The 288,358-nt window shown below is 40.3% G+C and overlaps 1 pseudogene; it reads left to right on the top strand.

Moving 5' to 3' along the window:
* Window positions 1–57,833: 57,833 nt before the first annotated feature.
* Window positions 57,834–59,680, top strand: LOC131737153 (mucin-2-like; annotated as a pseudogene).
* Window positions 59,681–288,358: the final 228,678 nt, after the last annotated feature.

Here is a 288,358-nt window from a genome sequence, read left to right on the forward strand (position 1 = left end):
CTCCCATCGGCACCTTGGCGGCCGTTGTTTGCATGGTCTCTGCCTTCTCTGCGGAGCCCATGTCTGCCTCAGGAGGTGTTTCTTCCAACCCCTCTTCGGCAAAATGGTTCAGGACCCGTGTCGCTTATGGAGAGGGGTAGCCTGAGGCAGTTGTTCTTTTGGGTGCCCCTCCTATGCCCCCCAAAGAGCTACAGTGAGAGAAGTCATGGTGGCCGAGTCTGCTGAAAACTAGGAGAATTAGTTAATAGGGGAAGGAGGAGAGCAGTTTCTGGAAAAAATCAGGTCCAGCTGACAGCCAGCTCTGTGAGTGGGAGGTGAGGAGGAGAAAACACCTACGCTTTAAAATGATAGTTTAAGTATGCAGTACAAGAATGTAGCCCTCATCTTACTCCCAACCCCACTCATTGCCATTGTTATATATACACAAAGTAAAAAGGATCAGTTTAACCTTGAGTTCTGTACTAAAGCTGGGAATCAGGTGATCCCAAGCTTTGTTCCCTGTATATTTTCATTGCAATTGGTACTAAGCTGGTACAGAGCTGGGGACGATCCACGGATAGTACAACACTACCTAGTACTTAATTTAGTACTGAACTAATGTCTAAATTACATTTGTTGCAATTAAATAAATAAATCTGCATTTACAATCAGTATAACTAAACATAGCTGTTATGAAATGTTTGATTGCACTATATCAGATCTCAACTCCAATGGGAGCTGTTAATCTTTATTTTATATAGCGCCTTTCATAGTGGACCACCATCACAAAGCGCTTTACAAGATGCAGTAACCACAAGAAAATCCATAATACTTTAAATACAGAGAAAAGCATAATACATGTTATACAGTAAAAAAAAAAAAAAAGGCATAATACATTACACAGTGGAAAGTGCATAATACATGATACATGATAGCCCCAAAAATATATATATATATATTTAAACTTGAAAAAATAAGCACAGAAAATGAAATGAATAAAAACCAAAAAACAGAAGCCCTAAGTATATAGAAGATTTTCAGTTTCAGTTTTCATAATAGAAACTGATTATATATTACCAGTACATGAGGTAAGTAGTGTCGCTAGCTATTTAATTTTTCAGGACACAAATCCTCATCCAGGTTTTTCTCTGAGTTAATGTATTGTACCTAAACACTGAGTTATAGTCTTAATTCTTATATATTGCTGACATGTGCATGCAGTTCTGCAGTATCATCCCTAGGGATGAGACCATTTGCAATTTGCAATAAGAAAGGGATATAACTTTTGAGAAGCCCCCCCCCCCCCCCCCCCAACACACATACCATTACCATCACTGTTATTATCATTTTTAAATGCATCACCAGCTTTAGTATAAAGTTAGTATAAAGCTGTGTGCAAATAAAACTATCATGTTGATTTAATTGATGAAAATGTAGTTAATGTGCAGGGGCAGCACAATGATTATTGTGGTTGTTAAAATGTTTATCATGTTTTATAAGGTTCGTGACTTCTTTTCTTAGACTTTACGACATACCTAAGGAGTGCAATAAGGTTGCAGTAAAATAGGCTGTTAAATATAAAAACCAGATATTTTATTTACAGCTATTTACAGCGATCGTCACATTATGGATCATTTAACGCCTCAATTTGTTATTCAGCTTGGACTGTGCTGTGACAATATACTGCAATGCTAACTTTACATAAGGGCTGAAAGAACACCCTCTTTTGAAATAAAAATCCTGGTCTGTTTTTAATATTTGAATCCTTCTAATAGTTTATAACCCTTGAAATCTTGTCTCTTGTAGAATAGTTGCATTGGTAAATGGTAACTACAGACAGCCTGCAGTTAGGTAGATGAATTCCGTGTTGTCACAGAGAAGGTAGTTAAAAAAAAGTTAAAACCAGGGGATTGTTATCAGATTTATAAACAAGTAACGAATGCTCCCTTCAGTCTCTGTCCTGTGTAGTACTAACCATACCTACTGACAAATTGGATAATAAAGGATTGGTGTATCAACCAGCCGATAAACTGTTTAGATTGTAGTGCAGGACATATTTTACTCCAATGCAGGGTAAAGCCCAGATGAACTAAAAATACATGATGCCAGAAAATGGATCTCGGAGGAATCTCACTTGATTCTGAAGTAGCTAGTATCCTACTTGTTGCTGAAGAAATAAAAGCATAATGTGTTCTGTTTCTCTGTGTATGCAGCTTCAACATATATGGAAAAAATATATACAAATTATACAAGCTTCTTCTATGTATGTATAATATATTAAATATATACTGTATGTTGTGAATTTAACATACAAGTATTGTCACATACAAGGAAACATTCAACATATAAGGCAGACACGTTGAATTTTGTATGTTGACTCATATATGACTGCTTAATGTTAGTGGCTTACCTGGACATTGTATGAAGTTTGCTTGGTTGTCATATAATACATACTGGTACACTAGATCCAATAAGGATTTGTATACCAAGTGTACAAATACTTATCAGAGCCACAATAAGGATAGGAATGAATAACACATGTAACGCTCACTCCCTGTCTACAGACGAGGTCGTTCGGGTTCGGGTAGCGCAACCGCTGCCACCACCTTTGTTGTCCAGTGAGGTCTGGATATTAGCAATAAAAGAACAGAGGAACCGGGGAGCTCAAAGAATACCAATTTTACACAAGAAATAAAAAATAATGATATTTATTTGCTAGTCTAATTAAAATCATATTGAATTAAATATCTTTCAGTAATTACAAACAGTAGCAGCAGTATAAAGTAACGTTGTGCAATCAAAGCTTTAGTAGAATGGGGGGGGGGGGGGGGGGGGTTAAATGCGCACAATAAATGTGAGCACACCTAGAAGGGGTTTAACACATAATCAAATAATAAAGGAACTCCAAACTAAAGTGCTTAATAATAATCAAACTGCAAGACATCAAATCAAACTCACACACTCAAAAGAACATCATAAAACTCAATGTGCAATAACAAACCGACAACAAAAATAAACACTCTCAATAATAAATCCACACACTTGCAAAACCCTTGTAGGCTGCGCTAACAACCCAGTCAGCAATCAACACACCCCCCTCTAGATTTCAATAACATACTACAAGCAGACTGCAATAATACTTTATAACGTAATCCTTCAGTTCTAATGTCCCACCCCATTAAACCAACATAATTATAATTAATATTTAAAATATAATTTACATGCAGTACTATTCGAGGGGAAAATATCACAACCGCTAAAGGAAGAAGGTTTTGTCTTACTTAGTTTGGTCGGTGAACCTGCACGTCATCTGCAGTAAGTTGAAACAGCCAATTCAGGTCAAGTTCGCTTTCGATACTACATACGCCTTCAAAACCACAAACGTCCAGGTTTAACTTTCCAAAATCCGTGGCGTAGTATACCACAAAAAACAACTCTCGAACCCCTTTCTCTCTCTACTTATTTCTTTCTTTCTTTACTTCTCGAGCAGCCCCTCCTAACAAGCAACTAATTTACTTGATTAATTAAAATTACCAGGACAACACAAAACAGGTGACAGACATTACACACAGAACTTCAAACAGCACATAAAAAACACAATGAACAAATGTAAATTTGTGTATTTTTAATGAGCATACACTATACTTGCAATAGTTCAAAGAGACTATGTATTTAGTATTATTTTATATTAACATTTGTTTTAAAATACATCACAAACCATATGCGTAATTTACACGGGGGATATGTCCACCTCACTTTTTCGATGATGGAAAAATGTCCCCCTCACATTGCATCAGTACTAAAACTTTTATTTCACCATAATTTATTGGTATAATCAATAGTATAGAAGTCAATGGGAAGAAAAATTGGATCAGATCCGGGATCACTAGAGCCGGATCATGAGATGGTGTTTCACTATGAGGATCTGGATAAGGCTCCACTGATCCGTAATGTTGATCCAATCCTGGAGCTGCACACATCTTAACTGGGAAACTGACCAATGAGAGGTGAAGATACGTGGCACGGAGTTTAAAGACCCCGACTGACAAATTTATATACCGCCTGAGATCACAGTAATGTTGGGGAAAAATGGCAAACTGATGGACAAAGACAGAGGAGGATGCACTACGTTGCTGTATCTCAAACACAGGAAAATGGTTTAAGTTTGTAATTCACCGTAGCTTGTGTTATTTACACTGAGGTCTCTGTCTACTTACAGTGTAACTGTTCATTTTAAATTGAAACAGTAAACTTAAAACAGCAAAATTACATTTGTGCAAATAAATAAAGACATCAATAAAAACTGAATACATTACCAATAACTTTTTACACAATTATTATACCAAATTAATCACAATATATTACTGATTCTAAATTATTTTGCGTGTTTAAATACATCGCACAAACTCTTGCATCTCTATTTATAAATGTTCCAAAAACTCACTCTTGGTCACATGTTACTAAACACATGTTTAAACCAATAAATAAACAAGTCCCATAACAAACGTTATCATATTCATCACAGTAAAGTTGAGTTCTTACCTGTAAACAGGAACGTGTTTAAAATGTGCAACTCATTGTCTGGAGCTTGGTGTTATTTACATTATTGTCAATACACTGCAGTTTGAGGTTCAAGCTACATTTTAAGTATATGGAAGCTGAAAATACTTTTTAAAAACACCTTTTTCTTATACCAATATAGTACTAGCATTATTTTAATAGCAAAATTGTATCTATCTTAAGTATTTCAATAGTGGGGAAACCTCAGAGTTTCGAGAAATATATTTCAAGGGCATTTCTCAACCCTCTCATTAAATCTGCATGATGCCACACTTGCTCTAGCGCTCAACGCTGCCTCAGGGGCCGGTTGTAAAGGGATCTGATCCTGGATCCAGACTCATGACAACATTGTGCCAACAATTTATTGTTTTGAATGATTGCCACAGGAATGTCTTTGGATCTTTTAATTAGATATACAAAGGATGCAATGTTTTGTTATACTTGTTTGTGACATATTTTATTATTTCAGATTGAATAATCTTCATGCATGCCCCAGCTACAGGAACTGTCCCTCCACTTTTGAAACGAAAGTTACATCACTGTCACAAACAATTGCACACTGGTCACCTTTATCAAAAAGTAATGTATATTTTCAATCTATGTGCTGACATATAAGAGGTGCAATACAGTCAAAAGTCTGCTTTATAGTGAAAACAAAACAAGTAGAATGTTTGAAATTATGTTTTTTGTTGGTCCTATCCTATTATTAAATAAGCAACATAAGTTGTAGATGTATTAAAAGTATAAACTATTAAAAGCCTTGTTTAGGAAAATTAAAATAATAAATTTTAATTTTATGAATTAATTTATAAACAACACCAGACACATTAATTTGCAGCTTTCTTTTGAATGTATTATACATGAAATATTGACATTTGGAAGGTAAACAAACCCAATTATTACCTTTTTGTTTGGCCTGCATGTTTCTGTCTGTGCAAAAAAGGCTAAAGATAATTTGTAGTTAAGAGGTGCTAGCTTGCCCTTACAACATAAAGGATCCTGTTTGCATTGAAAGATATGATAATAATGAGATCATAATAAAAATGTATTAAAAGTTAGCATGTGGTAGCTACAAATAATGAATAGTTTGCTTTCTTAAGAATGCTGTGGTAAATAGACTGACAGGTAAATGCTTGGCTTAGAATGGTCTGGACAAAGATGTGGTGAAAAGTCACCGAGAAGTGTCTTCACACTTTTAAAATAGACTCGCAAACCAGTAGACAAGTGCTGCTAAAAAGAACCCAATCAGGAGAGGGAGATATCAGGCAAGATATTAGTTTTTGTTTGAACAAATAAGGATATATTAAATATAAAAGCCTGATTTGTTTTATATTTTACAATATGCAAAATGTATAACAGTATTGTGCGGTTCGTTTGTTTAAATATAAAAGCCTGACTGGTTGGTTTTATATTTTACAATATGCAAAGTCTGTAACACTATTGTTTGGTTCGTTTGATTTAAATATGAAAACCTGACTGATTTGCATTAACCGCTAATATTTGTGTTCTGTTTCATTATTTCCTCATATACATGACATGGATGAATCTCAAAAGTAAAACTAAAAGACATGCACGAATACACATACCACAGGGAATAATATACAATAATATTAGTCAACCTGAGTGCTACCCTATTGCAGCATCAAACGCGACAGTGTCCTTTTCATATATTCTTAGGGTGCTCTAATGTTTGATGCAACTGTTAACACCAGGAAATCCAGCTATGTCCTTTAAGTCTGAGGCATACTCCTCCATTTTGTCTGCCATTGTGAACACAATGAGTATCCGTAACACGTATGCTGATTTTTTTGAGTACACAAAAGTTTATTTCTCATGCACATTTAACTCTGCCCATATCTGGTTGTAAAAATACACATTAGGACTTCAAAACCATCAAAATCCCTGTCAGATAATGTTAAAGAACTGTCTGATCACTTTGAGTGCCGGAAATTTTATGGAACTTCTGGTTTTAGCAGTCCACTTCCAAAAATATCAGATTCTTGAGACGTAGGGGGGTGTCTGTCTGTCTGTCCATCTATATGACATTGTGGAAGGGTGGGGGTATTCACTGAGATGGGAGACAGAAGATTGTATTTGCAAACACCGCCCAGGTGCCCTTTTTTATTTATTTTGTTTTTTATTTATTTTAGCCCGCAGAGGGCGCTGTTGTCTGTGGTAGTGGTTAGGGCTCTGGACTCTTGACCGGAGGGTTGTGGGTTCAATCCCCAGTGGGGGACACTGCTGCTGTACCCTTGAGCAAGGTACTTTACCTAGATTGCTCCAGTAAAAACCCAACTGTATAAATGGGTAATTGTATGTAAAAAAATAATGTAATTGTATGTAAACATAATGTGATATCTTGTAACAATTGTAAGTCGCCCTGGATAAGGGCGTCTGCTAAGAAATAAATAATAATAATAATAATAATACCGGCAACAGTAATCAGGACCACAGGTTACCAACACAGGTAATTGCAGGCACACTCACAGGTGCTCAAAAATAATAATGAAAACCAAAGGCGAAATGAAAAATGGAAAATAAAACACAGTAATAAAACTACAAAACAAAAGTGCTGCTTATGCAGTGCCCCCACTACCGCTATGCCGGTCAGCTCAGGTCACCGTCCTATGCTTCGATGTGCACTATACACTAGGGTGGCCAAGGTTCCCCTATCACTACACACGTCCCTCGGTTAGTAACTAGATATTCTAATAAATGGTTTGTTTAAGGCTGGCTCTCTTCCTCAGCCATGCTTGTCTGATTTTATTCTTCTTGCTTCTACCACTGGCGTTCCTGCCTGGTGTTTGTGTACGCTCGCCTCCTCAGCTAGCGTCACTGGGCTTCCCCTGTCATGGCCACCCGAATGTACAACCAAGCACAGTTCTTATGGGCTGAGCAATCCCCCAAGGCTCACCTCTCAGCCACTCAGAGAGAGGGAAAGCCAACACACCCTCTTCCCCACCTCTCCGTGTCATTGCCATGACTGACAGGCGGATCCTACGAGACTGCGGCCCTCTTCCTGCAGTACCACGCATGTGCCAGATAGTCAGTCCAGATCTCCCCTTTTACATAGACCTAATAATAATATATGTTGTGCAGACAATATAGATAGACTATTTACAAGGTGTACACTACAATGCTGACAATGGTATATGATCCTTATTTACATATAAGATAGAGAACAGGGGGATATGTAGGCTATAGATACATATGAGGTTCCTGAGCAACATATGAGGTTCCTGAGTGGCTGAGCATCCTGATGTTCCTGTACATCCGCTGGTCCCTCCCCTCCCTGCTGCTGCACCAGAGCTTCTTCCTCAGGGACAACAACGTCTTCTTGCCTGCACTCCTCAGAAAGTCGGAGAAGCCAGTAACTGTGCTGGTCCTGGGTGTGCAGCGGTGGTAGAACTGCCAGGCGCAGAATCCGCTTATCCGCAGCACATTCGTTGTCATGTTGTTTATCCCATCCAGGAATTCATTTTATTAGTACCGAGTCAAAAGAAAGAAAATGTGCCTATTCAAGTCTAAAATTCTAACTGCGTTTAAAAAGTAAGCAGCAGGTTGTTTGAAGCAAGGTGGCTATGCTAGATCATACTTGTAGTTTGTTTTCTGAAAGCTGTTTTTTGTTGTAAGTTCTGTTTAGCAGCCTCTGTAGTAGCCTTTCGTTTAATGTGTGATTGTGACGGATGTGAGTGGTGTGTGAATAAATAACTTCCTGAAACAGTATTTCTCCCACAAAAACGACTGCATTTATTAAAATAAACCTCCCCTTTACCTGCAAGGGTAATGGGGGGAACACAGCTGGCTGACAAACAAAAATACAAAAACAAACAGAAAGTGTCCACAATGAAATCCTGAGCGTCCTGTGCATGAGAGTGCTCTGTAATCCACACGGGGTGTGCTGATGTTGGTGAAGGGAAGATAGTGAGTACTGCCCCTTATGCTGAGACATGATTCCCAGCCAGAGCGTGTGCGTGTTTGTTTTGTTATTGTTTGTGTTTGTCTTGTTGCAGAGGAGGATTGAGGAGTTTGGGAGCTGCCACCACTAAGCCAGCAATTACCCCAGATCACTACCCCATTACACAGCACAGCACTTACCCCAGATCACTACCTCATTACACATCACAGCACTTTCTCCAGATCACTACCCCATTACACATCACAGCACTTACCCCAGATCACTACCCCATTACACAGCACAGCACGGACACCAGAGGATCACTTTCTCCCGGGAGTTGAGCAGTTTTCGTGCACGGTGGATTGTGGATAAAGTAGTGTGCTTTTGGTTGGGACTGAATCGTATTGGCTTCCCCTATACCATTGCTGGTATAGGGGCCACTTGCTTTATTTTGTGTGCAACTTTAACTTTACGGACATTCTTTTGGGAGATAATACTGTGTGGACATTCACTTGTTCACAGAGCACTTGTCATCCTGCCACACAATGCAACACTGACTTTGTCCCACCTCCTACTGTACAGTACAGGTCATAGAAAAGCCAGTACAGACATTTAAACATCGTTGTCATGTGAACAGTAAACAAGAAAGTTAACCGCTTTGGAGTATTTTTTTTATTTGTTTAAGGACATTTTTTTTGCCTAAGTGCAATGCACACAGGATGGCAAAGGAAAAAAAGCCTAGCTACAGAATTAAGATACGCAGTTTGCATCGTTTGCGGTGTACAGTAGTTCAATTAAATTAGTTTTCTTTTTTTTTCTCTCTGTCCTAGTCTGGTATGCATTGGCCCTAAAGAAGCGAAATCGCGAATTAGGTAGACCCCTAACAATAACCCATTCACAGACACTTGCAGTCCTATAACTATTATATACTGCTTTATTGTTAATATACAATTCATCTATATTTGTTTCTGTGGCAGGGCGGAAGCCCTGCCGATATAAGGTGTGTCTGTGGGAGGAATATTGGGTTGGCAGGGAGGGGGTTACATCCTTCCATGCCAGAAAACACGTGGGAATGTGGCCTAGGGCCATAATTGAATGATTAATGACGCTCCAGCCACAAATGTATAAAAGGGGTAACCACGGGTGGTGTTAGTTAATGTTGGTGAAAGTAAAGGTGTGTTGCTGTGCTGTGCTGTGCTGTCTTGTATTGTGCGTGTGTTCTTGTGCAGACCTTTTCTTTTGGCCCTTGTGCCTTTTTATTTGTTAAAGTATTTTGTTTAGTGTTTGTATTTGTGAACTAAATGTGTGCAATAGCGCTTCACTGCAGCTTCTATGTTCTGAGACTCTCTTCCTGCCGGTAACAGCTTGGTCGTGATGCTACCCTGTCACACTTGGTTTCAGAAATGGGATAGCACCCCTGTAGACTCAGAGCAGGATTGCAGTTAAAAAAAAATACATTTGGGATGAGGTAGAATCAGCTGAGGAATGGCTCCGTCTGAAGTCTCTCCCAGCTCCGGACCGAGTGGGGTCACTTTGTGCTCAACTGCCCCCTCTCCGTGGAGGAGAAGGAGGAGCAGCTGCCGGCCCAAGTGCCGAAGAAAGGTTGGGGTAGTCGTTCCCAAAGACAAGCAGGGAAGCCTTCTGCAGCGCCTAAGAAGGGAGAGTCGTCTTCAGCGCCCAAGAAGGAGCCATCTCCAGCTGCACGTGCGGAGGGGCCAGCATTGTTTCTGTTGGACTGCCCCACGCTGCTGCCAGCATGGTCATTACTGGAGTGCCCTGTGCCTCTGCCAGCATTGCTGCTGCTAGCATTTCCATTGCTGGAGTGATAGCATTTTCAAACTTTCTTAACCACGTGAATACTTTCTCAATAATGCTTTCTGATCACCTGCTGTCGATTGAAAAATTGCTCATTGAGCTTGCATAATTTACATTAATTTACTTCTCAGCCTGGTAATTTAATTCAGGTCATACTGTCTTTGAAGTTAATAATGCAGCAAGTCAGTTGCTACTGTATGTTATTCAATGTAAATGCAGTGCACGTCTAAGTAATAGATTTGAACTAACTTATAATATATTTATTGAATTGTGATTAACAGTGCACTGCTGTCTACTTTCCAGCTGTAATGTGGTATAGACCTCACAAGATCACATCAAGGTCAGCCAGAATTCCAGTTTCCATCTCAACTATATCTGTCAAGCAGAATGAACTTTTTTTCAGTTGACATACAGTAAGTGGTCATAGCAGATAGTACATGGTTATGGCGGTATTAAAGAAAAAGAAAACGACCTTGCATTTTTTAAATGATGGCCTTTTTGTAACCTTTAGTGTGGTTCAGGGGGCAGGAGCTAGGGCTCCTCCCCCATTCTGCCCTGCCAAAATATCTGACAGTCTCCCTATTTAAAACCCAAGTCACACCCTTATTCTCTGTCTTGCTTTTTCAGTGGCTGGGTTTACATGCATGTGAAAATCGACTCTACAGTCATGACTGTGTGACGTTGTCACATGAATACATTGTGAAACAGCAAAAGGACGTCCTTTTGGCAGCACAACGTTAAGGGCAGGGTCAATCGCTTTCTCAAGATAAAAATAGCTGTAAAAACCCATGTAAACCGGAGCAGGAATCGTGCTTGTGGCTCACGAGATTTCAGCAGTCAAGATCCCGTTTTTCTGACGTAATCTCACGTTATTGTCCAGCAGAAAGGTGGTACAAAACACACACACTCACATGCAAAGACAAGGAAGAACGCAAAAGACGCTGCAAATGTAAGTTGAACCTACCCTATTATGAATGTTAGTTTAAATGCATATTGTCAAGCACAACTTACTAAACTTTTACCCTTGTATTATTATTATTATTATTATTATTATTATTATTATTATGATTATTATTATTAGTAGTAGTGGTAGTATTTCTTGTATTTAATTTCTATCAATGTTTTAAGATGTCCCAGGAACAACAACAGGGCTCCACCTCTTCTACCACCGGACAGAGCCAAGTGCGCTGGACAGATGAGGAAACCCATGCTCTCATCTAAATTATATCTGGGGAGGACTCGGGATCCCAGTTCCGTTTCTGGGAGGAGATGCTCCAGTTGATTGGGCAGTGGCCAGTGGCAGTGGCCGGTGACCATGTCCTGGACACATCATCCTCCCAGATGTCCTCTGATACAGCAGCCCGAGCACAATTTGAAGGTAATGAGTTATGTATTGATACAGATGTAAGATTATGATACAGAACTGGAATTAATTGTTATCATCATCAGGCGTATTGTGCAACAAGTAATGAGTGATTTCCATTACACGAGAATAGATGTTAAAACTTCATGCTGATTTGAACTCGGCTCTCGCCAAGATAAGCACCAACTAAGACGTAGCTTTACAGTAAACTAATGTGATCCATATGTGTCTCCATCCATTTGCGCTTCCTTCCATATGATGATGTACATATCCTTCTGTCTGGTGTTGATGGCTGAAGTGTAATGCTGGCTCCAGGAATCAGCTTATTGCCTCCCTAGCGCATCAGCACACACAATGGCTGCGATGCTGGCTCCAGGGATCAACCACAGTGCGGTCTCCCCAGCGCATCAGCATGACAACCGTCTGGATTGAGCTGAATAGGGTACATCTCTGGGGTCTTCAAGTGGGCACCTTCCATCCTCTGGGTTTCGTCAACTAGCCCACAACACCTCAAGAGGGCTTGACAGTGATTCTAGTGTCCCAGCATCACCCCCCTCCGCCCCCCACTCAACTCAGCCCAGCTCACTTACCTGTACATCAGCTTTCCTTTCTATTGTGCTTGAGATCCCCAGCCAGAATCTTTCCGTCTCAACCACAGCCAGTTGCTGCTCCTCCCTGCTGCTTCAGATAAGTTCTTCACTGTGCGACGCATCTCTTGGCCACTGAATCCGACGTCTCTGAGAAACCGGATTGTAGAGTGTGCCACAAATCCTCGACAACCCACCTCCACTGGGTAAACCCGGACTCTCCATCCTCGCTGTTCCGCTTCAGTGGCTAGTTGAGCATACCGCAGTTTCTTCCTCTCATAGTTAACAAACAACAAAAATGTACTGTATCGCCAACATATAAGTGTAAAATTAATTGTTAGCACTATGTTCGCATTTGGATATTATAATGTGTATTATAATGTGTGTGTTTTAAGCGGATTCTGCGCCTGGCAGTTCTACCGCCGCTGCACACCCAGGACCAGCACAGTTACTGGCTTCTCCGACTGTTTCTGAGGAGCGCAGGCAAGAAGACGTTTTGGTTCCTGAGGAAGAACTGGTGCAGCGGCAGGGAGGGGAGAAACCGGCGGATGTACAGGAACATCCGGATGCTCAGCCTGATAATCCTCCTGAAGAACTGCCAGTGCGTCACGCTGCTCAGGAACCTCATACGTATCTGTAGCCTACATATCCCCCTGTTCTCAATCTTATATGTAAAGAAGGATCGTATACCGTTCTCAGCATTGTAGTGTACACCTTGTAAATAGTCTATCTATATTGCCTGCCAACATATTTTATCATTAGGTCTATTATATGTTAAACCTGCATCGTGTGCATTTCTTACGTAGACATGTATAAATGTATTAATATTTCAGGTGGTGTTGCAGCCCCTCGGCGTACACAGAGGGGCTTGTTGGAGCGGGAATTCAGATGGTGCATGCTCCAAGAGCATCGCTCAATACGGCTGGAGTATAGGAGGATGCACACCCTGATTTCCCACACCGCTGCAAGGCAGGATGTGCAATTCAACCATCTCTTGCAAAGGATGGACAGAGCAGATCAGCAGCACCAAGAGCCAGCTGAATTTCACCTAGACCTAATGTGTACACTCAGACAGGAGTTGCAGATGCTAATGAGGCAGACACTCGCTCCTCTCTGAATGTACGCAGTCCTGCCTCTTTAGCAGATCACCAGTGACCTGAGCAGTGGGGGCATATCAGAGCACGACGCGGAAGGATCTCGAGGTCCAGACTGTCGACCGGTGCCATTTCATGCAGCAAGCTCCAACAATATCACTGATGTTGGGGATCTTCTGTTCCATTCTCTTTAGGAGAATCCTCCATCTGCCTTTCAGCTTCCCGAATGACTGCTCCATGATAACCCATATCTGACCCCATATCTGGGGGGGATATTGTAATTTGATACGGTTTCATGAGCCATGGAAGGAGAGGGTAAGCAGCATCTCAGATTATGAATAACAGCACCTCTCGGCCGCCTACCAACGCATGTGCCTTTTAAATAAAGATGAAAAAAAACCTGAAAAAACATACATATATGTATCTGTGTGTGTGTATATATATATATATATATATATATATATATATATATATATATATATATATATATATATATATATTATCACCTTAACTCGAAAGCTACTTGTTTTTACTTACTCTTCTGAGCCTTTCTGAAGTCAAAATACAGTTGTGCTGTACTGAAACATGTATGCAGCTACTGTATTTTGACTTTTAAAACGCTGTGAATGTAGAAGCCGTTAGGCAACTTTCACGCGATTTGATTGGTTCTTTATTTGCATATCTCCCTACAACCCATTTGTTTTTGAATTTATTGCTTTCACTCACCTTAACTTGAAAGCTACTTGTTTTTATATATATATATATATATATATATATATATATATATATATATATATATATATATATATATATATATATATATATATATATACAGTTGTAGTCAAAATGGAAATGTATAATTTCTCAGAATTTCTCGAAAACAAAGACTTTTAGGAAAAATCTTTTGTAACAAAAGTTATGCTTTTGTGGATAAGGAAAAAAATTACAAGATGTCTACAATTATTTATTTCACCAATTTCTTTTTGCAAAACTTTTTGCTAATTCAGAAGTATTCATACCCTTTCATGCTATGATAATATTGTCTACAAGGTACTAGAAATTTCAATATGATAATGCAGAACCTTATTCTAGAAAAGTCTAGAAAATGCTGGATTGTAGGTGAACATTCTTAGAGAGCATAAAATGTTAGGCATAGGATGATTGCTGTCATTACCAATAAGTCAATATGGGAAAAAGTAAAGAGCTATCTAAAGACCTTAGGTGGGAAATAAAGCTGGAGAAGGATCCCAATTTCAACTATTGTTTCTATTATCAGGAAGTACTGTCACAACGCACTCTCGGTCTGGAAGAAAGAAGGTTCTTTCACCAAGAACAAGTAAAAGAATTGTGACGAAGGTTAATAACAGTCTGAGATTGACTGCCAAAGATATTGAAAGTGAATTGGCTGCAAGTAGGACTGGGGTTTCCATTTCTCAATGGTCGCAGGCCAAGGAAAAAGCCACTCTTAGGAAAACGACACAATCAATCAATCAATCTTTACTTTATATAGCGCTTTTCATAGTGGACCACCATCACAAAGCGCTTTACAAGATGCAGTAACAACAAGAAAATCCATAATATTTTAAATACAGAGAAATGCATAATACATGCTATACAGTAAAAAAAAAAAAAAGCATAATACATTAAATACAGTGGAAAGCGCATAATACATGATAGTAGGATAATACATGAAATAGTAGCAGCAACACAGCAGCTAATAGCAGATATCAGGCTTAAAGAGCATGGAAAGCAAGAGAGAACAGGTGGGTCTTGAGAGTTGATTTAAAGCGAGCGACGGTGGGAGCATCACGCACCAAAGCTGGGAGAGAGTTCCAAAGAGTCAGAGTCATGAAGCTAAATGAGCGTTCTCCAAGTGTGGTGCACTTTTGCTTGGGGATAACAAGCAGGCCAGAGTCGGAGGACCTCAGCTTGCAAGCAGGGACATAGTGGGTCAGCAGGTTAAGGAGGTACTCGGGACCTGTGTGATGAAGGGCATTGTAGGTAAGACTGGGGCTGCAGCAGAGAAGGGTCCCCAGTCGTTTTGGACTCCATGCCACTGGACCCTGACCCCTATCTGTCAAGGACCGTGTGGTGGCTGCCCGTGCATCAGTCTCCCCACGTTAAACGAAGTCACGCACAGGTGTCCTCCAAAAAGGGAATCCGCCCTACACATCCCGGATCAAAGTCCTATGGCGATCAGCAAGTGGCGAAGGGGGCAGGATTGTGAGATCTGGAAGCTTCTAGTCACGAGCTGGCACATTAGGCGGTGAGTGTCAGATTCAGTCACTGGGCTCTTGGACTGAGGCAGATAGAGTCCTTCGGCAGCTGCACGCATGACTGAGCAGCCCTCTTTAGGATCCACTCTGCTAACCCCACAAGGGGAAGGGGCTGGAAAAGGTGCCCTAAAAATAGCCTGCCTCAAAACTTCTGACTGGATTACCGTGTCCAGAGGGATCACCTACATGCGGTCAGAAACAAAGAAAAATGAATTTTGGAGCCTGGAATGTGCGCACCCTAATGGATGCAACTAGTGATCGACCCGAGAGGAGAACTGCGATCATAGCCAGAGAACTGAGGAGATGCCAGATTGACCTAGCTGCCCTCTCTGAAACCCGTCTGGCGGATAAAGGGCAATTGAAGGAGGAGAAAGGTGGTTACACCTTCTTTTGGAAAGGGAAAGCAGCTGACGAGCCCAGGATCCATGGTGTTGGATTCGCAATTAAGAACCAGATCATCAGCCACCTCTCTGAACTTCCCGTTCGGATCAGTGAGCGCATCATGACCATCTGTCTAGTGCTTGCTAACAACCAGATGGCAACAGTTGTGAGTGCCTATGCTCCAACTCTGGACTCACTGGAGGAAGTAAAGGAGACCTTCTACGCCTGCTTAGATGCAACACTGTCAAGCATCCCCAAGGAGGATAAGATAATTCTCCTTGGGGACTTCAGTGCCAGGGTCGGCCGGGGCCACAACTTTTGGAGAGGCACCATAGGAAAGGAAGGCATTGGCAACATCAACTCCAATGGAGTTCTTCTTCTCACCAAATGTGCCGAGTATGACCTCACCATTACTAAAACTCTCTTTCGCCAGAAAAATAAACTCAAAGCATCGTGGAGGCACCCCCGCTCCAAACGGTGACATCTCATTGACTATGTCATTGTCCGAGCTAGGGACCGCTGTGACGTAAACGTCACAAGGCCAATGATCGGTGCAGACAACTGCTGGACAGATCACCGCCTTATCTGCTCCACAATGTTCATCAGACTAATGAGGAAGAGGAGGGTTCAGAAAAAGCAGACCCAGCCAAGACTGAACATTGAGAGCCTGGGCAACACTGTCACTCAGCAACACCTTCAGGCCTCGCTTGGTGAAAACCTCCCACAGGAATATCCAGAGGATATTGGAGAACACTGGGGTCTGCTCAAATCAGCCATTCTCGACACCTGCAAGAAAACCCTTGGGTACAAGTCCAGAAAACATCAGGACTAGTTTGATGAGAACGACACAGAAATAGAGCAGCTAATTACAAAGAAAAGGAATGCCTTTTGTGCCTGGCAGAATGACATCAATTGCAAGGCCAAAAGAGAGGCTCACTCCAGAGCTAAGGCTGTCCAAGTTACCATGGCCTAAACCCCCTGCGCTCTAAGGATGGAAAAAAATTGCTGAAGGACAACGAGGCAATCAACACCCGATGGAGAGAGCACTTTCAGGAGCTTCTCAACCGCAACAGCACCACTGAACTGGAGGCTATTAACCAAATCCCTCAGAGATCCATGAGAGGAGACATGGGGGAACCTCCCAGTGCGACTGAGGTACAATATGCCATCAGAAGCCTGAGAAACAACAAGGCCGCCGGACCAGATGGGATCCCAGGGGAAATCCTAAAGGAAGGCGGACCAGAGCTCCTGCACCACATGCATGCCCTGCTCCTGAAGATCTGGGACAAGGAAGAACTGCCCTCAGAGCTCAGGGATGCTCTGATAGTGACAATTTTCAAAAAGGGAGACAAGGCAGATTGTGGGAACTACAGGGGCATCTCCCTCCTGTCAACCACAGGCAAAGTACTTGCACGTGTCCTTGCCAACCGACTTCTACCCCTGTCTGAAAAAGTACTCCCAGAATCGCAGTGTGGTTTCCGCCCATCCAGAGGTACTGCAGACATGATCTTCACAGCACGCCAACTACAAGAGAAATGCCGGGAACAAAAGCAGCCATTGTACTTGGCCTTTATAGACCTAACAAAAGCCTTTGACACAGTTAACCGCCATGTTCTCTGGTGGATACTCTCGAAATACGGCTGCCCTGACAGGTTCATCGGAATATTGAGGCTGCTGCATGACGGCATGTCTGCCACAGTGCTCAGCAACAGCAGCTCTGAGTCAGAGCCCTTCACTGTGGAGACAGGGGTCAAACAGGGCTGCATCATCGCGCCCACCCTGTTTGCCGTTTTCATTGCTGCCATTTTTCACCTCATTGGCCAAGACCTGCCACAGGGAATTCAAATCCTGTACCGAACAGATGGCAGGCTGTTCAACCTCAACAGGTTCAAGGCTAAAAGCAAAGTCATCACCACCATCACCATCATGGAGCTTCAGTATGCCGACGACAATGCCATCGCAGCACACTCCGCAGAAGACCTCCAGTGTATCCTGAATGGTTTTGCCAAGGCATACAGGCTCCTGGGTCTAGCCTTGAATATAAAGAAGACGCAAGTTCTTCACCAACCACCAACCAACAAGCCCTCTACTCTGCCCACAATACAAGTTGACAATAACACCCTTGAAAATGTTGATCATTTTCCATACCTCGGCAGCCTTCTCTCCTCCAAAGCAGACATTGACTCAGAGATAAACCACCGCCTGAGTTGTGCCAGTGGAGCTTACGCAAGACTGAGAAAAAGATTTTTCGAAGACCATGACCTACAGGTACATACAAAACTCCTGGTCTACAAAGCTGTTGTCCTCGACACACTGCTATACAGAGCCGAAACATGGACCACCTACAGTAGGCACTTGAAAGCTCTGGAACAACACCACCAAATATCCTTACGGAAAATCCTCAGGATCAGCTGGGAGGACAGATGCACCAACACCAGCGTTCTGGAGGAGGCCAACATAAACAACATCACCACTACCATAATGCAACACCAACACCAGGAAGGCCCAACTACCAACCACAACCAACACTCACCCCTGACCACACTGCACCAAATTATGTGTCTCCCGGATCGGCCTTTTGAAGACCCACAAATAGAAGACCCTATGGAGGACAATCATTCTCGACTCGAGTGATCGCTGATGATGATGATGTAGGTAAGCAGGAGAGTTTTGAAAATACAGGTAGCCACTGCAGCTGGGCAAGATGGGGGATGATGTGATCACATTTTTACATCTGGTAAGGATCCTGGCAGCAACATTCTGAACTAGCTGCAGTCGGTACGTGCCAGAAGACCGCCATATAGAGAGTTTCAGTAGTCAAGTCAAGAGGCAACAAATGCATGACAAAGGATCTCCGCATCCGGGAGGGAAAGGTAGGGACGGACAATCGCTTAACCACTTAAAGTTAACAAAATTGAATTTTAATGATGGATATGAGTTCTGGTCAAAGGTTTTGTGGAGTGATGAAACAAAAATCAAGCTATTTGGTCACGCTGATAGTCTTTACGTTTGGAGGCGTACAAAGAAAAGAACACCATACCAACTGTCAAGTATAGAGGTAGTAATATCCTTCTATGGGTCTGTTTTTCCTCTAATGGCACCGGAAATTTAGTTCCAATACATGGTAAAATGGATTTAATAGCATACTAAAAGATATTGGCCAATCATCTGAAACCCTCCGCTACAAAACTTTTTTTTAAAAAAAGCAACTGGACGTTCCAACACAACAACGATCCAAAGCACACATCAAAATCTACTTCAGAATGGTTAAAGAAAAATAAAATCAAGGTTCTGGAATGGCCTAGTCAAAGTCCCAAGCTAAATCCGATTGAGAATCTTTGGTATGAGTTGAAGAAGGCTGTGCACAAGAGAAGTCATCAGAATCTGAATGAAATGGAACAATTTTGCATTGAAGAATGGTCAAAAATCACTAAAGCTCATTGACAAATATCCTAATCGTTTAAAAGAGGTTATTATTGCTAAAGGTGCCTCAACTAGCTATTAATTTCATTTTCCTTGTCAGGGTATGAATACTTTTGATAGCATTTTATTGAGTTTTGCAAAACAATTGCTGAAATAAACAATTGTAGACATCTATTTCTTGTAACTTATTTCCCTCATCCTTTTGCTACAAAATATTTTTCCTATAATTATTTGTTTTCGAGAAATTTCTAGAAATTATAAATTTACATTGGGGAATGTAAACTTTTGACTACAACTGTATATACACGCACACATACATACATACAGTGCCTTGCAAAAGTATTCAGACCCCTGACCAATTCTCTCATATTACTGAATTACAAATGGAACATTGAAATTTCTTTCTGTTTGATATTTTTTTTTAAAACACTGAAAATCAAAATCAATTATTGTAAGGTGACATTGGTTTCATGTTGGGAAATATTTTTACGAAAAATAAAAAAACGGAAATATCTTGCTTGCATAAGTATTCAACCCCCACACATTAATATTTGGTAGAGCCACCTTTCACTGCAATAACAGCTTTAAGTCTTTTGGGGTAAGTATGTACCAGCAATGCGCGCAGTGTCGGAGTGATTTTGGCCCATTCTTCCTGGCAGATTTTCTCCAGGTTGTTCAGGTTGGTTGGACGACGCTTGTGGACCGCAATTTTCAAATAGTGCCACAGATTCTCAATGGGATTGAGATCAGGACTTTGACTGGGCCACTGTAGGACATTCACCTTTTTGTTCTTGAGCCACTCCAATGTTGCTTTGGCCTTGTGCTTGGGATCATTGTCCTGCTGAAAGGTGAATTTCCTCCCAAGCTTCAGTTTTTTAGCGGACTGAAGCAGGTTCTCTTGCAGTATTTCCCTGGATTTTGCTCCATCCATTCTTCCTTCAGTTTTAACAAGATGCCCAGTCCCTGCTGATGAGAAGCATCCCCACAGCATGATGCTGCCACCACCATACTTCACTGTAGGGATGGTGTGTCTTGAGGCATGGGCAGTGTTAGGTTTGCGCCACACATTGCGCTTTGAGTTTTGGCCAAAAAGCTCCATCTGACCACAAAACCTTTTCCCACATCGCAGCTGGGTCACTCTCATGCTTTCTGGCAAACTCCAGACGTGCTTTCAGATGGTACTTTTTGAGTAACAGCTTCTTTCTTGCCACCCTCCCATACAGGCCAGTGTTATGCAGAGCTCTTGATATGGTTGACTGGTGCACCATTACTCCACTCCCAGCCACTGAACTCTGTAGCTCCTTCAAAGTGATTGTTGGCCTCTCTGTGGCTCTCACAAGTCTCCTTCTTGTTTGAGCGCTGAGTTTTGAGGGACAGCCTTTTCTTGGCAGTGCCTGGGTGGTGTGATGCAGCTTCCACTTCCTGATTATTGATCCAACTGTGCTCACTGAGCTATCCAAAGACTTGGATATTATTTTGTACCCTTTCCCTAATCTATGCATTTGTAATACTTTATCTCTAACTTCTGTAGAATTCTCTTTGGTCTTCATTTTCCTTCAGATTCACAGCCTGACCAATGATCCTTCAACAGTGGTTTTTTTATCCAGGAAATGTGACAGCAACTTTAATGGTTCACAGGTGGAGGCCAATGGTAAGGTAATTGTGTCCTCGTTAGGGCAATTTCTTTCATCAGTGTAAACTGGGAGCTTCCACAGCACAGGGGTTGAATACTTATGCAAGCAAGATATTGCAGTTTTTTATTTTTCTTAAAAATATTTCCCAACATAAAACCAATGTCACCTTACAATAATTGATTTTGAGTTTCAGTGTTTTAAAATAAAATATCAAACAGAATGAAATTTCAATGTACCATTTGTAATTCACTAATATGAGAGAATTGGTCAGGGGTCTGAATACTTTTGCAAGGCACTGTACATACATAGAATGCATATATTTTCAAAAACGTACATGTGGTAATCTGTCCAGAACTCCTTAGAACGAAAGAGTCATGGGATGACCCCGGAATTCCAAAACAGATGTCTAGGAAACTTCATATAAACAAATAAATAACATCTAGATGAACCAATAAATTATGTATGAATATAAAGTGGGCATCTTAAATGTTAATACTTAATGGTCATACATTTTTTTTTCCTTGTCGGGTATATGGATAGTTGTGGTATATGGATAGTTTAAAATAAACAATTGTATAACAACGTTGCTACTTTACCATCCATGCTCATCCACTGTAGAATTAATGACGACCAGCATTTACGGTTCAAGTAGTCCCATGCATGCCTGTGTGGAGCAGTGATTGGGATGTGTGTGCCATCTATTGGCCCCATTGTCTGAGGCAGACCATATTTGTCATACACACGGCAAGCTATCGTTTGAGCTTCACTCTCATCCGGCATGGCAATATAAGTGGCCTGCAGACAAGAGAACGGCAGAACATGTGTGGGTAGCGATGAACTGTACTTTTGTGGACCCTGAATACATTGTCCAACAACTCTGTACTCTGCTGCAGTAGTCAGCTTGCAAAGTGCCATACCCACTCTCTTCTGCAGCAGCACAGGTGTATGAACTTGTATTACTGGGGGCTCCATATCTACCTCACAAGTTCCACCACAAGATCAAACATAGCTCTAGTGACCTGAAAAGTTTAAATCCACTGTTCATCTGAGAAAAACAGATGAAGCACAACAACTCCATTCATCTTTCCTGTATATGTACAGGATACAGGGGTCTGTATATAGGGATGAACTGATTGAGGGTGCATGTGAAAAACACTCTAGATACGAGAGCAACAGTTGCGCGAGTCATTTGAGTATGCTTATTATTTATTTTCTTTTGTATTGCTTATAATTGGTAAGCAGCTTATTCATTCTAATATAAACTGCTTTCAGCAAAACAACTGGTCGTTAACCAAGGGGTCATGATTGACGGTACAAAAGGGGATGTAGCAAAGTGATCTGTTCCTTTGAATGGTTAATGCTGAACTGGAAGGAAAACCTGTATTGTTATCGTGAGTGTTTTGTTTGTTTGTCGTGTCTAGAGAATTGCTTGTTTGTTGTTATTAGACGACAAACACGATCTGGAGCTGTCACCAAAGGCCAGCACTTACCCAGACTTCACTGCACTGTACTACATTGTTCATGAATAACTGTATTTGCACCACGAGCACTACAGCACTCACTGTGGACTTGTGATTGTGTTTTGTGTGGGTGTTTAAGATCGGGACTATTATTTCAGGACCAGCCCGTGGATTACAATGGAGCAATACACAACGCTTTTATTTACTGAATCACTAGACACATATTACAGCTGCACATTTACTTGTATGGTCTATTAAACCATCTGATCACTCAAAGCCATCCTGAAACAAAGTATTAATTTCTTTAATGAAAGGTGTTAGCAGCGTGTCTATTCTTGGTTTGACAGGACCAAACCACAGTGAATGCAACATGACATTTTAATGGAAGTTCATTTATAGTGCACATCACTGGCCATATTGAATAATTAGAAGAAGAAAACAGAGGCACCCCATCTGTGTTAAAAGAAAGTGTCATAGTAAGGCCATTATTTAGAAACTGCTGTATTCCAATGTTATTGTACATGCTGCCTGAAGCAAAATCACAAGACACAGTCTTCTTAGGCCTAAAATACTTAGCTGCATCATTATTCTCAAAAATATCTCTCAACTGGGGGGCGAGTGGCATAGTCAGGAAATAGTTCTGATCTTTAAGATACTGATCCCTGTTAAAAAGTGTTCCACAATCAGGATAGGTATCATCAGGTATCAGAATGGTCTCCAAAGTATAAAGTGCAGCCCTTATAGTAAAAATGGAAAACATATTTCTGAGAGAGTTAAAAGAAAAGCTTGTCTATATAATATCTAGTTGTGGGAACACAACCAGGCACTACAGTATTTAACAAGGTGAGTACATCTGACAGACAAACATCACTAATATGATGGTGCAGTGCAAATGCCATAACCAGAGCCAAGGATATCTACATTTTCATCTTGTAGATATCATTTACATATGCCTATTGAATTTCTTCTCCCATCTCCATCACTTTTGTGAGCCATGTTATTAAAGTACAGTGTCAAGATGAATTGGTCATGGAGTCGCTTAGAATCTTCAACATAGGGGGGTGCAAAATAGTTTTATTTTTAATTCCCAAATTGGTTTGAGGTAAAGAGAAACCACACATAAGTACATAGTTATTTAACTAAAGAAGTAAACATTTTCAATTCATTAGATTGCAAAAACAAGTTATGGGGAAGTGACAGTATTGCTCCTTCATCACATAATAATACCCCCTACATAAAGTAGAATAGTCCCTTTTTGAATTAACCAACCAGTAGACGGCTAAATATTTTTTTTCGTACTATTAAAAACAATAATAACAATAATACAATATATATATATTAAAAAAAATGAAAACCTTTTTTTTGATTTGCAAACTGCCTGCAAGGTTCACAATATTTGATTGTATTTATGAGGATGGAGCTATGGGTGTAGGGGAGCCTGGATAGAAGATATGGAGGAAGGTGGCCTTAAAAGCCCTTAATGTGAGATGAGCCAATATACAGTACATGTACATCAAATTTGTGTGGTAAATTAAGCATGTGATTAAATAATTTAAAAAATTTGTTTCTGTATTTATTTTCTTTAGAAAAGGAAGTGCTCCTCGACCAGCAGGTCTACTGTGTACTCTACCAGTAATCTTGGAAAAATAGTCCGAAGTCTATTCAAAGAAATACATTTTTGGAGGTTACCTGGGGTTAGGGTTAAGGTTAAGGTAAAAAATAGGCAATGTTTAAATTCAGCTTTAGCCATCAGTCAACTGTACTAGCCAATCAGAAGATAAACTTAAATTAATTACATTGTAATATAGTAATAGGATTAAATGTATCGAATATGGATATAATTTACAGGTGCTTGTTAGATGGCCAGTTTTGAAGTAAGGGAGGTTGAAGAAAGGCTACAAAAAATAGTAGCTAAAATATTTTGGCAAGTGGGAGGTAATCATTTTTAGACTAAAAAAAAATCCATGTTTGGTATGTCATCAGACAGGGAAATATTGTAGTAAATTGCACAAATTATGTATGCAAATAAAAACAAATAATTGTAGATAAATAATTCCATTAATGTGTAAAGACACATTTACAAGTCATTACAAGCAGTACATCTGAAATGTAGACATAAGTGATGTTTTGATGGACAATGACACCTGTGCCTTCTGCCACTTCTACTGTCAATTCAACGCTTATCTTCCTTCTATTCCTTAAGGATATTATCTTCAAGTATTGCTCATCCTTGTTAGACAGCTTTTTGGGTCTTCCAGTCCTGGGTTTGTCAATTACAATTCTCTGTACTTGTTGATTATGGTTTGGATACCACACCTTGAAAATCGAGTGATGCAAGTTATTTCAGTCAATGTTTTTCCTTCTTTATGCAAGTCAAGTGATGGAGTAAATTGTTGATGCTCATAATGCATTGGAGTAGAAAAATGCAACCTGTCAAAGTCTAAGTCTATATATATATATATATACTGTATATACCGTATTACTTCGAATTAACGCCACCCTCGAATTAACGCCTCACTCAGATATCATCTTTTTAATAGACGCCGCCCTTGAATAAACACCGCTCTCAATAAAGAAACGGAAAGGTATTCTTTTCTACCCCTGCTCATAAAAAAATAAAGAAAGAAACCTGTTGACTCTGGCTATGTACATATGACACCCCCGAAGAGACTGCAGCCTCAATCCACCATGTAATACAAACTAATGTACACACACCTTAGTAAGCAAATTTTATGGTACAGTCCCGACAGACAACCCAAGATGAACTACTTACAGCACAGCAGTCCCTCACATCCTTGGTTAATTTTTTTTTTTTTTCAGCAGAGTTCAGTGCCAACACAGCAGGGGATAAAACAAGGGCTGTCTATTTACCTCGTCCTCAGCTTGGATTGTGAAAACTTAAACTCAGAGCAATGTGAGCTTTGCCGGTCACTCTAAGCGCTATCCGAAAGCTGGCCGAAGATATCTTCTTGTAGGGGGTTTAGTTGTTTTGTTTTTTATTCAATTGGAATTTTACTCAGTCCTGTACAATTATATATATATATATATATATATATATATATATATATATATATATATATATATATATATATAAAAAAAACTTGCTTACTATCTATGAGAAGATTTAGTTTCGGTTTCTCTTAGAGAAATTACAAACAAGCAGGTAAATTACAGTGAGAAAAAAAATAATAATAACCGAGTAGCATATATTTTAGTTTTCAGAAATCAAACCGATATTCAGAGGTAATATTTTTTGTTAAGAAAAACAACTGTATCACACTCAACTACCGTTCTTTCTCCTCTTCTTGTCCTGCCCCATAGCAACCAATACACACTCCTGATTCGCCGGTACAGTAGCTCCCTCTCTCCTGCTTCAGTACAGCCGGACTCAGAGTCACAGGAAGAAAAGGCAGATGGGCCTGCTTCATCCCGCCATGGAGACTTCAGCCGTCGGCCAGGATATTGTGCATAATATTCATTAAGTGTTTTTCTCTTGCGCACCATTTTCAAATCAAACTAGTAACTGTCACCGTATACCTAAAGCAAAAGCTTACGTACACCTTAACCTACCAATTATACGGACACCCTGCCCGGCCTTATTGCATACATATACAGCTCTGGAAAAAATTAAGAGACCACTGCAAAATTATCAGTTTCTCTGGTTTTACTATTTATATGTATGTGTTTGGGTAAAATGAACATTTTTGTTTTATTCTATAAACTACTGACAACATTTCTCCCAAATTCCAAATAAAAATATTGTCATTTAGAGCATTTATTTGCAGAAAATGACAACTGGTCAAAGTAACAAAAAAGATACATGTTGTCAGACCTCGAATAATGCAAAGAAAATAAGTTCATATTCATTTTTAAACAACACAATACTAATGTTTTAACTTTGGAAGAGTTCAGAAATCAATATTTGGTGGAATAACCCTGATTTTCAAGCACAGCTTTCATGCGTCTTGGCATGCTCTTCATCAGTCTTTCACATTGATGTTGGGTGACTTTATGCCACTCCTGGCGCAAAAATTCAAGCAGCTCGGCTTTGTTTGATGGCTTGTGACCATCCATCTTCCTCTTGATCACATTCCAGAGGTTTTCAATGGGGTTCAGGTCTGGAGATTGGGCTGGCCATGACAGGGTCTTGATCTGGTGGTCCTCCATCCACACCTTGATTGACCTGGCTGTGTGGCATGGAGCATTGTCCTGCTGGAAAAACCAGTCCTCAGAGTTGGGGAACATTGTCAGAGCAGAAGGAAGCAAGTTTTCTTCCAGGACAACCTTGTACTTGGCTTGATTCATGCGTCCTTCACAAAGACAAATCTGCCCGATTCCAGCCTTGCTGAAGCACCCCCAGATGAGTCCAATTTTCAGCTTTGCCCAACACCTGGTCGTCTAATGGTTAGACGGAGACCTGGAGAGGCCTACAAGCCACAGTGTCTCGCACCCACTGTGAAATGTGGTGGAGGATCGGTGATGATCTGGGGGTACTTCAGCAAGGCTGGAATCTGGCAGCTTTGGCATGAATCAAGCCAAGTACAAGGTTGTCCTGGAAGAAAACTTGCTTCCTTCTGCTCTGACAATGTTCCCCAACTCTGAGGGTTGGTTTTTCCAGCAGGACAATGCTCCATGCCACACAGCCAGGTCAATCAAAGTGTGGATGGAGGACCACCAGATCAAGACCCTGTCATGGCCAGCCAAAATCTCCAGACCTGAACCCCATTGAAAACCTCTGGAATGTGATCAAGAGGAAGATGGATGGTCACAAGCCATCAAACAAAGCCGAGCTGCTTGAATTTTTGCGCCAGGAGTGGCATAAAGTCACCCAACATCAATGTGAAAGACTGATGAAGAGCATGCCAAGACGCATGAAAGCTGTGCTTGAAAATCAGGGTTATTCCACCAAATATTGATTTCTGAACTCTTCCAAAGTTAAAACATTAGTATTGTGTTGTTTAAAAATGAATATGAACTTATTTTCTTTGCATTATTCGAGGTCTGACAACACTGCATCTTTTTTGTTACTTTGACCAGTTGTCATTTTCTGCAAATAAATGCTCTAAATGACAATATTTTTATTTGGAATTTGGGAGAAATGTTGTCAGTAGTTTATAGAATAAAACAAAAATGTTCATTTTACCCAAACACATACCTATAAATAGTAAAACCAGAGAAACTGATAATTTTGCAGTGGTCTCTTAATTTTTTCCAGAGCTGTATATACACACACACACACACACAATGACTGGACACAGACACATGTTAAGACAGCTCAGTGGGTCCTGATGAATATGTTTGCAGTGTATTTTACGTATTCATTTTTAATGAATCATAACTGACACAAAATAATTTACTTCATATTAATGTTTTAATTAGGAACCGGCTAGGATTACTGAGGTCCCAAAAGGTCCTATTCGACCAAACAGATTAGCGGTGAATGAAGTCTCAAATTTAGTTTACCTGGATATATCCTTTTTGTTAAACTAGAATGCATTTTTATAGCACAATTTGAATTAAATATGGGGCCTCTCATTTAATTTCACATCCCTATTATACATTTTGCTGGAAAAAATAACTGCTTACAACAATTACATATGTAGAAAGAATGCTGATGTGCATATTGGATTGGTTAGCTCAGTTGGATATGACTATGAACCACAAGGCTGGGAGTTCGGATCCCCCCCCCCACCACCACCACCTTTGTAATATTATTATTATTATTATTATTATTATTATTATTATTATTATTATTATTATTATTATTATTATTATTATTAATTGTTGACTATAATAATTAGTAAATGTTAATATCTATGTGCTATTGTATGACTTGGAGAAATGTAAGATTGTTCATAATTAAGAGCTAAATTGTTTTCAGGTAGATGTGATAGTAGGCTTTAAAATAATATAGTACTCTTTTAATAAATCCGTTTTGACTTTTACACAGGCTACACCAACCCATGTGCTGCAAAGGGCTAGGGGGCGTACAGCTAGCCAGCTGGTAAATGATTTACTGCATGACTAGTATTCTGAAGAATACCTTACTTGCCATGCAGTAAATGGCAGTGCAACGAAAGAAGCCCTTCCTGCTGAGGTGGTAGCAGGAATCATAGGTAAATAAATGTTATATCAGTTACATTCATTCCTGGACCAGGAGTTAATAGCATTGTTTTATATCATTGGGGTCACAAATGCAACAGTCTATTATTATTATTATTATTATTATTATTATTATTATTATTATTTAGCAGATAATATAGTATATTTTATGTTTTCGATAACATGACAACTATGTTCTTCTGTAGATTTTGATATTTATATTAATTTGCAAAAAATAAACTTAAGCAATGGCGACTTACTATATTGTCATAATGCTGGATCTGTTGATCAAAACTTAGGCACATCAGCCGACAAAACTGAATGTACTGGATAGACTGATTCAGTGGTGGATTGTTTTATTTCTAAACTGTTGTTTTTTTATGAAGTTTATTAATTTTTGTTGGGTCCCTCTAGCATTTGTTTTAAGCCTATTAAAATTAATCCTGCTAGCACACTATGTGCAAATTGTTAATCATTTCAGATTATGATTTTAATTACATTAGACATGGAGTACAAGTAGCTGTGATGTAATTCTTCACTACTTATTCTACTCAGCTTCTTGTCCAGGCCTTGGTTCAGTCCCTGACTACTGCAACTCTCTTCTAGCTGGCCTTTCTGCTTCTGCCATTCGCCCTCTTCAACTTATTCAAAATTCTGCTGCTCGCCTTATAATTTATAATTTCTCTGCCTCGCTTCACTCATGCTAATTCTCTGTTTCGTACTTTACACTGGCTTCCTGTCCCTGCCTGTATCCAATTTAAGACTCCTGTCCTTACCCACCGCTCTCTTCACCATTCTGATCCTTCCTACCTCCAAACTCTTGTCTCTCCCTACGTCCCCTCTCGCCCTCTGTGGTGACCACATTCCAACACCTCCTCAAAACTCATCTGTCTAGACTACACATAGATCCTGCAAGATCATTTTTTCTATCATATTCCTGAACTGTCCTATTTTGTCTGCTACGCTGTACTTTTTAATGAGCCCTACTATGTGTGGATGAATTTGTTATAATAATAATAATAATAAACTTTATTTTATATAGTACCCTTAAAAGCAATCGTCTCAGAGCGCTTCACAGAACAAAGATAAATTCAACAAAAAAAAAACACGTAGAATCAAAAACAGAAACAAGGAAAAGGAATCATAAAAACGCCTTTCTAAAAAAGTACGTTTTTAAGCTAGATTTAAAGACACTGAAGTTGCTGAATCCCTGTTTTTGAGCATAGCAACAGAATGCCCTGTCGCCCATAGAGCGCAGGTGAGCAGAAGGGACACACAACAGTCTTAAATCAGTGGATCGGAGGTTGCGAGTGGGTGTGTAAAAGGATTTTAAAATCCACTCGAAACCTAACAGGCAGCCAATGCAAGGCCTCCAACACAGGTGTAATGTGATCCCTAGAGCGTGACCTAGACAACGGCTGAGAAGCAGAGGCTCTAGGAAGCGCAGGCACTCTCCCAGTGTGGATGTGTCAGCCTTACGGGCACAAATGATGCAGCTGGCAAGCACGGTTGCAAATCAGCAATCGTTGCTGGAGTCAATATGACAGCTCCCCCTGCACCCACTCCAGATTTTGGGGTACTGGAGACTCCCTCAGCCCCAGTACTGGTCCCTCCTCTCCCTCAGTCTGAGTTCACTGAGGAGGAGCAGGACGATGTGGTGTCCCTGGCCGCCTCCATGGAGGAAGGAAAATTTGAAGGGGGAATGGAGGACCCTTCCTGTTTATAGGGCTCCCTGTCGGAGACCTACATGGCTCCTAGTGGTCCGCTGGCGGACGAGCTAGCAGCCCTTGTGGGCAGAACTGCTGCCCGGGTCCAGATCCCTTGGACTGAGGAGACCTAGTTCTGCTGATCGGTTTTTGAAACCTCGGTGTCGGCTACACAGCGCTGTAAGCCCCTCCCGGTCCTCCCGGACTTTGTGGAGGAGTTACTGTCCTCATGTGGTTAGAGCTCCGGACTCTTGACCGGAGGGTCGTGGGTTCAATCCCTGGTGGGGGACACTGCTGCTGTACCCTTGAGCAAGGTACTTTACCTAGATTGCTCCAGTAAAAACCCAGCTGTATAAATGGGTAATTGTATGTAAAAATAATGTAATTGTATGTAAAAATAATGTGATATCTTGTAACAATTGTAAGTCGCCCTGGAGAAGGGCGTCTGCTAAGAAATAAATAATAATAATAATAATGTGGTAGCCCAGCATCAGCGCCCACTTGCTCTAGGCAGGTGGAAGCATTTTATGCCCTCCAGGGCATGGAGAAGCTGGGGCTCCAGCATTTCCCGCCCTTTGATTTCTCGGTGGCTGACTAGTACAGACACTGACTATATCAACGCTGTCCCGTGACTTCTCCTGCCCCAATAAACTTGAAAAGGGCATACAGTGCGGGGGCACTGGCATCAAGACTAGCAAACACTGCTGGTCTGCTGACCGTGTACCAGTCGCAGTTGCTGCAGGACCTATCTGCCCAGCCTTCTCCTCACATTATTAATGAGCTGATGCTGGTGAATGACCAGCTGCTCCACATAGCTAGGCACAGTGGCCAAGCTATCGGATATAACCTGGGAGCCCTTGTGGTTGTGCGACACCAGCTTTGGCTCTCCCCCGGCTATACCTTCGGGCCAGCCATGGAAGAGATGCTGCAGCGGTCTCACCGTGTGAGGGAGTCATCAAAGCAGCTCCCAGAGCTGCTTCTGTGACCTACACCTACCCAGCACAAGGGGGCAACAGTGATGGAGAGCCAGAGCTGCTCCACCACAGACCATTGTGCGCACTGTCCGGTGACTGTTCCACCTGGGCCAAGCAGGCAGTAACCCCACAACTGACCCTCGGCGGTGGCGGGCAGTGCCAGGCAGAGACCCCAGCAGCTCCCTCAGCATCAGCCAAACACAGCCCAGCAGGCTCGGCAACAGCAGCAGCAACCCTGACAGGGCCCCGTTCAGTCAGCACCACCTTCATGAAGGCAATGCCCCACCGACGCATGGCTGCTTGCAAGCGTCCACTCCGGCTACTCACTCCAGTTTCTTGCTCCATGCTTGCTTCCCTGTCAGCCGACAGGGTAAGCTCATTGCAAGCCTGTCTGTCCCTGTTCCATCTCGGACAGTCAGTGCAGGTGGTGCTGTGCCAACGGTTGCTCAGTCTGCTGGCTGCAGCCTCCTCTGTCCTCCCTCTCGGTCTCCTCCATATGCACCTCTTGCAGGCATAGCTCAATGCCCAAGTGGTTCACCCAGCCCGATACAGACACCGCTGGCTGACGGTGTCTCGGTCATGCTGGCGTGCCCTGAGCTGGTGGAAGAACCCTCGCCACCTCAGCGAAGGAGTGACCATGGGTGTAGTTTACCAGAGGGAGGTGCTGAACACGGACGCCTCCAACCTCGGTTGGGGGTGGTGTGGAATGGCAACACTATTACTGGCACGATAAACCAGACAGTAAGTTTTATGTATATGGGCCATTCTATTTATTAAAATGAAGACAATTGCTAGTGCATAGCATTCAAACAATTCAAACAATGTTTTATTTATAATTTAACATAAGTTGTCATCGTGTCTTAGCCACACGCATGATAATTAGAACAGTTCATTCACAAAAAAAAAAAAACAGCAGAAAATGAGCATCAACATTTGATTTAAAAAAGATTCACTGGTAGTAAAATGAATGACAATTCGATTGATGATGAACTTTAATTGATGACTAGTATATTACACATACCCAGGTGAACATTGCTGTTTTCATTAGCTTTTTATTTGTTGCAGCAAGGAGTACTGCTATGGCATTTTGAGCTGCACAGTAAACCTTTGGTTATACATTTTAACTGCTTTTCATGACACTTTTTTTTTTTTTGTAACCACATTTTATAAACCCTTGGCCAGAGCCAAAAAACGGTAAGGTCGCTGCACCCCACAATGACTTTATTTGTCATGTTTTCTTATGAGATAAACTTCTGTGAGCAAGAGTTAAACTGGGCTCTCATGTACAACTACTTCAGGATACCATACTTCATTCCCACATGATAGAAGTTGCCATCTACAGCTTCCATAATAGCAGCTAATATATTTTTTGGATCTCCTCTTCCACTATCCAACTCAGGCACAGTTCTCTTTTTCATTTTAACTGCGTGATTGTTGAAGGCTTTTGTGTGCCTTTTCTCTGTTTTATGGAATCACTTTTCGTTTTACAGACAAAGCACCGAACAGCAACACCATAACCTTCTTCAGTGCCAGATGAATCCCCAGATAGCATGCACTACACGATTACATTCAATGCATGTATGGGCTCCAGAAAACACTTTTTCGCAGACTTCACACAATGCAACTGCTTCTACCACCACCAAATCTTGATAACCAATGTCTTCATAGATTACTTCAACCACCTTGTGTGGGTTAACATCCACCTGTAATGAAATACAATTAAATGCAAATTTAAATTTAAATGTACTGTATAAATTATACTATGAAGTAATAACAAAAAAATACTTAACAAAATCTAGATATCATTTAAAGTGTGTGCCTTCAGTAGGACCAAAATAAACAATAGCTTATCAAATTCTCATTCTAGTATTATATTTTTTATCTCTATCGCAAACAGGAAAGTCCATATTGTCCATGTTACACCATTTTAACATTGAATTCCACCAATGAGCCATCTGGGGGAATTTATCAGTTTTTCAGTTAGTCTACACATAATAATAATTAGTCTACAAATAACTGGGGGAGTCCAGTTTATATTTCTTATTTTCAGAAACGAAAGTAGCAGTCTAATTTTAAACAACACAGAGCTATAAAAATGGTTCTGCGCTATGAAGGGTTGCCTGATAATGAGGTAGCACTGTATATAGATTACACATTTGCCCAAACATTTTTTGTTTTGCTTTTTTGCAATGGGTTTGCTGTGTCTTCATACCTCCATGTCATTACTGATCGGTGTGGCATTCTGTCCATTCATCATTTCTTCAAGTTCCTCTTCTGCCCTGCCCACAGTTTAGAATAGATCTCGGGGGGCAATGTGGACGTGCTTAGTCCAATTTTTGGCTTGCAACCAAAGATGACCAGAGATGTGATAACCAGAGATGTGTTTGCAAGATGCCTATATGATAAGCCCGATTTTTCTTCAGCATACAAACCTATAGCACAGAAATAAAGTAAAATGCAGTCTTAAATCCAGATTGGTTATGTTAATGTTTACAACATCTATTATTTTATTTTCACTCAGTAGAAATTATCTTCACACTCACCTTAAAATGTTATTGAAGCTGCTTTAAAGCATTAAACTTAAGATGTCTGTAAAACTTAAACAGTAGTTGGTGCAATTATAATTTGAATAAGCACTCTTAACTGTGTAATGTGATACAAAAAATAGATTTAATGTAGTTAATAATGTAATAATGACAGTATTTGGGCTGATAACTACAAATTGTTGGAGCTGGTTGTAATGTTTACAATCTCATCAGTTGTATCTGATTTGTGAAAATGCAAGTCAAACTGTAACCAATTAACTGTTAGTAAGATAGAAATAAAGCACATGCCTATATTACTAGTTATCAGCAGCATTTAATTTACACACTGCTTAAGAACGCCCCACCCCCTTTCTTGGTACAGGGCCAAGCCATCAATCAATCATGCACAGCTGTTTTGTGGTCTTGAGTGAGTGAGCGTCTCTGAGGTGGGAGACAGCAGAAAGGATTTTTTCCACTACTGTTTGTTTTTTCAAAGTCATCTAATCTGGGTAAAACACGCACAAACACACTCACATATAAAAAAAAAAAATCATAATTCACCTGAGCCCTTTGCACTGTTGTGAAATGTTATTGTCTTGCATCCACGATGTCAGCATATTTTCAATATCTTAGCCCGTTCTACAGAGCCCTACATTTGGCTGTGGCGAAGTTTGCCGTGCACTATTTTCATTTGTGGCCTCATCTCATATAAGGAAGACACTACCTGATTACAGAATTCTCTGCCCTTATGAGATTGCAGAACTGAAGCTGCCATAACTTGATAAGCAACTTCTTCTGTTTGTTTAGTTTTCAGTGCATGAATGAAAACTAACTTGGTTAAGTAGTCCTGACAGGGTGGAACAAATCACTTTATTGATGGTGGCCATTTGTCCACTATCTTTCAAAACCTGGTGGCCAAGTGAACTTTTATGGTGGCCAACATTTTTAAATGGAGACAATATGAGGAGACATGTATATTTTGCTTGCATCGTGAGGGGGTTTTCTGCACACTGTGCAACTCATGGCATTTAATTGCTTGTTATATTCAAGCCATTCAAAAGTACAGCACCATTCCTCTGAATTTTCTTTTAACATCTGTTTTTGTTTTTTTTTTTGCAGATGGAAGGGTATATTGCTTTGGTATTAACAATGTTGGTGCAAGACTTAGAGCACGAAACAGTTGGGTTTCCTAGGTCACCATCAGGACCTGGACCCCTACGTGGTTCAGAAATAGCAGCAGGGTTTTGAGAATGGACTGATATGCCAGAGGCAGTTGTCTGTAAAACAGCAGCAGGGGGGTCTGTCAGATCTGCATTGTTACATTCTCATTCTCATGGAGTTTTCCAACTCTAAATGCACATAGATTTGATTGTTGCTTCAGTTTGTTTGATATTTTATTTAGGGTTAGTCAGAGATATTTTGAGAAAATGTTTTATTTTTTTTTTATTTCCTGTGCCGTGTAAGCTGATCAACCGAGCGAGTCAGATACACTCAATGGCCTGTAGTTGTGGCACTCTTGCAGCATGGAGAATGTTTTAAAAGCTGTGTAGTTATTTTAACCCCCCTGTCTGTGCCGTAAGGCAGCACAGACACTTCAACACTCCTTTCATCCCTTGTTGTTGTTGGGATGAGGGGAATCTACTTGCTTTATAAAGTTTTTTTAGCTTCTTAATTTTCTTTAAGTTGGCATTACCAGTCTCTTCCGAACTGCAGACAAAGCAGAATGAATTTGGAATGATAATTTCCGCTGCACTACCCTAACTTGACTGGCTGGTGTGTGTTACTATGGAAACAAGAAAAGGGGTCTGGTTCCAGGAAGGATTGGCTTTGCAAGATCAACAGGGCGGTGCAAATTCTGACAGTTAAGCGGAAAGCCGTTGTTACAGAATCAAAGTTCTGTTGTATATACTGTAAATGGTTAGTTGCCAACGTGACAACTTTATGGTAAAATCTCCCGGGCATATTAAAATTAAAGGTCGCATTTGGCCACCGGGCGACCTGATTTGAACCACCCTGGGTCCTGATAAACCATAATGAATTTGAAATCCTTATCAGGTGACTGCATATCAATTAAATCAGCCTGACCTCTAGAATTAAATTCTTTATATAACCTTTCTTTGAGTGTCTTTTGTTTGTTTGACAGGGGATACAAAGTAATAAATAAAGCATGATCACATTGCTAGAAATGTTAACGTATTTATCACTTAAATACTTCACAAGTCTGTTTCGCCAACCATGACCAATCGATTGATGGCCTTCGTAAATAATATCAAAAACTTCTATATCTTGAGCGAAGGATTTAAGCGAGTCATTACACTGTCCCTTGTCAGGTGCTATGAGTACTGTATAAATTATACTATGAAGTAATAACAAAAAAATATTTAACAAAATCTAGATATCATTTAAAGTGTGTGCCTTCAGTAGGACCAAAATAAACAATAGCTTATCAAACTCTCATTCTAGTATTATATTTTTTATCTCTATCGCAAACAGGAAAGTCCATATTGTACATGTTACGTGCTTAGTCCAATTTTTGGCTTGCAACCAAAGATGACCTCATAAGGTGTTTGCAAGATGCCTGTATGATAAGCCCGATTTTTCTTCAGCATACAAACCTATAGCACAAAAATAAAGTAAAATGCAGTCTTAAATCCAGATTGGTTATGTTAATGTTTACAACATCTATTATTTTATTTTCACTCAGTAGAAATTATCTTCACACTCACCTTAAGATGTTATTGAAGCTGCTTTAAAGCATTAAACTTAAGATGTCTGTAAAACTTAAACAGTAGTTGGTGCAATTATAATTTGAATAAGCACTCTTAACTGTGTAATGTGATACAAAAAATGGCCTGTAGTTGTGGCACTCTTGCAGCATGGAGAATGTTTTAAAAGCTGTGTAGTTATTTTAACCCCCCCTGTCTGTGCCGTAAGGCAGCACAGACACTTGAACACTCCTTTCATCCCTTGTTGTTGTTGGGATGAGGGGAATCTACTTGCTTTATAAAGTTTTTTAGCTTCTTAATTTTCTTTAAGTTGGCATTACCAGTCTCTTCCGAACTGCAGACAAAGCAGAATGAATTTGGAATGATAATTTCTGCTGCACTACCCTAACTTGACAGGCTGGTGTGTGTTACTATGGAAACAAGAAAAGGGGGCTGGTTCCAGGAAGGATTGGCTTTGCAAGATCAACAGGGCGGTGCAAATTCTGACAGTTAAGCGGAAAGCCGTTGTTACAGAATCAAAGTTCTGTTGTATATACTGTAAATGGTTAGTTGCCAACGTGACAACTTTATGGTAAAATCTCCCGGGCATATTAAAATTAAAGGTCGCATTTGGCCACCGGGCGACCTGATTTGAACCACCCTGGGTCCTGATAAACCATAATGAATTTGAAATCCTTATCAGGTGACTGCATATCAATTAAATCAGCCTGACCTCTAGAATTAAATTCTTTATATAACCTTTCTTTGAGTGTCTTTTGTTTGTTTGACAGGGGATACAAAGTAATAAATAAAGCATGATCACATTGCTAGAAATGTTAACGTATTTATCACTTAAATACTTCACAAGTCTGTTTCGCCAACCATGACCAATCGATTGATGGCCTTGGTAAATAATATCAAAAACTTCTATATCTTGAGCGAAGGATTTAAGCGAGTCATTACACTGTCCCTTGTCAGGTGCTATGAGTTTTTTTATTCAGCCAATTGTTAACACACTGAACCGCTTGCTCCGTCTATAGGGCTTGCTTGTCTTACTTGTTACAACTGCCACTTATTCAACCAATTCTGCGATGCACACCCATACCCGAAACTTTCTAATTACCCTGTATATGACGTGATTGAAAATTTGCGACGCAAGTTTCTGATATATATGTACTAGATAAAGACGTTAGCATTGATGAAAGTTTGAAGGGCGTCTGCTTTCAAATCTATAGCATGAAAAAGAATTGCTACAAGTGATATGACTTTTTGTTGCACTGTTGTTTGGTTAGTTAAGTTCTATTGAAATAATATATTTCCGTTTTTCATAGTAACAATAAAAAAGTGTGTTTGTTTTTAAAAAATAAGGCAAAAATGTTTTGAAATCTGTCCAAATTGCTTATTTGAGGGCTAAGAATAAACACTGCAACAAAACAAACAAAAACAATTTTGACATGGATATAACAAAATAAATGGGCATCTGGGTGGTTAAAGAACTCTATGGGGAACTGTGGCAGTGAGGGCAGCAGTGGTAAAAATAAAACACACAAAGCAAATTAAATAGTCAAATAAAAACAAATCACGAACACTAAGGTCAGGCTGAGCAATTACCTTCACTGATCCTTATCTTTATCTTTAGTTCACTTTCTGTTTCAGACTCCTTCTCTCGCTCTCGTTCTATCCAATACTCTCCACCCAGCGAGCAGAAAACTGCAGGCTTTTATGCAGGTGACCATCTCCCGATTAGCAACAATTAATCAATGAATTAACTCGGGAGATGGTCACCTTCTGCACAAGATTTTTATGATGGGGCTTTTAACCCCATCCATGCTGCCAAACAATAACAAAACACATGGCTATTCGCCGTCATTTATATACAATAAATCATAATAATAAAAATAATACAAAATATACATTTTATAGCAGGGCTTTGCCCTGCCCCCTTTTATAATGTGCAGGGCTCTCTCCTACTGCCCTGCCACATATCCCCCTCCTTGTGTGCAGCACACATGGCCCAATGGCCACCTCCCCCCTAATAATAATAATTATTCAAAATATACATTTTCTAGCAGGGTGTTAAAGCGCTGTGATGGTACCTTATTGTGAACAAAAAACCCTCTAAGAATAGCGGTGCATGATCATATATAACAACACAGTCAGCACTCACATATCCGACCCTGTGAACTCTGCTACCTCGGAAAGTTAGTTTAACCTGTTGCCTCGCCAAAGAAAGAACCCTCTCCTTTACCTGGAACCTGTGAACCTTTAAGATCATGGCTCTCTGATGTTCACCCTCCCCTGGCTTCGTTCCGGCTATGCGATGGGCCCTTTCCAGAGAGGGTGGGGATTCCAGGCCCAGCGGGCCAAGGATTCCAAGAAGAATTAGGACATAAACTCAGTTGGATTACCCTTCTCCAAACCCTCTGGAATCCCAGTGATAGAGGTTGTCACACCTCGAACAATTCTCCAGGTCATCCATTTTTGCTCGGAGTTTCTCATTTTCGGCCAACAAGTTAGTGCAGTTTGTTTCCAGGGAGCCGAGACGAGCATCAATATTTGTAACTGCTGCTTCAGCCTCACTCACTCTTTCGCAGCAAAATGACAATGCGGTCTGTAATGGAGCAATTGTTGATTTATTTCCAGTAGCAGAATTTCAATCTCCCCTTTACTAACTTGCCGAATGCTTTCTAATGTTAGGGCATTTGGATCACTCTGGTCAAGTCTCGCCATCAACGGTCTTGGTGAGTACAAGGCCGTCCAGAGCTGGTTTCTTTATAAAGAAAAAAAATAGATACAAATAAAGGTAAATCTAAAGCAGCAAAGTTGAACTGATTGATCCAGACTTATTAGAAATAGAGTTCTGTAATAATTGTGAAGGGATGCAAAAGATTATTGTAAAATAATAAGGAGCTCCCTTTTAGTCCTTCTATTCCACCAGATGCGCCCTAGTGTTTCTCTGTGCCACAATATTTTACAGAAACTGTATGATAGGTGAATGACACACAGAGGTAAATATTCCTTCCACCACAAAAAAGCTTTAGACCAGCTGGCTGCTGCTCAATTGCTATTTAGATGCTTCAACGTTAAGAAAACATAGTTGAAATGAAAAGTTATAATTACACAATGATAGGAAGTTGAGGGAAAGATAATGGTAGAAGTAAAACAAATACCAATAGTGTATTGATGGGTATCTAATAATGCCCTCCAGCGAAACCAGCATGGATCAAAAATCTCAGGACAGATAGTCCTGACCACACTGTCTCTGACCAAAGTGGGGCCTGTGGCTAGCCTACTGTGTTTGAGAGGACATTTAGGACAGACTGGGAAGAGGCTGGCAGCACCCCTCTGTGAAGGGCAAGCAGCAGACAGAGTCAGCGTCTTTGTACAGTTGGCAGTATGGTGAGAAATACTGCAGGGAGACAGTGATGCACGCAGGAATCTGGCAGCTCAGGGGAAAAAAAGCACCACTGGGTCAAAACAGGTGACACACTCACAGAGGGGCCTTTTTGTTTTTAATCAGCTGTGTATTTCCAAAAAGGACAGGAGCAGAATTGCATTACAGAATGGAAATTTGAAAACAAGCAGTTAAGGTCAACTCAGTATTTATTGACCCAGCATTACTGAGCTGAGATGACACACTCATGTGCAATGTGAAAATTTTTTAAACTGAAAGAGATTAAGGCACATGGGTGTGAAGAGAAACCCTCAGTAGTGTTTAAACAAAGAAAACCAGAGACTTTTACTTATTTTGTGTTTGCTATTGAGGGGTTATACAAGCTATGCTTCCACATTATGCATATTGGAAATGTATTGTAAATAAAAAAAAAAAATCATGGGTACCTGAACGGTGTTTCAATCACAATATCCATATCTCGTACCATCACTACCAGCGGATCCTGATGCTCTTTTACAGTCATATAAAAAACAAAACAAAGGTGTTGTGGAACATAGCACACAGATAATGGTTACAGACCAGACTTGAAAATTAGCTTTCCCCTAACACTGCTGTGGAAATGTCCCATTGTAACAGGGCAGTTTTTTTGGTTTATAATCCAACTATTATATCCTACTTTTATATATTATACTGTATTTTGTCCTCAAATCATATCAACAATTTAGCTGTTGATAACCAATTCTGGTATGGATAGTGAGTTTTTTGATGCAGAGTACAGATTATAATCGATCAACTGTATTACAAGGTAAATACATTTTCTTAATTTGTTTTTACCTGTACAACCAACATAAAAGTGAAACCAGGGTGGGCCATTTCGTTCTGCTCAGATGAGCTGATTACAAAGATCCCAATAATAAAAGAATGTTAAAGAATCTCTTTTAGTTTGGTTAGATTTTTTGTCTGAACATTTCAGGATACAAAACGACTGGCCCAGAATAGTGCGTTTCGCTGGTTTAGTAAAAAAAAAAAATTCATCTGTTCATGAGTTATATGGAAATGTTGGGTTCTCAGAATGCTCAGTACAGTTATTCAGGTTAGATATTTGGCCTCATGACAAAAGATTATTTTTCGTGAGGGTCCAATCTTCTTTTGTCAAAAAAAAACTTTGTTTGTGAGAGAGACATCTTGTTTTCAATGAAACTGCCTGTGACAGGATGACAGAGGTTGAGACAGTGTGAAAAGTTCAAAAATAAAGCTTTTAATACTCAAAAATACAAAATAAACCGGCACAAGGGCCTAACAAAAAGGTTTCAAAACACAGACAATAAACACAAAACAAAACTTACAAAAATAAGGCTTCCAGGCTGGGCGTTGCCTTCACTGGATTCAAAAATGAGCAGAAAAACAGCACACACAGAAAAACACTCTTGCTTCCTCTCCTTCTAGAACTCTCCCCCTGGGAGGCTGAGGCCTCCTTTTATGCCAGGTGGCTGGTGACTAATTGAATAATTAATTGGTTGATTGCTCCCACCTGACGCAATCAACCTGGGCAGGGAGGAGAATTTAACTCCATCCCTGCCAGTATTTCCAAGGGCAGAGCCCTGCTCTGCCAAACACCCCCCCCCCCCCCCCCGTTTGAACCCAAGCCCTCCCCCCAAGAGTCCCCTTATGTCCCTTCGGTGGGCTATTTCAGCGGGCGGTGGTGGGCGAGATTGATGTCGGATCCCCCAAGCTTTCTTCAATAGCGGGGGCCCCGGACCTTCCCAAGCACACGAACGCTGGCAGGGAACCTGGACCCTCCAGCAGGAGCAGCACTGGTGGCACCTCTGGTGGCGGAGGCAGGAACGGCGGCCCGTCTCCCTCTGGTGGCGGAGGCGGGAACGGCGGCCCGTCTCCCTCTGGTGGCGGAGGCGGGAACGGCGGCCCGTCTCCCTCTGTTGGCGGAGGCGGGAACGGCGGCCCGTCTCCCTCTGGTGGCGGAGGCGGGAACAACAGCTTGTCTCCCTCTGGTGGACGAGGCAGGAACGGCGACCCCTCACAAACAGCAGGCGGAGACGGCTGACCCTCAGGAACAGCAGGCGGAGACGGCGGACCCTCAGAAACAGCAGGCAGACCCTCTGGAACAGCAGGCGGAGACAGCAGCCACTCCTGCAACGGCAGTTCCAGCTCCTCCAGTGGCAACGGTTCCAGACACTCTGGCATTGGCGGTGATGGCTGAGGCCATTCTAGTGGCCTCTGAAGTCGGGCTGGCACCTTCTGCCGTCGCAGTCGGGTGCGCCTCCCCTGAGCTCCTCTCAGCAGCATGTGCAAGGGCCGCTGAGGGGCTTCAGCCTTCTCCCCTTCTGCCTATCGGGCCTGTGGCTCCTCCCCTTCTGGCTCTCGGGTCCGTGGCTCCACCCCCTCTGGCTCTCGGGACGGCAGCTCCACCCCCTCTGGCTCTCAGGACGGCAGCTCCACCCCCTCTGGCTCTCGGGACGGCAGCAGCAGGGGAACCAGCAGGCATGCTCCCTCTGCTGGTGGCGGCGATGGAAGCAAAACCAGCAGGTACTCTCCCTCTGCTGGTGGAGGTGGGAGCGACACACAGTCCTCCCACTGCGGTGGAGGCAGGAACTCTCCCTCTGCTGGCGGATACCTGGACTGTGGACGTTCGGCCTTCCCCCTCTTGGGCTCTGGATGCACCGACTCCCCCCTCTTGGGCTCTGGACGCACCGACTCCCCCCTCTTGGGCGCTGGACATTCGGGCTCCTCCCACTCAGGCGCAGGACATTCGGGCTCCTCCCACTCAGGCGCAGGACGTTCTGGCTCCTCCTACCCAGGCACAGGACGTTTGGGCTCCTCTCACTCAGGCGCAGGACGTTCGGGCTCCTCCCACTCCAGGTCTGTGTCCTGTAACACCTCCAGGCAGTGGTGCTCCTCATGCCCGTACTGCATGCATTGGGTGTACCACTCCTCTTCCTCCTTCTCCTCCCCTCTGTTTGGGTGGGGCAGATGGCCACTATGTGCCCATATGCCCCACACCCGGGGCACAACTCTGCCGCAAGCCTTTTTAAAAACAACTCCCAGTCATCATCTGCCTGCTCCTGGGCCAGGGCGTAGGAGCATCCTGCCCAGTTGTAGCCACAGCGCCCACACCAGTCCGCTGGTGGCACCTCTGGGCAGGATCTCCAGCGGTGGTCCTCCTTCCACACCAGGAACAACAGGGGAAGAGGCTGGCTGGGTCCTCCAGCTGGGGTTCCCAAAAAAATACTGCCCTGAGCCTCCAGGTGGCGTTATCCCATTTTTGACACCAAATGTGACAGGGTGACAGAGGTTGAGACTCAGAGACAGTGTGAAAAGTTTAAAAATAAAGCTTTTAATACTCAAAAATACAAAATAAACCGGCACGAGGGCCAAACAAAAAGGTTTCAAAACACAGACAATAAACACAAAACAAAACTTGCTTCCTCTCCTAGAACTCTCCCCCTGGGAGGCTGAGGCCTCCTTTTATGCCAGGTGGCTGAGTAATACTTGAATAATTAATTAATTGATTGCTCCCACCTGACGCAATCAACCTGGGCAGGGAGGAGAATTGAACTCCATCCCTGCCAGTATTTCCAAGGGCAGAGCCCTGCTCTGCCACACTGCCTGAAAATCATATATCTTTAGTTAATGTCTCCATATATTTGGGACTCCATAAGACTGACTGTAACATTATCTTTCATTTTTGTGAGTTGGAAATGTGTTTATTTTATCTATTTTAATCTTTTTTGTCACTCGTCTCACGAACAAAGAATTATTGTCACGAAAAACATTTTTTAGTGGAGAGTCCTGGACCCTCAATTGGAAAAGGTTTTGGAGAGCTCTGAAGCAGGAATCAATTAGTGATATTTTACGCATGCATGTATATGTTATGTATTTTTGAACTGCATACCTTGTGAAGGAATATCTGATTAACAGTACATAGACTGTATAGTTTGTGAGGAAATATCTGACTGGTATTATGTACCATTAAAGGTTTTTAATATGTGTTGGCTAAATGTTTTGTCTCTTTGAATTACCTGACCTGGTCTACCTTAGTTTAAAGAACATGTGTGCTGCTGTGGAAAGACAAGTGGTAAATTCTTCAACTAAAATATTTTTGGTTATAATCCCCTCTGGCGTAGTCGGACTATACAATAATTAATCAATAACTTGGTTGGCGTTACAGTTACATATTGTTAAATTATATGACAATGTGTTTGTCTGTGCATCTTTATATAGTATTTATGTAAGTTCTCTGCACACAGTTAAGATTCAAGTATCATTTGCATTTATTTACAGATTTATAGTTCATTACCATTTTACTCCTGAATTTACATTAATCTAGTATAAGGGTGAGCGAAGCAGGCGTCTGGCAGTTCTGCTCAGTCATCGGTGCTGCTCATGAACTTTGCACTTTTCGACTCGTTGTATAACTGAATATTAATCAGTGAAGCACAATCTTTCTGCATTAGTTAGAAGTATAAATACTCTGGTAAATATTAATACAAATCACAATACTCATACTTTGCCAGTTTTTGTTTAAAAACACTATTTCAGAAATATCATCATCTCGTGTTTTGAAACTGGTAAAAATATAGTCAAAATATTAATATTAATTAATGATTTATTTTGTGTTACCATACCGGTAGCCTACAGGCTAAAATAAAAAGAAAGTGCGCTCGGTGTTCATTTGATTATAATACTGTACTGTCTACTGTATAGGCGTACTGTACAGGTTTACATTTTTGTTCATAATGCAATATGTAGCCTACCTAAAACACATTAGTGTTATTTCAGCACAATGATTTATACATTTACAGTACACTGAGCAAACCTGACACCTCCTAACAAAAACAATGCTGTTTTGATTCTTGGACCCTTGCATGTATAGACGTTACCGTTCAGGCACCCTCTGACCTTGAGCAAGTCACTTAACCTCCTTGTGCTCCGTCTTCCGGGTGAGACGCAGTTGTAAGTGACTCTGCAGCTGATGCGTAGTTCACACACCCTCGTCTCTGTAAGTCGCCTTGGATAAAGGTGTCCTCTAAATAAACAAATAATAATAATAATAATAAATAATAATATTGGTATAATAAATTCACTTTGTACTCTGAAATTGCTCATTGTAAGATAAGAGAGGATTAATGTAATTCTACATTGTCTACAAAAAAAATAAAGTTAATTAAGTTCTTCACTAACATGTTCCTTTTTATTTATATGTACCACACACTTACAAATGAAGATAATAGTCGTTTTGATGGCCTTTCATGTAACATGTTAAAAATAGAAAATCATATTAAGTCAATTTTAAAAGGTAAATGCAAACCCCAGATCTGTATTTTATTATTTTTTTTTTTTTTTTACAAAAAACATTTATTTTGTGTAACACATCACAAATATCCAGGTAATAATGACAACATTTTGAAAAAGGTTGTTTTGTATCTGTCATGTATTTAATAAAATCACACACAATGTTGTAGTGTAGATAGTTTTTAAAACAGTTATATAGTCTATATATATATTTACAATCATGTACAAACTAACAATTCAAGTAAATTATACAATAATACTATACAATAGGATTTGTACTGATCATGAATAATAGTAGTTACATTTATTTAGTATCTCCTATCTCCTCCCTCTCGAAACCTCTCACTGAAAGAAAAAAAATACTTTAACTACCCATCTCAAACATCACCCTAATAAAAACTATGTACAAGATACTCCATTCTATTTTTACCAAGATTATACATGCCCTCTGAGGAATGGTAAATTATGTACATTCAAGTACATACACTGCTCGAAATAATTAAGGAAGCATACTTTTATGTCGGAACAGTGGCAACGCGCAGGGGCGGGGCACGTCTGGTCACGTGCCCCCCCCAGATTTCTGCCAGGCAGTGGCTTAGCCACTGCGTTAGGATCGTTCACACTGAAAACTGTGTAAGAAATAAAGAAATTGCAATACTGTTATATTTTTCACTTCCCATTATAGTCTACCTGTGTGTTCACACAGGACGCGGGGAGGACGTGGCACGGGCGGTGCTGAAATGAACAACGATAAGTACGAATGAAATTATTTTTAGTTATTTTTATTTATTATCAAAATGTGATATTGAAATCTGATGCACACGTTAAAAGTTCAAGTCCTTTGGTTTGTATTTCCTTTTTTGTTTTTAATCGGAAGTGTTCTAAACTGAATCTTTTTTTTTTTGCACAACAGTGTATTTGGTTATTGGATCTTCTGTTAAAAAAAATGTTCTTTATTTTTCGAAAATAAAATGTCAATGCACTAATAAGAAATCAGGTTGCCAATTGCACCACTGTGACTATTCACCTTAAAAAAGTTACTATTACCACCCTCTCCCGAAAAAAAATCCTGGCTACGCCACTGTTGTCAGGGTATGCCCCACCAGTTTTTCAAGCCACGAGTCGCCAATGTTTCGGAATATTACAAAATCTGTTAAGATATTATTATCAACACTATTAACATACTTTAATCTCTTTATTGTAAAGCACATTAACTTATTACTTATTCTGTTGACCTCACAGTAAGGTAGAGCACAAAAAAAGAGTATTAATGGTATCTATTGCTAGGAGTTTATAACTGGTTGTTTTAATTAACAAATGTGCTAGAGGGTATATGCGAGCACTATAATCCCATTTAGGACATTGAGCAGCAGCTTTCAACTTCTTAATAGATTTTGAAATATTCTGCCATAAAAGTTGGCTACCTTGATTATTTTTGAGCAGTACAATTGCCTTGTTTTTTCTGTTTGTTTTTGCTTTAATCAGTTTCAACACTATTTAGCATGACAGGAATATATGTCTTATTTGATAAGACTTCCTTTCAAGTGCATCCAGGAGTTTGCTGAGAGGCAGGTTGAGATACGGGAGAAAACGTCAGGGGAAAGGAGAGGAAGATCTGGGCATCATCAGCATAGAGATGATACGAGAAACCACGGGAGGAGATGAGGGGACCCAGGGAGAGGGTGTAGAGAGAAAACAGGAGGGGTCCCAGGACTGAGCCTTGGGGGACACCTGTCAAAAGAGAGCAAGAGGCAAAGGGTGAACCATGCCAGGACACCCGGTACGTGTGGTCAGCAAGGTTGGAGAACCAGGAAAGAGCAGTGCCGGAGAGTCTCAGGTCAGCGAGGGAGGACAGGAGAATAGAGTGGTCGACCGTGTCAAAGGCTGCAGAGAGGTCGAGGAGAATTAGGACAGAGGAGAGGGAGGCAGCACGGGCAGAGAGTAGAGAAGAGCAGTTTCACTGGAGTGTGCCGGGCGAAAACCAGATTGGAGGGGGGTTGAGCATAGAATGTGTTGACAGGAAAGCACAGAGCTGTAAAAGTTATATAAAAGCATATAAAAAGTTTGTGCACCACTGCTCTAAATCACTGCAGGAAAAGCAAAAAACAAAAGCATAACAAAAAAAATACACAACAAGTGCTCTGGCTTTTCTGTTCCATACCACATCGTGGATCGTTATTGCTGTATTACCTGTTTGACAATGTGGGCAATAATCCTTACACTATCAGTGCACTAGAGTGGCCATTTTGAAAAGAGCTTTGAAACAGACTTTAAAGTTGTAAGTATAAAAAGTTTTCAGGATGTTAACAATGAAAAGAAAAATTACAGGTATATTATTTAAACAGCTGTAGCAATACGTGGGGATGTGTAAAACTATATTTTACGTAACCCTGCTACTTACTCTTTAAGAAACTAGGTGAAGTAGAACTGTACATTAAAGAAGGCACTAGCCAAAACTGTGGTTTACTTGACTTAGTTAATTATGTTTTACTATAGAATTCTGATTGACTGCTTTGAAGTTCTAACCTTGTTTGTATAATATGTGGTCAGAACTACAAATGGAAATAACACCCATTTGTACCTGAAAAACACTGGACCGTCCTTCATTTAATGAATTAATTACACAGTGTAACAATTTTTTTTTTTTTTTTGGTTCCTGGGTAGTAAGTGTTATTTCCTAATTGTTTATGCCTCAAAAGTATAGAAAATGGCTATTATTCCCCACAAACTTTGCTTTTGTGACCAGGACAGTGATATTTTGAAATTTACCTATTTTCCAGAACATTCCAGATAGATTCAGTGCTGAGTAAACTTGGAGTAACTTCTAGAACTTTCTAGAACTTTCCAGTAATATAAATAGTAGTATAAATACAGGGGCCTTAAGACCACCAGTTCAGTTTAGTTCCAGCTGCCTAAGTGGATACATATCTGCATTTTTCTGAGATGGCATCAAGAGGCTGCAATGGTGGCATTCCTGATGGGTCTCCAAGGCGGTTTTACCAAGTTTCCCTGCTATCTTTGCCTTTGGGACAGCAGGGACACCAAGGCGCACTACCACAGGCGGGACTGGCCACAGCGGACCGAGTTCTCTGTGGGGAGGAACAACGTCAAGTGGGAGCCACTGGTGGACCCCCGGAAGGTGCTGATGCCACCACTGCACATCACATTGGGCCTTATGAAACAATTTGTCAGAGCTCTAGATAAGGAGTCGGCAGCCTTCAAGTACCTTCAAGACTTCTTCCCTAAGCTGTCTGAGGCAAAGGTCAAAGCCGGTGTCTTCGTCGGACCACAGATAAAGAAGATCCTGGAGTGCAATGAATTCCCCAAGAAGCTCACTAGTAAGGAGAAAGCGGCTTGGAACAGCTTTGTCGCAGTGGTTCGGGGCTTCCTGGGCAATCACAAGGCTGAAAACTATGTGGAGCTGGTTGAGACTCTGGTGAAGAACTACAGCACAATGTGCTGTAGGATGTCCCTCAAAGTCCATATCCTTGATGCTCATCTTGATAAATTCAAGGAGAACATGGGAGCGTACTCGGAGGAGCAAGGCGAGCGCTTCCACCAGGATATACTGGACTTTGAACGCCGCTACCAAGGACAGTATAACGAGAACATGATGGGAGACTACATTTGGGGGCTGATTCGTGAAAGTGATTTACAGTATAATCGTAAATCTCGAAAAACTACTCACTTCTAAATCTTTTGTAGTCATTTTTGTATTACTTTAGTATAAATACATGTTAATTTGGATTCATATGTTGTTTTTTTCTGACTTTATGTGAACGAAAAGACACAAATTCGCCCGTTTTCTCATTGGAAATAGGTAAATTTCAAAATATCACTTTCCTGGTCACAAAAGCAAAGTTTGTGGGGAATAATAGCCATTTTCTATACTTTTGAGGCATAAGCAATTAGGAAATAACACTTACTACCCAGGAACAAAAATTGTGTTACATAGTATTATCCTACAACAATAAAAAGCAGAACTTTTTCATTGTATGTAGCATGGATACAATGATGAAGCAGAAAAGAGTTCAACATTATATACATTCACTTACAGACTGCCTAAATGAAAGGTTTTTATTACAACCCCAGTAATTGTAAAATCTTTGAATTGATAATTACATTTAAATGTGCTGCATATTCAGAATACATTCACTGCAGCAACTATGCTCAAGGTTGATTCTGCCAATTATTTATAATGCAGCACCAGAACATGCAGTTATACTAGTAATTGTGCAATTATAGCTAGGTATGTATGCCAAAGCTCCAGGATGAGACCTGCATTGCAATTGAATTGGACGCAATGTGTTTGCTATGGTACAGTTCAATCACAGCACATCGTTATTAAAATGACACACATGCCATTATTTACTTTACTTTAAGTATTTACTGTATTCTTTATTTTGCTCTTATTTGTACTTGATCTTACTATCTACTGATTTTACTGTACTTTATAACTTCTCATTTGTACTTGATCTTACTATCTACTGATTTTATTGTACTTTATAACTTCTCATATCTGTAATGTGATATTGTGTAATGTGATATTTTGCAATGTGATACTTTGTATTGTGATATTTTTGTAACAACTGTAAGTCACCCTGGATAAGGGTGTCTGCTAAGAAATAAATTATAATAATAACTAGATGGTAACTTTACAAGGTAAGTTGTGGGACTTGCTTTAGCGCTTTAAAAGTATTTCTGTGGTAGTGAAAGAAGTTTAAAAATTGTACTTTTTAAAGCAAAGCAGTTACATACAGTCAAAGTTAAATTTAGTAAATAATTGGTCTGATTACTTTGATAGACTACTATATTAACCTTATTACTTTGGATTGTAGGGCAGTTAGATCACACATTTCATCAGACATGTACCGTTTGATTGGTAGAAGATATTTTTTAACTGGTTTCAGATTTGAATAGCAGAGAAGTAGATGAAGATTTTGTACACTCTAACTTTTTGTCTAACTTGCTGGGAAAGTGGTCAAAGTAGCTGATTTGTGTCAAAAGTCACATTGTTACTAATTGTCTCATGCTTAGAATGTGCTAGAATTTGAATTTTCTCAAAGTTCTATGACAGTTAATTCAACAGTGGGAAGTAGCCTACTGAAAGAAGTTGATGCGGTTACTAAAACAGCTGTACATCTTGATTGGCAGACACCATTCCTGTTTTGATTTCATATTTGAATAGCAGAGAAGTAGAGGAAGATGCCATACCCTCTAACGTTTTGTCTAGCTAGTTGGGAAAGTGGTCAAAGTAGCTGATTTGTGTCAAAAATTACATCGTTTACAGTAAATCTGTAAGGAAGTCTGGGAGTTTTTAAACAATGGGTAGCTTTAGAATGTTGAAAAAAGTACCATTAAAGTGAATGAAGATGGACAAAAAAGGACAAAAACCTTAATAGTTTAAAAAGTATAAAAAATATCAAAAAGTTGTATACAAGCACACTATTTCAGACCGGTCTACACGTTTTAAAGTTTGAACGGCGTTTGTAGCTTAAACGGTGTTAGAGGGGTAGCGTGCCAAAGAAGAAGAAGAAGTATGTCGAAGATTTAAAGTGGGGAGTGATGCAACATGTAATTAACAGACAGAGAGGTTTGTAATCCAGTTGGAAATGGTTTATTTTATAATCCAGGTCTGGTGACCAAATAATAATCCCTGGCAAAACACAACAGTGTGTAGCGCATGGGGTAAATAATAACAGGGTCGCAGTCCCAAACAATAAACACAAATATCTATCCCACAATATACTAACACAGTCAGCAGTCCTGGTTGCGTGGAGTAGTGCTTGTGGTGGGTGATACAGGTTTATAAGTGACAATAGTGCAGTGCTGTTCCGGGTTTTGTGCTGGTCCTTGACAACAGCTCCGGAACGTGTTAGCCGTCTAATAATAACAAACAAGAACAATTATAGACAAACAAACAAACACTCACAATACTTTCTATCACTGGTTCTCTCACAGGTCCTTTCAGGTTCAATCTCATAAACCATAGTGAAGGAACAGATTGCATCTCTCCGTCCCCTTTTATGCCATCACACATGACCCCTTGATAAACGAGTGCAGCCCCCCTCCAATCCGCGACTGCCACATCGTTTCCCTTCCAGGACGATGAGTTAATGCACCAGAGTTCTACCCCCTTTCTAGCTGGCCGACTTCCCTTGAACCCTGGGAAAGAACTGTTGGGCCAGCCCGTCCAAGGTATTCTGTTCTCGCTGCTTAGCGCCCTCACAGGTCGGGAGGGAGATTTACTACCAAGAATCATTGTATTTCTGTCACACAGTACCAATCACATTTCACATTTTATACCAAACCACTAAACAGTTAGTGATATAGGCCTAAAGTATTCTTTTTTTGTTGTTGTTGTTTTTTATCAGGAGCCTAAAAAATAAACACACACTAGAAAATTACCACTGTCTAAATCAAGAATATTACCTGAAGTAATGTACTGAAAATATTTGAAATACGTCCAGGTTTCTGCAAAACCCCACCAAGGAAAAGCATGTAATTTTAATTACAGTGCACTCCGTTCATAAGAATCACTGATATAAGAATCAACCGCATATAGCGATCAAAACCACTGGGACAAAATCATTACTATACTAACCAAAGTAAAATACTCTGCGTGTAAGGATCAAGCAATCCGCTTATAAGAATCATTTTTTGGCAAACTGACTACATTTAATACGATACCTGATCAAGTGTACGGCCAATAAAGCTGTTTTTGAATTTGAATTTGATCACATCTCGCGTGATTAGGCATGTACACAGCGTGGATAGTGCAATGATGCAGGAAACACTGCGTTGTTTGTAATCAGACAGTGAGTGCACCACTGCATTGTGCAGGTATGTTTTTTTGTGTTCTCTGTTAGTGAAAAAGTGTTGCAATAAATTGAATACACATTCATTGAATACATACTGAGTATAGCAGTGTTATTGTGTAATATGCATGTAGAGGGAGTGGGATTGTGGCGTGGTGAAGAAGAGGAGGAGGAGGAGGAGGAAGAGGAGGCGGATGAGGGGGATGGATTGCAGAGCTTTGCATCTCTGTTTAATGAAAAACTGTGAGAATTGCATCGCAACAGAAAATAAGTAAGCCACAGTTGCTTAAATGCAGTGGTAGTCCTGACAGTAATATACTGTACTGTAATGTCATTTTAATTCAAAGGCCGTTACACGTAACACGGCACAGCAGTTAAACTAGGCACCCTCACAAGATGATCGCTTCTCAAGTATACTGTAGTAAAATAGGATTCTGCAGCCTTAAGTACACATAATCGTGATCATATAAGAAGCTGCTTACCCACAAGGACTTGTTTTGATGTATTGCCCTCAGTGATTGAGCACCATTGACATCTGTATACTGTATTTAAACTGCTGAAGGCATGCTTTAGCTAATTGTAATGCGACAGAGTGGCCGAGGACAGAGTAAATTATCAGGCTGGAGTCTTGATTTACAGTTTCAAACCGGTGTTGGCTTTATTTTTCTTACACTGTGGTGGTGAAACAACCGCTAATAAAACAAACAAAATAAACCTAGCTCTCAGTTGGAGCTCTAACTAACAGTACTTCGTGTGGAACAAACACTAGATCTCTTACTTGAGTTTTGGTTTCTTTTAGTTACTCCTGCTTCCTTACGCCTCTGTACCTCCATCACAAAGCTATCGGCTAAGTCATTTCTATTGAGGTGTCATTAACTTTAACAAGCAGTTAACCAATTGACTATTATCCATAATTCATTAAGGAAAAGCAGCTGTGGATTTTTCGTGGGCGTGCATACATGCGGGAACTCGTGACATCTAGTGGTCAACCCATTACACTGCAGCCAGGGAACAAGCTCTTATCATTCTCATACTAACATACTGATTCTGCACCACAGTAATCATATTGTTCCGCTTTTAAGAATCAACCGCTTATGAGAATCAAATCATCCGGGACGGATGTGATTCTTATAAACAGAGTGCACTCTATATTATTTTTAAACCTTAAAATTAAATATTTCAGTATAGGTTACTGTAATTTTTACCCTTCATTAACTTAAAACCCTATATATATCACTAAACATTTAAAGTAACATTAACATTAAATTAACAATAATTGAAAAGCATCAGATTTTTTTTTCGAAAGATTCAACATTTAATTTAAGAAAGGCGGGGTATTCAAAAAAACCTTAGGTACATAGCAAACAAACACAGCTAGTGACGGTATCAGTAGTATAAATGCAAAAAACTTCCTGAAGTTTGCCAGTCCTTTTCATGTTCTTGCTTGATTCTTGCGAATAAATTGGTTGTGTTCCCTGTTTTCGCAGCCATTATATATCATTTTTTACTGTTTAGCCTTTTTTTTTTTTTTTTAAATAATCCCAAACTTGCAGGGCCGGATTAACAAATTCTGGGCCCCTGGGCACAAAGGCATCATGGGCCCCTCCCACCCCTCCTCCTATCAACTCAACCTCAGCTAGTTATATATGTAAAACTATGTCGGTTACAAAATTCAATTGATTGTTCAGTAGGCTACAGCAGCCAATGAAAAATGAACAGCACACCATCTATAAATGTAATTAAATCATACATACCAGCAGCGAGCATAATAGCATGTAATAATAAATAAACATGCCTCTTACCTTAGAAGATCGGCCTCTTTCTTGATTTCTTCCTTGAGAATTCTGTCACCACGTCATCAAAGTCCAGCTCTCTGACAAGTTCGGACTCAATAGCCATCAATGAAAGCGCACTAAGGCGTTTCTGACACATACTTGTTCTGAGTTCGTTTTTTATTCTTGCCATTTGCGAAAACGATCGTTCACCCTCACAATTAGTTACAGGTAGAGTCAAGAAAAGTCTCAGGGCAACAAACACGTTTGGAAAGGTTGATTGTAGGCCATTTCTCAACACAATCTGCAGCAGTTTTGATGGTGATTTATCCTGCTCACCTCTTACAAAGAATTTAAATTGAATGAGCTTGTCTGCAAAGCTCTGATCTAAATCAGTTGGGTAAGCAGAGGAAAGTGTATTGGCCCGCTTACAAATATCACTGGTGTCAGACTCCTTGCCATCAAACAGAACTCCAAAGCAATCATTCAGAGGCCTGTATGCATCCAGTCGTTGATTGAAACAGCTGAGTAACTGATCAATCATCACGTTGAAAGTCTCAACTTGAAATTTGTGGCTTACCTCAATTGTGACTTCATGCTCCCTGGTTTCATCTGCAAATGCTTTCCGTTTCCTTATCCGATGAAGGTTGTGCTGATAGGTCTGGCACACACCTCTAACACCAATGGCAGTCTTTTCAAAGTCTGAAAACTGATCCCGAAGTGATGCCACAAATGACAGCAAAGACTCCAGTAGTCGCACAGCAGTCTTTAAATCAATGTCGCTTTTCTGCAACAGCTCACTTGTCATCTTGAACCTGTGTAGGACGACATCCCAGAAATGGGCCATGAAGGCTGTTTCCAAGCGTTCCATTTTGCCACACAACAAAGCTGCCTCATGTCGTGTATCAAGAGTTTCATGCATGTCACCTGACAAACTCCCCAAAGCATCCCTTATTGAGCTGTAGTTCTTCCAAAGTGCTGATGTTGAGTCAGCGCGACAGCTCCATCGTGTGCTTGATAGGGATTTCAGAGTCATATTTATTTTGATGTCAGCATTGTGAAAAACTTTATTCCACCAGTGAGTTGACGCAGCGCAAAAACTGTACATGGACTGCAGTATCCCAAAAAAATTACTAGCCTCTTGGCAGCTGTTCTCAATGGTATTGACACCAACCAAATTCAAAGAATGTGCAGCGCACGGTATGTAATGAATTAGTGGGTTTTGTTTGTTTAAATGGGCCAGAAGACCATTGTATCGGCCGGACATGTTACTGGCGTTGTCATATGATATGGCGTTGTCATATGATTGACAGATCCAAGCCCAGGTCACTGATCATTGCAAGTACACTGTCAGCCAGGCTCACCCCAGTATGGCTTTCAATAGGCTCAAATCCAATAAATCGTTCAACAACTTTCCCCTCATTATTGACGAACCTGAAAATAAAAGTAAGCTGGTCCACATGAGATAGGTCCGGTGTTGAATCCACGATCATTGAAAAATATTTGGCATGCTGTAGCTCGGCTGCAATGACCTGCTTAGTTTTTTCCCCCATTAGCACAATTAATTCCTCGCATATTGTAGAAGACAAATAGGATGTACTGCCTCTACCCTTCTGACCATATTTTTGAATGTGATCAGCCAAAAAGGGATCAAACTGAGAAATCAGCTCTAAAATTCCCAAGTAGTTTCCACTGTGCGCTGACCCTAGAAGCTCATCATCGCCACGGAATGGGAGGCCTCTCTCACTTAAAAACTTGATCACGGCAACAACGCGCCTCAGCACCTCTATCCAATACTTGCTCTCTCCCTCCAGTTGCCGCACAAGGGATGCATCAACAGTACCAATTACATCGCTGTGATAAAGCAAGCATATTAGTTCTATGCTGTAAGCTCTTCTCGTGTTCAGTCTCGCAAGCGGGACTGGTGGTCTCACAATCAGCCTCATTGCTAACATTAGCAGACGAGCTAGCACTAGCAACAGGTGCCTCCTCTGACGAGCAACTAGCAACCTCCTTTTTAAAAAAGCTATCGATAGAAGGCACACTTTGTAAAAGAGCTGCTCCTCTCGCTTCTTTCTCCTTTTTTTGCTTTCGCTTAACGTACCTGCTAGGAGTGCGTCGATCCATTCTTTTTTCTGTTTTTGCTCTTCGCTGTCTAGCTACGTTTTTTTCTTAATTTTGTCAGCCTTTACATTAAACCCACCCTCCCTTACCATTGTACCAATCGTAAAGGGTATGTCTTCTGGTAGAAAATATTCACACGATTTAATTGGTCAATTTGTCGCGCTTAAACAGTGAGTGTGTAAACATTGGACAGTTGACTTGCTCATTTTAATTTATTTCAGTGGCATAAATGCACGTTACATGACATGTCATCGGGGGGCCCCCCTGGTGGCCGGAGGACCCTGGGCAACTGCCCCAGTTGCCCGTTCGGTAATCCGGCCATGCAAACTTGGGATTGCTGTCTTTTTAAGTTAGGTGCAAGTCCAGTTGATTTATCCTGTGTAAACTGTGTCAGTGGAAGTGCTGCCTCGGACACACGCTCACTTTCCACCTCAGGTTGGTCCATCATTAAAAAAAGAATCCCACTGCTTGTTAACCCCTCTTTTAACTCTGAATTTACGTGCTTTGTATTTCAAAACGGAATGCTGCCTAAAACCCTTTCGTTTGGTTGAATAGTAATAAAACCACAAAATGGCGAATGAAATAACGTTTAACTGTGTTTCTATTGAAATCACACAAGATCTTAAATTAACCCTTTGCGGTCCATTTATTCAGCACCTGTCAGGCGCGTCAGGTCCAATTTATTTTCACACAAGCTGTTTATTTTACACACGCTGTTTAAAAGTAATTTTATTCACAGTAAAACTGGTTTAAAAGGCATTGCATATCAACAAGACACTCAGTACTGCATCTCCAGCCCTGCCCCACTCCTTGTTCGCTGTATTTATCATATATCTCTTCATAGTCGTGCATACTGATAAATCATCTCCTGATCACTCGTTTTATCACCAAACTCCTCAATAATGCTATCCTAGTCATCATTTTATTACTATAACATCTATAAAAAGCTCTGCAAATGTCTGCAATATTCTTTGAGCGCTGGATGCGGAAGCAGCTATCTTGTTTGTTTATGTCGATATTATGTCTGTGGTGAAGGGACTATGCGTATTGCTCAGATCCGCCTCTGGTTTTTTTTTCAGCTTCTCTCGGCTTCTGTCATCCTCACTTGGCCATTGAAAGCTTTTCTCGGCTTTTTCCGGAGAAAAAACAACTAGAGACCTGTGCTTGACGTCTTTTTGATGATGTCGGACAGGGTCCGACATTGGACCGGAAAGGAATAATTGTAATGTCGGACCTGGTCCAACATAGGACTACAAAGGGTTAAACAGGGCGGTGTTATTGATGGCAATGTGACTAGCTAATTTCCCATTATCGCGATTATCAAATGGTTAAATTTTTATTGTATTCTACAGTATTTTAAAATACAGTCTACAGGTAACCAGGGACAGAGGCAGATTAGATAAGTTCCTGCTTCAAGTAATTTTAACTAACTACATTTGGTGACATTGAAAGGTGGTGTTTGAATTGGCTGAGTTAGTGTGTGAGTAGTACCAGGTGAGTGGCTAAATTGATTAGCACTTGATTTTGCTATTTGATTGGTTTCCACACAGTTTAGTTGGTTCTTTTGCCAAGCAGGTGTAACATTTAATCAAGCAGCTTACTTCGGCGCCAGCACGAAGCACCAGCCAACAGAAGAGCCTCAACAAAAGAGCCGGGAGTCTAGCTGTGGGAGTCCAGCAAGGGGAGGCCTGCGCAGAGACGCTGTTCAACTAGATCCAAACCTAACGGGCCTCTAGAAGAAGCTATCTACTAGTCAGGTCTGTACCCTCCACCCTACTGCTCCTACTGTGCCTTTTGTCTTGCTTGTCCTGCTATGACTGTCTCTCTCATCCCTGTTCTGTCCTCCCGTCCTCGTCCTCTGCCCTCCCTCCGCTGCTGTTCCTCCAACCCCTCTAACCTCATTTCTCTGCCTCTCCCCCCCTCCCACACACTCTCTGGTGCACTCTGGAACTGTCACTCTTCTGCTAACAAAGCTGATTTCATCTCTGCCTTTGCCTCCCACCTCTCGCTCAATTTCCTTGCTCTCACTGAAACCTGGCTGTCCCCTGATAACACTGTTACTCCTGCTGCCCTGTCCTCTCTCTACGTCCTGTCCCATACCCCGCGTCTCACTGGACGGGGAGGTGGGACGGGTCTTCTCCTCTCTCCCTCCTTACTCTTTTCTGTCCCCTCCGATCTCACCTCACTCTCTGTCAATACCTTTGAATTTCATGCAGTCCAACTAACCTCTCCCTGTCAACTCCTGCTCATTGTTCTGTACCGCCCCCCTGGGCCTCTCACTCACTTTCTGGATGAACTCGACTATCTACTCTCCTCCCTCCCCTCTCTGTCTACCCCGACTGTCCTGTTGGGTGACTTCAACATCCATCTCTCCAACCCCAGCCACTCTGCTGGATTCCTCCCTCTCCTTCACTCCTTCGACTTCTGTCTCTCTCCATCCCCTCCTACCCACAAAACTGGCCGTCAACTGGACCTCACCTTCTCCAGGGCCTGCTGCCCCTCCACCCTCTCCGTCACCCCCCTGGACCTCTCTGATCACTATTTCATCTCTTTTTCTCTGTCTCTCCCCCCTCTCCCTGCTCCTCCTACCCCCACTATCACCTCTCGCCGTAACCTCCACTCTCTCTCCCCCTCTGTCCTTGCCTCGACTGCTCTCTCTCACCTCCCTCCTATCGACTCCTTCTCACAACTCTCCGTAGACTCTGCTACCTCCACCCTCTTCTCCTCACTCACCTCCTCCCTCGACTCCCTCTGTCCCCTCACCTCCCGACCTGCTCGCCCCTCCCCTCCCCATCCCTGGCTCTCCTCTGCTCTCCGCTCGGCAAGAATCACACTGCGATCTGCTGAAAAGAAATGGAAGAGAACCAAACTCCCTGCTGCCCTAGACCTTTACCGCACTCTCCTCTCCTCATTCTCCTCTGCTAAATGTGCTTATTTCCAATCTGTAATCCAAGCCTCCACTAACAACCCACGTAAACTATTCTCTACCTTCTCCTCCCTCCTAAACCCTCCCCCCCTCCTCCTCCCTCCTCTATCTCCCCTGATGACTTTGCCTCCTTCTTCTCTTCTAAAATATCAGATATCCGCAAACTCTTTAACACCTCTCCCTCCCCCGCACCCCCTCCTGCTCCAACCCCTACACCCACTACATCCCCTACTAACTCGCCCTCCTTCTCCACCTTCTTGCCCCTCTCAGACTCTGACCTCTCCTCCCTGCTCCAGGGTCACAAACCCACCACGTGTGCCTTGGACCCCCTCCCCACTCACCTCTTTCAAGCTGCTGCTCCTGCTCTACTCCCCTTCATCTCCTCCCTCCTCAACACCTCTCTACTTTCTGGTATCTTTCCCTCTGCCTTCAAAAAAGCCTCTATCACTCCCCTCCTCAAAAAACCTACCCTTGACCCCACCTCCCTCCAGAGCTACCGTCCTGTCTCCCTCCTACCCTTCCTCTCCAAAACCCTCGAGCGGACTGTACACCGCCAGCTCTCTGCTTTCCTGTCCAACCACTCTCTGCTTGACCCTCTCCAATCTGGCTTCCGCTCTGCCCACTCCACTGAAACCGCCCTCCTGTCTGTCACCAACTCACTTAAGTGTGCCCGAGCTGCCTCTCTCTCCTCTGTCCTAATTTTCCTCGACCTCTCTGCCGCCTTTGACACTGTTGATCACTCTATTCTACTATCATCTCTTGCTGACCTGGGGATCTCTGGCACTGCTCTGGCCTGGTTCTCCTCCTACCTCTCCAACCGCACTTACCAGGTAACCTGGCGTGGAGCAACCTCCACACCTCACCCTCTCTTAACTGGAGTCCCCCAGTTAAGAGAGGGTGGGATCCAGTCTAGTATCTCCTTGGTCCAGCGATGGTCTGTTCTTCTTGCTACATGTCCAGCCCACTGCCATTTCAGTTTTTTCACTCTTATAATAACATTGCATACCTTTGTTTACACTCTTATCCATTCCTTCCTGGAATATATTTCCTTTGCTATAAGAAACTAGATCCTTTTGTATGGAAGGCATCTGTAGCTTTGGTATCCGGTTCTTCATTAGGCTCAGATTCAGCTACTATGAATTTATCTACTGATGATATAAATGAAAAGATTGGCTGGAAACCCAGTGATATGAACAATAGTGAGTTCTGGCCCACACCTGTGTTCTGGATGGAAGGGATTCCTCTTAAAGTTACCCTTTGTGAGCAACATGACATGCATCAAGGAGTAGCTATCAATCCAAAACTATTGTTGCTGGTGAAAGAATGACTAGAGGTAGGCCCCTGGTAAATTGTGGATGTGACAAATGTAAGGATGAGTTGTCAGTAATAGGGCCAAAACCCTGCCCTGCCTGATGTCACATGGTTAAACATTGTCGAGTGCTATTTCAATGTGATGGCCCTGAAGGAGTGTCATTTTCACATCTGAACATCGATCCGGATCACCTAAAAGACGGGTTGAATGTGTGGGGTGTGAAACTGATCATACTGTAAGATGGGCACATTTGGGTAAGCTGGAATGTAAAGAAGGTATCCCTGCTAGGCATGTCCAGATATCTTGCAGGTATCAAGTGTAACAGAGCAGCTTTTAACATTAGCCAATTTAGTAGGGTTCCAGATAAACACCCAAATTACTGTCCAATATTTACTATTACAGAAATACTTTAAATAGAAAAACTGTCTGACAGCGTAAAACGCCAAGGTTACGCTGATTCTAATCTGCAAAGTTTTTGTTTCCATATGAGCACAACAGCAGTACATAAGTAATGAAATAAGAACTTGATACTCTCATTGAATGACAAATAGACCCACGAGTAATTAAGATATCAGTTTCTTTATATTTGCTCATAAATGCTGACTAGTAACAATTCAATTATAGCAAATTGACATTTCAGACAATGACTGTCAGTCAGCAACTAATATACAAACGCTAACAATAATCACAAGCAAAAAATACATTACATAAATTTAAATTAATTCATATGGTTAGTAGCACCAAGGAGATCCACATAGTACAAGACAAAAACAAATGTTCTGTATCTCCAAACGTTGAAAAAAAACCTCAAATATATCCACAACGAATAGTCAAAAGAAAACAAACAAAAAGTAATGCCCCAAACATAATGAAAAAACCCAACAAAATATTATCCACAGTAAACATTCCAAGCAGAGCAAAAGAAAAACCCCAAACTGTCAGCGTTACTTCGGCCAGTACCTACGAATAAAAAATATAAACCAGTTGGATCTCACCCGATGATTGTAGAGTCGTGTTGATTGAATTTAAACTCCCGCTGCTGCATGATTCATTAAAAAAGAAAATCGTAATATCCAGACCAGTTGCTTCATTGTGGCATTTATGGTAGTCCAGCAGAACTTGATTTATAAAAAAACATTGTCTACTAAATGACTTCCAAAGAAATAAACACAATTGCACCTAAAGCAAACTAGCCAATAAACTTTGAATAACTTCCACAAAACAAACATTAAGGTGAAGCCACAACATGTAGCTAGAAGGTGGGATCACTTGAAACAGAGGACACGTACGGAAAGCGAGCATGACCAAAAAAAGAGCTCCATCACTGGTGAGCCAAATTACCCTTGTCCTCACTTCTCTTGTCTTAAAACCCCCATCGCCCAATAATTATATAGGCAATGAAAAGGGAGTTGCCACTAATTGATCAATTTTAAAATTATTAGAACAATGAACAGAACTCCTGGCCAGGCTTCCTCATGAACAATTAAGTACAGAGGGTGATACTCTTATTGTGACACTTCGTTATGTGGGCGTGGCCACACAAGTTAAGGCTATTGTCCCCCATATATGTGATGTGAAGAGATGGCTAGCTCGTCCTGTCGTGGCTTTCGCAGAACCACTCAGAGCTGAACCAGAAAGGGAAGTCGAATCCTGCTGGAACAGGGCCGACTTGCTTGATATAAATGGGAGAATCTGAATGAATTGTTGAAATACACTACTTACAAATGTATTATGATATACTCTTTTGATTAGTTTACAGTAATAGAGTAGGATTCTGTATTATTGTTGTTTAAATATTCTTTGTAATCAATGAAAAATATTACTAGAGGGATTGTATGGAGACTGTGTAGAGGGTTCATTAATAAAAAAAATAATGTTAGCATGCTGCAGGTCTCAAGCTCCCTTTATCAGGAGAAAGGATCTCTTTGAACTAGACATGGAGTCTCCGTAACATTCCGATACCATTCAGTATTAGGTATACAGTAGGATCTGTCAAAGAGAAGGTAATTCATTGTTGGTAGTCTTGCCTTTGCTTGCTTGAAATGAAACGGTACCAGGCGCGTGGGTAACTGGAGAAAATAACTCTTGGCAATTGAAGCCAGATCTACTGTCAGCAGTTTTACATCAAAGGTTTCTCTGAACAGGATTTTTGTAAAAACAAAGCGGGAGGTCAAGTTTAGTTTATGCATTGAATGGCTAATATAAGCTTGTTACATTTTGACTATGTTTTTGATAGCCTGGATTTAAGTGAAATAATTTGATCTATAATTAGACTTAGAAGTTTGCTATGAACCTTCTACCAGCCTTTATCCAATATGACTTTGTTAATTGTTAAATCACATCTATACATGAAATAAAGCCAACTTACTACAGAGGATGTTTTTAATGTTGAAAGCAAAGACTATTTTAAAACCCAGGTTGGAATAACTAAACAGAGTAGGTGTTATATATTAAAACACATCTCTCTATATGTATTTGGTATATATATAATTGTATTCACTTGTATGTTGTATTCAGGAACTCCCTGGTACCAAAAGAGAATAACATCAGTTCAAAAGTTCACCTTACATATTTTGGAAATGTAGGGGAGATGGATTGAGAGATGATGGCCTATTAGAAAGAGTTACTGGGTGTATTTAAAAATGTTATTCACTTGAAGGACATGAGCTCTCAAGGCATATTAATATTTAAGATTTAATTATGACTTCTGACGTAAAAAGCGAAGCAAAAACTCTTTAAAAACAGAGGTAAAATCCTAGTCAAATGTTACTCAACTTGCTAACTACAAGTTGATGTGATCCATGCTCTGAAGATTTCTAATCAAGCTGATTGCTGTTTGGGTCGTATTCAGAAGTCTTTGCCTTTGAAGACAGTTCCTGTCCTTACACTATATTCTACACTTCCATATATATTTTGGGAGGTAAGAACTATTTTGAATGTATGTCTCTTTTATATTGATGCAATGCTATAAAAGTATATGATTTATATTTTAGTCTAAGAGAGTGATACATTGGATGCCCTAGAATTTAGCGGTGGGCGTTTTTAGCTTTATGCATGCATAGCTTACGGGCAAAACATGTTATAACCATAAACATATTAAAGTATAAATGCTATTATACCTGTTAAGGCACTGGACCTCCCAGGTTACCTGTCAGTTGGGATTCGACGTAGTCTGTAACTGCTCAATCCATTTGAAAGCATTTAATAAACCGAAGGAGTACTGATACTACAAAAGTCATCTAGATATGTTGCAAGCCCAGTGCATGAACGATCCATTTACAGAAGTCCGAAACATCTTTTTGTCCTCCTAAACGTCTCCCCTGAGTTTGAGTGTGTTTAGGTATATATATATATATATATATATATATATATATATATATATATATATATATATATATATATATATATATATATATATTGACTTCTTCAAGCTTAATCCCATTGACTTCAATTGCCTGTGGAGTGGCATATTTATTGAACATGACTTGAGTCTTCTTCAGGTTCATTTTTAAACCTGCTTTGATGCTAGCCTCATGTAGTTCTTGTATTCTTGTTTGTAATTCTTCTGTGCACGTTGTAAATATGTTTGTGATTCAAGTAGGCTTCACTGATCTTCAGCCCCTTATTTTTCCAATCCAGTGTTTTTTTGCTGTTTCTGCAATTACTTGTGTCACTTCCTGATAGATTTTGTTTACCTCGATTGCTTCATCTTTTTGCAGATCTTGAATCAATTATTCAGTTCCAGTTGAAACACCAGGCTTCTGGAGCATTTCTACGTTGATTGTGTTGGATTTCGTCATTTACGAGTTTCAGTGCTGTGTTTAGTTGTGTTTATGTGTATTTTGCATCTTAGAAGTCTGTGGTCACTTCCTGTGTTAAAATTGTTTAGTACTGAGACATCTTGAACGGGGTGCTTCTTGTTGGTGAATATGTAGTCAATTTCATTCTTCACTCTGTTGGGTCCTCTCCATGTCCATTTCCTGATGGGTTTCTTCTGGAAGAAAGTGTTTGCCAGCAGCCTTACCATCATGAAGCCTGATCTCATCAGATTTTAGAAGCTAAGCATGTCTGGGAGGCTTCCAAGGAAAAACTGGGTTGGTGTTGGTAGACCAGTAGGGGGCACTCTTCCCTCTGGACCAGAAATCATAAACCAATGCCCCAGCATGGTGACAGGGGACATTGTGCTGCAGGAGGTGTCATCTTTCGGATAAGACATTAAACCGAGGTCCGGAATACAGTATTTGTGTGGTCATTAAAGATCCCACGGCACTATTCAAAAGAGTAAGGGTGTTAATCCCAGTGCCCTGGCTAAATAATCCAATTCAGGCTTTCTCAATCTGGCCTAAAATTTCCCTCTGTAAATTTAATTGGCTAAATATTCCTCACTTCTCCAACATATCTGCTGTGCAGTGAGCTGCTGGTGCAAAAATGGCTGCCGTGCATCACCTAAGTGGGTGCTGCTCTTCAGTGTGGATGAAGTGAGCCCCTTCCTTCATGCAAAGTGCTTTGAGATCCTTTGGGATGAAAAGCTCTATATAAAATGTAAGAAATTATTATTAATAATTGTTGTAAGTTCTTGTACTCTGCAAATTCGACTAGTCTGTCACCCCTCTCATTCTTGTCGCCATGTATGTTAATCAAGCTTTCATAACCATGGTTGAACCTGCCAGTCAGGGGACCCCACTGTACTTCGTTTTGTGAACCCGTTATCCTCCTGCCACTTTGAGTTGTACTTTAGGAGATATATATACTGTATATATATATATATATATATATATATATATATATATATATATATATATATATATATATATATATATATATATATATAATTATTTATTTCTTAGCAGACACCCTTATCCAGGGCGACTTACAGTCATAAACAAATACATTTCAAGAATATTATACATAGGATGCCGTTGTTCCCGCAGTCCACACTTTGGGAACCCCTGCCTTAGATAACTCTTTTTATTACACACAAGCTTTAACTGCTCCTTGGCTTAAGGATGTCTGATGACCATCTTGTATTGAAGCTGGCTGGAATATAATCACAGGTTACATTTTTTTTCCCAGAAATGACCTTGAAAAATAGGTGAAGTTCACTCATTATTGGAACATTCTTGGTACCAATTACATGAACTCCACTTGACCCCTGGAGACATCCTGCTAAAAATGTATATCCTAAAACAAATCCTTGTAACCTTAAAAATAAGTCAAGGTCACTCAGATGTTATCTTGTTTGAGGTCTTGATAAGATACATTGCTGGTGCCAATTACTTTAAGCTAGCATAAATCATTCAAGAGATATCCTGATAACAAGGATTTCAGATGGACTTGCTGATGGCCACTCTTCAGCCTATAGTGCTGTGGAATAAAATGAATTTCCTAGGGTGTATGACATCTGACCTGCTTTGTAAGTCAAGTAAAAACAATTACAATTCAGTTTCCATAATCTTAGTTGTACCCTGGCTGAAGTGAAACAGGTTGCTTTCTTATTGGGGATACAGTACATTTTATTGCTTTAATTGTGGAATGTTTACTGTTTCTTTAAATTCAATAGAAAATGTTAGTCTATACTTAATTACAATACCATTACATGTTGCTTTGAAGACTAATAATAGGGTGTAAAATATAATCTAACACCACCTTATAAAACAAATTATATGTATGAAAGACATGCATGAAGACGTAGTTGCATTATAAAAAATGATTAGCTTATGATCTGGCAGCCGACTGCTTTATTACGAAATACCAATACCTTACTGCATATAAAGTCAAACAGTCATTTGTGCTTGCAGATTTACAAATACCTTTCCCAAATTACTTCAAAAGCCTAAATGTATTAATGAAGTTTCACTGCCTTGCAAAGTGCAATAACGCAAAAATAAAATAACATAAAAACTGTCCTATACCAGGTAAGAACTTCATCATGAAAAAACCACAACAACTGAACACACACTGCTTATGAAAGTCTCCTCGTCTACTTAAAGACATTTCTGTAATTAGTTGATCTGATTTTTTCCCTTTCTATTTATTTAAAAAAACAAAACACACACACATAATAAGACTTATATGAAGTGCCGTTCAGGAAATAATTAATTGGTTAATTTACGAACAGTATGGTTAATTTATAAACAGTATGGTTAATTTATTTTTAAGATGGTTCATTTAGGAACAATATGGCTCATTTATAAACAGAATGGTTCATTTATTTTTAAGATGGTTCATTTATTTTTAAGATGGTAAATAGTATAAACAGTACAGTTCATTTATAAACAGTATGATTAATTTATTTTGTAAACAGTATGGTTGGGACATTAAATGGCACTGTGAAAGACACCCTTGGGGTCCTTACTGTCATGCCATATAGACGCATAAATAAAGGCAGTTTTATGCTTGGATGCTCGTCCTTTTTCAAGAAAATGACTACTTTAGTATCTCACATTTGTCATCTGAATATTAGCACACTCCAGTCAAGAAGACAGGCATAAATTTTCCATGAAAAGGATAAAATGGTGAGGCATTATTTTTAAACTAGGCCTACATAGTGTTTTACGGATTTGAAGGATAAAAAAACGAATTGCTCTACTTAATAGCAGTAATAATAATAATAATGATAATAATAATAATAATAATAATAATAATAATAATAATAATAATAATAATAATAATCTAAAGCACGTCTAATATTTTCATTATTTTTGCTCTAATACTCTAAAACAGTCCCCTACACATTAAGTCTGTCTGTTTGTACATACTAGAGCACTAGCCTCCTGCGACAGAGAGCGAATGAATCCTAGTCAACAATCTCCCTCCCAACCTGTGAGGGCGCTGTATAACAGGAACAGTGTGCCTCGTACTGGATGGTTCGGCAGTTCATTCCAGGGTCAGTTGGAAGTCGGCCATCCAGGAAGGGGGTGGAACCACAATACCAGAAGTCATCGCCTTAAAGTAAGCGAAGTGTCAGTCATGGATTGGAGGATACGTGATTGCACTTGCTACCAAAGGGGGCGTGATTGGGGGTATATCAGGGGATGTGGCTGAGCAATCTGTTCCTTTTGTTATGGTTACGGACGGACCTGTAAAAGGAGTACAGATATAAAATAACCGTGAGTGTTTCCTCTTTTTTTTGTTTTGTTGTTCTAACTGTCGTTGCTTGTCATTGTTTTAGACATCTTTTCGATCCATTTATCTAGTATGGTTACTAACTCTGCACTGAATGGTGTTTTGTCATCATCAATTGACAAGATAGTTGATTTATACAATTCCACCCTTTCCAATATAATTCAGGCAGTAGCACCACTTCGCACCCATACCATTCTCTCCAAACACATCTCTCCTTGGTATAGTAAAGATCTTAAAGATCTTAAAATTAAGGGACGTTGTTTGGAGCAGAAGTGGAAAACATCTGGGCTCTGCATTGACTTTGATATTTGGAAATCACATATCAAACAATACCAGACAGCATTGACTGATGCTAAAGCATCTTATTTTTCAGGTATTATTTCATCTGGTAAAAACTGTCCAGCTGTTCTGTTTAATACAATTAACAAACTTCTTAATCCTAAAGCAACAGGCTCAGTGCAGGATGATCAAACTGATAAGCGTGAAAAATTCCTTCAATTTTTCACTGACAAAATTGAAGCATTTAGGGTTCCGATGTCCTCTACTACAGCTGCTTGTGCTACTTTAGAGTCCTGCATAATTAGCAGTGTAGCTGTTAGTTTTATGGAATTTACATCAGTGACTGAGGCAGACCTTAAGGCTGTGGTGTTGAAAATGAATTCCACATCCTGTAGTTTAGAGCCCTGGCCTACTTGGCTTATTAGGGAGTGCCTTCCTGTTCTGGTTCCAACCTTAACTCGCATTGTAAATTCCTCATTGACATCTGGAAGAGTTCCTTCTGCTTTAAAACGGGCTGTAGTTAAACCACTACTGAAGAAACATAACCTTTCTCCTGAAGAATTACAGGCCTATCTCAAACATCCCATTTCTTGTAAAACTGGTAGAAAAAGTAGTGGCAATCCAACTTCAGGATTATTTCTATAGAAATGAGATATTGAAGAAGTTTCAGTCTGGTGTCCATTCAGGACATAGCACAGAGACTGCGTTAGTAAGGGTCTGTAATGATCTCCTTCGGTCTGCCGATTCTGATCAATTATCTGTTTTAGTTTTACTGGATCTTTCGGCTGCTTTTGATACTGTAGACCACAGAATCTTATTGGGGATAATGCATAATCTTACTAGAATTGAAGGCATTGCCTTGGAGTGGTTTTGCTCATATTTATCACACCGGCACCAATTTGTTTCTTTGGGTTATTTTCTGAAACCGGTGACGTGAAGTACGGAGCTCCACAAGGCTCTGTGCTTGTCCCTTTGCTGTTTAGTGTATATCCAAGGTTGTATTCAGCATCCATTGTTGCAAAATACAACCTTGGATTTCACTGCTACACTGATGACACACAAATATACTGTTCATTTCCCACTAAATCAGAAATGGCAGTTCTGTCTCGGTGTTTGAGTGAGATCCAAGCATAGATGACTGCTAATTATCTGAAAATTAATCCACAAAAGACAGAGGTGCTGTTGGTTGGCTCCAGGCACAGTTTGGCTAAATCGCCTTGTATTAATATTCCTTTTGATGGTCATTTTTTGAATCCATCCAAGAGTGTGAAAAATGTTGGAGTTATTATGGATTCTGAATTGTGTCTGGATGCCCACATTAGTTCAGTAGTTAAGACGTGTTACTTTCAGCAGCATAATATAGCTAAATTGAGACCAATCTTTTCTGACAAAGATGCTGAAATGTTTGTGCATGCTTTTGTGATGTCTAGATTGGACTACTGTAATGCTCTGTTTTCTGGCCTACCGGACTCTACATTACAGCAGCTCCAACTTGTTCAGAATGCGGCAGCTAGAGTGTTTACTAGCACTAAGACTCCTGTTCTTAAGTCACTGCACTGGCTTCCTGTTAAATTCAGGATTGATTATAAGATCCTGCTTCTTACTTATAAAGCCCTTCATGAATTTGGGCCTTTGTATCTGCAGGATCTGATTGTACCTTATACTCCCAGTCGCACTCTATGGTTAGTAAGTGCTGATCTTTTGGTTATCCCCCGCAGTCATCTAAAAAAAGGTGGAGAAAAGCTTTTAGTTTTTGATTGCCTCGTCTCTGGAACTCCATTCCAAGTGATATCAGAGGTGCAGCTACAATTGAATCTTTTAAGTCAGGTTTAAAGACGTATCTGTTTTCTCATGCTTACTGTTAGGTTGGGCTGTTAGCCATTTGTTTTTGCGTCTTGTTGTAAAGCGCCCTGGGATGCTTCACATGAAGAGCGTTATATAAGAGCAAATTGTATTGTATTGTTAGACGGCTACCACTAGCCGGGAGCTGTCGCTAAAGGCCAACACCGAACCCGGACTACACAGCACCACTGTTTCACAATTGTTTCAGCACAGCGCAGAAACAAACAAAAGGCAGCCAGTGTTCACTGCGACAGCGTGGGAGAAGTACGAGTGGACAATTACATCACAGTTAGAAGCAGTTTGAAAGCAGGTTGACAGCTGCAGAAGCTAAACTGAACTTCAAAAAAAAAATAATAATAAAACATGGTCTTCAAGCCAGGAATCTGTGACACAACTGCATGATGTGGGAAATCCGAGAAAACCCAACAGAGCTCAACCAAGTGTGTGTAAAGTGCCGCACGATCCAGGACTTGCTTCAACGAGTAAGTCTGTTAGAAATTGAGCTGGAGGAAATGAGACAGCAACAGGAGCTTGAGGAGCTGACACACCCACAATTCATGGAAGTCTGCACCCCTAGCAGACTGAAAGCCACCAGGGAGATGGAAGAGAGTCGAAACAGCTGGGTTCAGATAGGCAGAAGCAGGGAAAAAAAGAAACTTCATCAAACACAACCACCAGAAATCCAAACATCCAACAAATTTGAGCCACTTCAACATTTAGATGATCAAAACCAACATCAAGAGAATGAAAGGAACAACATCCAGGACCCTATAAACAGTGCTGGCCAGGCAGCAAAAAAGAAGGGAGGTCATGATTGTCGGGGACTCCATATTGAGAAACACAGCAAGTTCAGTTCGCAGTTTGGACCCCCTTACTACAACATTGTGCTGCCTTCCAGGAGCCTCTGTCAAGCACATCACTAAGAAAGTGGACAGGCTCCTAGAACAAACAGGAGACGACCCGGTAGTAGTCGTCCACATCGTTACAAACAACATTGGAAGAGACAGGCCAAGATCCCTGCAAAACAAATTCAGAGAGCTAGGAAGGAAATTAAAAGACAATACCAAAACTGTGGTATTTTCTGGGACACTGCCGGCACCTTGCAAAGGACCATATGGACAGCTGGAAATACAAAATCAAAATGCATGGCTGAAATCGTGGTGCACACAGGAAGACTTCACCTTTCTTGAACATTGGTGCACATTCTACAACAAGGACTATCTATAGAGGTGGGACGGACTGCACTTAAACAGAAAGGGAACCAATCTACTCGGAGAAAGGATCCTTGAGGAGGTCCAGAAGCATTTAAACTAGAAAGGAAGGGGGGAGAAAACAAAAGCACAGAAGGGAGACTACATCAAAACAAGAGCAACAACTCAGGTAAGACAGCTATTAAATGTATTTATCTTAATGCTAGAAGTCTCAGAAACAAAATGTTAGAACTTGAAGCTACTGCACTAACAAGTAACTACGATGTGATAGGTGTTACAGAAACGTGGTTGTCTGAGAGTGATGGAGACAAATATAATATTAGTGGGTACACACTATATAGGAAAGACAGAATGAAACAGAGACTAATAGAAGTAGATTGGAGTAAAACAGAGAAAACATCCACAGAAAAAGGATGGCTGTTTTTTAAAAATGTAGTACTAGAGGCGCAAAACAATTACATCCCATGATTTCCATTACACGAGAGTAGATGTTAAAACTTCATGCTGATTTGAACTCGGCTCTCGCCAAGATAAGCACCAACTAAGACGTAGCTTTACAGTAAACTAATGTGATCCATATGCGTCTCCATCCATTTACGTTTCCTTCCATGTGATGATGTAGATATCCTTCTGTCTGGTGTTAATGGCTGAAGTGTAATGCTGGCTCCAGGGATCAGCTTATTTTTGCCTCCCTGGCGCATCAGCACACACAACGGCTGCGATGCTGGCTCCGGGGATCAACCAAAGTGCGGCCTCCCCAGCGCATCAGCATGACAACCGTCTGGATTGAGCTAAGTAGGGTACATCTCTGGGGTTTTCAAGTGGGCACCTTCCATCCTCGGTGTTTCGTCGACTAGCCCACGACACCTCAAGAGGGCTCGACGGTGATTCTGGCGTCCCAGCATCACCCCCCTCCGTCCCCCACTCAACTCAGCCCAGCTTACTTACCTGTCCCCAGCCAGAATCTTTCCGTCTCAACCACAGCCAGTTGCTGCTCCTCTCTGCTGCTTCAGATAAGTTCTTCACTGTGCGACGCAACTCTTGGCCACTGAATCCGACGTCTCTGAGAAACCGGGTTGTAGAGTGTGCCACAAATCCTCGACAACCCACTTCCACTGGGTAAACCCGGACTCTCCATCCTCGCTGTTCCGCTTCAGTGGCTAGTTGAGCATACCGCAGTTTCTTCCTCTCATACGCCTCATCTACAGCATCCTCCCATGGCACTGTTAACTCTACCAGGTGAACAAGGCGTGCTGATCCAGACCACAAGACAATATCTGGTCGAAGGTTAGTGGTGGCAATCTCAGGTGGAAAAATAAGCCATTGACCAACATCTGCCAGCATATTCCAGTCTCTAGCAGCTTCCAGTTGTCCTGGGCGAGGATTGGTTTTAACACCTATTCTTGGTGGTTGCTCTCCTGGGCGGAGGAATGTTGTCTTTTGTGTGTAATGTTTTGATGGAACAGGTGGCAACTTATTGGTCATGTTACGCTTGTCTTCCAATGCTAAGGCCAAACATCGCAGCACCTGGTCATGGCGCCAAGTAAACCGTCCTTGGCTAAGAGCCACCTTACATCCTGTCAAAATGTGCCTTAATGTTGCAGGTGATGAACACAAAGGACATGAGGGATCCTCTCCTACCCAGAGGTTTAGGTTCTGTGGTGATGGGAGAACATCATATGTTGACCTGATGAGGAAACTGATCCTGCTCTGTTCCATTGACCATAGGTCTTGCCAGCCAATCTTGCGTTGTTCCACACTCTCCCATCTCATCCATTCTCCCTGTTTGGCCTGGGAAATGGCCTTTATACACCTCATCCTCTCCTCCTGCTTTTGCACCTCGTTGACTACCAGCTTCCTTCTTTGAGCTGGGGCCGCCTTGTGCCATGTAGGAGGAGTTGAACTGAAACCAAGACCCCCTCTTCCATGCTGAACTTGCCCCATGATATCACCAATTCGAAGGGCAGCCTTTGCATCTTCCACAGCTTTCTTTGCCGCCCACTTTCTTCCAGTTTTCAACACAGGTGCTGCCTCCCTTACGCATTTATCGCGTGACTCTACTAATGTCATTTCCAATCTGACCTTGGCGCACTTAAACTCCTCGGTTAGAGCAGAGACTGGTAGCTGCAGTATTCCTTTACCATAAAGTCCCACTCTGCTGAGGCAGCGTGGAACTCCCAACCATTTCCTGATGTATGAACTGATTAAAGCTTCCAGCTTCTCGACTGTTGTCAAAGAAACCTCGTACACAGTCAGTGGCCACAGCAACCTCGGCAGTAGACCAAACTGAAAGCACCAGAGTTTTAGTTTACCTGGTAGAGCGCAGCTGTCTATGCTCTTCAACCCTTCCACTGCTTGTTGTCTAACTTCTCCCACACAAACTGTGTCCTTTAGATCCCCGTCGTACCATCTCCCAAGACTCTTCACTGGCTTCTCAGACACTGTTGGTATTGCCTCACCATTAATGAAGAATGTTTTATCTACTACTTTGCCTTTAATTATAGAGATGCTCCTTGATTTAGTGGGCTTGAATTGCATTCGTGCCCATTCAATGTTATTGGTTAATTTGCCCAATAATCGATTAGTGCAGGCTACTGTTGTAGTCATGGTTGTCATGTCATCCATATATGCTCGAATTGGTGGTAGTCGCATTCCAGAAGCCAAGCGCTCTCCTCCTACTACCCATTTTGATGCCCTAATGATTACTTCCATTGCCATGGTAAAAGCCAGTGGAGAAATGGTGCATCCTGCCATTATTCCAACCTCTAGGCATTGCCATGTAGTGCTGAATTCTGAAGTTGAAAAACTGAATTGCAAATCTCCAAAATAGGCTTTCACTAAATTTGTTATTGTCATCGGTACACTGAAAAAATCAAATGCTGCCCAAAGTAGTTCATGTGGCACTGAACCATATGTATTAGCCAAATCCAGGAATGTCACATGGAGCTCCTTCCTCTCCTTTTTAGCGGATTGAATTTGTTGCCAGATCACATTGATGTGTTCTAAGCAACCTGGGAAACCTGGAATGCCCGCTTTTTGTATTGAAGTGTCAATGAAGCAGTTCTTTAATAGGTAAGCTGACAATCTCTGAGCAATAATGCTGAAGAAAATCTTGCCTTCTACGTTTAATAGGGAAATGGGACGAAACTGACTGATGCTTGTAGAATCTTTTTCTTTAGGTATAAAGACTCCACCTGCTCGGCGCCATGCTCTTGGTACAACCTGTTTTTCCCATGCCACTTTCATCAATTTCCACAGAATTCGTAGAACTCCTGAAGCACTCTTGTACACTCTGTACGGAACTCCATTAGGCCCTGGAGATGATGAAGCCCTTGCTTTTTTCACAGCTTGCTCTATTTCTTTCCACTTAGGTGCACAGTCCTCCATTTGGTATTCTGGTGGATTGATAGGTGGGATGTCTGACGGAATTGACATAGGCTCCTGCCTTTTTGAATCTGTATGTGTTTCCTCCAAATATCTCTCCAGCTCAACCTTAGATGCTTTTAGTGTGCCATTCTTCTCACTGGTGAATAACTTCTTTACAAATTTGAATGGGTCTTTATAAAAGTTAGCTCTCGCACGCTCCTTCTTTTTGTAGCGTTTCCGTAGGCGCTCAGCTCTGCGCAATGTTGCAAGCTTATCTTTTATGACCCTTTGTAAGAGATTGAGTCCCTCCTTCTGACTTTGTTCTGCTCTTCTCCATTGGTTCCTCAGCTGTCTCCTTTCTCTAACTAAGCGTTCAATCTCCTGCTGCCGTCTAGACTTTCCAGGAATAGTTTGTACTTTTTCCTTCCTTTTTTCAACTCCAAACCTCTCACTTCCATATGCGTAGATGATGTCCCCAAATTTATCCAGCTTCTTTTCAACTGTTCCACTTAATCTTTCCAATGCAACGCAGAGATCTGTGTTTACTGTGTCCCATGCAGTTTTCTCACAAGCTCTTGGCCATTTAACTCCAGGCTTGTGCCCGTTGAGGTTCTTTTCTCTCTTATGCTGGTTTGTCTGACTGGGTTCACAAGGATCATTAGGTTCATCACTAACTGTGTCCATGCAAGTCCTCCTCACATCTATGACAGGGGTGCTGATATCCTGCGAACTGTGGTTTGCTTCCTGTCGCTGGATTTCATTCGACTGACTTGACTGACTTCGTAAGAAGTACTGATCAATGCGAGGCCCTTGTCCCTTCTCCCTCAAGCATTTCATTCTCCCTTGATGAATCTTCAAACCCCTGACCGTTGTCGCCTTGCTCCAGCCGCAGACACAAACCTGGAGTTCCATGTCTTTGTTAACTGCAGATCTTGAACTAGTCTTTTGTGAAGTACTCTCCATACTCATATCCGTTTCCGTTCCTAAGTCGTTAACCGTGTTGTCCAACGTTGAGTCATCTTCCGCCCCCGCTCTCGCAGACTCTAGGGGTATTTTTCTCTTTAATTTCTTAGAAGCCTTGGGCGGGTGTCTCCAGCATCCTGTAAACACAGAGCTGGATACTGCCGACAAGGGTAGCTAACCCTTACCAGCCCCAATGGGGTCTCTTTCCTCCTGTCAGCTGTCTCTCCAAGCTGTCACAAGGTCTTTCCCTTGTTGCCAGCTGCACTATTCACAGCAGTCACTGGACGTATCCAGATCTTCATGATTTCCATTACACGAGAGTAGATGTTAAAACTTCATGCTGATTTGAACTCGGCTCTCGCCAAGATAAGCACCAACTAAGACGTAGCTTTACAGTAAACTAATGTGATCCATATGCGTCTCCATCCATTTACGTTTCCTTCCATGTGATGATGTAGATATCCTTCTGTCTGGTGTTAATGGCTGAAGTGTAATGCTGGCTCCAGGGATCAGCTTATTTTTGCCTCCCTGGCGCATCAGCACACACAACGGCTGCGATGCTGGCTCCGGGGATCAACCAAAGTGCGGCCTCCCCAGCGCATCAGCATGACAACCGTCTGGATTGAGCTAAGTAGGGTACATCTCTGGGGTTTTCAAGTGGGCACCTTCCATCCTCGGTGTTTCGTCGACTAGCCCACGACACCTCAAGAGGGCTCGACGGTGATTCTGGCGTCCCAGCATCACCCCCCTCCGTCCCCCACTCAACTCAGCCCAGCTTACTTACCTGTCCCCAGCCAGAATCTTTCCGTCTCAACCACAGCCAGTTGCTGCTCCTCTCTGCTGCTTCAGATAAGTTCTTCACTGTGCGACGCAACTCTTGGCCACTGAATCCGACGTCTCTGAGAAACCGGGTTGTAGAGTGTGCCACAAATCCTCGACAACCCACTTCCACTGGGTAAACCCGGACTCTCCATCCTCGCTGTTCCGCTTCAGTGGCTAGTTGAGCATACCGCAGTTTCTTCCTCTCATACGCCTCATCTACAGCATCCTCCCATGGCACTGTTAACTCTACCAGGTGAACAAGGCGTGCTGATCCAGACCACAAGACAATATCTGGTCGAAGGTTAGTGGTGGCAATCTCAGGTGGAAAAATAAGCCGTTGACCAACATCTGCCAGCATATTCCAGTCTCTAGCAGCTTCCAGTTGTCCTGGGCGAGGATTGGTTTTAACACCTTTTCTTGGTGGTTGCTCTCCTGGGCGGAGGAATGTTGTCTTTTGTGTGTAATGTTTTGATGGAACAGGTGGCAACTTATTGGTCATGTTACGCTTGTCTTCCAATGCTAAGGCCAAACATCGCAGCACCTGGTCATGGCGCCAAGTAAACCGTCCTTGGCTAAGAGCCACCTTACATCCTGTCAAAATGTGCCTTAATGTTGCAGGTGATGAACACAAAGGACATGAGGAATCCTCTCCTACCCAGAGGTTTAGGTTCTGTGGTGATGGGAGAACATCATATGTTGACCTGATGAGGAAACTGATCCTGCTCTGTTCCATTGACCATAGGTCTTGCCAGCCAATCTTGCGTTGTTCCACACTCTCCCATCTCATCCATTCTCCCTGTTTGGCCTGGGAAATGGCCTTTATACACCTCATCCTCTCCTCCTGCTTTTGCACCTCGTTGACTACCAGCTTCCTTCTTTGAGCTGGGGCCGCCTTGTGCCATGTAGGAGGAGTTGAACTGAAACCAAGACCCCCTCTTCCATGCTGAACTTGCCCCATGATATCACCAATTCGAAGGGCAGCCTTTGCATCTTCCACAGCTTTCTTTGCCGCCCACTTTCTTCCAGTTTTCAACACAGGTGCTGCCTCCCTTACGCATTTATCGCGTGACTCTACTAATGTCATTTCCAATCTGACCTTGGCGCACTTAAACTCCTCGGTTAGAGCAGAGACTGGTAGCTGCAGTATTCCTTTACCATAAAGTCCCACTCTGCTGAGGCAGCGTGGAACTCCCAACCATTTCCTGATGTATGAACTGATTAAAGCTTCCAGCTTCTCGACTGTTGTCAAAGAAACCTCGTACACAGTCAGTGGCCACAGCAACCTCGGCAGTAGACCAAACTGAAAGCACCAGAGTTTTAGTTTACCTGGTAGAGCGCAGCTGTCTATGCTCTTCAACCCTTCCACTGCTTGTTGTCTAACTTCTCCCACACAAACTGTGTCCTTTAGATCCCCGTCGTACCATCTCCCAAGACTCTTCACTGGCTTCTCAGACACTGTTGGTATTGCCTCACCATTAATGAAGAATGTTTTATCTACTACTTTGCCTTTAATTATAGAGATGCTCCTTGATTTAGTGGGCTTGAATTGCATTCGTGCCCATTCAATGTTATTGGTTAATTTGCCCAATAATCGATTAGTGCAGGCTACTGTTGTAGTCATGGTTGTCATGTCATCCATATATGCTCGAATTGGTGGTAGTCGCATTCCAGAAGCCAAGCGCTCTCCTCCTACTACCCATTTTGATGCCCTAATGATTACTTCCATTGCCATGGTAAAAGCCAGTGGAGAAATGGTGCATCCTGCCATTATTCCAACCTCTAGGCATTGCCATGTAGTGCTGAATTCTGAAGTTGAAAAACTGAATTGCAAATCTCCAAAATAGGCTTTCACTAAATTTGTTATTGTCATCGGTACACTGAAAAAATCAAATGCTGCCCAAAGTAGTTCATGTGGCACTGAACCATATGCATTAGCCAAATCCAGGAATGTCACATGGAGCTCCTTCCTCTCCTTTTTAGCGGATTGAATTTGTTGCCAGATCACATTGATGTGTTCTAAGCAACCTGGGAAACCTGGAATGCCCGCTTTTTGTATTGAAGTGTCAATGAAGCAGTTCTTTAATAGGTAAGCTGACAATCTCTGAGCAATAATGCTGAAGAAAATCTTGCCTTCTACGTTTAATAGGGAAATGGGACGAAACTGACTGATGCTTGTAGAATCTTTTTCTTTAGGTATAAAGACTCCACCTGCTCGGCGCCATGCTCTTGGTACAACCTGTTTTTCCCATGCCACTTTCATCAATTTCCACAGAATTCGTAGAACTCCTGAAGCACTCTTGTACACTCTGTACGGAACTCCATTAGGCCCTGGAGATGATGAAGCCCTTGCTTTTTTCACAGCTTGCTCTATTTCTTTCCACTTAGGTGCACAGTCCTCCATTTGGTATTCTGGTGGATTGATAGGTGGGATGTCTGACGGAATTGACATAGGCTCCTGCCTTTTTGAATCTGTATGTGTTTCCTCCAAATATCTCTCCAGCTCAACCTTAGATGCTTTTAGTGTGCCATTCTTCTCACTGGTGAATAACTTCTTTACAAATTTGAATGGGTCTTTATAAAAGTTAGCTCTCGCACGCTCCTTCTTTTTGTAGCGTTTCCGTAGGCGCTCAGCTCTGCGCAATGTTGCAAGCTTATCTTTTATGACCCTTTGTAAGAGATTGAGTCCCTCCTTCTGACTTTGTTCTGCTCTTCTCCATTGGTTCCTCAGCTGTCTCCTTTCTCTAACTAAGCGTTCAATCTCCTGCTGCCGTCTAGACTTTCCAGGAATAGTTTGTACTTTTTCCTTCCTTTTTTCAACTCCAAACCTCTCACTTCCATATGCGTAGATGATGTCCCCAAATTTATCCAGCTTCTTTTCAACTGTTCCACTTAATCTTTCCAATGCAACGCAGAGATCTGTGTTTACTGTGTCCCATGCAGTTTTCTCACAAGCTCTTGGCCATTTAACTCCAGGCTTGTGCCCGTTGAGGTTCTTTTCTCTCTTATGCTGGTTTGTCTGACCGGGTTCACAAGGATCATTAGGTTCATCACTAACTGTGTCCATGCAAGTCCTCCTCACATCTATGACAGGGGTGCTGATATCCTGCGAACTGTGGTTTGCTTCCTGTCGCTGGATTTCATTCGACTGACTTGACTGACTTCGTAAGAAGTACTGATCAATGCGAGGCCCTTGTCCCTTCTCCCTCAAGCATTTCATTCTCCCTTGATGAATCTTCAAACCCCTGACCGTTGTCGCCTTGCTCCAGCCGCAGACACAAACCTGGAGTTCCATGTCTTTGTTAACTGCAGATCTTGAACTAGTCTTTTGTGAAGTACTCTCCATACTCATATCCGTTTCCGTTCCTAAGTCGTTAACCGTGTTGTCCAACGTTGAGTCATCTTCCGCCCCCGCTCTCGCAGACTCTAGGGGTATTTTTCTCTTTAATTTCTTAGAAGCCTTGGGCGGGTGTCTCCAGCATCCTGTAAACACAGAGCTGGATACTGCCGACAAGGGTAGCTAACCCTTACCAGCCCCAATGGGGTCTCTTTCCTCCTGTCAGCTGTCTCTCCAAGCTGTCACAAGGTCTTTCCCTTGTTGCCAGCTGCACTATTCACAGCAGTCACTGGACGTATCCAGATCTTCATGATTTCCATTACACGAGAGTAGATGTTAAAACTTCATGCTGATTTGAACTCGGCTCTCGCCAAGATAAGCACCAACTAAGACGTAGCTTTACAGTAAACTAATGTGATCCATATGCGTCTCCATCCATTTACGTTTCCTTCCATGTGATGATGTAGATATCCTTCTGTCTGGTGTTAATGGCTGAAGTGTAATGCTGGCTCCAGGGATCAGCTCATTTTTGCCTCCCTGGCGCATCAGCACACACAACGGCTGCGATGCTGGCTCCGGGGATCAACCAAAGTGCGGCCTCCCCAGCGCATCAGCATGACAACCGTCTGGATTGAGCTAAGTAGGGTACATCTCTGGGGTTTTCAAGTGGGCACCTTCCATCCTCGGTGTTTCGTCGACTAGCCCACGACACCTCAAGAGGGCTCGACGGTGATTCTGGCGTCCCAGCATCACCCCCCTCCGTCCCCCACTCAACTCAGCCCAGCTTACTTACCTGTCCCCAGCCAGAATCTTTCCGTCTCAACCACAGCCAGTTGCTGCTCCTCTCTGCTGCTTCAGATAAGTTCTTCACTGTGCGACGCAACTCTTGGCCACTGAATCCGACGTCTCTGAGAAACCGGGTTGTAGAGTGTGCCACAAATCCTCGACAACCCACTTCCACTGGGTAAACCCGGACTCTCCATCCTCGCTGTTCCGCTTCAGTGGCTAGTTGAGCATACCGCAGTTTCTTCCTCTCATACGCCTCATCTACAGCATCCTCCCATGGCACTGTTAACTCTACCAGGTGAACAAGGCGTGCTGATCCAGACCACAAGACAATATCTGGTCGAAGGTTAGTGGTGGCAATCTCAGGTGGAAAAATAAGCCGTTGACCAACATCTGCCAGCATATTCCAGTCTCTAGCAGCTTCCAGTTGTCCTGGGCGAGGATTGGTTTTAACACCTTTTCTTGGTGGTTGCTCTCCTGGGCGGAGGAATGTTGTCTTTTGTGTGTAATGTTTTGATGGAACAGGTGGCAACTTATTGGTCATGTTACGCTTGTCTTCCAATGCTAAGGCCAAACATCGCAGCACCTGGTCATGGCGCCAAGTAAACCGTCCTTGGCTAAGAGCCACCTTACATCCTGTCAAAATGTGCCTTAATGTTGCAGGTGATGAACACAAAGGACATGAGGGATCCTCTCCTACCCAGAGGTTTAGGTTCTGTGGTGATGGGAGAACATCATATGTTGACCTGATGAGGAAACTGATCCTGCTCTGTTCCATTGACCATAGGTCTTGCCAGCCAATCTTGCGTTGTTCCACACTCTCCCATCTCATCCATTCTCCCTGTTTGGCCTGGGAAATGGCCTTTATACACCTCATCCTCTCCTCCTGCTTTTGCACCTCGTTGACTACCAGCTTCCTTCTTTGAGCTGGGGCCGCCTTGTGCCATGTAGGAGGAGTTGAACTGAAACCAAGACCCCCTCTTCCATGCTGAACTTGCCCCATGATATCACCAATTCGAAGGGCAGCCTTTGCATCTTCCACAGCTTTCTTTGCCGCCCACTTTCTTCCAGTTTTCAACACAGGTGCTGCCTCCCTTACGCATTTATCGCGTGACTCTACTAATGTCATTTCCAATCTGACCTTGGCGCACTTAAACTCCTCGGTTAGAGCAGAGACTGGTAGCTGCAGTATTCCTTTACCATAAAGTCCCACTCTGCTGAGGCAGCGTGGAACTCCCAACCATTTCCTGATGTATGAACTGATTAAAGCTTCCAGCTTCTCGACTGTTGTCAAAGAAACCTCGTACACAGTCAGTGGCCACAGCAACCTCGGCAGTAGACCAAACTGAAAGCACCAGAGTTTTAGTTTACCTGGTAGAGCGCAGCTGTCTATGCTCTTCAACCCTTCCACTGCTTGTTGTCTAACTTCTCCCACACAAACTGTGTCCTTTAGATCCCCGTCGTACCATCTCCCAAGACTCTTCACTGGCTTCTCAGACACTGTTGGTATTGCCTCACCATTAATGAAGAATGTTTTATCTACTACTTTGCCTTTAATTATAGAGATGCTCCTTGATTTAGTGGGCTTGAATTGCATTCGTGCCCATTCAATGTTATTGGTTAATTTGCCCAATAATCGATTAGTGCAGGCTACTGTTGTAGTCATGGTTGTCATGTCATCCATATATGCTCGAATTGGTGGTAGTCGCATTCCAGAAGCCAAGCGCTCTCCTCCTACTACCCATTTTGATGCCCTAATGATTACTTCCATTGCCATGGTAAAAGCCAGTGGAGAAATGGTGCATCCTGCCATTATTCCAACCTCTAGGCATTGCCATGTAGTGCTGAATTCTGAAGTTGAAAAACTGAATTGCAAATCTCCAAAATAGGCTTTCACTAAATTTGTTATTGTCATCGGTACACTGAAAAAATCAAATGCTGCCCAAAGTAGTTCATGTGGCACTGAACCATATGCATTAGCCAAATCCAGGAATGTCACATGGAGCTCCTTCCTCTCCTTTTTAGCGGATTGAATTTGTTGCCAGATCACATTGATGTGTTCTAAGCAACCTGGGAAACCTGGAATGCCCGCTTTTTGTATTGAAGTGTCAATGAAGCAGTTCTTTAATAGGTAAGCTGACAATCTCTGAGCAATAATGCTGAAGAAAATCTTGCCTTCTACGTTTAATAGGGAAATGGGACGAAACTGACTGATGCTTGTAGAATCTTTTTCTTTAGGTATAAAGACTCCACCTGCTCGGCGCCATGCTCTTGGTACAACCTGTTTTTCCCATGCCACTTTCATCAATTTCCACAGAATTCGTAGAACTCCTGAAGCACTCTTGTACACTCTGTACGGAACTCCATTAGGCCCTGGAGATGATGAAGCCCTTGCTTTTTTCACAGCTTGCTCTATTTCTTTCCACTTAGGTGCACAGTCCTCCATTTGGTATTCTGGTGGATTGATAGGTGGGATGTCTGACGGAATTGACATAGGCTCCTGCCTTTTTGAATCTGTATGTGTTTCCTCCAAATATCTCTCCAGCTCAACCTTAGATGCTTTTAGTGTGCCATTCTTCTCACTGGTGAATAACTTCTTTACAAATTTGAATGGGTCTTTATAAAAGTTAGCTCTCGCACGCTCCTTCTTTTTGTAGCGTTTCCGTAGGCGCTCAGCTCTGCGCAATGTTGCAAGCTTATCTTTTATGACCCTTTGTAAGAGATTGAGTCCCTCCTTCTGACTTTGTTCTGCTCTTCTCCATTGGTTCCTCAGCTGTCTCCTTTCTCTAACTAAGCGTTCAATCTCCTGCTGCCGTCTAGACTTTCCAGGAATAGTTTGTACTTTTTCCTTCCTTTTTTCAACTCCAAACCTCTCACTTCCATATGCGTAGATGATGTCCCCAAATTTATCCAGCTTCTTTTCAACTGTTCCACTTAATCTTTCCAATGCAACGCAGAGATCTGTGTTTACTGTGTCCCATGCAGTTTTCTCACAAGCTCTTGGCCATTTAACTCCAGGCTTGTGCCCGTTGAGGTTCTTTTCTCTCTTATGCTGGTTTGTCTGACCGGGTTCACAAGGATCATTAGGTTCATCACTAACTGTGTCCATGCAAGTCCTCCTCACATCTATGACAGGGGTGCTGATATCCTGCGAACTGTGGTTTGCTTCCTGTCGCTGGATTTCATTCGACTGACTTGACTGACTTCGTAAGAAGTACTGATCAATGCGAGGCCCTTGTCCCTTCTCCCTCAAGCATTTCATTCTCCCTTGATGAATCTTCAAACCCCTGACCGTTGTCGCCTTGCTCCAGCCGCAGACACAAACCTGGAGTTCCATGTCTTTGTTAACTGCAGATCTTGAACTAGTCTTTTGTGAAGTACTCTCCATACTCATATCCGTTTCCGTTCCTAAGTCGTTAACCGTGTTGTCCAACGTTGAGTCATCTTCCGCCCCCGCTCTCGCAGACTCTAGGGGTATTTTTCTCTTTAATTTCTTAGAAGCCTTGGGCGGGTGTCTCCAGCATCCTGTAAACACAGAGCTGGATACTGCCGACAAGGGTAGCTAACCCTTACCAGCCCCAATGGGGTCTCTTTCCTCCTGTCAGCTGTCTCTCCAAGCTGTCACAAGGTCTTTCCCTTGTTGCCAGCTGCACTATTCACAGCAGTCACTGGACGTATCCAGATCTTCATGATTTCCATTACACGAGAGTAGATGTTAAAACTTCATGCTGATTTGAACTCGGCTCTCGCCAAGATAAGCACCAACTAAGACGTAGCTTTACAGTAAACTAATGTGATCCATATGCGTCTCCATCCATTTACGTTTCCTTCCATGTGATGATGTAGATATCCTTCTGTCTGGTGTTAATGGCTGAAGTGTAATGCTGGCTCCAGGGATCAGCTTATTTTTGCCTCCCTGGCGCATCAGCACACACAACGGCTGCGATGCTGGCTCCGGGGATCAACCAAAGTGCGGCCTCCCCAGCGCATCAGCATGACAACCGTCTGGATTGAGCTAAGTAGGGTACATCTCTGGGGTTTTCAAGTGGGCACCTTCCATCCTCGGTGTTTCGTCGACTAGCCCACGACACCTCAAGAGGGCTCGACGGTGATTCTGGCGTCCCAGCATCACCCCCCTCCGTCCCCCACTCAACTCAGCCCAGCTTACTTACCTGTCCCCAGCCAGAATCTTTCCGTCTCAACCACAGCCAGTTGCTGCTCCTCTCTGCTGCTTCAGATAAGTTCTTCACTGTGCGACGCAACTCTTGGCCACTGAATCCGACGTCTCTGAGAAACCGGGTTGTAGAGTGTGCCACAAATCCTCGACAACCCACTTCCACTGGGTAAACCCGGACTCTCCATCCTCGCTGTTCCGCTTCAGTGGCTAGTTGAGCATACCGCAGTTTCTTCCTCTCATACGCCTCATCTACAGCATCCTCCCATGGCACTGTTAACTCTACCAGGTGAACAAGGCGTGCTGATCCAGACCACAAGACAATATCTGGTCGAAGGTTAGTGGTGGCAATCTCAGGTGGAAAAATAAGCCGTTGACCAACATCTGCCAGCATATTCCAGTCTCTAGCAGCTTCCAGTTGTCCTGGGCGAGGATTGGTTTTAACACCTTTTCTTGGTGGTTGCTCTCCTGGGCGGAGGAATGTTGTCTTTTGTGTGTAATGTTTTGATGGAACAGGTGGCAACTTATTGGTCATGTTACGCTTGTCTTCCAATGCTAAGGCCAAACATCGCAGCACCTGGTCATGGCGCCAAGTAAACCGTCCTTGGCTAAGAGCCACCTTACATCCTGTCAAAATGTGCCTTAATGTTGCAGGTGATGAACACAAAGGACATGAGGGATCCTCTCCTACCCAGAGGTTTAGGTTCTGTGGTGATGGGAGAACATCATATGTTGACCTGATGAGGAAACTGATCCTGCTCTGTTCCATTGACCATAGGTCTTGCCAGCCAATCTTGCATTGTTCCACACTCTCCCATCTCATCCATTCTCCCTGTTTGGCCTGGGAAATGGCCTTTATACACCTCATCCTCTCCTCCTGCTTTTGCACCTCGTTGACTACCAGCTTCCTTCTTTGAGCTGGGGCCGCCTTGTGCCATGTAGGAGGAGTTGAACTGAAACCAAGACCCCCTCTTCCATGCTGAACTTGCCCCATGATATCACCAATTCGAAGGGCAGCCTTTGCATCTTCCACAGCTTTCTTTGCCGCCCACTTTCTTCCAGTTTTCAACACAGGTGCTGCCTCCCTTACGCATTTATCGCGTGACTCTACTAATGTCATTTCCAATCTGACCTTGGCGCACTTAAACTCCTCGGTTAGAGCAGAGACTGGTAGCTGCAGTATTCCTTTACCATAAAGTCCCACTCTGCTGAGGCAGCGTGGAACTCCCAACCATTTCCTGATGTATGAACTGATTAAAGCTTCCAGCTTCTCGACTGTTGTCAAAGAAACCTCGTACACAGTCAGTGGCCACAGCAACCTCGGCAGTAGACCAAACTGAAAGCACCAGAGTTTTAGTTTACCTGGTAGAGCGCAGCTGTCTATGCTCTTCAACCCTTCCACTGCTTGTTGTCTAACTTCTCCCACACAAACTGTGTCCTTTAGATCCCCGTCGTACCATCTCCCAAGACTCTTCACTGGCTTCTCAGACACTGTTGGTATTGCCTCACCATTAATGAAGAATGTTTTATCTACTACTTTGCCTTTAATTATAGAGATGCTCCTTGATTTAGTGGGCTTGAATTGCATTCGTGCCCATTCAATGTTATTGGTTAATTTGCCCAATAATCGATTAGTGCAGGCTACTGTTGTAGTCATGGTTGTCATGTCATCCATATATGCTCGAATTGGTGGTAGTCGCATTCCAGAAGCCAAGCGCTCTCCTCCTACTACCCATTTTGATGCCCTAATGATTACTTCCATTGCCATGGTAAAAGCCAGTGGAGAAATGGTGCATCCTGCCATTATTCCAACCTCTAGGCATTGCCATGTAGTGCTGAATTCTGAAGTTGAAAAACTGAATTGCAAATCTCCAAAATAGGCTTTCACTAAATTTGTTATTGTCATCGGTACACTGAAAAAATCAAATGCTGCCCAAAGTAGTTCATGTGGCACTGAACCATATGCATTAGCCAAATCCAGGAATGTCACATGGAGCTCCTTCCTCTCCTTTTTAGCGGATTGAATTTGTTGCCAGATCACATTGATGTGTTCTAAGCAACCTGGGAAACCTGGAATGCCCGCTTTTTGTATTGAAGTGTCAATGAAGCAGTTCTTTAATAGGTAAGCTGACAATCTCTGAGCAATAATGCTGAAGAAAATCTTGCCTTCTACGTTTAATAGGGAAATGGGACGAAACTGACTGATGCTTGTAGAATCTTTTTCTTTAGGTATAAAGACTCCACCTGCTCGGCGCCATGCTCTTGGTACAACCTGTTTTTCCCATGCCACTTTCATCAATTTCCACAGAATTCGTAGAACTCCTGAAGCACTCTTGTACACTCTGTACGGAACTCCATTAGGCCCTGGAGATGATGAAGCCCTTGCTTTTTTCACAGCTTGCTCTATTTCTTTCCACTTAGGTGCACAGTCCTCCATTTGGTATTCTGGTGGATTGATAGGTGGGATGTCTGACGGAATTGACATAGGCTCCTGCCTTTTTGAATCTGTATGTGTTTCCTCCAAATATCTCTCCAGCTCAACCTTAGATGCTTTTAGTGTGCCATTCTTCTCACTGGTGAATAACTTCTTTACAAATTTGAATGGGTCTTTATAAAAGTTAGCTCTCGCACGCTCCTTCTTTTTGTAGCGTTTCCGTAGGCGCTCAGCTCTGCGCAATGTTGCAAGCTTATCTTTTATGACCCTTTGTAAGAGATTGAGTCCCTCCTTCTGACTTTGTTCTGCTCTTCTCCATTGGTTCCTCAGCTGTCTCCTTTCTCTAACTAAGCGTTCAATCTCCTGCTGCCGTCTAGACTTTCCAGGAATAGTTTGTACTTTTTCCTTCCTTTTTTCAACTCCAAACCTCTCACTTCCATATGCGTAGATGATGTCCCCAAATTTATCCAGCTTCTTTTCAACTGTTCCACTTAATCTTTCCAATGCAACGCAGAGATCTGTGTTTACTGTGTCCCATGCAGTTTTCTCACAAGCTCTTGGCCATTTAACTCCAGGCTTGTGCCCGTTGAGGTTCTTTTCTCTCTTATGCTGGTTTGTCTGACCGGGTTCACAAGGATCATTAGGTTCATCACTAACTGTGTCCATGCAAGTCCTCCTCACATCTATGACAGGGGTGCTGATATCCTGCGAACTGTGGTTTGCTTCCTGTCGCTGGATTTCATTCGACTGACTTGACTGACTTCGTAAGAAGTACTGATCAATGCGAGGCCCTTGTCCCTTCTCCCTCAAGCATTTCATTCTCCCTTGATGAATCTTCAAACCCCTGACCGTTGTCGCCTTGCTCCAGCCGCAGACACAAACCTGGAGTTCCATGTCTTTGTTAACTGCAGATCTTGAACTAGTCTTTTGTGAAGTACTCTCCATACTCATATCCGTTTCCGTTCCTAAGTCGTTAACTGTGTTGTCCAACGTTGAGTCATCTTCCGCCCCCGCTCTCGCAGACTCTAGGGGTATTTTTCTCTTTAATTTCTTAGAAGCCTTGGGCGGGTGTCTCCAGCATCCTGTAAACACAGAGCTGGATACTGCCGACAAGGGTAGCTAACCCTTACCAGCCCCAATGGGGTCTCTTTCCTCCTGTCAGCTGTCTCTCCAAGCTGTCACAAGGTCTTTCCCTTGTTGCCAGCTGCACTATTCACAGCAGTCACTGGACGTATCCAGATCTTCATGATTTCCATTACACGAGAGTAGATGTTAAAACTTCATGCTGATTTGAACTCGGCTCTCGCCAAGATAAGCACCAACTAAGACGTAGCTTTACAGTAAACTAATGTGATCCATATGCGTCTCCATCCATTTACGTTTCCTTCCATGTGATGATGTAGATATCCTTCTGTCTGGTGTTAATGGCTGAAGTGTAATGCTGGCTCCAGGGATCAGCTTATTTTTGCCTCCCTGGCGCATCAGCACACACAACGGCTGCGATGCTGGCTCCGGGGATCAACCAAAGTGCGGCCTCCCCAGCGCATCAGCATGACAACCGTCTGGATTGAGCTAAGTAGGGTACATCTCTGGGGTTTTCAAGTGGGCACCTTCCATCCTCGGTGTTTCGTCGACTAGCCCACGACACCTCAAGAGGGCTCGACGGTGATTCTGGCGTCCCAGCATCACCCCCCTCCGTCCCCCACTCAACTCAGCCCAGCTTACTTACCTGTCCCCAGCCAGAATCTTTCCGTCTCAACCACAGCCAGTTGCTGCTCCTCTCTGCTGCTTCAGATAAGTTCTTCACTGTGCGACGCAACTCTTGGCCACTGAATCCGACGTCTCTGAGAAACCGGGTTGTAGAGTGTGCCACAAATCCTCGACAACCCACTTCCACTGGGTAAACCCGGACTCTCCATCCTCGCTGTTCCGCTTCAGTGGCTAGTTGAGCATACCGCAGTTTCTTCCTCTCATACGCCTCATCTACAGCATCCTCCCATGGCACTGTTAACTCTACCAGGTGAACAAGGCGTGCTGATCCAGACCACAAGACAATATCTGGTCGAAGGTTAGTGGTGGCAATCTCAGGTGGAAAAATAAGCCGTTGACCAACATCTGCCAGCATATTCCAGTCTCTAGCAGCTTCCAGTTGTCCTGGGCGAGGATTGGTTTTAACACCTTTTCTTGGTGGTTGCTCTCCTGGGCGGAGGAATGTTGTCTTTTGTGTGTAATGTTTTGATGGAACAGGTGGCAACTTATTGGTCATGTTACGCTTGTCTTCCAATGCTAAGGCCAAACATCGCAGCACCTGGTCATGGCGCCAAGTAAACCGTCCTTGGCTAAGAGCCACCTTACATCCTGTCAAAATGTGCCTTAATGTTGCAGGTGATGAACACAAAGGACATGAGGGATCCTCTCCTACCCAGAGGTTTAGGTTCTGTGGTGATGGGAGAACATCATATGTTGACCTGATGAGGAAACTGATCCTGCTCTGTTCCATTGACCATAGGTCTTGCCAGCCAATCTTGCGTTGTTCCACACTCTCCCATCTCATCCATTCTCCCTGTTTGGCCTGGGAAATGGCCTTTATACACCTCATCCTCTCCTCCTGCTTTTGCACCTCGTTGACTACCAGCTTCCTTCTTTGAGCTGGGGCCGCCTTGTGCCATGTAGGAGGAGTTGAACTGAAACCAAGACCCCCTCTTCCATGCTGAACTTGCCCCATGATATCACCAATTCGAAGGGCAGCCTTTGCATCTTCCACAGCTTTCTTTGCCGCCCACTTTCTTCCAGTTTTCAACACAGGTGCTGCCTCCCTTACGCATTTATCGCGTGACTCTACTAATGTCATTTCCAATCTGACCTTGGCGCACTTAAACTCCTCGGTTAGAGCAGAGACTGGTAGCTGCAGTATTCCTTTACCATAAAGTCCCACTCTGCTGAGGCAGCGTGGAACTCCCAACCATTTCCTGATGTATGAACTAATCTAAATCTAAAACAAAATGGCCAAAATGGTTTAATAGATCAATTAAAAAAAAATATTCAGCGAAAACAGGCACTTTTCAGAGCGTTTAAAAGGGACCAAAAACAAAGTACACAGAAAGAGTACTTGGAACTGCAAACACAAGTCAAAAAGGAAGTTAGAAAGGCCAAGAGAGAGATAGAAATCAATATTGCTAAGGGGGCTAAAACCAATTCCAAAATGTTTTTCCAATATTATAACAGCAAGAGAACATTCAAAGAGGAGGTTAAATGTCGAAGAGACACAAATGGTAAAATCATAGATAAAGAAAAAAAAATAGCAAATATATTAAATGATTACTTTTCACAGGTTTTTACAAAGGAGGACACAGACAACATGCCCCACATGTCGACCTGTTCTTATCCAGTTTTAAATAACTTTAGCATAACAGAGGCAGAAGTGTTAAAGGGACTAGGAGCTCTTAAAATAAACAAATCCCCTGGGCCGGATGAGATCCTCCCAGTAGTACTCAAAGAAATGAAAGAAGTTATTTACAAACCGCTAACCAAGATCGTGCAACAGTCTCTTGACACAGGGGTTGTACCGACAGACTGGAAAATTGCAAACGTAATACCGATCCACAAAAAGGGAGACAAAACCGAACCAGGTAACTACAGACCAATAAGCCTGACTTCTATTATATGTAAACTTATGGAAACTATAATAAGATCTAAAATGGAAAATTACCTATATGGTAACAATATCCTGGGAGACAGTCGACATGGTTTTAGGAAAGGGAGATAGTGTCTAACTAACCTGCTTGACTTTTTTGAGGATGCAACATTGACAATGGATAATTACAAAGCATACGACATGGTTTATTTAGATTTCCAGAAAGCTTTTGACAAAGTCCCGCATAAAAGATTAATTCTCAAACTGAACACAGTAGGGATTCAAGGAAATGGATGCACATGGATTAGGGAGTGGTTAACATGTATAAAACAGAAAGTACTGATTAGAGGAGAAACCTCAAAATGGAGCGAGGTAACCAGTGGTGTACCACAGGGATCAGTATTAGGGCCTCAGCTATTCCTAATCTACATTAATGATTTAGATTCTGGTATAGTAAGCAAACTTGTTAAATTTGCAGACGACACAAAAATAGGAGGAGTGGCAAACACTGTTGCAGCAGCAAAGGTCATTCAAAATGATCCAGACAGCATTCAGAACTGGGCAGACACATGGCAAATGACATTTAATAGAGAAAAGTGTAAAGTATTGCATGCAGGCAATAAAAATGTGCATTATAAATATCATATGGGAGGTACTGAAATTGAAGAAGGGAACTATGGCTATCCCTCCTGGCTGGCCTCCCTGCGTCCGCCACCCGTCCGCTCCAGCTCATCCAGAACTCTGCTGCCCGCCTGGTGTTCTCTCTGCCTCGCTTCGCCCACGCTACTCCACTACTCCGCTCGCTCCACTGGCTCCCGATCACCGCTCGCATCCAGTTCAAGACTCTTGTACTAGCCTACAGATGCCTTGACCAGACTGCACCCAGCTACCTCCAGACCCTCATCTCTCCCTACACCTCCACTCGACCTCTCCGCTCCGCCTGCACTAGAAGACTGGCTCTACCTCCGCTACGCTCCCCTGCCTCCAGAGCCCGCTCCTTCTCCACCCTTGCTCCGCAGTGGTGGAATGACCTTCCTACAGATGTCAGGTCTGCCCAGTCCCTGACCACATTCCGGTGCCTCCTTAAGACTCACCTCTTCAAACAGCACCTGTAGAACTCCTCTGTTGTATCCTGGGACACTATCACCCTTCATTTAAATGTGCTTTATTTTGCTCTTATCTGCCCCTATTCTACTGCATTTAATCCTGTACTTCAGAATACTGTAATCTGCCAAGTGTTTAACCTGTAGTATTTTGTATTTAATCATATCCTGATGTAACTATCACTATTATCTGCTGTATTATTGAATTGTGGTTTGTCACACTTGTACTTTGCTTGAACAAAAGTTATTGTATTTCTTGCTCTTATTGTATTACTTGTATTGTAACGTTAAAACTTTACAATGCATTCGTAAGACCTCACCTAGAATCTTGTGTTCAGTTCTGGTCACCTCGTTACAAAAAGGATATTGCTGCTCTAGAAAGAGTGCAAAGAAGAGCAACCAGAATTATCCCGGGTTTAAAAGGCATGTCGTATGCAGACAGGCTAAAAGAATTGAATCTATTCAGTCTTGAACAAAGAAGACTATGCGGCGATCTGATTCAAACATTCAAAATCCTAAAAGGTATAGACAATGTCGACCCAGGGGACTTTTTCGACCTGAAAAAAGAAACAAGGACCAGGGGTCACAAATGGAGATTAGATAAAGGGGCATTCAGAACAGAAAATAGGAGGCACTTTTTTTACACAGAGAATTGTGAGGGTCTGGAACCAACTCCCCAGTAATGTTGTTGAAGCTGACACCCTGGGCTCCTTCAAGAAGCTGCTTGATGAGATTCTGGGATCAATAAGCTACTAACAACCAGACAAGCAAGATGGGTTGAATGGCCTCCTCTCGTTTGTAAACTTTCTTATGTTCTTATGTTCTTAGAGGCTTTCCATCCCCCTCCTTTTTCTTCGGAGGACTGGAGACTAAACTCCCTCTGCCCGGTTCAGGCATTGAGATGTTACATGGATAGAACGAGAGCGCTGAATCAGTCTGATCAGCTCTTTGTCTGTCATGGTGAAAGGACCCTGGTTCAAGTTCTCTTGAAGCAGCGACTGTCCCACTGGATTGTGGACACAGTTTCGACTGCATATACCAATGCCGGCCTACCCCGACCAGGGAGGGTGGCCGCACACTCTACCAGAGGAGTGGCTACGTCATAGGCCCTCTTTAGAGGAGCCTCATTGACCAATATTTGTACTGCGGCATAAAATGCTCAGTAAATTCCTGACCTGTGACAGGCATATCCCAAAAGTATTGGTTGTTGGTTGTCTTCTCTTTCAGGGAACCATTTTTTCTTCAGAAAGAGGCAAATGTCAGGGCTCAGATTACTGAGGGGCTGGAGGTGGGGTTGATCCCTTTAAGTTTCTCCAAATAGTTGTATTTCCAAATGTCCTTTTTTAACATGTTTTAAGCCAACAGACATCACTTAAAACAGAAAGGAACCTGTTAAAAATGTATTAATTGTACAATGACATTTCCTGCCTTGTCTCTGCAGTTTTTCAGTACCAATCAATAATAATGAGAAAGCGTCTCCTGACAATCTGAAAGCTTCTCTGCTCATTCTACATAGGCTAATGCTTATATTAAGGGAGATTAAATAGTATTCCGTTCATAAGCAAAGAAGTGACATTTCATTTGATCAGAAAAGGAATACAATTTAATCTTATTACAGCTTGATCCATGTCTCAGCCTATACCGTTGACTCAAAAAAGAATCAGCCAAGATCAGAAGACTTTCTCATTATCATTGAAAAATGGAATAGGCAGGAAACTTCATCATGCAATTAATACATTTTTAACAGGTTTCTTTTCGTTTTAAGTAATGCCCATCAGCTTACAGCATGAAGGAGTTTGGAAATACAACTATTTGGAGAAACTTAAAGGGTTTGTCTACATGGATTACTGTTTACCATACTTAATAACTACTCAGAAGGAAATTCCTGTTTCTGCAATCAGGGCAGCTTCTAAACAAAACTCTGTGAAGTAACCATTTAATAAATAGAAATATTGAGATATGCAATGTTTTCATACAGGAAGGGTCTGGTTTGCAAATTGGACAATGGAGAATAACATAGAGATAGAGATAGAGATAGAGCGAGATGGAAAGTGGAAATCAAAGAGAGAAGATGCAGTTTCTTGGGCAGTAATGACTAGGTTTGCAGCAGTAATCACCAATAAAATAGAATCTCGGAATTTTATATTATTGAATTGCTACTGTGTAATGTAATAACTATACTTGTTGTGTAGAAATAAAATTACAAAGACAAGAAGATAATTTATTCACAAAAAAGGCTTCTGAAAGTAAAAGATTCCACTCTGAATATCACCATGAGTCTCTGCATTCACTTTCAATATGATATTAGATCAAACATTGCCAAAGTGAAAATAAAAACCCTAGAGCTTCCCCGTAGCTTGGGTGTTGGAAGTTATTCACAATATTTCCAAACTGTCCCAGTTTAAGGACTTAAAAATCTGGTCACCTTACCTTTATATATGATTAAAAGGTAGCTTGAAATCATTTTGGAGGGCTAGTTCATGCGCCTTAATCATTTTTTTTCTGCGCCATAGATCGTCCAGTCAAAATGGCGAGCACACCTACTAATATTAGTAACATTCTTTTTCTGTTGAAGATGAAGTCAGGAGTATTTTTTATTTCAGTGAATGATCATCAAGGCCGACCCCAGCTTTTGATGTCTCTGTCACACGGGCCGTAAGTTTGACACCCCTGATCTATACAGAGGCCTTTCTTCACCCAAGCAAGCTAAGATACATTCTGGGAAACAATAAGATCTTCTGTTACCCTGATTACCTCTCCTTTTAATGAATAAGCCATTAAATATCCAAATTATACTCTTATGTTTAATGACACATGTGGTGCTGGACATAGCATTTAATGAGCAAAATTAATGTTGTGAATGCCTCTATTTATTTATTTTTATTCTGTCAGTTGGATTTGAAAAGTGGCATATACCTTTTGTTTCAAGCAGCAATTTTGTTGCAGTGACATCAGTTTGTCGTTGTTGTCTGATTCAAAAATGCAAAATAAGATGACAATTATTAAAATATAACTCATTTAAATGTGCTTCAATACTATGGCTGAGGCTGTGTCTATGGAAATCTATTTTAGGGAGATAGTCACTTTATAGGGGGTGGCATTAACTCTTTACCCTAATGTTTCATGTAAAGTTAATTGTGAAAATGGGTAATACATTTTTCTGTATCAATTTTTCATAAATTAGAATATGACACAAAAACCAATTAGCACCCACTAGATTTACAATTGCAAGATAAACCCAGTAGAAACACATAGTCACGTTTTGTGGTTTTTATTTTTAACTAAGCTCTCAGTTACTGAATTGCACCAATTATTGGCATAATTAGCCAAGATTAACAGGTGTTCCAGATCTTTAGACATTGATGACATAGGCACCTATAAAACCCAGGACCAGGGTTGGAGACCCCTGCTCTAGAGACAGTCTAGTAAATTAATTACTAATATACTATTAATATCAATAACCAGCACTTGAGGGCATTTTACCCATTGAAAAAATATGAATTCCGTACAATTTTGCTGCACAGCTTGAGTTTGCATGCAATTTCTTGTACTACGTTGGTTCCCGATGTCTCAATGGTCAATTGTGAATATACTGCATGCGGTAGCTAGAGAAATGATGGGACAGTGTGTAGCTTGCCTGAGAATTGCCTGGGAATTGCCTGAAACACGTGACCAATAAGTCTGGGTTTTCAATAAAACATTTTTTTAAAAAGCATACGGTTGAATCCACTCACTTGCAATGTGTGTTTGTGACTGGATTCTTGATTTTGGATTCTGGATTTCTCTGCGCCGTCTTAGTTCCCCTCAACCTAACTTAGAATTTACATATCTGTCAACTGAATGGATCAAACCGCTGGGGTATTTGGCATACGTTTTAGTAGGGGTATTGAAATTACAATAGGCCTCTATTAGTCAATTCCATGACTTCTAGAAACTTTATTTTCCAATGACATTCCAGTTAACCCAGGGACTTCCAATTCCAAAATGTTTCGGCTATACTTGGATACAGTTTATTGTGCAAGCAACTTGCCCTCCATTCCTGCAGCGCAAAAATCTCCTTCCTCTGAGCCTCACGAAAATCCAAAAAAGAGGACTGTGTGGATTCACATTAAAGGGCTAACCAACAATAAACATTCCAGCATTTAAATGAACACATACTGTATTTCACCAAACTGCAATTCTGCATTGTGACAGGGAGCCTTGTCGCTAGGAGAAATCAGCTGTGACGCGCAGCCGGGGATGTGTTGCTAAGTGACCAGTTGAGAACTGGGCTCGCCCTATGTTAAGCTGATCAGGAGGACCGGATTGGCTGGGGGGCATGCCCGGGAAAGTTGCACAGAGCTCAAAATGCGGGTGCGCCACAGCTCGGGGCGATTGCAATGATATTGACACACAGATGGGTGTTGAGTGTGTGTTTGTTGACATCAAGGAGTGGAGTGTCCGCTGTGCCGGAAGTACTGCTACGGAACCCTTCAACTGCAAGACAGTGCCTGTAAAGGTGCTTGACCAGCCAGGACCATCGGCCCGGAGTCACCAGGCCAGATGATCCCAACACAGTATAGACAGGGTTACCGTAGATTAGTAGTTTCCTGGAGTGGGACATTTTTAGCTTTGTTTTGTTTTCGATTCTTTATTAAATGTAACTCTAGGGCTACTATTGCTGGTACCCTGGTACAGGAACGTCCGGTCATGACACAACTCAGAAGCAAACTATGCTGGGGTGCTTCATTGAGAAACCAGTGAGTACTTCAAAACAAAAAGCCTCAACAAATTCACTCGCAGTGTGGATTGCAGCCAGCGGTCAACCAATTAATGTAATTGAAGACGAAGGGCTAGAAAAAGTTCTTCAAATTGCTCTTGGTTCAAATAATTACAGACTTCCCTCAATAAACACAATAACAGTGCAGATTACACAACTGTATGTTCAAGAGGTTGTGAGTTTGACTGGTGACTTCTGGACATCTGTGGCTAATGACAGTTACTTGGGTATGACCAGGCACTGGATTGATGAGGAGTGTAATTTTTCGTAGCGCCACTCTACAGTGAAAAATGTGACAGGACGTCACAATTCAGACTTGAGCACAACAGAATTTCAGGGCGTTGTTTTAGAGTGGAGACTGGTAGGCAGAATTGAAGCCATATGTACTGACAATGCACAAAATATTACTTTATGCATTAGTAAAACTGAATTTGACAATACACGATGTGTTGCGCACACTTTGCAACTCAGCATCAACAAAGCTTTGAAACTTGCTTCTATTGATAATCTTCTGTCACATTGCCGTAAAATTGTAGGTCATTTCAAACACAGCCCAGCCAACCAAGTGGAACTTTGTGCAAAAGAAACAGAGTTAGGACTTGACCTTAGGAAACTGGAACAGGACATTACCACATGGTGGAATAGTATGTTAAAGATGAGTCTACTTCAGGTAAAGAGGCAGTGCAGGGTACATTAGAATCAAGAGAAACAAAAGTAAGAAGTCTTACTGAAGTGGAATGGGAACAGCTAACAAAATTAAGAAATATTTTTTAACCATGTTTAGAGGTGACTGAATTGCTTGGTGGGAGTGAATATGTGATCTCAAGTGTTGTTATACCTGCAGTATCTTATTTGCGAGCACAGGTGGCATTTTCAGATAATGACCTTGGTTTCATTGCTCCATTCAAAGTCACTCTGATCAATGATCTGACTGAAAGAATGAGCAACTGGCCTCGAATTGAGAAATATGAAAATTCGACTGCGCTTTACCGTTGATTCAAGACACCACTGTATTCCCGAGGGAAAAAGAGAAGCTGTATGGGAGATAATACTGGATATTGGAGGGGATTTGGATACTAAGCCTCAGGCCGATATTGCACCAAGCTCCCAAAAAAGGCAAAAACTTTGCTTTCAAGCCGCTGCTATCATGCAGAACCAGCGAAGAAAGATCATCCTTTGCAGCTGAATCAGCAGTGTATAGATCATTGCCAGAACTGGATGATGATTTTGCCAATCCACTTGAATGGTGGAAATTACATTCTTTACAATTGCCACGATTTGCAAACATTGCCAGACGACTCATGTGTGTTCCAGCAACCTCTGCACCATGTGAGAGAGTATTCAGCATGGCAAGAATTGTGGTAAACAAACTGTGATCATCTCTAAATCCGGAAAATGTCAACATCCTGCTCTGTTTACAGAATTGGTTAAGACAGCAACAGAAGATCTCTAACTGAACAATCACAATAAAGGTAGTACATCTTATTGCTTCCCATTTTCATTATGACATTTATTATTATTATTATTATTATTATTTATTTCTTAGCAGACACCCTCATCCAGGGCGACTTACAATTGTTACAAGATATCACATTATACATTATTTCACATTATACAGATATCACATTATTTTTACATACAATTACCCATTTATACTGTTGGGTTTTTACTGGAGCAATCTAGGTAAAGTACCTTGCTCAAGGGTACAACAGCAGTGTCCCCCACTGGGGATTGAACCCACAACCCTCCGGTCAAGAGTCCAGAGCCCTAACCACTACTCCACACTGCTGCCCATTTACACTGTTAAGGTGTATGTATATTAATTTTGTGTTAATCAAAACAAGTTTGTTTAGGGCCCTGCGTTTTTTACTTTTTTGTTTAACCTGTAACTTAGTCCTCTAGCCACACAATGTCAATATAGCCTCCACAGTAAGCCACGAAATAAGCAACCATTGAACAGTCATCCCACGTTACTTTAACCATTTGAATTGGTCATCCTAATAATAAACAGAACAAAATGGCTACTGACATTTATTTAGCCCTTACATCCCTGTGAATACATATAACAGGATTTGTTTTCAATATTATTTCAGAGAACGCATAAGTGTAAATAAATTATGTATAGGCTTTTATTGACCAGCGCACTTATGCAAATCATTTGTTTAAAAAAATAAAATAAAATGTCCTTCATATCTATGTAATTTGTCAACAGAATGGAAGAATTGTGGCATCGATCCCTGAACAGTAGATTTAATATAACAATGTATTGGAATCTGTGCGTTTGATAGATTCTGTAACATATGTAAGCTGTGTTTTTTTTTTTAATTATTATTATTGGTTTTATTTTGTTCTTTGAATATAATGTAAAAAAAAAAAGTTTTTTCATAAGTGTTACTTATGTTTGCATGAAAGACAAAGAAATACATTTTCAGTTCTGCATTATATTTTGCTATTAAACTCTTTCATGGATTGATGTTGTTCTGTGAAAATGTGTTACATTTATTAGATAAAAATAATAATAAAAATGGTTTTAAAAGGGCCAAATTCCCGTTGGGCTTATTTTTATTTATTTTTTATATTCTATTGATTTTGTAAGTACTATGCAGGACAGCCACTAAGATTGTTACCTTTATTATAAATGTGCACAGATTAATCTACCAATTAATCAACTAATGACGATAAAATTAAACGATCAAAAATTTGAATTGAGTGACAGACCTAATAAATTATATATATATATATATATATATATATATATATATATATATATTGTAAAAGATTTTAACCACTCACGTTCGTTGCCCCTTTAAAAATACGACCCAACACACACACAACCAAACAAACAAAACAAAAAAAAAAACACTGACTACACATCCAAGTCCCTGACTAACTCGCAGGACGGCTAAGCCGTTTAACTGCCAAACAAACACACAAAAACCCACACAGGTTTGACACAACACTTACTCTCAGTACGACTGCTCGGAGACAGAGCACACCATCTGCCTCCTTCTACTCAGCAGCCCCGTACAGCCAGGCTGCACATCTTAATACCCTGTGCTCGGTTCTCATTTTTAATCACCCCTGGGTGCAGGGGATAACAGACAATAAAACTTTTACAAATTTGTGCATACGCATGTGTTTTTCCTGCAGGGAGGCTATTAACCCCCTCCCTGCTGTTACTATATATATATATATACACACACACAGAGTATATATATATATATATATATATATATATATATATATATATATATATATATATATATATGTGTGTGTGTGTTAAAAAAGACATCAAAATGTGTATGTAGTTTACTGTAATCCTATTGTCTGTCAATGTCTGAGTCATTGCGTTCCAAACTTCTATTTGTATGTAGTCTGTTCAGAAATAGGTGCAATAATTTTATTCACGATGGTTACTACTATTTAAAGAAATTCAAAATGCATATCTAAACATGTCTGATTTAACCTTGCCTTGGTTACAGTTTGAAATCACTGAAACGATACAATGATTTGTAAACTGTAGACACATGCTTTGTAAATTGTGCATGCATAGCGCACATCTTGATCCATTTTATTAAACAGACTTCGTTTTAGTAAGATGTTAGTCACTGGGCTTCAGAAAAAATCTTCTTGCTTCCTACAGCACTCAGTTGCTTTCAAATCAGTGCTAAATTTCTACATTTGAGATTCACTGGATACATTTATGGGTAACAGTGCTTGACAGGGGCTGTGAGTATTTCGCTGATACTAGACCGGAGACAACCACAACTGTATATAGTGGTTCATGTAGGCTGTCATTTACATATGAAGAATGCTTTGCCCCAGTATAATTCCAATTGTATAATACAGTAAGGACTAGTATCGCTTAGAAAAAATAGTAAAAAGTTTGGGGCAATGCGATTTACATACTTGTATTAATTATTGAAATGACATCACCCACAATTATATATAGTGGTGGATGTAGGCTGTCATTTACATATGAAGAATGATGTGTATTATACAATTGGCAGTATACAAGCATACAGTATGGACTAATATCTCTTTCGTTAAACGTTTGGGGCAATACAATTGACATACTTTTATTAACTATTGAAATGTTACACAGCAAATCAGCAGAGAAAATTAAGGAGTCTGTACCAGAATTTTCACATGAACATCAGCATTTATGATGCAAAAAAGCAACGACCATGTGCCCTCATAGTGAGTTACAGCAATGTGCCCACCTGCTGGTTAGGGATCAGGAGCTGGCAAATCACCAAACACAGCAGGTTGAATATCCCAGACAGAGCATCAAGTTCTCTAATTAAGCAGTGCCGTTGATGAAGGCTCTACCAACTGGTAGTTGACCACAACTGGAGTTATGCGTCCCGAAGGTCAAAGGTCAACTACCACATGAGAAAGCCTTCATTGAGAGGACACTATCGGTATTAGAAAAGATTTTTTTCAAAAACACTTTAAAATCTATATTTACCTTGAACTTGTAATGATTCGTCGGGTACCCTTTCACTGAGATTTCACTGAGGTTTTGGGAAAATGGTCCCAAATATTTTCATAAAGGATCACATACATAATTAGAGATAATTTATCTAGGCAGTGCCAGATATCTGAATAGAGCAATATTACTAAAATGTCCATGTCTCAGTTTGTTGCTGTTGTAAGAAGCTGTCTGAGCTACAGTCGAGCTGACTGGCTGTGATTGGCTGACTCAGCAGTTGCAGGGACAAGACTGGTTGCTTTCATCGGTGCAAAGTATTGATTGGCTGGTTTTGGTACAAAATAAAATACATTTGGCCCAATTGTATCTTTGTTTAAAAAAAAACGGTACTTGCGCATATTGATTTTAAATTTGATTCACAGTCGATGCAGTGACTTTCCAGCATGCATCTACTGTTATAAGCAGAGTTGGGGTAACTCATTATTTAAGTAACGCCTTACTGTAATAATAATACTTTTGCCAATAACAGTAGTGTGGAGTAGTGGTTAGGGCTCTTGACCGGAGGGTCGTGGGTTCAATCGAAGGTGGGGGACACTGCTGCTGTACCCTTGAGCAAGGTACTTTACCTAGATTGCTCCAGTAAAAACCCAACTGTGTAAACGGGTAAATAATGTGTAAAAAATAATGTCATTGTATGTATTATTTTTCCCCAATTTGGAATGTCCAATTATGTTTATTTTTTTCTCCTCACCGCAGCGAGTCCCCACACAGCACGGACATTCTGAGGGCGTGTGAGCATCCTCCGATCTCACAAGCCTAAAGCCAGATCATTTTTATGCTGAACAATCCAGAGGTGGGAGGGCTACCGATCCCGGAGAACAGAGATCAGCCCTGCTTTTAATCCACTCTGAATGTGCTTGTGTCTGGCCAGTAGGGTTTGCTGCTGCGCGATGAGAAGAAGCAATCCCTGCCAGTTTCAGTTTTTTCAAAGCCAAAGTACATTTCAGTTCAGTTCTAAGATGCCCGCTATAGCTGGAAGCTGATTGGATGATGATACAGAATTGTTTTCTAATAAGTATTTACTCAAATTAAACACAAAACTATTTACAAAAATAAACACAAACCCCACTTTTCATGTACATGGCTTCAGCCCTGCTACAGCATGTAATTACCAACTGTGATCGAGTGGTTTGCAGTGCGCAGGTGTACAGGTGATGCAGGTGCTCCAACAACGACAGACAAAAAGTTTACAGTGCAAAAGAGTTCTTTATTTTGCTGTTTCCCGGTTTGCAACCGGTTAAATAATAAGGCTGGGTCTACACAACGATGGTGTTCAGTCTTGAATTAATAATACAAAGAATAACATACAACACAGACACGGTCACTTCTCCTGGTAGTGAGTGCTCTTAGTGCAGGTGCGGTGCAAGGCAATTATAGTGACAGTTGTGAAGTGTAGTCCAGGTTTGATGCTGGCCTGTAGCGACAGCTCCCGGTTCGTGTTAGCCATCTAACAGTGACAAACACAGACAGTTAGTTTCCACAAACAAACAAAACACTTAACACTCACGATGTGCTTTTCACTGTCCGTTTCCTTTCTTGGTCTTTATCATAACCACATCAAAGGAACAGATTACATCATTACATCCCCAGTTATACCCTTAGTCATGCCCTCTGCGATAGCTAGTTCAGTCACGTCTACTCCAATCCATGACTGACTGTGGCAAAGTGGTAAGTTGTACGTGCAGGTGCAGGGGTAATGCAGTGCAGTAATGAAACACAGAGAGTTATAATCCAGTTTGAAACAGTTTTTAATTGTATCTGGGTCTGGTGACCAAATAATAATCTCCGGCAATACACAACAATGTGTAGTGCACGGAGTAAATAACAACAGGGTTACAGTCCCAAATAATAAACATGAATATCTGTCCCACAATACACTAATACGGTCACCAGTCCTGGGTGCGTGCAGTAGTGCTTGTGGTGGGTGATAACAATTATACAGTGACTGTGGTGTTGTTGTCCGGGTAGTGCTGGCCCAAGGCGACAGCTCCGGATATGTGTTAGCCGTCTAGTGATTTACAAAACAAAAGACAATTACTAACAGCAACAAACAAACAAAAACACTCACAAATCCTTTTTTATATTTTTGGGTTTCTTCCGGTCCTTCCAGTTTCGCTCTCGCTCAAAACCAAGTGAAGGAGTAGATTGCGATTCTCCATCCCCTTTATGCTATCACACATGACCCCTTGGTAAACGAGTGCAGCTGTCTCTACTATCTGCAGCTGCTACGTCGTTTCCCTTCCGGATCAACATGTTCCTGCAACAGAGTCTCGCCTGCTTCTAGACTGACCGACTTCCCGGCTCGGGGAAAGAACTGTCAGGCCAGCCTGTCCAAAGAACTCTCCTTTCGCTGCTTAGCACCCTCACAGGTCGGGAGGGAGATTTACAACCAAAACTCATTGTATTTCTGTCACACTGACACATCGTGTACCACTTTAGGGCGATGACTTCGGTCATTGTGACTCCGCCCCCTTCCTGGATGGCTGGCTTCCGACTGACCCTGGAATGAACTGCCAGACCAACCAGTACAAGGCACTCTGTTCCTGTTAAACAGAGCCCTCATAGATTGGGAGGGAGATTGTTGCCTAGGATTCATTTGCACTCTGTCACAGCAACTTAAGCATATTATGTGGCCACACAGTGCAAACATAATGAGGATTCCAGCAAGGAAGAATTATATGACATATATTTTTCATGAGGTAAAGAGTTTCAGGCTGCAGGTTTTGTAAGAGTAGGATTTTTTCATATCAGAAAAACTGTATATAGAAATCATGTGATCCCACTGTGTGCCATAAAACTGTAGGTGCATAAATTATTAAGACCACATGACAGCTCAGTGTAATTTTGAATGACAAGGATCTGCAATACTAAGAGTAGCATTGGGATTCAGTCTTAATTGTTTTATTATGTTAGTCAGTGAATGAAACAAGAAGGACCCATTTTCTTTTCTTTTTCTTTTTAATTTTTTATTGGAAAAGCCATATGAGCTATACATAGCTCCTTTACAAAGGCGTCTAAAGTACAGCGGCAAATTACAATCACATAAAACACATTTAAAACTTTACACAACATCACATACATACACAGGGCTTCTTCAAATAATGATACAACAGATTGTGTTAAAATGACGATGGAAAGACTCTGATCTAAGTCCTACTGGCAATGCGTTACAATCTGAAACTGCAGAAAAAACAAAAGATTTCCTTCCAGTAGCACTTTTTATCATCGGTATTTTAAAATATTTGGTACCACAAACATTTCATAGGCTGTAATCACAAGTAAACTCCTGGAACAGACTACTTAAATAAACAGGCAGTTTGTTATGTACCTCTTTAAAAGGAATCTGATTCCAGTGAAAGTTCCTTCTATTACCAGGTGACAACAAATCTACAAATCCTGTTGAACATTGTATCAATCTTCTTCAGCGACTCCTTACTAGCAGTCATGTAAATCACATCATTATAGTCCAGAATAGGAAACAAAAGCTGCTTAGCTAATTTAAACCTTGATGTGAAATTTAAGCAGTGATGTTGGCCATACAACAATCCAAGTTTTCTCCCAGTTTTACTACATATTTCTTTTATGTGTTTTTCAAATTTAAGAGTTGTATCGATATTGACACCTAGTATTTGAAAGTATCAACTCTCTCCAAAGGTGTATTATTACAAGTAACATTAATAAAATGGGAATTATTGTTTTGTATAACTTTCTCTGAACCAAATAACGTGATATTTTTTATTTTTATTTTTTTCATTTCAAATCAAACCATTTTTATCAAACCAATCTTGAAGTTCAAAAGTCATTCTACAGTGTCTTAGTTAAATCATGGACATTGTCAGAGCTGTAATAAACCACAGTGTCATCCGCATACATAGGTACATAACTTTTTCTGCAGACAGTAGGTATTTCATTAATAAAAATAGAAAATAAAAGCGGTCCAAGAATTGACCCCTGAGGGACACCTAAGGAAACAGGCATACATTCAGATTTCTTTCTGTCAAAGACAATGGCTTGGGAAAGTTCTGATAAATATGATTTAAACCACAACAGTGAAGTATTTGTAACTCCAAGATTTATTAACTTATTAAAAAGTATTTTATGATTAACTAAATCAAAGGCCTTAGAGAAGTCAATAAAAAGCGCACCAGTTATTTTCTTTATCTCTATAGCCCAGTATATATAATTTGCTAATTTCAGCAATGTTAGCCTTAGTGCGAAATTCAGGGGGTGGTAGCTGGGCAGCTTAATTAATTAACGTCTATCATCATTAACCTCCTATTTAAACCCCAATCTCACACTCCTTCTCGGTCTAGTGTTTTGCTTTCTTGCATAAGCTACGACCCGTTCTCTGCGCAAAATTTAAAACTCTTAATTTTCAGCATGAACCAAATATCTGCTACACCATTCTGCCTGCTTCTCAAGTGCACTCCCGCAAACTCGCTCGCCCAGAGCTTCAGAACAGACGGCACCGCACTTCTTTCCAGTCATGGTCACTGTCTTCTCCCAGCACAGCAACAACTAACACTATTTTAACCTCTCCAGTTTGTCTCGTATGTCCCTTCCTTTCCCATCTTTTCCAGCTGTTTCTTTTATGTTATGCACTGGCGCGACTCTGTTGTTTGTCTCACAGTGAGGGTCTCTGCAGGGAGCCAGGGGTCCATCCTTTGTGGGGGTAAGTGCAGATCCACTCCCCCAACCTCAGGTCAGTCATGCTACCTCGTCCTCGCACTAGGGGGGTTCTCACCGAGTGAGTCAGAGTGGACCCCCGGCCACACTATCCTTGCGCAGCTCATGCACCTATTCTACCTCACCACATGAGGCGCTGTCCTTCCTACACTCTAAGTGCCCAAGTCCCAGACTAACCCATCTCTCTCTGTTGCAGGTTCCCTGGGGGATGCCTTCCTGCTCCTGGCTTCGGAGGCCTGTGCCTCACCTCAAGCAAGGGCAGCACCAGACCAGTCAGGGAACCCTTTACTATCTCTCCTTTCAGTCCTAAGCTGTTGCACTATTCCTATCTCCCCGAGAGGCTCCTTTGCCGAGCAGGGTCCTTTTATATGTTTTCAGAGCGTCAGAAACGTGACCTTAGACCAAGCTCTGTCCTCGGCAATAGGAGAGCTCATTGGTCGGGATCTATTTTCTATGCTAATTTCAAGCCCGTGCTTCGGGCTTGTACTCCGGTCAATACTGTCTTACTAACAGCTCGTTTCTGCTTCCTCTGCTCTATCCTTACAGCCCAATTCTTTCAATGATCTTTGATAGAACAAGTAAGACAGATATTGGCCTGTAAATTGCCAGGGACAATAACATCCCCACTTTTTAAGATGGGAGATACTATAGCTTGTTTCAATTGATGAGGCATTTCACCAGACATCAGTGACATATTAATAAAATAGTAAGCAGCAAACTTAAAGAGTTTTGGTTCTATCCCATCTGCACCTGCTGTTTTAGTAACATCAGTTTGTGTTAAATATAACTCTTTGTCATGGTCAATAGAAGTTACAGCAGAAGTTTTTAATTTACCTGTATATTCACTCAAATTAGTAAAATAATGGTTGAAAGCATTTGCAATTTGCACCGGTTCACTAACCATTTGACCGTGTATATTTAAATGCGAGGTAGAAACCCCTTTCCCTCTGTTGAATAATTAATACTATGCCAAAAAAGTACATGGGTTATTTAGATTTGTATCAATGTAATTTAAAAAAAATATTCAGCTTTCGCTTTTCTTATTAAGGCTGTACTTTTATTTCTCAATTGTTTATATCATATTTTATCAGAATGGTCTCCAGTTAACCTAAACCTCTGCCAAGCATAATCTCTAGTGTGAAACAACTAATAAATCCGGTGTTACCCATGGTAAGTGATCTGATTTTACTTGCATTTTCTTAAAAAGGACATGTTAATTACATACCACTTTAAATTCTGAATAAAAAAAAAAGACCAGGCAGATTTTAAATCAGGAATTAGTTTAAACCTATCCCAGTTTATATTAATTATATCATTAACAAAGTCATGTAAAGCAAAGTTATGGAAGGCCCTGTATAAAATAAGTTTAACTGGACCTTTGATAATTTTTGTCTTCCAAACACAATAAACTGGACAATGGTCACTAAATTCATCTGATAATACTCCACAGTGGGTTACTGTCTGGGTTTTTGAAACCATAATCCAGTCAACAGTAGAACGATTTCCTGACGAATTATTCATCCTAGTAGGTTGATTAATAATTTGATATAAATGCCAGTCTCAAACATTTAGCATTCTCAGAGCTGTTATCATGCCAATTTAAGTTAACATCACCCATTAAAATCAATTCCTTTTCCGGGTCCATCTCATTTAAAAATGTACTCAAGTTTTCAAAAGTAGATGGATCAGATGAGAGATCTGTAAAGACAGCCAACTGTTATTATCCTTATTATCACCTAATTTAAGTTTTGCAAATACTGCTTCAAGAGGGTCCAGTTCTTCTTTTTTTTATAGCCAGAGGACTGCAACTTGTTAGATATAAAACAAAGCTACACCTCCACCCATAATTGTTTCCACTGACACAATTGCTCTTTATCTCTGAATCCAAATTGATAAGCGATTGATTATGCATTTGTTACATGTTATTATATGCATTTGTTACAGGTTATTATGAGCACTGTGAGGAAAAAGGGCAGGGGCCCTTTAAGAAAACAGCCACGTTAGGGAAAAACTACATATCCCAGAATACACAGGACCGTAGTCAGGAAGGGGCGGGGCTGGGGATATAAAAGGAAGCAGGCAGAACAAGCCTGGGGGGTAGCATCATTGGGGATAAAAGGGAGGACTTTGTGGTGGATCAGAGTTTCTGAAGGAAAGAGGATTTAAAGTAAAAATTAAGGGGAAGTTCTCTGAAAGATTTGAGATGCAAAATGGAACTCCTCAAGGAAGTGTTATTAGCCCTTTGCTATTTAATATAATGATAAATGATCTAGCTGAGGATATTTTAGTAGGATCGAAAGGGGAGTTTAATAATAGAAGAGATATCATGTTTGAAATAATGCAATAATATAAGGAATGTGCAATAATGGGGATCAAAGTGATTTTAGTTCGGATTCCTGGTCACTCTGGTATTCTGGGCAACGAGATGGTAGATCTGGCAGCAAAAAATGGGTTAAAAAGAGAGGAAATTGATGTGGTGATTCCTCTGGGATCGCAGGAAATGGGAGGCTATGTGAAAAAAATGATAGTAAAAGAATGGCAGGAGAGATGGGATGAAAGCATAAAAGGAAGGTTTTATCATAATATCCAGAAAGAGGTGAATAACAGTTGGGTGAACAAAGAGTTGGGAAGGAAAGAGGAAAGAGCATTGGATAGGTTAAGGATTGGGTATAGTTCTTTAAATGAACATCTTTTAAGACAGGGGAAAAATGAAGATGGAAAGTGTGAAAAATGTAAAGTAGCTGAAACAGTAGAACATTATTTATTAAAGTGTGAGAAATATGAGGAGCAGAGAAGGAAAATGGAGAGTAGGCTGAGGGAAATGGAGGTATATGAAGTCAATATAAAGAACTTGCTGGGAAAAGGGAAAGAGGAAGAGAGACTGAATAGAGAAAGGATACTGACGAAATATATAAAGGAAACAGGAAACGAAGGGAAGTTATAATAAAGATTACAGAAAAATAAAGTAAAACAAAGACAGAGAAAGGACTACAGATAGAGGGCGCTAATCATCTAAAATAATAGATGGAATGCGCCCTATAGATTAACCAGAAGAATGAAGAAGAAGAAGCCTGGGGGGTGTTGCAGTGGGGAGACAATCCTGGGTTTATCCTGTTTTCTGTTTTGCCTGAAGAAAATCTGTGTTTTAGTAAGTACAGATTGCAACACATGAATGTATAACAGAAGCTTTGATATTTAGAAGAAGTTAGTTTACTTAGCGAATGTTTTGTTTAAAAGATTTATTTTGTGTTTGGTTGTGGGTTTGTTTGTTTGTTTCCTGCACCAACGTGGTTTGTTTTGAGTTGGTTCTTTTAGTTTATTTTGGTTTACTGCACAAAGGAATACTCTTTCACGGCGTAGAGGGCCGTGTGATTATAAAGAACATCGGATACAAACTGTTTTGAAAACATTACAGGAAATGTGCACACGGCTCTGGGAGAGTCGATCATGTGATCCGGGTGATACACCATGCCAGGAAACACCCGGGCTGTGTTGCTCTTGCTTTCCAAAGGAGGGAACGCTGTTCGACTTACCTGTATGGTTCCTGTGTTCCAGAGGAGGGAACGCTGTGTTGCTCCTACTTTCCAAAGGAGGGTTGTTCTACTTACCGGTGTGGCACTAATTTCCTGGCCAAGGAGTTTTCCTTACACCTACCTGGGCTGCTTCTGCTTTCCAGTGAAGGGAGCTCATCTCTACTTACCTGTACTGCAAATTTATTACTTACCTGGGGTCCCGCTTCCAGGAGACAGTGCACCATTACCAACTTCTAAACCTATAGCATATGACGGAGCAAGACGTGAGGTAGTTAGCTGCCTGTACAGGGCTGTTGTCCATTGAGACCTAAACCATTTGTGTTTGATTTGTTTGTAAATAGAAATACACTCACCGCTTGTAACTCCTCTGTGGCGTCCTTCCTTGAGAGACAAACTACACTGACTAGTGGCGAGAGTCAGCTACTGTTTCACAGCACTTAATATGTTACCAGAAACTCCTTTTAGCCACCTGCCCAGTAAGTGTATTTAATAGTAGTATTTTAATATTTATTAACAAGTAGCCTCAAATTACATTTTGTTTGTTTTTTTGTTACTGTTCCCTCATGTTTTTTTATATTGTTTGAAATATTTGGTTCCCATTGCAATTATTTAAATATTTACTGAATTAATAATATGCTTTGGGAGTAAATTTAAGAGATGCTTGTCAGTTCTAGTTGCCTGCCTGTGAACAGGCTGGCTAGTGGTTATGTTAGGCCAGGAAATGCAGGACACAGAGTGGTGAGTTAATTGCGCTGTTGTGCTGGTTTATTTTAAGTAAACAGTTAAACCAAAGCTAAACACTTTCACAAAACAGCTCACCAAGAAAAATAAAGGTTTACACAAAAATAACTCACAAACACAAAACACTGACACTCAAGTACTGTGCTGGTGCTTCCAGCACAGATAGCAAGTGTTATTATTTTTACCTCACCTCTCTCTCTACTCCTGTTTTCCACTCTGAACACCCAACCCTGAGTGAGTGATTTGTGCATCTATATATACAAGGGATTCAATTACTAATTAATCATTCACTTGAATCCCAGCATGTGAACTAATTTGTGCACTCCCCGTGCCCCCATACAAATACCCACTTTAATATGCACATGAAGTGATTGTACAATCCCTGTGCCTAAATACAATATACATTTTACATCACCTGTGCTCCACTGCAGTTATACATATAACAGACAATATAAGGTCTTGTGTAAATCGCAATTTCATGGGTAGCGAGGAAATCGTGAAATTAGCCCAATACCACAATTTTTACAATATTCTTAAAAAAAAAAAATCATAATTATATTTCATACAAAAACAAAAATCACATTAACAAAACTGTACAGCTCTGCTGTGTGCCTGCGTGTACTATTCGCCATGCACATAGTGCTGATTATGACATGTGACTATATGCAATCTAGGCGGGAAATTGTCTGAAGCAGATCACGCAAATCAATATCCAGCAGGAGTTTTACACAGTGATGGAGGTAAGCTCTTCTGTACGTCCTGCAACTTTACTGTAGATCACTACCGAGAATCGGCTGTTGACAGGCATTTAGATTCAAGTACTCACCGAAAGAGAAAGGCGGAAATCCAGAGCAGTACTGCGACTGCTTTACTTGCAAAGAAACAAAAAATGGTGACTTCCAGATTCCAAAAGTTCACTGAAAACCATGAAAAGCACGAAACACATTAAATTTTGACCTGACAAAGGCATTTGTTTGCACAAATATCCCTCTTGAAAAATTGAACAACAACAATTCTTCAGACTGAGTGTAGCAAATGGTGGAGTGATGCTTTCATCAGCCCAGCTGAGAAAATGAATACTTACCCAAAGTCAGGGCCGGTCTTAGTCTGTGTGGGGCCCTAGGCAGGGGCCCTAGGCGGGGGCCCTAGACGGTGACCCCCCCCCCCCCCAAAAAAAAATCCCCACACATTTTGTCAATAAAATGGTAGGCTACTGCTCACCTTCAGTAATCAAGTAGGCAAGCCATACTGCATTTGTGCTGTCACTTAAGTGAAATAAAAACTCTTTGCAAACATTAACTTTTTATATAAATCTAAAATTATATTTGACTGATCTACTTATCAAATCCACGTGTAACATTTCACATTTGGATACTGCACATTCAGCTGCAGTTTTGAGTGCTCTTTAATTTTTGCTGTGTAAATTACACTAAAACAATATGCCCAACAAAACATCATGATATTTTTTTTCTGAGTATTCTAGTCAAGAAGCAGCTTTATTTTATACGACACTGCATTTGCGAATGTACTTCAATGGGAGGTGAAAGTAACAAAAATTAAATAATGAATGACAATTCATTAAATGTTAAATTTAAACAAGTGTCAAATATTGAATATTAGCATCAAATAATAAATACTAGCATTAAATATTAAATTCATGTATCAAATGTTAAATTTTGACATCAAATAATGAATTCAACGTTGAATATTAAATGCAAGTGGAAAGGAACTCGGTACATTTGCCACTGCTCTTCAACTTTTTGCAATGTGAAACCAAACGTTTGGTTTCACATTGCAAAAAGTTGAAGAGCAGTGGCAAATGAACCACTCCAAACAGCAAAGCAAATTGTAGAAATTATGGAAGTGACTTACTTCAGCAAACACCAAGGAACGTGTCTCGCCACTGTCAAACATACGTGAAGTAGATATTGTCAAAAATGTGCTATTGTTATTATTATTATTATTATTATTATTATTATTAAACAAGCCCCTATGTTGCATCTATATCTCACCACACTGTCACATGTACAACATTCACAAGAAGCTATTTTTATTATTATTATTATTAGCAATAATAGCTTAATTGCAGTTTGTTGAATGTACATTATGTAAATCTTTTTTATGTTCACCTGGTAAAGAATGATTGTCTCTGGTAAAAAGACACTCCAAAAGAACAATGTTTTCGAGACAAATATGTGACGCTCTTTCAGCAAGTTTTATTTCTTTGGCAATGATTTGATATTGTAAGCCCAAAATAAACCAAAGGAACACAGACAAGAGCATAGCATGTAAAGTATTCTCCATGTTGGTCATGAGGAAACGTTTTTCCAGAGAGAACTTCCAAGAAAGAGAGCATTTGGAAAGTGAAATGCATGAAGTCTGGATGAAGCTGCAAGTGAACCAAGTTTGAATTCACTTTAAAAGGAGCTTTTCTTTGGTGTGAAATGAACCAAAGGAAACCTGAAGCTGAACCACGATTCAAATCACTTGCAAGTGAACTAGGTATGAAAGTGCCCTTATGCATTGTGTACAGTAATATTTTGGACACAGCACGTAGTGTATTGAAAAATAAAATACAAATAATATTAATTGTACTTCATAAAAAAGGTACTAGGTACCGTGATATTGCGATATAAAGTAATCTTTGAAATAGCTCTCCCAGGTAAGAAAGAATGTGTTACAAGGGACTCTAATGAAGGCATTAGCCCAAACATTTGTCTTACAAAGTTTCTTATAAATTCTATCTACAGTGTTGCAAAATCAACTCATCACAAAAAGTACACTATTAGGTACTTCAGATACTTGATGTTTACGTTTACAGAAAATATTTAGATACTCGTGTGTGTGTGTGTGTGTGTGTATATATATATATATATAAATATATATACTGTATATATATATATATATATATATATATATATATATATATATATATATATATATATATATATATATTTTAGTGAATTAGGTATACAATTTATTTAAATATAAATTAGTCTGTAGGCGCCGCCCTGTTTAAGAACGTCCAAATGTTAATAACTGAGACATACCATAATAGTTCGATGGGATCATGTAGAACTCGGATTACCTTAGACAATAACCAACATTCACACAACGTGTCAGAAATATAAAACAATAGTTTAAGAATAAAAAGAGGTGCACAAGTAATCTAATATTACAGAAAGGAAAGGCTATTGGTTAGAGTTATGCATGAATAGTAACCTCTTAACCTCTTAAACAGCAACAGACTGAAACCTGTATTAAGCACCCTTACACAGGTCTATTGTTATAAGAAAAATATGGTTTTAAATGGTATGTCCTAAATTCAAAGGAATACGGTAACCATTTTAGCGGTCTTTTATCCGTAATCAATAAAACAAAAGCACTCTCTTTTAAAAGAGAAAACGTGGAGAAACAAAAAGCACCTCCCTAGATGACAGAATTAAAGTTATTAAACTTGTAAAGACAGTAAGTGCCAGAAAAACTGCTGAAAAATTTTTGCACTAGAAAGACACAGATACAGCATTTTGAAAACGGAAAGAACTAGGGCTTGAAGTTTTAGGTTTTTATTTTTGTTCACGTGACCATGTTTTGAGCCGATTCAATATCTTAATTAAACTGTTAATTACTAAACAAAGTCGCTTCTTTTTACCTTGATGTCCTGATTGACTTGCTGATTCTGTTTCACCTTCTTCTTTATTCAAACACAAGAGCAAGCAATGACATTGATCACTTACCCCAGATGCTACTTTAACTTGCATTATGTTCTCGCACTTGCCTTACTTGAAAGGCAGACACAGGCATTGAAATTTGCAAAGGATTTAAAACATTTTGTGTGACCTGAGACAGGCAAGTATTCATTACTTTCACAAAAAGGGCAGCAGTGTGGAGTAGTGGTTAGGGCTCTGGACTCTTGACTGGAGGGTCGTGGGTTTAATCCCAGATGGGGGACACTGCTGCTGTACTTTACCTAGATTGCTCCAGTAAAAACCCAACTGTATAAATGGGTAATTGTATGTGCATAAAAATGTAATTGTATGTAAAAATAATGTGATATCTTGTAAATTGTAAGTTGCCCTGGATAAGGGTGTCTGCTAAGAAATAATAAAAAATAATTTGTTTTGTAAATGCATTATCTAAATGAATGTTATTAAATTACATACTTCCTTTTGTTCATATTACATCTTTTGGCTTTTACAGTGTATGTAAGACATACATAATTACAGGAAGGCATGTCAAAGAAAAATAGAAAATTTATGGGCCCTCTTTTAAGAGACCACTATTAGACTGTCCCCTGAGTGGTCTCTTAATACAGGTTTGACTGTATATATATATATATATATATATATATATATATATATATACACAGTATATATGGAATTTAGCTACTGTGCAAAGGTTTCAGAAATATAATATGATATTTTTATCACCTCATCAGTAGATATTTGTTTCTACAACAGATCGGCACCTCACTAAAATGGATGTGCATTCAGCAATTTTCTTCATTCAAAATAGAAGATTCAGCTTCCAGTCCACAAGCTGAAAACTGATATTACTGAATTAGACAAATTATCCAATGAAACCTAAATTGGAAATTGTGTGCATAATATGACCCCAAGGCTGTAGAAAAATAATGTTACTGTGGGCTGACATTCATAAAGGTTACCTGATGACTGTGTTTGTTCTGTTTATGCCCAATGAAAATCTTGATTGCTTGTTTATTATCCTGTGGCAATAGCATCTAAGCATTTGGGAAAAAGGGGCTATGATGATGGTGCTTTGTCTTTCTGGTGCGAGACACAGTATTACAATCATGCTTCAACAATTTGATTTGGTGCTATGCTAAAACAAAATGAGATGTAATAACCATCAGTGGCACAATGACCCTCTAGTGCAATGAGAATAGAGCACCATTTCCCATCTGACACAGGAAGAAAATAAAATAATTGACACAAAAGTCAAATAATTAACTACTCAATATAATTCTTTAGACTTCCTTAACAGTTGCAAATAGTTATTTATGTTTAAGTGTTTGATAAGGAATGGCAATTTAGATATTACAACACTGGATGAAAAGGTAAATACTTGGGGGGCAGGGGTGCATGTATAATCTCTGAGTAAGAACTGTGTGACTGGAATATAGAATGTTTTTTAAAAACTGACTTGAATACAAGGAACAGTCAACTATTCAGCCTTCTGGCCAGGGCGGGACACATCACTTGGTATGCTGGTGGCCAAGGGAACTTTTATGGTGTCCAACATTTTCAAACGGGGACAATATGAGGAGACATGTATATTTTGCACACACAATGCTTTTGCATGAATTGTTTTCATGTAATGGGTGTTTTTTTTATTAATAATAGCAGATATAATTGTTATTATTAAACATATTTTTATTATTATTACTACTACTAGTAGTTGTACGTAATAGCATTCATTCACTGATATTCCAACGAAACAGTAGTACAACACAGACTTATTTTTTTTCTACCCTGGCTGCCTGCCTTTTCGCATGTTACCTCCTTGTTTCCGCTCCTTCAAAATGTCACAAATACCGGCTGGGGATTGGTCAACAGCTGTTTTCATGTTGCTTTCGGCTGTCCCTTCTACTCCTGTGAAACTTTTCTCCACCCATTTCGCAGAGTGGAAATGGCATGTTTTGGTTTTGTGAGAAAGAAAATGTGATATGGAAACTAGTGATATTATCGCATAAACACCTCTTTCGCAAGAGCGATCTGGGTTTGATTTGGTCCGGCCCTAAAACTCAATAAATCATGAGACAAATCCTTCTTTTAAAAATAATAAATGTGTTTATTCTTTTATTAATTGTCCCTCTTCCGAATGTTATTAGAACCATTATGTTATGAAGCTAGGGTGACCACCTTTTTAAAACGCAAAACGAGACACCTGCCACTTTTGTAAGGGGGGGGGTATAATGTATTTACATATTTCAAAATTAAATATAAACTGTGAATGCTTCTTAATATCATTTTAACCCCAGTTTCCAATTCTAAAATGTTTTCTGTACAATGTATATAAAAAAAAAAACACTTGTTGAATCATTTGCACTTTTCCTAATCCACGTGTATAACCTAATAACCTAACCCATTACTCCCTGAATTTGCACAGGTGCTTACTTTTTTCTGTGGTTGAGTAGGCCTAGTCATATAGGGTCCTTCCTTTACCAGCGTATCACTATCAGTGTCACTTCAACTTTCAAAGTCAGCCATTTCGCATAAACAAAGAAAACACTGAAATTAAAATATTCTACATATTGTATTTTGTCTGCTGTTGCCAAAGCAGATCAGTGTCAGGCTGTTGGGGAAGATGTGATGTTAGTGTAAAAAAGTCACATGATAGTGGTACTTTATAGTTTATGTCTTAGATTGACAATCCAGTGTGTCACTCATTCTGGTGCTGTGTAGGCATTGCAAAATGATGCAGCAGGGGCGGAGTTTTGCACTAAGCAAATGCTATGGTTTGACTGTGGCGCTAAATCTGTAGATTGCCCTGTCTATGAATCCAGGACAAATTCTGTGCCGAAGTCATTTAGCCCAGGACCGGGACTTAATCTTTATATTTAGGGACTGTCCTGTCCAGTTAGGGATGGATAGTCACCCTATTTGAAGCTGCGTGATTCTGGCTTGCCGTCTGTGAAAATGTTCAGTAACCAGCTTTGCATGTTTTACAAAATAAGTATACCCTTGGTCAAGTTTTAGTGAAGGGTATATTTGAAATCATGACTGCTTTACCTCCCTGTGACTATCCAGTTATATTTTTTTATTATAATTTTTACAAGCAGCGCCGTCTACTGACTGTTTCTAATTAAAACCTCTGTCCTCCCACCAAACACAACATTGGTGCGTATGTTATGTAACATTTCGCGTCACACCACCACTTGCGATGAAACGTCAAATTCAAAATGTAAAGAATTACCCAGAAGATTGACTGTTAGTTTAAGTAAATACAGAGCATTTTTGTCACCCTTGCCAGAATTGCACTTCCAGTTTGTGCCAACATATATTCCTATAAGTATTTTCTAAGCCGCGTCACAGATGCTCTAAAAGGCATCAAGAAATACCAAACACCAATTTGCGTGGAGACAGACTTTTCCTGGGCAATGATAAATGCTGTTTTAGTGGCATGCAATTCCCAAAACATACATAATTATCTCCAGTACACATGGCAATGTCTCCATGACCCAGATAGAAAATGAACAGATTGTACATTTATTCATATTTGCACTGCCCACATAATGCATAACATGTCAAAAAATTTAAAAGAGTTGAAAGTTGTGAAAAAATGGTCTCAGTTTGTACTTTTTGTTATGGCTCTGCTTGTAGAATGTGAATCTCTTGTAAAAGCCGACAACATTTTTACCAAATTGTGCTATGTTATTGGCTACCCAACAGCAAATAAAAAAAAGAATGTCTCATTTGATGCTTTAAACAAAGCAGTAAAGCCGAGAAATGTAAATATTTCAGAACAGGAAGAAGAGCAACATCCAATAAGCCCAGCAGACGGAATAACACCAGGAAAGACAATAAAGGAAAAATCTCCTTACTTACAGCATGTTGCTAAAATTTGGCAAACTGTTCAAGAAAGTATGACTAAAGGACAAACCAAAGCCAAAAAATGAGTATTACAGTACAGATGCGATCAGTCTTTTGCTGAACACATACCTTCATGTGATGCCTTTGTGGAGCGGATTAATGTTCACCTATGGAAAAGATGAAAAAACAAAGGGCCTAGCAACAACACAGAACAAAAGGTTCACTAACAATTGGTTGAAAACTGGTTTGAAAAAGTAAAGAAATATGTGCTCCCTAAAAAAAGACACTGCTGTCGTCCTGGAGAATTCATTAGAAAACAATATGTAGCTATTACAGGTGGAGTTTATGAGGCAGAAATGTACAGTCCTGGACTTGAGCTGGAATCTTGGAGCAAAAGGAGAAAACAAGAAAAGGATACCCATGAAAAATGGCAAAAAAAGACAAAAGTGAGAAAAAAAGTTCTTCCAATCTACACAGTTGCCAAGGCCAAACATAAAAAAGCGAGGAGCTTTACACCTGAACAGCCTGAAGAAAAAATCTGAACACTTTCAAAACACAGAAGAATATTTCTGTAAAGATGAGGGAACATCTTCTAAAATACAAACCTCAAACATCCATTGTGAAATGTCTGAAAGGAAGTAAATAAACAATCACTCAACACTCCGTACATCACTCAACATTCCTTATTGGGGAGGAAAATACAAATACAAAGGTGCTTCAATTATTCTGAAAAACACATGCTCCAATAACAACCTGCTTTACATATATTTTATTATTTTAAAAGAACACCCTCATATCAAATATATGTTTAGCAGAGAAAATAGTTATATATGCAAGGACATACTCAAGTTGTTTTCCTTTATGGAGAAAGGAAACTGGACACATGCCAAAATATTATGACTTGAAAAATTCAGAGAGCATGTCATTCAAAGAGGAAAAATACTTTGATGGGATCTTTTCAGAAGTGAGCAGGAAAATTCTGTTCAACACTTGCAAAACATTCAAGGATCAGCACAGGGGTTGGAATGCTCCAACCCTCAGTGTCCACATCCATCAAGAATTACATAATCCCCAGACATATGCTTGAGGTAAGATATTTATACTATAAATATTGAAAAAATATGAGTGCCTATATGAGTGCCTGTCTTGCTTTTCAATGTCAAGAAGTCATATGGTAAAGTTTTGAAACAATTATTTTAAAGATAGGGAAAAATGATTTTGCCTTCAAAAATGTTATATGCTAAACATCAGTGCATATTATCTCTATTTACCTTTCAATGATAATCATCAGCATTTATAATTTGTTTTTCAGTGCACCTCAGAACAGCTATGGTGTTCAAAATATGGTTGACAACTTTATGAGTGGATTCGTATCACCTTGCAAAGCAGATTTTCTTGTATGATATACACACGCGCACACACAAACCTCTGATAAGCTCTGGTTTGGAGCATTTTTTCATGAATGAATAGGGAGAGATAAATGCCTCATCGTATAGTGACATTTGCATTCGAAGACAACACCTTTGAAAATCTGCACTGATGCCACTGACATCACGGAACAATGCATGAGGGCCACATTCAATAGAACATATTCCACCATTGATCTGGCAGTTATTCTGATGGAGGAATGGTGAAATGTTAAACCTGATATCTACAAAAATGTAGTCCAAAGTGGTAATGACAGGTCTACGCTTTGATCAACAGCAGCATATTAGAAACCAAATACATGTTTGTGAATTAATGACCTTACAGTACTGACACACATTATGGAAACAAAGGTACAAAGATATAACTTTTGATTTGTTGTATCATTTTGTAATAATAATAACATTAATATTTATTGAAATTGTCCAACAAATACATGCAGATTTCATGCAATCCTTGTAAACAGCTTTGGTTGGTAGGAACAGTTTCGCTTAATTATGTGTTTCAGTTGATTTAACTTATGGTGATGTGCCTAAAATAATAATATGATTGAACAACAGTCAATTATATACAAATATTCATAGCACTCTTTGTATGGTTATAAATGGCAGGGCACTAACTTTGATCATTAAAGGGTACTAAATTCTACAAAACTATAGGGAATTATCTAGTGAGAAAAATAGTCAACATAGTCACTCTGGTAATGATGTGTCAGTAGTGTATATGTTTATATGTATGTATACACACCAGCAACTAAGCAGTCATTGCTGCCGTCGCCTCCCGAGGGTCCGCTGCCGCCATCGCCTCCTGAGGGACCGCCGCTGCCCTGTCGTGCATTGCCTGGGGATGCCAGTTCGCCATCGCCTGGGGATGCCAGTTCGCCATCGCCTGGGGATGCCAGTTCACCATCGCCCAAGGATGCCTGCCTCACACCGCTCAGGGATGCCAAGCCCACTCCGCTCAGGGATGTCATATCTGGATCGCCTGGGGCTGCCTGCTGCTCCGCATCGCCTGGGGCTGCCTGTTGCTCCGCATCGCCTGGGGCTGCCTGTTCCTGGGCCGGGACTGTTAGACGGGACTTTGGGACTAAAGGGGGGAGGTGGCCGTTGGGCCATGTGTGCTTTGCACAAGGGGGGGGGGGGGGGGGATATGTAACAAGGCGAGGAGCCCTGTACATGTGTGTTTGTTTTATTTCAAATGTGTTCTGGCAGAGGCGAGATTGGTGCTCGTCCTCTGCCAGGAATAATTAATAAACTTGTGCAGATTGTGGCAGAGGGGTAATAGAATAATTACTAGCCAGTTAAACCCCTCGGCCACAATATAAAAGCCTGCAGCTCTCTGCACTCAGGGTGGGTGTGTTAGGAGTGAGAGGAGCTAGAGAGAAACGAAACTTACATTAAATACAGGATCAGTGAAGGCTACTGCCCAGCCTGACCGGTATTGTTTATTTTGTGTTTGAGATTTGTTTCTTCTTTGCTTCTGACCTGACGTCACCACTCGTCCACCCTGTCACACCGTGATTTAAATGCATGTAAGGAGAACGCGTGCAAGTTTAAACAATTGGGTACACAGGGCAAAACACAGAATATATTGCAGGTATAATATTTAGTTTCTAAAAGTGCAGAGTTAAAACTATGTTTTATTTTCAAGGGGTCTGTTTATTAATGATTGTTTAGTTTGTGTTGAATTAAACAGGGAGATTGCATTTTCTTTGAATGGAAAACACTTAGTTTAATAAAGCACCAATATTATTAGTATTAACTGGTTTTATTCTAATGTTGCATACATTTTATATGGATAGCTGAGTGAATCCACTAGTGGTCAGTCTACAGGTAACCAGAGTCTGAGGCAGATAGGTACAGTAAGTGATCCTGCTTCAAGTAATTTACATTAGCTATATTTAAGTAACATTATTAAGGTGGTGTTTCAATAAGGTGATTGTAGTGTGTAATTAGTACCAGGTGAGTGTGGTTAAATTGAATAGAGGTTGATTTGCTATTTGATTAGTTTCCACTCAGCTTTTATCCACCTAGTTGTTATATTATTCAGTTAGGCTATTTGTGCGCCAGCACGAAGCACCAGCCAACCGAAGAGCCTCACAACAAAAGAGCCGGGAGTCCAGCGAGGAGAGGCCTGCGCCGAGAGCCTGTTCTTTCCCTCCTCCTCCTCCCCCTGCTCTGATCTCTCTATCTCCAATCCTCTGGAATCTACCACACTCTCCCTCCTCCTCAGCTAAGAACCTTGGAGTCACCCTGGACCCCTGCCTCTCGTATTCCCAGCACATCTCCACTCTGGCACGCACTTGCCGATTTCTTCCTCATCCAGAACTCCGCTGCTCGCCTGGTGTTCTCTCTGCCTCACTTCTCCCACGCAACTCCACTGCTCTGCTCACTCCACTGGCTCCCGATCACCACTCGCATCCAGTTCAAGACTCTTGTACTCGCCTACAGATGCCTTGACCAGACTGCACCCAGCTACCTCCAGACCCTTATCTCTCCCTACACCCCCACTTGACCTCTCCACTCTGCCTGCACTAGAAGACTGGCTGTACCTACTCTACGCTCCCCTGCCTCCAGAGCCCGCTCCTTCTCCACCCTCGCCCCGCAGTGGTGGAATGACCTTCCTACAGATGTCAGGACTGCCCAGTCCCTGACCACCTTCCGGCGCCTCCTCAACACTCACCTCTTCAGACACTTCTGGACACTTTATCACTCTTCCTTAATGTGCTTTACTTGCACTTATCTGCTCCATATTTTACTGCATTTAATCCTGTACTTTACAGAGTATGGTACTGTAATCTGCCACAAGTGTTATTCAATCTGTAGTATTTTGCATTTAATCGTATCCTGATGTAACTATCACTGACACTGTTATCTGCTCTGATATTGATTCATATTTTGTAATATACTTGTACTTACTAGAACTGAAGTCATTGTATTTTATCTTGCTCTTAATTGTATTAATACTTGTACTGTGATTCTTGAAATGTATTTGTTTACGACTGTAAGTCGCCCTGGATAAGGGCGTCTGCTAAGAAATTAATAATAATAATAATAATAATAATAATAATAATAATAATAATAATAATAATAATAATAGTGTCATAGTTTTGCTAGAGTACACTACCATACACGAGTAGAGGAAAAAAAAAAAGTTGAATTGTTAGAGAGCAAAAAATACAATTCAAATGGGGAAAAAGAGGTCACATGATCGATATCAGAGTTATCTACAAGGATTTCAACTCTCTGCTGAGGCGTCAGAATCCAGTGACTCAGGAAAGACAGAAGCAGTGTCACTCAGAGCTACACGAGTGATGTGAAATGGGATGTTTGCACACATATGATATGTTTTGTTTATGGTGGTTACAATTGATATTTTACAGAGCTTCTTGCAGGAGAGGTGATGATAACTAGATTAATGTGATAACTGAAACATGAATAAATCGTGAATGACAAGGGATTATTGTTACACGGTGTTATTGATGGTGCAGTGGTGAACTGCAGGTATTGCAACTGTTTGTGTGAATAGAGTACGGATACTTTATTGTGGGAGTTTAGTGTATAATGGATTGGACTAAAATATTTCTAAACATTGTACAGAAAAGTTTTTGTGTGTTGTGTAGTGTGCAGATTTCTGTACAAGGGCTGGCCACCTTTGGACTGAAAGCAGCACATGGGAAAACAAAAAGGTGTGTTCATATAGAGATTTATGGGTGGGGTTAAGCACAGAGTGCTGAGCGAGGTTTGATGAGATTTTTAGGACAGATGTTTTCAGGAGATCTATAAATCTGAAACAAACTATGGGATTTAGACGAGAATATTAAAAATATTTTCGTGAATTAATATTTGTGTGTGAATTAAGTGTGCTTGTAGTGACGTCACAGACTGAGTGTGTTTGTTCATTTTTGTTTGTTTTGTTAAGTTTTTTTTGTTTTCAAGAATCATGCATACATATTTTGGTTATAAATTACATGAAACATTGGTATTATTAATATGGTGAACAAAATGGTGTGGGAAGCAGTTATCAGTGCAATTGCATGTACTGTATTCTCAAGCCAGTATGTTTAGCTATCTTTGATTTTCACGTCTCCCTACAAAGCATGTAAATGAAATTTCACTCAGAGAGAGAGTATACATAATACTATCTATCTCAAGAGTACTCATTCTACAAAAATACATTTAAAATAAACATTCATCTTTGTTTGATTATATGAATTGGATTAAACCAACAACTTTATATTACAAATTGGTAATACATTGTAATGGTGCTGAAGGCAAATTCTTTTGTATTGCATTGAGGTTGTTTTGGTGGTTAAAGTCGACTACCATTAAAATAACTTTAAAGCAAACTTTTGTTGTTTTTTTGTATTTGTAAAAGGAATGCAATAGAACATTTGGGTCTTTTAAAGGATAAGGAACTGTTTTATTTCTAAACTTGTTTAATTTAATACACATTTCATTATTCTTTCATTTCATTTTTTTTATTTTTCATTTTTCATTTTTCTGTTTTCCATATACAGTATATTTAGTAATTAAAACAGCTGGGGAAGTTTAGTCCTTACAAAGAACTTGTTAAGCAGCTTCATGATTTGAAGGAGTAGATTATGAAGTTAGAGGGCAAGGAGCCATCGAGAGGGGGGTGTTTCTGCATAACATATGGAAGATACTATTACACTTGAGGGGTTCAATGGTAAAGTATTTTGGGCAACAAAAACGCTGTTGTAGTTTCAAATTGGCAATGATAAATTTAAAGAGATATGGATGGGTTCCACAGGAGATGGTAGGAACATATTTGGTTGCAGTCTGAAATTGTACATTTTGTCAGCAACCGAAAGGGGGGAGTAATGTGCATTTTATGATATATATTTTGAACAATTGTCTGGTGTGCTTACAAACTAAACTTTCATTAGTTTAGACAACTGGAAGAGTCTTAGGAGTTGTTCTGTTGTAAAATATGAACATATGGATTGCTATGGTGATGCAATAGGATTGAAGTTTAGCTCTCATAAACAGATAAGGAGTCTTGATATGTTGCAGGAAAGAGAAAAAGCAACTATGCAGAAGGGTATTTGTTGAGCTGCAGAGAGGGTTAATAAATTTCAATTAGAAGATATATTGAAGACATAACATATAATGAGTTTTAGTTGAATAAATCATATAGTAAGATTTAATTGTTTTAAATAAATTAATTAATCTTTGGTCTTAGAACAAGCATAGTATACATATACATATACATGCCTGGCTGACATGTATATGTATATGTATATGTATATGTACATGTATGTATATGTATAGTTATATGTTGGAGAAAAAATATGGATGGTGTGATTGGACCAGGGTAATGAGAATGAATGAAAGAGAATATTGTTACAGCAGAAATGCATCAATGGATTATGGAAAGGAAAAGTGGTGCTGTAGTAGCTGTTGGGAAACATATCTCCCTCTTGCTTATTTTTAGGGTCCATGAGAACATTCCTTTGGTAAAGTTTGTGAACAAAGGCATAATAAATGGTCTAGGTGGCTTGTGACTACTTGCTTCAATGTTTGTTCTGAGTACTGAGATCTGGGTACTGGGCTAGGGAACACAAGGTACAGTAGTACAGGGCTAGTGAGTATTACATCTTAGGAGAACTGGCTAACATGGTAAATACTTTGTAGCGAGGGTACAAAGGGAATTGTTCAGAATGCTGTGTATACAATACATGTTATACACTGACACTCGGTGGTGGTTGTTGGAACTGCAATGAAATAATTCAGGAAAAGCATTGCCAATTGTAGTTTGATGTTTCAATGGGTGATGTTCTAATGACAATAAGATATTCGTTTGTGTTGAGACAAAGGGAGGATTTGCACTTTCAATAGGGATCTTGCAAATTAATCATAATTATTATGATGAAACAGATCGTTGAAATAAAAGAAGCAAACATTTCTTCTCTCACACAGACTGCATCATGTAGGCAGACATCACCAGGTGAAGATGAAAAGTCAAGGTTGAAATTAAATCAGATGTTATCAAAAGAATTAATACTGCACTTGATTTTCTTCTAGTTGCTGAAATGAGGTGATTCTGATTTTGATGAAGATTCAAATGTTGGGACAGGTGAAGACAACAATGAAACATTCAGCTGATGATCATATACAGAATCTCTTTTACTCAAAGAACAGGACTGACCATTGAAATTGTTGTTCTGTTAAAGAACAAATGGACTATGAGATCACCTTTCATGGACATTAGTTTTTTAAATAATGGGATATTTAAATGATATACTGTATTATTGAATATGTCTGGAATGAATGAAGGGAAATGTATGTTAATGTTATTTGTATCAATGGGTTAGCAATAGAAATATTATGTAAAATGATTGCATTTATGGGGTATTGTAAAGCATATCACAAGATGTAATGGGGTTTGCATAATTAAGGAGAAAAGGGATAATTGTTTACTAATGTTGCAGATAGATAGTTAAGCATTCATACACTATTTTAGTACTTATTCAATGTAGAGTGATCATTTTTTAAGTTAGTTTAAATCAATCTGATGTGAACATAAGGTTGATATGGTCTGGAATATGGATCCTGGAAAAAAACATTTTTACATAAACAAATGTTAAAATACTGTTTTACTAAAATATGTAAGAAATCAAATCTGTAGACTTTAGATTTAACTTTAGAATGTCTATTTTTGTGTTACACCTGTTAAACATCTGTACATGGAAAATATGTTTTTTCCTTCTGTTCCAAAAAGAATAGTGATTCATGCTGCTGAGACCTATGATTTCAATAAGCGTCGCGTGAATCCCTTTCCGGAAATTACAGATAGATTGAAACAACTACTGAGAGAGGAAGAAGGGATAAAGGTACATTTAGCAGAAATACAGGTTAAAGTGGACGCTCATCAAGACAAAATCGATGAATTCATACATGAAGGAAATTTTGAATTTCTGTACAAGAATACATACTAGGATTATCTGTTTAAGGGAGCAGTAACCTTGAGTTTAACTATTTTTGTAATAATACTGATGATGTTTATATATCTTCGTTGAATGATTTACTAGTATTATGGTGAAATAATTTGAATTCACACAAAAAGACTTCTATCTTAAGGAGTTGTTGATTTTAGGAATTATTGATTTAATAACCCGATCGATGGCAGGTATTCGAAGACAGGTAAGATCTAGAATGCATCTAGACAACCTAAAACAGAAGCTTGTCGCTGGGATTAAATTCAATCTTAAATCAGTTCCTTATAGATCACTACTTTTGATAAGGTTTGTATTTCTTATATGTATCACTGTTATGTAATTGAATATGAACTATTTCCTATGTATGATGGTGAGATACTCTCATATATTATATTTAGAGCATCTAAGGGAGGACTGTAAGGAAATTTGATAGTCCATATTCAGCACAGAGCACAGAGTTTAGGTGGGGTATTTTGGAATGCAGGGTCTGTCTCAATAAATTCCAGATTCACTAGAGAGAGAGCAAATATGACCATTTATGGGCATTTGTGAAGAGGGTCCCCTGTTCTGCTCTGTTTGGTTGCATGGGGGGATGGAAGAATCTCAGAGATAACAGATGCAAAGGAATGTGTGTGAGGCTTGAAAACTTGCCACGTACACAGGTATAGTGAGGAGGGGTCATAAATGACATCATTAAAAGGGTGTGTTTTGGAATCTACAAAACTGAACTGAATGCATTTTCTGGTGCTCAGTTCTATCAATCTCATTGCAGCCCAGAGTGACGCGACTCTGTTCAATACAATTGTCTATTCTACACTGTACCAATAAACATATATAATTGACAACTAATATTGTTTATCAGTATACATTTTACTTACACCATACAAAGCTTACAATTTAAAAAATCTTTAACCACATGGTATGTGCAAACAGATCAGTGTATGTTAGGATCCCAAGCCGAAATACGACCTTTACATTTTTAGATAGCCGAAATCGTGACGTGTTCGGCTTGGGGTTGTCTTGCGAATGATCCAGTCGAGGTGCAGAAGATTCACTTTACCCAAAACGTTTTCATCACTTCATGTAAAAGTGAGACTGAATTATTCTCCAGGGAAATAAATATAATAAAAAAAATTTTTTTTTAAAAAACCCTGTTATTGCTGTAATAAATATTTTGCAGACCTTTTTTTCTAAGTGTGAAAATGTCAATTATAGTATCAAATGAATTTTTGACAGAAATTAATGTTTTAATGATCAGTTTTACTAAAAACATAATAGTACTCACTGGAACCGGATCCCTGATATTTGTATCTGGTTCGTCGGTTCCAAAGCAGGAACCGGGTACCCGATTTCAAAGGAACCGGTTCACATATCTCTATTGCTATCCACACCATGACACAAGCAAAGAAGATATGTCGACAATGTTCCATAATAGTAAACATTTTATGTATGTATGTATGTATGTTGATTATACTAGTGACTGGGCTTTAATTATTAATAATTGTTCTTATTAATTATTTCTCTGTAATTCTCGGAACTAGTGGAATTAAATGTAATTAATAACTTAATTAAACGGCATTGTGAATTGGCAATAATTCTTATTTTTTTTTATTTTCTGTGGCAAGGGGGCGATGACTAAATGTAGTGCTTGTGGTGCAAAATACAATTCTTCGTGACAACAAGGGAAGTACTGGTGTCCGGGTTTGATGCTGTCCTTCGGCCTCAGCTCCGGATCGTGTTAGTAGTCTTAAATAACAAACAAACAGTTTTTATTAGACAAACAAACAAACACAACACTTACGTTTTTATCACAGGGTTCTCCTTCTAGGTTGTTCTAACCATTTACAAAGGAACAGATCACTTTTACTACGTCCCCTATTTATACCCTCCCTCATGACCCCTTGGTTAACGAGCGCATCCGCTCCTCCAATCTGCGGATGCCACGCCGTTTCCCGTCTGGGTCATTGAGTTCGGGTACCGTAGCTCCACCCCTTTTCTAGATGGCCGACTTCCACCTAACCCTGGGAATAAACTGTCATGCTATTTAGTCCAGGGTACTCTATTCCCTTTACACAGTGCCCTCGCAGGTTGGGCACTCATTCGATCTCTGTCACATGAAGACATTTCTCAGTCAACATGAACTCCTTGGACTATTTCATGGATTCCTTCTTCAATTTCAGTATCTCCCATATGGTATTTATAATGCAAATTTTTATTGCTTGCATGCAGTACCTTACACTTTTCTCTATTAAATGTAATTTGCCATGTGTCTGCACACCCCTTTATTAACTGGACCTTGTAATTAAGTGAGGGCTAGCCCTAAATTATTTTGTATTCCTTAGCAACTACAGATGACAGTTTCATCCAGATAAAAAATTTACAATTTCTTACTTACAAAAGAAAAACAAAAAAGGAAGAAAGTACAAATCACTCATTCTTTAATACAATTTACATACAAATAGTTTAATACGACGAAAATATATTTAATATTCTGTTGCAGTGCATTTTGTTTCTAAAAACCACAATGTTACTAACTTGGCTTGTGTTTTTCATGCATTCGATTCACTATTATTGTGCCTGAAAAAAACACACAACTGTAAAACCGATGTACTTGTGTCATAAAAACACAAGCTAAGTTAGAAGAAACAATTGGGGCAACCTTGACCCCGACCACTTTTACAGTTGTGGCTATTTGCTTGGTGCTGGCCAAGGTTGCCCCAATTGTTTTTTCTAACTTAGCTTGTGTTTTGCCCCAATGGTTTCTGTATGTTTGTGTGCTCTTACGTGATGTGCTGTAATGATTCCACCTTATCTGATGAATTCCTAGCAGTTGAAATGTCATTACTCTCTTTTAAAAAATGAACTAATGCATTTTCTGGACTTTGTTTGAAACAGGACTGTCAATTCTTGTTTTGTAAATTATAATAATTAAAATGATAATTATTTTTGCAACTATGAAATCTAAAGCAATTGTTTCTATTTTTGTTCACAGCCATTAGCAATTCCAGATGGTGAGAATCCACTCTACCCAAAAGCAAAAATAACTAATGGAGAAAGCTTGACCGCACTGCTGGCATTTATGCTTCAAAATCATGTTACAAAAGTGGAGTTTCAAGATTTATTGTCTTTGCTTCAAATGCATCTTCCACACAATAGTTTACCTTTATTTATTCAACAAGTTTTTCTCTTCAGTTAAAGACTAAGAGATGCATTATTACAGCAGTAATGTAATTAGTGATGATGTTTGCTGTTCTATTTGTGGTGTTATAAATATTTCTAGTAATAAATTATTTACATACATTAGATTCCTCAGGCTTAGTAAGCATTTGAGTGGCACGGTACTATAAAAACTCCTTTCAATTTGCCTTGTGCATTTTTTTTATTCTTCTTTTCAAAAAAATATTTATAGCTTAGTGTGCACTGCAGTTAAACCTCTTTTCCTTTAAAATCAAAATTTTTAATAAAATTATAACTGATATTTTCTTTGTCGTCTTTGGAATACTAATTTCACTTTATATTCATGCAGTAATTTCTAAACACTTATTTTGTATAAGAGGAAAATGAATATTGTAAACGAAAAAAAGACTGGATGTACTTCAGAGTTCCGAAATTCACTATGAAATGTATAGACTTAATATAAATAAAAACTGTTTTACAATTTCTAGGTTTTTCCACTTACGGTTCTATAACTAAACAAACAACTATACTTTAAATTTCACAGCAATGCAAAACAACATGGTCAGTGTCATAACTTCCCAAGTCGCACATTGTTCCCTTATTTATTCATTGTTCTTTAATAACAAATTTAGTTTCCAGTTATGTCTTAACACTAGAACAAAGATTGCTTCTTTTCCCATGGGATCTCCTGCGCCCTCGAAGATTCATCTTCGCAAGCCCATTCTGCTTCAGAACCAGATTCGTCATTGTTTGTCTCTGCTGCATCAGAATCATTGTTTGGTAAAATGTGCAGTAATTCCAAACACTGCTTTGCTGTCCTGCATCTTCCGCAATCCATTTTCAATGTGTATTGGGGTAATAATGATTTTTAGAAAAACGAGTGACTTATAGTAACCAGAGTGCAGACAGACAGCCTGGCGCTGTGAGCTGTCAAGGCTGATTGATGGGCTTTCAGGCGGCTCATTGAAACAATAGAAATACCAGAAAACCGCTCACTTGAGGAATGCAGACTGATATAATCAAACTTCAAAGCATGGCTGCAAGTCCCGACTCATAAATACAAATCATAATATGTTTTATATGTATCAGTCAATTTGACCGCTCTTTTTGCAGCTATGCGATTCTATAAAAGTATTACTATAAAATACTGTAAATTACTATATACTAATTGTCTTTTTATTTTTATTATTTATTGGACTTTCCTAAATGAGGCAGGCTGCACTTATGATTAAGGCTACGATTTTGGCACCGTGATTTTTATAACATTTCAAGAATTCACGGAAAGGTCACAGAAAATAATGTAGACTATTGTTTTTGACTGCTAACAAAAGTTTAAATGTTACTTTAGAGTACAAAACTTAGTTAAAGGTCTTTATAGTACGATGCAGGCTTTCACACCGGCCGCGTAGCGAAACAGACAGTGTGTACGTCCAGCGTAAATGTACATATTTACAAAATCATAATGTCAAATAGTTGTTTTTATTACTAAACTGTTCAAAACTAAACTGTATATATTTTCTCTTCAATAATAAGAACGACATGTTTAAATTGGTTGTTTCTGAGTAGCCTACAGAGCACTGCCCCTTTAAAAATGGAAACAAACAATATTATAGAGAGTTGAAAGGTCAAATCACACAAGCAGGCACCGTGTCCAAGAAACAGGGCATCACAAAGATCAGAAAAAAGACTACAAAATAGATAAACCTCTCATTTTATCTACAGTTTGCAGGAAATAAAAAAAGTTCCATGGCAGTCTAAAGCATTTTGTTTAGCAATGTTTAGTTTTAGAGAAAGTGAGTTTATTTTCAACAGTCTAGTTGTACACTACATTGTATGAAAAAAAGCTTTAAGAAATAAAATGTACGTATTAATATTTTTTGAAGATGCAAGCCCACTTTTTTGTTTAAAAAAATAAATTAACAAGCACTGTAAATATGTGAAGATCACAACCGAGAGTTTACAGTAACATACGATCTTTGTTCATTTACATGCTTGCTCGCTCAGCTACAAAATTCAAATCTCATTCGCTGACCTAACATAGCTACACGTAAATGCTGTGTGCACACAACCAAGCAATTTACAGATACTCACAGATTTGTATTTTCAGTGCATGACATACTGCATTTTTAAAGGAAATAAAGTGCCTAACCAAATGTATTTTTACATCCATTTCCAAGATTTCAGACTTTTGTTCAAATTCACGATTTCCGTGACATCCGTGACAAAATCGTAGCCTTACTTATGATTGCTTTTTTTGGTGTCATGTCATTCAGCCTTGTCCAGAAGTGAAATAACTCCTTATATAAATAAGTGTAAGGTTGGCAGGGATGAGGTTAAATCTGCCCCTGCCAACAATCACAGGTGTGGCCATTCCCCAGTTAGGTAACTGAGTGCTAATTGGGGAGTGGCCATCTGTATATAAGAAATACAAAATCCTTTGTGTGGGGAGAGGGAGTTAGGTGAGTGTATATGTGTGTAACAGTGGTTTTGGAGTGTAAACTGTATAGATAAGGCGAATGCCCAGCCTGTATTGTTTTGTTTGTGTGAAGTTTTTATTTTAGCCCTCATGCCATGTTTATTTTGTTCCTGTGTTTTGTGTTTGGTAAATAAATGTGCACAACAGAGCTTCACTGCAACTTCTGCCTCTGAGTCTCTAATTCCTGCCGGTAATATCTTGGGCTACAGCGCTGTCCTGTCACACTCCTCTTGTAAAATGGAGCGTGCAAGCTTCCAAATGTAAACTTTTTTTCCACATTTTTCTTACATTCAAATCAGAAATCTTTGTTTAACCCTTTGACGCCTAGGTAGAATGACCACTTTGTGTTTAGTGCCTGTAGTTTGGCAACCTTACATCAGAAATTAAAACCCAATATATTTATAGAAAGGCCTTTATTAGCCATTTCCAATTATATAGTGTGTTTTATTGTGGAATATATTATATGTTTTGTTTTTTTTATGTAAACTGCACCGCCCCAAAAATAATTGAAAAGTGTATACTTAATAATATATTTAAAAACTGCCAATTTCGACCCCTTTCCAAGTTAGATATAAAAACAAATTATCAGTATATGACAGATACAATATTTTATGAGGATTTCAAATAAAAAAAAATCAGATTTCAAATATCTTCTACTATTGAGGAGCTACAAGATTTTGTCCAAGCCATGGTCTCTATGCCAAAATTCCCCAAAACGTCCCTATTTTCAGAACTGTCTATTTCATGTAAAATAAGGATGACCACTTTGTGTTTAGCAATTGTAGTTTGGCAACCTTACATCAGAAATTAAAACCCAATATATCTACAGAAAGGTATAAAGTAACCGTTTCCAGTGATATAATGTATTTAATTGTGAGGTGTATTCAGTGCTTAATTTGTAAATCGTGAGGTCCCGGAACACATAGTGAGCGCGAGAGGGGGGGTGTTCCGGGGGCTCTGAGGTACCGGAACACATGAGAAAAAAGTGACAAACACAATGTAGCCAGACGATGTAACTATAACCTGTGTTAAGGTGTCATCTTTAGCCTTGGCTACAATGCTTGCTGCCGCTAAATGGGCCTTGGTTCAGGCATGTTCAAAAACCTTTTTTCTGAGGGCTTTTTGTTGTTTTTTTTACATCGGAGGCAGAGGGTGTTACTGTATATTCCACCCACTCTTTTGCTAGTTTCATCCCTCCAGTCTTTTCCGGACCCAAGCTCCCTACCTTTTTCCATGTTGTACAGCCCAGCTTTGAATTCTGCATGACAAACCAGGGGTTATATGTTTGCTTTTTCTTGAACTGAGCCTCTGTCCAAACTGCACCTGCTCCGGGCACTTCGTTGGTGGATGCACTGTCCTCCCTAGTGATGTGTAGTTCACGAACGAATCATTCTTTTTGAATGACTCACTAAGGTGAACGATGGGAATCGGATCAGAGTCCCCATGAAATTATTCCTTACCTCTCGAGTCTGGCTGATTTTGTTCGTTGTAACAAGGAAACCGGGTTGTCTCTCAGCTCGTTGAGTGTTATGAAACTGAAGAAGATAAGAACTCTGTGTGAGCCAAAATGGCGTCAATTACATCTTCCACACCATAACTATATTATCTATGATCCAGATGGTGTGTACTTCAGAGTGCTGCTTCACGCCGTCAGAAACTCAGATTACAATTTTGTGCACCAGAATTATTATTTTTCTTACAGTTCTTCTTAGTTTACTATGTACGTAACCTTGTGTAAGTCTGCCAAACAAATAAATAATAAAATGAATCACTACTAGTTGTAGCCTATGTGTGTTTGTTATTTTTTAAACACATACAAAATTAATCATATCTATAGTTAACTATTTTGCACCCATTATGATTAATACTTCTAAGTGATCTTGAGTAAAGTCAGCCAAATTACTTAATAATAATAATAATAATAATAATAATAATAATAATAATAATTGAGATATACACCTCATTTCCAAAATACATAAATACAAACATCTACTGGTATTGTAACGTTATTGTACCCAAGGCTTAATTATATAACGTGATTACATATTTGACCTTGAGGAATGAATGCATTTTATACATGACAATTTACAACTACGGTTAAATATTTTATAATTTAATAATGACGGCGATTCACTTTAGTCCACAAGGTGACATGTAGTATCAGCTACGATACAACAACCTTTTAGGAGGATATTGCACATTCTAACGGATGACGTTCTTAAATGTCTATTATATTTTATAAGCACATTAAATATACATTTTCTAAATGTTATTTTACTGTGTTAAATACTAAAAAATACTAAATATATACACATTTATATACACATATACAAACTTTGTTTATATAAAATGTACATGTTGCGGTTATGGGTGTGCTTCAACGTGTGATTGATCACATGACTAATCCCAAAGGTTTACTGGATAGAAGAGGAATTGGGCAAACAGCGTTTTGCTATGTGCTGAATAAATACCACAGATTAGTTCCACATATACCACTCGTTCGAGCCTCTCTTTTTTTGTTGTAAAAAACAATGGGTGACTCCAAATGTATAGAAGAAAAACACGTAAGAAATGCAATTGACTATTAATTTTTTTTTTTTTTAAAGATTCAATTAAATTAGATTGATACTGATGGCTAAACAATGCTAATGGTTCAAACTGTTATGTTATCTCCAAGATTCTAAATATATATATTATTATTTTTTTGTCAAACTATATTTAATTTAATGTTTATGAATCAAAATCATTTTTGATTTGGCTTTCCTTTCCCACGACACGTTTCAAATTCAGTAGCGACGACTAGCCTAGGCTATGTGACGTGATTACATAGGGACCTCTCACTAGCTGACCACCACTGTTTCAAGATCAGTTACTTACCTCGCCGGCCCGCCCTATAACCTCTATGTACAAATAAGAGAGCAGGTCTGGAATCGGTGTGGCAGGATAGGATGCACTTTTACGGGGGGCGGGAGAAATGACGAGGCAGAGGCAACTTTAACTGAATGTTTATTGGAATGTTTACAGTGCAAACAGTGGAAAAAAAATAATAAATCATGCCGCGAGAGGTACCGGATCCGGGCAAATTAGGTGCCGGAACGAAAAAAGTCAAATCTGAGAGGTGCCTGTACTGGGTGTATTATATATATTTTTTCTTATAAGCCATGCCTCCCATTTTTTTTTGGAAAAATGTATAATAATATTTTTAAAAACTGTCAATTTCGACCTCTTTCCAAGTTAGATAGAAAAAACCTTAGAGCATTTAGGGGCTGCACAATTTTCCAAGGATTTCTTCTCAGGAATCAGATATGAAATATTTTGTACACTCGCAGAGCTACACACAGTTTTATAATGCATGGTATTTTACAAAAAACAGCCTCCGAAATGGCAAATGCAGATCAGCTCAAAGACATTATAACCTATTTCTGATAAAAGTATATTTATTTATGAATATAGCAGTCACAAAACTAAAGAAGTATTTTAAAGAGTATTTTATTTTATTAAAAAAACAAGCAACTTACAAATAGCACTGGTACAAATAGTTGTGCACATGTGACAGTCTGGCTCGCAGTGGTGACGTCACGGACCTGGAAGTAGAAACCAAAACAATGGATGGGCGGTTGAAGCTGAGTGCAGTGGCACTCAGTGTATTTATTAATAAACAAACAAAAGATTTAAACAAAACAACAAAACACAAAACAAAAGGGCACGAGGGCCAAACGAATCAACAAACAAACAAGTAAGTGTCGTGCTGGAGAATCCAGCACGTTTTAGCAATTGTTTTTTTAAATGTGACTCGCTCTCTCTGCTCCCCGTACTCTCCTCTGTACACCCAACCTCGAGTGCAGAGAGCTGCAGGTTTATATACTCTGGCCGAGGGATTAACTAGTTGTTAATTATCTTATTATCCCTCGGCCAGAGTCTGCACGCGTTTGGTAAGGATGCATGACTGTCAGCTAGTTAAATAATCAGTAGCTGATCAGCCATGCATCCTCACAGGGTTTTTAAATATAATAATAAAAGACGCGGCGCTTTTATCCGCGCCGCTAACAAAAATACAAATAATAATAAATAGGGGCGGGACACTCCGCCACAGCACATTAATACATAAAAATACAAAAAACACTCTGTCATGACAAAACTTTGATAGAAAGATTTTTATTTTCAAAACTAGAATAAATAAATTGGGCTAAAAATGTCAGGTTTTACTGCAAAAACGTTATATTTTATAATATGTACAAGATAATGATCAGTAAACTGTTTACAGAAACAGTGCCTATGTAGTGTGATGTCAGTAGGGTAGAACGGTGAAAGAGAAAGCATGCAATAATAATAATAATAATAATAATAATAATAATAATAATAATAGTAGTAGCTAAATAATGACCAGCCACCCTTTAACACACACACAGAAACTATGCAAACATAGAAAGAGTAAACCAGTAATAATAAATGACATAGCTAATAATAAAAATGACTCGACAGCTGTTTAGGCATCAGATGCAGGGGATTGTGCCGGCGTCCATCTCCTGATCAAATAAATAAATAAAAACGTATATAATTAAAAATAATAAGAACACTAAAGTAGTACGCACTCACACACACAGAGACAGACGGAGGAAAAAAAAAACATTCAACATGTTTTTTTTAAAAAAGTGGAATAAAGTAAAAAAAAACAAATAAAAAACAGGACAGCTGGTTAGTCCAAGTACTCACCTTTCAAATTAGTTGAAGAGCAGCACTTTTGCAGAACCAGAGACACAGACGTCATGGCATGATTAAATTAAACTCACTGCAAAATGACCGCGCCTGGTGACGCGTCTTTTGTAATTATAATGTTATACGTCACACCCATCCTAGCCTAAAATAAACTATATGGAGACATGGCCGGTAGTCATGGCTATGACCCACAAAAAAAAAAAAAAAAATGATGATTGGACAGCTGAGATATGACATTAAAGGTCATGGATACAAAATATCGATTTTAAAGTGCTCCGGCAGCTAAGGGATAAAAAAATTCAAAATATGCGCTGTTAGACACGTTTCCTGTGCATCACTTTGTTGACGTGTATCATCAAAATTTGCACATAGGGATAGTGTTTTATTTACTCATACCTAGCCTTATTCAGTGACAAGGCTCAGAAACACTGATTTGTTTCCCCTGCTGCCTTTTTTCCATGAGACATCTCAGAAGAGACAGCGTGTCATCAGTGCTTAAGCACTGAAATTAGAATGGCTCGGCGCCAAAGGGTTAAAGCCAGTATACATTAGTTGAATGCAGGCCTGAATTGGAACAGTGCCAGACACTATTCAAAAACTGCAAATTTAAAACGCATGGCCAGTATAAAAGGAGAATCATTTCATTTTTAAGGCTAAATGTTAACTGCTTTAAATGCTGTTGAACATCTGGGCAAGGTTGTGGTGAGGTAAATGGTGATACTGGTTTGTTTTTCATGTTTCCTGGGTTTGAAAAAGAAACATAAGGAAAACATCCTGGCAGTTACAACTAGGGCCAGATCGATCATACGGTGGCAGCCAAAACCAGCTATAAAAATGGTGCAGTACTCTGTGATAAAACTGACCTGTCCTGCATCTTCTGCACGCTAGAGGGTGTTATCTGACTAGAATCTGGTGTGTCACAGATTACTGCTGAAATCCAATGTTTCACCAGCAGGTGTCACATGCTGAAGCTCCGGCAGTGACTACGTTGGCAGCGACACTGGGCACTCCAGCAGGGGCGATGGTGCTGGGCACTCTGGCCGTGCAGCTGGCTTTTGCTATGCTCCCCTCATCAGCAGGTGTAACAGCTACTGAGGTTGGACCGACGGTTGGCTTTCCGAGTCCGGAGCCGGCAGAAGCTCCTCTCCATCTAGCACTGGAGATGGCAATTGCTCCTCCCTCATTTGCACTGGAGATGGCAGAGGCTCCTCCCCTTCTGGCTATGGAGACAGCAACAGCTCCTCTTTTGCTTCTTCCGGGCAGGTAGATCCTCCTGCCTGAACTCCCTGCAGGCAAGGCATCAGCCTTAGTCCTCAAAGCAGACGAGGAGGGCATCCAATCCCACAGGGTATAGAAGGCAGAGAGGCCCGTCTCGTGCTGTCAGGCTGGCTGCTGGGGTCAGACCTTTTAAGAGCAGCCATTCCTTGCCGACTCCCCCTCGTCCCTCACAAAGGCCTCCATAAATTGAGGGTCTTCATACGGGCACACGTCTCGCAGGTGCCTATCCTCTCTGCATGCTCCACAAACCAGGTGTTCCTTTTTTTTCTTCTTTTTTTAACTGCTGTCCTGCTCTGTCTCTAGGGGACACTACCCCACTGCTTACACCATACGTAGCAGGATAGCGTTAGGAATGAGAGACTCACAAACAAGGAGCTGCAGTTAAAGTGTTGTTGGCGCACGTTTATTAAACAACAAATGAAAGAAAAGGGCACAAGGGCCAAAATAAACAGTTTAAACAAAACTCTTCAGTAATTAAGACATCTTACTTTCAGCTGCATAATATAGCTAAATTGAGTCCAATATTGTCTGACAAAGATGCTGAAATGTTGGTGCATGCTTTTGTGGTGTCTAGCTTGTTCAGAATGCAGCAGCTAGAGTGTTTACTAGCACGCATCGCTCACAGCACATCACTCCTGTTCTCAAGTGCACTGGCTTCCTGTTAAATTCAGTATCTGCAGGATCTGATTGTATCTTATACTCCCAGATCTTTTGGTTATCCCTCGCAGTCTCTTAAAATCAGGAGGAGAAAAGCTTTTAGTTTTTGAGTGCCTCGTCTCTGGAACTCCATTCCAAGTGATATCAGCGGTGCAGCTACAGTTGAATCTTTTAAGTCAGGTTTAAAGACAAATCTGTTTTCACGTGCTTACTGTTACGCTGGGTTGTTAGCCATTTGTTTTTGGGTCTTGTTGTAAAGCGCCCTGGGATGCTTCGCATGAAGAGCGTTATATAAGAGCAAATTGTATTTTACTGTATTGTATAATACTGAACACAAAACACTGTTGTCAGGCTGGGCGTTAGCCTTCACTGACCAGTACACAGCTCACACAGTTTACCAACTCCAACACCATCACCAACCAATGGATTTCTGGCTCTTTTTATACATGTGGCCACCCCAATTAGCACTCAATTACCTAATTGTGGAATGGCCACAACTGTAATTGTTGGCAGGGACAGATTTAACCCCATCCCTGCCAACCTTACATTCCCACACACTATTTACAACAGCAGGTCTTCTGCCCTACCACACTGCATAACAGAACATTACTGTACCTGTAAACTGCAGTTGTATTTACATTTAATGTGCATGTAATATGCATGTAAATTCACTCACCCCGCTTTCTACATCAAACTTCTTGCACTGGCATAACATTCCCTTAACGTTTTTGAGATTTTTTGGACTTATTTCCATAAAATGAATGTCCATATTTTTTTCTTTAAGTACATTAACCAGCCCATGCTGTAGTTTTTTTCAATCTTTGTTTTCTTCTTTTTCATTTAGCTGTTCCTCATCTACTGTTATGTGTCTACTCTTGCTGGTGCACTTATTTTATTATTATTATTTTTTTTTTTCAGATGGACTGCTGTCTTCACTCAGAAAGTTGGTGTTGAACCAGTTATGAGGGGTTTCATCCCCAAATATATTAAAGGAAATAGGTGAAATGCCACTCATTTTTGGCTGTGGTTTTGTAACTAATAACAAATAAAATGGCAGTTTGTCATAGAATTTAGAATGTAGTGGTGCGTAGTGATTTATTCAGTGTGAAGCAGCTCATTAGTATGCAAGTCGTGCTATACGCTATATATACGCACGGTCATGTGATGCTGTTTAACCAATCAGAGGTTGTTATTTTTCCAACCCGTGTTTTTACACTACAGGTTACAAAATATTATAGTGTGTATGTTTACTAAATTAAAATAAATGACAAGAACATTATGTTAAATAATGCTTACTACAATTGGTGAATAAGACTATATACACACAGTTTACACACAATGCAATACATGAAACTATTGGTGTGTCAATGCTTGTTTTCTGTTTTATTTTATTGTAATTTTGGTTACCAGTTTCCACTTACGTTCAGTCCCATCAAAATCATATTAAAATAATTTAATTGTATAGAGAATATATTTTCTATTGATAATCTTAATTTCCTTATCCATGGGGAAGTTGTTTCCACAACCTGGGTGTATTCAAGGAAAAAATCCAGCACTGCTTTATAACCTGCATTAGTTCCCATTTTGTGGTGCAATTCAATAATTGTGGGCAAATCCCAAGCATACCCCTTATGTAGCAAAAAGTTGCAGTGACAGCGGTGGAGTGACATTGTGTGAGAAGAGCATCGTTTTAAAAGTGCAGAGCAGTAAGGAGAACTTAACCCTTTGCGGTCCTATGTCTGACCTGGTCCGACATCATCAAAAAGACGTAAAAAACAGGTCTCTAGTCGGTTTTTTTTCCGGAAAAAGCAGAGAAAACCATTCAATGGCCGAGTGAGACCGATAGGAGCCGAGAGAAGCCGAAAAAAAAGAAAAAAGGGGCGTATCTGAGGAATACAGATAGCCCCGGCACCACAGAGATAACACGGACATAAACAAACAAGATAGCTGCTTCTGCATCCAGCACTCAAAGAATATCACAGACATTTGCAGAGCTTTTTTTTAGATGTTATAGTAATAAAATAATGACTTGGATCACATTATAGAGGAGTTTGGTGATAAAACAAGTGATCAGGAGATGATTTATCAGTATGCACTACTATGAAGAGGTATGTGAAAAATACAGCGAACAAGGGGTGGGGTGGGGCTGGAGATGCAGTACTGAGTGTCCTGTTGATATGCAGTGCCTTTTAAACCTATTTTACTGTGGGGAAAAAAAAAACTTTTAAACAGCGTGTCTAAAATAAACTGCACGTGTGAAAATAAATTGGACCTGACACACCTGAGACGCGCTGAATAAATGGACCGCAAAGGGTTAAACCTGGAATTGCTTTAATCTGAAAATACATTAATTGGGAAATTAATGCAGCTTAAATTCTAACAGCTGCGTGTATTTTTCTGATCACAAACTGAAACTTAGAGCAGCTGATTCAAATTCAGTGCCGTTCTGAGACAAGGGGAAGAGGCGGAAGCTACCAGCACAACAGAACACAACAAAGTGAGGCAGTTCTTCCAGCGACAGCATGAGAGCGAAATTTTGTGAGAAGTGTATCGTTTTAAAAGTGCAGAGCAGTTAGCAGTTTCAAAGCAGATTGACAGCTGCAGAAACTAAACTTAAACTTACAAAAAAAAAATTATATTAATAACATGGCCTTCAAGCCTGTAGTCTGTGACACCTGCATGATGTGGGAAATCCGAGAAAACCCAGCAGAGCTAAACCAAGTGTGTGTAAAGTGCTGCACGATCCAGGACTTGCTTAAACTAGTAAGTATGCTAGAAATGGAGCTGCAGGAAATGAGACAGCAACAAGAGCTTGAGCATCTGGCACACCCACAATTCTTGTCTGCACCCCTAACAGACTGAAAGCCACCAGAGAGATAGAAGAGGGTCAAAACAGCTGGGTTCAGGTAGGCAGAAGCAGGGAAAAAAAGAAACGTTGTCAAACACAACCACTAGAAATCAAAACATCCAACACAGTTTAGCCACTTCAAAATTTAGATGATCAAAACCAACATCAAGAGAACGAAAGGAACAACATTCAGGACCCTATTAACAGAGGTGGCCAGACAGCAAAAAGAAGGGAGATCATGATTGTTGGGGACTCCATATTGAGAAACACAGCAAGTTCAGTTCGCAGGAGCCTTTGTCACATACATCACTGAGAACGTGGACAGACTCCTAGAATGAACAGGAGATGACCCGGTAGTAGTCGTCCACATCGGTACAAACAACATTGGAAGAGACAGGCCAAAATCCCTGCAAAACAAATTCAGAGCTAGGAAGGAAATTAAAAGACAAGACTAAAACTGTGGTATTTTCTGGGATACTGCCGGCACCTTGCAAAGGAGCTTACGGACAGCTGGAAATAATTAATCTAAACGCATGGCTGAAAACGTGGTGCACACAGGAAGGCTTCACCTTCCTTGAACATTGGACCACATTCTACAACAAGGACTAACTATATATGCGGGACGGACTGCACTTAAATGAAAAGGGAGACAATCAGAAAGGATCCTCGAGGAGGTTCAGAAGCATTTAAACTAGAAAGGAAGGGGGGAGAAAACAAAAGCACAGAAGGGAGACCACATCAAAACAAGGGCAACAACTCAGGTAAGACAACTATTAAATGTATTTATCTTAATGCTAGAAGTCTCAGAAACAACATGTTAGAACTTGCAGCTACTGCACTAACAAGTAACTACGATGTAATAGGTGTTACAGAAACTTGGTTATCCGAGAGTGATGGAGACAAATATAATATTAGTATTGGAAAGACAAAAGAGGCGGAGGGGTAGCGCTATACATCAAAAATAGTCTTGAAGCCCAGGTGTTAAATCTGGAAAAAAAAACAACTCAGAATCAATATGGGTCAGAATAATGGACAAAAATTCAAAGGGCATAATAATAGGGACATGCTATAGACCACCAAATTCAGGCATCAAGCTAAATAATCTGTTATACAATGACATTAAAAATGTATGCAGCAAAGGAGAAGCTATATTAATGGGGGATTTCAACTTCCCCTGTATAAAATGGGAAAACCTGGTGGGGAGCACAACAGACGAAATTTAAATGGTAGAAATGACAAATGACAGCTTCCTAATGCAATTTGTCAATGCACTGACTAGAGGGGAGGTTAGTCTTTTCAAATAACGAAGACAGAATAACTGAAATAGAGGTTAGAGAACCATTGGCAAACTCAGATCACAACATGGTCTTATTTAAAGTGCTAGTTAAAACCCCAAAAGTAACAACTAAAGCTAAGGTTTATAATTTTAAAAAGGCAAACTATGAAGGAATGAAACAGAGACTAACAGAAAAAGTAGATTGGAGTAAAATAGAGAAAACTTGGACGGCTATTTAAAAAAATGTGGTACTAGTGGCGCAAAACAATTACATCCCAAAAGTAGACAAATCTAAAACAAAATGGTTTAATAGATCAATTAAAAAAATATGAAATGAAAGAAGTTATTTACAAACTGCTAACCAAGATCATGCAACACTCTTGAAACGGGTTGTGCTGACAGACCAGAAAATTGCAAACATACTACTACAGACCAATAAGCCTGACTTCTATTATATGTAAATGTATGGAAACTATAATAAGATCCAAAATGGAAAATAACCTATATGGTAACAGTATCCTGGGAGACAGTCAGTATGGTTTTAAGAAAGGGAGATTGTGTCTAACTAACCTGCTTGATCTTTTTGAGGATGCAACATCAAGAATGGATAATTGCAAAGCATATAACATGGTTTATTTAGATTTCCAGAAAGCTGTTGACAAAGTCCTGCATAAAAAATTCATTCTCAAACTGAGCGCAGTAGGGATTCAAGGAAATGCATGCACCTGGATTAGAAAACATAAAGTACTGAATAGAGGAGAAACCTCAAAATGGAGCGAGGTAACCAGTGGAGTACCACAGGGATCAGTGTTAGGTCTTCTGTTCTTCCTAATCTACATAAATAACTTAGATTCTGGTACAGTAAGCAAACTTGTTAAATTTGCGGACGACACAAAAATAGGAGGAGTGGCAAACACCGTTGCAGCAGCAAAGGTCATTCAAAATGATCTAGACAGCATTCAGAAATGGGCAGACACATGGCAAATTACATTTAACAGAGAAAAGTGTAAGGTACTGAACGCAGGCAATAAAATGTGCATTATAAATACCATATAGGTGTTTCTGAAATTGAAGAAGGAATCTATGAAAAAGACCTAGGAGTTTATGTTGACTCAGAAATGTCTTCATCTAGACAATGTGGGGAAGCTATAAAAAAGGCCAACAAGATGCTCGGATATATTGTGAGTGTTGAATTTAAATCAAGGGAAGTAATGTTAAAACTTTACAATGCAGTAGAATATTGTGTTCAGTTCTGGTCACCTCGCTACAAAAAGGATATTGCTGCTCTAGAAAGAGTGCAAAGAAGAGCGAATTATTCTATTAAAAGGTATGGTATATGTAGACAGGCTAAAATAATTGAATCTATTCTGTCTTGAACAAAGAAGACTATGTGGCGATCTGATTCAAGCATTCAGAATTCTAAAAGGTATTGACAATGTTGACCCAGGGGACTTTTTCGACCTGAAAAAAGGAACAAGGACCAGAGGTCACAAATGTAGATTAGATAAAGGGGCATTCAGAACAGGAAATAGGAGGCACTTTTTTACACAGAGAATTGTGGGAGTCTGGAACCAACTCCCCAGTAATGTTGTTGAAGCTGACACCCTGGGATCCTTTAAAAAGCTGCTTGATGAGATTCTGGGATCAATAAGCTACTAACAAACAAACAAACAAGATGGGCCAAATGGCCTCCTCTCGTTTGTAAACTTTTTTATGTTATATTTGGACCTCCCTACCTAAAAATCTTTAATTCGAGCCCTGCTTATACATATGCACATAAGAATTTGTTTCAAAATGCCGATGTGAAAAAATGCAGGGCAAGTGGTCCATGGGAAAAATCCAAACACCAAGGTGGTCCCTACATTAAAAAAGGTTGGGAACCACTGAAGTAGAGGTATTAAATAAGCTACAGGAGCTAAAAAATAATAAATCACAGGGCCCAGATATCATTTATCCAAGGGTGTTTTAAGAAACAAGGGTAGAAATAAGACCACCACTGGCTGCTATCATGAATAGTTCTATAGAAACAAGTGACTGGAAGCTTGCAAATGTTGTGCAATTATTTAAAAAGGGGGATAAGACAGACCCAGATAATTATAGACCTATTTGTTTAACTACCGTAACTTGCAAAATGATGGCAGCAATATTAAGAGGTAAGCTTGAAGACTATTTATACAGCAGCAATATTATAGGGGAAGCCAGCAACTTGCTTGAATAACCTATTTTTTGAGGATGTTACAGCTAATGCAGATGAAGGCAACGCTTGATATAATGTATCTTGATTTTCAAAAAGCCTTTGACAAAGTACCACATGAAAGACTTAAAAGAAAATTAAAATCAGCAGGAATACAGGGGAAGACATGTAATTGGATACAGAACTGGTTAAAAACAGAAAGCAGAGAGTAATTGTGGAAGGTGTAAAATCAGATTGAGAGGAAGTACTTAGTGGGCTACCATAAGGGTCTGTACTTGGACCCTTACTGTTCTTTATTTATATAAATGACTTGGACCAAGATACACATTGCACGATTGTCAAATTTGCGGATGATACCATACTTGGGGTAGTAGTGGACTAGTTATGCAAAGAGTATACAATGCCCTAGTTAGACCCCACCTAGAATACTGTGTGTAGTATTACATCATTGCACTCGAGAAAGTACATAGATGAGCAACTAGGCTGATCGCAGGACTTTATGACATGAGCTAAAATAATTAAATCTCTTCAGCCTAGAAAAAAGAAAAGAGGGTACTTGATTCAAGTCTTTAAAATAATAAATGGTATAGATAGTTAACCGAAGACACTACTTCAAATTTAGCACAGAGAGAACAGGGCATAAGTGGAATCTGAGTAAAAGTAAATTTAAAACAGAAGGTAGGAAGCACTTTTTTACACAGTTATGAATGCACAGATCTAAAACACTGGGAATATTTAAAAAGACAAAATTCTGTGCTTTTAAATTAGTTCCCCCCCAGTAGGGGGAAATGATGTGCTAACAGTGGACTTTGATTATGTTCTTATGAATAACTGTTAAGGCTGCCTTCTTCAGCCGTGCTTGCTGTTTCAATCTCTCACTCCAGACCCTGATGTTCTTTCTCTGGTTTGTTTACTGTGGTTCTCCTACAAAGGCAAGAAGCTCCCGCCGCCACACCCAGTCCAGATACCTGACTCCCCATGGCGTAGTCCTTCAAACGATGTGCGATGGCCCTGGGGTGTTCCTCCGCTGAGAAGACCTCCTCCCCAATCTTTTGGCGGTAGTCCTCTGGGGTAGCCCCCATGCGGTTCAGGATAGTCACCTTCAGCGTGAACTAGACAGGATCCATTCTGCTTCCTAGTGTACTGCACTGCTGTGTTTGGGCAGGGCCAGTGAATCCCACTGCTAACACCACTTGTGAGAGGGTGTGGGGAATTCACTAACACAGGAGACAGAAATGGAGTTGAACACACCACTGGGGTGCACCGATTTATTGAGTCCAGCAGATGGGACTGTTGCACTACGAAGAAACGCTACCAACGATGGTAAAACATTCCTTCCTTGTTCAGTTCCAGCTCACTTGCAGGTGCGGAAATAATAATCAAAACAGAATGCACAAAGGAAAAAGGGAAAATAAAACACTGTTAATAAAACTACAAATGAAAGTTGCTGCGTCCTGCAGCTTCCCACCACCATCGCTATTAGATGCGGCTCTGGTTTCAACTATGTTTTGTTATTCCCTCACTATACTTTCGGGGTTGCCCAGTCTTCCCCAGCTATCTACACACGCCCCACTCGGGTATGTGAAAAAGAATATATTTATAGAGGCTGCCTTCCTCAGCCGTGCTTGCTGTTTGTCTCTAACTCCAGACCCTGATGTTCTTTCTCTGGTTTGTTTACTCTGGTTCTCCTACAAGGGCAAGAAGGAAGGAGTAACAAAGCGTTATTTTTATCACTGCCATGATTGACAGGCGGGTCTTACAGGACTCCCTCCCCTCCCCTACAGGATCATGCATGCGTCAGATAGCCAGCACAGATCTCCCTTGTTACACAATGTTTAAACTAAACAGACCCAAATACTTACATTGTATACTTACAGTTTATATTGCTGTCATGTTGTCCTTTTTAAATATTTTTCAATTTCATTCTGTAACTTTCAAATTCTCATTGCTGTCAATCATCTGCCTGGGTTTGTGCAAAAAGGATTTTAAATCCATATTTATTTATTTTTCTGTATTCCCATGGCTTTCTAGAAACCTAATATAGATAACTTTGGATGTACTTCTCTCAGCAGCATATGCAGCAGCTGCTGAGGGAGGCATGGCTGTTGCACTACCAACTTGAGAGACAGTAGAAGTTAGCTGGGCTTCTCCCTCTGGTACTGGAGACAGAGGGGCTTCTCTGGGACAGACCCATGTATATATATATATATATATATATATATATATATATATATATATATATATATATATATATATATATATATATATATACTGCACACACTTTACAGAAATAAATCATTTAAAAATGTACAAAGAAAATGTTAGTGTACACATGGCTGCAAGTAAAACAGCCTACTTGCTACTTTTGTTTCTGTTGGTATGAGTCAGACTTTCTTTGCAAAAGCAATTAAAGACTTCATTATTAAAAATCAGAATTTTAATTGCATTATCTTGTTTCGAACCACTGTTTAAACTCATGTACTTAATTTTAGCGATTTCATAGGCTGATTTTTATATCTCTTCTGTTTATTTTCATTCTGTCTTTGGTGTCAGTATAACAGCTGTCATTTCTTATATTTTCTGGGCAATTTGAACTGTACTTTCTCAAAACATTCTAATTGTCTTGTTCCTGCTCTACTTTTTATCGGTGAACATTGGAGCGTCGTCTGTGACACGTTGTTTGTATTTAACAAAACACACACTTGCATTTAGACATTGCATCTTTCTTTGCCCTTTCCACGTGTAGCCTACGTATCTGCTCTTGTGCCAGTCAGCTGGTGTTAAACCACTGAAATATACTTTTTGCAAATGCTTTGGGACACTGGCACAGCCTTTCTGAAACTCGGCCTGTACCGGCTTTATCCATACCATTTCCTAGCATTTTTGACACCAAAACTGTAACACAAAACTACTAAAAATTATAATAAATGACACAAAAAGATAACAACACTCCTAAAACTCAATTAAAATGTAATTTTAGTACTCCTTACTATTTAGTAAACTTAGCATTAACAAGGATACTTTAACAGATGCGTAATAGGACTGAGTGAAAATGTACTTTGCTTCTTTCTCTATGCTAACAGCTGTAAGAAGTATGACATGAATCCTCTTATCTCATTCCAACACCTTTGCTGGGAATGAGACCTCAATCCTTTTATTATTATCATTAATTACCTTGTTCATTGGGCTCAGCAATCCTTTACGAAGCTGAAGGTGCTCTCACCACAGCAACTGAAATTGACAAATACCATAAAAAAGAAAAAATGACCTCATCCTGTTTCAATTACTTATTATGTTTTCTTATGGTGAATGAAAATTATCTTTTAATCCTTAAGTGTTAAGAAGCAATAAACAAGCAATAAAATGCTTATAATTTACTGTTGCAGCCTTCTGTGTTTTATATATTATAATTCACAGAGCATTTATCACAGTATTTTCATGCTTTGCCTGAGTATCACAACAAACCATACTAAGGACAATGGCACTGTCCAGAGTCCCTTTTCAAAACCTGACCAGCAAAAACCTTTGAGATTCTGAAAATAACAAAATGTAAAGGCATACACCCCATAACAACACTGAATTAAACAAATAAAAAACTAAGAGCTAAACAGGCTAAAAATTGAAGTGCAAGATTATGCTAACACTGGACCTATTACACAAGATAAAATATAATAATTATATCTTTTTACTTTGGAAGCATGAAAAGTGTCATTGTGTTATTTTTTTGTGTTTTCTCGCTGAGATAATCAAATATAATATAACCACATATGTCCTGGGGGTACATCCAGCACTGAGGACCCTATAGAGCCACATAATTCAGTTTAAGATACTAAATTAAACATACCTCTTAACAAATATTATCTGAATCTGTGACTGACCCAGAAGAGTCCTGGGCCTCAACAAGCATTCAGCCTCTGAATCTCATTAAACATCTGTCGTTATTAACTGCATTATGCAGATCAATGGGACGCACATGTTAAACATTTCTCTTAGGGTTGTGGAGTTTTTTTGAACACCTTTCATCACATATTTATTATTCTGTATCTATATCCTGGAATGGAAAGTGACTGCAAGTGTTATTAAATAAAATGGTCTTACATATACATTTAGTTAGTGGTATTATAGTGGAACTATGATGTGTCCACATTTTGTTTTAGATGAATAAGGTTACTCTACATACATAACCAATTGGACTATTCTGAAACAAGAAAAACATTTATGGTAACAGAGGCATATATTTGATTTACAGTATGTTTTTAAAGACCATTGAAAGACTTTTTTTATTAAATACATGTACTGATTTAAACAGCGGCCCTGTTCTGTGTTCATCACCACAGCAGTTTAATCACCTTCAATATGAGGAGCCACATCTGCCAAGGATAAACCATCCATATTTTAATGCTCATAAGTGACAGTCAAGTTGGACAGTGGGAATCTGCAGCTGTAAACATTCAGGTATGTCAAGATATATAGGATAAGAAAGTGAGGTAAACCAGGCAGGTGGTTACAAAAACTAAAGAGATTATTATATGTTTCTCTTAATCTTAAGTATTTTTCTTTTTAAAACATTGCTACATTTTTATATTCTATTTACACATACAAATGCAAACAAGATACCGAAAAATACCTAGTAATAAAATAAATGTATTAGCTTACTTAGGAACACCATCTACGAGTTTGTTGAAAAGACCAAAAGAATGAACAAGGCTGCCTTGTCACTGCACTCACTTGTAGCGTCAGAGTGGGTCATGATATCATTCTGTGTATGAAAGTAACAGAATTGAAATATACAGAGGGGGATCTTAGGCTATTCTCTGTGTCTATTTAGTTTCTGCTCACAAACTCCCCCACAGACAAAGAATGCTTTTCCTCTCATTGAATGAATCATTTAGGCACCAGCAGTATTTTGCAGTGACACTTTGACACTTCGGACAGAGAACAGTACCCCTCATAAATACAGCTGACAGGGGTCGAAACCACGGACCAATTGAGAACAATGGGCTGTCTCCGAACGAGAACAACCAATGAGAAACACCCCACGTGGACTCGGGCACAGCCCAAAATAACCAAACTAACCAATCACTGGGTGGAAGTCAGAACAAAACCAGCCGCACAACTTTCAGAAACGCTTGCCCCATGAGAGAGCTTCCATGAGCTCCCCACACTAGAAGTGTGCCCCACCGAAGGAACAGCTCTCCAGGCAAGAGAAAGAAGTGAGCTCCACCCACTAGAAGTGGCTTGGAGTTTGGAGGAACAAAATGGAAGCTAAACTGCTCTGAAGAAAGTTTCTGAATCATGGGGGCATAAGTGCTCGAATTCACAGAAGACAAGGAAGAAACAATGTTCTGAAGAGTGGCTAAAATCAGTTTTGAAGAGAGCAGTAGCTCTTTGCCCTACGAGAGACTGAAACAGTAAACGGAAGCATAGCCAGCAGCTGAACCTAAGGTCATGTACTAGCCGTACAGAAGAATTGCAACAAGAACACTTCTACGAACTACATAACTCTTCAATTGCAACGCATTATCTGAACTTAGTTACGTCTGACCAACTGAACTATTTCCAGCTGGAAAACTGCCAACAACTACTATAATGCTGCAAGACTTGGAGATCAACAAGCTGATCTCTATCTGAAAAGAACTATTTGTTTATTGCGAGCCTATGCAATACAATACGTACAGCAAAGTACCGTCTTCATTGTAACTTCAGATCCAGAGAACTGCAGTATTCATCGACACAGATTGACTTCTTTATATGGAAATCGATAAGTATTCAACATATCTAATATTAAATACTTTATGACTTGAGAAAGTAACTGTATTAAATGCTATCAAGTTAGTAGATAAACTGTTCTAGAAATAGAATATAACTTCCTGTTTTAGAGTGTGTAAGAAATGTATTTTGTTTGTTGAAATGTGCAACTCAAACTGCAGAGAATTTGATCATTGCCCCATTTCTGAGTTAATTTGAATATATAATCAATTGAGGTTGATAACATTTTATTAGTTTGGTACATCACGTCTAAACTAAATTAACACGGTAAAGTTAATTTGCTAAATTAGGTACTGGAATGTTGGATTCCGTTCTGAATGGGAAGATGAATTTGTTATGTTTGTTTGATGTTCTGTTTCCTGCTTTGTTTTGTTGTGTTTTGGAAGTCAGTCAATGCTGTGTGGTTGCTAGGTTACGTGTTGCCGGATGTTGTGAATGTGTGTCGTGCTTGCAGGGATGTGGTAAGTGAGAGTGGTTGGGAAAACGGATGTGACGGGCGACTGATGGTAGAGAGGATACTGTAAACAGCCAAAATAAACCAGCAACGTGTTTAAGACTACAAACACTGTTTTGCGTCCGTTATTGCAATATAACATTGGCGACGAAGATGGCGGAATTTTCGTTTACTCCACCGCCTCCTTTTTTGGCTCTGCCTGGCGAACCGCCGGTTCCGTGGGCTCGCTGGTTGGACTCGTTTAATACATACCTGCTTGCTATGGGCTTGGAAGACGTGGCCAACCCGCGTAAGCGTGCTATACTGATACACTGTCTGGGCACAGAGGGACAACGCGTTTTCCTGACACTGGGTCCTGCCTCGACTTTTGATGAAGCAGTCGGGGTTCTCGCTGCACATTTCGGAGCCGCTCAGAGCGTCCTCATCCGCCGGTTTAAATTCCGACAACGGAGCCAACGGCCTGGTGAGTCCATACTTCAGTATATATCTGCACTAAGAGAATTAGCGCTGCCTTGTAAATTCGGTGCACTGCACGATGAGATGCTTAGAGACCAGCTTATTGAAAAGACTTCCAGTACACAAGTGAGAGAGAGGTTATTATTGGAGGCTGATGATTTAACATTAACTCAAGCACAAAAAATTGCCACCCAAGTAGAAGCAGCTTTTATCACTGCACAGAAACTGACAGAGACATCCTCACCTACTACAACTACAGACTGTGCAGTTCAGAAAATGCTGCAGCCTCTTAACCCATTAGACACTTCAGCCCTCGCAGTTCAACAAGCGCAGCACCGCCCTGCACGTTCCAGGCCACGTTGTGGGAACTGTGGGTCCACCAGGCACGAGTCTAGAGCCACTGACTGCCCTGCCCGGGGCCAACGGTGCAGGAATTGCAGCAAATTGAATCACTTTGCCAGGTGGTGTCGCTCCACCTCAGTTTCAGCATCTGATCAGTCCCAGACCTCGTTCTCAGCTCCGGCTACCATTCATACTGTGCTCTTAACCCCATCATGTTTTAAAACATGTGATATATATCTCAATGACAAGTGCATTCCTCTGCTCTTGGACACTGGGGCTAAGGTTTCTCTCTTAAATGTTGACACATACAGGCAGTATTTTTCCAGCCTGCCCCGGCAACACTCCTCCACTGCCCTCAGCGGATACGGACATGCCAAAATTGATGTTCTGGGTACATTGGAGCTGTCGGTACGCTATGGCACCAGGCATGTGCCTACATTCACATTCTACATTACAAGAACTGGGGCCAACTTAATGGGCCTTGACTTGTTTACCAGCCTTGGATTTTCTCTGACAGATTACAGTGGCACAGAAATATTGCAAGTCTCCACTCCCTGGCAGCAACAATGGCCAGCACTTTTTGACGGTTTGGGCATTCTCTTTGCCTTCATCCACCAGCCGAAAGTGGACCCCACAGTGACACCGGTCATCCAGCCTCTGCGCCGCATCCCACTTGCCTTGCGGGACCAGGTCTCAACGGAACTGCAACTCCTGCTGGACGCTGGGATTATAGAGCCAATTAACGCATCCCCCTGGATCTCCAATCTTGTCATAGCGAAAAAAAAATCAGGGGGAATCAGAGTTTGTGTGGACTTGCGCGCTGTAAATAAAGCAATCATCCCTGACAAATATCCGCTACCTACAGCCGAAGAGCTCACTACCCAATTCTACGGTTCCACTGTCTTCAGTAAATTAGATTTACGCCAAGGCTACCTCCAGGTTCCCCTTTCTCCAACCAGCAGGGATCTCACAGCATTTGTCACACACACTGGGGTTTTCCGTTACACACGCATGCCGTTTGGACTGAGCTCTGCACCCAGCTGTTTCCAAAAAATTATGTCATCTATCTTTGCAGGCATTCCAGGTGTGTCCTTGTACTTAGATGACATTGTGGTGCATGGTCCCAACACTGCAGTTCACGATCAGCGCTTGCTCCAAGTGTTCCAAACACTCACCCAGAACAACCTAACGCTGAATGGTGACAAATGTCTTTTTGCTGTGCCCGAGATTGAGTTTGTGGGTTTTAGACTCTCAGCCCATGGGATTTGTCCCCTCCAGTCCAATGTGGAAGCCATTCACCGCGTTCCTGAGCCTAAATCTGCTTCTCAGCTTGCCTCATTCTTGGGAATGACAGCTTATTATTTACGGTTCTTGCCACAGTACTCTGCCACCACTTCACCGCTACGGCAGCTTCTGAAGAAGGAGGCCCCCTGGGACTGGACCCCGGCCTGCCAAGCAGCTGTGCGCATGCTTAAAAACCAGCTCACCACAGCCCCTATTCTGGCTCATTTTGATCTCCTTAGCACCACTTTGGTCACATGTGACGCATCGGCCACGGCAGTGGGGGCTGTTTTATCCCAGATACAAGAGGGTGTGGAGAAGCCTATAGCTTTTGCTTCCCGTGCTTTGAACCCCACAGAACAAAAATACTCAGTGGGAGAGAGAGAAGCGCTAGCTTGCGTCTGGGCATGTGAACGCTGGCACATGTACCTGTATGGTCGGGCGTTTACTCTCAGAACAGATCACCAAGCACTCACAGCTCTGATGTCTACTTCGGGCACGGGACGCAGACCACTCAGATTGTACAGATGGTCAGATCGGCTACAGCAGTACAATTTTCAGCTCCAGTTCACCCCGGGGCGAGATAATGCAGTGGCTGACCTCTTATCCAGATCAGTTGTAGCGCTTGAGCAGGGATCCCAATCAGAAGACACTGAGCAAGATCTGATTCAGATGCTTCACGGACCCCTGCAGGACATGGTGTCCCTCCAAGAGCTCCAGCAGGCATCGCAGAAGGACCCTACCCTCCGCACTCTACGTTCCTATATTACAGACGGATGGCCACGGCAGGTATCTGGCGAACTGCAACAATTTTCCAGGATTAAAGACGAGCTGTCCTGCTGGAATGATTTCTGTGTGGCACGAGGCCACCGCACAGTGGTGCCAAGTGCTCTACGTGCACGGGTGCTGAATATGGCACATGAGGGTCACCTGGGCATCGTCAAGTTTAAACAACGCTGCCGGGACCTGGTGTGGTGGCCCGGCATTGACCATGATATCGAGATTCTGGTCAAAGACTGTATGGCCTGTGTGGTCAGTGGCAAGTCGGGACTCCCTGCCCCACCGCCATTGCAGCCAGTTACCTGGCCATCTCACCCCTGGGAACATCTGCAGCTGGACATTTGTGGTGAAATACATGGTGTTCCCCATCATCAGCGTTATTTAGTGGTTGTCTATGACCTGCATTCTAAATGGCCTGAGGTCGTCCCCACTGGGACGGTCACCTCCCAGACTATAGTCCACATACTGGACACACTGATTGCACGCTGGGGTTTGCCACGGGTCATCACTACAGATAATGGTCCACAGTTCATCTCGGATGAATTCTCTAGTTTCCTCAGCATCAACGGCATCAAACACATTCGTACAGCAGTCTACCACCCCCAATCTAATGGGGGGGTGGAACGATTTAATCAAACACTCAAAAATGGTATCCGGGCACATCTAGCTCAAGGCTGTGCCTTTCAAACAGCCTTACTGCAGACACTTATGCACTACAGGGCCACTCAGCACTCAACCACAGGGGTCTCACCTGCACGGTTGATGACAGGACGTGAATTGCAACTTCCATTGGACAGGCTACGACCCCCGGGGACTGTTCCTACTTCATCTACTGCACGCACTGTCGTCCAACGGAGCCAACAGCGAATGAAACAGAGGTTCGACAAAAGGCACAGGACAAAGCCACCTACAATACATCCTCGTGATTGGGTTCGAGTTAAGCGGCCTCACAGAGGTAACAAGTTGCAATCCTTCTGGTCTCCACCACTTTGTGTTAGCCGACAGCTGGGACCAGCAACCTATCTGCTCCAGGATGGCTCCCGGTGGCACGCCAGTAGGATGAGGAAAGTACTGTCACCTGAAACCCAGTCAGAGACCCAGTCATTCAGCCAGCTGGGAGCCTCCTTCTGTCCCATCAGGGTCAGCGATGATACTGTCATAGCAGGTCCTGAACCAGCAAGACCAGTGCAACATCCTCCAAGAGTCCGCCAACGTCCTCTGCATTTACGGGACTTTGAGACTTCATTCCACACCTGAACTTGGTGGGAAAGGGGGGAAAATGTTATGTTTGTTTGATGTTCTGTTTCCTGCTTTGTTTTGTTGTGTTTTGGAAGTCAGTCAATGCTGTGTGGTTGCTAGGTTACGTGTTGCCGGATGTTGTGAATGTGTGTCGTGCTTGCAGGGATGTGGTAAGTGAGAGTGGTTGGGAAAACGGATGTGACGGGAGACTGATGGTAGAGAGGATACTGTAAACAGCCAAAATAAACCAGCAACGTGTTTAAGACTACAAACACTGTTTTGCGTCCGTTATTGCAATATAACAGAATTATCGATTACATGATCGATTACAACAAGAAACGGGTATTGAAAATATTAATGCAAAGTAGACACTTTGTGTGATAAGCCATATTTAATATTAGTATGTTAACCATGTATGCTAATGATGTTATGGTCATTGTAATCATTTGACTATGAGATAAATGAACTTTATACTATTCATGCATATCTCTAACCAATAGCCTTTCCTTTCTGTAATATTAGATTAGTTGTGCACCCCTTTTTATTCTAAATAAACTATTGTTTTGTATTTCTGACACGTTGTGTGAATGTCAGTTATTGTTGTGTGAATGTCAGACGGTTGTCATGCTGATGCGCTGGGGAGACCGCACTGTGGTTGATCCCCGGAGCCAGCATCGCAGCCGTTGTGTGTGCTGATGCGCTAGGGAGGCAATAAGCTGATCCCTGGAGCCAGGATTACACTTCAGCCATCAACACCAGACAGAAGGATATCTACATCACCATATGGAAGGAAACGCAAATGGATGGAGACACAGATGGATCACATTAGTTTACTGTAAAGCTACGTCTTAGTTGGTGCTTATCTTGGCGAGAGCCGAGTTCAAATCAGCATGAAGTTTTAACATCTACTCTCGTGTAATGGAAATCATGTAGATCTGGATACGTCCAGTGACTGCTGTGAATAGTGCAGCTGGCAACAAGGGAAAGACCTTGTGACAGCCTGGAGAGACAGCTGACAGGAGGAAAGAGACCCCATTGGGGCTGGCAAGGGTTAGCTACCCTTGTCGGCAGTATCCAGCTCTGTGTTTACAGGATGCTGGAGACACCCGCCCAAGGCTTCTAAGAAATTAAAGAGAAAAACACCCCTAGAGTCTGCAAGAGCGGGGACGGAAGATGACTCAACGTTGGACAACACGGTTAACGACTTAGGAACGGAAACGGATATGAGTATGGAGAGTACTTCACAAAAGACAAGTTCAAGATCTGCAGTTAGCAAAGACATGGAACTCCAGGTTTGTGTCTGTGGCTGAAGCAAGGCGACAACGGTCAGGGGTTTGAAGATTCATCAAGGGAGAATGAAATGCTTAAGGGAGAAGGGACAAGGGCCTTGCATTGATCAGTACTTCTTACGAAGTCAGTCAAGTCAGTCGAATGAAATCCAGCAACAGGAAGCAAACCACAGTTTGCAGGATATCAGCACCCCTGTCATAGACGTGAGGAGGACTTGCATGGACACAGTTAGTGATGAACCTAATGATCCTTGTGAACCCGGTCAGACAAACCAGCATAAGAAAGAAAAGAACCTCAACGGGCACAAGCCTGGAGTTAAATGGCCAAGAGCTTGTGAGAAAACTGCATGAGACACAGTAAACACAGATCTCTGCTTTGCGTTGGATAGGTTAAGAAGAACAGTTGAAAAGTAGCTAGATAAATTTGGGGACATCATCTACGCATATGGAAGCGAGAGGTTTGGAGTTGAAAAAAGGAAGGAAAAAGTACAAACTATTCCTGGAAAGTCTAGATGACAACAGGAGATTGAATGCTTAGTTAGAGAAAGGAGACAGCCGAGGAAGCAATGGAGAAGAGCAGAACAAAGTCAGAAGGAGGGACTCAATCTCTTATAAAGGTCATAAAAGATAAGCTTGCAACATTGCGCAGAGCTGAGTGCCTACGGAAATGCTACAAAAAGAAGGAGCGTGTGGAAACTAACTTTTATAAAAACACATTCAAATTTGTAAAGAAGTTATTCATCAGTGAGAAGAATGGCACACTAAAAGCATCTAAGTTTGAGCTGGAGAGATATTTGGAGGAAACACATAGAGATTCAAAAAAGCAGGAGCCTATGTCAATTCCTTCAGACATCTCACCTATCAATCCACCAGAATACCAAATGGAGGACTGTGCACCAAAGTGGAAAGAAGTAGAGCGAGCTGTGAAAAAAGCAACGGCTTCATCATCTCCAAGGCCTAATGGAGTTCCGTCCAGAGTGTACAAGAGTGCTTCAGGAGTTCTACGAATCCTGTAGAAATTGATGAAAGTGGCATGGGAAAAACAGGTTGTACCAAGAGCATGGCGCCGAGCAGGTGGAGTCTTTTTACCTAAAGAAAAAGATTCTACAAGCATCAGTCAGTTTCACCCTATTTCCCTATTAAATGTAGAAAGCAAGATTTTCTTTAGCATTATTACTCAGAGATTGTCAACTTACCTATTAAAGAACTGCTTCATTGACAATTCAATACAAAAATCAGGCTTTCCAGGTTTCCTAGGATGCTTAGAATGCATCAGTGTGATCTGGCAACCAATTCAATCAGCTAAAAAGGAGAGGAAGGAGCTCCATGTGACATTCCTGGATTTGGCTAATGCATATGGTTCAGTGCCACATGAACTTCTTTGGGCAGCATTTGATTTTTTAAATGTACCGATGACAATAACAAATTTAGTGAAAGCCTACTTTGGAGATTTGCAATTTAGTTTTTCAACTTCAGAATTCAGCACTATATGGCAATGCCTAGAAGTTGGAACAATGGCAGAATGCACCATTTCTCCACTGGCTTTTACCATGGCAATGGAAGTAATCATTAGGGCATCAAAATGGGTAGTGGGAGGACAGCGCTTGGCTTCTGGAAAGCGACTACCACCAATTCGAGCATACATGGATGACATGACCACCATCGGTTATTGGGCTAATCGGTTATTGAGCAAATTAACCAATAACATTGAATGGGCACAAATGCAATTCAAGCCCACTAAATCAAGGAGCATCTCTATAATTAAAGATAAAGTAGTAGATAAAATGTTCTTCATTAATAGTGAGGCAATACTAACAGTGTCTGAGAAGCCAGTGAAAAGTCTTGGGAGATGGTACGACGGGGATCTAAAGGACACAGTTAATGTGGGAGAAGTTAGACAACAAGCAGTGGAAGAGTTGAAGAAGCAGCAGAGAGGAGCAGCAACTGGCTGTGGGTGAGACGGAAAGAGTCTGGCTGGGGATCTCAAGCACAATAGAAAGAAAGAAACACTGATGTACGGGTAAGTAAGCTGGGCTGAGTTGAGTGGGGGACGGAGGGGGGTGATGCTGGGACGCCAGAATCACCGTCGAGCCCTCTTGAGGTGTTGTGGGCTAGTCGACGAAACACAGAGGATGGAAGGTGCCCACTTAAAGACCCCAGAGATGTACCCTACTTAGCTCAATCCAGACGGTTGTCATGCTGATGCACTGGGGAGACCGCACTGTGGTTGATCCCCAGAGCCAGCATTGCAGCCGTTGTGTGTGCTGATGTGGTAGGGAGGCAAAATAAGCTGATCCCTGGAGCCAGCATTACACTTCAGCCATCAACACCAGACAGAAGGATATCTACATCATCATATGGAAGGAAACGCAAATGGATGGAGACACAGATGGATCACATTAGTTTACTGTAAAGCTACGTCTTAGTTGGTGCTTATCTTGGCGAGAGCTGAGTTCAAATCAGCATGAAGTTTTAACATCTACTCTCGTGTAATGGAAATCTAAGGGTTCTACATGATCCCGCCGAACTTAAAATATGGTATGTCTCAGTTATTAATATTTGGACATTCTTAAACAGGGCGCCTAAAGACTAATTTATATTTAAATAAATGTTATACCTAATTCACTACACACTTTAGCGAGGGTCATCTCTCCCACAAATCTAAGCAGTAATGGGAATATTATTATTATTATTATTATTATTTATTTCTTAGCAGACGCCCTTATCCAGGGCGACTTACAATCGTAAGCAAATACATTTCAAGTGTTACAATACAAGTAATACAATAAATACAATAACTTTTGTTCAAGCAAAGTACAAGTGTGACAAAACACAATTCAATAATACAGCAGATAGTGATAGTTACATCAGGATATGATTAGTCCAACCAAACATAAACCCTGAAGAAACCCCACACTTTATTTAACATAAAATGTCCCTGACTACTCGTCAGAAATTGTAATATCAATTATTTCCAAAAATTGAACATTTGAACCTTCTGTTGATTGTCAATTCCAATTATTAATATACAGCTCTATTCAAGAAAATGCAGCCTAACTATTCATCTGTATGCATGTTTTAGGTAGGTACCAAACAGGAATGTACAAAATGTCTGAGTAATCTACTGTCATTATAGGGTAGACTGCAAGCCTTGGGATATATGCAGTCAATTTATGGGAAAAATAACAAATGAGTTGTTGCCAAGGATATATACAACAATGATAATGTATTTTAATTATCTAGATGGGTGTATGTATGTAAGGTTAAAGAAGGATGAAGTAATCCATTTATAAATTAGTATTTAAGTAAAAGTTTTATTTTGAATATTCAGGGTTGTACTTAGTCAGGTGAACCCAGAAATAACATGATTTCTGAGAATATCTATCGTCTTTTGAGAGTTATGTCATTGCCTTGCACATTCACCAGTCCCTATGTGTATGCATTAAATTACACTGAGGATTAGGTGTTCCTTTAACAAATAAAGTTCTCCCAATATTAACTTAATTAAGAAAAAGACTATAACAATGTAAACTAATGTGAAGAGTGATGCATATTTGTATTTCCAGCAGAATGTATTAAGAAAGGCGAAATGATTGCCTGAAAGAATATTTTAATACAGTCCAGTGGTCTTGTCTTAGATCAGCAGTTTTCAACCGGGGGTACACGTACCCCTGGGGATACTTTTAAAGGCCTGGTCACACTGGCAACTTTTGTCGATGGCAACAAGAGGAACACATTTGTTGCCTTGCAGTTTGCGGTGGTCACACAGGATACAAACCTGTGGGTGACAAGCTGGCAACACACAGGCAACAACGTAATACAACCCAATCATAATGCACGTTTTTGTCATGAGACGTAAACATGCTGTGAAGGAAGGCTACGATATAAAAATGTACAAATTACATTATAACAAATTAAATAAATAAATACATAAATAAATAAATAACGAAATAAATAAATACATAAATAAATAAAAATGGAAATAAATTTCGACTATTAATAATGTATTTATTTTTTTAAGGTTGGCACAAATGATCCTCCATAACTGCATACACAGCACATTAATTTAAAATAAAACATATTTGTACACATGTATTTTATTATTGTAGAATTGTATTCATAGCTTAAATATCGTGGACATTAACATTCACTTATCCACATACACACTGTATTGCATATCTATAGACTACATATAATTAATTGGATGAAATGCAGGAATCAGAATGCATCATATACACTGTCTGTGTTGCCTGAAACATAGAACATTGTCCTAAGTGGGAGTCATGTTGCCGGGGTGTTGCCCAGGGTGATCACTCGAGGCGACAAGCCGGCAACCTCTGTCGCCCCCTTGTAGCCATCGACAAATGTCGTCCGTGTGACCAGGCCTTAAGGGTCATAGGGGGTACGTAGGACAACTCCGCACAAATAAAAGAAAATAATGATCTTGGATTGATTTTTTTAATGGTATTATATATTATCTCTGGACCACTGTGCATAAATATGTCATCTTTGATTAGCAGCTCAAAGGGAACTAACTTTTGTATGCATGCGTGATTTTGATTGAGTGGATTTCCTGATATATATTATTAGGGTGGGTGAAGCAGGCATCCGGCGATTCTTCCTATTGAGAGCACTCTGTGCTGCTCATGAACTTTGATGTTTTCAACTTGTCGTATAATTGAATTCTAACCAGTGAATCTCACTCTGTTTTTTTGTGTATAAATGTGTGGCTGCATTTTAGCAACAGCAATAGCTGCTGGTTGGAGTTGTTTTCGGTGTTTGAAATTGATATATTTCTTACTTGCAAAAAACAACTAAGGAAGAAAACACAAAAGAGTCTACAGAAAGTGCAAAGCAACACAAAGTTAGACCGAATCCCTTTGGATCATTTTTATGTTGGCTTTAATAAAAACAAGTTTATCAATGGCGGTGTTTACATGCAAAAGTCATGACAGTTTTCCTCACTATGTGTTTGCCGTACTTTTCAGGAAATGCATTGCTATGCAGTTCTGATTTAGGAAAAAAAACGGCCGTACCAATGCAGATTATTCAATTCATAGTCATTTAGGGGAGGGGATATTTAAATATCCGTGTCTGCTTACTAAGTAGGAAAAGAACGACTCTGAATAACATGAGGAGAGCTTCATTCGTTGCCATGAAGATAAAAACATTTAACAAGAGAAATTAATTCATGTGTTGTCATGCACATTCTGAATTAAGTCACATATTAGCTACTTGTTTGTCTGGTTACCTTTCCAACACACACACACACACACACACACACACCTGTGTATTTCTATACTTGTGTGGACCTCCTATTGACTCTCATTATACTTCAACTCAAAAGAAAAAAAAAACTCCACATAGCATGAAAGTTCACAACAAATAAAGTATTTTTGCACTTTTATTTATTTATTTATTTTTAACGCATATTTGGAATTGTCAGGACATTTTCTCAAATTTGGTCCTCACAATACACGTACACACACACACACACATACACACACACACACACACAGGTTTATAGAGTTTACGGGGACACATGACATGGCCCTGAATTACGGGGACACACATTTCCTTTCATCCTTTCAGAGTAAAAAAATATAAACATGGTCTTTTGAATTGAAATAAGATACGCTGCTGTTCAAATTCTTGTTTTGAGCTCAGGAACTTGAATTTACATTTTACAGTACATTATAAGGACATTTATATTTTGTGGGGACACTTCCTTTACAATACGCACATCTGAAGCTCTGCTGAATTATGAGGACCAATAAGATTTGTTAGGAATATGACTCAGTGGACACCAGTGCATTTCAGAATGATTCTCTTTAAGCTCTTTAAGTTTTATTTATTATTATTATTATTTATTTTTTATCAGACGCCCTTATCCAGGGCGACTTACAATTGTTCCAAGATATCACATTATTTCACATTATACAGATATCACATTCTTTTTTACATACAATTACCCATTTATACAGTTGGGTTTTTACTGGAGCAATCTAGGTAAAGTACCTTGTTTTGTACTCACTTGTCGAATGTGTTTTTAAATGTTGTATTTTTTATTATTATTATTATTATTATTATTATTATTATTATTATTATTATTATTATTATTTCTTTTGTCTAAAGCACAAAAGTTTTTAGACACTAAGAGCATTACCAGCTCTTTCTGGCGGGGTATTTGTTGTTTTAGTACAGCTACAATGTAACCTCCCACTGCATGGTTGTGCAAAGCAGGAGCTGCTAGAAGCTTGGTTTGTTTTGTTTAGTATCAGGAAAGTGTAGTGGTGCGAGCATTTAGTGGTTTAATACCAGGAATGCTTCTGCAAACGATTCACAGTGCTAGAATTCTTGATTTAATCTGGCCCTAAGTCTGTAACACTATTAATCACAATTTATGTAGGTATGACAAATTCTCATACATTTTCTGTTTTAATAGAAAGTCCTCTGGAATATTGTTCATCATCTGAGAAAACCTCTTGTTGCTTTCATTTCTCTGTGGAAATTAATTAGCTACAATTATTTCATATTTATTTCTGATTTTAACTTAGCTGCAATGGAAAATAATTGTTACCTATTTTATTATCCAGAGACACTGGAACTTTTGTGCCAAAAGTGTGTTTCTTTGTTCATGCCTGTTATGTTCCTGTACTGTTCTGTAATTTGTGTTTGTGTGTCTGTGAGTGCAGGGGGTTGCACCGCAGCATGTGCTGCAGTTACTAAGACTGTATGTGACCCTGGGGGCTGGGCTGATGTTAAGAGAACTCCGTTGCCCACGTGGGCCCAACTCCTGCCAGTTCGAAAGCCCCTCTCCTCCAGACATCACAGCCCCCAAGGAGGATAAATATTTGAGCCCTGTATGGGTTTGGAGAGTCCGGGACTTGGTAGTGTGGAGGACAAGCTGTTTTCTGCATTTGCCATGGGTGGCTGCAGCATCTTCTTTTTGGTGTGCTCCAGGCGGAGCCTCAGTGCTGATTAGTTAGGCAGTCTGCTTGCACCTGTGCTTAGGGAATCTGCTTTCTGCTTGTACTGAGCTAGGATTTTCTTTTGTGTTCTCTGTTAAATGAAGCATGCACCTGCTGCACTTAAGACCTGTTAGAAGCCGGATTTGTGCCTCATTCTTCTACCCACGCAATGAAGGCTCAGATTCAGTACTATTTCTCTTTTTTTAGTTAAATGCAGTACCAGTATGTCTCAGACAAAATTAATTTAATTAAAACACAGACGCAATATCATTTTAAATGTTTTTTTTTTTTAGATTTAGCCTTATGTATAAAAAGAAGATGCATACCTTCGATTTCAATCTCAGCCAGAGATTTGCCTCAGAGATCTGGTAGGCAACCCCTTTCCATGGCTATAAGGAGTTTTGAAATTTTCGCCAACTGTAGCGTTGCTTCTGGAAGACGGTAATAACCTGGGTGCACTCTAACATCCTGGCCTAGGAAATCTGCTAGCTAGTCCAGTTCATTGTTCTTGAGGTTGAGGACTTGAGAAACTGTTGCAATGTGCTTGCACAATTGTGTTGATCGCAGATGTTCTGGATGATTTTGCTCCACAATGACTGGAATATATTCTCAGACAGCCTTGTCTTCTATAGTAACTATCACAGTTTGGTCTCCCAAACATAAACTCATTTGTGTCATCTACACCACATTCTGCTCTCTTCTCTTCTAGCACTGTCAATGCCTCTACCATGCTTGGAGTTAGTAGCATGGCTACCTTGTGTCCCCTTTTCCCCCTAATTTCAATCCTGCTGAGGTGATCACATAATTTTTGTTCAAATTCAATAAGACCTACAGCAACGTCTCCATGTAGTTCTGATTTATTTCTGCTCTGAAAAGTTTTTAATTTTATTTTAGAGACTGTGATAGAGAGAGAAAGGGTCAATGCCGTAAATCTCCCAACTAGAAAGGGCGCTGTGTAAGGGGGAAGGTATGCTGCCTCCTAGATCTGCCACTCCAGTGGTAGGTGGAAACCAGAAGGTAACCATATTAGAAGGGGCGCGTAGCTGCAAGTACTCGGGACGATTCCATTGCAGTCAGCTGCAGAGCAGCCCTCTATTGGAGAAATCATGGCGACGTGTTGATTGCAGGGAGTTTTCTGGGTACAAAGGGGAAGCAGTTACGTCAGTACCTCTCCTTGAGCTGAGATACTGAGAGCGACCGGCCGGAGCCAATGTGTGTTTTGTGAAGTTACGTGTTTGTTTTTGTGTGTCAACAGAGGAGCCGGAGGATGGGAGACTGTAGCCAGCGAGCCAGCACTTACCCCAGAGCACGCCCCTCATTGCACAGCACTACACCGCACAGCACATGCACCACAAGCCCTGAAAGAGAAGAGCACATTTTCGTGCATGGAGGACTGTGGTTACCGGAGTGTCTGTTTGTTTCTTTTGTTTTGAGCCTGGACCCTGCTGTGTTCTTATTATTTTTCAAGTGTGGATATTTTTCTGACATTTGTGTTTATTATTAAAAAGGATTATTTATGGGAGACATCAGTCTGGACATTCTATATCATTGCACTGCACCATTCATCCTGTCACAGCTGGCGATCAGAAGAGGGATTCGGGATGGACGCTGCCGCATTGGGAGCAATATTGGAGGCACAGGAGCGAAGACATCAGGAAGGAATGGCGACCATGATGGAGCGGATGCACGCCATGTTTCTGGAGGCCAATCGGGGGGGAGGACCGGCGACTGAACCAACTCCACCCATACCAAGGATAAGGGTGGTGAAGATGTCGCTGGAGGATGATCATGAGGCCTATTTAGTAGCCTTTGAGAGGCAGGCAACGGCAGCACAGTGGCCTCGGGATGGGTGGACTACCCAGTTGGGCCCCAATCTGATTTGGGAGGCCCAGGCAGCCTACCAAGCTTTGACGAATGAAGACACCCTCAATTACGACCGAGTGAGGCAGGCCATTCTCCAGTGATTAGACATCACTGAAGAAACCCACCGTCGTCAGTTCGGGGAATACCAGCGACCCCGCGTGGTGGCGCAACAACTGGTGGACCACGTGACCCAGTGGCTCTGCCCCGGCACTAATGATGCGGAAAAGGTGACCAAGCTCATCGCAATTGAGCAATTCATGAAGATGCTGGGGCCGGACACCCGGAACTGGGTCAGTTGCCACCGCCCCACCACGCTGGATGCGGCAGTCAGATTGGCCGAAGGATACGAGGACACCCTCCCTACCGCTCCAGTGGTCACCCTGCCTGCTCCTGCTTCCAATAGACCGCGAGTGGCGGCACCACCACCACCACCACAACCAAGCTTCACCCCCACTACCCATGGACCAGCACTGCAGCATCACCCCATGGGCGGCAACAAATCGAATCAGCAACGGGACACGCAGGCTCCGTGGGCACCCTTTCGCCCCACCTGTTACCTGTGCCAGGAGGTCGGTCACCTGGCGCGGAACTGTCCGGCGGCCATGGAGTGTGGGGTGACCACCCACTATGTCCTGACAGCACCAGGTAAGTCCAGGGGTAATGATTGGGAGGGGCCTTGTGTTGTTAATGTACGGGATGGTGAGGTGAGCACCCACGCCTTAGTGGACTCAGGATGTGGGCAGACTTTGATTAGGCGAGCTCTATTGAAGGGGGTACCTTGGTGGTCACGAGGGGTCGTGGTAATTTCCTGTATTCATGGGGTTAACAAGGACTACCCCCTCACCAAATTAGATTTGACAGTTGGATGTCATGCCGCGTAATCGTGGCTGTGGCAGAGAAGCTGCCATATCCAGTTATTTTAGGTTGAGACTGCTCGCTTTTTGACAGCATGATTAACAAAACGGTAAAGCCAGTCTCTGGTAAGACCATGGTAGAAGCGGGGGAAACTATTGGGAATATTTTCCTGCTGCACACCGATTTGTTCCACTTTCGATTTTGCCCAAAAAAAAACAAAAAGAGAGTGAAGGGTTGAAAAATGGGAAGGAACATTAATGAAACAAGGCTGGGGTTTGGTGGGGGAAGCCTCAGAATCTACAAATGTAAGGGAAAGGGGGTTGGGACCCAGTGCGACCTGCGGAGGCAGGTTACTGAGGCCCCCAGTGCTGAAGCTACTTTAGCTCCGCTCGATATCCGGAAATTCTGGGACCGAGATGACTAATGTTATTTTTCATGCCATTATTACTCCACCAGGGGTCAGAGTCCGGGAGAGACCGTACCGGATCCCAGATAGTCGCAAGGTGCCTGTTCACAAGGAGGTGGAGGATATGCTCGAGCTTGGAGTCATTGAACCTTCCCGGAGCGAGTGGTGCAGTCCTATCGTGATGGTGGGCAAGAAGGAAGGCTCTACTCGGTTCTATGTGGACTTTCGAAAGGTTAATGCCATCTCCAAGTTCGATGCATATCCAATGCCCCAGGTGGATGAGCTTCTCGACCGACTGGGTAAGGCGCAGTTGATTTCGACCTTGGACCTGACGAAGGGATATTGGTAGATTCCACTGATTCAGAGCTCGAGAGAGGAAACTGCTTTCTCTACCCCAGATGGCTTGTTCCATTTCCGGACCATGCCCTTCGGGTTGCATGGGGGTCCTGCCACCTTTCAGAGACTGATGGACCAGGTCTTAGCTCCCCATCATCAGTACGCCGCCGCGTACATTGACGATGTGGCGATTTTTAGCTCCACCTGGAAAGAGCATATTATTAGAATTTCAGCCGTCCTTCAGTCTCTGAGGGAGGCGGGGCTAACAGCCAAGCTGGGCAAGTGTGCATTTGGCAAACAGGAGACCCAATATCTTGGCTACATTATGGGTAATGACCGGGTGAGGCCAATCGCCTCCAAATTCCAGGCGTTGGTGGAGACGGCGATCCCGAGAACCAAGTCACAGGTGAGATCACTACTGGGGTTAGCTGGCTATTACCGCCAATTTATCCCCGAGTATGCCACCGTAGTTATCCCCCTGGTGGATCTCACCCGAAAGGCTGCTCCAAAAATAGTTAAATGGACAGGGCAGTGTCAGGAAGCATTTGATTTAAGAGGCGACTGTCAAGCCCCCACTCTGATTTCACCAGATTTCAGCAAAGAGTTCATCCTGCAGCCCGATGCCTCCCACATTGGTCTGGGGGCGGTCCTGTCCCAGCAAGTTGACGGGGTAGAACACCCTATTATTTACCTGAGCAAAAAAATGGCTCCTAGGAAGATTAACTACTCCGTCATTGAGAAGGAGTGTTTAGCCATCAAATGGGCTACTCACGCTCTTCGCTTTTACTTGTTGGGGCGTTCTTTCTCTCATCACTGATCATGCTCCTTTAAGGTGGTTACACACGATGAAGGACAATAACTCTCAGATAACTCGGTGGTATCTGGCGCTGCAACCCTTCCACTATACAGTGAAACATCGTGCGGGTAAGGAGCATCAAAATGCAGATTATTTTTCAAGGGAGGGGGGACCATTGGGGAATGTAGAGTTGGCCGAGTGTTCCTTCGGCATCACTCTGAGGGGTGAGATATGTGATGGAGAGAGAAAGGGTCAATGCCGTAAATCTCCCTCCCAACTAGAAAGGGCGCTGTGTAAGTTCCGTATTTGTTTTTGTGTGTCAACAGAGGAGCCGGAGGACGGGAGGCTGTAGCTAGCGAGCCAACACTTACCCCAGAGCACGCCCCTCATTGCACAGCACTACACCGCACAGCACACGCACCATAAGCCCCGAAAGAGAAGAGCACATTTTCGTGCACGGAGGACTGTGGTTACCGGAGTGTCTGTTTGTTTCTTTTGTTTTGAGCCTGGACCCTGCCGTGTTTTTGCCCCAATACCATTGCTGGTAGCGGGGCTTCTTATTATTTTTCAAGTGTGGATATTTTTGTGACATTTGTGTTTATTATTAAAAAGGATTACTTTTGGGAGACATCAGTCTGGACATTCTATATCATTGCACTGCACCATTCACCAGGGTTACTTTGGCATGGCTGGCATAGACCTGTGGTGATGGATTATTCTGAATTTTTTTTAATGGATTATCCTGAAATGTTTTCAAGAAGTCTGTGAAGCTTCTTAACATCTGCTGTAAATGACAGTGTAATTGGCTTGTTGTACTTTGAAACACTGAAAGTAGACAGAGCACTGTGTGAAATGTACTCAGACCATTTGGCGTTGTAAAGCTTTTGAAAAGATTATGTAGCTTTTACTAAATTGTAATCTTCGGTCATCAGAGCTCTGCACTGTACAATCTCACATACCTTCTGCAATGAGTGGCCTATTTTCAGTGCTAAGCTTGGTATTTTGTAGCTGTTTTTTCTTCATCAAATTCCGCCAATTCCTTGACAGCATTGATGACATGATTAAAATTAGCTGGTAGAACGGCCTCCTATAAGTTGTAGATTGATGACTTTTTGCGAATTGTTTCTCGTACTTGGTCTGGTCATGTCCATGTTTGCTATACAAAGACTGCATCTTAGTTCATGTGTCTCATCATTTTCCACACTCCTTCAGACACTTAAGGTCAGATTCTGCAAATGTTGCTAATTTCAAGACCCTCCTTCTCCCTTTATGCTTTTCATCTGAAGCAGGTTTGTCAGAGCACTTGCATCTTCTCATGTGCCTCCAAAGTTCCTTACGTACAAATAGCCCTTTGCAGTAAACACAATGCTGGTCATTTTTTTTTACATTCAGAGATCCCTCTCCATTCTTCAAGACCTCTGAATTATGCTGGAAATTTCCTTTATTCCTCAGTTTTTCTAGCATTTCTTCTCTTTGTTTGGATCCTTTCTGGTAACTCAAGACCTTAGCCATATCAATTTCCTGTTTTTCATTGATTGCCAGATGCCTCGCAAGTTTTGATTTTGATTTCGACAAACATAGCAATAATTTTGCATCCTGCTACTGTTAACACTGGCACGTAAATGACTTTGTGAGCTGCATGGCTGTTCAGATGTCTTGGAATGTTCACTCTCAAATTCCGTTTGGTCCTTTGCACAAGACAAGTCTCTTTACTTCGTGGATTCCTCTTCAGTTGAAGATGTTCTTATAGAAGATAAATACTTCTCACCCAGGTCCAAAGAGCTTGATTCATATTCCACACCAGATGCATGCACATACTCAGTGTTCAGTGTGTCTGCCAAATAATCTCTTACTGTTGTTGATGCTGGAATTTTGGCCTTGGTGGGGCTTCTGTGGTAGCCTTCCATATGATTTCTTTATGAGAATCTGAATGACAATCTGATTCGGTATCAATGTCAGAATCTGGTAAAAACTCTTCTTCAGAGGAGGTGTTTTCTTCAGTACTAGTGTCAAGCATGTCCTGCCTTTGTGCCTGAGAAATAATATAAATCACATTTTTTAGTCTTCAAGTTTGCTCTGTTACCTCAATACAAAGAGATACTAATTAAATCAACATTGTCATTACCAGAATATATTTAATTGTATCATATCTGCAATGTTAGTTTTAAGCAGATGAGAAAACACTGCACATTGAAAGGCTTTCTGCTATATTAGTTAACAGTTTTAAATAATAGTAACAAAAATAATTATTTAGGATATTTTGTTCCCATCTAACATATACATATTAAAAAAGAAGAAACCCTATCTAGTTTATTTAACAAGGTTCTGTTAGCACTCAAAACAAGTAATAGTCTTGAAGAAAAGAAAACTATTATGAGATCAATGTAAAATATATGATTTGTACCTTTAACAGACATTGAAAGGTTGGTTCAGATGGTTTCCAGATGCCACAGCAGAAATATCTATGCTATATTCTATATAGATTAGATAGAAGTATTGTCACAGGAAAGGGGTGTACTCACTGTAAACTGAAGAACCCTTTTGTGGTGTTTTTCCAGTGTTTTTTTGCATTAGGGTGGTTTAATAATAATGCAATGTTTAGCAAAATAAGTAAATAGTTACCCAAGACTGCTGCCTCTTCTCGGCTTCTTTAACTTTTGAAAAGCAGGACAAACAAAAGAACAAGCTAAAAGAAATAGTGTCAACTGATCAGTTATTTGGTGACATAACAGTGCTGAATATAACTGAAGTGTTTTAAAGTTTCCAGTGAATGACATTGAGATATTATTGATTATTTATTTCTAACATGTAGTTTTAACTTTGCTGATCAAATTATTCGCCTTTAAAGGCATCATTTAATCCAAAAGCAGTCATCCTTCAAATTGTCACATACAAAGTCACTTGCATTGGGGAATACAGATTAACACTGTATGCAATACACCAAAGAACACACAGTAGACAATCTGAAAGTTTTATAATTTCTGCATTTGATTTATGACATGAAGTTCACTATAAATCCTGCAAAAACTAAACACTCACCTGTACATCGCACTCCAGACCATTTCTTAGGTATAAACGGGGCGTTGCACTTCCTGCGCTACACATCTCTTCAGTAATGTTGTGTGTGAAGCACTGAAATTAAATTTACAGAAAACAATCTGATAGGGTGCACCATGTCCAATTTTCAATCAGATAAAAGGTATACTCATGGCTGCTTATGCCATATATACACTACAGTGCAAAAGTCTTAGACATTTTGCATTTTTTTACTCTTTTCTTTATGCAGAAACACAATTCTATGGCGATCTTCTACTGAAATTTTAGCCATTTTGTTTTACGCTAACAGTTAATCCTGATAGATCTGCATTTTACAGTACAAAAAGTACCCTTTTAGCTTTATGGATGTGTAGAGAGGAACAAATAATGTTACTGACGAGGAACACCTGACAATGAGTAATGAATTAGATCTGATTGGTAAATGTGATGGATAAGCTACTACAACACTTCATATTGGCTGCTCATGTATAGTTTACTTTGAGTTGTTGTGATCACAAGTTTTTGAAGATTCTGATCAATCTGAATTAAAGATTGCTAAATGACAAGATTGGTTTCTTTCCACCCTAACTAAGCTGTATTCATAACAGTCAAAGTTGTTATAACAGTAGAAAACACTAGTAGATGCTTTGAGTACATTGTTGATGCTCATAACATACATATATTGTAACTCCTGAATGTGTCTAAGACTTTTGCTCAGCAGTGTACATACAGTGGCTCTCAAAAGCATTTTATTGTGTTACAACATGGAATCAAAATGGATTTAATTAGGAGTTTTTGCCACTGATCAACACAAAAAAGTCCATAATGTCAAAGTGAAAAATAAAATCTACAAATTGTTCTAAATTAATTACAAATATAAAACAGAAAATAATTGATTGCATAATTATTCACCCCCTTTGTTATGACACACCTAAATAAGCTCTGGTGCAACCAATTGTCTTTAGAAGTCACATAATTAGTTGAATGGAGTCCACCTGTGTGCAATTAAGGTGTTTTACATGATTTCAGGTTAAATACACCTGTCTCTGAGAGGTCCCACAGTTGGTTAGTACATTTCCGAACAAAACACTACATCATGAAGACGAAGGAACATTCAAAGCAAATCCGGAATAAGGTTCTTCAAAAGCACCAATCGAATAGGATATAAGAACATTTCCAAGGCACTGAATATCCCCCGGAGCATAGAAAGTCCATTATTAAGAAATGGAGAGAATATGGCACAACTGTGAATCTGTCTAGAACAGGCTGTCCTCAAAAACTGAGTATCCGGACGAGAAGGGCACTAGTCAGGGAGGCCACCAAGAGGCCTATGGCAACTCTAAAGGAGTTACAGTCTTCCACAGCTGAGCTGGGAGACACTGTGCATACCGCAACAATAGCCTGGGTGCTTCACAAAACTGGCCTTTATGGGAGAGTGGCAAAAAGAAAGTCATTGTTGAAAAAACTCACATCAAATCTCGGCTAGAGTTTGCCAGAAGGCATGTGGGAGACTCTGAGACCAAGTGGAAGAAGATTCTATGGTCTGATGAGACCAAAATAGAGCTTTTTGGCCTCAACGCTAAGCGCTATGTTTGGCGCAAGCCTAACACCGCACATCATCCTGAGAACACCATCCCTACCGTGAAGCATGGTGGTGGCAGCATCATGCTATGGGGATGCTTCTCTGCGTCAGGGCCTGGAAAGCTTGTGAAGATAGAGGGCAAAATGTATGCAGCAGATTACAGAGAAATCCTGGAGGAAAACCTGCTGAAGTCTGCAAGAGACCTGGGACTTTGGAGAAGATTCATCTTCCAGCAGGACAATGACCCCAAACATACAGCAAAAGCCACACTGGAGTGGCTTAAAAACAAAAAGGTCAATGTCCTGGAGTGGCCCAGTCAATGCCCGGACCTCAATCCAATTGAGAATATGTGGAAAGAGTTGAAAATTGCTGTTCACCAAAGGTCTCCATCCAACTTGCAAATTTTGCAAAGAAGAAAGGGCAAATCACTGTAAATCAACAAGAGGCACTTGAGCTCCCTAATGTCCCGCCACCTGAAGATTAATGAGGAAAAACAGTTTTTCCTCACTAATATGCAGATTTATGCAAAATCCAATCAGATCGTCATCTCTACAGGGGGTACCTATGATGCAAGTATGACGTTTCCATCATGTATTTTTCTTGAGTTATCATGCTAACAAGAATGTGTCCACAGACAGACGCAGGGTCGACGACAAAATGTCCCGCCATACTATAATTTTTCTGTTTTTGACTAATATAGGCAGTAGTTAACTTCTAGTTAATATCTGCGATACTAATAGGAGTTACTTGAAATCATACCTTTTTAACACTTTCACTTGGTGGCTGCAGGTCGGCACTCTTAGAACAAAATAAAGAATCGCGATCACTGGTCTGCTGCAAAGAGATGATTAAATCATGGATAAGATTTCCCATGCTTGATGTAACTAAATATGCAGTGTTCAATAACTATTCATTTATTGTCTTGTTCATCTGTGAGACAGGGTTAATATAAAGAAAGTAAACAATCAGTCCTCCCAAAACACAAATGTCCTTACAAACCAGGCCTGGGTCACAAAATAATTACTGTCCTCATAGTGCATAACTGTCCCTTACACAGTGATGTTTAGAGAGTAGATCAACAGAGCTGACAAAGAGATGATTAAATCATAGATAAGTGTAACAGCGATTTGAAATAGGGTCATGTCTTTTAAAGGATCATATGAACCATTTTCTGCAGAGCACTGGGCATATTGAGGAATTGAAAAAGTGCAATTGTAATTATGATGGATCTGACTTACCTATCTATTGAGTGTATAGCTGCGTCAAGGCAGGTCATGACCCCCATAGTCCTAAGTTATTTCTTCTCCTTTCTGAATGTCATTCAGAGCAAATAAACAAAGGTGAGGCTTGTGAGACTTCTATTTTCCTCATTTAAGAACATGTTGAAAAGCGGTTCATTTTTTCATATTTTTTTCTCAGCCTTCTCCTTGGTCATTAGAGTGCCTCTATATTCTAAAATAAACTTCCTTTAGCGATGCTTGTTTTTGCAATCACACCACGTCCTGTACAAAATCACAAAAGTAATATTTGAGCAACGTATCACCGGCACTGCAAGAGTAAGTGAATAATAAACTACAGATAATATATAGAGGTAAATAATGCGCTTACCTTTAATTTTATTGATAAGTTTATGTTCAACGGTGTATTTGTCTTCCTGGGCAGTTATATATTTTTCTGCCTTTTAATTGGCTGTTGTCTGGTCCTTTCCTGTAGATCCACTGAAACGTATCGAGGGTGCAATACCGTTTATTCAGTTAAGACAATCTCACTAGACTATTTTTTAGAATTGAAACACCATGATACCAACATCTATTTTCAAAAGGTTATGGGTGATTCTTCAACTACAAGCCTTTTGGAGTCCCAAAGGAATATATGATTAATAATGTGTTATATATATATATATATATATATATATATATAATGTCAATAATGCCAGTAATACAAGAAGGTTTTCTTCATTTATGCCAATTCATATTTTTGCCAGATTATTTGTGTTAATACTATTTTTTTTATACTTTTCCATGTACATTTCATTGCTTTGTACTTGTCCCTTCTCTGATTTTTTCATTTTTTTTCTCCTGCACGTGGAAGGGCAAATGAAAAAAGGCCTCCAACTCTACAGTACACCTGAAAGAAACAATCAAATTCTATTTGTCAAGAAGAAGAAAAGGAAATTCAACGATTTTTTTGAGTGGGATGATAACAGCAGAACCTGTGCCACTGTCTTGCATGTCGTTAGCGATGGCCCAACCACACAGTACAGGACCAAGAAAAACTTCCTCTGCCTTTCCACAATACCCTTTGATATGGGTTTTCAAAAAGTCACCTGGAATTTTCTGGAAGCAGGACACGGAGAAAGACCCACTGATGGAATAAGTGCAGCTCTAAAAAGAACTGCTGATAATCTTGTTGTCAATGGGAAAGATCTGCCAAGTGCCAGGGCTTTGTTTGATAAACTGAGCAAACTGCAATCTTTGGTGAAGCTATTCTACATACCAGAGGAAGACATTGACAAAATGGATGTCTCTATTCCTCCAGATCTAGAGACTGTTGTGGGCACAATGAAGATACATCTGGTTCTTTACAGGAGATGTGTTATAGGTATTATTGTTGTTTTAATACTGTATGTATTGTAAAGCACAGTTTAGTTACTCCCACACCTGACAATTTGTTCTTAAACGAAAACGGAATGTTTGGATATACAGCAAATTCAAGAATGCTATTATAATGTCATATAACACACTGGAGAGACTGCACTTAAAGTACAGTGTCTAGTTCTGGTCAGCACAGTAATAAAGGGACAGTAAAATGCAACCAGAATAGTCTCAGGTCTTAAAAATAATGAGTTATGAAGACAGGCTAAAAAAAACACATGTGGCCGACAAAGAACAATTAGGGGTTTCATGAATTAAGTATTTAAAAGGAGCTGAATAGTTCACCAATATTTTAAGCACAGTACAGAAACAAACACAAAGATATAGAGATAGGACAGAAGTAAATAAACACCTGTTTTACACAGAGAGTGATTACAGTGTAATACAATAAGTTACCTAGTCAGGTTTTTGAATCACTTGGATGCCTTTTAAGATCTAACTTGATATGCTCTTATTTTATGTCATTCTTTTTCAGATTGTCACTGATGTGTCTGGGGAAATAACTTGGAGGATTCTGAGTTGTTTCTGCTCAAGTCCAGATTTCTGCAAATGTTTCAGTCCCCGTACTGTTCTCTTGTCAATGCCAGTGCACCACAATTAAGAACGGGAATGTACGGCTGAAATGGTATCTATTAGGGATATCAATGAAGGACTTGTAGGAAAGTGGTGTGTTGTTGGTGATCCTTATCCTGGCATTGTACAGGATGTTGATGCTAGCGATTCTGCTCAGGTTAAAACAATGCATCGTGGTGGCGTCAATCGGTTGTAATAGCCAATGAAAGATGATGTGATATGGTACAAACAAGAGAGCATTGTTGGTATAATTCCAGAGCCGAAACTTGTCACAAAACGACATATGCAAATAGAGACCCAGGTCTGGCAGGAAAAATGTGCCGCTTTGGATTCTAATTAGTGTACCTCAATTGTCCAGGTTCATTATTTATCAGTTTTGTTTGAAACAAAATGTCCACTACAGGCAATTCAGATAAAAAAAAAAATAATAAAAAAAAACCTCTTAAAAGTTTAAAATGTTGTTCTAAGAATTTGTAACATAATTTTATGAATTCAATACGTTGTTTTTAAAACAAGGTTTACACTAAAGACAATACAGTCTCAATTACCTCTAAGTTTGAGATGCTGTTTTAAAAATTACAATTTAGCAACATTTGTTATTTCATTTTATGAATGAAATCAGTTCTGTTTTTAAAACAAAATTTACACTAATGACAATACAGATAAAAATGAATTGTAGGCTATTTCATCTGTTACTGTAGCAATTACAATTTTAATAACAGATAGTTTTATGTTAAAGGTCATTCAAGGTATTTTTTATTGTTTGTTTGTAACTTCCACCACAAAGCCCCATTAACATTATGGTGTGAAAATAATACAAATAAAATGTACAAAGTAAATGTCTGTGTGTCATTACCAGAACATTCCTGTCCTTACCAAAACGACTGTGTCATTACCACGACAATCATATTTTTGGGATAATTAACTTATTTATGCTTCTAAAATACCTTATGTATAATATCCATGCTAAAAACCACCAGGTAAATATTAAGGTAACATTAAAAAAAATTTAGGAAAATAAAATTATATTTACAAAAAAATTATGTAAACGGCGATCAATTATAAAAAAAATCTAATTTCTTAGAAAACAAATATAAAAAGTGTCATCTTTAAAGTTAAAAAGTATTTTTTTAATGCAGTATCTATTCTCTTTACAAATAAATAAACAGATTCACTCTTTATTACATTAATTCTAACTGTGTATATTTAATTAAAATAGATTAAAATAGATTAGAATTGTGATGGCAATTACTTTTTTTCACAAGGGCTTCATGAAAATGGCTTAAAATGTATACATTCTAAAATGAATAAGTCACTGCTGTTCATAGCATCCTTTTTGTAATAACTGTAGCTAATAAATATCTGAATGGATATATTCTATTTTGAACCAGTTTGATTTGTAATCATTATTGTGTTGGCCAAAATGCTTGTAGTTGAAGAATCACCCTTATACAGAGACATCACACATGTATTCATTAAAGATGTTTTAAAATTAAACCATAATTATTTTAGCTGTAATTTTTTGTAGTTAAAAAAAAAAGTGTAAAACCTCTTTACTGTAGCTTTATAAATTACATTACAGTCAGAGTAGTTATTTAGATCATTTATTTTCTAAATTAATTTAGCAGAGTGATGTATTATCCACCTTGATTTCCCTCAGCCTTTGTTTTTATTTCTGTTCTTACAATTTTACATGCTGGAAATATATATATACATACATTTATACTTTTATACACCGCACCAATACCCTAAATTACTTGCTTATTCCCTACAGCAGGTCTATTATACTAGCCAGCCTAAGTAAATCTGTTCATATTTACACTATATTATATGCAAAGACTGTAACTCAGTAAGAGTTTCCGCACTCATCCAGTCTGCAGTAACGAGGTGTGAACTCAAAACAAATGATTATATCTACATGACCATATGAAACTATATGACTTAAGGTCCAGAATTAGATTTAATTATAATACATTACTAATTGTCAACTGAGAAGACATTTGTGTTTATTATTATTATTTATTTATTTAGCTGGTACCTACTGTATATCCAAGGTGACTTACAAGTATTACAATAGAAAATACAATATTCAAAAAAAATTAAGTTATTATTATTATAATAGTATTGCTATATTAGTAGTCACTGTAGTCGTACTGGTCATAGTAATGCTACTGTACCAACCATCCCAATTTTCCCAGGACAGCCCTCTTTTTAGGTAGCATGAATCTGTAATGAAGTGCTAAAACTTTGCTCCATTGATAATGTGGCTTAATTACCGCGAGGCAGCATGGCACATTGAATCTTTTTTTTATTTACATTAGGTATTTATATGGGAGATCAGATATATAGAATAACATGGAGAACAACAGCTAGAGCTCGCAGTGGCCGGTCCGTGGCAGCCTGTTTTTATACCGGTAAGGTTATATAGATTAAATATAGATTTAAAAAAAAAACGGACACAGAATATTTAGATTTAATGATGTAATCTTCTATTTAACATAATGTTGGCGCACAAGCTTTCAACAGAAATTGAGTACAGTACTGTAGTAGAGAGTGGCAAGTGAAAGATTTGTTTTTATTTGATCAGATATGTCAAAGCACCTGCCTTTGGATCAGTTTTTCGGAACTAATAAAAGTTCAGGGAAACATAATGCGAGGAATGTGATGAGAATGCAATGAAAGGGAAGAAGGATTGGAAAAGACGAGGAAACGCTCGGCCTTCAACAGAAAATACAATGGCGCATATATAAAGTATGGGTTTATTCCAAGCAGGGATGAAGAATGCCCAAAACCTCAGTGTGTTGTGTGTGGTGTGATTCTGAGCAACAAAGCTATGAAACCTTCAAAAATGATTTGTCACCTGGAAACCAAACACCCGAACTTAAAAGAAAAGCCAGTCGTATTTTTCCAACGGAAGCGAGATGAAGTGAAGTCTCAACAGAAACTATTGCACGCCGCAACAACAACAAATGAAGCATCATATCTGCTGGTCCTGTAATGAAGTCTTGGGGGATACAGCTGCCAAAAAAGTCAGTGGCATTCCTCTGTCAAACGATACTGTCTCACGTAGAATTACTGATACTGCAGAAGATATTGGATCACAATTGATAGAGAGAGTGAAAGTGTCAGGCTGGTTTGCAATTCAATAGGATGAGTGGATGAACATTTCCAGTGCTGCAGTTCTTATTGTTCATGTGCGCTATGCACATGAAGTGGCGTTTCACGAAGATGTACTTTGCTGTGAAGAACTGCCACAGAATACAACTGGTGCTGAAATTTTTCGAGTTCTAAATGAGTATGTGACAGGATGTGGACTCCAGTGGCACCGCTGCATTGGAATAACGAGTATGTGACAGGACTTGGACTCCAGTGGCACCGCTGCATTGGAATAACGAGTGTTTGACAGGACGTGGACTCCGGTTGCACCGCTGCATTGGAATAACGAGTATGTAACAGGATGTGGACTCCAATGGCACCTCTGCATTGGAATAACAAGTATGTGACAGGACGTGGACTCCAGTGGCACCGCTGCATTGGAATAACGAGTATGTGACAGGACATGGACTCCGGTGGCACCACAGCATTGGAATAACGAGTATTTGACAGGACGTGGACTCCAGTGGCACCGCTGCATTAGAATTTGCACTGACGGAGCAGCCGCAATGACAGGCAGAGATTCAGGTGTAGCGTCAAAAGCGAGGGAAGTTGTACCGGCTGCTCAAGCAACAGATTGCTTCATTCATAGAGAGGTATTGGCAGCCAAGAAATTATATCCAGAACTTAATGATGTCCTCGGTATAGTAGTTAGAATGGTGAATTTTGTGAAAGCAAATGCACTCAATTCTCGCATCTTTGCTGCTATGTGTGAAGAAATGGGGGCTGACCACCATCACTTACTTTTACACACTGAAGTGTGGTGGTTGTCGTGTGGTAAAGTATTAAACCGAGTGTACAAACTGCCTTTCTGTCTCAGAAGAAGTCTCCTTTGGCAGAATACTTTAATGATTTACAATGGCTGACCAAGCTTGCATATCTGGCAGTATTGTGGGACATATTCCGTGAATATGATAATACATGAACGTGTATTAGAAATGTAACTGGATTCATTAATAAAACTGTGTGTCTTGGGAAACAGGGCAAACTGCTGTGTCTTAAGAAAAAGGGCCCCTTGGTTCCTGGCAGACATACTGAACTATGTGACCTACTGATTAGAGGACCGGCGCATGAACTGGATTAGGCTGAGCGGACAGTTGAATTATGTACAGATAATTCACACGTGCAACAACAATTGTTTTGACACAAGGAAGATATAAACTAGCGATGTCCCAGTGGAAAAGGACATTAAAACATCAGAGGATTTGTGTAAAAAGTGGCTATCTAGCAGAGTGAAACAGACTATAAATATCCAAGCCAAACAAAACATTTTGCGCTCCATATCGAAGCTAAACAAGGTGCTGTCACTCTGCTAAGCAAAGCTGCAACTCCGGGACTCTGCCTAAAAACGGAATCAAGACGGGACTGTCTGAAAACAGACCCGACAAGGAAGCAAGCTGCAAGCGAGTCAATGACCACAAGCAACGAGACTGAGGCCCGGCTGAAGGAGTGCCGTCAAACTTACAGAGACTTATCAGACAAACCAGTCTAGGTCTGCTGTACACCTAAAAGCACAGTATCCAAAAGAAACTGTGCCCTGCTACCTGCGTAGATAAAAGATTCAGCGAAGAGGACAGAGCGGACGGGCGCTGTTGTGGATCCTGTACCGAGGACTGAAGACTTTGTGCAGCTGTTTGTTGATTCTATCAAGAATTGAAAGCTTTGTTGCCGAGTTTGATCCAATGTAGGATTGAAGACTTTGTTGCGGAGAGGAGAGTTTTTGTACTGGACACTTCAACAGATTGAGTTTCCAAAACAGCGGACCAAAAGTCTAAGCTTCAAGGAACTGTTGAGTATAATTCCAGTTGTATTTTCCTTTCATGGAACTAAATTAATGAATTGTAACACATTCTTATAGAATTGTACTGTTAATTATTTAGTTTGCTCACTTTGCGTGTGAAATAACTTTTACTGAAACTTGATGAAGTAACTATAAGTAATCTACCTCATATTGTTGTATGAAGAATTTTGTTAAAAGTAAACTTGCCATATACTTAATCTATATGCCATTAATAAGCTTAATATGATATATTCTAAGATTGTCTGCATCATCTCAGTTGAGGCTGTGTGCTTGGATATGGCCGTGTGTGTGTGTGTGTGAGCAAGCTACTACTCACAGCCTGCTTGCTTGCTCCAGTGCTGCTGGTGTGTGAGGAGACAGGCGGTGTCATATTTCAATTGCCTGCTAGTCAAGTTAAGGCATTGAGAGTTTTTAAATTGTGTTTTGTGCTTAGAGAGTTACTGGAATTGTCAAGTGATGAGGGTCTGAAGTTACAATTTCAAAAACTTTTTGGAAGAAAACTCAAAACTCTTTCACTTAATCTTAGGCTGTGACCAAATCAAAACTGTGACCCAATCAAAACTTTGACCCACCCGCTAATCACAATTAAAAAAACCTGGTACTGATGGCAACTCTTTAGCTTGTCAGAGGGATATTGCTTCTACCCCAAGGGGACCTGCCATTAGTACTGGGCTTGTAATTTGCGATTAGCGGGTAGGTCAAAGTTTTCATTTGGTCCAGACCTAATATGAAGAAGAACTTGTGTTGAAAAGGTCATTGTTTTAATGCCTTATATATGAAATAAAAGTACACTTGAGGTTATTTAATTTTATTTTCTTACAATATGACATGTTTTGAGTTCACACCTCGTTACTACAGACTGATTTGGCAAAATAAACACTGTCCTATTCTACCATACATACGTTAATATCCTATCATACAGTCAGTCTAAACATCATAATACTACCCCTCTTGTTGATTCATACAGTATATATTTTTTCAAATTGAGTTTTGGTACGTGATTACCATTGAGGAAAAGGAGATGTTTTTTTATTTAATATTATTCGTAGGCTTTTATTTTTGATGACGTGGCATCTCTCAAACTTATTTTGAGACTCGTTTTCTTAATAAAAGTAAGCTCAATGGTTTTCACCTTCATATTCTGATTGAGCCTGGTTTCACTGTCTAATATTTAATAAAAACTGAGACAATTAGTTCCCTAATTTAACATCTGATAGGATAGATGTGTTGACAAACATTTTTGATGACCAAGTGGGTGTCAAATTTCCTCAAACTTTGCTAAAATGGGACACATGTATTCTACTGTACCACAAAAAAAGAGAAACTTGAAAAAAGCCCCTATTTACCATGATCGGGTGGGATCCACTGCTACTAGCCATAAGTCTAGTCACTGAGTGCCTGTATTACTTACAAAACATTCCAAATTCATTCAGTGAGCAGATACAGGTATTCCACTTGGCATAGCTGGGCTGGAAAGGGTAACCTGTAACACATTCATTTATACTATTGGTGAATTGCTTATGTAAACTAGATAACTAGGTAAACAACCCTTTGTAGAATAAAAACAAGAAAACATGCTCCTACAGATTATAGACGATGTTGACTTTGGGAGACTTTTTGTATCCCCGTTGCTCTTCAATCTCTGAAGACTGTTTTCATTTTGTCAGAAGTTCAGTATACATTTGTGAGTATATATACTCACAAATGTATACTGAACTTCTCCCTGAGAAAAAAAAGAAATATACTTTCATGAAATGTGTTTTCTAAATTAAGCCTTTATTGTAAACCCTATCTACACAGCATGCTCCGCTTAAAAAGGCGAAGTACAAGTTTGACTACTTAGAATTGATATGTGTGTGTGTGTGTGTGTGTGTGTGTGTGTGCGTGTGTGTTTGTGGAACATCTAAATCTTGCATTCCATTAACACTAGAACCGCCTTTTACAATACATGTTTTTATTTTGAATATAACCTACGATATTCTTTTTTTTAAATCTATATACAAGCCTGTTGTTATCTCTATTGGACCTGGCAGTCACCAATTTCTTTGTTCTATACAAGATAGGAGAGATTTAATCTTAAAGCTAGCCACAGCACTTCAGCAGAAACATTTCGATCAGGAAACTGCAAAGCAGCAGGCTGCAGCAGCTCAACCTGGATTCTGTGCTGCGAGTGACACACACGCAAGAGAAATCATGTTACCTTCGTTTTAGATTAAAAACTACTTTTTGTTTTTACAGTTTTGTATGTACATAAACCTATGTACACCTGTTTACACACTAGTTTCGTTTGAAATGTTTATTTTATTATAGTTTTTCATTTTTTTGAAGTAGTGCTTTATCGTGTTAAGTTAGAAAATAAATCCTTTTATGTTTAATTGTTTATTTAAATACGGTGTTTCGGCTGTGCAGATGTTTGATATGATGTGCTTGAATAAAACACTTGAGTTGTATCCGATAGTTTGTCTTTCATTTTAATATTAATGATGTTTAAAATGTACTGCCGTCGGCGGTTGTTGGTATGAGTATGAGTATAACCTCGGCGGTTCTAGTGTTGAAGTAGTCCATAAATGTGTGTGTGTGTGTTAGGGGGTCTGTGTATGTTTTGTACGGCCTTTCTGCTGGAAATTACGTGATATTAAGTCAGAGGAACGGGATCTTGACGGCTGAAATCTTGTGAGCCACAAGCACGAGTCCTGCTCCGGTTTACATGGGTTTTTACAGCTATTTTTATCGTGAGAAATCGATTGACCCTACCCTTAAAGTCGCGCTGCAAAAAAGGACATGTAAACCAAGCCATTGTTAGTTCTTATAGTTTTATCTTAAGTTTAATGTTTTTGATATTGTAAACATTTGAAATGGCACACATAATTATGCCGAGATGGGAAGTAATTGGTAACATGATAAACATTGACAGTGCAGACTATTTTGTATTTATAATATATTTGCCGAAAAGAAAGCGAATACAAGTGTTTCCAAAGAGATTCCCAAATATTGTTGTAATTCTGTGCATCCAAAGACATGCAATTAAAAGTTTTAAGAATTAAGCCTACTGTTTGGTATTCTGTTCTAAACCAGCAGTTTGTTAGTCCCAAACTGTTGAAATGATTATTATATAAACAGAAAACAAAATGTGTTACTCAGATTATTCTGCCTTTTATTGCAACTGTGGTACCATTCACTACAGCACAAATTGTAAAGGGGTACAGTTTCAAAAAAAGGTTGAAAACCTGTCTTACATGATTATCTCTTTTGAGAGCAGTTCCCAACAACAAAATCCAAGAAGCACTTATCTGGTCTTGTCATACTGTTGGACAATTCAGTTTTGTTCTACTGATAGACATTTCTTAGAAAATATGTGAAAATCAATCATTTTGTGAAGACATTTTAAATAGAGCTGACTGCAGCACATAATCTGCAGACATCTGAGCAGACATTCTCAGCTTGATACAGATAATGAAATGTTTCTAACTGCCTCTTAAAGCTACAATTGTCTTCTGATTGAGCCACAAGAATAACATATCTAAAAATAGGTGACACAGGTAGGATTATATTCTGATTTAAAGAATACCCGTTTTCACTTTTTTTTTTTTTTAATATTTTACTTTTACAATTACCCACACAAATGTCTTTTGGGGTTATACATAGCAATAGAAAGTGTTTCCAGATCTTCCACCTTCACTTTTGTCTGATTAGAAAACACTGAGAAAAAAACCCAGAAAAGGATCTTTCTGTTTATTGTGGCAGCAAGAAATAAATCAGAACAGCATTTCACTTTTCTTTTTTTTTATGTGTATTTGTTAAAGGGTATTTAAATGAACTTGACCCTTACTATAAAAAGTATGTAACCCATACAAATATTTATCTTTTCTGGGTGTCGGGGAGACCTGGGAATAAATATTATAATGAGTAGGTAAATATATTTAAATACTTCAAATATTTGAAGGGATTGTAAATATTTAAACCATCATCCATTAACATTTGAAAGATATTTAAGTATTAACCTTGATTTACAAATATATTTATAACTATTGTCAAATAACGCAACACATACTGTAGTGTATTTCAACATTTATTTATACGTGCAAATATACAGGTAGATGATAGTTATATAAATTCACAAAACACCATAACAATCCCTAGCATGTGTAGTGACCCATATCTCCCCACCATCAGAAATCATATTATGAACAAATCAATCCAATCCCATCCAAGTAAATCAATATGATTGTCCATTGCCTTTATTGTAAGTGACGATTGCACTTCCTGAACATTATACCCCTTCACCACTGGCACATCTGACCCATGAGGGCTCAGTACAGTACGAGTATGGGTGGTTCTCCACTGGCTATTTGTCAAGCCAAGCGAGAACCAAGCAAGAACCAAACTGTGAAACTCCAGCCTCACATCTGAATGTGGCTCAGAGCCAAGCCAGGCCAGGATGGAGGGGTTAAGGATTTTCGTCATTTCGTTGCATTAGTCAGTACACTCCAGAAAGACAAACAACAAGCAACATGGTGGGCAGCAAGTGTGATGGGAGAAAACTACAGCCTTGGGACACTGAGGAAGTGCAGGCCCGAGTTTCTCTGCTTAGATAGAAGTGTTCATGAAGATCTGGAGCCGTGTGTCAGAAATGAGAACGTTTATGCTCGAATTTCTGACGATTTGAAGCAAATGGGCATAAACCGCGGGTAAGGTACACTTGACTCACACACTCAAAAACACAAATTCTACCAAATTTGTCATCCATGACCTTTATTATATTAATATAAAGGGAAAAAAAAATGCTGGTAATAAAAAAATTCTGAACTTATTTACAAATATATATTAAAACAAAATACAGCTGTGCCATACATACAACCACAACTCTCGTTGCGCTCATGCAGCTTCTTTTTTTAAGCACCCAAACATGGCAAATCATATTTTTTGCATTAAAGTTGCTCAGGAAGGTCCTTAGACCAATGATGCTGCGAATGCCATAGCTGGCAGAAACAATGTTGGAACCCTGGGTGAGGAGAGTGGCATCCTCAAACGGTTAAAGAATAGCCACAAGTTCATCGAGGCATTGGATGTCTGCTGGGGTCAGCTGTACTGGTGCATTGATCTGCTTGAGTTTATCTTGGTCAGCCCTCAAAATGGATCACATCATCTTGAGATCAGAGTTCCAGCATACAGCAGTTGCAGGCTGAAGCTTTCTTTCTCCATCCAGAATGTCAGCTGCAATGGTTGATTTGTGGGTGTGGCACACAAGAGAACCAGCTTTGGCAAGGTCTTTCCGGGATGCTGGGCACTTGGACAGGCCATCATTCACAACATGCTGTGTGACATGGGCAAAGCAGCCTTCACGATGGGGGAGTACATCATGGGATTTCACAACGTCAACTCTCTCCTACAGTATCCTCATCCCCACTGTCAATGTCACTATCACACCGACCCACCGACTCAAATCAGGGCAGTTGAAAATGTTTTTTTTTCATATTACTGGCATTTGTCAGTGATAACATTGGTGATTTTCACTTTAATCCCAAATTGGTTTACAGTCTCTTCAAATGCAACACTGATGTTGTCTCCTGTGGGAAGCATTGTCTGGTATGAGGAAATGCAATACGGCTTTAGATCTTGGTAGGCACATGTTGTTTGTCCCTCAGTGTAACTTGACATATGACTTAATTAGCGCTGGGGAATGGCAGCTTTTATATTAGGTCTTACGATTAACTCATGATAGTTGAGATGGTTCTCAAACGAGGAGAATGCTACATACACATGTTCATTTCATTAATTCAGAACAGGCCACTTTGCCAATTGAGGTGAACAGAGCTAAACAGTGAGCAGTTAACCCACTCAATTACCTCTGGACAACTGCTCTGTTAATGGCAGCAGGTGTAATTGGTTATTGATGAACAGCTAACGAGGACAGGGGTTAACCTGCTTTGGATTCAGGATATTAATTAGGCTTTCATTACATTTCTTTCCATATATAAAGATGGATGAATATATTTCATTTATTACAACTATTGTACTAGTAATTAATTATTTTCAAATACTGTTTCATTTCTGAAAAAGTTATTTAAATGTTTTCAAAAAATATTTTCTTTCTGCAAATTATATTGAATTATTTCCAATTATTCTTTACATTATTTTAAAGCAAATATATATATATATATATATATATATATATATATATATATATATATATATATTGTATCTGCTATTACACTGGGTTAAATAGCTCCGCGAGGCCCTGGCTTTAGCTCCTGTCCTTGCTTACCCTGACCCGGAGCAACCCTTTATTGTGGACATTGATGCGAGCAATGTGGGGGTCGGCGCAGTGCTGTCACAGGAGAGAGAGAGAGAGAGAGTACTACAGCAAAGCCCTCAGCCGACCGGAGTGCAACTACTGTGTGACAAGGAGAGAGATCCTGGCTGTGGTGCAGGCGGTCCGCTACTTTCACCCGTACCTGTACGGTTGCCCCTTCAAGCTCCGGACTGATCACGCTTCCCTCACCTGGCTCCTCCACTTCCGGGGGCCGGAGGGACAGGTGGCTCATTGGATTGAAGTACTTCAGGGCTACCACTTCACCATAGAGCACCATGCTGGCCGCCTCCACTCCAACGCAGATGCCCTTTCCCGTCGGCCGTGTGAGCCCCTGTATCAAGTTGGAAGACAAGGAGGAGCAGCAGCGCAGGCCTCCGATCCAGTGCTGAGCCAAGTGCGGGGCTGGATAACTGCCCAGCAGCGGCCAGCCTGGGACCAGGTGTCGGCGTCCGCCCCGGAGGTAAAAGCACTCTACTCACAATGGAGCAGCTTGGTAGTACGGGGTGGGCTACTTTACTGAGCCTGGAAGGAGCCAGCTCGGGATCTAACTCGTGGCAGCTCTTGGTCCCAAAGACTCTGCGTGCTGCAGTGCTGCGCAGTGTGCATGGAGCAGCTGGAGTGGGACACTTCAGCATTAACAAGACACTGCGACGCCTACGGGAGAAGTTCTACTGGGCTGGCTGCCAGCAAGACGTGGAGCTACACTGCCACTGCTGTGACATCTGCACTGCGCAGAAGGGACCCACAGACCGCACGCATGCACCGCTCCATCAGTACCAGGTGGGAGCTCCGATGAAACGGGTGGGGGTCGATGTCCTGGGCCCCTTCCCTTTGACTGAAGCGGGGAACTGTTTTGTGCTTGTTGCAATGGCCCGAGGCATATGCAGTTCCCAACCAAAGCACCGACACTGTAGCCAATTGCTTGGTTAACGAAATGTTCAGCCGGTTCGGGGCCCCCGAAGAACTCCACAGTGACCAGGGGTGGAACTTTGAGGCGAAGGTGTTCCAGGAGGTGTGTAAACGCTTGGGAGTGCATAAGACCCGGACCACCCCGCTGCACCCACAAAACGACAGCCTCGTGGAGCGCTTTAACCACACTCTGGCCACCCAGCTCGCTATCTTGACCAGCCAACACCAGCAAGACTGGGATCTGCACTTACCCCTGGTCAGCCGTGCAGGAGTCCACCGGGTGCACTTCCTGTCTATTTAAAGATATCTCTAAATAATTTTAAGATAGTTCTAAATGTCTTCCTGTCCATGTAAAGATATCTCTAAATAATTTTAAGATAGTTCTAAATGTCTTCCTGTCCATGTAAAGATATCTCTAAATAATTTTAAGATTTCTCTAAATGACAGTTTGGTGTATCATGCTAGTAAAATCCCCATGATTTACAGATATTATTTAAAGATATATGTAAATCAATTTGAGATACCTTTATAACATTTTTAGATATCTCTAATTGCTTTAAAGATATCTTAAAATTAATGAGATATATCTTATTTATTCATCTATTTTAAGATCTCTGAAAATGACTTAGAGATATCTTAAAATATTGTGAGATATCTATAAATTGATTTGAAATATCTCTAAATGATCATTTGGCTTACCATAGTAGTACCACATATCTGGTTTTAAAATGAAAATACAGGTTTATAAAATACGTTTCTTTCGAACCTGAATATTTCAGACAAGTTTAGCAAATGGAAGTGAACCATGGGTAAGATTTATAAAATTATTTTGTTTGACCTACTATGGAATTATGGCACTATATATTTTTTTTATTGGAACTTGAAGGGGTGTTAAAATGGATACTGGAAGATAGTAAAATGAGTCACTGTTGCCCTAAAAAAAATGTACTGAACCCTTGGCAGAACTGATTTTGAAGTATTGCGTTTCGCATTATATTGTAGCACTGGTATAGTGTTATGGTACAGCATTCATCCATCCATAAATAAAAAACTATATTAACCCTTTGAGTAGTGAATTCTAAAATGCACTGTGTTTTTTTTCTGTCTATTACGAGTACAGTGTACAAACAAGCTGAAAGCTATATGTTTGTATGTATGTAATGAACACTGACGAAATACAAACAAATAATTTTTACCGTAAATAAAACAAATAAATATAATATTTTATTTTGTCACAGGGAAAGGTTTTGACTAAAAAATAACAGGTAAACAATAAACAACGGGTTGGAACAATCACAACACGTCCTAATAAAAAAAAGGGGGCTGAACAAGCGGGAGAGTGAGAGAGCGAGAGAGAGACACAAATAAATCATAGCCGGGTAAACAGGTGGTGGGGATGGAGGGAGTGAGTGTCTAATGCTTCAGCGTATGATACTCCTTGAAACATGGAGCAACGCACAGAGCTTGGCACCGCCTCTTCGCTGTCACTTGATGTTGATGGTAAATATTCTTCACTGACATCAAATTCAGTGGAAGAATTGTATGTATTTGAATTTAAATCAGAATCTGAATTCAGTATTATTTCTAATACTTCTTTCTCACTGAGCAGTTTTCGCCAGTTTACAGACATCACTGACATTTTTGTGATGGTTTATTGTAGAGGGCACAAGAGACCAATAAAAGATGTTACAGAAACCTAGTGTTACAATATCTTGTTATCAGAAGTTTTGTAGGCTCGGTAATTCAAGTTTAAAGTTGCAGAACGTACTGGTACGTTCGTACTCCCTGGGGACCATAGAGCAGTTAACGTACCGGTACGGGTTAAGTTTCATCAAATGCCTTCATCTGTGTCATGAATGACTGCAATGTGTTACTAGTATGTATTGATTAATGCAATTATTATACTAATCAAATATCTTACCATTCTGGCACCATTCTGTCTTTGACTGAAACCTCTGTAAATGGCATAAATGGAATATGAAAAAAAGTAAATTTAGAACAGATGCTAGGAAGCACTTTTTACACAGTGAGTTATAAATACATGGAACAGCCTACCAGGTGACATAATAGGATCTAAAACACTGAGAACAAAAAAAGACAACACTGTCCAATTAATGTTAGATCCACCTAATAGTGGTGAATGGTATGCAAGGGGTGAGTCTTATGTTCTTATGTAACTGCTCTTGTGTTACCATTGTGCTACATTTCCCCTTAGTACAGAAATATTGCATTACCTAAGATCATTTGCTAAGACATTAAATGGTGACTCTCCAGCATTGCACATATTCATCAAGAATGTGCTGAGGAGGAGGAGATGAGGCTTTATTCTATCTTTGCCAGCCCTTTTCTTCAAAATACTTGACTGATATCATTGCATACATAAATATTGAGAGTTTAGGTTCTTCATCGCTCCTATGGGTTGCTACTCCATTAAGGATTTTCCAACCCCTTGGGAAGAATCCAGACTATTAAGCCAGAGCAGCACATAACATAAACAGAAGGTCCCAAACACAAGAGTGCCACTCAGGAGAAAACAGAAAGTTCCTCCATTAAAAGCCATTGGGGGTCATGTATCAAGTTTTAGCGACAACATTAAGGCCATAGCGCTGAGTTTACGCCTGCCTTAAAACTGCCTTGTATGTATCATGACACTTTTGGCAAGTTAAGACAGTGTTAGCAGCGCCAGAATGCGCTCCGCCGTGCAATGCGATCCCCCGTTCATTAACCGTGCACTTTAAGTGTGTCTAGCCTTAATTATATGCTTGGGCAAATTGTAAGTGAGGCTTATTTGTAAATAAAGTCTGTGATATTAAAATGAGATTTACGAAGCGGCAGAATAGCTGCACCGGCTCTAAAAGAGTCCACAAATAAGTCTTAATTCAGCTGCTAGGAAAGAGCATTATAGCAGCAGTCATAACATATTTCTTACGACAGAAAGTGCAGGGTTATGCAATGCCTCATTAATTTTGGACCAGTTAATACATCCAGGATGGGGTCAAATTTGTGCCACCGCAGAACACTATTTTACAGTTGGCCAATTTACCACTGCACCGTCGATCTTGCTACATGTTCCCCCCATTGACTCTAAAATGACCATTTGTAGAGTCGTTTTTTTATCATTGGTAAAATCTACCAAGAGGCAGAAGTGTTAAAGGGACTAGGAGCTCCTAAAATAAACAAATCCCCTGGGCCAGATGAGATCCTCCCAGTAGTACTCAAAGAAATGAAAGAAGTTATTTACGAACTGTTAACCAAGGTCATGCAACAGTCTCTTGACACAGGGGTTGTATTGACAGACTGAAGAATTGCAAACGTAATACCGATCCACAAAAAGGGAGACAAAACCAAACCAGGTAACTACAGACCAATAAGCCTGACTTCTATTATATGTAAACTTATGGAAACTATAATAAGATCCAAAATGGAAAATTACCTATATGGTAACAGTATCCTGGGAGACAGGCAGCATGGCTTTAGGAAAGGGCGATCGTGTCTAACTAACCTGCTTGACTTTTTTGAAGATGCATCATCGACAATGGATAACTGCAAAGCATATGACATTTCCAGAAAGCTTTTGACAACACAGTAGGGATTCAAGGAAATGCATGCACATGGATTAGGGAGTGGTTAACATGTAGAAAACAGAAAGTACTGATTAGAGGAGAAACCTCAAAATGGAGAGAGGTAATCTCCATTAATGACTTAGATTCTGGTATAGTAAGCAAACTTGTTAAATTTGCAGATGACACAAAAATAGGAGGCGTGGCAAACACCGTTGCAGCAGCAAAGATCATTCAAAATGGTCTAGACAGCATTCAGAACTGGGCTGACACATGGCAAATGACATTTAATAGAGAAAAGTGTAAGGTACTGCACGCAGGCAATACAAATGTGCATTATATGGGAGATACTAATATTGAAGAAGGAATCTATGAAAAAGTTTATGTTGACTCAGAAATGTCTTCATTTAGAAAATGTGGGGAAGATATAAAAAGGCCAACAAAATGCTCGGATATATTGTGAAAGGTGTTGAATTTAAATCAAGGGAAGTAATGTTAAAACTTTACAATGCATTCGTAAAACCTCATATATTGTGTTCAGTTCTGGTCACCTCACTACAAAAAGGATATTGCTGCTCTAGAAAGAGTGCAAAGAAAAGCGACCAGAACTATTCTGGGTTTAAAAGGTATGGCATATGCAGACAGGCTAAAATAATTGAATCTATTCTATCTTGAACAAAGAAGACTATGTGGCGATCTGATTCAAGCATTCAAAATTCTAAAAGGTATTGACAATGTCGACCTGAAAAAAGAAACGAGGACCAGGGGTAACAAATGGAGATTAGATAAAGGGTCATTCGAACAGAAAATAGGAGGCACTTTTTTACACAGAGAATTGTGAGGGTCTGGAACCAACTCCCCAGTAATGTTGTTGAACCTGACACCCTGGGCTCCTTCAAGAAGCTGCTTGATGAGATTCTGGGATCAATAAGCTACTAACAACCAAACGAGTAAGATGGGCTGAATGGCCTCCTCTCGTTTGTAAACTTTCTTATGTTCTTAAGTAACTAAAAACACATGACCGCCAGAGATCCTCCAGAGATCCCTATTACTAAGGCAGTGAAAACAGTCCAGTAAACATTTCTCTGTTCCACTTCAGCTACAGCAATTAAAAATCTACCACTGACTGCAGAACAGACACTGGGCAGGATCATCCCCAACTTGCGGCCAGTCTGATCTGACCATGAGCTAAAGAGGGTGGCTGACGTTATTTATGCAAGGCTCATGACAGCTGTATATACCAGCAATATATGGGAGGTTTTGCTCTAAATTGCCTGGTTTTCTTTGGTGTGGTTTTCAAAATGTCCACAGATATTTTCGCTGTGATACAGCACATTACAACCCTGAAAAAAGATGAAACTATTCTCTCCATCCCTTATACCAAGATCAGAAAAGGGCTTTTATTTAACAGCTTTAACAAGATTGGATGCTTGAAACCCTTTTTTTTAATCAAGCATAATTTAAAAGCATTTTGTATTGAATTTGCCAGACAACTTAGGAAAACCCAGTAGATAGGCATCTGTTGAAGTGAACAAAAAGTACAATATTGTCACACAGTTTTACCTATAACCACTTTAACCCCCTATTATGAAAAACTAGGTGCTAGAAGAAAAAAGTGTGTTTTTTGTAAGATTGTTCGATTTTGTATGTTGCTTTGTCTGTGTATTTCCCTAAATTCATTGTAAAGGCAAGCTTGTGGAAGGTTACGGATAATGACATATTCCTTATTTGGGTATGATATATGGAGGTTGTCAGTATCGTATTCTGTTGTAATCTCTTGTAGTAATATATCTTTTTAGTAGGGTGTGTGTGTAGTAGGTATTGTGGGTATATTTATTAGAAGCTGTAATGGAGGAATTAAAAAAAAAAAAAAAAAAAGAATTGCTGAAGAATGATGGATCCACAGGTTAGGTATAAAAAGCTTTGTTCTTTTGTTCGACCAGAGAAATGATGACTGCACACTCTGTTGTCTCCTGTAATTATACACATACAATGCCTTGTTTGTATTTGCATGCTGATTTTGATAGGTAAGGTTTTTAAAGATATTAGCATTCATATTAAACTGACTAATTGTAAAATACAAATAATTAATTGGTTTAAATGAATTATGCTGTTACCATATGATTACAATAATATATGGCAATGTCATTTAACCATTTAAACTCATAGATTTTCCTCCCACCAAAATAGATTATTTGTGCTCCTCGTGCATATTATTTTGTTTTATTTAAATCCGAATATTGTTATTCCGTGTCACCTAATTAGAGCTTCTGGGTTGATTTTGAGACTGTCTGCCCATTTGGGAGGCTATTGTACAGGGGGTTGATGGCGGTGGGGGGTTTGTTGACACCCTTTAAATTAATGAGCAGAGACATGGTAATGTTAATTAAAACACATACGTGTTTTAATTAACATTACCATGTCTTTGCTCATTATTTCTTTTACATTATGTCTTTTAATCTGAAAATAGAAGAGAGAACAGCTGAAAAGATATTTGACATTTTTAACTAGGTTTAATTTGGTGAGTGAAATGCAGCCCTTGGAGTAATAAAAAAAACTGGAAGGAACAGACAAGCAGCATATAATTATTTTCTGCAAATTGCCTTCAACCCCCCAAAGATGTGAAATGCAACCCAAAATACAAGTCTGTGATTCAAGACTGTACTTTAATTAACCCATTCCTTATCTTTTTAATACATCTCACTGACTCTCTGTAGACTCTTGCAACTAAATCCTGCTAAACTATTTAGGGTTTGGAAAACAGGAAAAGGTTTAGACTGAACAAAATAGTAACTAGCTTCAAAGTGTCTTTATAGAAGTCAGTGCTGAGGCAAAATATCAAGCAAAATATCAAGTCTACATTACATGCATCCATGCAGGCAACTGGAATTGAACAGCAGCTCCTGAAACCACATAAAAGTACCCTAACAAACACTACATCCAAAAGTAGAAACAAATCATTATTATTATTATTATTATTTATTTCTTAGCAGACGCCCTTATCCAGGGCGACTTACAATCGTAAGCAAATACATTTCAAGTGTTACAATACAAGTAATACAATAAGAGCAAGAAATACAATAACTTTTGTTCAAGTGTGACAAACCATAATTCAATAATACAGCAGATAATAGTGATAGTTACATCAGGATATGATTAAATAGTGATAGTTACATCAGGATATGATTAAATACAAAATACTACAGGTTGAACACTTGGCAGATTACAGTATTCTGAAGTACAGGATAAAATGCAGTAAAATAGGGGGCAGATAAGAGCAAAATAAAGCACATTTAAATGAAGGGTGATAGTGTCCCAGGATACAAACAGAGGAGTTCTACAGGTGCTGTTTGAAGAGGTGAGTCTTAAGGAGGCGCCGGAATGTGGTCAGGGACTGGGCAGTCCTGACATCTGTAGGAAGGTCATTCCACCACTGCGGAGCAAGGGTGGAGAAGGAGCGGGCTCTGGAGGCAGGGGAGTGTAGCGGAGGTAGAGCCAGTCTTCTAGTGCAGGCGGAGCGGAGAGGTCGAGTGGGGGTGTAGGGAGAGATAGCTGGGTGGAGGTAGCTGGGTGCAGTCTGGTCAAGGCATCTGTAGGCTAGTACAAGAGTCTTGAACTGGATGCGAGCGGTGATCGGGAGCCAGTGGAGCGAGCGGAGCAGTGGAGTAGCGTGGGCGAAGCGAGGTAGAGAGAACACCAGGCGGGCAGCAGAGTTCTGGATGAGCTGGAGCGGACGGGTGGCGGACGCAGGGAGGCCAGCCAGGAGGGAGTTGCAGCAGTCTAGGCGGGAGAGTACCAGGGCCTGGACCAGGAGCTGGGTAGCGTAGTTGGTGAGGAAGGGTCGGATTCTTCGGATGTTGCTCAGGAAGAATCGGCAAGTGCGTGCCAGAGTGGAGATGTGCTGGGAATAAGAGAGGCAGGGGTCCAGGTTGACTCCAAGGTTCTTAGCGGAGGAAGAGGGAGAGAGTGTGGTAGATTCCAGAGGAACAGAGATAGAGAGATCAGAGGAGGGGGAGGAGGAGGGAAAGAAAAGGAGGTCAGATTTAGAGAGGTTAGGTTTGAGGTGATGCGAGTGCATCCAGGAGGAAATAGCAGACAGACAGGTAGAGATACGGGAGGAGATGGTAGAGTCAGAGGTGGGTAAGGAGAGGAAAATCTGAGCATCATCAGCATAGAAATGGTATGAGAAATCATAGGATGCGATGAGGGGGCCCAGGGAGCGGGTGTAGAGAGAGAACAGGAGAGGACCCAAGAATGACCCTTGGGGGACTCCAGTTAAGAGAGGGTGAGGTGTGGAGGTTGCTCCACGCCAGGTTACCTGGTAAGTGCGGTTGGAGAGGTAGGAGGAGAACCAGGCCAGAGCAGTGCCAGAGATCCCCAGGTCAGCAAGAGATTATAGTAGAATAGAGTGATCAACAGTGTCAAAGGCAGCAGAGAGGTCGAGGAGAATTAGGACAGAGGAGAGAGAGGCAGCTCGGGCACACTTAAGTGAGTTGGTGACAGACAGGAGGGCGGTTTCAGTGGAGTGAGCAGAGCGGAAGCCAGATTGGAGAGGGTCAAGCAGAGAGTGGTTGGACAGGAAAGCAGAGAGCTGGCGGTGTACAGTCCGCTCGAGGGTTTTGGAGAGGAAGGGTAGGAGGGAGACAGGACGGTAGCTCTGGAGGGAGGTGGGGTCGAGGGTAGGTTTTTTGAGGAGGGGAGTGATAGAGGCTTTTTTGAAGGCAGAGGGGAAGATGCCAGAAAGTAGAGAGGTGTTGAGGAGGGAGGAGATGAAGGGGAGTAGAGCAGGAGCAGCAGCTTGAAAGAGGTGAGTGGGGAGGGGGTCCAAGGCACACGTGGTGGGTTTGTGACCCTGGAGCACTCTGAATGATGTAATGATCATAAAAAGTTAATGGGATAGTAAAAGAATATATGAATTATAATCTAAAGCTACTGCACTTACTCTTAAAAATGACATTGGGTTCCCAGTGACTCGTTCGTTAACACTATTAGCTGGAGTGCAAGATGAGTCATAAAATCAAAAGCTAACTGGTTCAAATTTAAATTGCCTCCAACAGGATAGTGAGAAAATCGACTGGTGATAGTGCACCTCACCATGCTATTGAAAAGAGTGTCAGAGGGTAGGTAGTTTTTTGTTAAATTAGGCTGAACAAATTTAAGGCACATCATTTTTATAACTACAGTATAAGAGAGATTCTGCAGCCCTGAAAGGAAGGGCCACGTTTGAATGCTATTTTTCACAACTTAATTGAAGTTGTGGCTCTTTTAAAAGTGTTCTTTCCATAAATGTTTATCACTGATTTTGCAGACTTATATCTATGACCAATAATACATTTGGTTAGTTAAGCCACTTTGCTTTGTGTTCTCTATATAGTAGTTTTGACTGATTACAACAATATATATATATATAGCTCTTGGTGAAAGAAAAAGGACAAACCCTAAAAAAAAAGTCAAATGTATTACAATATTTAACCACGACAAAGCTCTAGAGATGCAGCGACTTTACCAGAATATAAATGACCAGCTTATACATTTCCAATGGGGTATGTAAACTTTTGACTACAACTGTATAATATGTATATACAGTATGACCACTTTGCAAATATACAGGGGCGCTGCTGGGGCCAAGAAAATTGGTTGGAGTCATTTTTGAAAACTTGGTCTAAATTCTACACAGTTAAAGTTGTAGAGTTGGAGGTTTACCAACCATTCAGTCTTGGGTTTCTCTCAGTCTAGACTTTTTAGGGATATAAATTTAGGTCAGTAATGTCACTTGAGACCTGAGCTGGATTTTAACACAGGCCTCCAGAGGTAAACTGTTAGAGAGCTGAGACTTTTTAAATTGACTCTCGTATGATAGGCTTCCTTTAACAGTTGATCAACTTTTTTGAAAAATGGACAAACGCCAATCTTGACACAAGAAAAATGTAGCAAAACTGCTGACATACAAACTAATTACATGCATACGACCTTCGGCAATAACCTACTGAAACCTCCTATACCCTAAAAGTGGATTATTTGCCCCCTGTGAAACAAAGCATGCTGAAAATGTATGCATTTACAAAGTTGTCATCCTAATTGTATATCTGGATACAGGAAAACTTTATAACCAACACATCATTGACTGGGATGACAGACGGTAGCACAGTAGAAAAGCAGCAGTACTATGGGCACCAGTAGATTAAATAGCCGTCTTTACAGTATTTATTAATTCATCAATTAATATGTATTCTTTTTTAATTGATTTTATTTCACATACATTCAGAGTGAGGAATTCCTAAACTAGCAATGCAGAGACAAATGAGAACTGACTATAGTTTACAAGATTCTTCAATCTTAAAATTCAAGTTTAGTGATGAACCTAATGATCCTTGTGAACCCGGTCAGACAAACCAGCATAACAGAGAAAAGAACCTCAACGGGCACAAGCCTGGAGTTAAATGGCCAAGAGCTTGTGAGAAAACTGCATGGGACACAGTAAACTCAGATCTCTGCTTTGCATTGGAAAGATTAAGTGGAACAGTTGAAAAGAAGCTGGATAAATTTGGGCACATCATCTACGCATATGGAAGCAAGAGGTTTGGAGTTGAAAAAAGGAAGGAAAAAGTACAAACTATTCCTGGAAAGTCTAGACGGCAGCAGGAGATTGAACACTTAGTTAGAGAAAGGAGACAGCTGAGGAAGCAAAGGAGAAGAGTAGAACAAAGTCAGAAGGAGTGACTCAATCTCTTACAAAGGGTCATAAAAGATAAGCTTGCAACACTGCGCAGAGCTGAGTGCCTACGGAAACGCTACAAAAAGAAGGAGCGTGCGAGAACTAACTTTTATACAAACCCATTAAAATTTGTAAAGAAGTTATTCACCAGTGAGAAGAATGGCACACTAAAAGCATCTAAGTTTGAGCTGGAGAGATATTTGGAGGAAACACATACAGATTCAAAAAGGCAGGAGCCTATGTCAATTCCTTCAGACATCCCACCTATCAATCCACCAGAATACCAAATGGAGGACTGTGCACCTAAGTGGAAAGAAGTAGAGCAAGCTGTGAAAAAAGCAACGGCTTCATCATCTCCAGGGCGTAATGGAGTTCCGTACACTGTGTACAAGAGTGCTTCAGGAGTTCTACGAATTCTGTGGAAATTGATGAAAGTGGCATGGGAAAAACAGGTTGTACCAAGAGCATGGCGCCGAGCAGGTGGAGTCTTTATACCTAAAGAAAAAGATTCTACAAGCATCAGTCAGTTTTGTACTATTTCCCTATTAAACGTAGAAGGCAAGATTTTCTTCAGCATTATTGCTCAGAGATTGTCAACTTACCTATTAAAGAACTGCTTCATTGACACTTCAATACAAAAAGTGGGCATTCCAGGTCTCCCAGGATGCTTAGAACACATCAATGTGATCTGGCAACAAATTCAATCAGCTAGAAAGGAGAGGAAGGAGCTCCATGTGACATTCCTGGATTTGGCTAATGCATATGGTTCCGTGCCACATGAACTTCTTTGGGCAGCATTTGATTTTTTCAGTGTACCGATGACAATAACAAATTTAGTGAAAGCCTACTTTGGAGATTTGCAATTTAGTTTTTCAACTTCAGAATTCAGCACTACATAGCAATGCCTAGAAGTTGGAATAATTTCAGGATGCACCATTTCTCCACTGGCTTTTACCATGGCAATAGAAGTAATCATTAGGGTATCAAAATGGGTAGTAGGAGGAGAGCGCTTGGCTTCTGGAATGCGACTACAATCCAATTCGAGCATACATGGATGACATGACAACCATGACTACAACAGTAGCCTGCACTAATCGGTTATTGGGCAAATTAACCAATAACATAGAATGGGCACAAATGCAATTCAAACCCACTAAATCAAGGAGCATCTCTATAATTAAAGGTAAAGTAGTAGATAAAACGTTCTTAATTAATGGTGAGGCAATACCAGCAGTGTCTGAGAAGCCAGTGAAGAGTCTTGGGAGATGGTACGACAGGGATCTAAAGGACACAGTTAATGTGGGAGAAGTTAGACAACAAGCAGTGGAAGGGTTGAAGAGCATAGACAGCAGCACTTTACCAGGCAAACTAAAACTGGTGCTTTCAGTTTGGTCTACTGCCAAGGTTGCTGTGGCCACTGACTGTGTACAAGGTTTCTTTGACAACAGTAGAGAAGCTGGAAGCTTTAATCAGTTCATACATCAGAAAATGGTTGGGAGTTCCACGCTGCCTCAGCTGAGTGGGCCTTTATGGTAAAGGAATACTGCAGCTACCAGTCTCCGCCCTAACCGAGGAGTTTAAGTGCGCCAAGGTCCGACTGGAAATGACATTAGTAGAGTCACGCGACAAATGCGTAAGGGAGGCAGCACCTGTGTTGAAAACTGGAAGAAAGTTGGCGGCAAAGAAAGTTGTGGAGGATGCAAAGGCTGCCCTTGGAATTGGTTATATCATGGGACAAGTTCAGCATGGAAGAGGGGGTCTTGGTCTCAGTTCAGCTCCTCCTACATGGCACAAGATGGTGGGTGGTTTGTGATAACAAACGGGTGTAATATTAAGCGAGGTGATATAAAACAGGTTCATTTGTAATGCTTTCCAATATAATGAGGAAGCATGGGAAACATTTTGTATTAGTGTATAAAAGCACAGCATATTGTATAAGGAAGCCTGTTTCTACATGCAAGTGATGATTTGGAGTAAATAAAACGAAACACATTTTCTTGTGTATTCTAGCTTTTATACTTTATTCTTTCTAAAAAATAAAACATTCTAGATATTTTCCTTGTGTTTTATTTTCAAGAACTTCCAGAAGCATTTCAGTAACAATCACTGCTTTTCCTTTGACCGACATGTTTTCAAAGGTGAATTAATTCCTTTGTGCGACTTTTGGAAGTTGACCGTAAGTCCAGCATTGAAATATCTGCAAGGAGCATTAGATTAAGCATTAAGACTTGACAGGAGGTCTGATTAACATGAGATAATCACACTCCTAAAGGCATTATGAAGCATGACGCTATCACACTCCCTGGAGTTGACTTAAAGCTTTTAGGCAATGTTTTAAATAAAAAATGTATAATGTCATTTATTTTGTTTTATTTTTTCATTGAGTGGATGTGCCTCGATGTTGCTAAGAAAGTAGTTATTTTAAAAAGAATTGCATTATAATACCAGGCGCGGATTCAGACCAATTCACATTGGTTCACATGAACTGGTCAGAAAACAAATATCAATCCATACTTTCGACATTCAAGAATTTGTATGTATTTATTTATTTAAAATAAAGTAATAATCTGAATGTGATGCGTTCTTAGAAACGATATTACACTGATGCTTTTGTTTCACTTGCCACCACTTGTTTCACCACTTTCAACTTAAAAGTTTACTGTTTAGAAGCATTTCAGGACAAACTTTCCCTGTAAAAAATGTTTTTTTAATTATTTTTTTTTTCTTTAGATTTAGTTGTGCTAACCTAGGGCCGGACCAAATCAAACCCTGTTTTGCAATAATATCGCTAGTTTCCATATCGCATTTTCTTTATCCCGAAACCAAAACGAATCATTTCCATTCCGTGAAAGGGGCCGCAGGAGTAGGAGGGACTGGCGAAAGCAACATGAAAACAGCTGTTGACCAATCCCCAGCTGGTATTGGTGACCTTTCGGAGGGGCGGAAACAAAAGGCATGCGAAAAGGCAGATGAAGGCAGCCAGGGCAGAAAAAAAATCAATTAAAAGCAGTGTTGTACTACTGTTTTGTTTTGAATATCAGTGAATGCTATTACACACAACTATTTGGAGGCGGTGTGGTCCAGTGGTTAAAGAACTGGGCTTGTAACCAGGAGGTCCCCAGTTCAAATCCCACCTCAGCCACTGACTCACTGTGTGACCCTGAGCAAGTCACTTAACCTCCTTGTGCTCCGTCTTTCGGGTGAGATGTAATTGTAAGTGACTCTGCAGCTGATGCATAGTTCACACACCCTAGTCTCTGTAAGTCGCCTTGGATAAAGGCGTCTGCTAAATAAACAAATAATAATAATAATAAAATAATAATAAAAGTATGTTTATTAATAATAATAATAATAATAATAATAATCTGCTTTTATTTTTATTGTGTAAAATATTGAAAAACACAGAGGCGAGTATGAAAGATAAAACGCACACACACACACACACACACACTTGGCAAATACCTCGTTTCCACGACGTCTGCAGCATCGTGCTGCATTGTTCTGTCACCGTTATGAAAGCGTGCCACATTCTTTTCATGACTTTTGTGAAAATCCATACCGTGCCCTGGCTTGTGTCAGCACCATACAATGCCAGCATCCTCATACCCGACTGGCACGGTGCTGCCCAGAGCCCTGTCGAGCACAAGGCTGTATAGTAACTGCACAAGAACGAAGATTAATAAATAAATAAACAAATCATGGTTAACAAAGAAACTCTTTGCGAATATTATAAAATGAAAATGCTGATTAAAAAAAAATATATGTCAGTTCACAATCACATTTAAAAATAGGTATCCTATGTATTATGTTTTCTGATCTCTGTATGCTGCTGATCAAGCTTGAACCGCACATTTTATTGTGTTGGTTGTATTTGTAATTTCTAAATTATTGCCCCTTGTAAATTTTGGTGGTGGTCTCAATGGGTAAATTTCCTGGTTAAATAAATACATGAATAAATATATTTTAAACAATATTATTTACAGTTAAGGATAATAAAAACAATAGCATCAGTAATAAAACAAATTTAAATTAGATGGATGTAGTAAATGTAACAATTTAATATGTGATTAAAACCGAGATTAACTAAGATTTTTTTTTTAAACGTGAGATTAATCGTGATTAATTTTTTTAATCGACTGACAGCCCTAATATATATATATATATATACAGTATATGTACATGAAACTTGTACTTTTTATATAGCAATATAAATGTCAATTGCTGTGGATAAACGCATCAGCCAAATCAATTAATATGACATAGTTTTCTAGCTTGCTATTTATTAATTTATTTATACATTTATAATATAAATATGTATTCATTTCTACATTTATTTATTTAAAAATATATATTTCTAAATTTATTTATTCCTCTATTAATTTGTTTAAATCATTTATTTATTTCTACCAAATAAATTATTCCTTTAATTATTTTTAATTAAACAAGGAACAACAATTTATCAGAGATTTAGACAAGGAAGTTACATGCCACTCTTGTGTACAATTCCATTCTATGGTATCTACCATTTAAACAGGAAACTCGATATTTTCAAACAGGAAATAGAACATTTCTAGAATCGAGCAGAACCTTCAGGTTTTCAGCAAAAGCTGGTCAGGCATGGGATGTAAGCTTAAAAAATGAACACATTTCAACAACAGCCCAGTGGTGCAGCAGGCTAAGGCCGTGTGCTCTTCAAGGATGTCATGGTGCAAGTTCAAACAACGGTAATTATTTTTTTTAATTATTATTATTATTATTTTTGTGCGATTATGTGCTGTTTTAAAACATAAATACATTGTATAATATAAATGGTGTGGATATCAAACTGCTTGCGTTCCCTGGTTTATATTGACGTTGACCAACGTGTGGAATCACATGATTGGTAGATGTCCAGTTATTTAGCTTTTCTGTTTGAAAAGTTGCTACACACTCTTAAAAAGTAAATCGGAAGAGGAAGAAGAAGGAGAATAACAATTTTACTTTAGTTTGACGACTTATATCTCATTGTGTATAAGAGGTATTTACGTCTTTTTTCACATTTGATGTAAGAAAGTTTTAGTACTGGTATAGATGGGAATTCTAGATTTAGTTTTGCCGCTGCAACATGGTGAAAACAGCAAAACTCTTGGAGTTGTATAGAGACTTGGTAGTTTCAAACAAGTTTTTCTAAGTTGTAGGAGGAACTACCGTTCCTCTCAATTCCATAGGTTCGATTTTTTACAATAGAAAATGCAGCAAATAAACACTATAGTGTGATTAGCCCTTTAAGCTGAACTGACAACAAAGATTATTGACAACTAATGGCAATGGCTGTATGACTGATGCAATTAAAATTATTTATTTACAAAATTACAAAAAATAAACAGAGAATACTAAACTTTTTCTAAATTAATCTTTACAACTTAACCAGCCTAGGCCATGACTACCCTGTGACAAATCGATTCATCAATATGATTAACTGATCAATAGAAATTGTCAAGATTAAAACCCCCAATATTTTATATTATGACACATTAGATCACTTAGCAATATACACGTCGTTTTTCAGTCATAGCAAACTGCCTAAAATCAAAAAATTTGTATGTCCACTCTTAGTGTGCACAATGGCTTTGACAGCACTTCTGAATAAGGTACTGTAGAATATTCTTTTAGCTAAATTAAAGCCTAATTGTGAGGAATGTGGAATTGTTTCTATTTAGATTGACCAGGCTAATAATAACACAATCATGTGTAATTATAAAACAGAATCAGCTCAATTTGTTTAAAGGGACTTCACCTGATTAAAAATAAAACCTCAAAACTTCAAGCCCTACTTGTGTGTGTGTGTGTGTTCGGATTTACTTTTTCCACAATACTTGTTATATTTCTTTTTAGCAATATGGATCTCTGTTAATATGGGGCATAACACATTATTTTAAAATAAAATACAGTGCATGGTGGGATACTATCATATTAATTTCCATGGTTCGTTACGCTGCTGGGAATTGTAACTGAACTATTCTAATGGTGTGTGGATGCATTAAACCTGACTAAACATGAAACGGTACTTCAGTGTGGACGCTTTGAGCTGGATTAATTAGATTGGTTTCGAGTTCGGTTCTCGAGATCGGTTATGTAGTGTGGACAGGGCCATAGAAACTGTGCAAAAAAAAATCATGTGAGCTTAGAGATGAGTTGAATGAGCATCAGTTAAGAAAAATAAATAATAAAAAGGAATGACATGCAGCAGATTATCAGTAAGGATGATGATTTAAGTATACATATATATTAATTTTTCATATGCTTTTTTTGCAATATCATGAGAACCTTAACTTTTGCTAGTATTGCAGATTTAATAATTCCTGATGTTTTTTGTACAATTTAAAAACAATTTATAATTTATTTAAAAAAAATGTGTACAGGAATCCTGCGGGAAATCCCACAGAAAATTGATCCCAAAAACTGTGGGACTTCCTGCAGGATTCCTGGATAGAATTCCTGCAGAAAGTTTTTGTAAGGGTGGGGTACTGAAATGTGTTAATTCATCATTATTAAAATAAAATAAAATGCTTCCTTATATAAAATAAATCTTTTAGATACAAAGCTGATAACTTTCTTTTTGAAATTGTATTAGTGGTTTAATTAGGCTACACAGTAGAACCTGTCATATCCGATCCTGGAGTCTGCCCGGTTCGGGGTGCCAGAGAGTGATTCTTGTCTGACTGAGGAGATCCATGTGCAGTGGGATCTCTCAGGGCTGGCCTTGCAGTAGCTGGCAAAGGTTTGCAAACCAGATTCTCCTGGGCCATCGCTTCTTCTCTCCGAACTTTCTCTAGGAAGGCCGGGAGCAACAGTATTGGCAGGAATGCGTATAAAAGAGTTCTGGGCCACTCGTTGGCTAGGGCGTCGACACCTAGTGGACCTCCACAGCGGTGGAGGCAGAGCCATAGGGGGCAGGGAGTTATCTCTGCCGTGGCAAAGAGTTCGACTGGGGCCCTCCCGAACCGTTCCCAAATGCGCTCTACCACCTGAGGGTGGAGTTGCCATTCTGAAGGGTGAGGATCCTCCCTCGAGAGGAGGTCCACAGGTCAATTCACCACTCACGGGAGAGGAACAGCCAGGAGGGATAGCAAGTACCTCTTTGCCCAGGTCAACAGCCAAAAGGGTATGAGGTGCAACCCCGGGGACCAAAGTCCTCCATGGTAGTTGACATATGCTACTACTGACATGTTGTCCATGCAGACAAGGACATGTCTCCTCTGGAGCACTGGAAGGAAATGCTGGAATGCGAGGTGAACTGCTTGCAGTTCCACGCATTTATGTGCAGGGGTGGCCATCGACCCGACCAGGATCCGCGGACTCCTCTGCCTGCCCAGACCGCACGCCAACCCGAGTTGGGTGTCTGTCGTCACCACCCGATGGCTGTGGATCACTCCCATCCTTACGCCTTCGCACAGCTGAGAGGCTTGCCTCCACCAGTGCAAGGCTTCCCAGCATACATGAGACACGGTCAGTCGACAGTGTCTGTCACGTTTGGGGCGTAGCCGGAAGGCATTGAGCCACGCTTGGATCGGACGCACATGGAGTAACCCCAGTTGGATGGCTGATGAAGCTGCGGCAATCAGACCCAGTAATTTCTGGCACAACACCAATTGTACTGTGGATCCCTGTTGAAACAGGGCTAGACAGTTGTGAATGGCAGCCACTCTGTCGTCTGACAGGTAGACTCACATTGTGAGGGAATCCAGCCGGAGACCCAAGTAAACCGTACTTTGCACCGGTATTAATTGTCTTTTGGCATCGTTGAGGGTGAGACCCAGTCTCGCCAGATGCTCTGTCACGATTGCCGTGTGGGCCACTGCTCCTTCCTGCGACTGGGAAAAGATCAACCAGTCATCTAGGTAGTTCAACACCCTGATCCCCTGCAGCCACAAGGGGGCTAGGATGGCATCCTCGCACTTTCAGAACGTGTGGGGGGCTAAGGAGAGGCCTAATGGCAGCACGGAAAACTCAAAAACGCTTCCCTGAAAGGCGAAGCAGAGATATTTCCTGTGCGCAAGATGAATAGGTACGTGAAAATACGCATCCTTTAAGTTCACAGTGGTAAACCAGTCGCCTGGCCGGACAGATTGGAGGATGTGGCGATGTGTGACCATCTGGAACTTCCTCTCCCTCAAGAACCCATTGAGGTGTCTCAGGTCTAGGATGGGGTGAAGGCCTCCATCCTTTTTTTTGGCACTAGAAAGTATCTTGAGTAGAACCCCTCTTCTTGAGAGGTATGTTCTACGAGGCGGATGGCTTGCTTGAGAAGTAATGTCTTTACTTCTTGTCTGAGGGCCGACATGGAGAGGGTAGCTCACGGATGTAACCATGGTCCCTCGAAAGGAAGGAAGGCCCACGCAGAACTGCAGAGTGTAACCGGTGTGTATGGTGGCGAACACCCAAGTGTCTGAGGTGCAATTGCACCAGTATTGCAGCTGGTGTTGTGAGAAGGGGCGGGGTCTGAGGCTGCAAGCCTTCAGGGCCCCTGCTGGGGCTGCTGAGGCTGGGGTGGAGCCTGTCATGGAGGCTGCCTCGGTTAGTTAATTTGGAACTATTTCCCGGAGCTCTGATGCGCTGGGGCCCCACATTCGGTGTTCCCCCATCCTTTGTGGGCGGCCCCAGGTATTAGTTGCTGCGGAAGCCTAAAGGCGATGCCTCAGGTCCCCACATGGCGCAGTGGGGACCGGAACCGTCCAGACCACCATCTTTATCATGGGAAGGAAGCATCGCAGCCACTTGTCGAGACACCACTCACTCTTGGTGGGAACGTTGCAATTTCTCCTCCACCGAAAACGGCTGGGGAGGGTCGAAGCTTGCATTGGTCTGAACACAAGCGCTGACTTCCAAGGGACCTGGAGGAATTTGGAGGCTCACTCCATAAGCGCTTGAACTGAGCGAGATGGACGGTTAACACCAGTCTCTGAGGCAACTACAGTCGCCAAGCAATGTAGGCTGTTGAAAGAAAGAAAGATTTTTTTTTTTTAAATGGAGCGCAGTTGCGCAGCGTTTCAAGCTCAGCCCTCAGAAGCCGTGTGTCCAATTCCAGGAAGTGGCAAGCCGACTTCCAGCAATAAGGGAATTAGCAGAAAAACTCAAAGTGAGAGCTCTTTTACAAAGAATCAATCACGCAACTGGAGAGACCTTACCTACCTGATTGTGAAAAACAAAAGAGAACCTGATCTCCACGGAGTGTCTACTTAATCCCTCAGTAGGCGGGTCCGAGGATGTCACTCCTTGGAGGGGTCTGTCAGCAGCTCTGACATAAAATGGTCAGTAAATACTTGACCTGTGGCAGGCATATCCCAAAAGTATTGTTGTTGGTCATCTTTGAATTGAAAGGGAACTGATATTTACATATGAAAAGCAATAACTTACTGTAACAGGGGGAGACCTGTGCTGACTCTTCTGATGTGTTCATAGTGCTGCAGGGAGAGGGCAGCAGGCCGTCAATATCCGCCTGTCAGGCATGGCAGTGACACGGAGAGGGGGGAGAGTGGATGTGCGGACTTTCCTTCTCTCTGAGTGGCTGAGAGGCGGGTCTTGGGGGAATTGCTGGCCCTATAAGTTAACATTCTGCTGTTCCCTCAGGTCTGCCCTCCGAGACGTAAAAGGTGTGCGGAAGCGCTGGAGAAAAATCAGCAGGGACGGAAATCCCCACAAGAAAAATAAATAAACAAATAAAGAAAAGAATTAGCGGTAGCGGGGAAAACTCTTGGGCAGCCCCGGTAAAGAGTGTATAGCAGGCTGAGGTAGTGTAGGACGGAGACCCGGGCCGTGTGGGTAGCGACGGTTGGGGTGAAGCTGCCGAGCGCAGCACCTTTTATTTTGTAGTTTTGTTTACTGTGTTTTATTTTTCCTGTTCCTTTCGCCTTTTGATTATTGTTTTGTTGAAACTCTGTACCCTGTACCGCCCTGGTATAGTTGTGGCTCTGTCGCTACCATAGCTGGTACGGCAGACCACAGACAACAGCGCCCTCTGCGGGCTGAAAAGAAATTAAGCTCCCATAATAAAACTGGTCACCTGTGCGGTGTTTCAGAATTACTTCTCTGTGTCCGGTGTCAGTGAATTACCCACCACCCTTCCACACTTACTTTAACTTAGTGGTGCTTTGCTTCACAATATCCATGGAGAAAAACAAGGCCTTATTATATTGTTTTACTATTCTATCGAAAACCGAAAAACCGAAATACGTCTATACTTCACTGCGCAAAGACAATCCGGAAGTAATTGAATCTTCAGCTGCTCTGGCTGTAAATTCTGACTCACAACACCTCTAAACCTACTAAGTATGGTGTCATGCTGAATTTTGCTTTATTTTGAGATGTGTCTTGATGTTTAAAAGTACATCTTATTTATAAAACTGAAGTTCACATTTTAAAAATACATTAATAATAGAGTATAATGAACTGCCGACGCATGCACTTCTCAAAATAATGCAAAATGGATGGCGAATGGTGCTTATGTAGCATGCAAATAACAAAGCTGCCTCTGTGACTTTGAAAGGGAGTTATTACGTTTAAGTCGATTTAAATCTTTTTAAAAATGTGTAATTAGTTTCAGAATTGCTCTGTTAAACTGTTTCAGTTAGCATACTGTATACTGTTTGCGTGCATTATTACACTAGCGCAGTCAGTTTATAAAAGTATTCTCCAAACTAATCCAATATTTTTTTCTGCTACGTGCTTTTAGTGTCAAATAAAGACAAGGCGACAGCAGAAATCAGCATAGATCCTTGAAAAAAAATGAGAAACGGTGTAGATTTTCTCGTTACATTACCGTAAGTAACGCTTCTACTAATACATCTAATAATACGCAATAATACACCATTTTGTTTTACTTATCACAAAACTGTTTAAGTACTAATGTGTTATATGCAATTGAATTATTTATTTTTGTTGATTGTTTCACTGCAGTTTCTTGTTGATATTTAAATGCTTTTGTAACTGTACCTGAACTACAACTCATCCCTAATGTTTATACATATACGATGGATCCCAGGAACCAATTAAAATCGGATGTGACAGGTTCTACTGTAGTTTATGTATTTGTCTTGACTTGTAGAAAAACACTACATTTACATTTTGGTCGCCTCCAGTACCTTGCATTCTTATTTTTTTCCCTGATCTGCCAGGAAGCTATGGACACACTTAAACAACACTTTCTACAATAGTTGGTGCTGCATTTTTTTTACTGCTCAGCTGAAAAAACATGAAAGAGTAACATATGTGACATTACAATGGCTCAGGATTTTTAGAAAGGTTTTGGGAAAATGCATATTGCTTTATAATGTTGTTTTAGAGGGCAAGAGAGATCATCATAGGGGATAAGAAAGCAATGTGCCCCCCTGCTGCCAGTACATGTGCACAATCTAAACGTAATTACAATGTCTGTAAGAAAATTGTTGTAGAGAATTGATGTAGTGTCTGGTTTTGAGTCATATATAACACTTCCTGTGTTGGTTGATAACTATGCTTGTATTCAACCCCTTGTGGATAACAGTATGAATTTCTAATCTGCAGTAAGGAAGCAATTTCACCCAGTTGTCTGACTTTGCTCAAGAAATAAAAGCTATGGTTTTAATATCCTTATACTTTAGTTTTCAGAACTGCTACATTAAAACAACATAGCCCGATGTACAAAAAAACTGTGGTGGTTTACTGAACCACCTACAAAGCAATTTTCAGTGCAGATTATTTTCCATAAACCCCTGAAGCCAAACTCACTAACCTGCTGTGTTCATAGCCCATTGCTCCACGGCTTATTCGTTCTCTAATGAGACTGGACTCACCTGAATGATGTATTCCAAGACCACTGTGCCTCTAACTCTTCTGAAAGTATGAATTTTTAGGATTTGCATAGGTACCACTTCTTTTATATTGTAGAGTTTTGGGTTCTTTTTGGGACAGAAATGAGACTGCAACCATGAGTAGATGAAGGCTCAAGGCATTTATTTTTACAATAATTAAATAATCACAAAATAAAATAAAAATCATAAAGTGAGGGAAAGGGAACTGGGAGTCGAAACTGAAAATAAATGATTGTAGTAGTTTTTCTTTTATCCTACTCTATCTCTCTATCTCCCCCGAACACAACCTTCTCTCACACTCTTGTCTTCCCCAATCCTCCCCGTCTTTTCCCTGCGTCCCCTTATATGCCCTCGCTTCCCCCACCCCAATCTTTTGTGCCAAACCTGCACCCCAACCCCCCTGCACACACACACACAACATGAAACCCTGCACACATACACTCACCATGCAACCCCTGCACACACACACACAACATGAAACCCCTTGCATGCACACATACACCCACCATGCAACCCCTGCACGCACACACCACCATGCAACCCCTTGCACACATACACACACACATACACACACCCTCTACACAGGGGTGGAAGCACAGCAAAGTAGCCAAGACTGAAAATGTATGGTGCCGAAAATGTATGTAAGGCGAGCATTTTTAGCAGTTTATAGTTTAACAGTAGTTGCACGTGGCTTATACACTACAAATACAAAGCAAAAATGCATATACAACCTACATACATAAACACTGTGCACAATAATTGCAAAAACTGTTTCATTTTACAAAAAAAGTTATTGTAATAACTTGTTACCTCTAAGTCACCGTGCATAAGGGCATCTGTCAAGCAAATACAAAAAATAAATAATAAAAAAAACCCCACAGACTATACTTCTGCTGCCTTCAAACCAAAACTAAGTGCTTATTACTGTGCTGAGAATACCTTGTTTCCAGCTAAATATGGCTGCTCGTTTTCACTGCATTTTCTCAGGTACAGCTAATCAAAGATATTCAATTTATTTCTATTCTATTAAATAGAAAATCTTTGAGCTAACCTTGGAAGTATTTGCGCTACGTCAAAGGTCAAACGGCATTCAAACATTGAAACTCGGGTCGCTATTGAAACAATCTTTAAAAATGTATCAATGTTCTGTAAATGTGTTAGCTGCAAAAAAATGTAACAAGCAGACAAAAATAGATTTTTTTAAAACAACCTTGAGTGACAAATTCAGCTTCATTTTCAAGTTTTATAAAACTTTTATAAAACTATTGAAAAGGGACGTGCAATATCCATATTGCTGCCTTTAAATCAATAAATCGAGAGGAACGGTAGTTCCTCGTGCCAAGTTACAGTATCATTTATATTAAACAATTTATTGATATTTTAAAATGGACTAGTCGCATGCATCGCAGTAAAAATAAAATAAAATAAAATAATTTGAAGACCCCAGGCACTTTTAGCCACACATGTATATTACAGGACATTCGAATTAACTTGTTTTGTCAGCATGGAAATACACACACTTATTGTGACATCTATATCATTTATATTAAATGATTTATTTCTGTTTTAAAATGTAACGTTTGCCTGCAAAAAAAACCTTTCTTTAAATAAATAAAAACAAGGTCTGGTACACGTGGGATTTGATTTGAACCTACAACCTTCAGTTTGCTAGCGTGTTGTGTTAACTGTCATGCTACACGATTAGTTGAGACAAGCAGTACTTTGAAAGATGAAGTCAGCCAGCTGAGAATTCTCAGGACTTTGTTATATATTTGAGATTTTTCGAGCCATCATTTATCTTCATCACCCTCATTCTGAGATTTTGATTTAGATTTTTGGTTTCCTGTCAGTGTAACGCTCATTGTGGTCCCTATTGGTACAAGGAAGTACAGTTTCCTCTCTTGATACTGGTTAATGAGAGTAATGCTATTTGTGATCCCCACTGGACAAAAAGGAACATTAATTTCTGAGAATTAGCTATGCTGAAGGATAACCTATATATTTGGTAAAAGTAAAACATAACTAAATAAATACATTAATATAAATATTGAAATACATGAATACATACATGAATACATAGACATTTATGTATTTATTTATTTATCTTGATATGTATTTATTTATTTTTCACTTCATATAAACACTGACATTTAATACTGTGAAACAAAAATAAATATTTAACAGTTCTTGTTCAATTGTATATTAATGTACATAAAGGTCGTCATGCTCTCATATATTTTATTTCAAATTAAAAAATATATATTGTAACGACCCGGACAGTTGCTTTGTTGCAGGACTTGCTGTCTGTTCAGTTTGTCTCTTTGTCTTTTATATATGTTACATGTATTGTAAGGGGAACGCGATGGGTCACGTCGTTAGTGAATGGGGAGAATGTGTGTTGTTGTTTCCAGGGGTTGCAGAGCATTTGAGAATTCCACACCGTCTCCCTGAGTTAGGGTTGCCACCTGTCCGGGAAATGGCAGGAATTAACAAGCCCGGACGCCCTGATGTCCGTGAAACGCACAAGAAACACCAACCTTCCTATAATGTTTGCAATTATTGTACTTTTAAATATGTTATCAATTATGATATTTCCGTGATTTCATATTAGTTCAATAAAAGAATAAATGTAGCATAATTCATTCTGTTAACGGTAAAAGCATATTTTATGTAAGGACTGAGACCAACCCACTTACTTGTGTTAAACTGTAATACAGTATACTGCAGTTTTGATAGACCAAGGTTGACTAAGAAATATGTCCGGGTTTGGTCTGTGGAAAAGGTGGCAACCCTACCCTGAGTACTACTTCCTAAACATGAAAACATTACAATATACTAAATGAACACATCAAGCTTATTATGATAGTTTGCAAAATCAGATGAAAAGTCTCAATACAATCTGGATAATTGTGGCAATGTGCCCCGCCCCTGTGTGCATATTATGTGTTGTATGCTGCGTGCGTGTGTAAATGTTGGTGTATAGATTGGTACACGGGATATAAACGGGTCTGTGTTTCACGTGTGATTTAAAAAGGTAGATTTATATTTAGGCACGAGGAGGGCACAAATCACTTCACGTGCGGGTAATATGCGAGCACAGGGTTGCACAGAATTAATTCACGTGCTGGGATTCAAGTGAATAATTAATTAGTAATTGAATCCCAGCACAACAGTATATATAGATGCACGTTTCTTTCACTCAGGGTTGGGTGTTCGAGAGTGGAGAACGGGTGAGAGAGAGAAGGAGAAATAAGTTTAAAATATCAATTGCTATTACGTGCTGGTAGGACCAGCACAATACTTGTTTATTTAAAACTCACCGTGTTTGTTTGTGTGTCTGTCCGTGCACTGTATAGTCCGTTTTGTTTGTCTCTTTATTTTGGCGTGAAGTGCCGTGTCCTGTGTTTTTGTTGTTTCAAACCTTTTATTTTCTGTTCTGTTTATTAAATGCTGAGCGAAAGCATTCGCTCAGCTTCACCAAACCCCAAATCTCTGTCTGTTTATTTCCTGCTTCTGGTCTGACGCCACCCACTCCGGCCGTCTTTGTGACACGTGGTGTCCTGCATGGGATTTACAGCGCCGCCAGGACTCAGGCCAGAGCAGGAACCGCATATTTGGATTAAAAAAAAAAAAAAAAAAAAAAGAGGAAATATGGCAGAAGACGCCATCAAACTGCGGGACTGGATCCGGGAAAATGCTGGGCTGGAGGCCCAGTCGATACCAGTAGCCGTCCGGTTCCTGCGGTTGATGGACAGTGAGCGATGGGAGGCGTATGCAAGGGAACACACCGTAAGCACCTGGGAGGAAGGTGTGGAGTTGGTCCTCAGCTACCTGGAGGGAGTTATAAGTGGAACAACAGCCCAGGTAGCAGGTCCACCAGCAGAGGAAGAATGCCTGCTGTCCCCGTCTCCACCAGCAGAGGAAGAATGCCTGCTGGTTTTGCCTCCACAGCCCGAGCGGGAGGAGCCAGAGCGTCCACAGCCCGAGCGGGAGGAGCCAGAGCGTCCACAGCCCGAGCGGGAGGAGCCCGAGCGTCCACAGCCCAAGCGGGAGGAGCCCGAACGTCCTACGCCTGAGTGGGAGGAGCCCGAACGTCCTACGCCTGAGTGGGAGGAGCCCGAACGTCCTACGCCTGAGTGGGAGGAGCCAGAGCGTCCACAGCCCAAGAGGGGGGAGTCGGTGCGTCCACAGCCCAAAAGGGAGGAGTCGGTGCGTCCACAGCCCAAAAGGGAGGAGTCGGTGCGTCCACAGCCCAAAAGGGAGGAGTCGGTGCGTCCACAGCCCGAAGAGAGGGAAGTCGGGGCTTCCACAGCCCTAGGACCCAAGCTGCCAGCAGAGGGAGAATACCTGTTGGTTCACCTGCTGCTGCCATCCCGAGAGCTAAAGGGGGAGGAGCCATCGCTGCCGTCCCAAGAGCCAGAAGGGGAGGAGTTACAGGCGCAACCCCCTGAATTTTTCTGGGGGGGAGAAGGGCAGGATGCTGGTGTCCCCCAGCAGCCTCTATTTATGCTGCTGAAGGGAGCACGGCGCACACCAGCCCAGCCGCCACAGCCTCCCTCTGAGTGGCCAGCATCAGCCCCATGGCCTCTGCCTCCACCGCAAGGAGCAGAGCAGCAGGAGCTGCCTCTGCCTCTGCCACCTCCACCGCTTCCTCCACTAGGAGCAGAGGAGCAGGAGCTGCCTCTGCCTCCACCACCGCAAGGAGCAGAGCAGCAGGAGCTGCCTCTGCCTCCGCCACCTCCACCGCTTCCTTCACTAGGAGCAGAGGAGCAGGAGCTGCCTCTGCCTCCACCACTTCCAGGAGCAGAGGAGCAGGAGCTGCCTCTGCCTCCACCACCGCCAGGAGCAGAGGAGCAGGAGCTGCCTCTGCCTCCGCCACCACCACTGCAAGGAGCAGAGCAGCAGGAGCTGCCTCTGCCACTTCCAGGAGCAGAGGAGCAGGAGCTGCCTCTGCCTCCGCCACTGCCAGAAGCAGAACAGCAGGAGCTGTCTCTGCTTCCCGTACCTCCACCACAGGGAGTACGGGGGCCGGAGCCCCAGAAAGGGGAGCTGTCGGCCACGAAGAAGGGGGAGGAGGTCTGGAGACCACCAACCCCAGCAGCAGTTTCGCTGCCGGAGATCGTGGGGGAGGTCCGGAGACCTGCTCCCACTGCAGCAGTTTCGCTGCAGGAGTGGACCAGCAGGCTGTCAGCCGTGCCACTACCGGCAGGGGTGCTGACAGCATGGCCAGCCATGGGCCCACTGAAGCCTCCCTTCCCAGCCCGAGACTTTGTTCTGGACTGCTGGATTTTTAAGGGGGGAGGTGGCCGTTGAGGCCATGTGTGCTTTGCACAGGGGGGGGTATATGTGGCAATGTGCCCCGCCCCTGTGTGCATATTATGTGTTGTATGTTGCGTGCGTGTGTAAATGTTGGTGTATAGATTGTACACGGGATATAAACGGGTCTGTGTTTCACGTGTGATTTAAAAAGGTAGATTTATATTTAGGCACGAGGAGGGCACAAATCACTTCACGTGCTGGTAATATGCGAGCACAGGGTTGCACAGAATTAATTCACGTGCTGGGATTCAAGTGAATAATTAATTAGTAATTGAATCCCAGCACAACAGTATATATAGATGCACGTTTCTTTCACTCAGGGTTGGGTGTTCGAGAGTGGAGAACGGGTGAGAGAGAGAAGGAGAAATAAGTTTAAAATATCAATTGCTATTACGTGCTGGTAGGACCAGCACAATACTTGTTTATTTAAAACTCACCGTGTTTGTTTGTGTGTCTGTCCGTGCACTGTATAGTCCGTTTTGTTTGTCTCTTTATTTTGGCGTGAAGTGCCGTGTCCTGTGTTTTTGTTGTTTCAAACCTTTTATTTTCTGTTCTGTTTATTAAATGCTGAGCGAAAGCATTCGCTCAGCTTCACCAAACCCCAAATCTCTGTCTGTTTATTTCCTGTTTCTGGTCTGACGCCACCCACTCCGGCCGTCTTTGTGACACGAATACATAATTATTATTTATAAAATCTTGTTCGTCTCGTCCCTTTTTAAAAACTGTAACTTTACTGCTATACTACTTGCAAATGTAGTGAAATGGAAGTACAAACTGTGGCATGAAAGCTAGAGCATCTGCATTGCAAGCTGCATTGGAAGCATGTCTTGGGTTTGATTCCCACACAGGGTTTATATTGCAAACTTAAAAAAAAAAAAAAAAAATTATTAAATGTATTTTATTTATGTGTAACAAACACATTTTCAATATGAAAAAATGCAGTTGATATGAATGACACTTTCATTGAACATACATACTTTTGCACACATAACTTTAACGTGCATATTATATATATATAGGAAACACTTCTTAGATGTTGCCACCGCCAAAGAGAAAAGATGGCAAATCTCAAACATGTGTCTCAATTATTCATACTTTATTCATTAAAACAAGGTAAGAACAGGTACGCTGACATGTTTCGACATGTTGTCTTCATCAGAGCGTATTGAAAGCAGGACTCATTAGATATATGAAATGCACCCGGCACTCATTGTCATTTAACACCAGTATCCGATTACTAGAAATAGGAACCTAGCAATCAATGCATTCACTTCATATTGCATATAATTAACAGTCTTATTAAACATTATTGATGATTCAGCATCATGCAGTTGTCATATTACACTAATCCTCCCGGAAGACCTATTGTCGCAGGTATAGGTTAAGTTATTGAACCACTATGTCAATATATAGACTTTTATTTACAACTCTTTGTCCGTAAACTCCCTTCCTTTGTTTCTGATGCATGTGATGTTCTTAACTGTATTAATGAAATCAGGGTGCTCCCCGATAATATTCTTGTGTCACTTGATGTCACTAGTTTGTACACCAACATCCCACATACAGGGGTGTTGATGCTGTCACTTTCTATTTAAATTCCAGAACCACTGAGGTTATTCCACCCTTTCAATTAATTATAGATTTACTTGATTTGTGCTTAAATTCCAATTATTTTGGCACACTCTACAACCCGGTTTCTCAGAGACGTCGGATTGAGTGGCCAAGAGTTGCGTCGCACAGTGAAGAACTTATCTAAAGCAGCAGAGAGGAGCAGCAACTGGGTGTGGTTGAGACGGAAAGATTCTGGCTGGGGATCTCAAGCACAATAGAAAGAAAGAAACGCTGATGTACGGGTAAGTAAGCTGGGCTAAGTTGAGTGGGGGACGGAGGGGGGTGATGCTGGGATGCCAGAATCACCGTCAAGCCCTCTTGAGGTGTCGTGGGCTAGTCGACGAAACACTGAGGATGGAAGGTGCCCACTTGAAGACCCCAGAGATGTACCCTACTTAGCTCAATCCCGACGGTTGTCATGCTGATGCGCTGGAGAGACCGCACTGTGGTTGATCCCCGGAGCCAGCATCGCAGCCGTTGTGTGTGCTGATGTGCCAGGGAGGCAAAATAAGATGATCCCTGGAGCCAGCATTACACTTCAGCCATCAACACCAGACAGAAGGATATCTACATCATCATATGGAAGGAAACGTAAATGGATGGAGACACATATGGATCACATTAGTTTACTGTAAAGCTACGTCTTAGTTGGTGCTTATCTTGGCGAGAGCCAAGTTCAAATCAGCATGAAATTTTAACATCTACTCTTGTGTAATGGAAATCATGATTGAAGGTCAATATTTTTCCCAGATAAAATTTGCTCTGAATTATGCCAATTTGTACATGGGATTTTGAGGGGAGAAATTAATCTACAATAATAACATCTTTTTACCATGTATCTCTCTATGGCTTAGATACATTGATGATGTCTTATTAATATGGATGAAAGACTCAACTTGATCATTTTGTGGATTATATTAATTCTGCAAATAGTCATTTAAAATGATCTAGATAGAGATACATTTTTTAGACTTAAGATATCTAAAGGTAAGAACAGCACCTTACAAACTGTTGTATTCAATAAACCAACGGATCGGAATTTGTTACTGGTAAAAAGTCAACATCCTCGCTCACTGAAAAGAAATATACAGAAAGGTCAATTCTTACAGGTAAGAAGGAACTGTATCTATCACAGAGTCACAATTTGAAATGAAATCTGAAGAAATGCACTCTAAATTTATTACCTGAGGATATGACGACCGTATTCTTAAAGAAACAATGTACAAAGCTAAAGATTGTGATTGAGAGATACTTCTTAAAAAGAAAGTTAAAAATACTAAAACTGATCTACTATGTGTTTTACCTCTGAATTTAATTATTTGTCTAACGATATAAAGGGAATATTTTTCAAACATTGTCGGGTATTAAAAAGTGATAATTCCTTGAATTCAATAACAGATAAACTGCCCCGTATTGCTTTTAAACGTAAACAAAACATTAGACAAATTGGTTCATTCATTTATTCTAAAAGTGGACAAAGCAATTACATGGTTATCTAATCCACCGGATGGTAATTTTAAATGTGGTCATTGTGTCCACTGCTCCAATACTGTAAATACTAAAACTATTAATCACCCATGATCGGGTAAAAATATACAAATTCAGGTTTCATTAACTGTAATACCACAGGCGAAATTTATAATGAAAAAAGCCTTTAAAATAAGGGTCTTTGAATATAAAGCAGCAATTAGGAACCAAAATCAAGAATATGCACTAGCCAAACACTATAAAAATCACGGATCATCTCCACACTCATTACAATTTGTAGGGGTGCAGAAAGGCAACTCTACCAGCTTGAGGTGGGAATTTGATACCTTTGTTACTACGGAGAGAAGCATACTGGATATTTGCCCTCCAAACATTAGAACCAATTGGTCTCAATGACATCAATTTGTGTTCTTTAGTATGAAATCTCTGATTTAAGTCAGATATGTCAATTACATTATGTCAAAGTATTTTCGATGTTGATAGTTTCTATTGTATGTATTTGTGGTATACTGTTGATGAAATAATATGAAATCATGATCGAATTTGGATATGTCAATTGCATTATCCTGAATCAATTATTATATTTATTTAAAAAAAATACACTTTCATTTATATGGCAGATTGCTGCTGAACATATGTAGCACCCGGGAGGGGCACTCGTTCTTTCTGATCGGGGTGGGATCAGCCAGGCAGAATACCAGAAGGAAAATATAAACTAGACCACACTACTATGTCGGGCAATGAACATCGTTTTATTAAATACAGGTGGTAAACTATACTTAACAAACAGGCAGATCTAGAATACACAGTCACGGCAAGCGGTTTGCACTGCCCGTTAATTAAAACAATGAACACAGAATTACAGTTTAAAACTAAAGGGCAGTGCGGCTTAATACCTGCACAGAGACAGGGCTCACAAAAAAAACAGCAATAAAACCAATACAGCCCATCTCCAGCACTCCTCTAAAACCCCAATGCTTTTTAAAATACTATTTTAGAAACATACATGACAAAATGGAGACCAAAAGGGCAGACAGGGAGATATGCCTTTAAATTCGGCAGCTCTTTCTTTCCTATTTGTCTTTCTATCACCTGCCGAATTAGAGAGCCCCGTACCTGACGAAAGAGAGAGAGCACAGCTGGGGTGTGGTGCCAGAAAAAGCTGTGGCGCTCAGAGAGGGAGTGGGATGAGGTCATCCAGGTGGTCGTCGCGTCGCTGCCAGAGAATCCCGCTCCCCCGGAGGGAGTGTACCCGGTGCCACCAAGGATGGAGCGTCCTTTGCTGCCAGCGCCAGAGCCCCAGAGAGAGAGCCATGCGCTACTGTCTGAGAAAGAGAACCCTGCGCCGCAGCTACCGCCAGAGAGCTCCGCTCCACAACTGCTGTCTGAGAGAGTGTCCTGCGTCGCCTGGGAGAGAGTGTCCTGCGCCGCCCAAGAGAAAGTGCCTCACACTGCCAGTGAGCGCATGCCATGCCGCGCCGCCGCCAGTGAGAGACTGCACAGCGACGTCAGCAAAAGAGTACCTCCCGCCACCTGGAAGAGACTGTCCTGCACTACCAGAGAGAGAGTACCTTGTGCTGCCAAAGCCCCAGAGAGAGAGCTCCACGACGCCAGACCCACAGAGAAGGAGCCCAGCGTTGCCAAAGCCCCAGAGAGAGAGAGCCCCATGCTGCCAGAGGCCCAGAGAGGGAGCCCAGCGTCGTCAGAGCCCCAGAGAGAGAACCCCACACCGCCAGAGCCCCAGAGAGAGATCGTCACACCAGAGCCCCAGAGAGAGAGACCAGGCTCACCACCCGAGAGAGTGTGCCCCACACCATGGCTGGAGCACCCAGCCCTCGCCCAGGTTTCGAGGTTGCTGTTGGGGCTGTGCTAGCTAGCCTCTGCCCTGCTGTGTGGAGGGGGGCAGTGGTCCCAGGATTCCCGGACCCAGGAGTGATTGCCTTCCAGGACTGGCACGGGGGTCTAGGATTGGTGGCTGCCCTGGACCCATCTGTTGCTGTCCTCTACTCTGGCAACCACACATGCTGCCACACCGGGACCAGGTCAGTGTTCCCTGGGAGGAAGCGTTTGAGTGGGGGGCAGTGTAATGGCGGGTCAATTTGGGACTGCTTGGGACTGGACGCTGGACGCTGGGGGGAGTAGTGGGGTGCGTGAGTGTTAGTCTTAGTGTATTACTGTGAGTAGAAGCGCGTTTTGTGTCTAGGCAGTGCTGACGCTACCTTCTGATTCTGGGTATACGCATATATTAGTGGTGGTAGATTATGCAACCCGGAAACAGTTCCATTAAGGTCCACTAGTGCAGCTGCAATAGTCAAAAAACTAGTGCAGATTATGGTTAGAGTAGGGACCCCCAAGGAAATCCTGACTGATCATGGAACTAACTTTCTGTCTAACACGTTACAGCAAGTTTACAAAATACTAAAAATATGTCCCATCAGGACATCTGATTTGGTGGGACATTTTAATCAGACCCTAAAGCAGATGCTGTGACAATTTGTGAACCAAGAGCAAAAACACTGGGCATCGCTTCTCCCCTACCTCCTTTTTGCAGTGAGAGAGGTGCTACAGAGTTTGTCAGGGTTCCCTCCCTTCGAGCTCTTGTACGCCCAACAACCTCGCGGCATCCATGATCTTTTGAGAGAGGGGTGGGAAGAGCCCGAAGACTTGTCCAGAAATCTAGTGCAGCATGTGCTCCTACTGAGAGATCGCCTGGATTTGGTCGGTCGTTTGGCCCAGGACAATCTCAAATCGTATCAGCACCGGCAACAGCAGCATTACAATCAAAATGTAAGTATTCTAACCTTTTGACCAGGAGACAAAGTAATGCTGCTTCTTCCCTCGTCAGAATCGAAATTATGTGCTAAATGGCAGGGGCCATATGAGGTGATTCTGGCTATAGAAAAGGTGATTGCCGTAATGAACGAGGAATGTGTCATGTAAATTTATTAATGCCCTGGCAGGCAAGGGAGGCCTTATTTATAGCCCCAGGCAAAGTACAGGATGATTTATGCCCTGGTCTAGAGACCTCTAGCACTAAAGACATTTCAATGGGGGAACAGTTACTTCCAGATCAGCAACGATACCTGCGTAGGTTAATTGAGGAGTTCAATTATGTTTTTCTGACTTGCCCAGTAGAACTAGCCTTGTTGAATATGCATTTCTCTCTCCCCCGGGTGTCATGGTGCAAGAAAGACCTTACCGGATCCCAGAAAGTCAACGAAGTGGCATTATCAAAGAGGTATGGGCGATGCTCGAACTTGGGGGTGATTGAGCCTTCCAGGAGCGAGTGGTGCAGTCCAATTGTGATAGTGGACAAAAAGGACGGCACCGACCGCTTCTGTGTTGATTGCCAAGTTCGATGCTTAACCCTTGACTCGGGTCGACAAGCTTCTCGATAGCCTGGGAATGGCTAGGTTTATCTCCACTCTGGACCTGACGAAAGGATACTGGCAGATCCCCTTAACCCACAGTTCTAGAGAGAAAACCACATTTTCAATTCCTGAAGGGCTGTTCCATTTCACAACCATGCTGTTTGGGCTACATGGTGCGCTCACTGCCTTTCAGAGACTGATGGACCAGGTCTGAATATGCGTCAGCATATATTGACGATGTGGTTATTTACAGCTCCACCTGGCTAGAGCATTTAGCTAGGATTATGGCCATCCTTCACTCTCTAAGGGTAGCCTGGCTAACAGAACAGAGACGCAATATTTGGGATTTGTAATTGGGAATGGAAGGGTGAAACCCGTTGTCACCAAGGTCCAGGCTTTGGTGGACGCAGCAATTCCCAAAACCAAGGCTCAGGTGAGGTCTCTACTGGGGTTAGCTGGTTATTACTGCTGCTTTATCCCTGAGTATGCCACAGTGGTCAATCCCTTAGTTGACCTCACCAAAAAGAGCGCACCAAATTCAATTAAGTAGAATGTCAGGGGGTGTTTGATACTATTAAGCAGAGATTCTGCCAGGCCCCCACTATCATCACACCAGACTTCACCAAGAGATTCATCCTCCACACCGCTGCTTCGGATGTTGGTTGGGGTGCAGTTTTGTCCCAAAAGGTAGACGGAGTAGAACACCCGATACTGTACCTCAGCAAAAAATGCTCCCCCGGGAGTGTAACTACTCCATGGTTGAAAAGGAGTGTTTGGCCATTAAATGGGTTGCTCACTCTTTACGATTTTACCTGCTAGGACATTCATTCAATATTGTCACAGACCACGCCCCACTCAAGTGGTTAAGCACAATCAAGGACAGCAATGCCCGGATAACTCGTGGTATCTGGCATTGCAACCCTTCATGTATCATATGATTCACCGTGCAGGGAAAGAACACCAAAATGTGGATTATTTTTTCCAGGAGGGGGTAGTAATGGGAAAGGTAGATTAAGCGGAGTGTTCCTTTGGCTCCACTCTGAGCGGTGGGATATGTGACAAAGACAGAACGGTTCTTGGTGTTAAATCTTCCCCCCGAGGGCGCTCTGTAAATGGAACAGAGTGCCCTGGACTGGATGGCCAAACAATTCATTCCCAGGGTTAGAAGGAAGTCGCTCATCTATGAAGGGGGCAGAGCTACGATACACTAAATCATCGACCCAGAAGGAAAACGACGTGGCAGCCGCAGATTGGAGGAGCGGTTGCACTAGTTAACCAAGGGGTCATGATTGACGGTACAAAAGGGGGCGTAGCGAAGTTATCTGTTCCTTTGTATGGTTAAAGCTGAACCGGAAGGAGACTGTGCATTGTAATCGTGAGTGTTTTTTTTGTTTTGTTTTGTCGTGTCTAAAGAACCACTTGTTTGTTGTTATTAGACGGCTGAACACGATCCGGAGCTGTCGCCAAAGGCTAGAACTTACCCGGACATCACTGCACATTGTTTCACAAATAACTGTATTTACATCACAAGCACTTTAGCACGCACTGTGGACTTGTGTTTGTGTTTTGTGTTACGTGTGGGTTATTTAGGAACGGGACTATTATTATTACGGGACCAACCTGGGGATTAACAACAGAGCAATACACATATTGCCTGTTCTCATTGTTATTATTTACTGACATTTGTCATCAGAGTTTGGATTGTACAAATAAAATATCATTACACCCAGATAATCCTTGTCTGTCTGTTCATTGATCACTGCTGCATTCCTGCACCTGCACACTGTTAACCACTTTGCCACAAGCAGTTATAAACTTTACCTCCTGACTAGCATGGGGTTTCCTGTTGGTTTTGAATGCTAGTCTTTCATCCTTTTGTTTAAAACAACTTACAACAGATGTCTAAACTTCTCAGTGCTGTCCTGACTTCTCCATTTAGGAGGTGGGAGATACAGGCTAGTACTCAGGGTTAATTGTGTAAAGAAGCCAAAGCTCTCATAAAATCCTTCCGCCATGTGTACTTAATGGCAGGTATGGCTACATATAGTAGGGGTGTGTCTTTATGTCAAAGTGTACAAAAACATGCTGTTTCAGTTAAACATGAACTACATTTAACTCATTACATTGTATTTCTTCATTTATTTTTCACAGAAAACACAATGTCAAATAAATAAAAAAATAATAAAAACCATATAGCACTAGTTAGTGAGCGTGGGTGCTAGGTAGCAAATCTCTATGCTGTCTGTTTGTTATTTTCCAGAGTATAATAGAAATGGTTGAATGCAAGGTGGTGTTAGGGTTTCCATTTGTATTCAACCAGCCATACTCTATTACCAAAAGACTTAATTTCATAGAGAACAATTGGGAAAATAAAAAATAAAAAAGCCTTTCTTCGGTCATTTCACAAGAGATGATTGTCACACATCAGGGCCGTAGCCAACCATGAAAAATGACGTAAGAAAAAAAAGATTTATTTAAAGATTATTTAAATACAAAAGTTTAGTTTTTCTGAATAAGATACTATTGTAGAATTGAGTACCTGAGTTTCTAAATTTGCAGGACCTGTGTGGTTTACAGTGCTGTAACACAGCAACTATATACAGAAATATAAGTCATGGAATACAGTGCCCTGATTGGCTTTATTCACACAACATAATGTGCATTTGATTTTAAATGTAGTTTGCTAATTGTCTTGTGACCACTGGCATCAAATTTCTGCAAAAGTTCTGTTCTGGAGAGATCAATCTTGTCACAACAAACTGACTAGCCTATATACTAAATACAAATAAGTTGCTTTTTTTGCAACATTGAAATTCAATATAAAAATAAGCAATCCCAGAATATTTGTTGTAGACTCTATACTTAGTTTTAAATCCTAATTGATCAAACTTGAATTGGGTCATTGTGACAGAAATCGAATGATTCTTGGTGTTAGATCTCCCTCCCAACCTGCGAGGGCGCTATGTAAAGTGAACGGAGTACCCTGGACTGGATGCTATGACAGTTAATTCCCAGGGTTAGGCGGAAGTCGGCCATCTAGAAAGGGGGCGGAGCTACGGTACACGAAACCAATGACCCAGACGAGAAACGGCGTGGCATGCGCGGATTGGAGGAGCTGATGCGCTTGTTGACCAAGGGGTCATGGGTGACAGTATAAAAAGGGGATGTAGTGATGTGATCTGTTCCTTTGTGAATGGTTAACACGAGAACCAAAAGGAGACTGTAGAAATATAAATCGTGAGTGTTTTGTTTGTTTGTCTTGTCTAAAAATACTGTTTGTTATTGTTTAGACAGCTAACACAATTCAGAGCTGTCAAGAAAGGACAGCACTAAACCCGGATCAAACATCACTGCACATTGTTTTCACAAGAATTCACCATGAGCACTAGAGCACGCACTGTGGACTGGTGTTTGTGTATGTGTTAAGTGTGGGTAAAATATAACGGGACTATTATTATTTCAGGTTACGGCTGCAAATTACAAATAAAAGCAATACATTCCCTTATTTATTCCTGTTAGCATTTCTCATAGCTTTCATATATTTTTATAATACAGTCTCTTGGGGGATTATAAATATGATGTACTGGAGGTGGACATGGATATTCAGATTGTTGGCGTTACTGGGGAGTGCTTTGGGCATCAAATAAGTTTTTGATTAGCTACTTCAGCCATTAACTTGACTGTCTCACTTTCTTTGCGGAGGGGGTGTGTAAATATACTGTACAAATAACACAAGGTTTACTTGTGCCTTATTGTAGCTGAACAAGCAAATGAAAACCAAAATTTAATTTTAAATAAAACAAACATGGAAATGGTGTTGTAAAACGAACCATTTTGGTTCTCGTTTATTACATTCCACAAAACAGAAAGTCGCAACGTAAAAAAATATAATATGTACAATCTATATAAAAATCACTATGCAACATTTCCAGCAGGTTGAGGACTGTTTAAGCTAGGCATTTCAGAATGATGTGCTTACCTTTTTTTCTGTCCCATGAGAGTCTGACTCGCTCAAAGCAGCACAATACCTTTTGGACCTAGATGGCTTTCCATAGAGATCACTATGCGTGCACGCGCATATTCTGGTTTGTTTACTTTTTGCTGTCTAAAACTTTTAAATAGGGGCTCAAGAGTTTTACATATGAATCTCACATATCACACAAAGCTGTTTTTCATTTGCCATTTTTCAAACTGTCACGCAACTTCTGGTGAAGCAGTAAATAAGTGCAAGGTATTTTTGTCATTTCTACAGAATACGAACATCTGATTTTTGTATCCGAATACATGTCAAACATTCGTTTTAATATTCGGATATTTGTCCCAGCACTATTATATTGTTATTATTAATAAATGTTAGGGCTGTGTGTGTCATTTATAGGAAGTGGTTTTATACTTTTAGGATAAAATGGTAAGTGTTTTATATTTACACATTTTTAGGACAAAATGTTTTTATTACAACACCCACCCACCCACCGTCCCCTACCCTCCTCAACACCCACCCTCTCCTACCCACCCAAGGCCTGCCATTTTCCAACTAATGTCTGATACCCTCAGCATTTTAGAAAGAGATGACTGCTCAGTCCAAAAGATCTTTCTGAAATGAGAAATTGTCAGGCTAAGAGGGACTCTAGGATGAATGAATAGAGAGGGACTCACATATGCACAATAAATATTAAATAATTAGTTTGTAATTGGGTTCTACAATTATTACACATTTAAATGTTTGGGATAGTTATTTAACAGTACCAGTTAATTGATTACAAAAAATAATCTGTAAATATAGGTTATTAAGGCTATAGTTGAGGTCCTTAATAATAATCATACTAATTTTGATGATGATGATGATGATGATGATGATGATGATGATGTAATTATTTAGCAGACATTATTTATCCACAGCATCTTATAGAAATAAAAACAAAATAAAAAATTCACCGGTAATACCAGTGTCTCAAGCCATATATATATTATTATTATTATTATTATTTATTTCTTAGCAGACGCCCTTATCCAGGGCGACTTACAATCGTAAGCAAATACATTTCAAGTGTTACAATACAAGTAATACAATAAGAGCAAGAAATACAATAACTTTTGTTCAAGCAAAGTACAAGTGTGACAAACCACAATTCAATAATACAGCAGATAATAGTGATAGTTACATCAGGATGTGATTAAATAGTGATAGTTACATCAGGATATGATTAAATACAAAGTACTACAGGTTAAACACTTGGCAGATTACAGTATTCTGAAGTACAGGATTAAATGCAGTAAAATAGGAGGCAGATAAGAGCAAAATAAAGCACATTTACATGAAGGGTGATAGTGTCCCAGGATACAAACAGAGGAGTTCTACAGGTGCTGTTTGAAAAGGTGAGTCTTAAGGAGGCGTCGGAATGTGGTCAGGGACTGGGCAGTCCTGACATCTGTAAGAAGGTCATTCCACCACTGCGGAGCAAGGGTGGAGAAGGAGCGGGCTCTGGAGGCAGGGGAGCGTAGCGGAGGTAGAGCTATATATATATATATATATTATTTGAATATATCAGTCGGGACTTGCAGCCATGCTTTGAAGTTTGATTATATCAGTCTGCATTCCTCAAGTTAACGGTTTTCTGGCATTTCTGTTTTTTCAATGAGCCTCCTGATAGCCCATCATTCAACCTTGACAGCTCCCGGCTCCCGACTGTTAGTCTGCACTCTGGTTACTATAAGTTACTTGTTTTTTTAAGAAATTCATTGTTACCCCAATACACATTGAAAATGGATCGCAGAAGATGCAGGACAGTAAAGAGTGTTTGGAATTACTGCAAATTTTACCAATTATTCTGATGCAGCAGAGACGGACAATGACGAATCTGGCTCTGAAGCAGACTGGGTTTGCGAAGATGAATCTTCCAGCTGCAGTGACACCGAGGGTGCAGGAGATCCCGTGGGAGAAGAAGCAATCCTGAAGCCCACCGACAACTACAAGATGATCCTTGGTCAATGCCCTTAGAGGAATTAGAAGCTTTCATTGCACTATATGCCTGTGGAGCATTTCCTGCCAGAAGCCTGGGTTACTGTTTATAGCTGTGCCAAATGTGTAAAGACAGTCTGTGGTAAGTGCACTGCATATTTTGCAAGATCTGTGTCATTTGTGCCAGCACTTAGACTTTGTAAATGATTGTAAATGAAGCCCATTCTGTTCAAATGTTTATGTATTCATGTCATTTCGTCTGTGTATAAACGCATAGCTTCGGTTGCATATATGCGCTTTGTTATGTAGGCAATATAAACCCATTTATTAAAAAAAAAAAAATTACACTTATTTACATCATTTCAGTTGTACAGTTTTGTATGTACATGATGTACCTGTATATACACATTTATTTTCAAATATTTCTTTATTTCATTTTTTACCATTTTTTGAGCTTGCACTTTGGCCACTCGCTGTGTTTGAGGTTTCCTTGACAACAGTAGAGAAGCTGGAAGCGTTAATCAGTTCATACGTCAGGAAATGGTTAGGAGTTTCACGCTGCCTCAGTAGAGTGGGACTGTATGGTAAAGGGATACTGCAGCTGCCAGTCTCAGCCCTAAACGAGGAGATTAAGTGTGCCAAGGTTTGATTGGAAATGAAACTGGTAGAGTCACACGACGAATGTGTGAGGGAGGCAGCACCTGTGTTGAAAACTGGAAGAAAGTGGCAAAGCTGTGGAAGATATAAGGGCTGCCCTTTGTATCAGTGATGTCATGGGGCAAGTACAGCATGGGAGAGGAGGCCTTGGTCTCAGTTCAGTCCACTATGAAAGGTGCTATATAAAATAAATTTTGATTGATTGATTGATAAGGCAGAGTGGCAAATGAAACGCACATGTCTGTGTTGGTTGCACAAACTAGACTCCACAAGGTAATTTTTTTTTCTTTTGAACACTTTTTTTAATGTAGTCCTGTTGTGCATGATTATATTACAAAATAAAAATAAAGTTACGGAATAACAGTGTAGCAAACCAGCTATTGCAAGACTGGAGATGGAAATTACCATTGAATAGCCAACAGAGTCGAACTCAAGCACGAAATTAGACGGGTAAACATAAAACACTCCAACAAATGTGGGCACTGTAATTCTCTACTGATCCCACTGCATCTCAAAAGTCATCTCCGGAGCTCCCGAGTGGCGCATCCAGTAAACGGCGCTCCACGTGGAGTGCAGGATGCACTCTATAGTCTGGACGTCGCGAGTTCGAGTCCAGGCTATTCCACAGCCGACTGTGGACGGGAGCTCCCAGGGGGCGGCGCCCAATTGGCCAAGCGTCGCCCGGGGGGAGGGAGGGTTAGGTCGGCCAGGGTGTCCTCGGCTCACCGCGCACCAGCGACCCCTGTAATCTGGCCGGGCACCTGTGGGCTTACCTGTAGTCTGCCCGAGAGCTGCGTTGTCCTCCGACGCTGTAACTCTTGGGTGGCTGCATGGTGAGTCCGCAGTGTGAAAAAAAGCGGTCGGCTGACGGCACATACTTCGGAGGACAGTGTGTGTTCGTCTTCGCCCTCCTGAGTCAGCGCAGGGGTGGTAGCGCTGAGCTGAGCTTAAAAATAATTGGCCATTCTAAACTGGGAGAAAATAATAAAAAAATAATTTAAAAAAAAAGGTGTCTCTAAGCTGCTAAAACCATTCCATTTTATAGCCCAGCATTTGCATACATGTGCAACATTTTACACAATGCAACCAATCAAAACTCCCCTTCCAACACCACCCCCAAGCTTGGTGTTCATCACGTGTATCACGCAGGCTGCAAAAACAGTGTCACAAACACAATCCTGGAGGAAAACAATAATGTCAAACAAAAAGTTTTTTTTGCAACCCTGTGTTCTTCGTGTTCATTTGCGCTCCAAATATCACAGGCAAGATGGGGGAATGTCTGATTAAATTAGTGCAGCAGTAGCCTGTTCTTTATGATAAGCAGCACAAGAAATATCTTGATAAAGAATACAAAGAAATTATGGGAAACTATAACTAAGGAAATCGGAATTCCAGGTAAGCACTATGTTTAATGTTAAAATAAACACACTGTTTTGACTATAATGTAAAGCTGTGTGTGCTGTCTGATGTTACATCTGTACTTCTAATTTTGTTAAACACATAACAGTTTTGTCATGTGCGACGCTGCTGTAGTTTTATACACAATTTAATATAGCAGTTAAAAAGACTGCTGTGGTAGTTCTAGGTATATATGTACGTCCGGTAGAACATAAGAAGTACATAAGAAAGTTTACAAACGAGAGGAGGCCATTCAGCCCATCTTGCTCGTTTGGTTGTTAGTAGCTTATTGATCCCAGAATCTCATCAAGCAGCTTCTTGAAGGATCCCAGGGTGTCAGCTTCAACAACATTACTGGGGAGTTGGTTCCAGACCCTCACAATTCACTGTGTAAAAAAATGCCTCCTATTTTCTGTTCTGAATGCCCCTTTATCTAATCTCCATTTGTGACCCCTGGTCCTCGTTTCTTTTTTCATGTGATGTCCCTTTAAACATATTTTGAGCAGATTTGCTTTCTTAATCAAACACTAATTAACAAAGGAAGTTGTTTCTTTTTACCCTCATATCTTGATTTAGTTAACAAACGACATGCATTGATGTTACCTGATTCTATTTGAACCTGCATTACGTTCTGGCTCTAATCGCCGAATTCATCTTATTTATTTCCACTGCGTTAGTTTCTAGTAGTGCGTCGCTAATTTAAACAATCTGGTATTCAGTTAAGGCTTAACAACTATTAATTAAGGTTTAAAGGGAGGGAGAGAGATGGAAAATAAAAACCGAAAACTAGAAGCCTTATCTATAATCTTTGTTTGTGTATATGTGGGATCAGTAATGAATATGTATGTACAGTATATGTTAATGTGTATGTGTTTACATGCCTATACGCTGTGACACACTGGGGTAAGTCTGTCACTTGCAGGACCGTCTTCACTGTCTCCTTCGGTGTAAGACAGAATCACAGGACCACAGAAATGAAATAAAACAGTACGGTGCCTGTGTATTTATTTACACCAAACAAAACAAAACCAAACAAAACTAAACAATATCTAACTCAGTTTGGAGATCTGACTTCCCCCCCCCCCCGTTATCTATCTTATTCACTGGGTAGCTAAGCTACTTCCCAGTTTTAAACTTGTTGCACCGGATTTCTTTTTGTCTTTTCCCTAATTTCTCCTTTCTCCACACAGTCTAACCGCAACCACCATAAGCCTCCCCCAGCTCGACCCTGAACAAAGGAGATAATTTCCTTTTATTGTAAACCAGTCCAGCCACTTACAAAACTAACACATCTTAACCACCTGCAGCTGTGCTGGTTTACATTTCAATTAAACCCTTGTACCCCTGGTCCTTGTAGTTTCTTTGGTGGCTGCCATTTTTGTAGGCCCTATTAACTACAACTCCCGCATTGTCTCTTGGGAGATGTAGTCTTTCCCTGCTCAATCCGGCACTTTCCAGTGCCCCGGTCCTGTATACCATAATATGCTAGGACCCACATATTTACCATTCGTGACCAGCCCACGTCTATGGTCACATATCCTCCTCCCCAGCTTCGATCCATCGGATCGAGCGTCTGTGGATACCATGCAATGTACCCTCGAGAGTCCGTCAGCATTCCCTTGTTTGCTACCGGCTCGATGTTCAATCTGGTAATTAAATGGTTGCAATTCTAAAAACCACCTGGTGACACGCGCATTGCGCTCTTTATTTTGATGCATCCATGTCAGAGGTGCATGGTCTGTCACCAGTGTGAATTTCCTGCCCAGTAAGTAATATTTTAATGCATTCAAGGCCCATTTTATTGCTAGACATTCCTTCTCTACGATAGCATAGTTCTTTTCAGATGGTGACAATTTACGGCTAAGGAATAGGATGGGGTGTTCCTCCCCATGTATCTGCTGGGAGAGGACTGCTCCCAACCCCACATCAGATGCATCTGTTTGGACAAGGAATTCAGCGGAAAAATCAGGCGTTACCAACACCGGGTATGCACACAGTGCATTCTTTAAACTCTGAAATGCCGCCTCAGCCTCGTTTGACCATTTGATCATCACGGGCCCCTTGGCTTTAGTGAGCTCTGTCAGGGGAGCAGCCATCGTGGCAAAGTTAGAAATAAATCTCCTATAATAGCTGGTCAGGCCAATAAACGCTTTCACCTGTTTTTTATTTATTGGTTGTGGCCATCGTTTGATTGCTTCCACTTTGTCTATTTGGGGTTTCACTACCCCCCGTCCTATCACATATCCCAAGTATCTGGCTTCTTCCAGCCCAATCGTGCATTTCTCTGGGTTTGCCACCAGCCCCGCCTGTCTAATTGCGGTTAATACTGCCTGTACTTTTTTTAAGTGAGACCCCCAGTCTTCACTATGTATGACCACGTCATCAATATATGCCGCCGCATATTCCTTATGTGGTCTAAGGATCCGATCCATCATTCGCTGGAATGTTGCGGGGGCCCCATGTAATCCAAACGGTAGTACTGTGTACTGAAACAATCCGTCTGGGGTTGCAAACGCAGTTTTTTCTTTGGCTTTCTGAGTTAGGGGGACCTGCCAATACCCCTTAGTTAGGTCCAGAGTTGTCAGGTAACGGGCGCTGCCCAGTCGATCAATTAATTCGTCTACCCGTGGCATTGGGTAGGCGTCAAATTTAGAAATATTATTTAGCTTGCGATAATCGTTACAGAACCGTAAAGTACCATTTGGTTTTGGTACCAAAACTATGGGGCTTGACCATTCACTTTGCGACTCTTCAATGACTCCCATTTTTAGCATTTTTTCTACCTCCTCCTGTATAGCCTTCCTTCTGGCCTCTGGTACCCGATAGGGCTTTAAATTAACTCGTTTCCCCGGCTCTGTGATGATGTCATGGAATATCACGTTAGTGCGCCCGGGAGACTCTGCAAACACCTGTCTGTTTCTATTCAGGAACTCTCTAACTTCCTGCTGCTGGTGGACAGACAGGGTGTCAGATATCTTTACCTGGGCTCCGCCTGGCTGAGTTTGCACTGGCTTGGCTGTCTCCAGGGAAACCAAGACCTCTCTGTCTTTCCATAGTTTCAGCAAGTTTACGTGGTAAATCTGAACCGGTTTTCGTCTCCCTGGCTGGCTAACCTTGTAATTTACCTCCCCGACTTTTTCGAGGATTTCATAAGGTCCATGCCATTTTGCCAGGAATTTACATTCGACCGTCGGTACTAAAACCAGTACCCGGTCTCCGGGTTGAAACACCCTTATTCTCGCTCCCTTATTATACGATCGTTTCTGGGCCTCTTGAGCTAGTCTCATGTGCTCTCTTACCATCGGCATCACTTTTGCGATGCGATCCTGCATCAGAGTAATGTGTTCAATTACACTCCTATAGGGGGTGTTTTCTTGTTCCCATGTTTCTCTGGCTATATCTAGCAACCCTCTGGGATGTCTCCCATACAACAGCTCGAAGGGTGAAAATCCTGTTGATGCCTGGGGAACCTCTCGAATAGCAAACATAAGGTACGGTAATAGACAATCCCAGTTCTTTCCATCTGTTTCAATGGTTTTTTTTAACATAGATTTTAAAGTCTTATTAAATCTTTCCACAAGCCCGTCCGTTTGTGGGTGGTAAACTGAGGTCCGCAATTGTTTAATGTTCAGGAGGTCACACAATGCTCTGGTTACTTTAGACATAAATGGGGTTCCCTGATCTGTAAGAATTTCTTTGGGGATTCCTACCCGGGTGATTAACAACATCAGCTCTTTAGCAATACCCCTAGCCGACGTATTTCTCAGTGGCACAGCTTCGGGATATCGGGTGGCATAATCCACTATCACCAAAATGTGTTGGTGCCCTCTAGCGGATTTTGGGAGTGGACCAACCAAGTCCATTCCAATCCTTTCAAATGGAGTTTCTATAATAGGCAGGGGAATTAATGGACTCCGAAAAGTTTTACACGGAGCTGTTTTTTGACACTCAGGGCAGGATGCACAATGCTTAGTTACTGCTGTTACTACCCCAGGCCAATAAAATGTGCGTGTCACTCGTTCCTGGGTTTTTTCCGCTCCCAGGTGTCCCCCCAGTATATGACCATGTGCTAAATCCAGCACTGTCCTCCTATATGGTTGGGGCACTAACAGCTGCTCTGTAACCCCCTCCCCTGTCTTCGCTACCCGATATAACAATTCGTTGCGGCTGATAAAATGGGGAAAATATACTGGTCTAGCAGGATTAACCAATACACCATTTATCATTTCTATTTTTTCCCTCGCGTTTGCTAACGTAGGGTCCCGTAATTGTGCTGTGCCAAAATTATCAGGGTTTACACCATGTACTGGAAACTCCTCCCCTCTGCTGCCCTCCCCTGTACCTGAGGGACCAGGAACTTCCGGTCCCGGTTCATTTCCCACCATAACTACAGGTGGCTTCGTTCCAGTACTGGCCCGGTCGGGCTCAAAATTAGGTAATAACATTGCCAATTCTTCGCTCAGAGGTTCAATGTCAGCCTCCTGTGAATTGTTGGGCGAAGCCAATAGGCCCTTTTTGTTCCAAAGTTGTTCAAACAATGGAAAGTCTCGCCCCAGGATTACCTCATATGGCATTACAGGTACCACAGCTGCTCGCCATTGCACAGATCCTACGGCCGTCTCGAACGGTACCATGGCGCTGGGGTATGACTGGGTGTCACCATGTATACAGGTAATCCCAAGGTCCCTAGACTTAATCAATTGTGTGGGCCTGACTAAACCTGTCGAGACCAATGTAACCATACTTCCCGAATCAAGCAAAGCTACAACATTATTACCTCCTATGTTTATTCTACAACAGGGGTTTCCCTCCGACCTGACCCCTGTCAGCACCGACACCACAGTGCATGTATACAGTCCCTCGTAACCGTCTCCCTCCCCCACATTACATTGCATGGGTTCAACATTTAATGGACAATTTACAGCAATATGACCTGGACCTTGACATTTAAAACAAATTATATGTGGTTGTATCAGTCCCGATTTTGGTCTAGCTCCCCCTTCTGACTTTGACGGCCAGAATGTTTTTTCATTATTACTTTCCAGTCCCTTCGCAGCATGCCGCTGCCCTTCTGCCCCCCTTTTACTTGAAACAGTCTTACCGGTATAGGCGGTGTCTCTCTTCTGGGGGCCCTGGTCCGCTCCGATTGGTTTCACAAGGTCCCCTGCTGCGAGGTATCGCTCCACCAACGCAACGAGCTGGTTTGCATCGGTCGGATCTCCCTGTCCGACCCATCTTCTGATGTTGGAGGGTAATCCACGAAGAAAGTGGTCCATGACCACTCGTTCTACAATAGCAGACGGGCTACACTCCTCGGGCTGTAGCCATTTCCTGGCAAGATGTATGAGGTCATACATTTGTGACCGTGGTGCTCTGTTGAACTGGTAAGCCCACCCATGAAACCTCTGGGCTCGTACCGCTGAGGTCACTCCAAACCGGGCCAAGATCTCTGCTTTTAACAAGGTGAAATCATCCGCTTGTTCGGGTTCCATATCGTAGTATGCCTTCTGTGCATCTCCCACTAAGAACGGAGCTATAATCCCGGCCCACTGGTCCTGTGGCCACTTTTCCCGTTCTGCAATGCGTTCAAAAGTTTTGATAAACGCCTCCACATCATCCTGTTCTGTCATTTTCTGGATGAACTTGTTAGCCCTGATAGGTAGGGAGTGGGGGTGTTCTCTGGTACTGAGAGCTAGGATTTTTTGATCCAACTCATGTACCTCCTGTCGCAGTGCTTGGGAAGTGTTTCTTTGCTCCTCCAAAAATATGCGGTTGGTCTCCTGCTGCACCCGGGTCGCTTCTTGCTGAGCTCGGGTTGCCTCTTGCTGAGACATCACCGCTTGTAGGAGGCTTTGTACCACCGCTTCCATGTTGCTGTGTTTGCGCTATCTTTTATCAGTGGAGATGAAATGCCCGCATTCTCCACCATATGTGACACACTGGGGTAAGTCTGTCACTTGCAGGACCGTCTTCACTGTCTCCTTCGGTGTAAGACAGAATCACAGGACCACAGAAATGAAATAAAACAGTACGGTGCCTGTGTATTTATTTACACCAAACAAAACAAAACCAAACAAAACTAAACAATATCTAACTCAGTTTGGAGATCTGACTTCCCCTCCCCCCGTTATCTATCTTATTCACTGGGTAGCTAAGCTACTTACCAGTTTTAAACTTGTTGCACCGGATTTCTTTTTGTCTTTTCCCTAATTTCTCCTTTCTCCACACAGTCTAACCGCAACCACCATAAGCCTCCCCCAGCTCGACCCTGAACAAAGGAGATAATTTCCTTTTATTGTAAACCAGTCCAGCCACTTACAAAACTAACACATCTTAACCACCTGCAGCTGTGCTGGTTTACATTTCAATTAAACCCTTGTACCCCTGGTCCTTGTAGTTTCTTTGGTGGCTGCCATTTTTGTAGGCCCTATTAACTACAACTCCCGCATTGTCTCTTGGGAGATGTAGTCTTTCCCTGCTCAATCCGGCACTTTCCAGTGCCCCGGTCCTGTATACCATAATATGCTAGGACCCACATATTTACCATTCGTGACCAGCCCACGTCTATGGTCACAACGCACATTTATCCTTTTGTTTATGTGTGCATGTGGACATATGTATATGTGTGTGTATGTTTGTGCCTGTCTGTGGTCTCTGTGTATGTATGATTATGGGTACATGTGTTCATCTATGCATATATATATATGTATATATGTAAGTCTGCCCACATCGAAGTTTGTATACCTTTTTTTTTCCCTATTCGGAAGTAGAATAATATAAAAGAGGAAAGCTTTTTCTACTTTTCTTTTTCCTTTAGTTGTTGGTTGATCTTGGTTTCATTATATAATGTGGCTGTGGGACTATTGGGGTTTAGAGCATGCTGGACTTAACTCTTGTAGATGTGCCACACTAATAGAGTACACAATGGGGGGGTGTTGTGGGTGGGCCAATTACTCCTTCTGTCTCTATTATTCTTAGTTTTTTTTCTTTTCTCTTCCCTTACCTTTTTCTTTTGCTTTCTGTATTTCCCTCATTCTTAATTTAGCACCTTCCTTCTATCTTGATCTTTTATGTCTTGCAGAGGGGACGTGCCATACCAGCGACATTTTAATTGATGTGTCAACATGGCCCATTTAAATAACAAATCTGGATCTGTGGGACACTCTGTAAATTTTATAAGCTGGAACGTCAAGGGTCTAAACCACCCCGTCAAACATAATAGGGTTATAACACACCTCCAGCGTCTTAAGTTCAGAATTGCATTCTTACAGGAGACCCACCTTCGCACCTCAGATTATTTCCGGATTCGCAGGGGCTTGGTGGGACAGCTATTCCACTCTAATTTTCATAGCAAGACTAGAGGTGCGGCCATTCTTATACCTCAAGATACTCCCTTTATTACATCTCAGGTTGTAGCGGATCCTAAAAGATGTTACATAATTGTAACCGGTAAACTATTTAACACTTCTTTAATCTTAGCCAATGTATATGCACCCACTGGGATGATAACACTTTTAAATCAAATTTGTGATCTCTACCAGATCTAAACTCCCACCATTTGATCTTGGGAGGCAACTTTAACTGCTCCCTGTTCCCTACACTGGACAGGTCTTCCCCCAACCATATTTCCCCCAGAAAATCTGCTCTGACCATCCAATCTTTTTTCTCAGTCTCAGAGTTGTGGCACTTCCTTTATCCATATGCTAGACAATATTATTTTCATTTTCATCATACCTTATCACGCACTGATTATTTATTTCTGGACAACAAACTGCTCCCTTTGGTCCGCTCATGTGCCTACAACAGCATCGTGATATCAAATCATGCTCCACTCACTTTAGAACTTACATTTCCAGACCAGCCTGCCTTTCACGGGCCCTGGTGTTTTAACCCCTTACTTCTCTCTGATCAGAATTTTACTGAAATTATTTCCTCTCAACTTGCTTTTTTCTTCAACACCAATAGAACACCAGGAATCTCTTACTCAGCTCTTTGGGAGACCATGAAAGCCAAGCCAAGACATAATCTCATACACCGCCCAAGCTAATAAGCGTCGTTTGGGCAGGCTTTCGGAGCTGACGGACCGAATTCTAAAATTAGACCATCAATATTCTACCAGTCCAACAGCAGACAAGGAACGTCTGGTTCTTAAAACCAATTCGATATTCCCTCTACCAAACAGGCTGAACAATTAATATGCAGATCATGTATGAGTACGGTGACAAAGCTAGCAAGCTGCTTGCCCACCAACTTCGTCAACGGCTTATCACTTGATCACACAGATCAACTCAGAACCCATTCCAACCACAGATCAATGAGATTAATAATCAATTTGAAAACTTCTACTCTAAACTATACATCTGAATCACCCGCAGACCCCTCCTTAGTGGACACTTTTTAAAAAAATGATTTTACTCTTCCTACTGTTGACCCCCAATCTGAGACTTGCTTAGAAAAGCCCCTAGAACTTTATGAGATAGCTGATGTGATTCGAGCCATGCAGAGTGGTAAGGCGCCTGGTCCAGACAGATTCCCAATAGAATTTTACAAAAAATGAACCCTCCTGCTTTCTCCAGTGCTGAGATTCATGCTCCCTGAGTCCTTTGCATCTTCAATGTTAACCCCATTTCTCTGCCAATCATCCATTTCTCTAATATTAAAGAAAAACAAAGACCCCCTGAATTGTGGCTCATACCGCCCTCTTTGCTCAATGCAGACATCAAGATACTTGCTAAAGTCCTAGCCCGGCAGCTTGAGTCCACTCTTCCCTTTATAATTTCCACAGATCAAACTGGGTTCATACGGAATAGGTGCTCTTTCTTCAATGTCTGGCACCTATTTAATGTTATTTATAACATCTCGACACCATCGCGTCCTGAGATTTTGGTTTCACTAGACGCAGAAAAAGCCTATGACCGGATGGAGTGGGAACACCTCTTCCTGGCTTTGCAGAAATTTGGATTTGGAGCTAAATTCATTGCCTGGATTAAATTGTTGTATATGTCTCCCACTGCCTCAGTTCGCACTAATAACACACATTCCAAATATTTCCCCCTGCAGCACGGAACAAAGCAGGGGTGCCCCCTCTCCCCGCTCCTGTTTGCAACTGCCATTGAGCCCCTTGTTTGTGGCATAATTCAGGGTGGACAGGAGCAAAAGGTCTCCCTATACACAGATGACCTACTTCTCTACCTCTCTGATCCAGTCACCTCTCTCCTTCGTGCCCTGTCTATCTTAGATCAGTTTGGTAAATTTTCTGGGTACAAGCTTAATTTAGATAAAAGTGAACAATGTCTTCTATTAAATGTGCTTCACACCATCTACCCCCATCCTTATCACTTAAGATAGTTAATACATTATTATTATTGGAGTGTACCAAGCAAGACTTTGCTCATTGGCCCACCCTGCCTCTCTCACTTGCTGGTTGTATTAACTTAGTCAAAAGGAATACCATACCCAAGTTTTTGTATCTCTTTCAATGTATCCTGGTTTTTATTTCCAATTATTTTTTCAACTCTCAAATTTATATCCTCTTTCATTTGGAACAAAAAGCCTCCTCGCATCCGTAACGTCGTTCTCCAAAGGCCTAAAACAGTAAAGGGGCTTGCCCTCCCCAATATTCAGTTCTATTATTGGTCCGCTAATATTTGTAGTGTTTTAAATTGGCTGCAACCAGGGGCTTCATGCGTTACTTCCTCACTACCTGCTGTGCTATGTGCCCCTCTTCACTCTCTCAGGATCTGGGCCCAGTTCAGGCGTAATTTTGGTTACAAGCTCTGTCCATGTTCTGTCCTGTGGATGCAAACCATCTATTTCCACCTTTGCTAGGAGACTTTGCATTTCGCATTTGGCATAGAAATGGAATCAAATCTTTAAATGACCTCTTCGTGAGGGATTGCTTAGCTTCTTTTGAACAGCTATCAATAAAATACAACCTACCACATACCTACTTCTTTCACTGCCTACATATTTGTGACTTTGTGCGCCATAAGATAGCTCAGTTCCCCATCCTTAAACTCAACCCAAGCTAAAGGAGGTTGCTATCCAAAATCTATTCCATAATATTTCACTTCATTGCCCTTCACTTTCCACACTAAAGATTTTGGGGAAGCAAGATTTAGAACCCGAGATCACTGACGATGACTGGAAGTCCAATGTTACCGTGTTTGAAAAATCAATAAACAGAACTGAGAAAGAAAAAAAATGTAATGTCTCCATAATTAAATACAAAGTCTGTTTTTTTACTGTGTCTTACTGTATGCAAGTTAAAATTATGGAAATATTTTGTTTTCTTGCTGTGACAAGGAGAGCCCTGTCACTGGTTCTTGCGTGGATGTGTGCAGCTGGGACGTGTAACAGGAGACACATTGCTAGGCAACCAATTGAGCAGGTAGGCTGGTCTGGCGCTGAGCTGATTGGGAGGTCCTGATTGGCTGGGGGGGTGTGCCCGGGGAGGTTGCGCAGAGCTCAAAAAGCATCTGTCCCACAGCTTGTGGCTACTGCATGGCCATTGCTGCACAGACAGGCGCTGAGCGAGAGCTTGTGTTTGTTTGCATCGAGGAGGAGAGCGCTCTGCAGGAACTAGTACACTAAACCCTTACACTCCAAGACAGTGCTCCTGAAGGCATTGCCAAGCCGAGGCCGTGTGAAAAGGCTGTTTGGAAGAGGCAGGAGTCGGCGTGAGAATGCCGGGACTTCCGGAGCCCGTAAAGATGTCATTTTAGGCGATGTTGATCCCAAACAGTGTATAGAGAGGGTTTGCGTAGAGTAGTAGGTTCCTGTAATGGGACGTTCCTTTTAGTGGGACTAGTGCTCGCCGTTTGTGCGGCAAACTTATTTTTAGCTTTGTTTTGTTTTCTTTATTAAATGTGAAACTAGGGCTACCATTGCTGATACCCTAGTGTCAGCACTTGTGTTAATTAAATCTCCGTGCCAGTGTGGCGTGTCAACGGCCAATTCTGTGTGTCTGTCTCATGATTATTCAGTGATGACTCACACACGTAACAAACCCCTGTTACACTTGCATACAAATGACAACCAATGTAACATATTTTAATCTAACAAACTAAAAGTATTCTATTGAAATAGATTAAGAACCATAAACCAGGCAATCAAGATTGTAATCCATATTTAGCATTTGTTGGTAACACATATATATATTGTGTGTGTGTATATAATATTATATATATATATATATATATATATATATATATATATATATATATATATATATATCAAGATTAGCCTAAATAAAACAAAGTATTAGTATTGTGATTATTATTTATGATTACCTGAGCATTTATACTTCAAATTAATGCAGAAGGATTGTGTTTCACTGATTATTATTCAATTATATGACAAGTTGAAAATTGCAAAGATCATGAGCAGCATCGATGACTCTGAGCAGAGCTCTCCATAGAGGCAGAACTGCCAGTCACCTGCTTCACCAAAATACATCAGAGTATCAATCTAAATCATGCATGTGTACAGGTAGATGATGATTTTAAAACTGTAGTCAGAATGTAACCTTTGAGCTGCTGAAATTAAACAGAAAGTAAATATTTATGTACAGTGGTTTAGTGATAATATATGATACAGTTAAAAAATCTATTAAATATAATAATTTTCTTTTACTTTCATTTTTATTTTTACATTTCTGAGTCATCCTGCATACCCTGATAGAGGTTAATGCTTGATGCTGGTTAAAGCGGTGGTTCAATAAAAATTTCATTTCTAATATTAACTGATTGTAAGGGATACTCAAATAAAATGCCACATGTAATTATAGGCACCTTTTTTATACACCTGTACAGGGCCGGGGCTTTACCTCTTTGTGGGCCCTATGCGGTGGACAAATGGAGGCCTCCCTTTTAGCCATGGTAAGAATAGCTACACAATGTCTTAAAGGGGTTGGTAGCCTGGACAACCTTTCCTGGTTAATAATCAGTAGCAAAGCAGTCTAAAAATGACACTGCATAAACTACATACAAAAAAATAACCTTTTGTCACACCTAAAAATGTTGCTATAAATTTAGTAACTCTCATCATCAGAAATGATGATGAGAGTTACTAAATTATGATGTCTTCTTGGCTTTTGAGCATTTATTTTGTTCTCCTTTTTCTCTTCTGCAATAGAGAGGTATTTACGCCCTTTCGCCTCTCTCTGCCACTGCCATAAACGCATAATTATTGTAGATTTTTTTTCGTTATTAAGTTTTCAATTGCACCAATACCCTGTTCATTTGTATTTCTTGTGTGGTTTCGGTTCTTGTCTGCAGCTCTCTATTTTTGTTTATTTAATTTGCTCTTAAAGTTAGTGAGCTATTATTCACTGTTTGTCTTGCTTACAGACTTGTTTCTCTGTCTTCCTCAATATTATTAAATTTTGGAGGGTTCAATGCAAAAGTGCTTGATGTATTCATGCTTGCTTGCTAAAAAAGTAAATGCAGAAAAAAACTTATTGAAACCAAGCAGTACAAGCAAATATGAAATAGTGCTGATCACAGTTAAGTTACTGTTCACAACTCTGCTCTGAACAACTTCCCCACGGCGGCTTCAAATAATCAAGAAAACTTAACTGAAACTAAAATATATATTATAAAGAAATAATGTACATTTTCAGACATTTACAAATCGAAGATAACACCAACGGCAATTACATTTGGGTAACATTGAAATGGAAACCTTTTTTCTAGACCTGTTTTAAATAAGAAATTTTATACCAATAAACATTTGTTTTTATTGCTATTTTTACAAGGTGGACATAAAAACCAAATATTCTACAATTTAGTATTTACTGTTTTTTGAGGTAAGCATTTAAACATTAAGGAATATTTGTTGTAATAACAACACCATTTTATTATGTTATGTTTAAGCATGAAATATCTTGAAATACCTATTTTTAGACCATCAAATGCTGTGAAATAAGCCATTTTTTGCTGTGAAAAAACCACACTGAATTCACTTACACAGCAATGATGTACAATGAGAAATGTTTACCCACATTTGTATGTTTGTGTGGGAAAGGGATAATTCTTTAAAACGACAGTAGACCAATGCGCATACAAAGTCTTGGCAGAAGTGCGGTGCGAGCAACCAAGGGAAGCTATATGCGTGGTGCTTTGAGTCGCGGGGCCCTATGCAGTCGCATTAGGCTGCTTAGGCCTAAGGCCGGCCCTGCACCTGTATACATAGGCACCTAACTTTGTTGAAAAATGTTGGGGCAAACTGAGGGACTAACCTCCAAAACGAAGCGAGGCAAATTATTATTATTATTTTTTTAAATTAAGAAACCCTAAGAAACAAGGCAAACCTTGCTGCTCAATCTTTGTGAAGTTACGGTTGCAAACCCACAAAATTGGTCAGGTGTTTCAGCATAAAATCTTCAATATGTACTTACTGAACATGTATTAACTACAAATAGATGTAAGTAGCACCAAATGGCACAACCAGTACCAATGGCATCTCTGCACATTGGTACACCTAACATTCCCACATGCAGCTTATTAAATGAAAATGTTAAAAAATCAAAGAAAGAACTGTTAAAGGTAACTAAGGCAGTTCAGAATACTTGCCATGTCAGAAGAACTGGTTTACTTTAAAAATAAGTGCATATGCAAATACATTTTTAGCTGAATAAACCAGTTAAGAGTTGTTCCTTGTTTTATACCATTTAAATGTTCTTTTTCCTCTGAGAAATGCTTGCTTCTAAATAGGGTCCATTGAGTTAGCGGGCAACCTTTGCCCAAAACAAAATAACTTAAACACAATAATGTAACTGCTGTTACTTTTAATATATATATATATATATATATATATATATATATATATATATATATATATATATACACATACATTTTTTTTACTTTAAATTTTGGAGCAAGTTTTGCACTTGCTTCGAATCAGATACATTATTTTATATCTTTAACAAAGGCTGACAGAGATCACAACGTAAGCAAATAGATTTTAATTACCTTATGATTTAACATAGATCCTTTAAAGTAAAATGACCTGACCCGTCATTTTTTATACATAAATAAGCTTACATGACTTGAAAAACATCTTAAACGATGCAAGCAAATTCCTACACTGTACTTGGTTTGATTGAATGCGCATTGCACAACAAACTTCAATATGAAAGCTGAACATTAATTTTAATAAAGAACAACGACAAGATTTTAATGAAAAAAAAAAAATCGTAGCCTATTTTACTAAAGTAAAAACTGACTTCTGTTATTTTGAAATACCAGTGCTTCAGATTATTATTACTGCTTAGTAAAAATAACAACATTTTAAAACATTTAAAGATGAAGCCATAACAAAACACAGAATAACAGTGACTGAGCAATTGGCAAAATATATAGTCTGCCCCCTCTGTAATCAAAGTGTGTGTGGTGTGGGTGCGTGGGAAAGTTGGTGAAGTGCCTCCTCTGCCCTATGGGTTAGGTGCCTATGCCTGTATATGGAGTAGAAAAACCAGAAAATAGTTCCAAATCATCAATGATAAACTGTTCACAAGGAGCTGCTGGTATTTTCAGCAGAGCTGCCTCGGGTCACTCCAGTGAATACAAATAATAAAAAAATAATAGCAACTGCATTCAAAATAAAGACTTCTACACACCAGACCAGAGGCAATCATGAAGGGCTTCAGAAAACAACTTTATTTCTCCACCAACATTCTCTAGATCTGCTGAAATACCACATTAAGTACTATATTCCTTTTCCAGAACATCCAAATGCTCCACTATGTCTTTCAAGTGTCAGTTAACTTGGTTTCTAAATTGGGTATAATATTTGATCTGTAGAGACACAAGTGTAGTGAAGAAATTAAGCTGACAAATGGTTTTTGATTCAAAAACACTTTATGTACAAGAAAGGTATACCTCCAATACAATCATATAAGCACGAGATATAAATTGACTTTGGACAAGACCTCAGTACAGCTCAGTGCATATTTTTGTATTAGAAAGCACGGATATCCATGGAGTCAATTCGAAAGAGATGAAAAGACTGACAAAACTTCACAATGTTTGGCATTTATACCTTTGTAAACAGACCCGTAGCGTCCATTGAGACAGCCGAGGCGGCCGCCTCGGTAAAAATCTGCTCAATTCTTAATTGTGAAGACGAAAAAAAAAAAAGTACCCACTTTATTTTTTAAGAGTGTAAAATTGAGATGTATATATGTATAATAGTATTTTTAATTTCTTCACATTACTGTGATCTCGGGTTGTACAGACACCGCGGTATGTCAAATTCGTGCCACAAAGACGTTTCTCATTCGTCAGTTTCCCAAGTTACTCTGTAGGCTACTCTGGTTTACAGTGCAGCACCAACATGAAACGGAGAAAAAACCAACCAATTGCACATTTCTTTCTAAAGAAGCCAACACTTGGTAAGAATCAATGTTAAGTGAATTTATCATTTATATTGTTGTTTTTCCCCTGCGCAATGTGATATTTAGCTGCAATATGTTTTGATAAATATTTTTTTCTTTTTTCATGTAGAATGTTTTAACGCCAGCACAGCAAAAATCCAAGTACCTGTTTTTATGATGACATTAAATGTGTAGATAAACCGGGATAGCTGTCTGTATGTTTTTTTTTTTTTTCTCGTCACTTTAATTGGACAGTCAGCTCGTCCAAGTATCACCCCACCTGCCACAGCATAGCGTTTTAATATAGCATAGTGGCTGTGTATTTGCATCTATAGCGACCCGGCCTGTGCGCTAGGCAGCACCAAGACCTCTGCGACCGGTTTCCCCCGCCTGAACTACTGTACTACTTCCTATCGTCGATTTATATTGACAAAAGAATATTGGAATTGTGTGAGAAACTGTGTAAACGTTCAAAGGAGAGCTAGCGTTCAGAGGTGGGAACATCACATTATTATTATTATTATTATTATTATTATTATTATTATTGTTATTTTTGGAGAATACCTTGACAAAGTACTATAGAGTTGTACACGAACAGCACCAGTCCCAGTGTCAGCACCAGTGTCAGCACCAGTCCCAGTGTCAGCACCAGTCCCAGCAGTGTCAGCACCAGTCCCAGTATCAGCACAGGTCACAGTGTCAGCACCAGTCCCAGCAGTGTCAGCACCAGGCCCAGCAGTGTCAGCACCAGTCCCAGTGTCAGCACAGGTCACAGTGTCAGCACCAGTCCCAGCAGTGTCAGCACCAGGCCCAGCAGTATCAGCACCAGTCTTACCAGTCAGCAGCAGTTACCAGTCCCAGCAGTGTAAGGCAACTTAAGTAGCAGTGAACCAAATGCAAGTCAATAAAGGTATGAACCCATCTACTTATTAATATTGATGTTATATTCTTGTCCTTTTAAAATCACACATTTCGGACAGTATGAATATGGTCATTTTAGGTTTCTGTGGTTTTGCTGGGAGACAATTAGTTTTAATCTTTAAAATAATATGGGTCATCAAATTTTAACATTAACATCATCATCCAAGTGACTTAATATTGCTTTGCAGTTTGCATGAACAGTCTCCAGGCTTTATAAGATGATAACTTTTACCTTTGTAACATGAACAAGATCTGCAAGAGGTTTGTTCAACTTTTTTTTTTTTTCTTTGCATCAGTAAAAATCTAATCCTAGCTACGCCCCTGGTAAACACTTGTTGACTCCACTCCCATTTGTCTTACTTCTGTCCAATGATAGGGGTTTCCACTCTATCATTGCACACTCCCACTGCGAGGGGAAAGGGGGAGTTGCATACCACGTGGTACCTAGCAAGGCGCATCCATCTTGTCTTTCAGTTCCCCTCCCCCATCTCACACTATCTCTGCTAATATCCTGTCTTTTGGCGTTTAGCTCCGACACTTATCTGTGACTTCCAGTCGTGTTAGGCGATGCAAAACTATACGTAGCTGGTTTTACCGATGGGAAATGAAAGAACTCAACACTTACACAATACTGCATATTAAAACAAGAAACAAAACACATACACACAATTTAAACATGATTAAAAACAACTTAAGTATAAAAGAAAAACACACACATAATGTAAAACTTATAATTAATAACATAATTAATACCTCATACAGAAAGCCATCACTACACAAGCTTGCTGTGTAATACTGTTGCGATTCTGTATATCAGCAATCAATAGCTGCCAGTTTGTAGATTAATAGTTTGCACATCGTCGTACCAAGTAAGCACTCAGGGGTAGATGTGCTAAGATGGGCCAGTCGTAGCTCAAACATACCGTCCAAACATACCACATATTTGCAATTTCAATGCGACAATTCGCAAAGTATACATTTTGTTGTATGTACCAAAGAAAATATGTTAATAAAGAGAGCCGCAAAATACTCATTTAAATATGCATTGCATCATCTTAGCGAGATCTCTAGCATTGTGAGAGTCGTGCAACAATTCTTTGAATAAATAGTGAAAGGCAGTTTAATCCCATCAGATTCTATAGTGGGGCCCCCACCTTCACCCCAAATAAAAAATGTGTTTCTATCAAAAAGCTTTTCATAGTCATACAGTAGCCCCTCGCTAAACTGGACACGTTTGTCTGACATAAGGAGGTGTCGGGTTTCAGAAAATGCAATAAAATCGCACACATACATTTACAGTTCTCTATGTATTTTAAATGTAGAAATCATTGCGCTGAAATAACATTAATGTGTTTTGGGTAGGCTACACATTACATTATGTAAAAATATAAATATGTACAGTAGGCCTATACAGTACAGTAGTAAAATCTAATGAATACCTGGTGCACATTCTTTTTACTTTAGCCTGTAGGCTACCGGTAGAACAAAATAAATCATGCTGCTGCATTGTACACATTGGTGTACAATGCAAATAAAATATTAATTTAAATTCAAACTAAATGATTTTAGCTTTTTTATTATTATTATTATTATTATTATTATTATTATTATTATTATTATTATTATTTTTAACTTGGCCTACTTAGTAGCCTAGATAGTTAACACAAAATAGATCACGGTGCCGCATTGACAAATTATGATACTTACAGGAGGATAGTCAATGCTCGTTAATATGAATTTCAAGGGACCAACAAATTTTGCATTATACCACTAATTTTGTATTATCATGAGTAGCCTCTAAGCCAAATGTATACTGTCAGTTTTTATTTAAGTTAGTCAGGGGTGTTAAATTGTGCTCAGTTACAAAACACAAATTGTGCTCAATTACAAACCATTAATAGAATAGGTGTGTTTCCTATTCCTATACAGATGTTCAGAATGAGCTGGAGGGGTTAGCGGCACATTTGTGCAATCTATTGCTCCCAACACGTTGCGGAAACCAGAAATGTCATAGAAATTTGTTTTCAAGGCTTGTAAGTACACACTGCTTTTAGGGAAAAATAGGTATTTGGGTCTTTACCTCAAAAATGCATTGAGCACAACTGGCAACGCACAAGAAAAAGTAGATTGGGAAATACCAGCAACTTTACTACATCTCATTATAATATTTAAGAAACCTCATCTCCACCCCATTTCTAACTCTTAATGGTATATCCGAGAAATTTCAGTCTGGTTTTCATGCTGCACACAACACTGAGACGGCCCTTGTCAGAATTGTGAATAATCTGCTAATAACCTCAGACTCGGGCATTCCATCAGTTTTAATTCTTCTAGATCTAAGTGCTGCCTTTGATAGTGTAGACCATTCCATACTACTGAATTGTCTTGAACGCACAGTAGGACTGTCTGGCCTTGTCCTATCCCGGTTCAAATCTTATTTTTGAGGAGGTAAAATTGGCATTATCAGAAGTTGTCTGTGGTGTTCCACAAGGCTCTATTCTAGGTCCCTTGTTGTTTTCATTATATATGCTACCGTTAGGTGACATTATCTGCAGACACGGAGTGAACTTCCACTGCTATGCTGATGATACCCAGCTATGTTTGTCCCTAGCCAGGAATTTCTTCTGCCTGGGTGTTATTAGCTACTTGCCTTACAGACATCAAGCATTGGCTGTCACAGAATTTTCTAATGTTGAATTCAGATAAAACAGAGGTTATGCTATTGGGATCACAGAACCAACTAAAAGGAAATGTGGGAATACATGAGCTTGACCCTTGCAGTCTCTCATCAAAACTTAAACTAGAAATTAAGAGTTTGGGGGTCATCTTTAATCCTTATCTATCATTTCAGACTCACATTAGGGAAGTTACTAAAGTACAGTGCCATGAAAAAGTATTTGCCCCCTGTCTGATTTTCTGCATTTTTGCACATTTTTCACATTGTATTTGGTCAGATTATTTTGTGGGTTGTAGTAGTATATAGAGGGAGCCTGAGAGAAAAAAAATGACACCAAAGTTTGGTGCTTCTTTCATTTGTTTGGTGTGCAAGGTAATCAAACATGTAATCTTCAGGTGTGAAAAAGTTATTGCCCCCCCCCAGTTAACTCAACCCAATTAAAGGGATAATTAGGGTCAGCTGTTTGAGTACTTTGGTTAACAACCAGGCCTGATTTGGGCCAGCCCTGCCAAATATAAATCTGACTAACTTTGGCCCTTACCATCAGTGTGAAGCTGTCAGCACACAGGTTCTAGAGGCACATCATGCCACGAACAAAAGAAATTCCTGAAGACCTCTGGAAAAAAGTTGTTGATGCCTATCAGTCTGGAAAGGGTTACAAAGCCATTTCTAAGGCTCTGGGGCTCCACCGAACCACAGTCAGAGCCATATTGTCCAAATGGAGAAAGTTTGGGACAGTAGTGAATCTTCCCAGGAGTGGCCGTCCTGCCAAAATCTCTCCAAGAGTAAGGCGTAAAATCGTCCAGGAAGTCACAAAGAACTGTAGAACAACATCCAGGGATCTGCAGGCCTCTCTTGCCACGGCTAAGGTCAGTGTTCATGACTCCACCATCAGAAAGACACTGGGCAAAAATGGGATTCATGGCAGAGTAGCAAGGCGGAAACCATTGCTCACTAAGAAGACCATGAATGTTCGTCTCAAGTTTGCCAAAAAGCACCTGGATGATCCTCAAGAGTTCTGGAACTATGTTCTATGGACAGATGAGTCAAAAGTGGAACTTTCTGGCCGACATGGGCCCCGTTATGTCTGGCAAAAACCAAACACTGCATTCCACAGTAAGAACCTCATACCAACGGTCAAGCATGGTGGTGGTAGTGTCATGGTTTGGGGATGCTTTGCTGCATCAGGACCTGGACGCCTTGCCATCATTGAAGGAACCATGAATTCTGCTCTGTATCAGAGAATTCTACAGGAGAATGTCAGGTCATCCGTCCATGAGCTGAAGCTGAAGCGCAGCTAGGTCATGCAGCAAGACAATGATCCGAAACACACAAGCAAGTCTATATCAGAATGGTTGAAGAACAAGAAATTTAAAGTTCATGCTCGAAAACCCACAAATGTCAATGAGTTGAAACAGTTCTGCATGGAGGAGTGGGCCAAAATTCCTCCACGGCGCTGTGAGAGACTAATCAATAACTACGGGAAGCGTTTGGTTGCAGTTATTGCTGCTAAAGGTGGCGTAACCAGTTATTGAGTCTAAGGGGGTGATTACTTTTTCACACTGGGACATTGGGTGTTGCATAACTTTAATAAATGAATGTATCAATTTTTTGTGTTATTTGTTCACTCAGGGTCCCTTTTATCTCTGCAGATAAATGCAGAAAATCAGACAGGGGGCAAATACTTTTTCACGGCCCTGTATCATTTTACCATTTGAGAAATATAGCCAAACTTAGACCAATTATTTCTGTATCTGATGCCGAGAGACTAATGCATGCCTTTGTTTCATCTAGAATTGATTATTTTAATGCACTTTTTTTCTGGTATTCCTAAACGTGTGGTATCTTGCTTGCAGCTTGTTTAGAATACCGCCACTAGAATTCTGACTAAAACTAGAAAAAGTGGATATATTACCCCTATTTTGGCCATTTTACACTGGCTCCCTGTGCAGTATAGGATTGATTTTAAGAGTTTGCTGTTAACTTACAAGGCCCTGAATGGATTAGCACCTAGTTATTTGCAGGAGTTACTGACCTTGTATCATCCAAACTGCACTCTGAGATCACAGGATGTGAGGCTGATGGTTATTCCTAGGGTCAACAAAAGCAACACAGGAGGTAGGGCTTTTTCTTGTAGAGCTCCTAAATTTTGGAATGCTCTGCCTTCGTTTGTCAGGGAAGTTGGGACCGTTACAGTTTTCAAGTCAAGACTAAAAATGCACTTTTATAAAATGGCTTTCTTGTAATGTAACTTTAAAATTGCTGCTTTTGTATTGTGTATACTGTTATTTAAATATGTTATTTAAGTGGACTGATTATGGCTGTTGGATGTGTGATATGCTATACAAAAGTATTGTGGTTTGTTCAGCTTTTCTGCTATGTACTGTATAGTGCTTTGCGATACTTTTGTACAAAAAATGCTATATAAATGCAATAAATAAATACATTTGCACTATCTCCACCCCTTACATATTAATCTAAGACTGAACCACAAAGAAAAATTGCAGCTGCAAAGCATTGTTTGCGACCATTGCGACAACCGCAACACTTTAGTACATCTATCAATCACTCAATCACTTGCAGCTTACAATACCATAAGTTCACAGGCATGTGTTGGGGTAAAAAACCAACAACAACAAAGAAAATAGTTTAGTCGCAAGTTCAAAGCAAAGCGTTGTTCTGTTACTCCTATGTGAAAGGTCTGAGAAAAACAATTAGGACCTTGCTTGTACTCAGTATGCTGCAGGTCCTGAAAGTCATTCTAATTATATATCAAAATACACACGTTTTTTGTACATGGTGTAGTAACATGAATGCTCAAAAAGGAAGGGGGCTGCAAACTATATTAGATATTATCCGATTACTTGGGATGACTTAACATTTTTGTGAAATCCCCCCCCTTTTTTTTTAAATAGTTACTTTCCCGTTTGTTTTGTGGTATATGATGGTAGCACTTTCACATTGTGGCCTTGGTCAAAGAAACAAAAATGCTAGTTTATCAGCCAATCAGTGTTGCCTGTCACCGTTTCCAGGCGCTTGTCACAGCTTCCAAACTATTTCTATGTGCTGTCTTGATGTGGATACATTTTAAAATTACAACATTTTGGTGACTGTAACAGGGCGAGGAGTCCTGTACATTAATTTGTTTGTTTATTAATTGTTAGAACGGGGTCTCCCCCTCTGCCCCTGTGCAGGTTATTGTTTTGTATTTGTTTTATGATTTATTATTGTATTTGTATATGACGGCGAAGCGCCACGGGTTTTGTTATTGTTTATTTGTATTTATTTAAAAATGTATTGACGGCGTAGCCGTGCGTTTTGTTTGTTATTGTTTTTGTTTATTTAAAATGTCTTCTGGTAGAGCCGAGAGTGGGTACTCATCCTCTGCCAGGAATAATTAAAAAAAACTTGTGCAGAAGGTGGCGAATTAATTAAGTGATTGATTTGTTGCTAAATTGGGAGATGGTCACCTGCATATAAACCTGCAGCACTCTCGGTTCCAGGTGGGTGTTCAAGAGGAGGAACGAGAGCGAGCGAGAAACAAACTAAAATTGAAAGATTCCAGGAACAGTGACAGCAACTGCCCAGCCTGACCTGGGATCGTATTGTTTTGTGTTTGTGATTGTTTTGTTTAAATATTTATTTTCGCTCTGTGAGCAAGTCTTTTTGTTAAAATATTTTATTTATTTTTGTTATTTAAAAATAAAACGGCGCAGGCGCCTTTGCACCATATCTGCAGTACTGGTGTCAGTCTTTCCTTCCTGCTTCTGGCCTGACGTCACTGCTCAGCCACCCTGTTACAGTGACCAACACATGCTTCTAAAAATACCGTTACATTTATACAAAAATGCTCCAAGCCTAGTACACATTTGTAAAACAGTACATTTGTAAAATGCACCAATGCTAATTTGAATCCCAGTGCACAACTACAGTCTTATTCTGCTAGGCAAATGTTATTATTACTAATGTGATTAAATGTAGTCATATGTGTTGGCCATAACTGTATTTAATTTATTTTTTAAGAATTGTTATTTTTTATGCATATTTATGCAAAATTGCATCCAATAGTCAGTGCTGTAAGAGTTTTTTGGCAAACATGTTTGTTCTGTTTTGTTTTTTCATCAGATTTTGGTAATGTGAATTAATTAAAAAAATGAATTTAACTAACTGTGACTTACGTTTTCTTATTTATTTATACTCATTAACGCTGTTTTTCATTAAAAAGTCATTGCTGGAGAATTTTGCAGAAAACACTCTTTTCTTGTTGCAGATTTTAGGAAATTTTACCACAGATTTCCGTGGGGACTAATATAACTATAACATTTTATGGAAACACTTAATGTATTATATGTAAAAACATTTCGTGAAATTGCATACAATACTAGACTTTTAATGTAATCATTGCAGAAGATCCCAATTAGAATCAGCCTTCTTAAGTCCCTTCCACACTGGCACTCCTACCGGGTCTGGACCTGGTTCCTGGCTACCTGGGTCACAATCCTGCTTAGTGTGAAACCACGTACCTGGGTCTTACCCGGGTTGACCGCAGGATGTGGGTCGACACGCTTTGACCCAGGTTGAGTGAGACAAAATGCATGACGGACGTTCATGAGCCAATGCAATAACAAACAGCCACATCTGCGTGAAGGTTTCACTTCTGCAAGGAACATTTCTGTTTATTCTGTTTAGCCATATTGAGACACACCATGAGCCAGATTGCAGCAGGGATGAAGAAACATTTGGTCTAATCAGCATTTGGGCCAACAGTTCAATCCAGAGAAGCTTGGATGGAAGCGTCTGTAACAAACTGCTTCTGGGGTCATTGATACGTGTATTGTTTACTTGCGTCTGTCACCCAGATCAACCCTGCTTTATCAATTGCAATGTGAAATCACGTACCTGACCCACATGATACTGGGTCCTGACCCGGGTAGATCATGCTAGTGTGAAAGGGGCTTTAGTTGGAATAATAAGGTAGAAGTGCATGTTTCACAGAAACTATTGGCCTGACCAGTTCAAAAGCTGATTTTGCCGAATCGTTATTGAAACAGCATGTACACAATATGTTGCTGCTACCGAGAATCAGATATCCGCCCTGTCATACAACTCATTCTAAGGCTGCTGTGTTTACAATCAGTGGTACAATGAAATATAAACCATAGGTATTTCTTTACTATAGTTATCCTTAACTTTCTGTGTATTCTACTTTTTTTCTGAATGCAGAAATAGTTTAACAGTTTGTTTGTTAACATTTAGCTGTATGGGCACAAGCTCGCTTTACACTTGTGTTATCTTTGTGTTTGGTCATCGGGTAGCTGATTGCTTTAGGCCTAGACTGCAGTAAGATGCAATTTGTTCTACACAAGCCTTAAATATCATCTATCACAGGTACCAACCAAGGACAAAAAAGTCATGTTCGTACCCCAAAATGCATTAAATTAACATAGCTTGGAATTCGTGCCAGTGATCTCCTTTTGAGTTGACCACTATTGAGTTGAAGTTAAATCTCTAAACCTTTTATTCAGCAAGATTTGTTTTAGAAGAACGAAAACATTCGAAAAAGAAAAAAAAACTGGGTTCCACAAATTTGTTCAAAAAGATAAATATGGGGCTTTACATGAGCTTGCTGCAAGACTTACATAACAAAGTTACAGAAAGTTACAAAAAAGCCTTGGTGTATTAGCATCTCCTGAAAAATGTGTTGAACTCTTATGGACTATCGGTATACTGGATCTCCAATAACAACATCAAAATATATAAAACCACATTCTACTGGCGAGAGCCTTGCACTATCCCTACTGAATTTGGATTCAGGTATTTATTATTCATTATTATAAGAATATTACAGTAAATGTGGGCAAGTAGGGCAGCCGGTTATAGATTTCCTACCAGTATTTGAAAATGTACCGTAATAAACATTTTGACTGGATCATGTTTTATATCATTAACCTCGTGCTGGATTTTAGCTCCATTCATAGACTACTGTGATGATCACTATTACTGAAGCTACTGTTCTGTGGGAAAACTTTAGATTATATATCTACATGTACAATAGATTTATAATAAATATATACGCAGTAAAAAAAATGCAAATTATACATGGATAGTAAGCAGCGCTTTCTTATGGAATGTTTTTTTTAAAAATTGTGTACAGCTATGTCTGGATTTTTGCGTTGTTTCCCTCTGCAATTGCGGTTCTTCAACACAACCTAAAAACTTTGTGTGAACCCAGTTTGAGAGCTGCACAATATCAGTCGTTGCACACAGCCAAATTGGAACTCAGACAGAAATATTTAAGTAATTTGCATTTGGAAGAAGAATTTCTCTCCCTAAAAGAAAAGTACATGGAAACCCAAATTACCCAAAGGGTACTACCAAAATAGCGTAAGAAAAAGGTGACTTATTTTTATTTTTCCATGGAAACCCTGCCTTTGATCCAAATAAAAATTATAAAGTTACGTGCCCCCCCCTTACCCCTCCCCATCCCCCTCCCCCCCCCCCTCCCCCTCCCCGTGGAAGCAAGTCCCATTGAATTGCATTTTAAGTATGCCAGGTTTTACATACCAAGTTTAATTATGCCACGTTTCCAGCTGAATTCAGTCTGTAAAACTGTTTAATTTTGTTGCAATATGTCACAAAGACGGCCAGAGTGGGTTGCGTCAGACCAGAAAGGAATTCAAACACAGACACGGTGGTTGTGATGAGCTGAGTGCAATGGCTGCACTCAGCGTTTATTAACAAATAAAAGGGTTGAAACAGCACAAAAACAGGACACGGCACTTGACGCCAAAATAAACAGACATACAAAAACGCACTAAACACAAACGGTGCACGGAGAGACAAACAAACACGGTGAGAACAAACACTTTACGTTTACGATTTTACTTATTTTAACTCCTTCTCTCTCACCCGTTCTCCACTCTCTGAACACCTAACCCCGAGTGACTAAAAATGTGCCTATTTATACTGTTGTGCTGGGATTCAATTACTAATTAATTATTCACTTGAATCCCAGCACGTGAATTAATTCCGTGCAACCCCGTGCCACACATTTTACATTTAACCAGCACGTGAAGTGATTTGTGCTCTCCTCGTGCCTAAATACAAATCTACACTTTTTAAATACACGTGAAACACAGACCCGTTTATATCCTGTGTACCAATCTATACACCAACATTAACACACGCAACATACAACACATAACACACAAAATACACACAGGGGCGGGCACTTTGCCACACAATATCATATTGGATCTACCATCCATTATTTCTGCTGTTTACATTCCAATCTGCAGCTGGATGTCACACAAAAGGTAAAATATTGACAGGAAAGTATGCAGTTTAATTGCTAGTCATTCATTACATATACAAACCTCTAATATTCGCTTGATAGTATCATCAAGTCACACCCCCCATGCAGCCTTCAGGAAATGTGGCATTAGTAATAGGCTCAAGTATAACCTAATAATGCAGTATTTGTATTTGCAATCTGAATTCAATGCACCTTGTTGCAGGGTAGCGGCGAGACAGAGACTCAGAAGCAAGGAAGCTGCAGTTTCAGTGCTAAAGCGCACATTTAATAAACTAAATAACACTAAGTACAAACAAAAAGACATAAGGGCCAAAATAAAGGCAAACCAAACAAAACCGTTGGTTGGGCATTCGCCTTCACTACTTTACAAGTACACAATGCAGACACATTAACAACAGATTTCACTCACCAAACTCCTCTCTCCTAGACAGAGGATTTCTATGGCAAGCCGAATTATCATTTAGAGATATCTTCAAAATATCATCTCTAAATGGAGTTTTAAATGAGATATCTAAAATGCATTTTGATATATCTTTAAATCATTCAAAGATATGTGAAATTCAATTTAAAATATCTTAAAATGACTTCCTGTTCATTTACAGATATCTTTAAATATTTTTTCTTTAAATGAACAGGAAACCATTTCAAGAAATCTCAAAATGACTTCCTGTGTAAATGCTCTATGTTTTGAATGGACTTCCTGTCCATTTAGAGATTCTGTATCTCCGAATGAACAGGAAGTTATTTAGAGATCTCTCTAAATGAACAGGAAGTTATTTAGAGACATCTCTAAATGAAAAGGAAGTTATTTAAAGATATCTTTAAACGATTTAAACATATCTCTAAATGAACAGTAAGTTTTTTTGAGATATCTTCAAATGATTTAGAGATATCTTTAAAACCCTCATTTTAAGATATCTCTAAATGACAGTTTGGTATATCATGCTAGCAAAATATTTGTAAATTAATTTGAGATGTCTATTTCATTTTTTCATTTCATTTTTCTTTATTTCATTGAGGCATTTTGGGTAAATCATTTAAAATAAATAAATAAATAAATAAATAAAAAGAAGGCCAGATGAAACTAGTGTGTACTAAACAGCATACCACATTTGAAATCAATACACTATTGCAGTCAGTCACACTGTTTTATCAAACAAAATATTCCACCAGCACTGTTCATTAAATCTTCTCCATGAATGAGGTGTAAAGTGTTCACTGCCCTGTGCAAAGAGTGATGATGTTACCATTTAATACAAACTGATTAGTCTGTCAATGGCTTCTTGAAGGCAAAATAAAGCCAATGGTGTAACACATTAAGTTGAATGTAACAGTTTTCTGTGAACCCGAAATGGTTCTACCTTCAGAAAGACATGTTAAAAAATAAAGCACAATAAAGATTTTATGGTCTTCATAAATCTGCTACTTGTAAAGGAGATCAGGCTGCACAAGGAATTTAAACCTAAAAAACAAAGGGCTATTACTGTATACTGCACAGCTTTGATCCTGTGAAAGCACAGTTCATTTTATAATCATTAATGGTTTTCAACTTTAATCATTTACTTTGCAATTCAAATAATTACATTTTGTCTACACTTTCTCTTTTTTTAGTACTCTAACAAACCTTCTAAGCTACAGTAATTATCAGTGTAAGAATGCCCCACTTTTGTCCTAAAAGATAAAGTTGTATGTAAATAAATATACATTTCATGGTGTTACTACTGCAGATTTATCTGAAAGCTGTTCACAAGACAGAAACAAATGAAACAGAATGCGCAGGAACCCCCAAAAGAAAGTAAATAAACGAGTTGTTGGCTTGTTAATGTGGTTGTTGACGAGGTACAAAGAGCAGCTGATAGTGAATGTGTATCAGTATTGCAACCAGATCCATTACAGTGGTGGAAAGGTAGAGCATTCAAACCCTTTAAAACACCTTGAGAGTAACTAGCTCATTTAGCCCTGCATATTTTCCTTAATCAAATAAATGTATGTGGAAACTGTACACTCCTGTAGGGGCTTTTGAATAATCTTAAATGGGTTCTTATTCATTTTACAGTTGCAACTGGTGTTTTTGTTCCCTTTCAGAAAACAAAAAAAGGTATTAATGATGATTTGTAGGAAATGGCTTTGACAACCTTGAGAGCTATGTATTTCTACAAATTATATTACTGTTTTACTAATATAATGTCTGTATTTACAAATTCTATGGGTTCAACAAATACAATATGTAATTCATCTCTTGACGTGTTTGAACCACAAAATGTCTTTTACATTTTTTTTTTTAAATTCCAGTGGTTTTATTTTGTCCATTTCTGTTTGTTTTTTCTGGCAGTCACTTTTCAACTTGAAATTCCTTTTTTTTTGATACCTTCAATACCTTGATTCTATGTGAACACTCCAAAAAAGAAAAGGTAGCCCAGAGCTGGCCCAGATTTAGGCCGCCGTTTCAATGTGGCCCAAGGCTTGCAATCCAGGACCAGGGAGTGAGACTGTGTGGAGTGAGACTGTGAGGGACAGAGCTAAAGGCTGAAATCGAGTGCCTATCGGTGAAGCAGTGAAAGAGCCCAGAGTGATTCGGAAGAACAGAGAACAAGAGCGAGTGAGAGTGTTGGAGGAAAGAAAGAGAAGAGGAAAGTGAGAGGAAGAGCACAGAGCGAGGGAGTTATTTTTATTCATTGATTGGGCGTGAACCCCAGCCCAAACAGGGATTCCCTGTTATTTTATTTAGTGCAGTAATTAAAAGCAGCAAATTTGGAATCCCATCTGGTCTCCCTGAGTCTTGTTTCACTTCCAACTCAGCGGTTCATTATTATATACTGTGTATATATATATATATATATATATATATATATATATATATATATATATATATATACACACATATATATAGTGAAGAAAATAGCAGTGACACCTTTAAGGAACGGCGTCGCTGGGGGAAAAACTACACCCCCCAGAAACCTCAGCGTCAATGGTAGGGTGGGGTTATACAGTTTAAAAGGAACCAGAGCAGAACAATCGGGGTGTTGTGTGACTGTGGGGAACACTGCCCGACTGTTCTGCCTGTGCAAGCCTTGGGGATTTTTCCTGTCTTCCTGTGTCTGTGGGAAAGCTATAGTAAGTGCTTTACATTTCAGTCGTAGTTATTTCTTGAAAGTTTAGTTTAGCGCGTTTTACCTCTTGGTGAGGCAGCCTTTTGTTTTGTTTTGTTTTTGTTTCACTTTTGCGATTTGGTTAAATTGCTGTGTTTACTGCGGCCTACGTTGTTGTTAGTAGTGGGGTGCCTGTGTAGTGCAGACACAGTGAATTATACTGTGTTACCAAGTGTGTTACTTATATGACTGGGACTGGTTAAGACACTGTTTGGTTACAAGCTGCAGGAGCAGCAATCTGCACATCGGTGTGGGAAGTGTTTATAATACAAGAAACTGAAACACAAGCCCGTGGTATTGGGATATTGTTTATTACTATCTGGGATTCAGCATCCATCCGTACGCATCCTGGGACCCGGCTGTAGTAGGAACGCTTCTACATATCCTGGACTTCACTTGTTTGTGTTCCCGGCTCACCACCAGAGGGAGCCCCACCTCTACTTACCTGTGTTCCTGGCTCACTCCACCAGAGGGAGCCCCACCTCTACTTACCTGTGTTCCAGGCTCACTCCACCAGAGGGAGCCCCACATCTACTTACCTGTGTTCCAGGCTCACTCCACCAGAGGGAGCCCCACCTCTACTTACCTGTGTTCCTGGCTCACTCCACCAGAGGGAGCCCAACCTCTACTCACCTGTGTTCCTGGCTCACTCCGCCAGAGTGAGCCCAACCTCGACTTACCTGTGTTCCTGGCTCACTCCACCAGAGGGAGCCCAAACTACTCACCTGTGTTCCTGGCGCGCTCCTCCAGAGGGAGCCCAATCTCTACTTACCTGTCTTGCAGGTACATTTCGGGACATCGGGACATTCTACAGGCAAAGCCTGTCACAGCTTGGTCGTCTCGCAATAGCATAGAGAGATATATATATATAATGTGTGTGTGTATGTGTGTGTATATAAAAGAGTGAAAAGGGAGAAAGGCAAAATTTGGTTTGCTTAGGGCGGCAAAATTCCTTGCGCCTGCCCTGTGTGTGTGTATTGGAAAGGTAACCAGACAAACAAGTAGTTAATGTGCGGCGTAATTCAGAATGTGCGTGACAACATCTGAATTAATTTCTCTTGTTTTATCTTCATGGCAACACATGAAGCTCTCCTTGCGATATTCAGTTGTTCTTTTCCTACTGAGATTTAAATATCCCCTCCCCTAAATGACTATGCATGGAGTAATCTGCATTGGTACGGGCAATTTTTTTTTTCCTAAATCAGAACTGCATAGCAACGCATTTCCTGAAAAGTATGACAAACATGTCGTGAGCAAAAATGCCATGACTTGTGCATGTAAACGCCGCCAATGATAGTCATTTGCAGTCTGTGAAGTATCCGTTATGTAAATAAATATTTATTCCTGTCAACATTAGCAAGTTGCTGTTTCCCCCATTCTAAATTCCTCTGTGTTCATCAGAGAATAATGTGATTGTGGGTGGGGGTAAGCTCAGACCGTCACCCCATTACACACTTGTGGCAATGTGCCCCGCCCCTGTGTGCATTTCTGTGTTGTATGTTGCGTGTGGTGTGTTAATGTTGGTGAATAGAGATGGCTGCACGGGATATAAATGGGTGTGTGCAGCACGAGTTATTTAAAATGTATAATTGTATTTAGGCACGAGGATTGCACATCACTTCACGTGCATTTAAAGTATTTAATATGTGAGCACGAGGTTGCACATAATTAATTCACGTGCTGGGATTCAAGTGAATAATTAATTAGTATTTGAATCCCGGCACAACAGTATATATAGATGCACGTTTCATGCACTCTGGGTTGTGTGTTCAGGGTGAAAGAACGGGAGAGAGTGAGGAGAGAAATAATTATAATAATCAATTGCTACGTCATGCTGGAGGACCAGCACGGTACTTGTTTGTTTAGTGTTCGTCCCTGTGTGTTAGTGTCTGTTTGTTTTTTTTGTCTGTTTATTTTGGCTAAAGTGCCGTGTTTTGTGTTTGTTAAAACCTTTTTATTTTCCCGTAATTCTATTTCATCTCATCTGTCCTGTATGTTATTCATTTCCTGGATCTGAGGGCACCACTCAGCCAGCCGTGTGACAACACCATAACATTAAGTCAAAATAATGAATAATATAAGTTTTTTTTAACTTGCTACTGTGGTGCATTGAAAAACATATATTAATAAGAAACACCTGCTACAAATCAAGGATTACTGTATATCCCGGTAGCTCTTCCATTCCGAGTGCAGACTATCATTCCATAACAGATCAAATAAAAAAAGTCAGTTTGCCACATTTTATGCTTTCTTTTCCGTCACATATGTGAACGCGCAAAGGCGCCTTAAACTGCAAATGTGAACAGAGTTGCAGACCAAAATCTGAGACGAACCCAGCACAGTAGTGTGAACGGGGTCTAACACAATCATAAAAACAGCTCTCTGGTGTGGCAGCTACATTGAACCAGATGGAGAAAGTCTTTATACTGCTGGTGATATGACTTGATCAATACATTCAAGCACTTCAACACCTGGCCTGGGATTACAATAAACACGTACTGTATTTGCATTCTATTTGTTATACTTTTGAGCCAGCATTTAAAAGAGACTTGGTTTATATGCAATATTTCTCAACAGCAATTGCAATAATTGTTACTAGACTAGCATAATTGGAGACAAGCATAATTTAATTAAGTAAATTACTGTGATAACCTAATTTTTATTGCAAGTAGAGCACTAATCATCCTTATTGTGTAAAAGAAAAAAAATACATTATTCATTTTACAGGGTTTTATTAAAAAAAAAATACTGGTAGTTATAAAGATTTAGTTGCCTTAAATAATAATATGTCTCAATGTACAACATCAGTGTTTTTTGCTTTTTGCTTATAAAATGTGCTGTCCAACCACTGGTACAAAAAGGTAATCTTCAAGTATGTACTATTAAAAAAAACGTTATAGCTATCTGCAAGTTCTGACTGCTGTGCGGCAGATCCCGGACCCACTTTGGGATACAAAAGACCTGTCAAGTATTTTATGTTTAAAATAAGCTCCTTTGCATAACATGGATTTGCCTACTTGATTTATTTGTTTCTAATCAAGTGTTATACATATCTGTCAACACTTTTTTGAGTCCAACTTGTATACCAGAGCTTTCAAACCCTTAAGGAATGCTTCCAAATCTTAAGAAATTTGGCTCTGACTCGAAAATAATAGTATTAAAAAAATGTGAAAGAAAAAATACTAAACTTCTCCCAGTTTATTAATTGAAATCGGCAGAAAAAAGCTTTTTCATCATTTGCTGTGTATTATTAACATCTTTAACATTTCACATTCTTCTTACATGGAATACAAAATGTGTAATCCCCGCCATCAGGAGAAGCCCTTATCAAGCCACAAAATTCAGGTTTGTTCTCCCATTCCTTAAGGTACCGTCCACTGTAAAACTTTCCAGTTTTGTGTTTTTTTGAAGGAAGCAATCAGTGACGAGCGTGCTCTGCATGTTTTTCCCTGACCGTGAGGTTTTGATTTGCCCGTAAGATGAAAATAGATTTGAAAACTTAAAAAAAAACTAAGAAATACGGGAAATCCGTAAGAGTTGACAGGTATGGTTATATTTCTGTATTAAACTTTAAACTACCCAGAATAGCATAATTAGAACATAACAATATTTACAAACGAGAGGCGGCCATTCAGTTCATGTAAGCTAATCCAGTTCCTAGTAACTGCTTGATATCAAAAAGATCCAAATGATTCTGCCTCAACAACATGACTAGGTAACCCATTCCATAACCCCCTCATCACTCTTTATGTAAAGAAGTGTCTTCCTCTTCACTTAATTGCCAACTGTGTCCTCTGGTCCTGGTTTCTGTGTTGCACTTAAGGTATTGGTTAGGGTCTGCTAAATAAACACATAATAGGGTTAAACCCTTTTAAGATTTTAAACTTCAATACACCCATTCTTATAAGACATTTTTCTTTGGCTTTTAATTTTAATTTTATTTTTGTCTTATCTGTCTTTAAGGTGTTTTTCGTTGGGGTATTTTTTCATTTTATTATTAATGTTTGTGTTAATGAACTCAAGTATTTAATTTAATACTGTATTAGTATTACCTTACAACTGGGGTTTAAACAGTACTTGACATTTACTACTAGGCAGTCCATGATACACTTTCAGTAAAATAGATTATTTTTCTGAGATACGTGGGTTGGTCCAAATGAGGGAACACACTTTGTTTGAATTCTGCAGCCTTTAATTTTTTTTTTTTTATCTAGATAACAAGCTATGCATTGTTAGAATCAGAAGAGTATTATGAAGTTTCTAAAAACCCAAAAGAAAATGCAATACCTTGAGTAAAAATACACCTTTGCACATGTCAACTTTAGAAGCACTCTATGCTAGACCTGCTAAACATATGCGTGTATACGTTCAATATAAAACAGTTCCCTTGCAAACTCCTTTAGGCAGAATATCTTTTTTATATATTTTAATTCTCAGCCAAGACAAGTAGTTGTTACGTGTATGTGCACATTATCATTAAAGCTGTATTTGGTTCACTGTTATCATGGTATTAGGTTCCATGTGAAAATTCCCATTTCTGAAAGAATAGTGTAAATATTAGGGCTTTTCCAATTAACAGATTAATCGGACCGATTATCAACTAAAGAGTTGATCGCAGATTACATTGTTTTACAATTTAATCGTGCATTCTGGGTAGAGAGAGAAATGCGTGCTGCTATTTAGGGAAGTGCTGATTTGAAGCACGCTCTCTCTCCCTGGAAGTGGTAGGACACTGGTTTTAAGCTTGTATAAAAAGGGGTTAAAGTTGTGTAAAAATCATAATTGTCTTGTTTTGTACAAGGATTGCTGATAGTGTGCTATGGATGTATATACGTATTTGGAACTGTAATGTTTATCTAAGTTGATTTAAATGATTGCCAAACATGTGTCTGCAAAGTTACTCGTGTGCATTGTTACTCGTGTGCATTGTAACCAGAGCTGTGGGGTACGCTGTGGTAAAATCCAGCGTGGCACATTTATCAGGTCCCTAAATCTGTTTTATAGGGTGATAGGATGGAAAGGTAACATTTGTTACATTTACTAAATAAAAATAATAATAAAAATGGTTTTAAAAAGACCAAATTCCCACTGGGCTTATAAGATCGCTATAAGATTTTTACCTTTATTAAAAATGTGCGCGGATTAATCTACCGATAAATCAACTAATACCCATAAATTTAACGGATCAAAATTTTTAATCGAGTGACAGCGCTAGTAAATATACATATTTGTTTTGGCATTTAAGAAACAACACAGCAAACATTTGCTTTACTGACACACTACCTTTTTACATTTAGGAACTAACAGCCGGTTAATGATTGAACACATTGCTTAGAGCTGCACGACTTATTTAAAATGTATTAAGTAAAAAAAAGATTGTACTGTCCAATACAAAAAGGGGATATTTCACATGTCTATTATTATTATTATTATTATTATTATTATTATTATTATTATTATGTTTGATAATTCCTCACAGTGAAAATAGAATGAATGACCTTGTTTCCATGGATAGCCAACTCAAGTAGACTCGAGTGCGCTCAGATTGGTCTGAATTCTCCCAGAAGAACAACTCAAGTTGGTGAAAAAGAAGGCATTTCCATGCCTTTCTGAGTTACCTGAGTTATCACGTGAGTTGGGCAGGAAATGCTTTTCCCCAGAAATACTTGCGAGTTAAAGGTCAATATTTGCATTTGCTGCAGACGGTATTACAGTCAGATTGTCAATGATTTAAAAGATAAATCCAGCTGGATATTCTTTCTCATTTGTTTCATGCAGTACATATACATCTGGCAGACTGGTATGCGAATGGGAGTGATGAAGCCAATTTGCTTGAAAACATTAAAAGTAGACCGGACATTTCCATCAAAGGATTAAAAAAATCTGGAATTGATGTAATGCGATCAGAAACCCATACGCACTTTAAGCTGCACCTGCTACTGTAGTAGGACTGTTCTGTTAACATTTTTCATGTTCTTTTTTTATTTTTTTTATAAGGGTTTAATTAAGTAACAGTCAAAATTGTTTATGCCAGACCTAGAAAGTCTGTAACAAAATGGTTGATTGTTAATGGCTATGTTTCCATTGCAGTAGATTTATTCGCTAAAAGTTTACGGATTAATGGCTCAATGGAAATGGGTATAATTCGCAAAAACATGTACATTTATTCCAACTTTTAAAAACCCTAGACATTAGGGTTTTAGGAAAGTCGATATTTTCAGAAAATGCGAATTAAGGTGCCTTAATGCGCATAAATTTAAATGGAAACAATTTTATTCGCATAAAATAAGCAAATCCCCCAAAGTGCACTGCAGCTCCTAAGGAAGTTCTTTACTGGGAGGAAAAAATGGTGACTAACAGTAACAGGTGCAACTGGGAGACTGCATATTCTGCACAGCTAGCCAGCTTATACAGAGTGATAGCGATTCTCTTTTCTGTTGGTATAGGTGATCTTGAACTGAACTGAACTGTTCTGGAGCAATATACGGGTCAAGTTTAGTGCACAATTCGAACACGTGCGCAATGGCTTTAATTCTCCAGTTTGAACAGAATAATGTAATATCTATATGTCACGTCATGAACACCAATCTTTCCTGTACAAATACATTCCTTGCTTTTATGGCATGAATTTTATTAATCTAAAAATGACTCTGATAAACTCATACATTTTAATTAATATTTTATTGTAAATATATAAATAAAATTCAGTAATAAATGTAATTAATTACAAAGAAAATTCAGGTCATTTACCATGTATAGCATTCTGCCTTTCCTCCTTTTTCTTTTGCAATCCATGCAATTTAGAAGTATAGTGACATCAAACATTAGCCTACATAAAACAAAGTTTGAAACCCTCTTCGTAATGTTCTCTCTTGATTTTACACAAACTGAAACAACTGCTCTATATACGACTGTATATAAAAATCAGGCAGATGCTTAACTTCATGTTTATTAATAGAGAAAATAAGAGGGGGGTAAACAAAGAAAAACATACTATGAAAAGTGTGTGCTTATTAAACGTTTAACATTTCTCATAATTACAAGAAAAGGTGAAAATGCTCCTGTAATTTATGAGAAACGTACTGAATTTTACAATACAAAAAGTATAGTATTCAAGTACACAGGTCAAATATTATGGTTAGATCGGATGAAAAAACGTTTTTTAATCCGAGAATACTGTAGCAATCTTGGTTCCCGCAGGCAGGCGCATCACACAGGGAGAGGCAATCCACACACACAAGCGGTGGGCGGGCGCGAACCCAGGATCTCTCGCACTAAAGCAAGGCGCCAATACCGCTGTACAAAAGAGACGGCTCTCTTGCAAGGAGCGTATATCGGGCATATGTCTTTGTGTGTGATTACGTTACCTACCAGCCCTGCTACCTTCCCCCCGTGCACGCTACAATACTTTCAGAATAATTATTTTTTTGTGAATAATAAACTGGTGGGAAGTGAAGGACAGTAGACTGCTGTTTAGTAAACTGGGGTTATTCGCTAGATGTGATATGTTATCGTACAAGTAAAATCGCATACATTTATAAAGTAAAATCAAGGAAGAGTGGAAACGGTCTGTCGCACTATTCTTCTAGCGTATTTCAGTTTTCGATGCGAATAACTTTAGCTCCGCCCACAACGTCATCAGGTCGGCCAGTTTGTCCGCTAGAAATTGATTTGAATGGAAACACAATTTTAGGTTGATTATGCGCATTACTTTTGCCAAATTTCAAATGCACATAAGATGTTATTCGCTTCGATATCTTAATGGAAACATAGCCATTGTCGATATGTTGTAGATATTACTAAAGACACCCACCATGCAGGTATCACAAAGTTGATAAACAAAACAAATCATTAAAATAAATTAGTTTTGCACCATATAAAACAGAGCTGATTTTACCAGTGCTCGCTAGTCTAATTGATTAGAAGGCCTTCTTTATTGTTTTATTGTTGCTGCAGTGACATGTAGATCAGGGGTGGGTAAACTACGGCCCGTGGTCCAAATCCAGCCCGTGAGCTACCTTGTGTTTTAATAATTGTTAAAGTACTCGATTACTATAAATAGTAAAATATAAAAATCCATTCAATTGATCCATGTTATTGATTGCTTTGGGTTAGAAATAACTAATTTACTAGGCTAATTTACAACCCACACAGACACAGAGTGCATTGCCAAAACAAAGCGCTTTGCAACGTCTCACGTGGGATGCAGTATGTGTATGACATTTATTTTATTTGCTAGAATGCGAGCAAGCTTCAGAAACAGTTGTTTGAATTGTAGTAGTTAGGGTTTTGTTTTTATGCTTTGTGAAGAAAAATGACAACTTCAAAGAAAAGTGGACAGTGAGAGTTGGGTTTTCAAAAAAGAGTGGATTGAGAAATATTTTTTCCCAAACATCGACTCAAATGCTGTACGCCTTATTTTTCAGGAGAGCATCGCTGTGTTCAAGGAGTACAGTTTGAATCGCCATTTTACAACCAAACATCCTAATTATGGCAGCACCTTAACAACAGAAGAAAAGTCAGGAAAAGCTCAGAAACGTGCTACTAATTTAAAAACTCAGCAAAACATTTTTAACTGAGAAACTTTTATGCAGCCATTTGCCGACACATTAACCTTGGTCAATACCAAACTGAGAGATTTAGATCAAGGGTATCTAACATTGAGCAAGAGAAGCAAACTTCAGCTCTTTCAGTATTCTCCTCCATTCCTGCTACTTCCGGTTCAGCTCTAACATTGGTACCTTCAGAAGATCCTCCTGTCTTCAACCTTACCACTGCTTCAGCATTTGGTTCTGTCTCCCCAACCATAGATAGGCATCATTCAATATCCCTGCCAATTCGGCGCAATATTATTGAAGGTAAGGGCATTAATCTCGTTTCATTACTAATGGCGACATCAGAAGACCTGGATCACAGAGTTGTGGATTGCGGAGATCTGTCAGTAACATTAAAATCCAGAGACTCAGGGAAATTCGTCCTTGCTTTCTTCATATTTAGAGATGTGCTGTGCTCAGTATATCCTAACTGCAGAGCTGAATTAAGGTGCTTTCACACAGAAGAGTTATGACGGTTCAGAACCGCCACTGAAGCGGCTTATAGGTCTGTGTGAATTGCCTATACCACCACAGAACCGTCATAACTGCCTGTGTGAAAGGCTATACCGCCACTGAAACACTATAGTGGTTGTGGTTTCAAAGTCAATATGACATGTCACTATAGTGTAGGTAGGTAAGGGGGTGTGCATGCAGTGCTTAATTTGTGCTGGGGCATAGCCCTGGAACCTCTGGGTGTGCAGAGTCATAGTGCCGGTACCGCTAGTTAAAAATCTCATAAAATGCTTTCTTTTTAAAATCTCAACACGGTTGCATTAAGTCTGCAAGTTCTTGTGTGCATGCTGAAGAGAGACAATCCGCTGCCACATTTGTAGCCTACTCGAAATTACTTCACGATATCAGCTTGAGTGCCTTTAAGTAAGATGACACTGGCTGCAACTCAATTGTCGTTTTTTATACACAAATAAGCTTACTTGATTTGAAAAACATCATGAATGATACAAGCAACTTCTTACACTACTTGATTAAATGAGTAGTACACAACTAAATATGAAAGCTGAACATTAATTTCAACAAACAACAGCAACATTTTAATGAAAAAAATATATATTGTAGCCTACTTCAATAGGGACACTAGCCTGCTATATTATATTAAACCAAAACAATAAAAATTAATAACGATCTGGTTCTCTTGCCTTTTTCAATTAATATAATTTAATTACATTCCTATACATTCTTCAGTTCCTCCCGACAAATATGGGCAAGACAAATATGGGCGCAGAATCAGATTCGCAGGAGGAAGGCAAATTTGCAATAACTTCAACACCGGTTTCTGTTCAAACAGGCAATGTAATTTCATTCACATGTGTTGCACTTGTGGAGATGCTCACTCCAACACAATTTGCCCTTTAAATCGCAAGTGACTTTCTCCGATGCTCATAGTCACACTCCCATAAACATTCCAGCATTATGTAATAAATAAAAAAAATCATCCTGACATCAATTTCCCCAATTGCTTAATTGATGGATTAAAAAACTTTTTTTCATCCGGTCTAAGTCAAATTCCTTCTTCCTCCTTTCAAAGCAAAAATCTTCATTCTGCTAATCAAGATCCAGTCAGTTCAATCTCTCATCAAAAAAGAAATTAAAAAAGGATGTATAGTCTGCCCATTTTTAGGTACTCCTTTTCCAGTCTATAGAATTAATCCTATTGGCAGAGCAATTCGGAAAATGTCAGGAAAAAAGCATCTTATCATTGATTTATCAGCACCACAGGGTTCAAGCATCAGCAGCATCAACTCACTTATTCCTCAAGATCAATTTTCTCTTCATTATGTCACTATTTCAGACGCAATTCACTCAATTAAATTAGCAGGTCGTGGTTCCTGGCTAGCAAAATCAGATATATCAGATGCATTTAAAGTAATGCCAATCCATCCTTCTCTTCGCCATGTTTGGTATATGCTGGAAAGGAAAGTTTTACTTTGCCACTCAATTAACTTTCGGCTGCCGCAGCAGCCCAAAGATATTTGACACCCTGTCAGAAGCATTATGCTGGATACTTCTCAATGCCTACCATGTTCCATTTCTGCTCCACCTGCTTGATGACTTTCTATTGATCTCCCATCCATCAGATCCGCCAGCAGAAGCATTTATGGGGAGCAGTGTGGAGTAGTGGTTAGGGCTCTGGACTCTTGACCGGAGGGTCGTGGGTTCAATCCCTGGTAGGGGACACTGCTGCTGTACCCTTGAGCAAGGTACTTTACCTAAATTGCTCCAGTAAAAACCCAACTGTATAAATGGGTAATTGTATATAAAAATAATGTGATATCTTGTAACAATTGTAAATCGCCCTGGATAAGGGCGTCTGCTAAGAAATAAATAATAATAATAATTTACTAATCTTAAGAGTTTATTTTTAAAAGTTGGCGTCCCGCTCTCAGAGGAAAAAACAATAGGCACCCTTCATTCTCTGGAATTTCTAGGAATCATACTGGACAAAAGTGATTGAGTCCAAGCTCAATCACATTTGTTTTCTTATTCAGAACTTTCAGATCAGTAAAACAATCAGAAAACGTGCACTTTCATTGCTGGGTCACTTCAACTTGTATTATTCCCCAAGGGAGGACATTTATATCTCGTCTACTTGCTCTTGCATCAACAGCAAATAACTTGGACTTCTACATCAATATTTCATCAGAAGCTAGGAAAGATATTAAAATGTGGTCTGCTCTTATTCAGCACTGGAATGGCTTTCATCTCAGCACCACACAACATGGTTTTGTTTACAGACGCATCATCTCTCAGGTGTCTCTTAAACAATCAATGGTTTTCCAGTATATGGCCCCAGGAAATTGAAAATCTATCTCCACATCTAAAATCCACAGCTCTTCTTGAAATTTACCCAATAGATGCAGCAGCCCAGCTATGGGGTCATCTCTGGTCTAAGACATCAATCTTATTTTATTGCGATAATTTAGCTACAGTGCATATCATAAATAAAGGCTGTTACAGTTCCCCTCTTATCATGCAATTACTGCGGCGACTAGTATGGATTTCAGTATCCAACAATTTTCTAATACAAGCTCGCCATCTACCGGGCATATTTAATAATGCAGCTGATGCTCTCTCTCGTTTACAGATATCCAAACTCCACAGCTTGTTTCCTACAGCTCTGCCATCCCCAGCACAACTCCTCAGTTCAACCAGCTGATTTTCAGCTGAATCCTACCATCAATAAGCTACTTAATTCAGCCCAAGATTACATGGCTTCAGCACTTGCCCCTTCTACTAGATCCTCATACTCTACATGTTGGGCTCTTATGTAACCTTCTGTTCACAAAACAGGATCAATCCTACTCCTTTTAACCAGAATTGGATCATGACTTTTATAGTTCATGCAAAGGATTCTCTACATCTGGCAACAGTTACAATTAATCCTATTTGTCAGGAATTTCTTCTCCAACCATACTATCATTTGTCTCCTCCTGCGAGGAATTTCCAAGAGCTCTCTGGCTGCATCTTCCACTTGCCTGCCTATCTCTCTAGCTCTTTTTCTCCAACTGATGACCTAACAATGGAAGCATTATTCCTCTCTGCATTTTTTGGATTTTTGAGATGCTCTGAATATACAGTCTCTTCTATTTCCAGTTTTCCTACTCTGGGTATTCGCTGCAGTGACCTTACACATATTTTGGATTTCCATTTTATTCTCTTTCTATGCATTTCAAAAACAGATCAGCTTCAGCAAGACAATGTATTCAACTTTCAAAAATGGACTCTCCTCTATGCCCATATACTTCCATGCTGAAATACATTACAGAACATAAACCCAAATCTCCTTCCAACCCCCTGTTCATCAATGCAAGCGGGTCTGTTGTCTCAAGACACTGGTTTTCTCAGCTCTTCACTTTGGTTTCCAGAGCAGGTCTTCCCCCGCAATTCTACACTCCTCATTCATTCAGAATCAGGGCAGCCACTTCAGCAGCAGGAGCAAAGATTAACCAGCATCTAATGAAAAATATCGAAGTCTAGTATGTCCGGAGTGGGGACGACCTATGCGCCTGGGCCACCAAAGGTTTCCTTCTAAAAAAACAAAAGAAAATTAAAGGGGGTTTTTCTTTCCACTGTGTGGAGGATCTTCACATAGTCAGTAGGGTACAGTTACTAACCCTGTGTCACATTATTCTTTCTTTTTGTGTTAAATGTTTTCTCTCTTTTCTTCTTTTCTATATGCCTTGGCGGGTCTCTTTTTTTCTTTTCATAAACGTCTTCAGCGGGGAGCCGGGGGTTAGTGATTCCACTTTCTCCAACCCTTTGTTAAGCATCGCTTCATTTACCTCATAGAGGAGGGTCCTCCATGAGTCAGAGGGGACCCCCGGCCAAACCCCTCCTTTAGCATGCATGATACCTTGTCTTCTCTTTCAGGTTCTGATGCCTCTATTTATGTGAGGGCCCCAAGCGGCGGAACCCCTCTTGTTTGTTGGGTCTCCTCAAAGACGTTGACCCCTCTCCTGTTTGTCGGGTCTCCTCAGCGATGGAACCCCCTTCTATAATGTTGGACTTTTGAAGAGGTGGAACACCCCGCTCAATATGTTCTAACATCTATTAACTTTATGTTTTCTTTCCGGTTCACGAGCCTTTTCATATATGTCGGGTAACCTCAAAGACGATGCCCTGGTTTGTTTGTTGGGTCTCCTCAAAGACGGTGGCCCCCCTCCTATTTGTCTGGTCTCCTCAGCGACGGAACCCCCCTACTGCATATGTTGGGACATTGAAGAGCCGGAGCCGCTTTTATGTGTTAATATTACTAATCAATGTTTTTTTCTTTCTGGTTCGTGAGCTTCTTTGTATGTCGGGTCATGTCAGAGACGGTGACCCCTCTTCGTATGTCAGATCATCTCAGAGACAGTGACCCCCCCCCCCCCCCCTTCCCTCTCCTGTTTGTCGGGTCTCCTCAATGATGGAACCCCCCTTTACATGCGTAGGGCCTTCGAAGGACAGAGCTTCTCTCTTTATATGTTCTATATGTTACTAATTTTTTGTCCTAAACATTACAGCAGGTGGCCTTGCTCCGCCCCGTGAATGGTAATATGTTGTTTTAGAGATGACAGACTGCATTTTGCTGGATAAAAATAAACAACAGGTACTGCCTCCTGACTGCTCAGAATTTATCATCTTAAGACTTGCCCAAATAAACCACACCAAAAGATCAGCTTTTCCAGCAAATTGCTGATGAGGGAAGTAATTTAAACTGAATCTTTAAAAAGACAAATGCTCCCTTTTACAGATTGGCTGACATTATAATTCAGTTTGTGTTTAATTGTCTAAGCAGCAAATTGCTTGATAGATGCGTTGTGTATACAGTAGGTTAAATTGTGTAGGTATACTGCGCTAAGCTTCAGATGGGCAACAAATACATATTATTCATCCTGGAATGATCATTGTGCTTAACTATCCCACATGATAAAAAAAGATTTGGGTCATGGTGATAAACATTATGTTACGGATAACTGAAATTTTGATAAATGCCACTGACATGCTCTTGCATTACATTTTTAACAAGTGCTTCTCTAGATATAGTAAAACCTATACAATCCGGTGTCACTTGAGACAGGAAAATTGTACAGTTACTGTAAAAAATCTAATACTGTAAAATGACAAAAACTATTTGAACATTAAAAAAAACTTTATTACTGTACATACAGAGTATAATAAGCACAGTAATGCCTCAGCAAACTTTAGACACAACAATGCCTCAACAAAATCTACCTCTTACTAGCACAAGCCTGTTTAAACCATTCCCAAAGAAAAACATTCTCTTGTTTGCACTGTACCTGCATGCGGGATTCAAGGGCTTTGTGCTGGCATTCAGGTTTTCTTTTAAGTGGATGAGAAATATAATTCTTTTCAGCTGGAATAGAATATATGTAAGCCTTTGTGGAAAAGTCAGGATGACTACTTTGTCTCATAATCGAATTTACAACAACATCTCTCACAAAACAAGCTGCATTTGCAGCAAAATACCCAGAAGGTGAGGTGTGGCAAAAGGCCTGTGAGGAGCTGCAAAGAAAAATGAAAGCAGGGCCAAGTAAACTACTGGCATGGTTGAATAAAGGTGGAAGTTTAAATTCAGCAAGTTTTGCAGGCTCTTTAGATATTGTTTGCAAAGGTATGCTTAATATAGCCAAAGAGCTATTTGAAGAATTCCCCAACAAAGACAAAATCTTGCAGCAAATACAAGATATGCCTTTATCTACAAAAACAGTTGACGATCGAGCTGTGAAAATGGCAGATCAGGTTGACACGCAGCAAATAGAAAATATAAGTTCTGCTACATATTTTTCATTTGGTTTGGATGGGTCAACGGATTTCTGTGATGTTGCACAACAATGTATTCTCGGGCAATATATATGTAGCAAGTTAGTATAAGAAGAAATGCTTGCAATTCTGCCAATGGAAATTCAAACAAGGGGCGAAGACATATTTAAAACTGTGCTGGATTTTGTTAGCGAGAAGCAGATCCAGTTAGGGAAGCTTGTTTCATTGTGTACTGAGGGTGCACCCAGCATGATGGGGAAAAACAAGGGATTCGTTGCTCTTTTGTTAGAACAACAGAAACGTCCCATTTTAAGCTTTCACTGTATTACGCACCAGGAAGCACTTTGTGCCCAGTCGTATGGAGTAGAACTTTGTGATATAATGGCATTGGTAGAGCTTATTGTCAATTGGATTCTTGCCCGAGCCCTCAATTACCATAAATTCCAGTCCCTGCTGGAAGAAGTGGATTGATTATTATTTGATTAGTATTACCACTTATGCTTTTTGAATGTTTTAATCTAGTTGGTTTTCCTTTTTTTGCACAATTTGTTTATTTGAATTATTGGTTTATTTTTGAGCACACTAGATGTACTGTATGTGTATTTATTCACTTAGTTGATTTTGTATTTTGTACCCATGCTGTTGGATGTTGGCCGTTTCCACAGCAAAGCCACTGAAACCAGTTGCACGGAGTTACTGACTTGTTGCTTTTGATTCCAGGTGTAGGCAATAGGTAATCAGCTGTGTACTATAAAGGTTGGGGCGGGGGCTACCGAAAAGGGGGCATTGGACAAGCAGTTGATGGACAATTGGTGAACTGAGAATTCCAGAACGAGAAGAAGAGTCCGGAAGGGGAAGCCAATCGGGGTGCACAGAGCCACGCGCAGAGCCAACCTTTCACTGGAGAGGAGTCGGGACGAGAGACGTGAGCAGCTGAACACGGCCGTCCAAGAAGTGCAGGTCGGAGAGAAACAGAGCACGGGCAGTCTATGAGAGAGATACACGGCGAGAAGCTGAGCATCATGGAGCGCTATATTTAACTACTAATCAGCTAAGTGGTTGCTTTATTGTCATATACTGCTGTTATATTATACTATAACCGAGTAGTTCTTAGGAACTGCTATATTATAGAGCTGACTATATAGCCGTGTGGTTTTCATTTATTGTCCCATATGATTGCTACATTATACTACAGCTGATTGCTTTATATATTGCTGCTACTTTATACTATGGCTGTGTGACGTCCATTTAATGTTCTATACTGTTGCTATATTATATTTTAGCTGATTATGTTCCAATTATTGCTATATATACTTCTGCTGTAGTTTATTGACTGATTATCCCCCATCTACTGCTATATATCATTGTTGCATTATACCATAGCTGCAGACCTTCTATGTATTGTTGTTGCTGCTACATTATATCATAATTGAGTGTCTATTGCCATATATTGCTGCTATATATATATATATATATATATATATATATATATTGCTGCTACTGATTGGACCCTAATTAGCATTATAGGAGAAGTAATTTAGTGTTGCTTTTAGTAATCACATTCTTGTTTTGTTTTAATAAATGTAATAGTTTTTGCTAACTTATTTGTATTTATGCGGATAGACAAATTGTTGCTAAATTTCCACAGTAAATGTACCATCTTTATTTGCCTTTTATTAAGGAACTGGGAACCTGTGCAACAGTTTTTCATTAAGTATATAGAAAACTACAAAGCGGTATGTAATTCAATATATTAACGTAACATTATTAGCAGGTTTCATTCGACTTTATGAATCAAAATTTGTTAATTCTATAGGGTGATGCAAAACCTTTGGCCATAGCTGTAGACGGCCTCTTTGAGGTCTGGAGGGAAAAGGGTATAGAACATCTGGAGCCACCTTCACACACAAATACCACTACTGAGCCGTCTCAGAGACGTTTAAAAAAATATTTAAAATACCCATTCACACAGCACACAATTGCACAATATATGCCGGTATAATACCGTCGTAACCTTTTCACACAGCCAAAGGGATCAAGTGAGTACAACTTTCAAACCTGTCCGTCAACAGATAGTTTTCATGGCAACAGAAACCAAACAAAATCACAAAACAAAATGGTGGTGTTGTTTGTCAAAGAAGTAAATTTGGCTGCATTTTGCTTGCTTTTAATTTACAGTTATACAATAAAACAACATGTTACGCGTCAAATTGCAGCAACTTCAGGCACAATGTAGGTCTCATATTTTATTGCAAAGAAAGCAATACAATACTATATATATACAGTGCCTTGCGAAAGTATTCGGCCCCCTTGAACTTTGCGACCTTTTGCCACATTTCAGGCTTCAAACATAAAGATATGAAACTGTAATTTTTTGTGAAGAATCAACAACAAGTGGGACACAATCATGAAGTGGAACGAAATTTATTGGATATTTCAAACTTTTTTAACAAATAAAAAACTGAAAAATTGGGCGTGCAAAATTATTCAGCCCCCTTAAGTTAATACTTTGTAGCGCCACCTTTTGCTGCGATTACAGCTGTAAGTCGCTTGGGGTATGTCTCTATCAGTTTTGCACATCGAGAGACTGAAATTTTTGCCCATTCCTCCTTGCAAAACAGCTCGAGCTCAGTGAGGTTGGATGGAGAGCATTTGTGAACAGCAGTTTTCAGTTCTTTCCACAGATTCTCGATTGGATTCAGGTCTGGACTTTGACTTGGCCATTCTAACACCTGGATATGTTTATTTGTGAACCATTCCATTGTAGATTTTGCTTTATGTTTTGGATCATTGTCTCGTTGGAAGACAAATCTCCGTCCCTGTCTCAGGTCTTTTGCAGACTCCATCAGGTTTTCTTCCAGAATGGTCCTGTATTTGGCTCCATCCATCTTCCCATCAATTTTAACCATCTTCCCTGTCCCTGCTGAAGAAAAGCAGGCCCAAACCATGATGCTGCCACCACCATGTTTGACAGTGGGGATGGTGTGTTCAGGGTGATGAGCTGTGTTGCTTTTACGCCAAACATAACGTTTTGCATTGTTGCCAAAAAGTTCGATTTTGGTTTCATCTGACCAGAGCACCTTCTTCCACATGTTTGGTGTGTCTCCCAGGTGGCTTGTGGCAAACTGTAAATGACACTTTTTATGGATATCTTTAAGAAAAGGCTTTCTTCTTGCCACTCTTCCATAAAGGCCAGATTTCTGCAGTATTCGACTGATTGTTGTCCTATGGACAGAGTCTCCCACCTCAGCTGTAGATCTCTGCAGTTCATCCAGAGTGATCATGGGCCTCTTGGCTGCATCTCTGATCAGTCTTCTCCTTGTATGAGCTGAAAGTTTAGAGGGACGGCCAGGTCTTGGTAGATTTGCAGTGGTCTGATACTCCTTCCATTTCAATATTATCGCTTGCACAGTGCTCCTTGGGATGTTTAAAGCTTGGGAAATCTTTTTGTATCCAAATCCGGCTTTAAACTTCTCCACAACAGTATCTCGGACCTGCCTGGTGTGTTCCTTGTTCTTCATGATGCTCTCTGCGCTTTAAACGGACCTCTGAGACTATCACAGTGCAGGTGCATTTATATGGAGACTTGATTACACACAGGTGGATTCTATTTATCATCATTAGTCATTTAGGTCAACATTGGATCATTCAGAGATCCTCACTGAACTTCTGGAGAGAGTTTGCTGCACTGAAAGTAAAGGGGCTGAATAATTTTGCACGCCCAATTTTTCAGTTTTTTATTTGTTAAAAAAGTTTGAAATATCCAATAAATTTCGTTCCACTTCATGATTGTGTCCCACTTGTTGTTGATTCTTCACAAAAAATTACAGTTTCATATCTTTATGTTTGAAGCCTGAAATGTGGCAAAAGGTCGCAAAGTTCAAGGGGGACGAATACTTTCGCAAGGCACTGTATATAAAGGATGTTCGTGTGAATGCTCAACTTGGGCAATGGAACGCCAACATGGTGTTTGGAAACAAACACTCCCAACATTTTTGGATAGTGAGTGGGGAAAAAAAAATTCTGCATGAGAAGAGAAACATTTGAGTTCCTAGCTGAACAACTGCCTCCAGCACTGACAATATGTCACCAACGATGCTTGGCAGTTGTTTTGTGGTGGCTTGCATTGCCATGTGAATATCGGACAGTTTCTAGTATTTTCGGCATTGAAATATCCACATTATGTGGTCTTGTGCGTGAAGTATGTAAAGCTATCAAAAATGTTGTATATAGAAAATATGTAAGGCTACCAGCGAGGCATAGCCTAGGCAACACCATTGAAGGCTTTAGAAAAAGTCTACTTACTACTTTGGGGATTTTTTGCAGGTAAGTGGTCACTCAGTTTCATATAGCTGATTGTAACAAGACAAAATGTTTCTCAGTTTTATAGACACCTATGTGGGATGGCCAGGAAAGACCCACGATGCCAGAGTATTAGCAAACTCTGATTTGTATATTCTTGCAGAAGAAACACGCAATAGATATCCTTTCCCAAGAGAGGTATGTTTTTTTTTTTTTTGGTACCTCTACTCCTTTGAACATTTAATCTGCCTGTTTTAACATCAGTGATCAGGAGCTGTATGGTCAACATAATTTAGTATCTTGCATAAATACCATTGTTTCTTTTATATACATCTATACATATACATTTTTTATTTTTTTTGGTTGAAAAGTCACATTTCGAAGCTAGCTAATGAAAGGATTCCAAGGCAACACAGAATCAAATGAAGAAAGAATTTTCAATCACTGCCTCAGTTTAGCCCGTATGGTGGTATAGAATGCTTTTGGTCGACTAAAAGGGAGATGGCGTAGATTATTAAGCAGTGTGATATTGATATCTCTTCGGTTTTGAATATAGTTATTGCATGTTGTGTGTTGCATAATATATGTGAGGTACATAGAGAATTTTACCTTCCTCTTTGGACCAAGAATGTGAGAAGGAAGAGCAACGATAAGCCGGCAGGAGAACAATTGAATTGTAAATAAAGTCTGTGTATTTTGAAAAAAATGGGCAGGGTTGGGGTTAAAAACCCTGCCTTGTGCGGAATGTGGTTGAGCGTTAATTGATGGATTGATCGTCAGTTAACCTCAGCCACATGGTTTAAAAAGAAGTCTGTTTTTTATTTTTCTTTGTAAGACCAAGGACTCACAACCATGAGTATATAGTGAGTGAAGCACAGGTAGGGACTCGTTTAGGGGAGTCTAATCCCACCACAGTTCAGTTTGTATAGCGCAGTAGGTTTCTGCAGCAGGACCCTCTTTATAGTGGAGGTAGCGCTTAGCCATTGTTTGTTAACCTTTAAATTGTAACTGTTTTAAAAGTGTTTTATTTCCTTTATTGTGCACTATAGTTGTATGTTCACATGATTTTCTTTGTTTAAAAATAAATCTGTGTGGCAACCTCAACCTCCAGTCTCTCTTTCTCTCTCCTATACACCAGTGGATACCTGCTACCCTTCAAAACATCTTTACACCAAAGTCATCATTATGACATACTTGTTAATAAAACAAAAAAAAAACTTTCTGCTGAAAGTATATGGATCACCCGAAGCCAATTTTCATTTATTTATTTTTTTTATTGAGACATTAGCACCTGTATTCACCTTTTATTCATAACAATATTGTGTCTGAAGTAATGACTTAACACAGATTGGGAAAATTCACAAAGAAGTTTAATTAAACTTTTTGTTTACATAATAACAAATCTTAACTTTATTTCCTAAATAAATCTGTACTGTTGCTGACAGATGTCAACAGTCCACTAATTACCATGTTACCCAGTACTAAACTTGTAGTTCACTACAATGACACACGTTAAATGTCGAATTCCCCAAAAATATTAGTTCGACTGAAGTAAATTTATATAGGATAAACATCGGTAAAACCACTCGCTATTTTTTTTTTCTTTCCAAAAATAATAATTTAACAAATCTAGTCTGTGTAGTTTTTGCTGTCTGTGAACTCAGTAGTTCCTTAATAGACTAGTGTAGTTTCACTGTCAGTCACACACACATATATATATATATATAGTAGCATTCTTGGTTAACGCAGGCAGGCGCATCACACAGGACGAGGCAATGCACACACAGGCGGAGGGCGGGCGTGAACCCGGGACCTCTCGCACTAAAGTATAGCGCCGATACCGTGGTACAAAAGAGCCGGCTCCTTTGCAAGGAGCGTATATCGGGCTTATGTCTTCGTGTGTGATTACATCACCTACCAGCCCTGCTGCTGCCTTCCCCCATGCACGCTACACTATATATATATATATATATATATATATATATATATATATATATATATATATAATATATATATATAAATACACACACACACACACAGCTGTAGTCAAAAGTTTACATACCCCAGTGGAAATGTATAATTTCTAGAAATGTATCAACAAAAAAATAATTTTAGGAAAAATCTTTTGTAGCAAAAGTTTTACAAGAAATAGATGTCTACAATTATTTATTTCAGCAATTTTTCACAAATTCCACAAAACTCCACAAATGCTAATTCAAAAGTATTCATACCCTCTGATGCTATGATAGTATTGTTTAGAAATTTCAATATGATAATGCAGAACCTAATTCTATAAAAGTCTAGAAAATGCTGGCTTGTAGGTGAACATTCTTAGAGAGTATAAAAGGATTAGGCATAGGATGATTGCTGTCATTACCAATAAGTCAATATGGGATAAAGTAAAGAGCTATCGGAAAACCTTAGGCAGAAAATGATTTATTGTCATAAAGCTGGAGAAGGATACAAGAAGATTTCCAGGCATTTGAGTATCCAAATTTCAACTATTGTTTCTATTATCAAGAAGTACAAGACTCATGGTACTGTCACAACGCTTCCTTGGTCTGGAAGAAAGAAGGTTCTTTCACCAAGAACAAGTAGAAGAATTGTAAGGAAGCTTAATAACAATCCCAGATTGACTGCCAAAGATATTCAAAGTGAATTGACTGCAAGTGGGACTGGTGTTTCCATTTCAACCACAGGTCTCATATTGCATAGTGAAGGTCTCAATGGTCACAGGCCAAGGAAAACGCCACTCTTAGGAAAACATCACAAGGACAGTCGCTTAAAGTTTGCAAAACAGCATGTGAATGATGGATATGAGTTCTGGTCAAAGGTTTTGTGGAGTGATGAAACAAAAATCAAGCTACAGTGCTGTGAAAAAGTATTTGCCCCCTGTCTGACTTTCTGCATTTTTGCACATTTTTCACATTGTATTTGGTCAGATTTTTTTGTGGGTTGTAGTAGTATATAGAGTGAGTCTGAGAGAGAAAATGACACCAAAGTTTGGTGCTTCTTTCATTTGTTTGGTGTGCAAGGTAATCAAACATGCAATCTTCAGGTTTGAAAATGTTATTGCTCCCCCTAGTTAACTCAACCCAATTAAAGGGATAATTAAGGTCAGCTGTTTGAGTACTTTGGTTAAAAAACAGGACTGATTTGGGCCAGCCTTGCCCAATATAAATCTGACTAACTTTGGCCCTTACCATCAGAGTGAAGTTGTCAGCACACAGGTTCTAGAGGCACATCATGCCACGAACAAAAGAAATTCCTGAAGACCTCTGGAAAAAAGTTGTTGATGCCTATCAGTCTGGAAAGGGTTACAAAGCCATTTCTAAGGCTCTGGGGCTCCACCGAACCACAGTCAGAGCCATATTGTCCAAATGGAGAAAGTTTGGGACGGTAGTGAATCTTCCCAGGAGTGGCCGTCCTGCCAAAATCTCTCCAAGAGCAAAGCGTAAAATCGTCCAGGAAGTCACAAAGAACCCTAGAACAACATCCAGGGATCTGCAGGCCTCTCTCACCTCGGCTAAGGTCAGTGTTCATGACTCCACCATCAGAAAGACACTGGGCAAAAATGGGATCATGGCAGAGTAGCAAGGCGGAAACCATTGTTCACTAAGAACATGATGAATGCTCGTCTCAAGTTTGTCAAAAAGCACCTGGATGATCCTCAAGAGTTCTGGAACAATGTTCTATGGACAGATGAGTCAAAAGTGGAACTTTTTGGCCGACAAGGGCCCCATTATGTCTAGTGAAAACCAAATACTGCATTCCACAGTAAGAACCTCATACCAACGGTCAAGCATGGTGGTGTTAGTGTCATGGTTTGGGGATGCTTTGCTGCATCAGGACCTGGACGCCTTGCCTTCATTGAAGGAACCATGAATTCTGCTCTTTATCAGAGAATTCTACAGGAGAATGTCAGGCCATCCGTCCGTGAGCTGAAGCTGAAGTGCAGCTGGGTCATGCAGCAAGTGATCCGAAACACACAAGCAAGTCTACATCAGAATGGTTGAAGAACAAGAAATTTAAAGTTTTGGAATGGCCTAGTCAAAGTCCAGACCTAAACCCCATTGAGATGTTGTGGCAGGACCTGAAACGAGCAGTTCATGCTCGAAAACCCACAAATGTCACTGAGTTGAAGCCAAAATTCCTCCACGGCGCTGTGGTTGCAGTTATTGCTGCTAAAGGTGGTGTAACCAGTTATTGAGTCTAAGGGGGTGATTACTTTTTCACACAGGGGCATTGGGTTTTGCATAACTTTCTTTAATAAATAAATGAAATATGTATCAAATCTTTGTGTTATTTGTTCACTCAGGGTCCCTTTTATCTAATATTAGGTTTTGGTTGAAGATCTGGTAACATTCAGTGTCAAAAATATGGAAAAATGCAGAAAATCAGACGGGGGCAAATACGTTTTCACGGCACTGTATTTGGTCACGCTGATAGTCGTTACATTTGGAGAAAGTCTAGTGAGGCGTACAAAGAAAAGAACACCATACCTACTGTCAAGCATGGAGCTGGTAATATCCTTCTATGGGGCTGTTTGAAAAAAAGCTCATTGAAAAAAAGAGAATATTATTGCTAAAGGTGCCTCAACTAGCTATTAATTTCATTTTCCTTGTCAGGGTATGAATACTTTTGACTGAGCATTTTTGGAGTTTTGCAAAAAAAATGCTGAAATAAATAATTGTAGACATCTATTTCTTGTAACTTTTTTTCTTCGTCCACAAACAAAACTTTTGCTACACTAGATTTTTCCTAGATCCCTGCCTGTAAATAATGTGTGTGTGTTTTGTGTTTTGGTGGTGGTTGGCAGGGATGGGGTTAAGCCCCAGCCTACCAAAATGCACATGAGAATGTGGCTGGTCTTTAACAAGGTAATTGGTGCTAAGTGGGAACAGCCACATAAAATAAAAAGGGAGCTGGAAGCTCCATTAGTGGGAGGATGTGGAGAACAATAGACGGAAACCAGTGAAGGCTTTGCCCATCCTGGTTAAATTAAAAAGAGTGGTTTTGTTGAGAGAATGGCTTAGCCATCCCAACCCTTTAGTTAACAAAAATCAAAAAGTTTAGTTAGTACTCCGAGGGGAGTTAGATTTTTGTTTGTTTATTTTGTTTTTGTGTTTAATAAAAGTGTGCAATTGTGCCAAAACTTCAATTTCTATGTCTGGGTCAGTATTTGAAAGGGTGCAAACGAGCCCAAGCTGAGGGCTTTGCCACAATATATATTGGGGACGGAGGGGGGTGATGCTGGGACGCCAGAATAACCGTCGAGCCCTCTTGAGGCGTCGTGGGCTAGTCGAAACACAGAGGATGGAAGGTGCCCACTTGAAGACCCCAGAGATGTACCCTACTTAGCCTAATCCAGACGGTTGTCATGCTGATGCTCTGGGGAGACCGCACTGTGGTTGATCCCCGGAGCCAGCATCGCAGTCGTTGTGTGTGCTGATAGGCTGGGGAGGCAAAATAAGCTGATCCCTGGAGCCAGCATTACACTTCAGCCATCAACACCAGGCAGAAGGATATCTACATCATCAGATGGAAGGAAACGCAAATGGATGGAGACACAGATGGATCACATTAGTTTACTGTAAAGCTACGTCTTAGTTGGTGCTTATCTTTGCGAGAGCCGAGTTCAAATCAGCATGAAGTTTTAAGATCTACTCTTGTGTAATGGAAATCACAAAAATCTCCTCCAGTGGACAGCCACAGTGAAGGGGAAGAAAAGACAGCAACTCCTGTTAAAATCTAGTCCACACCCACACAGCGTTCTCAATAAAAGCAATAATCTTTATTCTTGCATTACAAACATTGGAACATTGGACTTAATGAGGAACTGAACTTGTATCCCTTAATATGAAATGCAGGTTTATATATTCACTGATATGTGAGATTAGATAGACTGAGTTATACTACACTATACATTTAAAAGTATTTTTTTTATCTGTTTGCTGTTGCTGCTATTGAAGAAAATGTGTTAATTAATAACTGATGACTATGTTCTCGAGTTTATTGGAAATGTGTTTTCTGATTTTAAATGTCCACTTATAGTGAGGAGTTTAATCTTTGTCCCTTTATATTAACTATGTAATTATGTCTATTGTTATGCTAGATATAATATATTTTAATGTAGATTGTTTCATTAACTTGGTGATTGTCTGTTTGCTGCTGCTACCATTAAAAGAATGTGTTATTTGTTAATTGATAATTGTTGTGATCTACCTTTGTGTCTAATTGAAATGTGATCTGCTTAATGTTTTTTTTTTAAATGTTCACCTGAAATGAATATTAGAACATAAGAAAGTTTACAAACGAGAGGAGGCCATTCAGCCCATCTTGCTCGTTTGGTTGTTAGTAGCTTATTGATCCCAGAATCTCATCAAGCAGCTTCTTGAAGGATCCCAGGGTGTCAGCTTCAACAACATTACTGGGGGAATTGGTTCCAGACCCTCACAATTCTCTGTGTAAAAATGTGCCTCCTATTTTTTGTTCTGAATGCCCCTTTATCTAATCTCCATCTGTGACCCCTGGTCCTTGCTTCTTTTTTCAGGTCAAAAAAGTCCCCTGGGTCGACATTTTTGTCAATACCTTTTAGAATTCTGAATGCTTGAATCAGATCACCACGTAGTCTTCTTTGTTCAAGACTGAATAGATTCAATTATTTGAGCCTGTCTGCATACAACATGCCTTTTAAACCCGGGATAATTCTGGTTGCTCTTCTTTGCACTCTTTCTAGAGCAGCAATATCCTTTTTGTAGCGAGGTGACCAGAACTGAACACAATATTCTAGGTGAGGTCTTACTAATGCATTGTAAAGTTTTAACGTTACTTCCCTTGATTTAAATTCAACACTTCTCGCAATATATCAACAGCGGGGCTGCTCCCACCTCCACCGCTTCCACCACCAGGAGGAGAGCAGCAGGAGCTGCCTCCGCCACCTCCACCGGTAGGAGCAGAGCAGCCGGAGCTGCCTCTGTCTCCGCCACCGCCAGGGGCAGAACAGCAGGAGCTGCCTCTTCTTCCACCACCTTCACCGGCAGGAGCAGAGCAGCAGGAGCTGACTCTGCCTCCGCCACCTCCACCAGCAGAAGGTGAATATCTGTTGGTTCCGCCTCCACCAAAGTGGGAGGACTGCTTGCCGCTCCCACCTCCACCACCAGAGGAGCTGGAGCTACCTCCACCACCCGAGGGAGAGGAGCTACAGCTGAGTTTGCTATCGCCCGGCAATGCCTTCACGTCACCGCCCGGGGATGCCTTCACGTCACCACCCGGGGATGCCTGCCTCGCACCGCCCAAGGATGCCTGTTCGCCATCGTCTGGGGCTGCCTGTTGCTCCGCATCGCCTGGGGCTGCCTGTTGCTTCGCATCACCTGGAGCTGCCTGTTGCTCCGCATCGCCTGGGGTTGCCTGCTGCTCCCCTTCGCCTGGGGTCGCTGCCAGCCCTGCATGGCAGCAGGAAGTACTGTGGCCGGAACCCCACCAAGGGGAGCTGCCGGCCACCAAGAAGGGGGGGGGGGGGGGGGTCCGGAGACCACCAACCCCAGCAGCAGTTTCGCTGCCGGAGATCGTGGGGGAGGTCAGGAGACCTGCTCCCACTGCAGCACTTTCACTGCAGGAAGTACTGTGGCCAGAGCCCCACAAAAGGGAGCTGCCGGCTATGAAGAAGGGGGGTGAGGTCTGGAGACCACCAACCCCAGCAGCCTTTCCACTGCCAGGGGTACAGCGGGAGAGACAGCATCGCCAGTAGCAGCCTGGCTACTGGGAACATTACCACCCATGAACCCCTTAAAGTCGCTGTTCTTGGCCCAGGACTTTGAGCGAGACTTTTGGGATTTTAAGGGTGGAGGTGGCCATTGAGGCCATGTGTGCTGCGCACAAGGGGGGGATATGTGACAATGTGCCCCGCCCCTTTGTGCATTTCTGTGTTATATGTTGTGTGTGGTGTGTTAATGTTGGTGTATAGATATTGCTGCATGGGATATAAATAGGTGTGTAGCACAAGTTATTTAAAATGTATAATTGTATTTAGGCACGGGATTGCACTTCACTTCACGTGCATTTAAACTATTTAATAATATGTGAGCACGGGGTTGCACAGATTTAATTCACGTGCTGGGATTCACGTGAATAATTTAATTGGTAATTGAATCCCAGCACAATTGTATATATAGATGCACGTTTCATTCACTTGGAGTTATGTGTTCGGTGAGTGGAGAACGGGTGTGGAGAGGAGAGAATTTAAAAAAAAGTATACTAAAAGAACAATTGTTATTTGTTTTGACTCACTGTGTTTGTTTGTCTGTTAGTCCACTGTTCGTTTAGTGTTAATCCGTTTTGTTTGTCTATTTATTTTGGCCTTGTCGTGTCGTGTTTTCTGTTTTGTCATGTCCTGTTTTCTGTTTTGTTCAACCTTTTATTTTTGTTTGTTTATTAAAACACTGAGCGCCACAGCGTCTCAGTTTCACCTGCCAGTACTGCCTCTCTGTGTGTTTCTTTCTGGCCTGACGTCACCCCTACAGCCAGCCTGTTCACACACCGGCATTCACACTGTAGTGAATTAGGTATACAATTTATTTAAAAATAAATAAGTCTCTAGTCGCCCACCCAAGGATGCCAAAATGTAAGAAATTATATATATACACCTTATGAGTTCTGCATCACGTAGAACCCGAATTCCCTTGACAATAATCTACATTCACATAACATGTCATAAATATAAAACAAGATTTTATGTAAGAATAACAAGGGTGTACAACTAATCTAATGTTATAGAAAGGAAAGGCGATTGGTTAGAGATCTTCGTGAATAGTATACAGTTCATTGATTTCTATGATCAAACGATTACAACGACCACAACATTACGAGCATACATGGCTAATATAACAACATTTATTATGGCTGATCACACAAAAAGTGTCTACTTTGCATTAGTATTTTCAATACTCGTTTCTCGTTGTAATTGATAATATTTCATATCAAAATACACAAGAATTAATTCAACTTCCCATTAAGAACGGAATCCAACATTCCAATAACTCATTTATCAAATCAGTTTTACCGTGTTAATTGAGTTTAGACGTGATCTACCAAACTGACAATATGTTATCAACCTCAATTGATTCTATATTCAAATTAACTCAGAAATGGGACATTGATCAAATTCTCTGCATTTATTAGGCAACTCCTTTGAATTACACATTTCAACAAACAAAATACATTTCTTGCACACTCTAAAACAGGACGTTATTGAGAGGAACGGTAGTTCCTCATACAAGTTAGAGAAACTTGTTTGAAACTACCAAGAGTTTTCCTGTTTTCACCATGTTGCAGCGGCAAAACTAAATCACTTAGAATTACCATCTATATCAGTACCAAAAGTCTGAAACTTTCTTACATCAAATGTGAAAATAAAACGTAAATACCTCTTATACACAATGAGATACAAGTCGTCAAACTAAGGTAAAATTGTTATTCTCCTCCTTCTTCTTCCTCTTCCATTTACTTTTTTAAGAGTGTGTAGAGACTTTTCAAACAGAAAAGCTAAATAACTGGACATCTACCAATCATGTGATTCCACATGTTGGTCAATGTCAAAATAAACCAGGGAACGCAAGCAGTTTGATATCCACAACATTTATATTAAACAATTTATTTATGTTTTAAAACAGCATATATATCAGGGAAAAAAAAAAATACCGCAGTTTGACCTTGCAATATGATGTCCTTGAAGAGCACACGCGGCCTTAGCCTGCTGCGCCACTGCGCAGTTGTTGAAATGTGTTAGTTTTTTAAGCTTACATCCATTCCTGACCAGCTCTTGCTGAAAACCTGAAGGTTCTGCTCAATTCTAGAAATGCTCTATTTCCTGTTTGAAAATATCTAGTTTCCTGTTTGGTAGATACCATAGAATGGAATTGTACACAAGAGTGGCTTCCGTGTCGAAATCTCTGATCTCTGATAAATTGTAGTTCCTCGTTTAATTAAAAATAAAAAAGGAATCATTTATTAGGTAGAAATAAATAAATGATTTAAAAAATGCATAGAGGAATAAATATATTTAGAAATAAATATTTTTTAAATAAATAAACGTAGAAATTAATGTTTATATTATAAATGTATAAATAAATTAATAAATAGCAAGCCAGAAAAATATGTCATATTAATTGATTTGGATGATGCTTTTATCCAGAGCAATTGACATTTGTATACCTATATTTCATGTAAAAAAAAAAAGTGTCAGACATTAGTGCTTCTTAACTTGTAGCATATGTGGAGAAGTGGTTAGAGCACTGTGCTCCTGACTGGAGGGTTGTGAGTTCAATCACAGGTGGGAGATACACTGCTGCTTTACCTAGATTGGTCCAGTAAAAAACCCAACTGTATAAATAAGTAATTGTATGTAAAAAAAAACAAAAAACGTCACAATTGTAAATTGGCCTGGATAAGGATGTCTGCTAAGAAATAAAATAATAATTGTTCAGGCCTGGTTGGTACTTGGATGGGAGACTGCTTAGTAATACCAGGTACTTTAAACTTTTCTTTGGAGTTTTACTCAGGGTCTGAGGGTATATGCAGGTAAACAGCGTTTACCCACTTTGAATTTGAGCAATATATTGTTTACCCAGGGATACAAAGTTTACTCACTTCTACTCTCCTGTGATGTGCATATCCTGTGTTAAAGACAATATGTTTTAACGGCGAGCGTCTGTGTTGTGTTGAGTGTGAGCGGAGCGAAGCAGTGACAATTCTGCTCACCGCTCATAATAATATCCTCTGCTCTGCTCTGCTCTTTCTTTGCTCCGCTTGGCTCTTTCTTTCATTCTGCTCCGCTCCCCCGCTCCAGACAAAATGGTATTAAAATATATATATAATAAATAATCTAGCTTTTTTTCCCCCTTTGTGTTGCCGATTGCAGATGAAAAGATGTAATGTACATTTAGAAAGGAATACCATTTAATTGTCCTTATTAATCACATACCTTGACCAGCAAAG

Source organism: Acipenser ruthenus, chromosome 5 (assembly GCF_902713425.1).
Source record: "Acipenser ruthenus chromosome 5, fAciRut3.2 maternal haplotype, whole genome shotgun sequence".
Lineage (NCBI taxonomy): Eukaryota > Metazoa > Chordata > Actinopteri > Acipenseriformes > Acipenseridae > Acipenser > Acipenser ruthenus.